Source organism: Antechinus flavipes, chromosome 5 (genome assembly GCF_016432865.1).
Source record: "Antechinus flavipes isolate AdamAnt ecotype Samford, QLD, Australia chromosome 5, AdamAnt_v2, whole genome shotgun sequence".
Classification (NCBI taxonomy): domain Eukaryota; kingdom Metazoa; phylum Chordata; class Mammalia; order Dasyuromorphia; family Dasyuridae; genus Antechinus; species Antechinus flavipes.
The window spans coordinates 191493152-191755712 of record NC_067402.1 but is presented as its reverse complement, the minus strand read 5'-3'; the positions used below and the strand labels follow the sequence as shown (position 1 = coordinate 191755712).

General features: G+C 34.4%; 2 protein-coding genes across 2 annotated transcripts; both read right to left on the bottom strand.

The window, feature by feature from the left end:
- Positions 1 to 36708: 36708 nt before the first annotated feature.
- LRP6 (LDL receptor related protein 6) lies at positions 36709 to 174159 on the bottom strand. The gene is made up of 23 exons (XM_052000098.1): positions 173980 to 174159; positions 154238 to 154631; positions 112919 to 113116; positions 110342 to 110538; positions 108175 to 108306; positions 97900 to 98296; positions 96464 to 96635; positions 81890 to 82106; positions 81096 to 81385; positions 78300 to 78526; positions 74525 to 74709; positions 73175 to 73501; positions 68595 to 68797; positions 67251 to 67462; positions 64561 to 64751; positions 61237 to 61446; positions 57280 to 57405; positions 50011 to 50247; positions 49285 to 49395; positions 46254 to 46484; positions 45104 to 45240; positions 44147 to 44244; positions 36709 to 42494 (listed from the first exon to the last, which is right to left on the bottom strand). Exons 1-23 carry the CDS (start codon positions 174032 to 174034, stop codon positions 42200 to 42202), a joined length of 4842 nt encoding a protein of 1613 aa, XP_051856058.1. The 5' UTR covers positions 174035 to 174159; the 3' UTR covers positions 36709 to 42199.
- A 47491-nt stretch (positions 174160 to 221650) lies between these two features.
- On the bottom strand, positions 221651 to 246480 carry MANSC1 (MANSC domain containing 1). Its single transcript, XM_052000103.1, has 4 exons — positions 245758 to 246480; positions 237463 to 237799; positions 229902 to 230042; positions 221651 to 224443 (listed from the first exon to the last, which is right to left on the bottom strand). The coding sequence occupies exons 2-4, from the start codon at positions 237683 to 237685 to the stop codon at positions 223455 to 223457; spliced, it is 1353 nt and encodes a 450-aa protein (XP_051856063.1). The 5' UTR covers positions 237686 to 237799; positions 245758 to 246480; the 3' UTR covers positions 221651 to 223454.
- Between the last annotated feature and the right edge of the window lie 16081 nt (positions 246481 to 262561).

The following is a 262561-nucleotide window of genomic DNA, read 5'->3' as shown; positions in this document are numbered from 1 at the left end:
GGAAAATAGAGGAGGTGGGACTGGTTTTATTGTGTGTCCAAAAACAAGAAGCTTCATTGAAAAGTGAGTCAACTGGCACTCATTTTACAGATAGACCATGATGAAAAAAAATTACCTTTTTTGACCATCATCTTTTGCAGAAGGCAAGGAGGTAGAGAAATTTAGTGAAAGAGTCTGTAAGATCCACTAAATTAAGCCAACAGATATTTTAATAAAATGTTACTTTAATAAAAGTGTGGGCTTAAGTGAAGACGATGAAAAATACTTTGGAAACCATGACACAGTGAATACCCAAGCTGAATTTGAAATTAGAAAGACCTGGATTCAAATCCCACCTCAGACACTTAATAGTTGTACAATCCAAAACAAGTTATTTACTGGTCCATGGCATTAGGTTCCTCATTTGTAAAATGAAAATGTTAGCATCAAAGATTTCTTCCAGCTCTAAATCTATGATCTTATACTTCATGGTTCAGCACTAAGAAACAAGTAATACCAAAGACTTATTCTATACAGATGTCTCATATCTATATAATAGAAATACTTTCTTGAGGAGAATTAGAAGGTGCTAAGCATGGAGAGTACTAAATGATAATACAAAAATTCTAAAAAGAGAAAACATTTGGTTACTTGTAATGACCACGTATTTAAAATCAGCCGGAGTCAGGAATTCAGGTTAAGGGAAAAATCTTCAATATTTATTGAAGTGAAGAGGTGAATAAAGATTGCGATAGCAAATATGGTCAAGAAAGATTGCGATAGCAATATGTGCGGTTGCGACAGGAAGCCAGCTAACAGAGAGAGATATGAGCTGAGCCAACCGTGGCAATAGCAATCCCAAAAGTCTCTCCTTCCACTTCCCTTTCCACTCCCCTGCCTCCACCCACCAAAATCGTCATTTCCTATACAACACATCAGGACTTGCACAAAGAGTGGGCGAGGGCCATTCTTTCTCCAAGCTTATATATTAATAGAGTATGGTCTAATTACTATTTAGCCTCATGTGCTTGGGACTTCAGTGCATCAACTCAAGCCTCAGCCCATTACAGTTACTGATCTGGGAATCATTTTAAATCAGCTATTTAAATATAATGAGATAATTGACTTGTTAGAACAAAGATAAAAATGTTAATGCTAAATTAAAATAAAGAATAAAAACCAAGAATTGAATATAGTGTACAATGAAACACTTCAGCATAACTTATTTAAATAAGCTGTTTACTTAAAAAAAAAAGTCGTGTTTATGTATGAAATGTTGTGTTGCTGAAAAGTACACGAAAAGTGCCCCTCAATTAATGAAAAAAATGCAAATGAAGGTGGCCTAGCTGTGCCAGATCTAAAACTATATTACAAAGCAGCAGTCACCAAAACCATTTGGTATTGGAGATCATTATATACCTCAACAACGATACTGTTTGAGGATATATTCTGATGGAAGTGGATCTCTTTGATAAAGAGAGTTAATTCAGATCAAAGATGGACAGAAGCAGCTACACCCAAAGAAAGAACACTGGGAAATGAATATAAACTGCTTGCATTTTTGTTTTTCTTCCCGGGGTTATTTTTACCTTCTGAATCCAATTCTCCCTGTGCAACAAGAAAACTGTTCAGTTCTGCACACGTATATTGTATCCAGGATATACTGTAACCTATTCAACATGTAAAGGACTGCTTGCCATCTAGGGGAGGGGGTGAAGGGAGGGAGGGGAAAAATCGGAACAGAAGTGAAGGCAAGGGATAATGCTGTAAAAAAAATTACCCTGGCATGGGTTCTATCAATAAAAAGTTATTAAAAAAAAGATCTCAATCAAAAAAACAAAACCATTTGGTATTGGCAAAGAAATAGAGAAGTTGATCAGTGGAATAGGTTAGGTTCACTGGACAAAATAGTCAATGACTATAGTAATCTAGTGTTTGACAAACCCAAAGATCCCAGTTTTGAGGATAAGAATTCACTATTTGACAAAAACTGCTGGGAAAATTGGGAACTAGTATGGCAGAAACTAGGCATTGACCCATACCTAACACCAAATACCAAGATAAGGTCGAAATGGGTTCATGATCTAGACATAAAGAATGATATTATAAGCAAATTAGAATGTCCTTCACATAGGACAGTTTACCTCTCAGATCTGTGGAGAAGGAAGGCATTTGTGACCAAAGAAGAAATGGAGATCATTATTGAACACAAAATAGATAACTTTGATTATATTAAGTTGAAAAGTTCTTGTACAAACAAAACAAATGCAGACAAAATTCGAAGAAAAAAATAAAGTAGGAAAACATTTTCACATTCAAGGGTTCTGATAAAGGACTTATTTCTAAAATATATAGAGAATTGACTCAAATTTATAAGAATTTAAGCCATTCTCCAATTGATAAATGGCCAAAGGATATGAGCAGACAATTTTCAGATGAAGAAATTAAAACCATTTCTAGTCATATGAAAAGGCACTCCAAATCACTATTGATTACAGAAATGGGAATTAAAACAACTCTAAGATACCACTACACACCTCTCAGATTGGCTAAGATGACAGGAAATGATAATGATGAATGTTGGAAGAAATGTGGGGAAGCTGGAACACTGATACATTGCTGGCAGAACACAGTTCAGATTCAACCATTATGGAAAGCAATTTGGAACTAAGTTCAAAAAGTTATCAAACTGTGCATATCCTTTGATCCAGTGGTGTTTCTACTGAGCTTACATCCCAAAGAGATCTTAAAGGAGGGAAAGGGAACCACATGTGCAGAAATGTTTGTGGTAGCCCTTTTTGTAGTGGCAAGAAACTGGAAACTGAGTGGATACCCATCAGTGGGAGAATGGCTGAATAAGTTATAGTATATGAATATTATGGAATATTATTGTTCTGTAAGAAACAATCAGCAGAGAGGCTTGGAGAGACTTATTTGAACTAGTGCTAAGTGAATTGAGTAGAACTAGGAGAACATTTTACACGGCAATAGCAAGATTATATGATGATTAATTTTGATGGACATGACTCTTTCTAACAATGAAATGGTTCAGGCTAGTTCCAATGATCTTGTGATGATGAGAGCCATCTATACCCAGAAAGGGGACTGTAGGAACTGAGTGTGGATGATAACATAGCATTTTCATTCTTTTTGTTGTGATTTGGTTGAATTTTATTTTTTCTCACTTTTTTCTTTTTGATCTGATTTTTCTTGTGCAGCAAGATAATTGTATAAATATGTATGCCTAAAAAAAAAAGTGCCCCTTTTCTATACCTCCTTCCTCTGGCTTTCTTTTGTGCATTTTCTGTCGACATACTTTTACCTCTCCTTCTTCAGGGAAGAGTTCTCCTTTCAAGCCTCCTTTAGCAAAAAATATTGGTCAAGTAGAAATGCTTGAAGTAATCACCTCAGAGAGGTTAACTCCCAGTTCTCACATGATATTTCCCTCTAATACTCCTAAACTCATTTTTTCTTAGTACTGGTCCACATGTGCATTTTCTTTTTCTGCTTTTGGGATGGTAACAAAATGTGAGTCAATAGTTTGCTTACATGTGTAGTTCTGAATTCTCACATTGGGAAAGACCTAGTAATTATACAAGTCTACCTTCCTCCTGACATATTTAGCCACCTGTTGTATCCCTGTCTACTATCATTGCTCAAAGATATACACAGAATGGAAATTCAATCGTTAACTACTTTATGTCAGAGAATTCATGAAATAGAAAGCTAAACACATTGAATAAACAGCAGTTGGTAAACTAGCTCATCTCTCTCTCTCTTTCTGTTTCTCTCTCTCTCTGTTTTTCTCTCTCTCTTTGTCTCTCTCTCTCTCTCTCTCTCTCTCTCTCTCTCTCTCTCTCTCTCTCTCTCTCTCTTTCTCTCTCAAGATTGCAGATTTATCTACTGTATTTTCAGTAGGATGAATGACCAATCTTTTTGATCTGTTCCGTATAGATTCACAGCTACAGCTGTTCCTCTACACTGCCAGTTTGCTTGTAGTGATAGAAGCAAAGATTGTGGTAATAGCTGTGGCAGTGATACCTACAGCTACAAGTGAGTCCTGCTAAGAGTATGGAGGAGGTAATTCTATTTTCCTCACCCCAATCTATTTTCCTCATTCCATCCTTTTCTCTGAAATCTTGCTTCTCTCATGAGAATTTTCCTTTTCTTTCTTTCAGTATAACAACAACAACAATAATTAACATTTATAGTTATCCCCTCCACATTACAGGGATTAAGGGAATGATAACCCTGAAATCTGGAAAATCCTTGTTAAAATTTTGCCCCCCCCACTTTGTACCAGAAAAGAATTCTGATTTTTTTTCTTTTATGGGGTATTTACAGTACCTTATTGTAATCTGGATTAAATATTTAGTCATAGGTTTTGTATTATCTGCTGGTTTTTGCATGTCATTTATGACTTCTGCAAAACTTCCCCCCAATCCCCACTTAATTTCTAATGCTGACCTGCAATATATCAAAATCTCAGTGGGGAAAGTTGCAATGTGGAAGGGGTAACTGTAACTGCTTACGATGTGCCAAGTATTGAGCTGCGTAGAAGATAATGTTTCAATCACTGTTTCATGTCTTTTTAGAGACTCGGGAAAACACTGGAGAATTCCTATCCAATAGACATAGATATCCACCAATATACTGTTTTAAAGGTAAGTAGATAAAAGAACAGCCATCAATACACAGACCACCACTCTCTTCAAAGGAACTTTTACCATATAAATCAGTTATTATAGAAAGATGACCATACGAACCTAGGAACTTCCTTGGCAAGCAAATAGTTTATCTCTTGGTCAAATAAGGAAATAAAAGACAGGCAAGGTGTTGCTTTGCATTCCTATTGAGTTAGAATATAAATTCATTTATAAGATCCTTTGGAAGTGAAGGGTGAATTGTATAAAAACAGTGAGAAACCTTTAATGAAAAAGACAGAGTCCCAATTAAGCCTAATTACCCAAAGACTATTTAAGGATGACATTTGAAGGAAGACAACAGGTAAAATATGAAAGACCTACTGACATTTCTATAATACACAATGTTCTCCATTAATTGCAGCAAAGTCACTGTTTTAGGACTTTAACATCAAACAGTTTCATTATTTGAGAGAGTAAACTATAAACTAAGTATAGAAAAGATATCAGTTCCAGAGAAGATATAGTTCAAACACCCATGCCAGATAATTAATTAACTGTAAGATATAGTCAAATCATGTCACTTAACTTAACTCTGCTTATTTTCCCTTTTGTAAAAGAAAAAACTAGAAATTGATAGACTCTAAGATCTTTTCCATTCATAAATCTATGATCCTGTCATTTTATAAGATATCTGAAAGAGAGAAAAATTCCAAATGCCTTGAGTGGGGGAATAGGAATAAAAATTATAAGCCTCATTAATTTTTAAAAAAGCAATTAAAATTATATCAATAGCTATCATACCTAGTTTCCAACCTCTATAAAAATTTTTTTTGAGAATAATTTATATGTATCAAGGGCATCCTTAATCAAAATATCAGAAGGGAAGAGACACACTTTGACAAATAATATTCTACAACAAAATACAGTTTTAAGATCAGAAAATTGGAATAATGACAGAAAATATTAAAATGTGCCATTACTATTTGTTAAAGGTCAAATATTAAAATATAAATGCTTTGACCATAATGAGAACATGGGACTTATTAGAAGAAATCTTGATGTTGAGAAAGATTGAAAGCAAAGGGAAAAAGGACAGCAGATGATGAAATGGAGAACAAGCAATGGACAAGCAATAAATATGATATTAGACAGACTTTGAGAGAAAATGGAAGATAGAAGGGTCTAGTATTCTTTGGTTCATTGGATCATGGAGAGCTGGACATGACTGAAACCATAATTACTGTTCAGTTACTATTAAAAAAAAAAAAAGACCTGATTCATTAGAGCAAAATGTAACTTCAAAGGTTCTTTTCCAACCAAGTGTTTTCCATGCATATATAAAAACCTTATAAGATTCTTTGAAAGTTTTAGTAGTAGAAATAAATTTGTTCACTGATTGTCTGGTTATTAATATCAAGTAAGGCATAAAACAAGGAGACATATGCTCATCAAAGGTGTTTGCCATTGTCTTGGACAAGGGCCAGCACAGTATCCAAATAGGAGTCCCTATGGGTGGTGAGGAGCATCTGCTCCCGTTTGTAGATGACATCCTACTAATTGCATCCAACCACAGGACTTTGTGAAATCACCTAAATGAGATCTGTAATCATTCAAAAGAGAGTTCAGCATATCTCCTCAGTAAATCCAAATTATGAAGAATGATTATTTTCTCAACTATCACAGGTAGCTGCATAGAGAGCCTATTGAGCTGATCTATAACTGCATATATTTTAAATCGATACTGCAAAAACAACAAATTAGGTCTAAATTTGAATAGGAGACTGGTTTGTGTTGTTTTTGGAAACTGTATAATGCATATAGTGACCCTGAATTTCTTTCTAAAACTAAGATCCATTTTTAAATATTAATAATCTCCAGGAGAATTCCACAAGGCTATAGGTCAAGGAATATCAAAATTTTCCAGGAATTAAAGTAGGGCCCCACTGGAAAAGCAATAAAGAGGAATATGGTGAACAGGAGTAAGCTGTAACAGATTAACAGTGGAGGATTGTTCAAGAGAAGAATATAAAGTAGAAAGTAAATCACAAGAGATATTAATAAACTGAAAAGGAAGATCAGGTATGTAATGAAAATGAGGGGATCAAAAGACAACCAATACATTGCATTGCTACTCACTCAATGTTAAGAGATCTAAAGAAAGTTTCATAAACACTGGGTGGATATACTGTGGAGGATCCACAGGAGGGTAAGAATCACAAAAAAAGGAGACAATGGAGATAAGTTGTTGCCTATACCTTTAAAAGGAATATCACCTGGACTTGCCCCTTTCCACAAGATTCAGATCAATTCCAATAGACTTGTGATGGAGAGAGCCATCTGCATCCAAAGAGAGGACTATAGAGACTGAATGTGGATCACAATATAGTATTTTCACCTTTGTTGTTGTTGTTTTTTGCTTGCTTGCTTTTTTCTCTCATTTTTTCTCTTTTTGATCTAATTTTTCTTGTGCAGCATAATAAATATGGAAATATGTTTAGAAGAATACATATGTTTAACTTATATTGGATTACTTGCTAAGAAAGAGGGGAAAAGGGGAAAAGAGGAGGGAGGAAGAAAAACATGGAACACAAGATTTTGAAAGGGTGAATGTTGAAAACTATCTTTGCATGTATTTTGAAAAATACAAAGCTATGGTTAAAAAAAGTGAACATAGATCAAGTTACAATTTTGTCACAATGTCAAATTTCCTATCCCTCGCTTTTTACATGTGAAAAAATGATTAAAAATAGAAAAAAGAAATATTACCTTCACCACCACCATCATTGATAAGGCAAGATATCTCAAAATATTTCAATAAGTAAATATGGAACTCTCTAATGGAGTGCCCTTGGTATTTTGAAGCTATCTCACTTTGATTCTTTTTATCAATGCCTTGGATCAAGGCACAGGTGGCATATTTACCAAATTTTCAAAAGACACTCAATGATAGTGTCAATATTCTTAAAGAATTTTATATTAGGACATTAAACTAAATCTATTAATATTAAATTTGATTGGGATAAATGCAATCTGACTTCAAAAGATGATTTTCATAGGCACAAGATAGGAGAGGTCTGACTAGATTATAATAGTCCATTTGGAAAAGATCTGAGGAGAATAATGGATTGCAATTTCAATGAATTAACAGTATGATATCACAGCCAAGAAAGCTAATACAATCTTAAGTTGCATAAAGAGGGTCATAGCAACTAAGACGAGGGATGTACTCAGCTGTGGTCAGATCATATCTGGAGTATTGGGTTTAGTTCAAAGTAATACTTTGTTTTTGTTTTGCTGAAGCAATTGGGGTTAAGTGACTTGTCCAGGGTCACAGCCAGGAAGTGTTAAGTGTCTTTGGCCAGATTTGAACTCAGGTCCTCCTGACTTCAGGGCTGGTGCTTTATCCACTGTATCACCCAGCTGCCCCTAAGGCAATACTTTTTTAAGGACACTTCTGGACTTTTCCTGACTCAAGCTAATTTAATTTAACAAGCATTGAAATGTTTGACTCTTAAACATTTAAGTATATGAAAGGTCCTTATGAAAGGTTGGATGGGACCATAAGTTGAAGTCCAAATCCTTTCATATGACAGATAAGGAAAGTGGTCACATGACATGTCCAAAAATGACACAGAAAATTAGTTTCAGAGATTGTCTTTGAACCCAAGATCTCCTGGTTTATTATATTGTAATGTACATAGATTGTACCAATGGAACTGGTTAGAATTCAAGGACTAATTATATACATAAATATATACATTGTTCAATTATGACCCCATTTGGGGTTTTGCTTTTTGGCAAAGATACCAGAGTGAGTTTGCCATTTTCTTCTTACTTTTTACTGTATCAAAGTTGGATGTTTAGTGAGCTCTAATTCCCTCCCCCTCCCCCAGAGACGTCACTCTCAGAGTCTTGCTCCAAATATTCCATTGATGCTGAAATTGCTTAAAATACTTGGTAATTCCTCTTGGGGATCTGTCTACCTTCAGTAATCTGGCACATGGGCACACTCTGGCTCTGACTCCACTCATGCCCCTCCAGATACTCTTTTTTTCTCATGCAAAAACTACCTGTCTCAGATTTTACCTAATCAGACATTTGCAGGGTCATCATCACAGTAACCAAAATACTAATATTATTCAACGATACCTTGTTCCAACAGCATTGTAACCTGAATTAGTACTTAATCAGCATCTAATCACGCCATCCTGTTAATCTAGAAGGAACAACCAACCTCCAAAACCTGCTAGGATACTTCACCTACCTCTCCTCCACACTTACTTTCCCAGAGTCAAACACTATTCTCAAAGTGTATCCCAAGAACCCTGAAGAGTCTTTAAGACTCTTTGGGGGGGGGTAGGTAATCTGAGAGATCACAACTGTTTACAAAATAGCATAAAGACATCTACTTTAAAAAATACCAACAGATATAACCCATATAAACAAAATCTCTTTGACAGATCGTCAATAATTTTTAAAGCATATAAAGGTAGCCATGCAACATTACATTATTATGAAATTTATTCACATCTTTCCACTGGGCTTTCTTTCCAGAAGCAATGACACAAGACAAATTTAGAGGACTTGAACATAAATTTGCACACTTTGTAATAGGCAAACTCTATTAATATGGCAATCCAAGACTGGGTTGAAGTAGCCATACTAAAAATGGATGGGTGAACTGTTTTCCATCTTATGAAGAAAAATGATATTATTTGGGGATCTTTTAGCTACTGCAGGGATCTATATTGGTATTATTAGTGTGTGTTGTTGGAATCAATTTTCATGTCAGGAACATGTTGTTCACTGTTATAGAAAACATGAACAAAGAAGAAAGTTTGAATGAATGATGCTTTAGATACCTACAATGCATAATAGTCAAGAAGAAAAGGTAGATTATATAGAAGCATTATAGCAGCAGGGAAATTAACCATTAACCCCAAGCAAAAAAGCTTCTTTCCGATTTGCCCAGCAACAGAAACCCCTCCCAGAGAAGAGCACGGTCTCTGAGAGCTAATGAGCAAGCAGAACTCAGTGATCCTGAAGCCTTAGTATCTGGACCCTGCTGTACAGTCAGTGTCAGCCATGAGAATCACTGAAAACTACCTCTGTCCTCAGAACTCGGTGAGAACAATGAGCCGAATTAATGATTTGTGCCCAGCTTTTGTTTTACTAGGATTTGGAATGCTTATGACCAGATGCTGAATTCCCAGAGTGACACAACCCAGACCTCCTGGGACTGAGACCTGCCTGGAAAAGCCGCTGCTGCCCCAAACCAGAAGCTAGATTGAATGGGGCTTTTGCTGCCTGTGCAATTGAACCTGGAATAGAATGGAATGTTCAATCTATTGTATTACCCGTTTTTGTTTTGATGTTTAATTGTTTTTTCAGTTGTGTCTGATTCCTTGTGACCTCTCTTGGGGTTTTATTGGCAAAGATACCGGTGTAATTTGCCATATCTTTCTCCGGCTCATTTTTTTACAGATGAGTAAACTGAGGCAAATGGGACTTGCCCAAGATCACACAGCTAGTAAGTGTATAGATTTGAGCGCAGAAAGAGGAGTCTTCCAGGCCTGACATTCTCTCCACTGGTACACCTAAGCTGCCCTGTTACTTTTTTTTTAGGGTAATCCAATTAAACTGCTACCAAAATAAAGATATTTCAGCAAAAAAGAAAAAAAAGAAAAAAGAAAAAAATGATTAAGTGGATGAGGATACCTGGGGAGAATCTTCTCCACAGCTTCTTAATCTGGGCTCTCTGATCTTGTTTTCTTTAGTATTTTGATCATTGTATTTCAATATATTTGATCTTTCTGATGATCCTATGAATTGTATTTTATGTATTCCAAAACATCCTGAGAAGGGATCCATAAGTTTCACTAGATTGCCAAAAAGATCCATGATACATAAAAGGTTAATAACCCTTGTTTCATAATTATGTTAGAACTCAGTGTAGCTTTACAGAAAGACAAATCCAGAGGGTCATTTATAGCCCGGATTCCCTCAAAATCCCAAATAAAAAGACCACATAACTTGGCTAGTGCAGATACCCTGATGGTCAAAGATGGATAAAGGATGCCTCCAAAAAGGGAGAAGTTGGCTAAGTAATAGTGGCAGAGGGAAGGTCTGGAAGTAGCAGTGGGTAGCAAGGAATATTCCAATTCTTCCTTCTCCTACAGTGTTTTAGAGGACAAGTTAGAAGGAGCAACTAGCACTGGGGAGAGTGGCCAGGAATACGTCTTGCAGAGAGAGCCAGGTTTCTAGGAGCAAAGGAAACAGCAAGCATAAAAAGATGAGAGGAAGCTGAAGGAAAGTTTGTTCATTATCAGATGGGAAGTTCTAGAGGTCACTATGGAATAGGATGCCAAAAAAAAATAGGATGGAGAATAGAAGCTAGGAAGCTTCTATTAAGAAAGCTATTCTATTAAGCTAGAAGCAGAAAAATATTGGAGTAGGAGGTGATTAAGGAGAGGGTGACTCTGAATCACTGAGATTAGGACTGTTAGGAATATTTAGTAAGTACTAATTGGATGGGGGCTGCTCCCTTGGTTCAGTATTCTCTCTTCCGACACTGGGGAAGTTGGGTGACCTTTGCGGGGAGGATGTGGCAAGAAGTTCCACCCAAAGATCTATTAGCACAGAGACTGGGCTGATTGTGACACAAAGGCCATATTTGCATCCCAAGATGGTATTGAGGGATGCCCAGAAAAGCTCCTACTTGGATTGCATACCCATAAGTGCTAAGCACTGGGGATACAAAAAAAAGGCTAGGAAAATCTACAAAATCTAATTTACAATCTCATGGGGTAGACAAAAGGCTAAGAAGATCTACAAAATCTAATTTACAATCTCATGGGGGAGACAACAATGCAAACAAAAACAGAGCAAACTATATATAGGATAAGAAATAATTAAAAGAGGCAAAGCCTTAGAATTAAGAGGGTTTAGGGAAAGCTTCTATAGAAGTGGGGACTTAAAGGAAACCAAGGAGAATCTTGGTCACATCCCAACCTCCATCTCCTTGATAAAATCATGGTGCTATTTGGAGCCAGAGGTTTTGATTTGGTGGAAAAGAGGGGGTGTTCCAACTAAACCTCTGAAAATAAATTGATTTGGGGAAATTAAGAAGTGGGGGTGAAATAGAACCTTACAGTTAATTTCCTTTCTTCCTCCCTCTTGAATAGAGAATCTTGTAAACTTTGCAGATCTGGAAGATTTTAGACTTCTTATCTTCCCTTTGGCATCCTAGCAGTGTCTCGGAACAGCTGATATCATTGTCTGCATTAGGAGCCAAGGATAGACAAGAAGCAGATTCAAAGTTCTACAAAGAGCCTAGAAAAAGAAAAAAAACTGCACCATACAAGAGCAAAAGGACTTCCAGGATTTGTGAGTTACCCTTTCCCCACATAGGATTTCTCTAAACTTAAGCCCATTTTCCCTTGAAATCTGTACTAATAAGAGAATTTGTTGAAGACTTTTAGAGGGATATTTTGTGTCAATTAGACCATCACAGTAACTATTTCTTTCTGAAGTTTAAGTGAAGCTGGTTAACTAATCATTAATAACTGATGGTCTTGGCAGGAAGCACAGCAGTGGGGGCTCATGAGCTATTACACTGAAAAAACAACTCCCAAGTGCTCAGGATTACTTCTAGACTCTGATAGGAAATATTATCTACCCTTTGAGCATCAGATCCATCAGTGAATACAGGGATTAGGAAAATCACCTAGTTACCTCAGGACATGTCTCACATAAGACGATTCACAGTTTCATATATAACCCTCTTTTTCTGTTCCTACTTATATAAGGAAATGTTTGTGTTTGTTGATGTTTGTCATGTTAATAATAATAAAAGGGAAATTTCTTCTAAGTCTTAAGAGAGAGGATGTACAAAAAAAATTTCCCTTTCTCTTACAGAATCATGGATTTGGCTATCTAGTCTCATTTCTATGAACAGCAATGTTCTCTACAATATTCTCTTCATTGAAATGAAACCTAATACTTTCTAAGAAAATCTATACTTTTGGAAAGCTCTCATTGTTTCATGTTTCCTCTAACATAAAGTTAATAAATAAGATAAAATCAATCAATAAAAATTCATCAGACACCTATTATGTACCAGGCACTATTCTAAGTGCTCATGATTCAAAGATGAAATTTAAACAGTCCCTACCTTCAAGGAATATGTATTCTAAGATGGAGACAATTTTTAAAACTTCTTAAAATCATATAATTTTAAGGGTTGTCTCAGTATATGTATCAAAATACACTAAGATTCTGTCATTTAATAATATATTAAAATCTGGATGACCATTCAACATGATGATAATAAATAGCTAGCATTTAACAGCAAATATATGCCAGACACTGTGTTAAGAACAAATATTAACACATTTGATCCTTCTGTAATATAGATGCTACTTATTATCAATAAGTGTCTAAAGTAGGACTTGAATGCTGCTCTTCTTGACTGCTAACCCCTCTGTCACCTAACTACTTCATTTACTTAAATGCAAGCAAGGAGACTGGAAATCAAGGGAGAACAAAACCATCGAAGGCATATGGATTTAAAATCTTGGAGTTTGTAAGAGAAAATTGCTTAATTGGGGCCTGGTCTAATTAACCTGCTTCTAGAAGTATATGATGATATAGAAGAGGACCCTGTCCCTGATTGAAATCATTTTCTCATGCAACTATTTCCTATCTGCTTGCTGTGTGGTAAAATTTTTTGATTGGTTCTTGCACTGAGCGATAACACAAAAGACATCAATCTAATATCTTGGTCTCATTTTTTTTTTCCTTGATGGTGATCAAGACAAGGATTGTTGCAACCTTCTGGATGGGGAAGAATCTGTGGCTCCAGCAGGCTGCTATACCAATGTGACCAATATGAAGTGTAAAGTGCATGGCAAGATTATTTTTGTTCTGATTGTATTTATTCTCTCTTCTTGTTAAGTGAAGGAGGACAGGAAGCAGAATAACCCAATTCCTGGAGAAAAATCAATAAATGTTTTGTTGAATTGAATTAAGTTGACCACCATCATCTATGGCACTACCAGCCTTTGCTTGTTGCAGCAATTGGCAAAAGCCAAGTGTAGCACCAGTTATCCAAGAGTCTCTTGTCAACTCCACTGGCAGATTCTATAATTATCAACAAGCTGGACTACCCTGGCCCACTCCCAAGTGTCACGGAGTTAAGTCATCCTCAACACACCCATTGAGTGTTATGTATGTATGCATGCATGTACGAATGGATAATGCTATGTTATATATAGAAGAATATAGTATATATGATAAATACTATATATGACATGTTATAGCACATATATAAAATCATTATATATACTATATGGAACGTGTATGTATCTATGTATATATTGTGTGGTCATTCTCAGATGACCTAATACGAAGCCACTGTGCTTTCCTGTTCCCCTGACAATGTCGGTGAGTTTAGCTTTCTTTGATTGGTTGCATAACAGGAAAAGGCTGCATCTCCAAAACTAGTAAAATCAAGTCTTTTTTTTTTTTTTTAATGTCCTGCAAGTTCCTTCTGGCTCACAGTTCACCCTCAGTATAAGCTCCACAAACTGAATCAAAGTGGGAAAGGATTTCCAACCATTGTGTCTCTTGTCCCCAGACTCTAAGAAATGGACTGGGAGTGTCTGTTTCTGTTCTGTTTCAGTTTTCCTTCTCCATTCCAGGTGCTTGTGGGATCCCTTTGAGCCAGAAATGTGGGCATCAGGCTGCAACCAGGCAGTCCCTCAGCCAGAGTGCCTGAGACTCAAGTCCACAGAGATTTGGACTTGAAACTGCAACATGCTCTACAGGAATTGAGCTAAGCTGAGAGACTAAAGTGGTAATGGTGGAAGAATTGGAAGGTCTCCCATGTGTTAGAGGAATAACTTTACTTATTTGTGATTATACCTTCTGGAGTAAATATTCTTTCATAGAAGAAAAATCTTCTTAGAAAGCTAATCAGACTGTTAGTCATCAAATAGAACTATTGTTAGTAGTTAAATAGAACGACTCCCTCTATAAATGAAAGGACAACCATCATTAGTAATCGGAGTGAGACCCCAGTTAGCTAAGTGGGCCATAAGCAGGGACAGTGATAGGAGAATTGAAGAAGACTAGGAAGAAAGGAAGAAGAGAAGGAAGGAAAGAAGGAAGGAAAGAAGGAAGGAAGGAAGGAAGGAAGGAAGGAAGGAAGGAAGGAAGGAAGGAAGAAAAGGAGGGACGGAGGGAGGGAGGGAGGAAAGAAAGAAGAAAGGAAGGAAGGAAGGAAGGAAGGAAGGAAAGTGTAGAGTCAGCTATCTAGATTTAAGAAAGTGGTTTAGAAAAGGTAAATGCAGATTAAGTTTAACAGTATGTTCTGTGTACTATATACATGTATATATATATATATATGTATGTATGTATAAATATTTTACCCTGTGTACTTTAAAGAGACAGAGTGAAAGAGAGAGAAATCTAGTTATTAAATACTTGCTTCTCTTCTCCTCCCTCCACACACAAATGCTCCAAATGGGTTCCACTGTTGAGGAATTTTTGAGGAATTCTAATGATCTTGTGTAGGGGACATATTGGACCCTCCCTAACTCTGGACTGCTGAGTAGGAAGTAAGTTGCAAACTTTTTCCAATTCAAATGATCCTAACAAAGGCCAAAGCATTCAAGAGACATCAGTAATATATCTAGCCCCTTTTGGAGAATGTGGCCCATGGCTCGCACCTGGGTGGTACTTCCTTTCAGAAAAGTTAGAGAAATAGTACTCATAAACCACTTTGCATATGAATTACATACTCTTCCAACAAGACATATATGTATACATGTACATATTTCTATATACATATATGTTACATGTATGTATATATTAAGCTCCCATTTTTGATTCTTCATCTGAAATTCTTCTCTTGGTCCACTTGATAACCACACAGAAGGTTGCTCTAATAAATAAACCACCAAGCCTGCTATGTTCCATTCACTGTCCTAGCCACTGAAAATACAAGTACAAATAATAAAATAATCTCAGAGAGAGAAAAGAAAGAGAAAAAGAGACACACAGAGAGAGACAGAGACAGAGACAGAGAGACAGTGAGAGAGAGACAGAGATACACAGAGAGACAGAGAGGAGACAGAGACAGAGATAGAGAGATACAGAGAAAGGAGAGAGAGAAAAAGAGAGAGAGAGAGAGGAGAGAGACAGACAGAGACAGAGAGAGAGAGAAACAGAGAGAGAGAGAGAGACAGAGACAGAGACAGAGAGAGGAAAGAAAGAGAGACAGAGACAGAGACAGAGACAGACAGAGACAGAGAGACAGTAAGAGAGAGACAGAGATACACAGAGAAGCAGAGAGAGAGGAGAAAGAGACAGAGAGACAGAGGCAGAGAGACAGTGAGAGAGAGACAGAGACAGAGAGAGACACAGAGAGGAGAGAGACAGAGAGAAAAAGAGAGAGAGAGAGAGACAGACAGAGACAGAGAAAAGAGAGAGAGAGAGAGAGAGAGAGAGAGAGAGACAGAGAGAGGGAGAGAAAAGATGGAGACAGAGACAGAGACTAACGACAAAGATAATAAATACAAATTATTTGAGTAATTAAGCAAAATGTTGTTTGGAAGGAAAGGCATTAGATGTCGAGTAGGTCAAGGAAAGCTATACCACCAGCCACTTAGTGTTCCTTTATCCACAAGCCAGGAACTCCCTGCTCTTGGGAGCCCTAAAAAGAGAAAAATACCAAATTTGTGCCCCATTTCAGGTCTCTCAGGGACTGCTCTCTTCTTCTGTGAGGGCTCAACAAACACTTTTTCCTCCTCCTTATCTCCAGAAAACAAACCAGCTCTTACCAAGACCAGGGCCTCCAACCCCTTCCATGAGTTGTACTGGTAACAACATGAAAGGGCCAAGCATCTAGATATCAGTATGTAGGCTGCAGTGGCCCTGAATGTGCCATTACTGCCTCTAGGGCACACTTTGCTACTCACAGACCACTATCTTCTACCATTATTGCAAAGGCACTGAGTTTGGGGAGCTAATATATGAGGTTTTTCCAAATTCAGGAATCAAAAATAAAGTCTTCAATTTTTTAAAATTTCAAAGTCCAAAAAATCTCAGGGGACTTTTCCAATAAGTTTCCCAACATTTTTATTAGTCCTTGAAAAATTATAAAAATAATCCATTTCAATTCAGGCAACATTCAGACCAAAAAGTGCTTAACAAAAAGCAAAATATATTTATTAAGAATCTGTATAAAGTACAAAATATACTGTTCCTGATCTTTTTATGACCCAAGTCAATCAACGAATATTTGGAGCTTCTACAACATGCCTAGCACTGTGTCAAGCTCTGCACAGAGCTCATAATTTAAATCTAAAGGACATTACTAATGAAGATTGAATTAACTTTCCTCATCTTGGTCAGATCTTATCCAACTTTATAAGAAATTTAACCCAAGGTTAAAAATAAGATTAACACATGAAACAATTAGGAAATAATTAAATATTCAATGATGGGGCAGTTTAAAGGAGTTTAGAAAAGAGTCAGTGAAAGCTTCCATAGAAGGGGAAATTTGAGGGCCATCTCTAGGAAGTTAGGGTTTAGGTAGCTTGTATGGAAAAGAAAGATCATTTCAGGTCTGGAAACAGCACAATAAAGGCTTGGGAATTGGAACAAATACAAAGTGCACTACAGCACTGAAGAGATTTAACCAATTTGGCAACCAGGAGAGGAACAGAATATGGGGGTCCTCTGAAATAGGTAAAGTTTAGGCTCAATGCAGTAGGGAAGAGACTATTTAAAAAGGTTCAAGAGACCTCGTTTCTGGATAATTAATCATTTTATTAATAAGGCCAGCACATTATTAATAAAAGGATAGTCATTTATCTGTCTCTTTTACCAATCATGGCAGCCAGTTTGTTTATTCAGTTTATATATGCAGTATATACTCTTCAAAGCAGAGGTGTTCATGTTAGAAAGAGAATGATATCATGTTGGAAAATTCTCTTTCGTGGCCCTGCAGCGATCTTGGACAAATGAATTTATCTCCACTCAAGCTCGAGTAGAACACAATGGGCTTCCCCACCTTGGGTTAAGTTCCTTGTAAAGTTGGGCAAGGTTTGACCAAGATGAGGAGAGTTAATTCAATTAATTATTAGTAATGTCCTTCAGAAGATTGAATTTTTTTTAAATTAAGAATTTGGCAGAAGGGGAGAGAACTTTGAATCTCCCCAAGATATTGATTATTAATAATTATCTCATATCCTGTAGGATGGGGACTACAGGATAGGGCTGACTTCTCCTTGACCCATATAGACCTTCTGCCCAAAAATATTTCCTCTACTAGTCATCTCTGTATACGTTCAAAAGCATTATTTTAGCTTGAGCTTGAGCATTGAGAGAGGTGACAAATTCAATGGTCTTTTCTTTTAACACCTTCAATACTCCTTTGTTTCTGTGATTTCATCATGTGGGAGTTCCTTCAAGTAGTACACATCACAATCTACCCACAGCTTCTCCTATGCAAATTTTGCCCATGTTCTCACACAGATCTTCTCCCCAATGATGAAGCTTTCCTCCCTCTCTGTATAAGAATATAATATAATATAACATAACATAATATGAGAATATAAGAATTTTTTTTTGCATTGCTGGGTGATTGAGAGGTACCTCTAAACCTTAAAGCATTATATAAATGTGAGCACTAAAAACAAATTTCACATCACAATTAAGCATTGTGCTGGCCTTTACCAGCATAAAAAATGTCATCTTGTCAATAAACTGTTCAGTTCTAATTCACAGAATCACGAAGACTCAGAATTGGGAAGGAAGGAGAGAGAGTCCTCTCCAAACGATCCCTAAATGAATCCCCTCTTCATCACAGCTAAGCAAGTCACCCAACTTTGGATGAAGGCTAATAATATTATTATTAATGTGTCAGGCACTTTAAAAATATTACCTCACAACCACCTTGGGAGATAGGCACTATTATTATCCCCATTTTGTAGATTAGGAAACAGAAGCAAACAGAAATTATGTGACTTGGCCATTGCCTAACTTGTCATTGTCCTTAAAATGCAGTGCCCAGAAATGAACAAAAAACTCTCTATATCCTATGACCGGATTAAGACACCAGTGGGGCCTCCTTATTCCTGGAAGATATGCTTTTCCTAATGTAGACCAAGATCCCATTAGCTTTCTTGACCACCATATACCATATACTACTCTTAACTCCTATAGAATTCAATAAAAAAAACCCGGGGTTTTTTTAAATTTAATTTTTGAAATTAATTACTATTTAATCTTGTTTTCCCCATTATATACTTGTGAAATTGTGAATGAAGTATTTTGAAAAGTAATTATGAATGCAGCCATAATAATTATTATTCCTTTTGGATTTAGTCTTATTAGATTCAATTTTCTTATCTGTCAAGACTTTTTTGGATTTTGAACCTATCACTCAATGTTTTCCCAATGTCAACTCCTAGCAGCTTTGAGACATCTGTAAATGACTTTATTTAAAAAACATAATTATCTTCCAGGGTTGGGGGTGTACTCCTATAATCCCTGATACTGGGAGAGACCAAGGCTGCTGAGTTTGGGGGTTCTGAGCACAGCAGAGTTAAAGTTGATCAGATGCCCAAAGTAAGGCCGAACAAGTACATTGAGGACTATAAGGTAGGTAAGGAAGGTAAAACAAACCCAGATCCTAAAAACAGGGCTGATGAAAGCTACCCGGCCCTTTGGTATTATAATTATGATATAAGTGCCCATTTCACTTCCAGGCTAGGTAGCATAAGGGAGCCCAATCATAAACAAATAAACAAGACAAAAATCAAATACAAACAAACAAATAAGGAAATGAATGTTAGTAAATAAATAGCAAAATAAATGGTTGATAGAGCACTGAGTTTGGAATTAGGAAGACTTTTCTTTATGAATTCAAATGTGGCCTCAGTCATTTACTAGCTGTGTGATCCTGGGCAAGTCACTTAACCCTGTCTGCCTCAGTTTCCTCATCTGTAAAAATGAGCTGGAGAAGTATTGAAGTCCAGCTCCAGTGAGTACCAAGAGTATGAATGAATTTCCGAAGCCAGGCGGAAGATAGGTTTTGCAATTTCTGTTTATTAATCCGAGAGCCAGGAATTATATACACTTTCATTAACAACAGGTAACACTATATACACCTTCCAGGATTAATGCATAGACCATACTTAGACACTTCGATCCATCTTAACTAGAGATATAGATATCTATAGTAACAGGGTCATCAATAACAGAAATTATCAATAGCAAAGGTATTTGTCAAAATATAAATTATCAATAGTAAAGTTATTTGTCAAAACAGAGATGTAAATAACATAGTTGTGATGTCTTGTTCCTGTCATATGCATTCTCCATCAAGATTATTCTAAATTTATCCTTAGTATGTCTTTCAAAAATTAAGGGAGACAGTGAGACAATGCCTTGAATTGTTCAGCCCTAATAGAGCAAATCTCAAGTAATACCTGGACCAGACTCTTCCTGTACATGAACTTATTCAATATTGGCCCTCTACAGAGGAGGAAATGGCAAACCACTCCAGTCTCTCCCAAGAAAAACCCAAACAGTCATGAAGAATCGGACACAACTGAACAACAACTAAGATACCTATACACTTACCTACTAGGTTATGAGGAAAATGCCTTAAAAAGCATCATTCACCTGCTCATTACTGGTCCAGAAGTAGATGAAGATTGTCCCTTCCCTGCATTTGGGTCTCTCCTCTTCCTCCCTGTCCCAAGGTATATTAGACCTGTAGATTCTACCTCCTCCCTCTCTTCCTTACTTCATACTTGGTGAATAATTAGAATCAATAAAACAGATTAATGAATAAATAAATTAAAATAAAATGCAAACTTTTCACAATTAAAATTGCAAAATTATAATGACCAAACTTGGGATCTGAAAGAAATATGAGAAGACACTTACTGCTCTTATTTGCAGAGGTTGGACTATGAGTAGAATACTATAAATGACATCAGACTTTTCCAATGAATCGGTCAGTTTTGCTGAATAATAAGATGTTTTTCTCTTTTCATTTTTTTTATGCTATTGTAAGGGAGCTAAGTGGCACAGTGGATAGAGTGCTGGGGTCTGGAATCAAAGAAATTCCCCTTCCTTAGGTCAATACAGCTTCAGACATTTAGTAGGTGTGAACCTGGACAAGGCAAACTTTGCCAAGTATCTTTGCCAAGAAAATTCCAAATGGGGACACAAAAAGTCAGACACAACTGAATGGCAACAGCATAAGGCATAAGAGTGGAAGGTGAAAGGGATACATTGAGAAATGAAGGTGATATATCTATATCTATATCTATCTATCATCTATCTATATAAAAGTATGCTCTCTAGGTCTTTATCCAAAGAAAGTGTATGAAAGTGTAGAAGAAAAATATTTTTTTACTTTGTCCCATTACTACTCATGCTGGTAATTTTTTTTTTTTGCTTTGTTTTGTTTTGTTTTGGTTTGTTGTTTGTTTTTTAGCTGGGTAAATATCATTTCCTTTCATTCTCAGAGGCTTCTTCCAGGCTTTGGTGCATCTGGTTTTTAATTATGAGGTCACCATATAGAGCCAGGAAGGACCTTGGAGATCATCTGAGCCAATCTCTATCTTTTACAAGCCGGAGTCTGTTTAAGTGACTTAGCTGATTTTCAAACTCTAGTCCTTTTACTTCAGAACATGTACTTTTTCCTCTACAGATGTGGGGGAGGATTGCAGAACTCAGGAATGGAAGTTAATCCTAGACTCAAAGAATGACAGCATAAGCCTGCTCTTTGTCACTTTGTGTATTCTGGTATTTGAACCCAAAGATCCTGAGCTTTCAGATACAGAGTAAGAGCCTTCTAGCAGAAGGAACTGCAGATTGGGTCTGAATTTTAATCTGAACTCTGCTACTTACAAGCTTGCTGACTTTAGACAAATAGGTCCCCTTTTTATAGCCTCAGTCTCTCACCTTCAAAATTGGGCAAAAGTGATCTGAAGTACCTTTCCAAGGTTCTGAAAGTCAGTGTTGATGGAGAAACTTAGGTCCCTCCTGTCCATCTTTCCTAGCTTCTCAGACCCAACCCTGGGAGTCCCCAAGACAGAGTGGAAGACAGGACAAAGGCTGTCCCTTCAGGGGATATCTAACCTTTCCCTACCTATTCGGCAGTTCAAACCAACAAAGGGACATTGTTTGGGAAAGAAAGCTAGCTCAGTTAACAGAGGGAGGTGGGCCACCTAGTGGTATAATCTACAGGGTCATGAATTAAAAAAAAATCTTCCATGCTCAGCCTGTCATAGCATTATTTCACTGACTGGAAATTTCCACCACTTGCGTCATTAAGAAATAAAACAAAGAGATGGAGGGAAATGGGTTAGTGAGTCTGAAAAACTGGAGTTCAGACTAGTTTATCAAATTATCAAATTGTGATATTGAGTCCCATGGGGAGGAGAGGCCAGATAAAGGGAGCATATCAGTAAGAGCACCAGGTATGAGGTAGGGAAGAGAGGGAGGAAGTAGAATCTCCAAGTCTAGTTATCCTGGATCGGGGAAGGAGGAGAGACCTAAATTTAGGAAAGGAACAACCTTCACCTATTTCTGGACCAATAACTATAATAGTTGCATGATGCTTTAAGGTATTTTCCTCACAACCCCGTAGGTAAGTAATTGTTCAGTTGTGTCCGATTCTTTATTACCCTGTTTGGGGCTTTCTTGGAAGAGTCAGGAGTGGTTTGCCATCTCCTTCTCCAACTCATTTTTACAGATGAGGAAACTGAGGCAGCCAGGATTAAGTGATTTGCCCAGGATCACACAGCTAGGAAGTGACTGAGACCACATTTGAACTCATGAAGAAAAGTCTTTCTGATTCCAAGCTCAATGCTCTATTCTCTGGGTCACCTAGTTGTCCCACAAGTACCAAAAGAACCATTTTATTGATGAGCAAACTAGTGATCAGAGAGATTAGTGTCAGAACTAGGAGTAAAACCAGTCATGACTCCCAGGCTAGTGTTCAGTCAGCTACAGACTATTGATTTTTCATCAATATGACATTATGAAGGGGATGCCCAATGCTTGCTAGAAGAATCTGCCAAAGTTCCATTTCTTCTCAGCCCAAGAAACAAACACCAGAATTTCCTCTCAGTCTGTGGTTGTACCTCCTCTACAACTAAAATGAGAGAATGATCAGTGATTCCACTGATTAGGTATTAAAAATATGGAAGCAAACAAGCACAATAATATATTCACAAACTCTATTTACTCCTACTTATTGGGGGAAGGATTCATTCTTTGACAAAAACTGCTTAAAAAAAAAAAACTGGACAGTACTCTGTCAGGAGTTAGATTTTAGATCATCACCTCATGCAGTATGCTAAAATAATCTCCAAATGGATAATGATCTAGATCTAAAAGTTCACATTATGTGGAAAAAAATGCTCTAAATCAATAATAATTAGAGAAATGTAAATTAAAGCAACTTTGAGGCTTTACAACTGAGCCATCGAACTTAATTTAATGACAAAATTTATTCTTAAAATTTAAGACAAAATTTAATGACAAAAGAAGAAAATATCCAAATTAGAAGGCCTTCAGAAAGAGGAACACAATAATACACTGTTGATATAATTGCAACTTAGTTTGTTTTCCATTCTGGAAGATTCTAAAGCAAGAAGAAAAATATTATATCATAGATGTCACTGACACTTGTCAGTATAAGATCTGTGAATGGACAAAGACTCTAGGAGGATATACTTTATTTTAAAGGATGAGGATAGGTACAGGATGGAATAGGGGGCAGTGGGTGAGGTCGGAGTATGCCCTATATATAAAGAATATATGACATCAACTAGGAATGAGAGGAAAATGGCATTTAGTTGAAGATCATCAGAGACAGAAAAAACAACATCAATGTGTGCTACATGCTATTTGAACAAAAATAGAAGAGTTTAAGAAACACATTTCAAGCCTGATTTAGTTTAAGTATGGAGAATTATCTGGATTTATGCTGGAGTTCTCACTCTACCAAAAGCAAAGTGATTACTAATTTCTTGGTTTGCCTTAGTAATTAATTCTTCTAAAAAAGCAGAGTAATCAGTGAGGGGAACTTCTATCTTGGACCCAATTCACACCAAGAAGAATGGCTTTTTTTTCATTCTTGGTGGAGTGGAAATGATTAGAACTTTGAAGAGAAGAAATGACTTCATCTTAGAAATTGAAATCAAGAAAATGTCAGACATGATAATATTCATCCTAGATTTAAAGAATTTTTTTTTATTTAAAGCTTTTTCTTTTCAAAACTTTTGCATAGATAATTTTCAATCTTCACCTTTGCTGCAAAACTTTGTGTTCCAAATTTTTTCCTTCCCTTCTCCCCCACCCCCTCCCGAGATGACAGGTAATCCAATATATGCCAAACATGTGCAATTCTTCTGTACATATTCCATAATTATCACACTGCACGAGAAAAATCAGATCAAAAAGGAAAAAATGAGAAAGAAAATACAAGCAAATAACAAAAAAGTGAAAATACTATGCTGTGATCCACACTCAGTCCCCACAATTCTCTTTCTGGATGCAAATGGCTCTCTTCAAAACAAGACCATTGGAAGTGACCTGAATCACCTCACTGTTGAAAAGATTCATGACCATTAGAATTGATCATTCTTGCTATTGCTGTGTACAATGTTTCTCTGGTTCTACTTACTTCACTTAGCAGAAAATAAATGTAAAAGAATTCAAAGAAAGTGTAGGTAAGGATCCCATAGACAATAATTCTATTATGACTTCACCATGGGGATAGGAGTTGAAAAGATGGGAAATTCTCAAGAATGAAATTCTGAAAGCAAAAGGGTTGGGGTTCAGGAAAAGGATTCAAGGCTGGATGTATCGATTTTGGAATTGTCAACATAGATTGATAAGTAAACTTATTGAAGATAATGAATTCATCAAGTGAGATAGCACATAGGGAGAATAGAAGAATACCCAAGACAGACTTTTGAGGAATTTCCACAGTTAGTGAACATGACCTGAGTGAAAATCTGGCAAATACTGAGGAGCAATAGCTTAGATAGGAGGAAAATCATGAGAGAATAGTCACAAAAAAGAGAGCATATACAGAAAAAAGTGATCAATGATTTCAAAGATCACAGGTATGTGTATATATACAGAGAGAGAGAGAGAGAGAGAGAGAGAGAGAGAGAGAGAGAGAGAGAGAGAGAGAGAGAGAGAGAAGGCTATTAGATGTGGACATTAAGACATTATTGGTAATTTTGGAGGGAACAATTTTAGATGACTGATAAATTCAGAAACTCATTTGTAAAGCGTTCAATTTGTGGATAGTCTAAGATCAAATAAGAGAAGAAGGGGATACAGAAACTATAAATGGATTCCTCAATGGGTTTAGCTCTGAAGGAATCTATATGTATAAAAATATGGAAGCTTTTTGTGATGGCAACGAATTTGAAATTGAGGGATGCTCATCCACTGGGGAATGGCTGAACAAGTTGTGATATGTGATTGTGATGAAGTACGATTGTGCAAGAAGAAATGAGTAGGAGAATGGTTTTAGAAAAATCTAGGAAGTAAGACTCATGCAAAATGAAATGATTAGAACCAGGAAAATATTGTACACAATAACAGCAGTATTTTAAGAATAATTAGCTGTGTAAGACTTAGCTATTCTGATCAAGACAATGATCTAAGACAATTCTAAAGGATCCCTGATGAAAAACACTATTTACCTCCAAAGAGAGAACCAATGAACTTGGAATGCAGTTTGAAGAATACTTACTTTTAACTTTCTTTATGTCTATTGTTTATTTTGTTTGTGCTTTCTTTTGAAACATAACTAATTTAGAAATATGTTATGCATTATTTCATATGTATAAATGATCTTATATTGCTTGCCTTCTCAATGAGTTAAGTCCAGGATAGAGGGAAGGAGAGAATTTGGAACTCAAAGTTAAAATAATTTTTTTTTAATTTTAAAAGAAGAGGGGAGGAGAGCTTTCTCTGAATGCCCCTAATTATTTTCATAAAGTATATAAAATAAGGTCTTCATCTGTGAGGATGCAGGGAGAAGAACCATGTGATACTTGAGGAGAGATAAAATTGCCTTTGGGATGAATAGAATAGTAAATGTAGTGAGGGTCCAGTTGAGATTGTATAACAAAAATTTGTCATGGACCTAATCAACATGGTTTTATGACTTTATTTATATTTAGTCAAATATGAGAAAGAGTGAAGATAGTAATCTTATAGGAGTAATTCAAAGATGGGATTTGGTAAAGCAAAATCAGTGATAGAACAAAAGTTCAAAGGACTCATGTAGAGGATAGGATAGAATTGAAGTGATTCACCAAAAAGTTGACATGGAGATGGGAAGAGAGTAAACATAGTGTAGTGGTGATGGCCTGGGAAAGTAAAAGAGGAACAGATTGGAAGTTAAAATGAAAACAAAGAACAGGATGAAAATTTGTAAGGCAAAGATAAATCAGATAAAGGAATTTTATACTTTATTAACATGGAAGTGGAATAATTGTTGATGATGCCAAATACTATATTGGCCAATGTTAATTAACTGGCTCTCTGAAAAATGTCCATAAAACAAACATTTAAATTTAATCTGCATTATTAATATTTTCTCTATCACTTTCTTATGTCTAAATTAATTAATTGTCAATAATTTATTAATAAAACAATAAATATAGTCTTAGTTTTATAGCATCTGCCAATTTCCAAAATCTAAATGCTCACACTGAAAATTTAACAATTGTCTCTTAAAATTCAGTTTGAATAATCGCCAGTCTACCCATACATACAATGATTTCTGTGTTCAGCTGAGGTGGATGGAGGAATAGATTATGTGAATTGGACAGAATGAGGAATAGAGAAGTTGGGGTACTCTTTCAAGTACCCCAAAAATGTGTGTGGGCAGCAGTTGAGATGGATAGAAAGACTGAGCCAAGCACTGAGCTCATTTAGGAAGAAAGAAGAAAGATCAGCTACCAGAATCCTGATCTGGTGATAAGTGGGGAGCACTGGACAAGCCACTGAGTCAAAGACAGAAACTGATGCTGGGTTCACATAAGGCTTGTTGGGAAATCTCTAAAGCAAAGAAGTCAGGCGAGGAGAGCTTGAATCTGGGGCCGAAGCAAATCTACCTGGAAGGACCCAAGACAAAAGAGGCAACTCATCCTCCATCCTCTGCATGAAAGCTTTGCTAACACCTCCAGTTGCTAGTGCTCTCCCTACACAAATTGGCTTGTATTTAACTACTTTGCATATATTTATTTATGTTGATTTTTATACTTAAGTTGTATATATGTATATACATGTATATCTATATAGATAGATAGATGATAAATACTTGTCTCCCCCTCATTAGAATGTAAGCATACTATGAGTAAGGATGGTTTTATGTTCTTCATACTTGTACCCCCAGGTCATAGCACAGAAGTCTCTTAATAAATGCTTGTGGATTGATGGTTGGTTAATCAAGCAATTCACATTTTCATATGAAATATGCTGGATTAAATTTTTTTGGTGAAATGGGAGGCAAGGTTCTCTACTGAAAGGGAAGGGGGAAGCGGGAAGTGTGAATGGGATACTCACAGGAGATATCAAGGGTATGACCCTCCTTGTGTTTGGCTGTTATTTAGAGATATTAAAAAAGAGGAATTCAGCACCAAGTATGAGAAAGTTTCTTGACAGGAAATGAGGGCTAGAAGCTTGCCCCTAAGAAATCAGTGGGAAAATCAGCAAATAAATGAAACATGAGCAAAGATGATATGTACTTAAAGATGATTTTTTTAAATTTATTTTTTTAAATAACTTTTTATTGACAGAACCCATGCCAGGGTAATTTTTTTACAACATTATCCCTTGCATTCACTTCTGTTCCGATTTTTCCCCTCCCTCCCTCTACCTCCTCCCCCAGATGGCAAGCAGTTCTATACATGTTAAATAGGTTACAGTATATAGATACAATATATGTGTGCAGAACCGAACAGTTCTCTTGTTGCACAGGGAGAATTGGATTCAGAAGGTAGAAATAACCCGGGAAGAAAAACAAAAATGCAAGCAGTTTATATTCATTTCCCAGTGTTCTTTCTTTGGGTGTAGCTGCTTCTGTCCATCATTGATCAATTGAAACTGAGTTAGATCTTCTCTTTGTCAAAGAAATCTACTTCCCTCAGAATACATTGAAGATGATTTTTTCAGACTTTCATTTATTTATCCAGAAGTAGGCACACTCAGGGAGAAAAGAGGCCTTTAAAAAACTATTACCTTTTATTTTTATACCTCAATTATTTCTCCTTAACACTCTCCTTGCAACAAACCATTCCTTGTAACAAAAGAAAACATTTAGAATCTTAGAATCTTAGAAATCTTAGAAATAGTTCTCACCTCTTTAACAGAAGAGAGGTATTTTCTTACTACAATTCATCAGAAACCACCTACTTTTTAACGTCATTTACAGACAAGTTAAGCCATGTGTTATAATCAATTGGAAGCCAGAATTGGGGTCAGGAAGAGCTGAGTTGATGTTCCAACTCTTGACACCTATTGGTTGTGTCATCGTGGACAAATATTACACAATAATGAAAATAGCAACACAATTCAGCCATTTCCCAATTGATAGGCCCTATTTTGTTTTCATTTCTTTTTATTGTTTTTAAAAAGGGAGGTATTAGAAAAGCTGTCATCTTTTTACCCCTACTTCTAATCTTTTCTAGAGAATCTATTTTCTCTCCCACTAAATTCTATCTAGTTCTACCATTAACTAAGCCACATAAACTTAGGTAAAGCATTCTTTCATGTTTCAATTTTTTTTCAGATCTGAGATCCATCAATGAATAAACATTTGCAAAGCATCTACCATGTGCCAGACACTGTACTAAGTGTTGAAGAGATGGCCATAATAAGTCCCACTTATCCCAAAATTGAGTATGAAAGAGGATGGAGATTGCCTTTCCTTCCCCTGACCATAAAGTGATTAGCAAAGCCTCTAATTAACCACATAATTAGGCAGGAAGGTCATTTAACAGTCTAAAGAGAGTGGTGAAGTGGAATAAATACTAGGGCAGAAATAAAAGAATTTGGCTCCTATTTTCTACTCTATTATTCAATTCAATTCAGCAAACACATATTAAGGACCCGTTAGGTACAGGGCATATAGAGACAAAATTCTCTTAACTAGCTGTCTAATCTTTTGCAAGTCATACATTCTCTCCTGTTTTATTCATGTATGAAATGGAAATGTTACTACTTGCCCTGCCTGTCTAACTAGATCTGTGAAACTATGGGAAGGTATTTGTTGTATGAGAAGAGAGAAACATTTTGACTTCCAGGATGACAAAATTAATTGTATAAAACAAAACATTTTCAATATAACATATCAATAGGAGCAATGAGGAGAGAGGGGGAACTGGGTGGTGCAGGAAATACAGCATGAAACTTGGGGTTAGGAAGATCCGAGTTCAAATTTTGCCTCAGATAATATGTACCCCAGTTTTCTCATCTGTAAAATGGAAATAATAGCATCTACCTCACAGAGTTGTGGTGAGGATTAAATGAGTTAACATATGCAAAGTGTTTTGCAAATCTTAAGGTGTTATGTAAATGCTAGCTTATTAATAATAATATTATTTGAAAATAAGTATAAATATAAATATTAACTTATTAATATTATTTGGAAATCCAGATCCTGGCAGTCATTGATATGTTTACTGTTTGATTTTCTAATATTACAAAAATATTTTTGTTTTATGTGTCCCTTTACAACTGAGTATGACTTTATTTTGATGAACTTCTTCTTTAAATTCTGACATAGTTTTCTTCTTTTTAGGTTTTCAGCATTAAAAAAGATCAACTATCAAGTTTGCAGTAAGTTACAAAATATATAATCAGTCAGCAGGTGGCAGTAAAACCTCATTTAATAGAGTTGTGTGCCATTTTGCTTGTAGTTCTGCTCAGAATTCAGTAATTCAACAAATATTTATTAAATGTCTATTGTGTTTGGGGGGCTGGAGGAAAGGGATTATAAAAGTTAGATAAGGCATGATCCCTGTCCTCATGGGGATTATTGTCTGGGGACATTTTGTAACATAAAGAATCACAGAATTTAACTGGAAGAGCCCTCAACTCTAATCCAATTCATATTTAAAAAGGAATCTGTATTAGAATTGCCAGGAATCTGTGTGAAGACTTCTAAAAAGGAGGAACCTTTTACCTACTGAAGCTTTTCAATACTTCCTAAGTATGCCATGAAGTCCTTCCTTTGTTCTTGGTTCTGCCCTCTGGGACCAAAGAAAACAGATCAATTTCTTCTTTTAGATGAAAGTCCTTAAAATTCTTTTAAAAGAGCTATCATGGCTTTCTCTGTCTCCCCCACACCCACACCCAAACTTCTCCTCTGATCTTTCTCCTTCGACCTCTCCTTATATGAATATTTTCCAGCCTATCAATGATTTTCTCTAAAATGTGATATCCAGAACAGAATGCAACATGGTCTGACTGCAGAAGCGTATAGAGGAAACGTTACTTACTTATGCAGCTGGATGACCCAGTGGATAGTCTGGTCAGATCTGGCTCTGAAATATATTAGCTAAATGATTCTAAGTAAGTCACTTAACTATGTCTACCTCAGTTTCTCAGCAGTAAAATAGGGATAATAATAGCACATAGCTTCCAGGATTGTTGTGAGTATAAAATGTGCTAAAATTTGTAAAGCATTTTACAAACTTTAAAGATATATATATAAAATCTCATAGAGTTGGACACAACTGAAATGAGTGAATAACAACAAATCTGCTAGCTATTATTATTAGTAGTATATATTACTATTAGTAATATTATATATTAATATATATTATAATATATTAGTAGTATATATTATACTATTATTATACTATTAATAATATATTAATAATATATATTATACTATTATTAGTAGTAGTATATATATTTTTAATTTTAATATATTAAAACTCTTGATATTTTGATGTATTTGCGATGTCATCAATGTGGGCAATCTCTCCAAAGTTTCAGATGGCAACCTGTTCTTTTTTATTCTCTGCAACTCTCATTTATATTTTTCCACAAATACTCCAAGAATTATGCCTTCCTTTAGATCTCTTTATGTTTCATGGATAATAATAATGTACACAAGTTGTATTCCCTGCCCTTTCTTATGCACAAACACACACACATACACACACATATCAGAATGCCATTACCTTTCAACAAAGAATAAAACTAATCAACTTGTCAAAAATGTCACACATATAAACAGCAACCCATGCCTATAGTTGACCACATGTGCAAAGAAGTGGTTGCCTTTGCACGTCATTTCTTTGAATTCAACTTGCATCATTATAATTTTTTCAGTTAAATTTTTTTGTCAGTTAACAAAAATCTAGTTTTTCTCCCTGCCTACTACTGGAAAAAGAAAAAAGAAAAATAGAAAACAGAATCTTTATAATTAATATGCCTAGTTAGGCAAAACAAATTTCTCACATTTCCCATGTATTTAAAAAAATCTCATTCTGTACCTTAAGTTTTGGTCATGATAATTTCACAGCAATTTTTACTGTTTTGTTTTTTTTCTTTCCATTTACATCATTAAAGTCACTGTGTGCAAATGTTTTCCTAATTCCACTTACTTCACCTTGCATCATTTCATGTAAGTCTCTCCATGCTTTTCTGCACTTATCATGTTCAGCAAATTAATATTCTATTACATTTATGTGCCACAATTTATTTATCTATTTCCCCATTCATTGGCAGAAAAAATGCTGCTATAAATGTTTTGATGCTTATGGGATTTTTTTTTAAATCACAGACATCAATGGGAGTATATTCCTAGCATTGGAATCTCTGAATCAATGGCTAGGAACATATTACTCATAATTCAATTTAGCATAATGCTGAATTGCTTTTCAGAATGGTCATTCCAATTCACAGTTCTACTAAAATGATTCTGTTATTGTGGCCATTTCTACAACCACTCCAACATTATTACCATCATTTATCATCTTTGTCAATATTCTGGATGCAAGGTAAAAAAAAACTTTAGACTGCTTTGATTCACTTTTCTTCTTATAGATAATTTGGAGCATTCTTATACATGGTTGCTAGTAGTTTGTAATGCTTTTGAGAATTTTTTTTAATATTTTCTAACTACTTACCTTATTGAAGAATAGTATTTGGTCTTATATATTTCTATTAATTTATATCTCTCAAATATCAAACCCTTATTAGAGCTAATATGATTTTTCTCCAGTTGACTACTTTTCTTATCCTTGTAGCAAACTCATGTTCTAATGAAATTTGTAATGCTCTTTACAAAGTTTAAAATGTCAATATAGATGTAGCTATTGTTTTTATCGCTACTGAAAACATATTTTTGAATGAGATATAAACCCTCTCGTGGCCTGAGAGGAATCCATGTCACTCTCTCCCAACAGTTGAATCAACCATGAACAATTTAGCAAGTGACAGGAGTCACTTGTATTTGCAATCAGGAGATCTGGGTTCCAGTCTGGGCTTTGGACAATTACTTCTCTGAAACTCTGTAGAATGGGCATAAAAACACAAATTATCAACATCACAGACTGTTATTAGAAAGCACTTTCTAACCTAATATTGTCCAGTATATTTGTTTTGTGATGTGTTGCCTCTCTTTGTGCAGTGGATAGAGTACTGGACCAGGACTGAAAAACGATTGAACATTGTAGTAGCCATCAGTATGTATTATTTGGGTTCTGCTTTCTTCACTTTACATCACTTTATACAAGTGATAATGTTTCTATTAATTTTTCATTTTTGTCATTTTTTCTAATATATTAACATAGGATGTCCCACTACTGGGCTGTGAGAAATGATAAAATACTTGATTTTAGAAAAATATAGACAGACTTGCATAAAATAATGAAGAGCGAAATGAGTAGAAGAGCTATAGTTATAGCAATATTGTTTGCGGGGGGGGGGGGAAGGGGGGATTTGAGAATGGCTAAACTATTCTAAAGTGTTATAAATATTCAAATCAACCACAAAGGACTTAGGAAGGAAGATAGTATCCACCTCCAGAGAAAGAACTGATAAATAAAAGTATGCATAGCATAGTTTTACATATGTGTGTATATATGTGTCTGTGTGTGATTATATATATATATATATTTGTGTTTACATATATGTGTTTATGTGGGGAGAGTGCGAAATGGTGACATTCTCAAGTGTCAAGTGTAGCATGGTGGAGGAAGAGTGACAATTTGGAAGTTAAACTGCAACCAAAAAATAAATTAAATAAAAAGAAAGCCCTTCAAAGAAAAAAAAAATTCCCTGTACCATAAAAATCAGATCCAGCCTTCCACACTCTCCTTCCTCCGACTTTATTCTATCAGAAATTAAAGATTTTATGGAAGATTTTAAATTGGAGTCCAATGTTGAAACCATGTAGTTGTCCTTGGAGTTAAGAGAAAAAACAGTAAAAACTTTTAGTACTTAGATTGAAATAGAGTGGAAGGATTGCTGGTTTTAATAAGGAAAATTGGATTTTAACTCCAGCTCTATTACTTCCTCTCTGAACCTCAGTTCCTTCATCTGAAAATGGGGGAAAAGGAAAATTGGATTGGATGAATTTTTGAGGGTATCTTCTCCTTAAAGATAATATATAAATAAAAAGTTTTCCAAATTTGTTTCTTGTTACTTATAGTACACTTGTAGTAAATAATTAAGGCGGTATTTGTTTGTAAAGCCCAACATCCAGTCTTATTTTGGTCATTAGCAAAGCACAACTGACAGTTGTTTTATTTTCTTACTTCAAATATTTTTCCACTGTTTTATTATAAAAATCAACATTTCATTTGTAATAATCAAAAAGGGTATTTATACAAGGTGTCTTTTTATAGTTTACAAGTTAAGCATTTATTTTACAAAAAAAGGGGGAGAGAAGTGTGTAACAATGAAAAAGTTGAATGGGGCTGACCAAATGTTGGTCAATGCTAAAAATACATCCTTGCAAAACATTGTATGATGAACAAGAAACAGTAGTTAACTTTAAGATAGCAACAAAGACCTAAAGTTCAAGAAAAAAACAAAACAACAAAAGATAAAAATTTGAAAATGACACCAAATCCTTCATTTGCAAACAAGACTAGTTAAGCTCAAGCGTATTGGTATTCTCTTTATAAAATATATTCCCACTCTCCCTATTAAGTCAAACAATTTAATCATGTTCAATGGATTTAAGAATCAGCTTTCAATTTTTTCCCCCAACATGTACTTCTTTATAGGAACAAAGTTGGCTGTAAAAGAGAAAGAAATACTTCTCAAGCGTAGTAATGGTAGTCTTTTTAGACCACATTTGTCTTCTTCTCCTACAAGAGACATGGTGTCCATTGGCCCATTTCTTTATTCCATTACTTTTACATGTGACAGTAAAGCTTCTCCCCTAAGGCACTTACAGTGAATTATTTTAACTTAAAGCTAAATAATCTAACTCTAATTCCGTTTCAGTATCTTTTCTAAGACTTTATAAAAATTATTTGTAATCCAAACTATAGGAGTTTTAAAAATCATTTCAGCCCTCAAATCAAGATAAAACCTGCTTTTCAGGACAGAAATTTGATCTGATGTGTTTTCACTTTGTGTATGTCAGCAGAGATACTTGGATCCTCCACTGTCTTCTCCCTATCCTCTTTCCCATTCTGCACAATTATGCAAACATGAATCACAAAGTTATGGTGGATAATGGTTTTTAACAAGAAGCTAAAAAGCAGGAGATAAAAGTAGCTTAAAGAAATTTTAAAAAAATCATTTAGAAGCACTAGGGAGGGAATTAAAACTAAAGACTTGTTGATTCCTAAGGAAACACCAGTATTGTTAGTCCATTCCAGTCACATCAATTAGATGGCTTTTTTTTTTCTTTTGCAAGTAGCATTTGGTCATTGAATCTTGTAATCCTTAATGTTTAATTTTAGAACTTTTATCATAAAATACTTGTCAGGCTTTTCCTTAGTCATAATCATGCTGCTTCTGTTGATAAAATTTATTCTACAGAATTCGATGGAAAGGCTACAATAAACCAAAGGCTGTGACCATCCTTTTTGCAATTTTTAAGTTTTCAATTTCCATCACCTACCCAGACTCCTTCCCCTGTTCCTGTTACTGGCAAAACCAAAATAACAGCTCTACTTGCAGTTAATTAGCATGTCCATCCAATATGGAATCCTTCCACCTTCACTCTTTGATTGGGTGTTCTATTTGATCACTAATTTGTTTTCAGACATATGATACTAATTTGCATTTCTTCTTTTGAAAACAGTTCATGCCCTTTGACTTTGCCTATAACAGGGAAAGGTTTTTGATTTTAGAGCCAATTCCCCATAGATTTTAGATAGTAGGTTTTTATATAAATATTCAAATGATGTTTTCCCAATCTGTACCTTTTTCTTATCTTGGTTGATTAATTTTATTTACGCAAGATATTTACATTTCATATAACCAAGATGACCTATTTTGTCTTTCAAAATCTTTATCTTCATCATTAAAACTTTCCATTTCCACTAAAATTCTCCATTTTCCATAAATTATGATGGAGTTTTAAAAAAATCTTTGGAGCAGTGGTATTAAATCTTTTCGTGACATAGATCCCTCTGGCATCTGGTAAATGCCTAGGGGAATTCTCAGAATAATTTTTTTCTTAAATGCTGAGAATATAAGAAATAGTATTACAAAGGAAACCAATTCTATTGAAATAAAGGAACAATTCATCCAAATTCAGATTCCCAAGTCAATCCATAGTTCGTAGGTTAAGAATCCCAACATTAAGTCATTTTTCCTGTTGGAATCTGTCTTTGCCTTTCCTTTCAAAGGCTCTGTTAAACTTGTATAACTCGTTCTTTGGTTTATTTTGATTCAGAAGGTAGAGTTATATGATAGAATGGGAGGAGACAGCAATGGAAACTGTAAAGTAATCAGTGTAGTTACTCATTTTTGAAAAGCACCTCTTTATAACATGTTGGTTTCAAGCTACCTTGTCTAATAATTTGCTGATGATGAGTAGCCGCCAAACTCTATCAAGCACAAGATCTTTTTTTGGTTATACCCAGTAGAAACCAGTGGTTTTCTACCTTTTTGCTAAGTTCTCTCAAGTCATAACAAGGCTCCGGTCTCAAGAGAAACTTTTGGGCATCTTGTCCACTTTTCCTACTATTCTCTTACATATTCGGACATTAGCCTGGTAATTTGTATTATAGTATTACATTATGAAGAAGCAAGGCATTGTGGATAGCCAGTTAGCTTTGGAGCCTGACTCTGGCTTATTAGTTATTCAGCAAAATTACCTCTTTGTGTCTCATTTTTCTTGCCTATAAAATGGGGATGGGGGAAGAGAGTCAATGGTATTCTAAGCCATCTTCCAGTTCTCAATCTATGATTCTTTGATAAATCTGGGTACAAGTTCTGTCTTTGGCTGTATATTTAGGGCCAACTCTCTCAACCTTTGGCTATTCTAGGATAAGTGGTGCTAACATGTCTTCTCAGTGAAGCACAAACCAGATTAAAATGCAATTGAGGAATATGTTACAGAATAAAAATACAATAAAACATAGGCAATATTCCATTTTAAACTAAGTTAATATGCTGCCCACAGGGTTCCTTATGCCATTGTAAGAATCTCATTTCTATTGGAGTTTGACACTACTGCTCTAGGGAACCCTCTTCAGTCTTCAAGTTGCAGAGAAATGTTTAGAAGGTATTTTCTCTTAACAATAAAATCAGATCTAATCTTTCACCACCAACCCCAACTTTATTCCACCAGAAACTGTATGGAAAGTTTTAAAGTAGGGCCCAATGTTGAAGATATCTAGTTGTATTTGGAGTTAACTGAAAACAAAGTAAAATCAGATTGTAATAAAGTAAGAGGATTGCTGGTTTTAGATAGAAGGAAAAGAGGGGAAAGGAAAGTTGGATTGGATGAGCTGTGATGGTCTCCCTCTACTTAAAGATTATATTTAAGCAACCAGTTTTCCCAAACTTATCTCTTGTGACAGGACACTTGTAGTAAATAATTAAGGCAATATTTAATTGTAAAACCCAACATTTAGTCTTATTTTGGTCATTAGCAAAGCACAACTGACAGTTTTATTTTCTTACTTCAAGCAAATATTTTTCCACTCTGTTTTATTATAAAAATCAACATTTCATTTGTTACAACTCAACTTATTGTAATAATCAAAAAGGGGATTTATACAAGGTGTCTGTTTTTATACAGTTTACAAGTAAAGCATTTATTTTACAAAAAAAAGGGAAGGGTAAGGGGTGTGTGTGTGTGTGTGTGTGTGTGTGTGTGTGTGTGTGTGTAAGTTACAGTGAAAAAGTGGACAGGGACTGACCAAATGTTGGTCATTATAGTATAAATACATCCTTGCAAAGCACCATTGTACCAAAGTCGATGAACAAGAAACACCAGCTGACTTTAAGACAATGACAAAGATTAAAGCTCAAGAAAAATGAAAAACAAAACAAAAACAAAACAAAAACATAAAGAATAAACATCTGAAAGCAGCACCAAATCCTTCATTTGCAAACGAGGCTAGTCCAGCTTAAGTTTCTTGGTATCCTCTTTATAAAATACATTTCTATTTTTCCTAATAACCTAAACAATTTAACCAAGTTACAATGGATTTAAGAATCAACTTTCATTTTGTTTTGTTTTCAACATGCACTTCTTACTAGGATACCAGAATTAAATTTTTTATTTTTTAATTCACAACCAACCTTTGGACTAAAATGAAGCATGGACAGTTAAGCAAATGTGTACTATCTAATTCTTTGGTGTCATCATAAAAACAATTATGCTGTGAAAAAATCAAGAATATAATCTACTTAGCTAAGCATTAATTCTGGGAACCTAACAAATTTTTTTTTTGTCTATGCTGCCTTTGATGCAAAAGGAAATTATTAATTATTTAATAGATTGGCCCTAAATTTGTAGTTATTTGATCATTTACTCTCATGACAAATGAATGATAGACTAAGAAGTGTTTGAACTATCTATTTTGTTGAGGGCATTGAGAGCAATCATTTACTTTAAAGTTACTTGGCTTAACACAGGAATTCCTCAGTTTCCCTCCAGTTCCAAAGCTAGTTTAATTATGATTCTAGGCTAAATAAAGTCTTTAGAATGTTATTTAGCTAAATGTAGTTCCCTATTAATAACCACTAAGGGCAATTCATTAAGCTTTTAGTCAAACATCAATTTACAAAACTATCAATTTGGGCTTAATTCAAATGAAAAATGACAAATTTTGATATTCTTTTAAAAACACTATCATAGATGTCATTAATGAGAAACATTATTTATGCTAATCTTTGCAGGAACAATGAATAGAATATTAGTGAACATAAGGAAGATTAGGGTCATTTCAAAGTTAGAGATTTGGAAAGAAATATAGACTTCTTCCCATGAATAAGTTTTACAATAGTGTTTTATAATCCTTGACTCTAAATTCCCTGAGGATATCTATACCTCAAATGCCTAATACAGGCACTTTTTGAAAATTCATACATTATAGTCTGGTCTTATTAGCTCTGTGTTTCATTCAAGTGTATCATCCTTACTTACAAGGCCATAAGGACTAAAGGCCCTAGTAAGGCCATTACAATCCGGCCAATTGAATGGCCTTCTAATTTGGGAAAGTTGTCTTAAATATATAAAAATCTTAAATTCTTTACTAAAAACATCACATCTGTGCTTTGATAACTTATGAATGTAATCATCTTCAACAAGTTAGTGGCATCTGGGAGAAGCAGGACCATTTAGGGCAAAATCTCCAATGTCATGAATGCCACACAAAGTCATGGAAGTTTCATTAGCCAGCAGAATAAATATTAAAAATTGACACTAATTTCAATTTTTTATAACAACGAAAATGAAAACAGAAAAATGCCACAAAAGTCACACAGTGCACTGGATTTTGAGCCAGAAGACCTGGCTTTTAATTTACTATGTCTCCTTTGGCAAGTCATTTAAAGCCTCTATGTTCATTTATCTATTTGTAAAATGCCTACTTCAAAGGGACAGCCATGTGAGAAAAGCGCTTTGTTAACCATAAAATACTACACAAATGTGAGAATCCAGAATCTAACACTGATAACAGGCATATTATGTTTTAGGCACTATGACTGGATTTAGTTACAACTTAATTCTCCAACCTCAGATTTTGTAAAATAGTGAAAAGTCAAACTTTAACCATCTTAAGAAATTTCCTCCCAATCATTCCCCAAACACAGTCTTTACAAACTGGTCTGTTCTAAGTGAATAAATACTCTAAATGTCATTTCCCTGTGCAGAGAACTCTGCATATCCAGGGCACAGCCAGGGCTTTCTGTTCAGACAAGGTACTGATAGAGACCAGACTTGTGATTTCACTGATGCAGGAAACACCCCTCATCAATGCAGATCAGCAATCTTTTCTGCAAGTTACAGCTCCAGAGAGCTGTCTCCAGTACTGACAGATTAAGTGACCTGCACAGTCTGACACAGCCATCATGTGTCAAAGGTGCAGGTCTCTCCAGTTCTGAGTCCAGCTTTCCATCTACTACATCTCGGCTGCCATTTTGCACACAAGCTGCTTTATATAAACTATATAATCAAAGAATCATAGACTTTCAAAGGCACCTTAGAAGTCAACAAAACAAGAACCCTGGTCTACCTATTCCAATGCTATTTCCAAAACATTATACTGCAGAGTCCAACATGCAGGGGAGGCATTCTTTATGACATGAAGGGTTTGGGAGTAAAACACCATCACAAAATGTTTTAATACTACTGTTAATGCAAAATAAAATGAATTTTATTCATGTTCTAATTAGAAATCTTATTTCAAAATGTAGAGCTTAATTCAAAATGAAATAAACTCTTCTCAGATTTAGCAAATTCGACTTCTATTATGTTCATTTCGTTCTTTCCACCGAACTCTCTACTCACTTTCATTCCTGGTCAAACAAATGTTCAATAATTCATGTGCAGTTCACTTAGGCTTAACTGTCCAGCAAGGCCAAAAGCTAACAACACTTACACAAATTTATCTATTCTGTCCTATCCCAAAAATACTTCCAGAAACTTTTAAAGAAAAAAAGAGGATACTGAAACTAAGCTGAATCACCTTCAAATGATTTTCAAATAAAAATTGGCACACAAATTAGTATTTTGCAAGAAGAGACCATTGCCATCGCAGTACAAGTACCTGAACTGAGATATAACAAGGCAATATTCTTCTTAGTTCATATAGTGCAAATTCCCACACATGCACCCCTCATGGTAAAGCTGCATATTAAAAAAAATGTAAACAAGTAGATTTCTCAAATTCTGATTGACACCCAGCTATTGATCACCTTATTCTTTTCATAAGGATCATGTTCCCCTTGTGTATTACAAATTACACCTTCAATGTCCATCCTGCCTTAAGACCAAAACTGTGTTTTTCATCGCTAAGAAAGGTCATTACCTGCCTGAATGAATAAGACAACTGATTGGAATATCATTTAGGGAAAATGTAGTACTATAACCTATTCTTTGTTTTCAAATAATCTGAGGATAATTTAGAAATAACATTTTAAATTACCTAATTACCTAAGTATTTTCAATTACTTTAAAAAATTACTTCTGCTAAAAATATTGAACAGCTTACATTGTTTTGGCACTGGAATTAGAGAGATTTAAGCTATACTTTCACAAGGGCAAAATTAGATAACTTTTTACAACTTTACAAATTTAAATGAAAACATTATTTTCATTCTGAGGAGGAAAGAACTGGAAACATATAAGGTGACAGTGCTGAGATCATACCATATCTTGTCCCTGATGACTAAGGATGCAGCAGCCTTAATACTTAGGCAGATAGAGTACAAAAGATTTTTCTTTTCCCCATCCACCTCAGTTTTGGCAACTAAAGAATCAACAAATAATTCACCTTCCCATTCAGTCCAAACAGATTTCTTGTCTAAATGATTAAATAGCAGTAATTTTGATCAAAATAAATTTGGAGAGAGAACATATTTTAAAAATAAACATGAAGTAAATTAAGTATAATTTGGTTAAGAATAATTTGAAACAACAAGAACAACAACAACATTATCTATATTCACAGTGGAAAACACTAAGTATTAAACTCATGCCACACAAGAAGAGGTATGTAAAAGTCATGCTGAGAAAACTGGCTTACTGAACATGAAAGAACAGAGTTAATCTATAGATTGGAAAACTCTTCCAATGAATTCATTATTTTAATAGATTGTCTCCAATAGGTTTAAATGCTTTGTATTCAGAAAATATATATATGGGTGTGTGTGTGTGTGTGTGTTATATATATATGTGTATATATATATATATATTTATTTATATAAGATGATTTATACTGTGATATACACTGAAAGTACTGCAAGGATATATGATTAATTTACAATAGACTAAATTTATAATTCATAAACACTGTCTATAGTATATGTCATAGAAAATATTGACATATCTGTGAGCATTGAAGGAAAAATATCTTGGGAAGGGAAATAGATAATATGTTTAACTTGTGAACATTATGCAGAAGAAAGAGTCAAGTTGGAGAACTGAGCCTACTGGGAAATGGAAATGATTATAAAACATATTCCAATTGGAAAACTCCTCTATTATTAGTTGTAAAATAATTTAAAAAAAATAAATCATGGTGTCTTGACTAAAGCATCCATAGGACTGTCAGGGAAAGGAGGTAAGACAGATGGCCTAGGGAGAATATTAGTTTCAAACAGAGATGGAGGTTCCAGGGTAGAGATGAGTGTGTGTGTGTGTGTGTGTGTGTGTGTGTGTGTGTGTTTGTGACAAATGAACACACACACACACACACAACTTTGTGATATGATACTGGACAACTTATATACTCTTCCCAAAAGAAACCATCATAAAATGTACTATTTTAAAAGTATATATATATTTTCATTGCTAAAATCACTGTATTACTATTGAAAACAAAGCCCTTTGTTAGTAACTTTTCTTTCTCCTACCCCATATTTAAACTTTAGCTGTTAACCCTCCATTGTTAACATGAAGGATAAGTAGCAACTTCAAAGTACCTATGGTTTGCTGCTCTGAGGTGGTGGTCATGGACCTTTTTTCTTTTTTTGGTATCAACAAAGCCCACATCTTACTAGACAGTGATTCACCTTTGTCTTTCTGTTTCCTATGTATATTCACAGTCACTTCCCTGGGTTTAAGGCATGATTTGTGTATTCAGTTTGTAAAAATAAAAATTTTTAGTACAAATTTATTTTATACAAATTTTTTTTTTATGGCACAAGCAGCAACTTTGCTGTTAAGAAAATATATAAATATTCTTTTCTTCTGTACAAATATCTCCAGTATTCCCCACCCCATTTAAAACTCTTATCTGTACATGGTCTGCCTCACCTTTCTCTGAAAGCTCCCTCCCCCCCTCCAGATCTCAACCAATTTGTATTTACACTTTTATACTGGAGGCAGTCAGAGGAGGGGGGGGCCCTCCTCAGGAGGAGTCTGTACAGGGGGACGGTGGAGGGGGATAGAGGTGGTGAGAGTAGCTCCTCTCTGTGTAGGGGGAAGGGGGGCAGCTTTCATAGTTTTCTTCAGCTGACAGATACTGGCTTCGCGGAGTGGGAGGTGGGGGCACAGGCTCAGAGTCATAGTTTAAGTCACTGGTGTAGCCCTTGGCTGCCGCTGCTGCGGTGATCCTCCGGCTCGGGGCGTAGTCACTGTCACAGACATCAGTGCTGCATGGGGTGGTGGGCGGCGCAAAGTGGCGGTAACTGTAGGGCCTGTAGCTAGGAGGGAGAAAGAGCAGAGGACTGTTTCATTGCACAGGAAGTGATGGTCTTCATCACACACAGTATTACCAGGAACTCACTGAGGAGGAAAAGCCCACATGGAGAAATACATAAAAGAGCATCAGCCCAGCCACGCACATCAGCTCAGGCTTGTTAAAAAAAATTTCTCTTTGGGAAGAGATAAAGATGGCAAAAGTAGAGAGAAAAAGGAAGAAAGTGTGCACATGGATATGTTTACACACTAAAAAAGGGTATAGAACATCCCACTCCTCAACAGGGCAGTCCCATAGATTGCTTATAAAGGAAAAAAGAAATCTCTGGAAACACGCTGGCCAATGGCTAGCCTACTGGTAAGGCAGCTGGGCTGTGCCACGAGAGTCCTACACTTGGGATAAGAGCCAAGTTCACATCCTGCCTCCGAGACATGCTACCTCTGTGATCCTTGGCGAGTCACTTAACCCTTTCCTGCCTTATAGTTTCTTCATCTGCAAATTGGAGACCATAACAGGGACTACTTTCCACAGTGTTTCCATGAAGATAAAAAGATAATATGTATAGAGTACTTTGCCAACCATAAAGTGCTGTATAAATGCTAGTTCTTGCTACTGCTGAAGTTATCATGTGAAGGAGAATACATTGCTGGTTTGTTTTTTGTTTGTTTTTTTTTAAACATAGAAATGCCTTCAAGTATATTACAAGAAAATTTTGATTATCCCTATTGGAGCACTTAAAAGACTCATTCACCATCATGTTGAGCTTTTGTTTTGTCTTCTTTGTCATGCAAATCTTAACAATTATTCACTTTATACTTCATGAAAAATGAAAACTAGAACTTAAAAACTATTTAGCTCATTTTACAGATGAAGGTACTGAGAGCCAGAGAAGACCAATACCTTGACCAAGGGCATATAGCTAGTTAGTGATGGAGCTGGGACCATAAATCACATTTCCTGACTCCCACACTCAGGGCCAACCGAAGACCAAAATACAAGAAGTGCACTCACTAGTGAAAATGGAGAATAAGCTGGTTCAACAATTATTTCTTTCTTTATCTTGCTCTTATTTGCCTCAAAAAACCCTAACTATCTTTTTTCATAACAGTTCCAACAAAGGTATGTTAATAATCTACAATTTCTGTGTAATAATCTAGAATTCAATGAAAGGGCAGGTATAGTGGGGGGGAAGTTGAAACAAGGGGAGGCATATGAACAAAATAAAGTAAGTGACATTCTTGAGTTATTTCAGTCAGTCTTCCTTCACATAATAATATCCAAGGATCCCAACCATTCAGTTTCCTTGCCTCACAAGAAACTGCAGAAGAAGGAAGCCAGTACATCACACCCCCATGTTGGCAAGATTTCAAAGTTCTTCACTATTAGTGCTGCTGCTGCATTACAGTTCTCCCTCGTGCTAGCATTTTAGAAATTCTAGGAGGGGAAATCACAGTATGTTAAAAGAATATGAATCAGTAATGCTAGCACTGCATGGCTCCCTGCTCTTGGTCATGGGGCCATTACCTACTTTCTTGTTACTTCTGGTCCCAAAGTAGGATGCATTTGCCTCTTTAAAAAAACACTTTGATTTGTGCTAAGAATTAATGATGGAGGAAAGTAAAGGCTAAGTGAGAGGGGAAAAAAGACCTTTAATACCTGTAGGATCTGTGAGTAGAAGGGCTGTTTGAAGAATAACCAAATTCCATAGTATAATGTGAACGCTCTGTAGCTGGGGATGGAGGAGGGTTCAAAATCTATAAGAAAACATGAGATAAGTGATTAAGGAAAATTACCCCCAAAAAGGATAACTGAGTCTTTGCCCCAAATTCTCTGTCCCCTAAATATATACTCCATTCTATAAAATATATCCTTTTTAAAAAATAAAGGATAACAAAATGTGAATTCTGTGGTCCACATATAATTTCATTTAATATGACAGAATGTTAATACAGATGAGACAAAAATACAATTTTCAAAATTCTTATCTAAATGTTTCTAAAAGAAATTATAATTACACAGGGCAGAATTACTGATATTAGAATGGGTATTCTAAGAGAAAAATTTTCGACAGTATTCTTTCTTATTTGATGAGTTTCGTGGAACAAACACCTTCAAGTCTCTTAGAAGTCAATCTAGGATATTTAACTGAGAGTACTTTTCTTTTTGAAGAAATTGAAATTTGCAATAATAATTTTATCCATCAACCCATAGGTACCCTGCCTAGTTCTTACAGATTTGTTCATTTTATAGTTAAGTTTAGAAGTTAGACTTACTGGATAGGAAAATAAACTTCTAACTTATAGTCTAATCTACTTAATTTTAAAACCAATAATATTCATTTTAGGAATAATGAAATCACAAAGACCCTGCTGTGATGCATCATTAAAAGTGATTAAGATATCAAGTTCAAAAAGGAAAAAAAATTTAAATTTGAACAGAAATGTAAAAAAGTTTGAAAGTCGATTTTCTTAATTTTTAAAAATTATCCAATAAACTTATTCCCTCCCTCATTTGAAGATATATTATTTTAAAGTTGCAGCACATTTTTTTGAGAGGAGTGCTATTGCAGAAGCAAAGAAAGAAAAAGAGGAAGTACTAAAAGAAAACATTTACCCCAGGGAAATAGGTGCCTTTTGTACTTGAAGAACTACTAGATGATGCTCCAGTGACATGAGCTCTGTCATAAGGTGGTCCACTGCTTCCACCCATGATACTGAGGGAACTAATCATTGACTTGCCACGGGACATTCCTAAAATAAAAGACAGAAAACAAGGTATTAATTAATCTGCATTTAAACTTGAAAACATTACTCAATCTTATAAACTCAATAAAGATAACACACAAAAAAATAGCAATCTAAACTCTTTCTTCCACTTTTACTTTGATGTTTCTTAATGGAAAGAGTAGACATAATTCATTTAACTGTATGTTGTTTTAGTTTGATAGCTGCCATTAGACTATGAGTTTGTAATGTGAAAAATACATTTTGCAAGATTACACATGTATTACAAAAGACAGGGCAGAAAGAAAACATTTATGCTGACTAGTAGAAACAGACATGTAAGAGGGGATAAATATAAAAATCTATGCATATTTCTGGCACTATCCTAAATGACTTAGATATATATTTTAAATAATGATGACAATCATCATTATTTTAAATAATGAAACTTAGAAAAATTTGTTTACAAAATCACCCTCAAAAAGCCTCTGAGAAGCATTTATTTCTATCTTTAAAAGAAAATTGAGGACTTATTTGGAGAAGGGAAATTTTAATTCCATATTTAAATATTTCCCTTTATATCCTGGTCAGCCTCTCTAGTATTTCTGGTTGTTCCAGAAGAGAGGAATTTCATCCCAGTGCTGTCATAGGGCCAGGTGCTACTATTATTGACAGAAAGATTTCTTAACTGGCTTATTTTCTTACTTCCTGTTCCTTCTCTAGCTTCAGAACCCCTGGGATTCCCTCTAAAAGTTAACCTGTTGTAATTTGTTATTTCTTCCCCTTCTCCCAATGCATGGATATGCTGCCCTTATTTTAAGCAAAGGGAACAACCCACAAGTTGCAAATAAAATAATTCTTAATTTTTTATTTGCCATTTCATTATGCACCTTATAGTAATTTTCACAAAGTATACCTTTTAAACAGAACAGAAAAGGGGAAGCAACAACAATTTTGTAAAAATTCAGTGTACATTAAGAAGGAACAATATTATAATGGAATTCGATTTTCATCTCAATAATCCTCCATCATTAACTCACCTGGCAAAGAACCTGAAAGAGAACTAGGGTGAGGCACATAACCAAGGGGCACAGATGCTGGTCCATGAACTACATAGTCGTTTGTCATCGTCTCTCCATCTCCCTTCATTCGTGGACAGAACACCCTCTGACAGATGAAGTACATGGCGCCAAACAAAAAAATAGTGAGGATCACTCCAATCACTGAGCCAACTGTATTGGTGGCCTGTGGGGTTGGCTCCTCAGTTGGATCTGAAATGGAGAAGAAAAGGATTTTCTAAAAAAGAACAGCATACTATCCAATCAAGCTAGCAAGCATTTATTAAGTGCCTACTTTCAGCCAGACACTGTACTAAATGCTGGGAAAACAAAAAGGACACCAAACAAAAACATACTCCCAAGGACTTTACAATCCAATCCCTATCTATTAGGTCTATTGAGACAGGAGTTGGAGGAGACAACATGCAAACACTTATGTACAATCAACCTAATAAAGACAAAATGAAAATAATCTTAAAGGAATATTATTAAAATTAAAGAAGTATGGGAAAGGCTTCTTGCAGAAGGTAGGATTTTAGCTGAGATCTAAAGGAGATATAGATTAAGACAGAAAATTCCAGGCACGGGGGATAGCCTTGAAAATACATGGAATTAGGAGAGGGAATTATATGTGTGAGGAACAGCACGGAAGCTAGTATCACTAGATTGAAAAATATATAGAGGGTAGGACAACAAGAGTAGGAAAGGTAAAAGGAAGGAGAACCAAGGCTTTAAAAGTCAGAGAAGATTTTATATTTGATTCTGGAAATAATATGGATTCATTGGAGTTTGTTGAACCGGAGAGGATATGGTCAGTCCTGTACTATAGGAAGATCTACAATTGAGTAGAGTACTGATTGGAGGGAGCAGGGAGAACCAGAAGACTACTCAGTAGTCTAAGCATCATTGATAAAGTCCCGGATGTTAGCATTGTCAGAGGAGAGAAGCAGACATATACAAGTAACATTATTAATAGCCTATACTTACTGGATACAAGGGATGAGAGAGAAGTGAAAGATGACCTAGGTTATGATCCTGAGTGAGTGGGAGGATAGTGTAATAGTAAGTAAACAGGAAAAACAGTAAAATTAGGAAGAGGGGAAGATTTAAGGGGAAAGATAATGAATTCAGTTTTAAACATGTTGAGTTTACAGTTTACATCTAATTCAAGATATACAATGAGAGCTGAAAATTCAAGACTGAAGCCAGGAGAGGCCTCCAGTTAGGGTAACTCTGAGTAAGTAAGAGAGTTGATGTAATCATCAAGTGAAACAATATATAGGGAGAAGAAAAGAGGACCCAGGATTGAATCCAGGGGGGACACTGAAGAACCAGCAAAGAAGGCTGAAAAGGAATGATAAGGCACGTATTAAGGGAAAGGGGTTTATCTTGGCAAAGAGAAAGCCCACCTTTTCATGAATGTGAATGAAGGAAAGGTCTTTGAGTGAGATCAGATAAAGTGGAAAGGATAAGAAGAAGCACTTGGCAAATGGAGTCAATTTTATGAAATATGAGACAAGTTTCTCAGCTGAGAAAACTGGGACATAGGAAAATCATAGGAGGTTTGAGGAGGGATAAAAGTAATTGAAAAGAGCTACTACAGTGAACTGGATGGTGGGAAAGTGAACTGTAGGGAGTTGTGAAAGGACCATCTTGCCCAAATCACAATGATGCCAGCACAGTTTTGTGATTTTTCTCTTGCTCCTTCAATAGCCCATGAGTAGGAGCAAACTGTGGATGGTGGAAATGAACCAAAACTTAAGCTTGGCAAGGCAAGATCATCTCAGGGAGAGTTCAGAGATGAATTGATTCAGTAGGAGATCAAGAAAATGACAAATATTGGAGGAACTAAGAGAAACTGGAAAAAACAGAAACACTAAAGACTGTTGGTGGAGCTGTGAAATGATCCAGTCATCCTAAATTCCTAAATTTAGAACTATACTCCCCAAACTGTTAAATTGGGCCTACTCTTGACCAGCAATACCACTCCTATGTTACACCCAAAGGAATCAAAGAAAGAGGAAAAGGACTCCTGTATATAAAAATATATAAAACAGCTCTTTTTATGATGACTAATAACTGGTAACTAAGGATAACTGAATAAATTTTGGCATATGGATAATAGCGCACTATTGTAGTTCATAAGAAATGCTGAAAAGAACTGCCTTAGAAAAATCTTTGAAGACCTTTATGAACTGATGCAAAACAAAGTGAGAAAAATTAAAAGCAAAATTCAAATAGCAACAACATTATAAAGACAAATGACTCTGAAAGACTTAAGAACTCTAACACAATGACAAAATCATGATTTAGGAGACCAATCATGATGTATGCTACTCATTTCCTAACAAAGAGGTGATGAATTCACAATGCAGATTGAGATATGTATCTTTCAACATGGCCAATGTGGCAATCTGCTTTGACCATGCATATATTTTTAAAAGATCTCAGATTTGTTTTCCTCTTTTTCCCAATGGGGAGGCTAGTTTTTGATTTGACTGAGAGGAAAAAAAAGCTTGTTAATTAAAAAAAAAAAAAAATTAAGGTAAAGTGAAAAGAATGAACTACAGTATTTTAATAAAAGGCTGAATTATAAACCTCAATGGAAATGACCCTGACCAGAAGATTTTTTTCCTTTTTCTAAGCATAAGGAACAAATACACATGTATATGCACATAAGCATATAGATTCAAAGAAAGTATGTTTTCTTAATGTAACAAATACCCAAGATTAGCCATAAGTAAAACAGAAATGAAACAAAATGCTAGGAAGCAAAACTGCTCAGCATTTTGAAAAAGGTAAAATAGAGTCTTTATGGCTTTGAACACCCACAGCATAAACTATAATCACTGGAAGGAGCTTATCTTACCATTAATATGTTATTGGAATAGAATATCATGGTAAGAAGAGGAAAAACAAAAAGTATTATATTTTTAAAAAACATTACATGATTCCCCTTCTCTTTCCTCCCTCCCCTTTTAATGGTGATTTCAAGGATTGTAACCCCACTTACAACAATCTAGCTCATCTGACTTGTCACTGCAGTCCACATTATTATCACATTTCTTGTGCTTTCCAATGCATTGTCCATTGGTACAACGGAACTGATCAATTAAACAAAGCACTAGACAAAACGCAAAAAAATGGTCACAATTATTTAAAACAGAATCTGGCAAAAATTCTGAAACATGTATTCATGGAGTGCAAAGAAAAAGCAATTATATTATTAGAAGTGACCTGAGAAAAACTCCATAGTATTTTCATAGGTAGAATGAGAATATTTAGGAATGAACAGAATGAAAATAAATCCATCAATAATTTCCCATTTTGTTCTTATTCAACTTCTATTTTCAATGCTGTTTCTACTAAAGAGAGCTAGTTTTTAGTTATATTAAAGAGAGAGAGGGAATGAGAAAAGTAAGTGGAATGTTTAATCTTCTCAAGGATTGAACACCACAAATTCAGTATCTTGGCCAAAAATTAAGTTTCTTTTCAACTGTAGACTCTAGACATCCCTCCTTTCATACCCTAGTCCCATTTTAAATTTCTGATAATAATTACACAGAATAATTTGTCTTTCTTATGCTTGGGAAATGAAAGAAAATACTTTTTGCAGTATTATGCTCAGAAATAATTTAGTACAAGGCACTCAAAACCTAACCAAATTAATTAATTCAAAGGAAAAGGATTCCAAAAATTTCAAAAACATGCTTTTGACATGCACTGAAAAATACTTTACCTTCACAGTTCTTCTCATCTGACTTGTCTTGGCAATTGGCATCTCCATTGCATCGAAGAACACCATCAATGCACTGCCCACTAGCACACTGAAACTGGGATTCTGAGCAGACAGGACAATTTAACTCATCACTGTGGTCTTCACATTCAGTGAATCCATCACATCGCCAAGCCACAGGGATGCAGTCAATCTCTCCCGTGAAACATGTGAACTGCTGAGGGGAGCATGTTGGAGGCTCTTCAAATGAACAGAATGAAGGAGAGGAAAAAAAAAAAAAAAACTTACTACTAGGTACACAACATATAGTAATAAACGACCGCAGCAATCTAGTGTTTGATAAACCAAAAGATCCATGCTTTTTGGAGGAAGAACTCACTATTTGAAAAAAAAACTTGCTGGGAAAATTGAAAATTAGAATGTCAGAAACTAGGTACAGCCAATATATGACACTGTACATAAAATAAGATCAAAATAGACATATGATGTAGACATTAAGAATAATATCATAAAGCAAATTAGGGAGCCTAAAAAATTTTATCTGTCATATCAATAGATAAGGGAAGAATTTCACTCAAACAAGAGAGTGAGAGTGAGTGTAAAAGTGAGACAGAGAGGATCACAGGAAGTAAAATGGATGATCATAATTACTTGAACTTTAAAGACTTGCACAAACAAAACTACTGCTACCAAAATTAAAAGGAAAACAGGAAACTAGGAGAAAGAGGGAATTTTTTCGATGTTCTCTGTTAAAGGCCTCATTTCTTCAAAGAATATACTAAATTTATAAAAATAACAGCCAATGGGGCAGCTAGATAGAGCACCAGCCCTTAAGTCAAGAGAACCTGAGTTTAAATCTGGCCTCAGACACGTAAAACTTCCTAGCTATGTGATTCTGGGCAAGTCACTTAACTCCAATTGACTCAGCCTCCCCCCCCCCCAAAAAAAAAAAAAAATTACAGCCAATCCTCAACTGATAAATGGTCAAAAAATATGAACAGGCAATTTTCAAAAAAAGAAATCAAAGCAATGAATACCTATCAAAATGTTCTAATTAATAATTAAGAGAAATGCACACTAAAACGATTCTGAAGTACTATCTCATTGGCTATCAGATTGGTTAACATGACAGAAAAGGAAAATGACAATACAATGCTGGAAGAAATGTGGAATCCTATGTACACAAATACCATTTATTTTTTACTCAAATGATATTGGAGACCAATTTGGAACCATGCTCAGAGGGTTATGAACTTGTACATACTTTTTGATTCAGTAATACTAGTTCTTTATCCCAAAGAGATTTTATTAAAAAGAAAGAAATAGACATATATGTACAAAAATATTTATAGCAATTTTTTTTTACAGTGGCAAAGAACTGAAAATAGAAGGGATACCTATCAATTAGGGAATGGCTGAATGAGTCGTGATATAGGATTGTGATGGAATACTAATGTGCCATAAGAAATGACAAGCAGGATGATTTCAGAAAAACATGGGAAGACTTAAATGAACCAATGCAAAGTAAAATAAGCAGAACTGGGACAACACTGTGCACAGTAACAGCAACACTGTTGATTTAGCTCTTCCCAGCAATACAGTGAGATAAGACAATTCCAAAAGATCTGTGATGGAAAATACTATTCATATCCAGAGAAAAACTATGGAGTCTGAATGCAGACCAAAGCATACTATTTTCATTTTTTTTCCTCTCAGGCTTTTTCCTTTTTGTTCTGATTCTTATTTTACAACAGGACTAATGTCAAAATGTTTAATATGATTGTACATGTACAACCTGTATGAGACTGTTGTCTTGGGAAAGGGATAAAGGAAAGAAAGAAGAAAAAATTGAAACTCAAAATCTTATAAAAATGAATATTGAAAACTATCTTTACATGTAATTGAAAAAACATAATATACTTTTAAGAAAAAAAATTTTCACAGCTAAAAAATTACAATTAAAAAAATAAATTTCTAAAAAGAAGGCTTTCACATACACCACTTTTTTAAATTAAAAAAAAAAAAGGATTATGAGTAGAAGCAGCAATAAATATGACATACTGATAGGATAGTGAAGACACCAGACAGATTTTAAAAATGGGTAATTGTTACAGAGTAATCTGAAATAAGAATATTTGATAAAGAGGAAAGGATCAGATTATGGAGAGCCCTGAATCAATTTTTAAAAAAAAAAAAAACCTTTATTAAAAATTTACTTTTTGCTAGGCACTTATAAATGTTCAGTCTAACAAAGACAAAAAAAAATGTTTCCTCATTTCATGTAACTTATGAATATAAGTAAATATTTCTAACAAAGAAACCATCATTTCTCTCCACTATACACGCACCGTCTCTTTTTCATACAAAATACTCCATCTACAATGTCTACCTTTGTACTGGATGTTTCCCATGCCTAGAAAGTACTTTTCATTTCATCTCTCTTCAAGCTTAAATACTACCTTCTACACAAAGTTTTTTCTGATCCAAACTATAAATACCCTCTCTCTATCTCCCTTACATTTCACTACTTGTATTGATTTTATATTGTGTATATGCTTTGTAACTTGTTAATATTATTTTATTTTTCCAAATTCACGCAAAGAGTTTTCAACTATCACCTTTGCAAAACTTTGTGTTCCAAATTTTTTTTCGTTTCTCCCTCTCTCCCTCCCCAAGACATCAAGCAATATGATATAGGTTAAATATTTGCAAGTCTTATTATATTTATATATTTATCATGCTGTACAAGAAAAATCACATCAAAAGGGAAAAAATACAAGAACAAAAAATACAAGCAAACAAACAACAACAACAACAACAACAACAACAAAAAGTGAAAATACTATGTTTTGATCCACATTTAGTCTCCACAGTTCTCTCTCTGGAAATAGATGGCTCTTTTCTATCACAAGTCTATTGGAACTGCCTTGAATCACTTCATTGTTGAAAAGAGCCAAGTCCATCACAGTTGATCACCCCATAATCTTGTTACTGTGTACAATTTCCCTTGGTTCTGTTCACTTCACTTAACATCAGTTCATATAAGTCTTCTCAGGCTTTTCTGAAATCATCCTGATCGTTTCTTATAGAATAATAATAATATTCCATTCCATTCATATACTAAAATTTATTCAGCCACTACCCAACTGATGGATATCCATTTAAGTTCCAGGTATTTGCCCATGTATATGCTTATGTATGTGCACTGTCTTCCCCAATAGAATGTAAACTCATTGAGAATAGAAACTTTTATTTTCTGTATCTGTATCCCCAGTACTTAGCACAGTATCTGACATATGGTCAATGTTAAACAAATGGTTATTGGTTGACTAATTAAAATATATGTAGAATATATGCAAAATGAACAAAAGGGAACTTTGCAAGGGAGCACACCAGCAGCTGGGGGATCTAGAAAGGCTTCAACTAGAATGTGGCATTTCAGCAGCAAAGGTCAGAAAGGAGAGTATTACAGGCATAGGGAAGAGCTAAGGCAAAAAATGAAGGTAGATACAGTGCTCTATATGTAGAACAGAAAGTAGGACAGCAAGGCTGGATTGTAGCGTATGTGAAAGGACTAAAAGGCTAGAAAGGTCTGGGATGTGAGTTTACCAAGCAGATGGATGATATTGTCAGACTTGAAGTTGAGGAAAATCACTTTGGCATCTCTATGGAGGATGCACAGGGAGATGGATTAGAAGTTACTGGTGAAGCAGGATGAATACAGAGAGGCTTGGAGAGACTTACATGAACTGATGCTAAGTGAAATGAGCAGAACCAGGAAATCATTATACACTTCAACAACAATATTGTATGAGGATGTATTCTGATGGAAGTGGATTTCTTTGACAAAGAGACCTAATTGAGTTTCAATTGATCAATGATGGACAGAAGCAGCTACATCCAAAGAAAGAACACTGGGAAACGAATGTGAACTATTTGCATTTTTGTTTTTCTTCCCAGGTAATTTTTACCTTCTGAATCCAATTCTCCCTGTGCAAGAAGAGAACTATTTGGTTCTGCAAACATATATTGTAACTAGGATATACTGAAACATATCTAACATATATAGGATTGCTTGCCATCTAGGGGAGGAGGTGGAGGGAGGGAGGGGAAAAATCTGAACAGAAGCGAGTGCAAGGGATAATGTAAAAAAATTACCCTGGCATGGATTCTGTCAATATAAAGTTATTATAAAATAAAATTAAATTAAAAAAAAAAAAAGAAGTTACTGGTGAGAGATGACAAAAGTTTAAATTATGTGGTGATAGTGTGAGTAGAGAGGAGGAGACTATAACTTGGCAACTAGCTGCATAGATGTGGTGAAGAGTTGAGGATGATACTAAATTCGTAAACTATGGTGGATTACAAGAATAGTAGCACCCTCAAAAGTACTAGAGAAATTCAGAAAAGGAGAAGGGAAGAGGGTAAGGGAGAAAATGAATACTTTTGAACATGACATTAACATGAAAAAAGCACTTAAGGAAAATCTCGGCAAGACTAAATCAGAGAAGCCAGCAAGGAAGTTTTTCAACTTATTAGGTATATATATTATTATTAGGTAATATATTATTATTATTATTATTTTATATATTATTAGGTATTAAATTAGGTATATTAGGTAATATATTCCTGCATGCGGTAGGGTAGTATGAAAAGGCATGAGAGGATGAATTTGAGAGTTTTTGGCTAACATTTAAGTGCCCAATATGTGGAACATAGTACTATATTAGACAATGGAGCAGATTTTTTTTTTTAAGTCCACATCTGTAATTTTATCAATGCAGAGAACTCTCAATATGAAAATATATGCATCAATGGGAATTAATGCAGGATAGCATCTCTGATTTATTGTCTTAAAATTGATTATTCATTTATATCTTATGTATTGTTTCTAAGATTTACTGTCTTAAGAGAGTTGCCTAGCTGAGGTTAAGTGAATTGTCCTATTACAGAAAGTTAACCATACTGAAGATTGATCAGGAGCCCCCCATTTTTTTTTTTTTCCTTCTGTGTCAATCCCGGAACCAAAACCTTATATTCACTTACATGCTCTTTTTTGTGGTGACTCTTTCTAATGTCTATCCTAAGGCACCAAATCTATAAATGAATGATATACTGTATATAATTTCTTAAGAAAAATTCGATTTTTTTCAATGTAACCTACCCAGCAACTAAGTATCCTTTATTATGGCTCATTTCTCTCAGAATTCAAAGTGAAAAATTTTAAACTGAAGCTTTGATGAGACATATGAGGATTACCACTGATGTCACAGCTTTATCTAGTAGACCTTTTATTACTTATTACTAATTCCTGTTAAGAGATCAACAAGACCACAGATTTTATTTTCTCCCCTGTTGTTTTTTGTTTGTTTTTTTCATTTGGGACATAGAGACTAAAAGAAATAATTACCTATATTAGCTGCCATAAAAAAAGCTAAGAAAATAAAAAAGTTTTTAGTGCCTCAAATAACTATCTAGGTCTTTCCTAATAACTGTCTTAAAAGAATTTCAAAATAACAGATTTGTATTTACTACTCCATAATCCTTGCCCTGCCTCCACATAACACACACATTTTAAATACTGGAAACTGGCTCCTTTAGCTATTTGTCACCTTGGTCAGAAATGTTGCCAATGAATGGTCTCTCCACTTCTTTGCATTCAGAATAAAAATATCTGGTGATGTTTGACCAAAGGAACATTTCTCAGTGGAACTCAAAAGGATGTAACTGCCTCAGGATAAAGACAGTTAATTACTTCTCCATTCTGAGGTCTCAATGATCAGGTAAAAACAGGGTCATCCAAAAAAGGATAAAGAGGAGACATTGCAGAGACTACATTTAACCCTACTTGATAAATTTGTTTCAGGCTTTTTCCACACTTGAAGGCAAATATATTATAAAAAGGATTTAAGTCAGCTTTGAGGGGGAATGGCTGTATAGAGAGGCAGCTCTAATAGTGATGGAAAAGATGGCACAGGCTTTCTATAAACAGAAGATTTTCTGGGGTTGCCTGAGATAAGAAGATAAAAAATAGGGATTCTCTTTCATTCTCTTCTCCTGCCCCAGGTTGAATAATATTCATTACATTGGTTTTAGAAAAAATAATCCTGAACACACCGTTTTCCTCATATTTATTTATGGATATAATTTCATCCTTATAATTACAGAGTTGGCTAAAAAAGGATTTTTGTCTGGTGGCTAATTTTTTCTAGTTTTTTGACACTAGCCTCTGAAACAAGAAATGATGTTTCAGACCTTCTCTGTACTTGAAGCCTTTATCTATACCTATCTATGAAGTTAAGGGAGGAGGCAGAGAGAAACTGCTATTTAATAGGCATTTCTAAAAGATAATGCTGTTACCAGTCCCCAAACCTTTTCAAGCAACACAAAGCCAAAACAGGAAAGTGTTTTCAAAGACTCATATCTGATTCTGTGGTCTATGAGGAATATGCTTGAATAATCTTCAGATTTAACTGGATCAGTTTTTCGTTCTTTTGGATATTTTCCTAAATATAAAAGTAATTCTACGTAACAGTGGGCTGAGACTGTTGGAGTGGAATAATTCATTGTTACTTTTTAAAAATTTATATTCAGAATCTGATGCTACCTTAATCCCAAGAATTTATTTTCTATTCTAAAAGTTTTGAAGCTTAGGACTCTTTTACGTTGATAATTCCAGCCTTGGAACATCAACATACTTGGTACACAAAAGAGGTAGCATGGTATAGTGTCCAACTTCTTAAATGTGATTAGCAACTGCATATGAAGTCTCATAACTGAATGTAGGGGTCACAAAATTATGGTTTATTATCAGTAAATGTTTGATTTGTATATCTATTTTATATACTCCATACCTGGAGTCACAAAAACATTTCAAGGGCAAAAAAGGGATTATGAGTGAAAAAAATTTAAGCAGTCCTGCTATAGTGGAAAGAGAGCTGCTCTCAGTGATAAGAAGTCCTAAATTTAAGTCTTTCTAATATATATTGGTTATGTATGAATTTGAACAAATCATTTGATCTTTTAGTTCTCTAGACAACTCTCTAATGCTATAAGTAAGAGAGTGATGACTGGCATTTAGTGTAAGGAAATTACCTAATATTATAGTTCTTTATACCAATGAAATCATAAGGCCAATACATATCCTAACCCTAGGACAATTACGTTGAGCATACAATAAATAAATCAGAAACAATGTTCAAAATGAGTTAGCGGATAGAGTGAGCATTTACTACTTTTCTTTGGGGTAATTATAGTAATCCAAAGACCTACCTCCACAAGACAATTCATCCTGAAGTAGTACCAGATGCATTGGACAAGAACACCTTGTTGTACCATCTCCTTTCACAAGACAAATATGTGAACAACCACCATTATCCTGAGAACATGGATGCTGTCCTATAAATTAAAAAGAAAAGTCCAAATTTAACAACACAAGTAGATATAAGAAACTCAGTTATCTCTAAGAAATGTTTACTTTTTCCTTAGCTACTAAAAAAATCAAATATCTATCATGATTTTTTAAATAGCAAAGATTTCTATCTAAACTAGGGTACTCTCTCTCTCTCTCTCTTGACTTACATTATATAAACTACAGGCAATTTACTGTCAACATAAAAAATGCTTAGTACACATCAGTGTAGTAGTTTGCCTTAAAGCATACCGAATTCTATGGATATGAAGGCCATTTGCTTTAAAACATACCGAATTCTATAGATATAAAGGCCAAAATAAGACAATCTCTGACTTCAAGGAACTTACACTCTACTTATGGAAACAACATGCACATAAATGTAACTTCAAATGAATTTCAAAAGCCTCTCCCTCAAAAACAAAACATTCTTCCCCGCAGTATGTGTAAGAGGCACTAGAATGTTAGATATCTAAAGCTTACATGTTGTTCTTTGAGGAAAATGAGATTAAGTATTGTTCTGGTGAGGATATGAATTGTAATAGCAGAAGAGAGGACAGAGAAAGCTAAAAAAAACTTATTTTCTGAGAGAAATGACTTTAAAACTCTGGGAAATTAGTATGAATCACTATATAGAATACCCAATCCCTCTATTTTTGTCCGCCTGTATTTTTTATTTCCTTCACAGGTTAATTGTACACTATTTCAAAGTCTGATTCTTTTTGTAAGCAATATAACTATATGGGAATGTATACATATATTTTATTTAACATATACTTTAACATATTTAACATATATTCGTCAACCTGCCATCTGGGGGAGGGGGTGGGAGGAAAGAGGAGAAAAATTGGAACAAAAGGTTCTGCATTTGTCAATGCTGAAAAATTACCTATGCATATATCTTGTAAATAAAAAGCTATAATAATTTTAAAAAAAGAAATTAAGAGGGAAAAAAAAAGCAAAAACAATATTTGGGAGGAAAAATTTAACTTGCGGCATGAGAGAAATGAATGGTGAGACTGATTAATGTAAGCGAAGTCATCAATTGTAGTGATAATTAAAGATAATAACTTTAGCTGTGATATTTTTCCCAGATGACATAAAGTAAATCTTAGTCTTTGTTTTGTTGATCACTAATTACATTGTTAATACATAGTATAACCTGTCACTTTTATGTTTATATGAGCTATGAGAAACAAAAGTTTATTTACAGAAGAAAAGATACATAAATTATTTTTAAAACTCCAGTGGGGGTGGGGGACAGCTACAAGATATAGTGGATAGAGCACCAGCCCTCAAGTCAGGAAGACCTACTTGAGTTCAAGTCTAGATTCAGACATTTAAGGCTTCCTAGTTGTGTGACCTGGGCAAGTCACTTAACCCCAATTGCCTCAGGAAAAATAAACAACAAAAATAAAACAAAACAAAAAAACTCCAGTGGGGATCAGAATTTGATTAATGAGAGGTGTTGTACTTTTAGTAAGTAATACTGTTATTTCAAACTATATTATCAGTTCTTTTTCAGAGTAATTATTTGGTTGCTCAATCTGTCATAAATCAGAATTTTGAAGATGAGTAGTAAGTTGTAAATACTTCAAAATGTATGCTATTAGAATTAAGTATGTTTAAATACCCAACTGACAAGACTCTGATGCTCTTTTTCAGTCATTCAGTCATATATGACTCTTCCAATGCTTTCACAGAATTTTCTTGGCAAGATACTGGAGTGGTTAAAGTCTCCCAGAGACTAAGGCAAACAGAGATTAAGTGACTTACCTGGGGTCACACAACTAGTAAATGCCAGATAATAACTCAGTTTTCTTGACTTCAGACCCAATACTCTATCTACCAAGCTACCTGGCTGTCTCAATTGACAGAATTGTCAATTTTGTCCAAAAATTTGAAATTGGAGGGGTCCTTATAGGTAGGTAATCAGTAACCCCAGAAGATGCTAAGACTGACCTTGGTCAGTCAAGTGATAACTTTGAGTCAGGAAGACTTGAATTCAAATTCTGCCTCTGGTACTAATTACCTATATGATCCCCAGGCAAGTCATTTAACCTTTCCCAGTCTCAGTTTTCTCATTTGCAAAACAGGGATCATAGTAGCACCTACCTCACAGGGTTGTTGTTAGAAACAAATAAGATAATATATGCATAGAACTTTGCAAATAATAAAGAGCCACATAAATGCTAGTTATGATCACTGTTAGTTCATCACGTGAATCAATATAGGGAGTTGCCAGTAAGGAATTTTCTCTGTTAATGGTGATCAGCACTTTTGTTATAACTTAAAAGTTTTAGAAAGCCACCTGAGACTACGAAAGATTAAGTGACCTAAAGTCATGTGTCCACAGGTGAAGCTTGATTAGCAAAGAAGAAAGGAAAAAGAAAAATTCTGTCTAAAAACGGTTCAAATATTTTAATATTATCAATAATCTCAGAACTGAAGTGAATCAATTTTTTTAGTTTTCCAATTTTGTTACATCCAAATCCTCAGAATTATACTCAAATATATCAAGTATTTAATTACTATAGACCTTGGTTTAGGATATAATTAATCTCCATTTGTAAAATTAATAAGGTCACTAGGTGGTTTTAAGAAATTTAGGCATTCTGCTCGTTTTTTTTATTCTTCACATTTTCTCTACACTTCTAAGTGTTGGTTTTCCCGCACTTCTAATACAGAAGGTGTCTTATGATATCCTATTGCCCAATATATGCTTATTTGTTTTTCTCCAGTCTTCTTCCCTATTATTGGTAATTAAATTATGATGATCATGATAATCTACTATTAAATACACAAAAATTTAGAAATTGGTTGGTTCAAAAGTAAGAGCAAACAGCAAAATACTTCATATTTTTTCTGTTCTCCAATTACAAAAGCAGTCAGAGATTTATCGAAGTTGAAAACATCTGAAAATCATTCATCATTCTCTTCAGCAGGTATGTCTTGTCACTAAATTTAAGTCACAGTATATAACTCAATAGTACCAGAAAAGCTAATACTTTTGGAGCCAAAAATAAAGAGAATTATTATAGTTTTAGATCTTCTCTGCATGCTATTCTTAGAACAATTTTGAGGAGAAAGTATAGAATTATAGGAAGAGAACAAATACCTTTTATGTTCTTGTTTTACTTAAGCTATAATGTAACTTTTTACTTAGAAGAGATGTGGAATAGTGGAAAGAATGTTGGCCTTACAAGTCAAAAGATGTTGGTTTGAATACTGTCCCAACATATTTAGTTGCTCTATAACCATGGTTAAGTCATTTAAAACCCTCAGAGCTTCAGTTTCCTTATTTGTAAAGTGAGGATAATAATAATTGCACCACAACACTATTCACAGTGTTATGAATAAAGCACCTTTCAGAAAGTATTATATAAATGTGAGATGTTTTTTATATATTTAATAAGACATAATTTGCTAAGACTTTAACATTCACATTTTGTCTCTTAATGATCACTTGCAATTAAAAATTGTTTGAAAAAATTACTCTTAATCTTGCAAAAATATTCACAAAATACAAATTTTTGTCTTTTATGAAGAGGAGATAGTAGCATAAGAGAATATGATTTTGGTAGTGGATAGAGAAGTGGTATCAGAATCAGGAAGATTTGTGGTTTTCTGGATTGGACTAGGTGAGGCAGAAAACCCAACAAAGGGTTTCCATGCATGAACCATTATAACATTTGCCAATATAGAATAGCAAATGGTTTCCTTACTAATTATGCTAACAGGATGCTACTAAGGGCCTAGATACTATTTTAATATAATCTTCAAAAGTACAAGGTCAGCAACCACCCTAAACTACTTACTATATTCCAGAAGATTTAGTTCCTTAACAGCATGAATGTCACTGAGTTGGGCAATTCGAGCCTGGACTTTGGTTCTCCCCTCACGACCAGTCATGTCAATTTTTTCAATCATTTGCTGCTGCCTATCAATCCAGTACAGCCAATTTTCAAAAACAGTCAGTCCCACAGGCTGCAAGATATTGGAATCTTCTAAAACTATACGATTGGCACCTTGGTAAAGCAAACCACACAGAAACAATTTAAGTAAAATTCATTTAAAAACATGCATTGAAATTCTATTATTATTATATGTGTAGCACTAAACCAAGTATGGGAACTTAAAAATCTAGTTGAAAAGATGACATGAATAATCAAGTTTTTAAAATGCTAATAATTACATGAAAAATCAAATCAATGATACAAACTTCTTAATATCTTATTTTCTTCAAATTGGAGTGGAAAACAACCTAAGAGATTATCTATCTCTATCCAAATGAAGAAATATCTTTTTTATCATCTCAGAAAAATGGTCATTAAGCTTAAAAACTTCAATAGTTAATGAGGCAGTCCATTCCACTGCTAAAAAACAAAAGAAAACAAACAAAAAAACTCTGACAAGATTCTTCTTTATATTGAACCAAAATCTACTTATCCATAATCTTCACTGTAGTTAGATTTTTCCTAATCAATTTTGTAATTTTTTTTAACATAAAGAAAACAATGTACGGATAACATAAACCAAAACAAAGTACCCTGATGTCTCTTAAGGTTTGCATTTCTGGATAAATTCTTTGAAGAGTGTTTCATTGAAAGAGCCTCTTTCTCTACTTTATTTTTTAAGTTTAAAATTATTTTTATAAAAAATTTTGGTTTTAGTTGTGAATTATTTTCCTCCTACCTCTCTCCCATTCACTGAGAAGTCAAGAAATGATACCCATTATACATATGAAGTCACATAAAACATATTTTCACATCAGAGACATTGCAAAAGGAAAAATGAACAAGAAAAATATAGAAAATGAAAGAAAATATAGTTTAATCTTTATTTAGATTTCCTCAGTTCTCACTTTAAAAGTGGATAGCATTTTTCATCCTATGTCTTTTAGAACTGTCATAGAAAATTGTATAATAGTAATTAAACCTTTCACAGTTGTTATCATTACAATAGTGCTGTAACTGTGTACAATATTCTCCTGGTTCTATTCACTTCACTTTGCATCATTTAAGTCTTCTCTGGTCTTTCTGAAATCATCCTATTTATCATTTCTTCTAGCATATTAGAATTCCATAACAATCCTATATCACAATTTGTTCAGCCATTTCTCCAACTGATGAGCATCCCCTTCATTTCCAGTTCTTTCCCATCACAAAAAGAGTTGCTATAAATATTTCTGTACAAATAGGACTATTTCCTTTTTCTTTCAGCTCTTTGAGGTAAAAAACCTAATAGTGGCATTGTTGGGTCAATAGATTATGTACAGTTTCATAGGATAATTTTGAGCATAATTCCCAAAAATCACTGAAATAGATCACAATTTCATCAACAGTGATGATTCTACATCCCCTCCAGTATTTGTCATTTTTCTTTTTTGTCATATTAGCCAATCTGATAGATATGAGGTGGTACTTCAGAGAAGCTTTAATTTGCAGTTCTCTACTAGTGATTTAGAGCATTTTTCATAAGTATTCATAGCTTTAATTTCTTCTTTTGAAAATTTACTGTTAACATTCTTTGAATGTTTATCAGTTGGGGAATGGCTGTTATTTTTTATAAGTTTAACTCAGTTCCCTAGATATAAGAAATGAGACCTTTCTCAGTAAAACTTCTTTGCAATAAACCCCTTTGCTCCCTCAAGTTTCCTGCTTTATTTCTAATCTAATGCTTTTATTTGTGCAAGAATTTTTAAATTTCATGCAATCAAAAATATCTAGTTTGCTTCCCAAGAGCCTACCTCTTGTTTGGTCATGAACTTTTCCTTTATCCACAGATCTGACATAAAATTTTCCCATGCTTCTTTAATTTACTTTTATCACAATGTGATATATCTAAGTCATGTACCTAATTTTGAGTTTATCTTGGGTAATGAGGTGGAAGTTGTGGTCTATGCCTAGTTTCTGCCAAACTACTTCCCAGTTTTCCCAGAAGTTTTTGTCAAATAACAAGTTCTTGTCCCAAAAGTTTGGAACATTGGGTTTATCAAATAATAGTTTACTGTGGTCTTTTATATCCATATATTACATTACTCATCTAGTCTACTGATCATTCTATTCTTATTCAACACCACAATGTACTGATTAATGCTTTGTAATATAGGTTGATAATTGGTATTCTTTCATGTATTTTTCACAGATACTCTTGATAGTTTATTCCTCCAGATAAACTTTGTTATTATTTTTTTCTAGCTCTATAAAATAATTCTTTGGTAGTCTGACTGGGATGGTATGAAATAAATATATATATTTTTAATTTGTATGAGAAATGTTTTTGTAACTGTGTTTATACAGTTCCTAGGTATGTTTTGATAAGTCCTAATTATTTTATATTGTCTGCTGTTATTTTTAATGGAATTTCTCTAGCTCTTGCTGCTAGTTTTTGTTGGTAATATAAAGAAATATTGGTCATTTGTGAGTTTGATTTAAATACTACAACTTTAAAGTTGTTAACCGTTTTGATTAGTTTTTAGTTGATTATCTAGGGTTCTCTTAAGTGTACAATCACATCACTTGTTTCTAAATTCCATGCTTTTTTGCTGGCAGATCTCTGGTTAAGGGCTTTCTTTCCCATATTCAAGGTTATAAGGTGATGGCCACAAAGAAGAAAAAATTTCTGGAATCAATGAATTCCATTCTCTAGGCAAAAAAGCAACAATTCTATACTAAGCTAAAAAGAGATCCTAAAAAATGATCAAAGTAAAACTAAATTGATTCATCCTAGCAACAAATATCTGGCTTTCAGGAAATGAAAGAATGAATATTATACAATGTTAGCTAAAACTGAAAAACATCATGACAATAGCAATAACAATGAATTTTGCATGTACAAAATACTATATGGTTGTTATTGATTAATTCTGATATCACTGGAAGCATGCCAGAAGAGACCAATAAAAAGAAAGTTGTACATAATTATTCTGAATGAATAAAAGATTTATCAAGCACTTACTATGTGCAAAGGATTATGTTTGATTTATTATTTATTTGGGTGTTATTTAATTAAGCTGGGCAAAGCTTGCTTTAAAAGTCTCTAACATTTCAAATCAGAATTAAGAAAGGAAAAAAGAAAGAGGGTGTGAAGAAAGTGAGATTCCCCAGATTAAATCATTCAGAAATACTATTCTTGGGTACCTGAGAGATCACTACTTTCAATTCGCCGGAGGTCTGAATCAGCCCAAAACAGTTTGCCCAAGCGGCTGTCAAGAGCTAAAGCTATAGGTTTACTTAAGCCACTAAAAAAGAGGACCTCTCTTTCTGTTCCATCCAAAGCAGCCCTCTCAATTTTGGGAGATCTTTCTTGAAGATTGGTAAAGTACATATACCTAAAGGGAAAAAGTGGAAAAAAGTTATAAGAATAAAAAATTATACTGATACAAGTATAACCCAAACCCCACTAATGTGAGATAATACTTAAAAAAAAAAAAAAGATAGAAATGAATTTTTACTATTTTTCCAGATTCAACAAATTAGGTTAACAAAACTATAAACTAGTATCTAGTCATCTACTGATGGCCTTAAGAGCTCTGCTTTAGTAAATAGATAAGATTTATAATTAACTTGATAAATGTTTTAGGTATAGAAACAACTGTCCAAAGCATCTGGTAAACTCCGTAATAACTATAAGAAGACCTTCAAAGGAAAACCTGATTCTCCAAAATCATGAGTATGTGGAAGAAATAAAAGCCCTAGAAGAAAACAAACAAACAAAAAAACCAATGAAAACAAGTAGCCCTATTTTTAAAATAAAACTCTTGAAAACTAAATCAAACTAAAATTAAAGACTTTGTAGGACAGCAAAAAATATTAAAATCAAGTCAAAAGACTAAAAAATTAAAATTAAAATTAAAAAAAAAGAAATCTAATAGCAAAAACAACTGAGTGGAAATGAGATCAAAGAGAGATAACTTACGAATCACTAAAAATTCTTAAAATCATAATTTTTCAAACAACCTAGACAAGATATTTGAAAAAATTGTGAACGAAAACTGCCCAGATCTATTAATTAGAGAGCACTAAGACAGAAAATAATTCACTAATCACCTCCTGAAAGGAACCAAAAAATCCCAAATTCTCAGGAATGTTACAGCCAAAATCCAGACTATCCACATCAAAGAAAAACAATACTATAAGCAGTTTAAGTACCAATAGATTCCAAGCAAAATTACAGGAGACCTGGCTAAACAACAAGGGATCTTTAAATAAAATATTCCTGATGGCAAAAGAAGTAGGCTTAAAATCAACAATATGTTATCCTACAAAGATGAATATAATACTGTTTGAGAGTAGGGAAGGAGTACCTTAATGAAAAAGAAGACTTACAAGGATTTCTGATGAAAAGATCAAAAGTGAATAGAACTCTAAAATAGAAATACTAGAATAAAAAGAAACCTTAAAAGGTATATTTATTTGAGTATTTGGAAAGAACAATATGACAATGTAGTGACAATATTCTAATATAAGGAAAAGGAAAAAGTGTTCTTTCAGAACCTTAATATCTTCAAAGAGCAAGAGCAAGATAACTTTTTAAAAATAGAGGTAATGAGGGTGATAGATTGGTTCTGATCTGAGAATTTAAAGAGGAAAAAGGAAAGGAAGAATGAAAAGAATTCACCTGCATTGAAAGGAGGAAGAATGAGGTGAAGCTTGCTATTTCTCAGAATAGCAAAGTGTAACAAAGAGAATATACAAATTAGGAAGAAGATGAACTGCATTCCTATCTGAAAAGGAGGACTGAACATCCACACAAACATCAATTTGGTATAGAAATACATCATACTCAACAGGAAAATACATGAGAATGAGGGAGTAATTAGAGGGAGGATAAAGAAGGAAACAGTTACAAACAAAATAAATATCTTGATCTTGAAAAAGGGATTATGGGAGGTGGGAAAAGAGAAGAAAACAACTAGAATCTAAGAGAATAGTGTGCCACAAAAACAACTGAAGAATCACTGAACAAACTGTGATATATAATGTATTGGAATATTATTGTTCTCTAAGAAATGATGCAGATTTTCAGAGAATTCTAAGCAGTGAATTGATGAAGAATGAAGTGAGAATCAGGAAAACAATTTATTTAAGGATAGTGAGATCATAAAGAAATGAAAAACTTTTAAGCCTTTTGATCAATGGAATGATCAATCACATTTCCAAAGCACTTCTGATGAGCATTACCTGCCAACTGACAGAGGAAATGAACACAAGCTACAGAGGTATACAATATATATTATGTAGACTTTTTCCCTTTAACTACACTTATTTGTCAAAAAGCAGAAGGAAGATTCAAGAGAAGGCACAAACAAGATCTTTTTACAGAAACAAAATTAGGTTCCACATTTTAAAAAAATATACATATATTCTTTTAAATAAGTAGTTTAAAACATTCTTTTTGTATTTGCAAGATTCCCTTGCTTGGCAAACTTATTTTTCATAAATCAAAGTTAACTTTCATCTAGTTTCTATCTGAACATTACAAATTCTGAAGAGATTCTGAATCATTGTCCTATGGTATTAAGATTTAAGATCAAACTTTAAATACACATAATTAACTTTTGTGATCATATAACCCTCATACACACAGACACAGGCACAGGCACAAACACAGACAGACACACAGACACGCACAGACACACACACACGCACGCACAAAAGGGTGGTAGCTAGAAGGATTACTTTTTGTTTCAATTACCAAGTTTTAGTAACTGTATTTATATATATGTCCTTTTACAATTTGCTTACTTCAAAACTCTCATACTCTCTTCACTCTATCCATAATGAAAATATTCCCACTGAATTTGTAATATGCCATTTACACAACATACCCTTTCTCTGGGTTTACCATGATGGCTCGAGGTCGATCTTGCTCTCCTTTGAGAACCACTCCAACAGGTCTCCCATCCAGCCTTGTTACATTAATAACATTAGTGGCCTCACAAGTCCAATAGATGTAACGGCTATAAATGTCAATGCTGAGGTCATAGGGCTGCATGTCCACATTCTGATTTGGAACTGAGCTCACAACCACAGTTAGACCCTTTAGAAAAGAAGGGCAAAAGACTTTTACACAAATGATATTAGGTTGAAAATTAGACAATCCTGGGGCAGGTTCATCTGATTAACTATTAACCTATAGGAATGGCTGACCCCAAGAATGAACTAATTCTCTCAATGATCAATATGTAATACTAAGTTGTCCAATTCAAGGAATCCAAGACATTCCCTGTAAGGTTCAAGAGAGAGTTGAGAATATATTAATAATGGTATTATTTGCCTTTAACCTCATAGCTTGGGAAGAACTATTCTCTAAATTTGTCAGTTAGCCTTAGCCCAGGATATCAAATTCATTTATACAAATTTCAGTGTCACAAAACGGCAGTATTTATAAAATTGAGCAATACAGAGTTTGATGAGTGGATGAATCTTACTTCAGTCCATGCCAGGGGGCTAAAGTGCTATTTCACAGGACTGATTTCTATAAATATGTATCTATAGAAATACAACCATGGGAGAGGATATAATACTGCTACAGTTTTTGATCACTAGTTATCACTCTATTAGTCCTTTCCCAAAAGATCTAAGGCTTTGAAAAAAAAAATGCTTCAATGATCTCAGCCCTAATTTATTCATCCCTAAACATAGTCCACTTTCTGATTTTTTTAAGGACTTTGCCAAACTCCATCAGAACACTGCTCTCAGTCAGAGTTATGTCTGAGTGAACAGATAATAAATATAGTCAAGTGAGCTCCACAAAATCAGTCAGTATTAATGGTCAGTGAACTACACATAGGTTTAGCCTTATAGCTAAAGCAATGGTTTGCATAAGCATGCCATGCCTTTTTATCACATCTTACCCATATTACTGGAATCACAAACATTTACTAAAAAGATTGCAGGACTATCTATTAAATACTTCTACTTTTAATAGTTTTAGTTAGAGAGCTTTCTTGCCCTCTGGATCAAGTAAAGAAATAAACACTTAAATTAAAAGAAATGAATACATATGTATGTTTATCTATGCACACATATGAGGATAGGAAAAGGTAGCAAGAAAAGAGAATAAAAGGGGTCATTTTAGTGCACAAAATGGCAAGGATGGTAATTGGATCCAGTTAAAGGGGGAAACTCTTCTAGAAGTCTTCAAAATTTGAGCCAAGTTCTTCAATTACCTGGCTACCATCTTCTTGTGCCTTTCGAATCATATTTTGACGTGAGTCGATCCAATAAAGTTGTTTGTCCAAAGGGTCATAGTCAATGGCTCGAACATTCCGTAGGCTGTGTATAGGGAGGATAATATCAGGACTCTGTTGTTCATCTATTACCATGCGGTTGATGGCATTCTTCTGACTGAAGAGCAGGAAAGTGGTAGGAGCTTAAAGGAAAAAAAAAAGAAAAAAGAACTCTATAATATTCCACTGGAAGAATCAGGCCAATGTGAGTACTATTAGGAATGTTATATCATGTAAATTTTGGTCAATTCCAGGATGTGGAAGGGAAAGGGGGGGATAAGGAAGTGATATAGTGAATCTGGGTTTTCTTCCTCTATGTGTGTATACTAGGAAGGGAAGCAGAAGTTTAGGCACAACACAAAGTATGAACTTGTTCAAAAATGCTTAGTGTAATCAAGACTTAAGCAGGCCCACAAAAACCTCAGAAAAAAAGTTACAAAGTTTTTACTTCTTTATGAGATCCAGAATCATTTTAAGGGAATAGGGGTATGTCACTATATAATAAAAAGTGTTAAGATGATCAAACAGAGTCATGAGGCTTAAGTTCTACTACTGGTTCTGCCACAAACTTAGACAAGTCATTTACTCCATGTTCTCAAAAAAAAAAAAAAAAAAAATCCTAACAACAACAAAACCATGAAAATTGAATACTGTACTTTCCTCTAAAAAGGTTTAATATTTTCCCTTCCTTCTCATTCCTTTCTCTCAAAATACTCATTGTCTGACACCATGCTTAATTAATATGAGTGTTTATTCCTTGGAAGAGCACGGGTAGCTTTCACTCTGTCCCTCTCAGAAAAATCTAGGCTATGGTGAAACAGCATGAAGTCCTTCTTCATGGTATCATCTTTTTTTTCCTAACTCTTCTTTCTTTGTCTTTCTCTGGCTTCCCATAGGGCAGTCAAATGTATCTGACACTGAAACCAGTTTTCTTTTATCATATTCAGATTCATATAATGTTTGCTTGTACAAGTCTTTTCCTATCTACTAGATTGTTCTTTGAGAAAAAGCAGCTTTTCATCTCTGTAGCCCCAGTACCAGTACAAAGCAGTACTATAAAACATGTTTCTTTGCATTATATTGAAACAACCATATAAATGTCACCTGAGCTCTAGGTACAAAGCTAGAACAAAGCAAAGTTCTCTTAAGAACATAAAAATAATTGTTTATATTGATTTAACTGCACTATTTTTCCCTTAGTTTTTATACACCTTTAGTTTATCTGAATATTCATAGAATTCTTTAGCTAATGAAGTCAGCTTTTCCTTTCCTTGATTTTTACTAGACAATTTCTTTTGGAGATTATAAAAAAAAATCATATACTATGCAGGTAATATCAACAGCTAGATTGTAGCAAATGACAAATTTCCTCATTTCCTTTTTAGAAGATCTTGAAAAATATTTTTCCACATTCCCTTTTTAGAAGATCTTGAAAAATATGAAATGTTTCTACCAACAATACTACTTTCTTAGGAAGTCAAGGTAAAGAAGCCTAAGTGAAATCAAAGGTCCACATAGCCCTGAGACTGTATAATTGTAAGTATTCTGAAATGAAGGTCTTTAAATGAAGAAACACTCAAGAGATAGTGACAGACAAGACTATTAAATATTTTGCGAACCTTAGGAGAAGCATCCTAGTCTCTAGGGGCAACAACTGGAATGCTTTCAATTTAGGACCATACTGCAACAAGGCAAATATTATGCTTCTACAATTGATGTTACCCCACTTTCCACAGCAGTTATTTCAAACCCTCAAATTTCCTATGGCACCCTTTTCTTCCATCACTAAGCTGAAAACATCACCACATCCTTAACTGAAAAAACTGAAATTATTCACCAAGAAGCACTCTTCTTCCTCATCTCTGACATTTATCTAAAGTCTCCACCTTCACTCACTTCAAAGAAATGGATCTTCTTCCCAAGTTCTGCTCATACACCCTTGATCTCATATACCCTTCTCAATTTCTCTAGCAAATTACCTCCACTATCCTTCTCTGTTTACCTTCATTTTTTTTTCCCTACTAGTTTCTTCCCTGCTGTCAACAAACACACTCATGTTTCCAGTGTTTTCAAAAAGTTCTCACCCGATATAACCATCTTTACAAGCTTTTGTCTTGTACCTTTATTCTCTTTGTGGTTAAACTAGAGAAAATTATCTATGTTCCTTCTAAAGCTCTCACCTCTTCACTCTTCACCTTCCCTTCAGCCCCCACATCAATGTAGCTTCCAATTTCAACATTTAACTGAAATTACAAAGTTACCAAAGATCACTCAGTTGCCAACTCCAAGAATCTTTTCTCAATTACCATTCTTCTTGATCTCTTAGCAGGGAGTGTTCTCTCCAGATTCCTGCTTGACCACTCCTAACCAAGTCTCCAGGTTTTAAGGGGGTACTCCCATTAAGTGGGGGTACTTCTCTCATTTCCAAGCTTTTCCTTAAGCCCTCTTTTCTTTAATTTGATGTAATTGATTTCCACTATTTATTTTACCTATACTGATGACTCCCATTTCTATATATCTAATCCTAGTCTCTCTCTTGAGCTATGCTACATATCTCTCACTGTCAATAACAGTGTTCAACAATTGCTCTATATAAGCAATAATAGTATATTTTTTACTAGGAACTATTTTAAATACTGGGGGATACAAAGAAAAGCAAAAAACAGTCTCCAAATAGCCCTAATTCCATTAGGGAGAAAATATGTAAATAACTAAGCACATATGCAATATATGCAGATTAAGTGGATGGTCATCTGAAAAGAGAAAATATAGCTGGGAAGACAATGAAAGAAAATGGAGCATGAGCTGATTTTTGATGAAAAGTGGGAAATTTGCCCCAACTTCACATAAGATGCAAGCTTACATAAGAGTCATGATCGCGATCCTCTGATTCCAATTCCATTATTCTTTTTAACAAGTATGATTAGACAAGTTTGTCTAAAAACATCTTCAGTTTTAGTGGGCTGCAAGCTGAATATAAATCAGCAGTGTTCTATAGCAGCCAAAAAACCTAATGTATTAGCTGGTGCTGCAGAAGATAGTCTTGGAGTCAGGAAGGCCTGAGTTCAATTCTGTTCTCAGACAGTTATTTTTTTTTTTGTGGGCAAGTCACTTAACCTGTTTATCTCAGTTGCCTCAAATGTAAAATGGGAACAATACCAGCATCTATAACATTGAGTTGTTTGAAGATCAATTATAAAGCACTTAGCACAATGCTAGGCACATGATATGTATTACATAAATGCTTATGGCTACATTAAGAGATGCACATGAATACATGAATACATTTATGAATTCCATGAATATGGGAATATAGTATCTAAAACACTAAGGAGTCTCAAAATTCTGCTAATAGGAAAATCAATTAAAAGAACCATAATTGTTTTAACTTAAAGAGTTTCGGGAAAGAGAAACTTATAGGAGAGAGTGAGTGGATGAAGCTTAGGTTTATTGGCTATGGTCACAATAGGCAAAATTATCAAAATGGGTAAACAGTACAGACAAGTAAATGAATTTAAAAGCATGCATAAGTGCTTGCTAAGGCAAAGATTTGGATTTAAGACATCCAAATGGCATCAGTTGCTTCAAGAGACAACAGGTTCTCCCTTATCTGAGTTCCTTATTTGGGAACATTATAGAGGGGATTCTGATTTATGTTTGATTTGGACAACATGGCCTCTGAAATCTATTCCTACTCTCGAGTTTCTGTGATTCCATGAATCCTATGATAAGCCTTCATCCACCTCCAGAATACATAGGTAATTCCTATAATATGATGTTACCTTAGTAGTCAAATTAATGCTAGACAAAGAAAATGAAAAATGCATTCTTCCTTTGGATTTTCTGTTTTATATCCCATAGTAAGAGGGGAAATGTCTACTTTTTTTATGGTTAAAAAACAATTGTCATCGAATATTTCCAAAGAACTAATTTTATCTAATACTTCTGGGATTCCATTCTTTTGGTAAATCTACTAACTCTTTCCCATGCAATATCTGCTTCTTTCCTACATTCTTCATCTGATCACTATTCCCCTTGTTATTATGCATAAGAATGTATAAAAGTGGTGATTCTATGTGTATAACTATTTTTATGATTCAACAGAAAGATTTGTCATTTGACTACTGATTTTGTATTATCCATATTTCTTCATTTCTATTAAGAGAAAAATGAAAACTAGTTAGATTTACTTTGTCTCACTTTTGGGTCTAACATATTTTAATTATTTAAATATGATATTGAAAAAATTTATGTCAATTAGAAAAATTAATGTCAATTGAAAAGAGTTAATATTTTGCCACATCATCATATACTACTATCACCAAGAAAACAGTAAGAAAAAATTGGCTGTTTTTTGATTTTGTTGTTGTTGGTTTTTTTTGTTTTTTTTTTACCAACCCTCTTTTTCCAGCAAAATCATCTTTGGTCTGTCACATTTTTGACCCCAGAAAGAATGGCATAAGATTCCCAAACTGCTTTTTCCTCAAATTCTAACTTGTTCATAGAGAATTACAGCTTACCACTACAAGTCCTGTTGTCAGTATTCAATGAGTAGTGGGCTGGACATCCACAAACAAAACCACCAACTGGCACAGCCAAACAGAGATGGGAGCAGTGCCCATTGCTGGAAGCACATTCATTCCATCCTGCCTGCCGAGAGGAGTGAAAGACTAGGATGTCCATCACATAATCCAAATGTCCCTGTATGATGGTTCGGTTTTGGCCACTGGTTTTGTTGGCACGTTCAATGCTACGTCGGCTCCAATCTGTCCAGTAAATGTAATCTTGGTACTGAGTCAAGCCAAAAGGATGAGGCAAGTCATCTGCTATAACTTCACGGTTCAGACCTGTTTTCAGAAAAGCAGTAGAGAGGTAAAAAGAGGGATGAAATTTGGGAATAGAAATGTCTTGCTGGCAGTACAAAACATTTTGTAATATATGGAAAAATTATATTTGTAGGTAGTTAAGCAAAGTATAATTATTTTGGAAACAATCTTGAAACAGTGTAATCTCTATAGTCAACTCATCTGTATTCATCTCAGATTAATATTTTTACTTTATGCCAACTTCTAATACAATAAATATAGATCAACTTCTATCAAAATAAATTAGTCACAAAAAGGTTCTCAGGAGAAATATTTCTCAGTCCCAGTCCTTTATTCACTCTTTTCAAATAATCTTAAGTACAATAAATTTTTTTTATAATGAAAAAATGCAGTGAGTCCTATTCGATTTTTTTAGTTTCATTTTACCTGTAATTGACTATCGTTGGGCTTCATGTAAGAGACCACAACTTGAAATGTTAACCTCAAAACAGTTTATACAGAAAGAGAAAAGAAAATTCATGTATTCAGCTTTCCTATAGTCAAACAATGTTTCATTATACCATCTTCAAAATAAGATATTTATAAAGTCCACTGCAATTCTGAATTAAGAATTTAAGCACTGCTATCATTATTAGCATGATAATGATCATCATCAAAGGATGATTCTGGAAGAGTATATCTTTTTATACTCAGGTTTCTCCTATTTACTCTTCCCATGGCCTAATTTTTTTTTAAGTACTCTTCTTTAACAATCGAGATAAAAAAAATACTGTAAAAGGGATGAAGAAAAAAATTCAAAGAAAACACCTAGAACAAAAATTGATAGTATAGACCCTCCCCCCACCCCAGTTTAAGGAGATCAGAATATAGCTACAAAGCTTGGTTGTTCAAAATGTATCAGTAAATCTATATACATCACAAACATATGATATTCATGAATTAAAAATAAAATTTAAATCACCTCAATCTAACTTTATACTCAAAACATCAAAAATAATCCACCACTTGAAAGCCTCAATTTGAATGAACAGAACTACACCTTACCTAGCATATTTGAAGATTCAATTAAATTGGTATCCAAGTCTGTCCAATAGAGTCTTCTTTTAGCATAATCAATAGTTAAACCATTTGCCCGTCCTACATTTGGAACTAATGTAGTACGTTCACTTCCATCCATTGCAGCTCTGTCTATCTTGGGTTTCCCACCCCACTCAGTCCAATACATAAACCTAAAAATAAAATATCCATCATTGTATATTTTTCATTTTTGATCATGTAAATAAAAATAAATATCTTATAAGTAATTATGTAAACTTTAATAATTTGAATTGTACAACAAAAGGAAAAGCAAATTAGGGCTATAAATAAATGCTTCATTTTTATAGCATTTTCAACTAAATATTATTTTCTTAAATGCTTGAATAGAAGCCAGCTCTTCTTATAACATTTCCAATGGTAATTGTTGCATCCAAAGCCTCAGAACTGGACCCCTACCAATCATTTCCTACTATAGCACTTGGTATATAATAAATCTCTATTTGCAAAATTAATGAAAACAAAGCAGCAGTGGTTAAAATCTAGCTATATTCATCAGAAAATCTGCAAGGTCATTAAAGAATTCTTAAAAATTAAAGCATTTTATTAGTTTCTTTATATTCTACAGATCTTTCTTATATTTCTAAATGTTATTTTTCTTGTCCTTCTAATAAAAACATGTGCAATAGGATCTCCTTGCCTAAAGCCTATTTTTCCCCTCTACTCCCCTCAAAGAATTAATAGGAGAAAATTATTAATTGAACTGATTCTGATACTTTTGTTATTAAGAAAAGATGGAATGAAAATTCAGTGATTAGTTGCTTTAAGAGCAGCATTGGTACATCAATGAAATGTGTTATCTTTTTTTCCCATTCTAGATAAATTATTCAACTTCTAGATTACAAAAGTAGTAAAAGAAAACTATCTTAGTATCAGAAAATTGATTTTAGTCTGGTTTCTCTTTATCAAGTGTCTCTGTCACCAAATTTACATTAACAAATATTACTCTGGATATCTTGTCCAATAGCATGTAAGAAATTAGTACTTTTTAAAAGCAGAGCCAAAGATAGAAAAATTATTTTATTTCTTAATCTCAGCACCATCCTCTTAGAATAATGCTGAGAAACAAGAATAGAATAGTGAAGCAAAGGTCGTGGAAATTGAGTTCTGTAAAGCTCAGCTGAAGGAAATGGAGACTGTTAGCCTAGAGAAAACACAAAAGGAGGAGATGACAGCTCTCTTCAAATATCTAAAAGAAAAAGTTGAAGGAAATGAAGTTCAAAAAAAGCAGATTTATGCTTACTGCGTAACCAAAACCTGTAAAAATTAGAGCTATGCAAAAGTACAATGGGAAAAGTAGAATTTCCCTCACCAGAGTTCAAGTAAAGGCCTGAATGATTAATGATCAAGTTTACTGTAGGAAGGGATTCTTGTTTGTGCACATTTTAATACTATATGAGTTCTTGAGGCCCTCTCCAAGTATGATATTTTATGAATCTGAAAACATGTCCCATCGTTTTATAGTCAATTTCTGTTAGATTCTAAGGATACCTGCTACTTACATATGAATAGATCAGGTGCCTGTTCCCTTATGTCAATTGGTTAGAAGTAGGAGCCTTACTATTTTAATTATACTTTTAATTGTAGAATAACTTTTTTAAAAGTATTTTTTTTCCAAAAAATTTTCCCCATTATTTTTCTTTACTCTCACAATAACCCTGTGAGGCAAGTAGGTAAGACATTTCATAGATGAGGAAACTGAGGAATAGAGATTAAGTAATTTGAATGTCATATAGATAATTAACAGAATTAGAATACAAGTATTCTAATCTCTAATAAAATGTTCTTTTAGTAAAATCAATACAATACTAGTTAGAAGTACTCTACAAATTGGCCCTAGGCTAGAGTTCTCCTGGAATTAGAGATTGTAGATTCAGATCCTACAATTAATACTTACTATTACCATAAGACCTTGGGCAAATCACTTTAACCTCCAGTACTGGACTAGATGGTCACTAAGATTCTTTTCATTTCTAAAAACATGATCCTCCCACAGTGTTTTTAGGCTGTACATAGGTAGCATTTCTCAAGTCATGGTTGTGTGCACAGCCTTTGGGATTCAAAATGTGTATGAGACAAACCTGATATCTGCTAGTAGTGACCCATGCCAATGTCCTTGGTCATAAATCCTAAATTTGTCTGACAGTTAATGTTAGAAGGCAATATCAACTTCACCTTAATGCTACATGATATCATCAAGAATGCTGACTCTGAATATGGCCTGATTAGACAGTTAATCAGGAAGGAGACTAAGTAATATGAAATTGTCCATTTTAATCTCAAATATGGTACTTATCTATTATTTAAACATGTGAATTTTATTAAATTGAATTCCATTTTTAATTCTGAGTTTCCCCAACTGATGAATTTTTTTTTTTTAAAGAAAACCATATTCTAGTAAATCATTCCTAGGACAAAACCTGTAATCCAATAGTTCTCATACTTTTTGGTCTGAGACTCTTTCATACTCCTAATTTTTTTTCTCTTCTAAGGACTTTTTTTTTTTTTAATCTGGGTTATATCTCTTAATATTTACCACTTTAGAATTTTAAACTTTTTAGTATCATGAAAACAATTTTGATCTCATGGACCCCACAGATTCTCGAACCCTACTTTGAGAACTGCTACTATAGTCTATAGAACCAAAGGCTATTTTGTTAATGGAATTTACCATAATGTATGTTTCTTTGTTTTTGTGGAAACAGTAAAATCTCACTGATAAGAATCAAAATATATGCAGTCTGAATTACTCAAAAGTGTAGAAATTGAGCATGTTTTGTTTTTTTCTATGCAGTTTTACTCCTTTGACGTACAAGTGGCATCTAAGGTCTTAATTTTCTGATAAGATATGAAATGATTACAACTTTTTTTTATTTTTACACGTAGACTCCGAACTATTCAAAATAACTCATTTTAGGCATATAATCATTCTGTTAAACTTTTTAACCCTATTAATTTGTTTAAATAGCCTCTTTTCCCTTTCTAACATAAGGTGAAGGTATATTCAGTTCATTATCATCTATTCTAAATCATAGGCAAATAAATTAATGATTTTAAAATAAAGCCTTTCACAAGGATTTTCATTAGCTATGACATCCTTAACAAATATTACTCAGATCATTATACACTTCAACAACAATACTATATGATCAATTCTGATGGACATGGCTCTATTCAACAATGAGAGGATCCAAATCAGTTCCAATTGATTTGTAATGAATAGAACCAGCTACACGCAGAGAAAGAACACTGGGAAATAAGTATGGACTACAACACAACATTTCCACTCTTTCTGTTATTGTTTGCTTGCATTTTTGTTTTTTCTTCTCAGGTTATTTTTATCTTCTTTCTAAATATGATCTTTCTTGTGCGACAAGAGAAATATGTACACATATATTGTATTTAACATATTCTTTAACATATTTAACATGTATGGGACTAGCTGCCATCTAAGGGAAGAGGTGGAGGGAAGGAAAGGAAAAGTTGAAACAGAAGTTTTTGAAAGAGTCACTATTGAAAAATTATCCATGCATATGCTTTGTATATAAAAAGCTATACTAAAAAAGTTTTTTTTAAAAAATATTACTCAGAATAGCAAGAATCTGTCCTTAATTATCTGACTCTATCCCCTCCCAAATAATGTATTCAAAGCTTATCAATGCCATCCTCTTGTGCCCATGAGAAAACAATCCTGTGAAAATTATAAAGGTAAAATTAAGCTTACCCTTCAGCTGGGTCTAATGCAAGAGCTCTGGGGCTATCCAGGTCTTTCCATACCAGAACTTGTCGATGCTGCCCATCCAACTTTGATACTTCAATACGATTTGTTCCAGTGTCTGCCCAGTATAAATTCTTTCCTAGCCAGTCTACAGCCATGCCTTCTGGATAATCCAAGCCAAATTCCACCACATGCTCCAGTGAACTGCCATTCATAAATGCTCTGCTGATAGTCTACAGAAACAGAGATAGATAAGATATACAAACAATAACACTAAGATTTACAAACAAAACATAATCCTGAAAAATAATTAGGATTTACAATAGATGATATTTTTTAAGCAAAACCAAATCCTAAATACAGTTCATAAATAGTAAAAATATTTCATATTATTTTATAATCTCTACTGTATTATGAAATATGTGACTCTTATTTAGATCCAATAAATACTAAAAATACAACAGTGACCTTTAGAATTTACTGTCACATCAAAGAAGAAATCTTTGGCATCTTCAAGAATCAAAATGCATACTAACACATCTGATGTAAATGATCTTTATTTTTAAAATATTGTTTGGTCACAAAATAGAGAAACATGGCTACAATCTGTGGTTAGCCACAATGTAGACTCAGTTCTCTGAACACATTTGGAAATGTTATCAAGAAGGTTGACAAGTCCTTGATATTTTAAAACAAAGTAACCTTCCTTAGACTTACTTTGTCTATTATACCCAGACTTCTTTTTCAAATGTAGCTTCAAATTCTATCAGTTAAATAATCGAATTATAATAGTTACATAGATACTCTAATAAGTCACTTAACCTGAAACTGATTTGGGTGCAACCTATAGACAGCAGCTTTAAATTCCTACCATGATGAAAGCTATCATCACATAATAAAAACAGTAATAAGCTACTCAGAATACAATATAATTTATACAACCCCCAAGAAACAAGACAAAAACATCAGGCACAAAGAAGCAAAGTTTCTCCAAATTTTTGACATATTTTCTGCTCCTGTTGTATGATGCTATCTACTTTTTACCCCTTCCCATATGAGAATGAAGGTAAAATGATGACTTTATCAAATTAGTTTAAATCCTTCTATTCCATGTTGCAAAACCAATAATTTCAATTGGTTAAGGGTTTAAAAAATGTATGAAATAATTTACTGAGCCCAACTGTTTATTAGATTATTTCTTATCAACTATATCAACTATGAACAAAAAAGAATTTTCTCTAAGCCCTTAAACTTTTGGCTAGGGTAGAGGATCTATGAAGTTGCTGGACTGTTTACTTAAGAAAGAGCAACGTTGCATACATGAAATACAATTAGCAAAACTAAAAATATGAATCTTAGGAATATTCATAGCAGTTAGAAAAAAGGAAAAGCTGGTAAATTATACAGCAACCATAGGAGTACTGGGGGAAACTCTAGATCAAAAGGCTCAAAGTAATATTTTACCTCAACTTTTAGAAATAAAAATCCCACCTAGAATCAGATTTAAAAATTGAAAGTCACCTTAAAAATTATTTAACTTCTCATTTTATAGACAAATACAGTGAAACCCAAAGGAGTTAAGTGAGTTATCCATGTATTAAGTATGTATTAAGTACAAGAATTGGATCTCAAACCCCATTTCAGTGGTTCTTTCTACAATGCCATAATTACATCTCACACTGCTGCATGGATCATCTCACTCTTATGACCCAGTGGTGATCTCTATCCATAGATATCTCAACAGTAAAAGGTTACATTATAGATCACAGACTCAAAGCTCAAAGGGCCCTTAATGGTCATCATATTACAAATGAGGAAATTTGGGACCAAAGAGGTTTAGACTCACAGTTCCAGATAGTTAAGTGACACAGCTAGAATTTGAATCTACAATTTCTGACTCCCATCCGGCCAATTTTTTCCATTGCACCATATAGCCTAATGTCTCTGGGCACTATTGGCAAGCCAGTATGATAAATAAAGAAGAAGAAAAAAGGAAATAGTAAAAAGAGAAGACAGAAAAATATATATATATATATGAAGAAGAATAACATGTTCATTCTTTACTCTTGTTCTAGGACATGTTGTGACAGACTGACATCTATTATGGTAAAGAATCTCAGAACTCCACAGTATTAACTAAGGTTGACACATTGGAATCACTAAAACAAAAGATATCAGTATACAAGGGGAAAGAGGTGTGAAGGGCCAGGAGCAATAATACTGTAGCAAAAATCTGAAGGAGAGAAGATGTTCCCCAAATTTGTGGAAAGAAACATGTCATTTTTTCCCCTTTTCTTTCCTTTTCACAGTTGTAATTAAACAATTGAAATTTTGCCAATACAACTAGCTTTACAACCTATCTCTATATGTTCCTAAACCAATAAAGACCTTAAAGGGTCCCCTGCCAAAGAATTTCATTTCTTCCCTAAATTATTTCTTCTATCCATGTCTTCACCATTCTAAGAAGCAGGTATTATCTTCATTCAACTTCTAAGAAGCTTCCTCAAACATGAGAGAGACTAGTAATAAATCAAACTGGTCAAAAATAATAGAACACAGCCCTGAAGTCAGAAAGACCTGATTTCAAATCTGGCCTGAAACACTTAACACATCTTGTGTGACCCTGGGCAAGTCACTTAATCCCAAATACCTCAGGAAAAAAAAAATAGGACAATATGTTGTAGAGTTGATAGAAAACTATTGAACCAAATTGTCTGTAACTTCTAACTCTAAAATTAAACATAAAAATACTTTTCTCATTCTTTATAATTTCCATGCTTTAGTTCCCTTAACCCCTTTTACCTTCAGAGAAATATCAGTCCAGTAAATACGATTGTCTGTTACATCAAAATCTAAAGCAGAAGCTTCTTTCACACCAGTAAGTGGGATTGCCACATTGTTGTTGTTTGTTTCCAAAGAAATGCGCCTTATGTCTGCTCGCCGAGAAAACAAGAGGAAAGCTTCTGGAACAATGCAAGTCTTCATGTCACTGATAAGCTCAAAGCCAATGGGGCAGGCACAGCGGAGTCCTTGAGGTCTATAGAGGCAAAGATGACTACATCCCCCATTTTCATTAGCACATGGGTTGGAACCTAAAAATAAATTATGGAAAGAGGAAAAAACAGACATGAAGCAACACAGTTTTTGGTGCCAGTCATTTTAAGATTGCTAAATATTTGGTGAATAAAGCCATATGTGTACTCTCTTCCATACTCAGACAAGCAGTATTCATAGACCAGTAAAGAAATAAAAATTCATTATAAAGTTCTTTGTTCTCCCCCATGGTTAAATTCCAAGGAAGTGAAATTTTTTGCATGATACTGAATGTTTTTAGTAGGGAGGCATTCCTCTAAAACAAAACCAACAAAATTAAAATGTTGTTGCCAGAGCATTAAGTCCCATTTAAATGGGTCAATCAAATTCCTTATGTTTTTCCCCCCTATTCTGCCGCTGGGGAAAATTTGAAAGTGCCAGAACTCGCTAATCACCTATTTCAACTATTGAAAAAAATTGCTCTGTAAATTTCTGCCTATTACTCATCTCTCTTTCCTTCTTTCTCTATTTCCAAACATTATGTTAAGTTCTAATCTACTCACCAATGATTCGATGAACATTTGTGGCTTTTAGGCCCATAAGATCAGGTAACTGATCTATGATGATTTCTCTTTCAGCACTTCGTTTATGCACCCGTTCAATACTACGTCTTTGCCAGTCAGTCCAATAGACATAGTCCCCAAGCAAGGTAAACCCAAAAATGTGAGGAATCTTGTCTTCTACCAATACTCTTCTTCCAGTACCATCTGCATTCATAACCTTTGGAATGGCAGTGGGAAGGAGAAAGTTATAAATTTACCTATTACATGAAGAATACAATAAGTAAAATAACTTAGTTCAGATTTTATTTTTAATCTATACCTGATGCCCTTTTTTAAATTCCCAGAGCAGGCTAATATAGGTCATTTCCTTTCTCACAACCCTAACTCCATTTCCTCCCTAACCAACTATTTCATTAAACTGGGAGACATCTGAAGAGGGCTCAATTCAAACCCTCAAATCCTCAGGTTCTTTACCCATTTCTTTTTCTTTTCTTTCATCCAAATGTAAGAGTGGGGATTACTGGAGTAAGTCAAATCACCCACAACACCTAAAATAAGTAAACTAGATTACTGAAATTACTAATTGCTTTCCCTGCCACAAATCTATCTAGACCCTCTTATTAACTATTCTATGGCCATTTTCCTCAAATAAAGATTTAAACAAAGGATTCATCTAAACTTAATCAAGTCTAGTGGCTTCTTACAGTTACTGGGATAAAATACAAACTTCTTGGTTTAGTTTCCAGAGTTCTACAAAATCTGGCCCCAGTTTATCTATTCAGTCTCACTGGATATTACTCTCCACTCTATAGTCTGAAATCTCACCAAACTGGCCTTTTCTCTGTTCCACATACATCATACTCCATCTCCCTCTCTGTGGTTCTGTACTGCCCACTACACATGGCTGGAAATAATTCCCGCACTTCTTCCTCATAATGTCCCTCTCTGCTTTTATAATGCATCTTAAGTATCATCTTCTAATAAATCCTTTTCTGATAACTATTACACTCCCTTCTCTTCCCCCATACTACCTAATATTTACTTTGTATATGCATGTATTCACTCACTTTATATTTATACTGTGTATGTGCATGACAGAAACAACTGGGGATAAGTAACTTGCCTAGGGTCACACAGCTAGTATGTATTACATGTCTGAGGCTGAATTTGAACTCAGGTCCTCCTGACTTCAGGGCTGATGCTCTATCCACTCTGCTATCTAGCTGCCTGCTGTATATGCAGGTACTTGATGTCTCCCCCATTAGAACGTAAGCTCCATGGGAGTAAGGACTGTTTTATTCTTACAACTTTTATCCCCAGGGACAAGCATGATATCTGGTATAGAATAAGTAATACATACTTGCAGATTGATCGATAGGTATAAAGGTCTAAATTTGTTCCCTAGATGGAACAAAATGTTTGTTTATACTGGTTAAGAAATCTAATCATACCTTCTGAGGCCTCTATAAATTAGCAGGGATTTGATTGGAATAAGGGATTTCTGTGGCAGTTAGAGAATTCTAGATAAATCACTGCTTGAGGATGGGGAAAGGAAAGAGAATAAGCATATCTCTATTTATCTATCTATGTATGAAGAGATATTTAGATATCTATTTTTGTAGATAGATGTCTATATATATCTCTACATATCACCACCCACCTACATGCTAGGTATTATGCTTTACAAATATTGTCTTATTTGATCCTCACAACCACGGAAGATAGGTAATGTTATTATTACCACTTTTAAAATTAAAGAAATTGAGGCACACAGCAAGTAAGTGACTTGTCCAGGGTCACACAATTGCTAAATGTCTGGAGCTCAGGTCTTCCTGTCTACTGGTACAGCACCTTAACCACTCTATCACTTAGTACCTTATCTTTCTGCTCCCTCACTCCAACCCCCTCCACTGCTACAGAGTCAGAGAAACACTGTGTAAACTCTAAATAAGGATAATGGACTTTCCATCTTCCCATCAAAGCTTACCTAGAACAAGTGACCAAACAGTCTGCCTTGGACCCAAAAACAGACTGGAAACCCAATAAGTAATGTCTTGTTGGAATCTCAAATTAAATATGTCAAAAATCAAGTTATCATCTTCTTAACTTCACTATTTCTAGAAAAGGAACCACCATTTCATCACCCACAGGATACCTTTTCAATGTTTAAAACCTTGTTGTTATCTTTGAATCTTCCCTTGACTTTCCATATCCAAATACTTGCTAAATCTGTAAGGAGTATCAAATTCCAATTCAAAATTTGATTCCCAAGCCCAATAATTACCATAAACTTTGATTACTATAGTAGCCTCTTTATAAACCTTACAATTCTTCTTCACACTGTTGAGAAATTAGTGTTTTGTATATGCATAAAATATTCCCTCTCTCACATTCTGTGTCCAGAACTTTTCAATGGTTTGCTAGTGCCCACAAGTAAACAACTAAACTCCTTAGCATTCAAGATTCTCCTATCAAATGTAACAATCTCATTTTTTCAACTATGTCTTAAACTACTCCCTCTATAAACTCTATACTCCAACAAAATTGTAGTCATTTTATATTTTCCTGCCTTATGCTTGGCTCATGCTTGAAACACCTCAGCTTTTCATCTTTCTTCTTATGAAATCCTATCAATCCTTTAAGCCTAGTATAAACCACCTACTTTAAAAAGCCTTCAGTCAATAATAATGTTTTCCTCCTTAGATCTCACAAAGGATTCTATCTTCATCCTATCTTAGAGCTTTCTTCATATACTACTACATATTATACTGCTCTATATTTCTAAATACAAAATATTACATAATTCATCTGTATCAATAAAAGAGGGTACTACCACCATTCAAGTTCCCCAGGTTCAGTACTTCAGAAACTCCTCTTACTCACTTTCACTTCCAATTAGCTTTGTTAATTCCATCTCTCCAAAATAACTATGTGTCCCTTTCTCTTTAATCAAAAGGTCAAACTTTGTTGATGAGAGATCCTTATCACCTCTCAGCAAGAGAGTAATAGCTGATCTTTATATAATGCTGAGCACAATAAATTATTTTATTTAATCCAGCAAAGTCACTTAACTTCCACTGCCCCAGGCAATTAACTGTTTACTCAAAGAACACCTGTCTATCACTATTGATAAAAGCTGTTTCATCACCTGGAGGTTCTTATATAATAATAATAATAATAATAATAATAACAAGAATCCTCAACTTTTAGAACCCATCCATCCATTAAAGAGAAAACCTCAGGAAAAACCTACAAAGTAGGTGATAGTATTATCCTTTTTTACAGATGTAAAAACTGAAGCTCAAGGAGGTTTGGTGATCTGCCAGGATAGATCTGCTAACTAGTAAGTGCCTATAGAATGACTTGAAACCAGGTCTTTCTAATCTAGCCCTCTAATATGCTATGCTAAAATATTTATTACAGTAGCTTCTTAACTGGTCTCTCTGCTTCTAAGCCACACTCCTCCATTTTCCATCAGCAGCACTGCTTTATTTTGGCACCACGGAATATCCTTTTTCGTACTCCCACACACAAACACCTTTAGCTTCTTTTTGTGTGCTGTCTTCAACCATTAGATATAAGCTCTTTGCAAGAAGACTGTCTTTTTTTCCTTATTTGTATCCTCAGCACTTAGCATAGTGCCTAGCATATAGTAGTAATAAATATTCAATTCAATTCCTTGCCAATTTATCCACCCAAACCTCCAAATTGACATTCTTCAAATTAACAGATCTGACCATATCATTTCCTTATTAGAACATTCTTGGTGGCACCCTATTATCTCTAGAATGAATTACAAAATCCTCACTAGCATCTAAAGCTCACCACAAACAGGTTCCCAATGACTTGCACAGCTGGGGGCAAGGTGGATAGAGTACAAGACTTGGAATCTGGAAAATTTTGAATTCTATTCTAGCAGTAGACCAGAATCCTTGTGATTACTGCCTGGTAACAGTGGCTTGGGCCTGTGGCTTTATGGTTATTCTTCTCCTCTATGTTCCTAGAGCTAGAGGATTCCACACCAGCCCCTAGCTACAGTTGGCCTGGGAGTCTTTCTCCCTTTTCTTGCCATGGGGATCCACTCAGGCCTTTCTTGTATATTCTGAAGCTATTCTGCACAACTTCTACCTACTCTGATTTATCTTCATTGCCAGTTTCCATAGAATTCTGACAGTTTTTTAATGTAGCATTGAGCTACAAAAATGTATAGCTGATTCAGTTTATTTTTCTTTTTCTAATCCATTTTTAGAACTTTACAGAGATGTTTTTGGGAAATATAGTCTTAATTTTTCCTTTTGGAAGGGGACGGGGGAGAGAAATACAGCAGTCACTCATGGGCCTGATCTCACTACTGATCAACAGAGAGCTTTGAGACATTCTGCTTTACCCCTCCACATTAGCTTAAAAAAAAAAAAAAAAGGCAAGTATAGTAGTCATGGCAGATGTACATGGATATACATGTATATATGAGTTTTGAGATACTCCTTTCTCTTTGCAAAATACTACCTTATCCCCAGAAAGAACCCATATGCATTATGAAAGAAAGCAACATTGTTTTGTTTGTTTTTTTAAAGGCTCAAGGGCTCAGTGGTCTATACAAGAGTTTTAACCAGCTTAATTTCTCAGCTGAGTACATTCACCTCTTCATAACACCCCTTGTAACTCCAAGAGGCTTACAAAACTGTGCTGTACTTACTGAAGTTACATTATAGTTAGCCCACTGCAAGATCAGAACTTCAGAGCCCAAAAGACCTACTAGCATCAGCCTCCTAAGTGGTAGGGAGTATTATGAAAAACAAACCAGGCTCCAGTATTGTATTTAAGTTCATTTGCTTTAGTTTAATACGTCTAAGACCCCAGTCCTACTCTGTAACAAGAGAATTCCTTTTCATTCTAATCCAGACTTATAGTAGTAAACTAGAAAGAATACTAAACCACAAGACAAATTCCTGAAGTCCTAATTCTCCCGCAGACTAACTGTGAAGCTATAGGCGAGTCATTTAATTTCAGTTATTCTTACTTTCTCCTTTGTAAAATGGATTTAATGAACTAAATGATACTTGGCAATAGACTATTCTAACCCCCAACTTTTAATATAATACTTAAATAAGCTTTGAGATTTCATCAAGGTTTGTTTAAATAGAAATGTTAAAAGGTACTTGTTTCTATACAGTTTTTACCTGGGCTTGGTGCCCAGGCACCTAGGCAGGACAGCTGCCTAGGCCACACTGAATCTAGATAATCCAATGAATCTATGTTTCCACCAAAGCACAGATTGTAACCCATCTTTACCTAGGTCCTATAATAAGTTCTCTGGTATATTCCCCATGCTGATGTGTAGAAGGAGGTACAGAAAAGAGGATTATCTTCTTCTAGGGTTTTCAATATTATAAAGTTAAAGGTAATCTAAGAGACTAATTTCACATTTTAAATGCTGAGCCGATATATTATTAATTATTTCAGAGTTTTTCATATTACTTCAGAGTATTTTAGTTAGCTGTAATCAGACATTCCCAAAGTCTGAAAGTCATAGTGAGAATAGTCTATAAAAGGAAACATGTAACTTAACATGTAGCTATAAAAGGAAACATGTAGATAAACAAGCCAGTCAACATCTATATATGTTGTGGTAATAGCCACAGCAAAGCTCTTAAAGACATCACATCTGGTTACTTGAATTTCTGATTACACGATAAAACTGAATTGTCCATGAGGTTCTAGAAGGCATTGTTTACCAGAACCAAACTAAGATTTACTGTTATATAATTCCATAATGTGCAAGAAATAGCTGAAAGTTTGACAAACAAGCAAGTGATATAAACTAAACTGAGCAGATTGACATTCAGATGAGCAAAAGAATTACAAAAAGAAATAAAATATCATAAATATCAACTAACAGCAACAGGCTACAGAAGCCTTTGGAGTAGCAATAGGCCCAGGTCACCAATTCCTGCTTTTACTCCAGTCCTCACATAAAACCATGCAGGGAAACAATTCCTATGAAGTAGAATTGCTAACAAATTCCCATATACAAGGCAAGTGAGCCCATCAAGCTGGAGCAGTAGGCACCTCAGAGAGAAGAGGGAACATGTGCCAAGTAAGTCACATCACCCCTACCATCTGGACCAGCCTCTTTTTTGGAACCTTGATGGGGTTAGATTAGCACACTGAATATAAGACCCTTAGAAACAGCAATTCTTCTAAACTAGTGCCCTCAGATACCATTACGGAGTAACTTGATAAAGATGCAGCTTGGCCACTGCTTCTTCATGTGCTGCAATCATAGCTACTGAAGACCCATAAAATAAAGTTCTTGCTATACAAGTCACTGGCATTGTAAAATAATTGAACATCAGAAAATAATGAATTTATCAGTAGAAATGTCATTGAAGAAGACATTATCCTCTACTTTGCTATTATACCCTAAGGACTATGAGGCCTTCAACTGCCTAGCAACCAAAACTTCTCCACCATTAGAATGTGAACTCCTTGAAAGCAGGGGCTATCTTACTTTTCACTTGTATCTCTAGCATTAAGCATCATGCTTTGCAAATAGTAAGCATTAATAAATATTTTATTCATTCAAAAAAATAGAAATGAAATACAATTTTAAACTATTTATAAAGAGGGACATTCTCATATCTACCAAATATAAGTCCGATCTGAAAACCAAACAAATAATGTTTAAGTGAATTTAATTTAACCAATTGGTTTCTTTAAAATTTATTTAAATACAACTAATCATTTTATTATTGTAATAGCTTTGCTGAAGTACATATATATTGAAAAATCACATTCCATATACAGAACTTCTATAAGACAAATTAGAGAAATTTTCTTCTTTGAACATAAAAGGAAAAAGAGATAAGCATTTGTTAACAAAAGCAATAAAAACAACCATTTAAAAATTTATCTAAAACTTAATCTAATTAACTATAAAGGCTCTTTTTATAATGAAAAGAGGTTAGAAATACCATAGTCACACTAAAAGTATTTTTTTGTAAGCAGCCAAAACTTACTCAATAATATCAGTTTTAGAGATAAGACAAAGATTGACTTGTGAAATAAACCTAAAGAAGATTCCCTCAAAACATTCTTTCTATATTCATGTCACATGATAATTATTCTTAAAATCATCTGAAAAAAAATTTCCATTTAATATTATAGAAAAATAATTTTAAAAAATTTCTAGTCTGAACAAACCTTATAGGCTCATCTATTTGAAGATTTCCATTTATTGATAATTCATTATGTGCCAGACTCTGAGGACACAGAGCTAAAAATAAGTCCTGCTCTCAAGGAGCATATATTTTACTGGAATGCAAGTAATAGAGGCTATTTCTTATTGTCAGACTATCAGGCAAGTATTATAAAATGTTCCATAAATCTAAGAGTTACAAGTAATAACTGAGAATCAATGAAAAATGGAGAGGATTACTCTTCTCAATATTGAAGAATAATCAACACCAGCACTTCTAATTGTTCCCAGAATCCAAAACTAGAGAAATACAAGTCTCCTTTCAAGGAGTGTCAGATTGTGATCTATAAAAATCACTTGATAAAACTGATTAGGCTTATTTATACTAATAAAATATAGGAAGACAAGGCTTATCCCCCCAAAAAAAAATTTACAGAAGCAATCCAATTACCAAGTTTAGACTTAAAAGCTCAATAGTACTTAACAGATTATTCTAAATCATGTAGGTATTATTATAAACTTATAGGCAAAGGGTACCCTTTATTGGTAAGGCTGCAGGATATGTTGTGGCCTTTATATTGTAGTTATTATACCTATCACCAAGCAAACTTTTCTCATTATATATTTTATTATAATTTTTAGTTTTAAATCAAGTATAGCTATTAACGAACCAAAAGAATGAGCAACTAAATGATAAAACTATTTTTGACTACTACTGACTTGAGATTCTTCTTCTTGCTTCTGTGAGATTGAGGAAGATTAAGGACCTAAAGAAGGATCTAAGAAAAGGGTAGCTAGCAAGAGTTAAAAGAACAAAATTTTGAATAAAGAGTGCATTGGTAGGTAAAACAGCTTGGTTTAAAAAAAAAAAAAAAAAAAAAAAGTAAATTGGTAAAAGGAGAGAAAGAAGAATGGGTTATGATTGGAGGGTTGTTGAGCCTAAGAAAAGAAAGTTGGGTATGGTTGTCAAATTATTAATAGTTCTTTTTTAAAGTTATTAAGAGGTGATCAGAGGAGATAATGGTTTTAATGAAATGTTTTAAGATAAGACTTATGCCTTACATGCATCTTTATAAAACCACAATTTTTTTTTTAAAGCAGAGAAACCTTTATCAGTATTTAAAGAATAAATTTTAAAAGTGACTTTTACTGAGGATAATTTATATTTCTTTCAGAACCAAATGACCTGCAGTCTGTGTTCTAAGTATAAAATGGTGTATCCTTCTTAGAAAATAAATTGAATACATTTAAGGCACTTCTTTTCACACTCAATAGCTCAGAGACAATGAAAATGTTCCTTAAAAGATAATGAATTAAGTTTTCAATTGAGGAGAGGGAAGAGGAAGGGAAATCATCTCAAATGGCAGTTGAAACTTGACCCTTAAGCTGGATAGTAACAGAATAGCACATAAAGGAAGAAAAGGGACATCTGGAGCTAAAAAATAAATTATAGGTTCTCACTAAAAAGAAGGGAACTGAATGCTCTAAGAAGAAAGCAGGTGCTTATCCTCTAAAGAATGATATATTAGAGTTAAAGAAGCTATCAGGTAAGGCATTAGTCAACAAGTCTGGAGGAAAAAAATAAAAAGTAGTGGTATTTGGTACTTCCTTGTTCAAGTATCTGTCAGCCTGATGACAATAGAATACTGCAGCTTAAAGAAGGGTATGTATCCAACACATAATAGCTTATTAAAATGAATTACTGACTTCTGGTGAATTATGGGGACACAAATGATATTACCAGAGGGAGTCTAAAAATCATTGCCAAAGATTATAAACATTTGGACAAGAATGTTAAAACCAAAGATGAAGATTGGGCAAGAGACTTCAAAAAAAAAGGAAAAGAGGAAGGGAGAAAAACTAAGTTGAAAAGTTCACAGCTGGTAATGAAGAGGTTATCTAAGAATTGGATTGAGATGTCTGTACCTTAAAGTATAGGAGTGAGAGACCAGGAGAGAACTGGGGCACTTCTAATAAAAACTGGAAAAAACCTACTAGCCTTTGCAGAATATCTTGCAAATCTAACCAAAAGTGTTTTAAACTAATAAAAGATGGAAGAAGGGAGAAAAATGCCTTTGTAGAATCACCAAGCTAGACAGCATAGAAAACAGCTTGGATGAATGAAAGAAGTTGAAATATCCAATATTCATAGAAATACAGATTTAAAGAAAGCAGTCAGTAGGTAAACTAATGGACTCAAAACGTTTACATACAAATGCAAGATTTAGATAACATGAAAGAACCAGAAGAAAATTAATGCACTTAAATTAATAAAGGGAAATAAAGGAAATTTCATTGTGGAGGGATGAAAATATCTCCAGTAAAGGTTTGATATTCAAGATACATAAGGAACTTTCACAACTGTATAAAATTAAAAGCCATTCCCCAATATATGTAGTCAAAAGATATGTAAAAGAAACACAAGCTATTAACAATCTTATGAAAGAATAATCTAAAATAAAAATTAAAAAATTCTGAAGTTTTATCTCATATCCAACATATTGGCAAAGATGACAAAAGATGGAAATAGGCAATACTGGTAGGGTTGTGAAAAACTGAATACAATGATGTATTGGTGGTAAAGTTTTGAACTGGTCCAAACATTCTGAACACTAATTTGTAATCATGCTAAAAATATGACTAAAATGTCCTAACCCTCATAAGTATCATTGAGGCTTGATGAGATGAAACATATAACTGGAATATGTCTTTGGATGAGTAACTCCTATTTAAAAGAAATAGGATAGGCAAAAAATGGGAAGGAGAGGGAAAAGAACATCAGATTGTATATTAAGATATAGTTGTAAGGAAATCCAGTAAACAAAAGTAAAGGAAACATAATGGAAGGCATTTAGTAAAAATCAATGTAGAACACAAAAGAGAAACCATTTTTTAATTAAAATATGCTACAAAACACCCATAAAGAAAGAAGTAATAGGAATCTGAGAAACAGACCCAATCCTGGCACAAACCCCCAAAAAAGTAGTATTAGAAAATTTAAATTACCTTGACATATGCTGGGAAGTAATTACTTTTTGAATTGAATTAATAATAATTTCACCTTCAAAAGGTCAAGAAAACAGGGAATTTTTTACACTGAATATGATTTTCATTAATAAAGAATTAGATGCTGGAGTAAAAATAACGAAAACATTGTTAGAAAAAGTAACCACAACCTCCTAAAGTTTGTGATAGAACAAGAGAAGAAAGCCAAGGTAAGTCTGACATTTCATTAGATTCAGAGAAATGATATGGACCCACAATTCTATTAAGGTAGGCAGCCTAGGAAGGACATGAACTCACAAGATTTAAATTCTAAAGGCACAAATAATTCCACAGAACAAGAAAAGAAGGAGTTACAATTCAAAAATGCAATTGGGATTAAGAGGGAAGTTATCAACTGATTTAGATTTTTAAGAGACGGAAGGACAAATAATAAAGAATGAGTATATGAGTCTGACACAATACTATGAAAAGAAGCACTAAGTAATAAATTTCAGAATAAGCCAAAGCTAGGGAGGGAAATTAAGAAAAAACCAAAAAGGTTTTGTTTTTGAGCCACACTAGGAAAAAGAGGAGGATTAGCATCACTTGGGATGGACAGATCAAAGATAATAGAGACAAAGTCTTTTTTTGATTCTATTTTCTGTTTTAAAGAGAATAATCTTTGCATTAGAGTTAATAAAATAAAAGTAGTTAACAGGGAGTTAATATCCAAGATTAATAAGAAAGTGTCTAGTTACACTTGACAAATGCAAGTCACCTGGCCCAGATGAACTACCTATTCCTAAAGTACTGAAAGAATTGGAGAGGTGACTGTTAAACTGTTGTTAGAAATAGCTGAAAACCTTCAGAAAATAGTAGAGATGTAACAGGATAAGAAAAAGGCAAATGTTCTGATTTCCAAAAAAAAAAAAAATGATCTGAAAAACCAGAAGTCAGGGAGCTTAACTTTAATTCTGTTAAAATGCTAAAAACAGATCACTAAAGAGTTAATGAACATCTGGAAAAGGAAATGGGTAATTACAGAGAGTCAATGTGGCTTCAAAAAGAACAAGTCAGGCCAGATGAGCCTCTTATGAAAGGGCCACTAAGCTACTGAACAAGGAAATACTATAATACTATCAGTTATGTTTTATTGACCTCACCTATTATTATGAGGACTGGATGATAATAATAAGACAGTCTGAAAACTGAATGGAGAGATCCACAGAGAATTAACGATTCAATATCACCCTGAAATATCAAGTCTGCAGTGGAGTGTTCTTGGGGATCTATATATAACCTGTACTATTTGACATTTTAATCTATAATTTAGTTAAAGGAAAAGGAAGACATGCTCATATGAAATGCTGATGACACAAGCTGGGCAGTTTTCTTCAAATATTTTTGTTCTTATTCTCTTTGGCCTCAATAGGAAGAAACAGTAGTAATTGATAGAAGTGTCAAAGAAACAACTTTGGTTAGGTATCAAAAAAAAAATTTTTCTAACTGGAAATTGAATGGATGCTCATCAATTGGAGAAGGGCTGGATAAATTGTGGTATATGAATGTTATGGAATATTATTGTTCTGTAAGAAATGACCAGCAGGATGAATACAGAGAGGACTGGTGAGACTTACATGAACTGATGCTGAGTGAAATGAGCAGAACCAGGAGATCATTATACACTTCGACAATGATATTGTATGAGGATGTATTCTGATGGAAGTGGATTTCTTTGACAAAGAGTTTCAACTGATAAATGATGGACAGAAGCAGCTACACCCAAAGAAAGAACACTGGGAAACAAATGTGAACTATTTGCATTTTTGTTTTTCTTCCCGGGTTATTTTTACCTTCTGAATCCAATTCTCCCTGTGCAACAAGAGAACTGTTCAGTTCTGCAAACATATATTGTATCTAGGATATACTGCAACATATCTAACATATATAGGACTGCTTGCCATCTAGGGGAGGGGGTGGAGGGAGGGAGGGGAAAAATCTGAACAGAAGCGAGTGCAAGGCATAATGTTGTAAAAAAAATTACTCTGACATGGATTCTGTCGATATAAAGTTATTATTAAATAAAAGAAAAAATTTTAAAAAAAGAAAAAATTTTCTATCATTAGAGTGGACCAAAATGGAATAATTCATCTCAAACCTTGGAGACTTCCCATTCACTGGAAAGGATGGATGACAATTTATCAGGAATATTATAGTGGGAATTACTAGTATGAGTTGGACAGTATGGTTACTAGTTTCAGCTCTCAAGTTTTATGATCTAGTCAAAATAGGCAAAATGATATTTCTAAATCTAAATGATTCCATATCAACAGATAGCTTTCAAATATGAGTGGATAAATTCAATTAACACTAAGGTATATTTGGAGTAATTATATTAAAAAAAGAGTAATTCTATAAAAAATAGTGTGGCAGAACTACATTAATAGTCAACAATCAAACAAATACTGTGATGCTTCATCAACTTAATAAAACTTACTGACTCTACAAAATATATGCTAAGATTTGTTTTTTAGGTGTATCTATCACAGAGTAGATAGCACAAAGTAAAGATTCAGATACATCAAAGTTCACTAACATCAGTAGCTTGTCAAAAGGTAGAAAAACTTAAAATTATTTTAAGAGATAATCTGGCACCAATTTACATGACAGTAATTTTGTTTATTTGTTGTGGAAACAAAAACTTTCTCACAAATTTTGGAAGTAGATAAATCGATGAATATACTGAAATTAGGAAAACTTTAAAGGTACCTACATGTATAATAGGCCTTTACAATTTATGGACTAAGAATCTTAAACAATAATTATTTTTTTAAAAACTGAATGCTCAGGAAACAAATCTTGTTGTTGTGGACTAATAGATCAGAGAACACTATCATCATCAGAAAATGTCACAATTTCAGAATTTCAATATGAAATACAATATTTACTAGATGCCAAACTTTTGATATTTATCACATCCAGTAATATTCTTTTCAAAACTTCTTAAAACCAAGTAGCTTCTATTTGTTTCCAAGAAGTGTTTTATTAGTTGTATTTAGACTCAGAACAATCAATATATGGACAATGTTTTCCTTAAAGAGAAGAGGGCTGATTAAATAATAAAGACAACTAGACCCAAAATGCTTATAAAGAAAGAAAATGGTGAGAAAAAAATGCTTGAGACTATTCTATTTCTTTCCAGATTTGTTTTTCAATATTACCTTCTGAGTTGATTTAATGAATTCATTTTAAGTTACAAAAAATTCTTTAAATATATATTTATATTAGTTTGGGTCTCCTTAAAAGACACTGCTAACTCTTCCAATATAGGTCTTACTTACTTCAAAAATTCAAGTCAATGTAAGATCAACTGCTTGTCTTAAATGTGCATTATATACTTCTAGTTGATAGTTTTTACTGAAATTGATACTGGACAACCCAGAGTTTGTAAATGAAAAATATCTCAGTGTTAAAGGAAAAAAAAAGGATAACATGCTAAGAAAGAACTGTAATATCTAAGAGCAAGAAGAGATTTCAGAAGTCATATATGCCATGTCCTATCTGAATGAAAATTCTCTTTATAACATCCTTAACAAGCTATCATCCTGCTTCTGCTTAAAGTACTCTAGTACAGGAGATTCACTTCCTCCAAAGAAGACCCATTCCATTTTTAAAAGGCTCTGTTAGCAAGGTTCCCCTCTCCTTCCCTTTTATCAAGCAAAAATCTGCCTGTTTCTTTCTCCTAGCGGCATACTTTGAGCCCAATTATAATAAGTCTAGTCGCTCTTTTATAAGACAACCTCTGGAGTATTTGAAAACAACTTTTCTGTCACCCCTTACTCTCTTAATCTTTTTCAACTTTTTGCTTCTCCTGAATATCTCCAATTCCACTCTTTTATGTCCTATGACCCTCTTACTATATTGATAACACTCTTTGGAAATACTCTCACTTATTTTTGTTAAAATATGGTAAACAAAATTCTACAAAGCACACCAAATGTGCTCTAACCAAAGCAGAGGACAGAAAAGAATGTTTACTTCCATTATTATAGGCCTTCTGGAACCCTCTAAGATTTAAGATAGCCTTGACAACATTAGCTTTTTTGGAACTCAGGTCTAGTCTATTATGCATGCAGTCTACTAAAACCTCTAAATATTTTTCATAGGAAAGTTTTTCTAGCAATATATTTCCTATTCTGCATTTGTGAAGTTGAATTTTTGAACCCAAGATAACTATAAATGTCTGTTATCTTGAGCATTCTGTCTTTTTAAAAATAACTTCATGACAATTACTTCAGACAACTCTAGAAAATCAGAAGAACACTCAGTAAATTATTAAGTATTTATCTACTTTAAATACTGGTTTTATGTGGAAAAATTTGGAAACAAACCTCAATCTTGTCTGTTTTGGCATCTCCCCAGTATATTTTTTCTTCATCATAATCCAGAGCTAAACCATTTGGCCAACCAAGAGATGTATTTACCAAAACTACTCGGTCAGACCCATCCAAAGCTGCACGCTCTATTTTAGGGATTTCTCCCCAATCAGTCCAATACATATACCTACAGAAATACAGAGAACATGGATTCAAAATTAATTACTCTTTCAGTCTTTATATCCTCTTCCAAAACATCATTAGTACAATGATAAAAGATCCAGCAAGGAAAAAACACCAGAAGTTTATAAAACAGACTAAATTCTTAAAGGAACATATATCTCATTATAATTAGTAAAAGAATTGGCAGAAGAATTTAAATTCAAATAGCATTCATGAATAGCTGATATCTGAAGTCCCTTCCAATTCTAAAATTCTATTATTTACTTGAATCACACTGTCAAGATATTTTTGTGTTTCTTACTGTTTAATATGTATTTTCCTAAATTTCCCTGGCACATATTCTATAAACATTACCAAAATCAACATTCCAGTCATAGAATTCTGATAACAAACAATTTTCAAAATAATAATTTCCTACAGTCCTATTTTTCTCTTCTAACTATCTGGAGTTTTAATTTCTTAGATGTTTATATCTAATACCAATGTTACAATGTATCATTGTTTCTTTCTTGAGAATTAATGTAAGAATGAATCATATTATATTGTACTATAAAACTTATAGGACGTGTCTATACGTACAAGTATTACCTTGCATAGATCTTACATTCAACAAACATGTTGATTAGACAAATAATTACCAGTAAGTATAGCAAATGGGGAAAAAATGTTATGAGCAGGCAAATTTTTTGAAATTGCTTTCCAGACAAAAACAATATATTGATATATAGTTTTTCTGAAACTATCTCATCTTCCAACATTAAATAAATTGCAATTATTAACCAAGGAAAAAATAATAAATATAAATAATAATAATATATTAAATATTAAAATAATAATAATAAAGTAATAACAATAAATAATAAAATAATAATAATAAAAATAAAGTATAGAACATATCTCAAACATGGCTTTGAGTATTCTGAGAAAGCTATGAAAATTAAATCTATGAGGAAAAAAAATAATTTCATTCCCAATTTTTTATGGTCATAGTACAAACTTGGGAAAATTTAAAACTAACATTAAAAACTAGCAAACATGGACTAATTTAAGAAGGAAAGGTATGCAATATATTCTGGGAAATTAAACTCTTTAACCCAAGAATTCTGCTCTAATCAGTATAGCATGGAGAATGGATGGCCAATAAAGAATTTATTAAAACACAATTGCCTATTTGCTATCAATCCATCCCATTTTGTCCCAAAAATATTTTTTGAGAAAAATGAAAATAAGTAACAAGATAGAAAAATTGACTAACAATAGCTTCTTACCCAACCATTGGATCTAGTACTATAGCTCGGGGTTCCTCCAAATCCTCTGAAATCAAAATCTTTCTCATGGTTCCATTGAGCCTCGTCACCTCTATGCGGTCAGTGCCTGTGTCAGTCCAATAAAGATTTCGTGCAACCCAATCCACTGCAATCCCATCAGGATGTGCAATTTGAGCTGTCACCACAAACTGACTGCCAGATCCATCTATGAAAGAGCGACGTATAGCCCTCACTTCATCATCAGTCCAGTAGATGTATCCTTCCAAAGGATCATAGTCTATAGCAATTGCATGGCGGATGTCTTCTAGCTGTAAAACAATATCTGTAAAGTCTGGCGTATCTAAGGAAATTCGCCTCAAGTCTGTCCTTCGGGCTAAAAGCAATAATTCAGTTGCTCCTAGAAAAGAAAATCACAGAAACAATTTGATCCCTGGTCCTCTAATACTGAAGAGAAAATTTTAAATTATCTTATTAGAATCACAACTTTTTCAGAAACAGAAGAAAACAAAAAGTTGGGGTTGAAGGGTAGTCAGGATAATTTAAGAAAGGGATTCAAAGGGGAACAGCATGTTCTACTGAGAGCTGCTACTTAGAAAAACAGAGAATGTATGCAATGAAAATAACAAATCAACAGGTGTCATTAAATTTGGAAATAGTCATTTGATGTTGGCAGCTTTCACTGCTGAAAAGACTAAATTGGATTGTAGGATAAGAGAAACTGGATTTGGAAATATGGTAGCCAAGTCTTCTAACCATTTTCTTCATATTCACTTGAAACTACCAAGGATCTCCCATTTTGGCGAAAAGAGAAATTGGATAAATTAGAAGAATCCTATAATTCAGAAACTACAAATTCATACTTAATGCCTCTCAACCTTTTTCATATTCTTTTTGTCCTCATTCTTGTTACCTATCTATGGATACTAATAAGATAATCCACTAAACATATTAAAATAGAGAGGGGAAAATTAGAAATAACTAATCCACTGAGTATACCCTTAGTGCATAGTAGTACATTCAGATACTACTATAGGTGGTATTTTATATGCTTTCTTAAAGAAAATAAACCTGTGTCAAATTAGTCAATTCATGTTGAATAACCAGGAATATCAATGAGTAAGATTTATTAATATGTAAGAAAAATGTTACTAGTGACCATAATTTCTAGCTAGATCTATCTTAACATTACACAATAGAAAGATATTTAGACCTTAGAAAAGACTGGTATCTTAGTTTTCATTAATGCAATAATATTAACAATAACAATAACAATTAGGAAAAGGTTAGATTTTTCATACACTATAAAAACAGTACTATTAATTTTTAAACATCCATTTTAAATCTCTGCTCATTTGTTTCATCCCAAGAAAAACTAATGATCCCATTATATAACATTTCCTAGACTGCAAAAAGGCCTTAAAGTTTAAAAAAAAATTCTTTACATAAATGCAGTATTTATGTAAATCAGTATTACATTTTATCAAAAGTTTTTTTTTTTTGCATCTATTATATAAATTTATTATTTTTGTTAGTTTTTTATTGATATGGCCAATTACGGTTATCCTAAAACTGAACCAGTCCTACATTTCTGGTATAAATTCATCTTGATAACAAGCACATAATCTTTGTAATGCAATGCTATAATCTCCTTACTAGTATTTTATTTTAAAAATTTGCTTCAGTAGTCATTAGGGAAATTGGTCTACAGCTTTCAGTCTGTTTCTGCTCTTCCTAGTATCAAAATCATATTTGTGTCATGGGAGGACCTTGATAGGATTCCTTCATTACCTATATATTTTTTCAAATAGTTTACAAAGTAGTAGAATTAATTATTCTTTAAATGTTTGGTAGAATTAGCTTGTAAATCCATCTGGTCCTGGGTTGTTGTTTTTTCCTTCTTAGAGAAAGCGCATTACAGCTTGTTCAATTTCTTTGTCTAAAATAGGCTTATGTTTTCTATTCTCTCTTCTGTTTAGGCAATTTGTATTTTTGCAAATATTCAACCATTTCTTCTAGATTGTCAGTTTTATTGGCATAAAAGTAGGCAAAATAACTCCTAATTGTTTTCATTTCATCATATTCATACTTTTCATTTTTGATATGATTAATTTGGTACTTAGGTTTTCTTCTTTCCTTTTAAAAATCAAATTAGATAATGGTTAATCTATTTTATTGGATTTTTTTTTCAAAAAACCAGATCCTAATTTTATTTATTAATTCAACAAGTTTTATTTTTTTAATTTTAATAATGTCTTCTTTGATTTTCCAGGATTTATTTTGCTACTTAATTTGAGATTTAAAAAAATTTTTTGTTTGTTTGTTTCATACCCATTAAGTTAATCTGCTTTTTCTCTCTTTTACTGATATGTGTTCAGAAATATAAAATTTTTCCTAAGATTGCTTTGGCTGCATCCCACAAATTTTGATATGTTGTCATTATCTTTAATGAAATAATTTATTGTTTCTATGATTTGTTCTTTGACCCACTCATTCTTTAGGCTTAGTTTCCCATTAATTTTTAATAATTAATATTTGGGGTCCTTTATTGACATAATTTTTGCCTTACAGTCTGAAAATGCTGTATTTAAATTTTCTGCTTTTCTGCATTTGTTTGTGAGGTTTTTATGTCCTAATACTAATCAGTTTTTGAGAAAATACACTGTAGTAGAGCTGAGAAAAAAGCATATTCCTTTCTATTCTCCATTCAACATTCTCCAGAAGTCTATCATATGTAATATTTTTTGAAATTCTTAATTTCTTATTTATCTTATGGTTAGACTTATCTAATTCTGAGAGTGGTAAATTGAGGTCCCCCAGGAATAGTTTTACTATTTTCTTCTTATAATTCATTTAATTTTTCCTTCAAGAATTTTATATCCTTTAGTGCATTATTGATATTAATTCATTGTTTAGGTATCTTTTAGAAAAATACATTCTCTAAATATTTTAAATTAGCTCTGTTTTGCTTTGTCCTGCTTCAGACTTTATTACATGAGTTAAAAAAAAAAAAGCATAATAGATTCTGCTCTAGTCCCTTATTTTATCTGTGTGTCTTTCTGTTTCAAGTACGTTTCTTGTAAACAACATATTGTTGGATTCTGATTTCTAATCCAGTCTTCAACTTGCTTTCATTTTATATGTGAGTCTATTCCATCCACATTCTTAGTTATAATTTGCTATTGTATTGACCTTCATACTGATTTTTCTATTTTTTCTTCTTTTTCACCATGTTCCATCCTCAAAAGTGGTTTTGTTTCTGACCACTGCCTCTCAATCTCTTATCCCTCTTATCTCTCCCACTTTTTCTTTCCTCCTTCCATATTTCTACTGGGTAAAAGTAACTTCTATACCCAATTTTGTGTGTGTGTGTGTGTGTGTGTGTGTGTGTGTGTGTGTCTCCCTCCTCTCACTTCCCCCTCCTCCCAATGCACCATTCTCAACTTTCCATTCTTTTTTTTTTTTTTAAAACATCATCCCAACATAACAAATTCATTCATAAACTTTTCTCTAAGTAGAGATGTTCTAATTGCCCTAAGGATAATAATGTTGTTATTGCTTACTTGTATTATCTTCCCATGTAGTTATATAAACAGTTCAACCTTATTAAATCCTTAATGATTTCTTTTTCATTTTTATCTTTTAATGTTTCTTTTGAGTTTTGTGTTTAAATGTCAAGCTTTCTAGTCAGCTGTGGTCTTGTCTTCAGGAATGTTTGAATGTCTCTATTTCATTAAATATTAATTTGCTCCTCTGAAGGATTATACTCAGTTTTGCTGAGGTTATTCTTATTTGTAATCTTAGCTCCTCTGCCTCCAGAAAAATGATGTTCCAGGCCCTCTGCTTCTTTGAAGTAGTAGCTATTAAATCTTGTGTGATCTTGATTGTGGCTCTGTGATATTTGAATTCTCCCTTTCTAGCTACTTGCAATATTTTCTCCTTGACTTAGGAACTCTACATTGATTATATCATTCCTGGAAGTTTTCATTTTGAAATTTCTTTAGGAAAGAAATCAGTGAGTTCTTTCAATTTCTACTTTGCCCTCTGGTTCTACAATATCTGAAGAGTTTTCCTTGATTTCTTGAAATATGATGTCTAGACTCTTTTTTTGATCATAGCTTTCAGGTAGCTTAATAATTCTTAAATTATCTCTCCTGAATCTATTTTCCAGATCAGGTCAGTTATTTTTCAGATGAGATATTCCCATTTCCTATTTTTTCATCTTTTTGATTTTGTTTTACTCTTTCTTGATATTTCATAGATTCATTAGCTTCCACCTTTCAGATTCTAATTTTTAAGAAGTGATTTTCTTTATTGTGGTCTTGTATCTCTTTTACCATCTGGCCAATTTTAAGTTTTAAAGAATTATTTTCTTCAGTATTTCTGTGCCTTTTTTTTTATACCAAGCTGTTAATACTCTCTTCATAATTTTCTTGCATAGTTTTCATTTTTTCCCTCTATTGTTTTTATTTCATTTTTCTTAATTATTTTTTTCCTTAAAAAAAAAAAAAAAAAACTCTTTTTCTTAAGGTCTTCTAAGGATTTCTGTTGGGCTTCTGTCCACTCGGTATTTTTCTTCTTTGCTTGTAGATTTTTCAAGTCATTGTCTTCATCTGAATTTGTATCTTGAGCTTCCCTGTCCCCATGGTAGCATTTTATGGGCAGGTTCTTTTGTTGTTATTATTATTTGCTCACTTTTCCAACTTCTTTCTTGACTTAAAAGGTTATGTTGAAGCTGGATTTTGCTCACCTCTGGAAGGATTAACTGTCCTGAATTTCTACCTTTATGTGCTTCTGCTTTCATAATTCAGTCTGAGAACCTCTGATATTTTGATGTTTTCAAAGTGGTATGATCCAGGTAAAGATCTGGTTACTACCTCCCAAATCTGTGCTACTTACCCAGGTAAAGAAGCACTTCCTTCTTCCTTGTGACCTAGTCCTGGAACTTCAACCCAGAACTAAGTTAATAGGCAACAGAAAAAGATGCCAAATGATACCTGATCTTGTTCTTACTGCTAGCACTGGATCTCTTTATGACCAGGCCAATCCCTTACCATCTCTGAACACTGCTACTAACCCCACAACCTACAGATGGTTGCTTCCAGCCAGCCCTTACCTAGTATCCAGAGTCCCCCCCTCCTGAGCTGCCCTAAGTTGGCAAAATGACTCATTTTGACTTTTTCACAGTTTCTCACTGAAAATTCTGCTTGATGCTTTGAGGAGAGGTTTGGTAGTTATGACTTTTTACTCCACCATTTTAATTCTGCCTACGACAGATTTTCAAAAAGGGATTAATAACAATAAAGGTCACAGAGAAATCATATCCAGTGAACTCAGCAACTTTTATTCTTTAGGAGGCAAATGTATTTGTAAAGATAGAAGCCAGGTGGTAGAATATTAAGAAAAGAATCAGTGGTAAAGCAAAGACAACTCAAAAAAATACAGCAATAAAAATAAAATGGAACAATACTGGAAAGATTAAATCAAGAAATAGGTTCTTCTATAAGAATAGTCTAGATATTTAGAGATATAAGTCTCTACGGAGAAAGAAAACTTGGTGATTTTAAAAAGAAAAAAGATGAGTATGAAAACTGAATAGTTCAACGTTCAAATAGTTACAATATTTTAAATAAAACCAATCCATGAAACATTCTTGATCTAGATTAGGATTTATTAAGTGTTGAAAGAAAAAGGAAAGCTCAAATCAAATAATCAAAATTTATTAAGTACCTAAGTCATAGTCATACACTGAATGCTAGACTGAGTAAATAAAAATAGATCAGATCTTTCCCTCAAAAGTATTTGCATTTATTTGGAACTGTGCCCAAAGAACTATCAAACTGTGCATACCCTTTGATCCGGCCGTGTTTCCACTGGGCCTGTCTTCCAAAGAGATAATAAAAAAAGGGGAAAAGACCCATATATGCAAAAATGTTTGTAGCAGCCCTTTTTTGTAGTGGTAAGAAAGTAGAAACTGAATGGATGTCCATTAATTGAAGAATGGCTAAATAAATTACAGTATATGAATATTATGGGATATTATTGTTCTATAAAAAATGATTGGCCTGGAAAGACTTGAATGAAATGATGCTAAGGGAAGTGAGTAGACCCAAGAAAACACTGTACACAGCAACAACAAGATTATGGGATGATCAACTCTGATGGACTTGGCTCTTCAACAATAAGATGATTTAGGTCAATTTTAACAACTTGTGATGGAGAGAGTCAACTGCATCCCCCATCTGTGGGGATCAAATGTGGATCACAACATAATATTTTTGCCTTTTTTTTTTTGTTGATGTTTTGCTTGCTTTTTGCTTTCTTTCTCATTTATTTTCTTTCTTGATCTAATTTTTCTTATGCAACATGATAATTGTGGAAATATGTATAGAAGAATTGCACATGTTTAACATATATTAGATTACTTACTGTCTAAGGGAAAAAGTGAGGGGAAAAGAGGCAGAAAAAAATGGAACACAAGATTTCGCAAGGGTGAATATTGAAAATTATATTTGCATATATTGTGAAAATAAAAAACTATTATTTAAATAAGAAAGAAAAAAAGTATTTGCATTTTACCAGTATCAAGAATAGGTGAATAGATAAGTAAAGACAAAATAATTTCAGATGGAATGGGGGTAAAATTAAAAGCTAAGGGGATCAGGAAACCCTCACATGGAAAGTAGCACTGGAGCTGGACTCTGAAAGAAACTTGGAATTTTAAGAAGTAGAGCTGAAGAAGTATATTTTAAATATGCCAGACAACTTGTATAAAGATACTAAGCTGGAACCTTGTGTCTGAATAACAATAAGTAGACCAATTTGATTGGAAGGTGAGTAAATGTAATAAACTTGGAAACTGTAAAAGACTTTAAATTGTCATAGTAATTCCAACTTGTAAAAGACTTCAAATGTCAAAGAAACCTTTCTGCTTTATTCTTGAAGAAATAGACAATAGAGGTTTTAGAGCAGAAAAACAAGATGGTCAGACCTATGCCTTAAGAATGAGAGGAGAAGTAGGAGAGCAATAAGGAAGGAGGCTGTTACAATATGGTCAAAAAAGTGACAAGAAAAAGGTGGTGACTATGTGAATAAAGGTAGCCATGTATTTGATGATGATTAGTATTTTGGGGATATCTAGTAAGCATTGTCTAACAGACAGCAGGTGAAGGTGAAGGCTCACTGGGACTAATATGCACAAAAATGACAGTTGAATCCATTAATGCTAATACATTACTCCCCTCCTCCCCCCCAAAAAAAAAGATTACAGTGAAAGACAGGATACCAGACAGAGCCTTATGATGCAATCACAAACAATGGATAATATACAGAATATAATGTAGCAAAGAACACTTAACAGTAGTCAGATAGGCAGCAGAACCGAGAAACCAGTTTGATGAAAACCAGAGACAAATTATTCAGGAAGAGAGTAGTAAATAACATCCAAAAGTAGGAGCTCAAAAGGTAATAAACTGAGAACTAGCAATTGAATTTTGAAATTATGAATACAGGCAATTTTGGAAAGAGCAGTTTTAGCTGACTAGTGAGGTAGAAGTCAAATTACAATGGTTTGGGAAGTAAAGGGAATGAACTGCAGGCAACAAGTCTAGAAAGCTTTTTCTAGGACTTTGCTAGGAAACATAGAGGATAAATAGATTAAGTGGATCACTGAATCAATCAAGTAATTTTGCTTCATTTTCTTAAAAGATAGGAAAGATTTGGGCATATTTGTAGATAATAAAAAAAGGAATAAGTAGATAGGGAGAAAATGAAAATGAAAGAGAAAAGTTGCAAGTTGGGAGGAGGTATAGACTTAAGGGAATGGGAGGGGTTGGTACTGGCAAAAAGGGCTACCTCTTAATCATAGACTGAAGTAAGGGAGTAGAAAATGAGGATGATAACAAGAGGCTCTGAGATAAAGAGTAGGGGAGAAGAGCTGAAAGCAAATGATCTGAATTTTCCCAGTAAAATATAAGGAGAGGTATTTTCCCAGAAGGATAGGGCAAAGAATAGTCAGGTAGACTTTACAAAAAAGATTTAGGACAGCAAAAGTGAAACATATAACAGAGGGTCATTTTAGGAAATATAAAGGCATTTAGGTTCCAAATAAGATAATGTAACACAAATATCTAGTGCTATCATTTTGCATGGGTAAATGATTTTCTCTATCATTGTTCTATAAATATGTAAGTAGAAGCAGAGCAAGCAGATGATACGGTTTTATTTTGTTTTAATGAAACAAGTAAATAAAAACAAGTTTGGCCTCTGGTTGTGAAAACAGATGAAAAATAGAAAAGCTTTCTTACAGATAAGAGCTTTACCCTGAGAATTTATTTTAAAGATCTGGTCTTATAAATAAGCATGCCTACATTAGGACCCGAGTTAGAGTCACCTTTACTGAGAAAAGGAATAAAGTTTATTAAGATTAGCCATATCTGTTCTGTTTTAGTGTCATTAGTTTTAATTGGACAAAACAAAATTAAATACAAAAATTAAAAACAACAAAATTCTTCAAGTAATTACAAAAAATATCAAGTACCAGAAGACTACAGTAGAGAAGAAAAGACCTCATATTCTTCAGTGCCCCATTTTTAGCTCAAGGCTCTGCTCAACTTCAAAATAAACCAAGTTCAAACTTTTGCAGGCAAAGGAGGAAGAAAGAGGGAGGGGAGCATTGCTGATTTTAAAAAGGTGATTAAAAAGTGAACACATAAATAACTGTAAGGCATGTCAAGTCCATATATGAAATACAATTAAGAAATTACAGTATGTAAATCTACAAACTACAAATGTTAAGATAAAAAAAAAAAGCAGCATTACAAAAACATTTTGTTATAATTTGAAATGAAAAATATTATTCACCATGGAAACTATTTGACCAGGCTCAGCCAATTTCACCTTTGGCTAAAAGAATCACTCATCAAGGCCAAATCATTACAAAAATGTTGTAAATAAATATAATCCCATCCCTCCCCATCCCAGGACCCCCTTGCCAGCAAATTCCCACTAATGCATTCCTCAATAAAGGTCTGAGCTTTTTAAAGCTAGAGAGGGAAAAAACCTCACATAATCTATCAAGGGCTACTTTGTATATCCCAAACCAGATCAAGAAGCCAAAACAGATTTTCGTGAGTGTGAGGGATTAAGAACAATAAATACTGAGAAGGATCGAGAAAAAGGGAGATAATAAGCAAGATAGTAGCACTGGTTTCATCTCATTTCAGTCAGATATCCAGAATCTTCAAATAAAATACCCATAAACTTCTCTTTGCATAAGAAATTATTCTTTCTTTGGAACTGTCAAAGTATGAGGGTAGAAGAGCAAATTAAATAAGTGACAATTATGGCTGCTTTAGTACATTAAACTTAAAATCTTTTTTCTTTTCATATTCTCAATTTTTACCTGTCTAAAACTATCTTCTTTGCCCTTGTGGACCTGACTAAGAACTCTCTCCTAGGTCTTCTATTTTTCTTTTACTACAGTGATGGCACAGAGGAAATTCATTCATTCAATCAAGGGATGTCAACTGCTAGTCTTGTGTAAATTTAAGCTATTATTGTGAAGAATGTAGGAAAATAATCTATTTTTTAAATTTTTTGAAAATGGCCTAAAAAGTAAGAATAAAGATTTTAAGCATATTTCCCTTCTTATTCTTTGTTATAATAATAGTTCTGAGTGAGAGGAGAAAAGCTATATTGAGATGAGGGTGATATAAAAACAAAGACATCAATAAAAATTCTAGGAAGATTACAAGCTACAATTAACTAAAAAACAGCATCATGGTCAAATTTAAAGTTTTATCTTCAAATTCTTATATAGTGTAAAAGCATTCATGCAAACAAAGCCAATTGACATGGAAATTTAATTAAAACCTTCAAGAAGAATTTGCTGAAAATTATATCAGTCCTATAACATTCTTTACTTAAAAAAGAAACTTTTTTTTTTTTCATGAAAATAGACCCTTAAGGAATTCATGAATGCCTATTTTAAGTACTTTCCCTGGAAAGCAAAAGGAATTTCTACTGCTAATTAGAGTTGGAAAACAACAATAACAGATAATTCATTTCACAAATTTCCTAAGTAGTTTTAAATGCAGTCACAAAATAATAAAAACAGGCTCACTACAAAAAGACAATATGATTATATGAAGATTAAAGTGACTCAACACCATAAAAGACACTGCAAGGTATAGCACTGAATTTAGAAGAGAAGAAAAATGGCATGGGTAATTCCAATTGCTAACTCAAAAGTTCTCGTTCTAAAAAGCCATTCCTTACCATCTTTGCAGGTTTTCCCATTCTCAAGGAGTTTTACTCCAGTTGGGCAGGCACACTGATAAAAAGGCTTGATTGGAGACATCAGACACAAGTGGGAGCAACCACCATTATCAATTCCACATGGGTTTGTAGCTGTCAGATATAAACCACAGGAATTAACAAGAATGATCAAGAATAATCCTTCATTAGCGGATAAACAAAAGTAACACTATTACATGAATAATTGCGAAAAGCACCAAATAAATAAAAATAATTGTCAAATGTCATTTAAGTGACCACTTAAATTAATTAAATTTAAGTGACCACTTAAATTAATTAATTCAGTGTTTCTTCAGCACAGATTGTGCCTGACACTGTGATACAAAAAAAACAGAAGACATGGTATTTGATTTCAAAAAATTATCAATCTAAGGAACAACACACAAAAAACAAATATCAAATACTAAGAAATTAGAATTTCAGTAACATGGGAAAATAATCAGGAGAGCATCACTGAAGTAATGAACTAAGTCTTGAAAGATAAGTAGAATATTAACAGTTGAAGGGGAAGTGATGGGAAGGAGAGAAACATGTGAAATAACAAAGAGAGCATTTAAAAAGTATGAAGATAGCAGTTTGGGTGGTATAGCAAAAAAATTCACCTAACTGAAGCTGATATATACTGATGAATAATGAAAATGAGTTTGCATTGGTAAAGGAGAGACAAATCAAAGGATGATAAAGGACAGGAATTTCAACTGATAAGAAAGATAAGAGGAAATCATTAGTGCTTTTTCAACAGAATAACATGATAATACCATGTTCTAGAAAGATCAATTGGGCTATATGAAATGAAAATAGGAGCAAGATTGGAGTTAGGGAAACCAACTATGATATTGACAAAATCCAGGTATGACGTGATGAGAAGCTAGATTAATGTAATGATGGTGAAAATATGGAAAATTTAAATTCCAAAAAACAAAAGGATTTGGTTGCTGAATAATATAGGAGTTAGAAGATGATTAAAAAGAGACTCCAAAATTTTCAAAGCAGAAAAAAAACAATGGTGATGTCATTAAGAGACAAGAAGGACAGGAATAAAAAAAGAGTAGTTTGTTATTGCTGTTGGCTGTTTCTCTTAGAAAAGAGGGTAGAATACATCATAGAAATAAAATGATAGTATTTAACTTAAAAATTCATGTAGATAGCCACATATAATTCCTTAATTGCAAACAATGGATTCTGGGTTTTACAATCACCCAATCTTTTACCAAAATTACTATTCAGAACAAAATACAGTCAACAAATCTACTCAAAATAGAAAGAGAGAGAAGTGCCAATAATACAAAGCAATATATAAATTCCAAAACTTCCTCCTATTAAGTGTTAGAATATAACCAGATGCACATGCCTGTGTTTACATATTCTTGCCTTTCTTTTAGATTTGGTCCCAAACCCCAAATGTCTCAGTGCCGCTGTTAGCAATCAAAGATCTGGCTGATTGGGAAGGGTGATTAAGGAAAAGCAAGTCATTGAACACAATTGAAGGTGAACTGAATAAGAGTGAGACTTTTTGTTTTTCAGTTTCTCAGTCATGAAAGAGTTAAAGCTGTATGTAATTCAATGAACTTACTCAACTGACATCCACTGCCTAAATTCCCATTAACAAAATTGGCTTAAAATTTTTCTTAAGTCTCAATACTGAAGAGAAACAGAAATAGTGTAAGAAAATCACTGCCTAAAAACTTGGCATATGGCCACCTCAATTCTCATTCCTCCTCTTTTTTTCTCTTAAAAAAAAGAAGACGCGGGGGGGGGAGGGGGATAAGGGGGAAAAAATGGGACATAGAGTCTATATGACAGTAACTAGCAGGAGATACCAAGAAGTAAATACATTATGCTGAACAATATAAGGAAGACATATCAAACATTAGGCTACAAATCCCCTGAGTGCTGTAGAAATCATTAAAATATAATTTCACAAAATAATAATAAAAAATCTAATAGAATATAGATAATGTTAAGATTTGATTTTCTAAGTCAATATGCAACTCAACATAGTGGCCCATTTCTATTTCAGTTTGACATCACTAATCTTAAGACATATTTAACTACCCTTTTACTAGTTCTCACAAAAACAGACATTGTATCAGTTCCAATTTACAATTTTAAAATATGGCTCACTTACCATTTGGCTGTCTCTGCTGGTTAAAGGCATGTATATCCATGGGAGAGAAGATATTAGAATGGATTTCACGTAACCCCTCCCCAGTGTACTTATTACAGGCCAAGATGGAATGTGTGTTCCAGTCAGTCCAGTACAGTGTATCTTCAAACAACGTCAAGGCAAAGGGATGTGGAAGAGAACCTCTAACCACTGCCTGTCTATTAGATATAATTAAAAAAATAACAATAGTTTAATCTTACTTTACCATAATTTGATTATTACAATATAATCATTCACCAAAATTACCTCCTAAGCTCCTATGGCAACAGTAACAGAAATCTGACATTAAAAAAAAAAAAAGTATCTTTAACCTATCTACTATATATGGTTTTAAAAAAAGATTATTTTCATGAAAAAATATTCAAAACAATATTTCATATTATAACAGAAAATTAAGAGTTTTAAATAGAATTTCATCAAAGAGCTAGAAAATAGATCTGGTCCTACTCCATAAGGGTTCTAGAAACCACAAAATTCTAGAACCAGAGAATGAAGCAAAAGGCACCAGATTCACCAGTTTCAAGGATCCAGGAAGTCCAGGGAATTACTGAGTCCAATATTAATTCAGGAGTCAGCATAAAAGAGAGTTCTCATACTTCTATCCATTCTTTGAAAGCAAACTCATTCAGAAGATGAAAAGAGATTACTGGTTAGCCATTACAAAGTTAGCTCTTTGAGAGTAAGGATTTTATCATTCTTTGTATTTATATTAAAGATATCTAGGAAAGTGCCTAATGTGACTACTAAATGCCTATTGAATGACTAATCGATGTAGGCTAGCTTCTAAGACAAGGGTTAAGGATTTTGTGTCACAAACACTATTGACAATCTATGGCAGTGGTTCTCAAAGTATGATATAGAGAATCCTGAGGATCTTTGAAACCCTTTTAGAGGGTCTACAAATTCAAAAATAGTTTTTTATTTCCAATATGGTAAATGTCTATAAATATAATCCAGATAAACAAAAACTCTTTGGAGAGATCCTCAATAATTTTTAATAGAGTAAAGATACTGAAAACAAAAGTTTGAGAACCACTGGTCTATGGACTTATTAGAATAATTTAAAATGCATAAAACAAAATACATAGGATTACCAAAAAAATCAATTATATTGAAAGAGTATTAAAAATTCACACTCTTTAACCTAGGTAATCCTATTATAAATTTATACCATAAAAAGATTAATGAATGGGGGGAGGGGGGAAGAAAGGCCTACCATTACAAAACAGGCAAAAAAAAAAAAAAATCTGGAAAGAAGTTAGAAAGTATTCTAGAGAATAAGTTATTATCTTGCACCGAAAGGGATAAAAAATTAAAATGATACAAGGTGAATACAACAAAAGAATATGTACAATGACTACAACCATGTAAACAAAGGCAAAAATAAAAACAGCAACAAAACTCATAACTCATGTTAAATGCAATGGATGATGTGAATACAAATTATTAAAGTAAAAGCCTACTACTTTTATTTAAAAAGCACTTTTTGCTATTGTTTTGCTCAACCATTTTAGAGGCTTGGGGTGTTTTGTTTTTTTTATTTTGGGGGGGGGTTAGAGTCTTTAAAAATTTATTCTTGAATTTCATTTTCATAAATATATAAAGTCCTGTTCATATAATTATTTGAATACATACAATCCAAAACATTTAAAGTTAAAAAAAAATTTTAATGATAAAAAAATTTTTAATTCAACAATAAAAGTTGTTTCCAATGACTTCAGTTCAGCAGAAATGGATCTAGAAGAAAAATCACTCCCCTTCTTTAAAATCAGAAATCAGCTACATCAAGAATAGTTGTAATATTAAAATTAGAAATGTAAAAGGAAATTGGGGAAAAAATGCAAATTCTTTCTTGTTATTCAGTGACATATATAGCTTAAATTCCCCGCCCCCCCAATCTTTTCATTTTCATTTTATTATTTCTTTTGGCCTTATGACTTGTACATTCATTATACTTTTAAGCCTTGGCTCATACTCACAACCATCTCTATAGACCTACAGGTCATTTGTCATCAGCAGTGAGCCTATACTACCGCCAATACTTCTGACACCTAAAGGCTGTAACTGAACTTCTCATAACTTTGCTTTTCTCATCTTTAAAATGGAGATAATAATTGCTGTAATACCTATCTCATAAGGCTTTTGTGATTCAAAAAAAATTGTGTGTAAAGCAATACAAACTTCAGACACTATTTAAATGTAATTATTATCAACACCAATGTACATGTAAGACAAAAGGAAAATGAGGCAACAAAAAAAGATGAACAAAGGATAGGATACAAAAGCAGTTCATCTATGGCAAAAGCTAAAGACTGGTAGTTCCAATTCCTGTTCATCTCTGTAATTTTAGGGATACCCCAATTCCTTGCCGTTTATCTCTTAGCAAAGAATAAAATTAAAAGTCAAAAGTTCTTCCTTTCCTTAAAGTTTCAAAAAGCCTATCTTTCTCCTATCCCAAATTTTCCTATCCTTGCTTCTGTGACTGATTTTAAAGTTAAAAACAAGTATAGTAAAAAAAAATGTATTAAAAATTCTTACCGATTAGTTCCATCCAGATTTGATTTGTGGATAAAATTAAGTTTTGCATCTGCCCAATAAAGTTTTTCTTCCTCATAATCCAAGGTTAATCCATTTGGCCAGTAAATATCTGTGTTTATTATAATGAAACGATTTGATCCATCCATTCCAGCACGTTCTATCTTTGGAACTTCTCCCCAGTCAGTCCAATACATGAACCTAAAATTATAAAGAGAATAAAACAGAGATGACAGAGATGACAAATATGTTCTACAAATACATTTCCCCAACTCCTACTGTACCTAGAATTATATTCTCTAAGTACATATTTCACAAAAAAATTTAAAACATGTGCTTCTAGAACTTTCATTATCAAAACTTCCCTCCAGAAAACAGAAATGTATATAGAATTAAAAAGAAATGTGATGCCTAGGGTAAGTTTGAATGTTAAAATATTATCTTAAAGGGTTGAGTTAATCTTCATTCAGCACAATATAATGTTTCTCCACAATCAAAAACTGGAAGAAATGAAGTATTGTAAATATTCAGGCATTATATACACATAATCATTTCTCCAATATTGGTCCTTATTTAAGTGTTCTCTACTGAAAATTATCAAGTAATCAGCCTAAAAACAATATATTCTAGCCCTCATCATATATTCTAGGTCTCTCTAATCAAGAGAGCAATTTCAATGAACATAACTCAGGAATTTAGATGAATAAACAACAAGGTCTCTAATTGAAAAATAAGCATAAGCATATCTAACATATATAGAACTGTTTGCCATCTAGGGGAGGAGGTGGAGGGAGGGGAAAAATCGGAACAGAAGCAAGTGCAAGGGATAATGTTGTAAAAAAAAAAAAACTACCTTGGCATGGATTCTGTCAATATAAAGTTATTATAAAATAAAATTAAATTAAAAAAGAAAAAGAAGCATAAAGATAAGTGTACAAATATGTTTACATATATTGGATTTAACATATATTTTAACATGTATTAACATATATTGGATTATTTGCCATCTAAGGGAGAGGATGGGGAGGAGAGGAAAATTTGTAACACAAGGTTATGCAAGGATCAATGTTGAAAAACTATCCATGCATATGTTTTGAAAATAAAAAGCTTTAATTTTTAAAAAGCATGAATTCTATATTTACAAATGATTTACTAGCCATCAATACAGCCAATTAAAATTTTTTGTCACCACTTACAACTGAATAAATGAAATTCAACACAAAAAATGTGGTAACTTTACTGTCACTTCCACTAAGCTTAATTATCTAATCTCATTTACTTTTCATTTTATATAGTTAGTATGTATTCTGTTTTAGTGATTTTTCTTTCACCCTACAATATTTCAAAGAAAGAGGACTTTCCATATTCTAATTTGTTTATCTAATGTATTAAAGTATAATATCAATACACCAAAACTTGATGTTTTCAGAATAATGCAGATATGAAAATCCTAGAGGGATAGCCTTTTCTGTTTGCTTTTATAAATACTTTCAAGTTATATAATATATAATTTCATTTACATTTATTCCTATTAAATTCCATTTGGCCCCACATTTGGTCCCATATCGTAGTGAGTTTTATTCTTTTGGATTGGTGACCCTGTTATTCACCCTATTATCATTTCCTTCTACTTGTGTCATCTACATTGCTCAGTTAAGAGAGGGAAGAAATCATGTGTTTTTTATTTGTTGCAGTTCATTCATTTTAATCACATCTAAGTCTTCATAACCCCATTTGAGGTTTTTTTGGCAAAGATACTATAGTGATTTTACATTTTCTTCTCCAGCTCATTTTACAGATGAGGAAATGGAGGTAAACAGGGTCACATAGGTAACTAGTAAATATCTGAGACCAAATTTGAATTCAGGTCCTCCAGATTCCAGGCTTGGTGCTTTATGAATTCAAAATAAAAACCATTAAACATACATTTCTATGTCACTTCCACAGCATCCCTCACATCCATTCCCTCCCTTCCCTATACTCATAGTCTTATGACTGGCCTTTATTAACTCTTGGCCAGATAATTGCAATAATTTCCTAATTATACATGCTACCTCAAGTGTATTCCCTCTCCATTTTATCCTTCACACAGCTGCCAATATGATATTCCTGTGTTTTAAGAAAATCTTTTTGGTGGATCAATGATGGCTCAATCAAATGAAAGAAAAGAAGCATATAGAAGACATGTCATGACCTGATTCAAAAACCTTTTGTAGCTTCCTATTTTCTCTAGAATAAAATATAAACTCCTCTGGTATTTAAAACTCACCAATGTGTTGCTACCTTGATATACTTATAATAAAATCCTTTTGATTCTCTTTGTTCTGAGTTATGTCAGGATGAAAGCCCCAATGAAGAATTTTCCTTTTAACATACCTTTCTCCCAAAAGCAACTCCAAAGTTCCACTTCCCCCACTGCACTCTCAGAGATTACCCCATGTAGAGATACACAATGGCACTTACTAGCTATGCCCCCAACCTAGCACTGATGATCTACAACTGGAAATGAGTTGGAAACACAGTCCTCAGGGCTCAGAAGCTATGGTTGGAAAACTAGAGGCTCTGGAGTCAGTACAAGCAACCCCAGAGATCAGAACCTAACACTGTCTATTAAGGATGCCTGCAAAAATAATAGGAAAAGGGGCAAAAGAAAGTATTGGTGATTGCTAGGGACCACACCAAGATCTAAACGTAACTGGTACATAAATCTGGAGGACAGACAAACCAAAGAGCATTATTGGAAGCAACTGCCAAAGAGACTGAGCAAGTAAAGGCCCCCAAATTTAAAAAATTCATTGTGTGCATAAATAGCCAACCTGTCACCAAAGGTATGAGTGGCTGAATTAACAACTGGAAAGAAAATGGCTAGAAAACAAATTAAAATAAAGATGATGTTCTCAGAGATCAACTCACTAACACTGGATAATATGACTCAAAACATGAATGTTGAGGAAGGAAGTACATTCCTGCTTGTTCAAAAGTTGAAGGCAGTGTTGAAACTCAAAGATAAGAAAGAGAAGCAACTAGAAAAAAGTGAGAAGAGTGAGAAGAGTGAGAAGACCCAATCAATACTTGCAAATGTTGAAATTTAAGGTGTCACTCTGTTTGACTCTGCAATGTGATCAAATCATTTTATCTTTACCTTTTTTCCTCTTTGTCTCGGAGCTAGCTGTGATTCCATGGCTATCTTTGGCTATTTTCTTCATATGCTTCCCTCTCTCCTCCCCAGTTTTAACAAGTGCAATTTTTATTTTTTAATAATACAAATAAAAAAGAAATATGTAACAAAAGCAACTGCAGAAATCATTCACATGTACTACTAATAAAGAAAAGGCAAATATATCCTCCTCTTAGATCCAACTAAACTCTGAGTTACTCAACTCCTGCCCAGGATTATCTAAAAACTAATCTAGACTTCTTGACTGCCCACATCCCTCTGATTAATAGTAATCACCAACTTTTCCTTCAGGTACTAGGAACTGTGGAATAAACCTAGCCATATGCCCTGACACTGCTTTCTAATGACTTCCTGGCTTTACCACCTGCCCTCCTCGTATACCCTACAGTTTTCTACTATCATCTGACTTAACTGATAATCTAAAGATTCCTGCCTGGGTGCAATTGGCCCCTCTGGTGCATTCTTATAACTTTTAGGTTTAGGACTTTTAAAAGTCTTTTCATTTGCCCAGGAGTTGAACTCTCTAATATGCTGGTTTTCTCCCAAGTGTGAACTTGACTATAGATTGTCCTTCTCTAGCTGTTATCCCAGTACTATGCACAGCACTTGGAGCTTAGTAGGAATAGAAGTTCAATAAATGCTTTTTCATTAATTAGTAATGTCTGGTTTATGGCTCCCTTGATGCTTCTGAAAAGTGCCATCTTTACTTTATAAAATAGACACCTCTTTTTCTATTTAAGAAAAATCTTAAAGATTTGGCAAAGGTAGGAAAAAAACAAGCAACAAGGAAGGAGGGACTGTGGGAAGAGATCCCAAATGGATATTTGGTGATATTCAACTCAGTAAGAATATTTCACATTTAAAAACTTATTTCCTTTTAAATAAAATGTTTTCACTTTTACAGTTCTGGATAATGGTTGCTCTTACAAATTTGTAGAAGTTTCTTAAAGATGTTGGATGTCAAAATCAAATAATTAAATTGTTCCTGTTTAAAAAAAACAATGAAAAATAACCCCTTCACAATCTAATTCTAGATCACTTTTCCAGGCTTAGTAAACATTATTTCTGTTCACATAATCTACCTTCTTGCCAAAATGGCCTTCTTGTTCTCACCTCCTTACTTTGGTACACAATTTTCTACATTTTAAAAAATACCAATTCACTATCCCTTTCTTTACAGTAACTCTTCCAAACCTTTTTCATCTCGCCACTTCGTTACCCTTACCTCTACCCTCCCAGCTGACATTCTTGCCTCATAGTTTACAAGAAAAAAAAAAGGCTGTTCTCTGTAAAGTTCCTCTTCTTCTATCATTCAGGTGCCTTCTGTCACTCTCTTCCTTCACCTCTCCTTCACATGAAGTAACCTTACTAAGTCAAAAGACTCTTTGAATAGACTCCTCCCTTCTGTCATCCCTACTCTTTCACTTATTTTCAATCTTTCATTCTGCTCACAAATATCCCCATGTGTTCCCTTCCCTGAAAAAATCCTCAACTGGCCATCCCATCCCTGCTACAATAGGTGCCTCCACTTTCTCTCCCTTCAGCTCTCTTCTTAACCCCTATAATCTGGCTTCCAATCATATCATTCCACCAAAAGGTTCTCTCCAAAGTTGCTCCAATGGCTTTTTCTCGGTTTTCATGATACCTAATCATTCTATAGAATCTGATACTACTGATCAATGGCTTCCCCTTGATACTGTATTCTCTCTATGTTATTAAAACATTACTCTCTCCTGATTTTCCTCCTACCTATCTGACCTCTCCTCAATCTCTTTTGCTGATCTTCATCCAGATCATGCCCTCTAACCAAAGAGGTTCAATTCAATTTAGCAAGCATTAAGTGCTTCTTACATGCCAAACATTCTGGATAAAAAGATAAGAAGTTTCAACTCACATGGAGCTTACATTCATTTAGGGGAAAATAACATATGTACAAAATAGTAAATATATAATAAATCAAAAAAGAAAAAAAATCAGGGAAGCACTGCATAATGGCAGTTCTTATCTTTAAACAGGACTAGAAATTCCAAGAAGAGAAGATAAACATTACAGGCATAAAGAACAAAACACAAAAGCAAGAAATCAGATTAAATGCTTGTATAACATAGGGAGATGATAAGACATTCTGGTAGGAATTTAACATGCATAAGAGGGAACAAGCTGATTTATCATTACAAATGTCACTCCTCTAACTTCATCTATAATTCTGTTAAGTATATTACCATTTTCCTCGTTAGTCAGGTTCAGAACCTAGGAGACAACCTTTCCTTACCATTCTCACTTTCCATATCCAAGAATTTGTCATTTGTCATAATACTTAACCTTTGCTGGGTCACAGTTTCATCTTCCATAAAATGATCTTATAGATTATATACTTTTACAACATCTCTCATATCCAACTCCTTTTTCTATAATCACCACCACAGGAGTCAATCCTTCATTATCTCTCACCTGAAGTATTAAAGTATTTCAACTGATTTAGGTCCCGAATTCTGAGCTACAAATGCTACTCAATTCATCTTGCACAGTTACCAAACATATTTCTAAAATACACTTCTGCCCTCCCTTTTGAGAAGCAGCAGTGACTCCCTTTTGTCTCTAAGGTGAAGTGTGTATGTGTGTAATTTAACATTTACAGTCTAGTTCTTTCATCATCCAATTTCAATCTTTTTCCTGGTTCAACACACTCAGATATGCTAAGATCTAAAGTGGCCCAACCTGCTTTTCCTTGCCACATTTCCCAACTATGTCTAGAATGTTTTCCTCTCAGTTCTCTTTAAGGCTTAAATCAAGTACCTTCACCTACAAGTGACCTTTATGGATTAGCATTAGCATTCTCTACACTAGAAATTAAGTTTATATTTATATACATGTTCTTCCCAAACCCCTAATTCCTTAGAGGATACAAGCTCACTGAGGGCAGGGATTACTTTATTGTTGTCTTTTCATCCCCAGTCCAAGCATAACACCTCATATTATAGAAACTAAGATTTTAAATAACTGAATTGAACTGATTAATGATTAATGTAAAATAAGTTTAGAAATATAAGCAGGCACTACAAATGTCAAAGAGAAGAATTCAAATTTTATACTTGAGGAAACACAAAGCCACTGAAGCTTCTTAAACAAGAGAATAATAAAGTAAGACTTTCACTCTAAGAATATCAATTTTTGCAGCTGTATGAAGGAAGAAATGGAAAGGAAGAAACTATCATGCAGAAAGATCAATCAGAAGGATATCAATCAACCAACAAACATTTATTAGGTACCTAGATTTGTCAAGCAAAGCATTGCAGATAAAAAGAATGACACAATCCTTATCCTCAAGGATTTTATAGACAAGGAATAAGACCTGACGTGAAGTGGTAGTTTTATGAGCAGAGAGGAGGGGATGGATCTGAAATGTTGAGGAGGTAGAAATAGAAAAACCTGGGAACTAATTATACTGGGGAGGGTGAAAATTGGACAGAGACAAGAATGACATCAATGTTGTGAACCTGGAGTAATAAAAACAACAGTAATATTGCTTTAGTAAGCATTACATAATGCTTTACATATATTATCTCATTTGATCTTCATGACAACTCAGTAAATTAGGTTTATTTACCTAATAAATAAAAAGTTATTAAGATTAAACAAAAAAAAAAAAAGAAAGAAAGAAAATGAGAAAGAGACTGACAGAAGGGGCAAGTTCCACAGGAAATGGGATGTAAGGAGATTTCAGGAATTATTATCCCGATTTTACAAATGAGCAAACTAAGGTTGATAATAAAGTGACTTGAACAGACTCACAAAACTAGTGTCTGAGATGAAATTTGAAACAAGGTCTTCTATCTCCAAGTCCAGAATTTATTTGTTTTTGAGAGGCAATTGGAGTTAAATGACTTGGGCATTTACACACAGCTAGTCACACAGCTAGTAAGTGTTAAATGTCTGAAGCTGGATTTGGACGCAGGTCCATCTGACTCCAGGACTGATGTTCTATCCACAGCATCGTCATGGGCCAAAAATTGCTATTTTTTAAAGAAATATATAAGTTAGAAACAGGAAGTAAGGAGGAAAAATTCTGTTTTAAATAAATTAAAGATCTGCTTGCAGGATATAAAGATGGAGAAATATAGCAATTGGTGATGCAAGACAAGAGCTCAAGAAGAGAGATGAAGACTAGATATGTAGCTCTGAAAGTTGTCTGCACAGAAGAGCAAAATTTTAAAAAACAAAACAAAAAAACAAGAAATCACCCAGAGAATGTGTAGAGAGAAAAGAAAATTCATCATCTGAGGCACATTTATGCAAAATGGGAAAAATATGGACAATATTTAAAGGAACAGAGATTTTTCTTTTACAACATGACTAATAACAAAATATGTTTAACATGATTATACATGTATAATCTATATCAAATTGCATGTTGTCTTGGGGAGAGGGAAAAAATTTAGAACTCAAAATCTTAAAAAAAAATTAATGTTAAAAACTATCTTTTCATGTAATTAGGAAAAAATAAAGTGCTATTAAGTAAAAAGTAAACAAATAAATAAAAATTATGAAAAAGGACTTAGGAAAGAAAAAAAAGAACAGAAACAGAAGGAGAAGCAGGAGAGAATACTGTTAAGAAACTCAGGAGGAGGGGGAAAGAAGTTTATCTAATGAAGAAGGGATGGTCAATACTGCTGAATGCTATAGAAAGTTCAAAAAGGACAAAGTGTGAAAAAGGACCTTGTATTTAGAAATTAAGAAGTCTCTGAAAAGAATAAGTCAGAAAATTACAAGGAGTTGAAAAGTAGGTGAAAAGTGATAAAATGAAGCTTTTTTTTTGTATTAGTTTGTGAAGGGAAAAACAAATATAAAAGAATAGTTTAAAGGGGCTAATTGAATTACATGAAGTTTTGTTTTTAAAGAATGAGAGATCTGGAAATACATATAATATACATATATAGGGAATATAATTATCCAAAAATATATAATTATATATTATTATGTAATAACAATATATAAGACTTTATATAAATATATGTGTGTGTATATATATATATATATATAAAGTACAGAATATGAGAGTTCCAAATATATATATATATAATGTATATATATGTATATATATATGTGTGTGTGTGTGTGTGTGTATATATATATATAAAGAGAGAGAGAGCGAGCAAAACAAAGATTGAAAATGAGTGAGAAACTCATTGATTAGATTAGTGCAAATTAAGACCACTCTGAGGTACCACTATACACCTCTTAGATTGGCTAAGATGACAGGAAAAGATAATGATAAATGTCAGAGGGGATGTGGGAAAACTGGGATGCATTGTTGGTGGAGTTGTGAACTGATCCAACCATTTTGGATAGCAATTTAGAACGATGCCCCAAGGACTATCAAACTATGCATACCCTTTCATCTAGCAGTGTCTCTACTGAGTCTGTACCCCAAAGAGATCATCAAAAGGAGGAAAGGACCCACATATGGAAAAATGTTTGTAACAGCCCTTTTTTGTAGTGGCAAAAAACTAAAAATTGAGTGGATGTCCATCAGTTGGAGAATGAATAAACTATAGTGTATATATATATATATGTTGTGGAATATTATTGTTCTATAAGAATTGGTCAAAAGAAAAATTTGGAATATGGGGTTTTGCAAGGGTGAATGCTGAAAATGATTTTTGGATGTCTTTTGAAAATAAAAAGTTATTAAGATTAAACAAAAAAAAAAAAAAAAGAAAGAAAATGAGAAAGAAATGAGAAGGGGCAAGTTCCATAGGAAATGGGATGTAAGGAGATTTCAGAATAGTAATAATAATAAAATAATAGTAATAAATACACTGAATAAAGTAAATATAAGACCAAAAAGAGGAGAAAGAAGAGCAGTTCCTACAAGGGTCAATTCTCTATGTTACAGGTGTCATGGCACAGTGAATCTGGATATAGGGAAAGGATTATTAACAAGTGGGGCAGATTTCCCAGTCAGGGCTTGCACCAGCCACCCAAAAATAATTTCTTCCCCGTTTCTAAACTCCATTCAACTAAATATCTCTGCCCCTAAACGGTAGGATTTATGAGTTAAGCAATCATAGGAAAAAAAAAACACCAAAGAAAATGAGGGAAAATGAGCAAATAAAAATTGAGTTCAGTATCATAAGGGTTAAGAGAAACCTAAATAGAACTCCAGATGAAGTTAATTTTGTAATACCTTCAACAAGGACCCCAGTAAAGAGAGAAAAATGACCAAAGGAACTCTTAAGTGGTTAGAACATCTAATAAATGAAGGAAAAAAGGAACAAAATTGGAACTGGAAATTGGAAAAAGGAATTAATTTCAAAACACTGAAAGAAAAAATTGATGACAGAACAGATGCTGGAAAACCTTAGCAAAAAAGTGAACAAATTAAAAAAAAAAAAAGGATGAATAAGCATTCAATAATTCAAGAAATACTGAAGACAGCAAAATTGAAAGAATATGATATGTCTAATATGAAAAATAGGAAAAAAGTTATTCTTAAAGAAAATATGAAAGCGGAGCTGGTAAACATCTAAAAAGTACAGAATATGTGAGTTCCAAAATTTTTTCCCTCTAACTCCCTTACCCTCCCCAAGACAGCAAGCAATCTGATATATGTTATACATGTATAATCATTTAAAACATATTCCCATGTCACTCACACTGTAAAAGAAACATGAGAATAAAAAGGAAAAGTACAATAAAGAAAAAACAAACCACCACCATTTCCTCCCCAAAAAGGTGAAAATAGTATGATTCAATCTGCATTCTGTGTCCATAATTGTCTCTGAATGCAGATGGCATTTTCCATCCCAAATCTTTGGAATTGTCTTATTTCACTGCATTGCTGAGAAAAGCTAAGTCTATCATAGTTGATCATCACATAATCTTGTGGTTACTGTGTACAATGTTCTCCTGACTCTGCCCACTTCACTCAGCAACAGTTCATATAAGTCTTCTAGGCTTTTTTGAAATCACGAAGCCCAACTTTAACGTAAAATTAAAGTAAATAAAATAGGTTCCAAAAATGAGCAAAAAAACCCAACAACAATAATAAACTGATTATAAAAAGCTACTATGGTGGCAGGGAAGAGCAAACTATAAATTCAGAAAAAACAACAATGAAAATGGCTACAAACAAAGCCTCAAAGAAAAATGTTAATTGGATCCAAGTCTGACAAGAATTTTTAGAAGAGTTAAAAGAAGAAATGTGGGAAGCAGAAAAAAAAAATGGGAACAGAAATGAGAGTGATGCAAGAAAATTATGAGAAAGAAAATGAACAGCTTGGTAAATGAGGCACAAAGAGGTAAAAAAACTGAAGAAAATAAACCTCAAAAAAGAGAACTGGCTTAATAGTAAAAGAGGCACAAAAATTCACTAAAGAAAATAATTCCTTAAAAAACTGAATTGGGTAAATGAAAGCTAATAATTCCATGAGACATCAAGAAACAATAAAACAATATTTTTAAAAAAATTTTAAAATTGAAGAAAACGTGAAGTAGCTTATCAGAAAAACAATTGACCTGGAAAAGATGGAGGAAAGATACCCTAAGAATAACTAGCTTACCGAAAAACATAATCAAAGAAAGAGCCAGGATATCATATTTCAAGAAATTATAAAGAAAAATTGCCCCCATGCCTTAAATCTAGGAGGTAAGATAAAAATTGAGAGAATCCACTCATCACCTGAGAACGATCCCAAAATGAAAATTCCCAGGAATATTGCAGCCAAATTTCAATGATCAAAGATCATAGATCAAAGGAAAAATACTTCGAGCAGCTAGAAAGAAAAAAATAAAATAATCAAGGAGCCATAGTCAGTTAAACAATATTTAGCAGTTTTCCTGTTAAAGGAGCAGAGGAATTGGAATATTATACTCTAGAAAGCAAAGGAGTTTATATTACAACTAAAAATAATCCACCCAGCAAAACTGAGTATAATCCATAAGGAGAGTAGAAAATAGCATACAGGAGTTAGCAAGGAAAGGGAATTAACAAGGGAAAGACAAATTCCCTAGTGGAATTCAAAATTAATCAGAAGGAAGAAGACATTAAAAGGAAGATGTTAAGAAATGGGAATACACTATTGAATGGCAAACGAAATCCATAGTGAATTTTAGCAGACTAATCCCAAAAGGAATTAGGGGAAAGGTAGAATTATACTACTGACTAGCTGGTTAACCCTAAAAGGGTAATTTTAGTGCCCTAAAAGAAGATGCCATGAGGCAGAAATATCCCACGGTGCTAGTCCTAAAAAAAGAGTTACTAAAGATCTATAGTATGAACAGATTTTTTTATATAAAGGAAATATAACCTCAGGGGTTTTGACAACATAACTTTCTGACTAGAGAAGTGAGGTTTCTAGAGGCCTCTACCTGGAGTGGGACTGTAATGCAAAGTCCACTGGAATAAAAGAACTACTTAAGAACAAAAGGCTCAATTACGACAGATGATCGCCTGAGTACCCTAACTTACTTGGCCAAGAAGTATTATACTTTTATCAGTGTTTTAGGCTTTCTATGCTAACACCCACCTAGCTACCCGGGACCTTATCAAAAAGGCTTTTTCAGGGTCACACAGCTATTAAGAGTTTTGAGTTAGAACTCAGGTCTCCCAGGCTCCAGGCCCAGCACTCTAACCACAACACACCATATAATACTTCCTCATGCAATACTCCAACTCCCAATTATTTTTTTGACAGGGTGTTTCTGCACATCCCTCCTTTCCCCTCCCCTCATGCCTAAAAATGCTTTCCCTCCTCTCCTTTATATTACAACTAAAAATAATCCACCCAGCAAAACTGAGTATAATCCATAAGGAGAGTGGAAAATAGCATACAGGAGTTAGCAAGGAAAGGGAATTAACAAGGGAAAGACAAGTTCCCTAGTGGAACTCAAAATTAATCAGAAGGAAGAAGACATTAAAAGGAAGATGTTAAGAAATGGGAATACACTATTGAATGGCAAACGAAATCCATAGTGAATTTTAGCAGACTAATCCCAAAAGGAATTAGGGGAAAGGTAGAATTATACTACTGACTAGCTGGTTAACCCTAAAAGGGTTAAAATAAAAAGATAAAATAAAAAGAATCAGTTCAAATCCCACATTTTGCAAGAGGCCTTTCTCTCTGAGAAATGCAAATGCCTTTCTTCTCAGATTATTTCCCATTTATTATGTTTCTATTTTGTATTTCCATAGTTTATAAATAAGTAGTTTCCCCACATTAGAAAGGGAGCTCTCTGAGGGTAGAGATCTGTTTTCCTCTTTCTTAAAAACTTAATGAGTGCTAATGAAAAATCAACTAGCAGGTTCTAGCTTCTGAAAAGAGTATATCAATTTACTCCTTTATAGCTCAATCTGAGAGTAGGGATTGTCTTCCCACAATGTAGCACAGCAATAGGCTGTGTATTAGTGCTTAATAAATGCCATTTCATTCATTTGTTCATTCAGCCAGTCACCACCATCTACCCAGGAAGTTATAGGCTCCCTGGCTATTTCAAAGAAGACCAATGTTTTACAGATTAAGAGGCTATATAAGATGAGGTTCTATCCTCTGGTAATCATAAATATGTGTGAAGGAGAATAGGTAGCCAGTCAACTCTACTTTCTCTGAAGGGAAAAGAATAGTCAATAGTAATACATATCAGAGTGTACAAGAACATTCACAATACACCCTATATGCAGGATCATGTGGGTAATGTAGAAAATGTGGTTGGAAATGTTGTTTCTGCATCAATGGTGGGAGCAGGGGCAGAGGGAAATACCTTTATGACAGTGACTGGTTTTTACCAATATGGTACTTGCGAGGACCGAGGCCCAAATAAGGTGAACATTGAGGAGAAATGTAATTAGGGGTGGGGAAAATTAAGCTCTCTGGATAGGCTGTAACCTCAGTAGTATCAAGCCAATAGGGAATCCAGAGAGACTTGATTCTCAGGAAAGGGTACAAAAAGTTATGCTTTGGCACTTTCACTGTATGTCTATTCTTTTAAATACCTATTCTTATAAGATCATGAATATAAATCTTTTCCCAGCTTCATTGGCAAATGTGCAGAGTTCCTCCTATTAAGGCCTTTTGTTTCTTCCAAATTGAGGGCTCATCCAGATATCCTGGGGTGAGGGGGGGGGAGAGTAGGGAGAATGCCAAAAGACAGGAAAACATGCTCCGTTGATTTCAACATCTCACTGATTGGCAATAGGCATCCCAGTTTATGGATCACTTGGGATCCTGGGACTACATTGGTGATTAAGATTACTGTGAATTCAGGAAATTTGAAAGAAAAGAAAAGTATTAAACTGTGGATGATTAGGCAACTCTGTACACAGACCAAGTGTAAGAAAAAAAGAGCTATTAAGTATTACCATTGGTAGTTGAGATCTTGGGGGTGTAAGGGAAGTGTCTGAAACTGAACGTGTAAGCGCAAAAGGTCTCACACAAAATAAGATGAGGAATAGGAACTCAAAGGCTCTAGGGAAACTAAGGGGAAATAATGAAACCCCAGTGAATATGCCTCCAAATAGTTCCAAAGGGAAATTGTTTTTAAAAAAATGGGAAGTACAACCTGTACTAGATTTTAAAAAAACAACAATATTTAAAATGTGTGCTTTTTCTTCTCTCAATGTCTCTCCATTATTTTTGTCTGTCTAGTCTTTGTGTTCCTCTGTGCCTCTCTCCCTATAGAGGAGATGCAATCAGAATTGCAGGTAAGAGGATTTGGCTGTTTGTACTTCAAATTAACCTGCATTTTCTTGAAAGTTAAGTTTTCCAGAGATTTAAAAAAAAAAAAAATCTAGGTTTACTAACATGAAAGAAGGTGATATGCCCTCTTGCACTGGCTTCTTTCCCTTCATAACCAAGCTAAGAGTTTATGCCACTCTCAGTACTCTAAGACCCAAACATCTCTGGCATGTAAGGTTTTTAACCCTTATTATGAGGCTACCTTAAAAGCCCAATCTCCTTCCTTAAGGCCCCAGAATTATTCTCAGTTTCCTACCCAAAAGACTGCCATTTTCCTAAAGCCGATGATTCTGGATCCCTGCACACTGATGCACAATTTCTCTCTACATAGGGACTCCTTCTATATCTCCAAGGTACTAAAATCCTTCTCATGGACTCCATGTGTATAGAAGGAACTGCTTGGGTCCCTGAATACAGTTAGGATCCTATTTTCAAAACTTTCCTTTTTTTCTCTCCCTTCCCTCCTTTCCTGACTATAGCAAGACTGGTAAAGAAAAGAGAACCCTAAAACTTTTTAAATAAACCCTTGAGGAGATGGAAGGCACTTAGCTTTTTGCTCCCAGGATCTGGAAAAACCACAAGCCTGCATGTCTCAATTTCCAGGTGCCACCTCATGTGATCAAATATTCAATACCACCTTAAAATTTTGGGAATCCAGGAGAATAGATCTGAATGTTACAAGATTTCAAGGTAGAGGCCTACTCTTTGAGGGAAAAACTGGCATTTAAAAGTTTCTCCCAAAGATACAGCTTTAAATTTTGTGCATTTAAATTGGAAATCTGATTTTTAATTTTAAGAGACCATCTGGTGCATGCTAAAATTGTGAAGTTGATTGTTTATCTGCTTATAAGATTTTAGAACTATGTATGCATTAATCTTTAATATTGAAGAACTGCTAGTGAAAATTTAAATTTGTACTTAAGCAAAGTTCTGTGGTAATTTACTCAATCTAAAGAGGCCATATTTGTATCTCTTCTAATTAGAGGTTATTTAAGGAATTATGTTGCTTTCTAAATTGTATATGATGCAACTTGTAGAATTGTATGAACTATGTTTTAAAATTCTATCAGCCTAGCTGAATATATGTCACAAGGAAGTTTTGTGAAGTCTTGTCCAAAATTATTTAGTTATTGCCTATGTTCTGAATTTTACGTCTTACCTTGCTTTCTCCCTTAAAGCAATTTTCTTAAAGGGACAGAAGGAAAGGTCTGACTCTTTCAACACTGACTAAGTTGAGTCTACAGAAATAAAATTAAATAATTAAAGTTGCAGAACCACTAAAAACATTTTAGCAGATTCTGGAAGTTTTGAGGTCATTAAGAAGTCTGGTAATTAGTCTAAAAATCTGTATTTTTTTTTTTTAAGGATTGAATCTTATAAAAAGTTTAAAAAGATTTAAAAGTAAGTGACAAAGGTTGGTTATAAAAGCAATTGATAAGATTAAAAGTTTTGCTGTTTTAAGGCAGAGAAGGAAAAAGATTTTCTTTCTCCACATCTTACCACCCTACCTAATTAGAATTTAGGAATCTCACAAACTAAAAGTTAAATAGCTTGGTCAATTTTTAAATAACTCTTATGGATCAACAGGTAATCATAATGTCACAAGACTTACTTATGTAAAAGCGAGGCTTATTATGGAAGAAATGAACACACATGTGGAACCCAAAGAGTTCAAAATTCTTAAAGAAATTTGCATATTTATAACAGTCCAAAGGAGGAAAAAATAGGAAGTGAAATGGCATGGAAGGGGAAAGGCACAGTAAAAGTGAGAAAAAGGACAAAATCCCTCCCTGGGGGAGGAAACAAGGTGATGGCAAAAGCTACATTCTTTTCCCTTAGGAAACACTAGACTGTAAAGATAGGATGGTCCACTTAATCTGCAAAGATCCCAGATACACGAACATTTTCCTAACCTGGCACCCAGGTCAGATACTGGTTGGAGTCTGTATTACCTCCCAAAGACACACAGGAAATCCAGATTGAGGTACAAACAACAAACTATGGGGGGCAAAGGATGGGAGGAATGGGAATACTGCTTTGTCCTTAACACATTTCAAGGCATCCTGCATACTCTGGTTCCAGTGTTTTCCAATGTTTCTGCAAAATGTGGCAACTCAAAAAAACAAGTTTATGGGACCCCTTACCAGCCCTTAACATTCCTCCCTGCCTCTGTCTGTCAAAGGTGAATGGATCAAGTGAGGATTTCTCAGAGACTGTAGAGCAAATCAGGCCCTAAGCCTAAGTTTCAGGTTCCTAGAAGGCATGTGATCACTAATGGAATCTGCTCCGCATCATTATACATTGGTCAATAGTTCCTCCCATGATCCTGAAGAATTCAGTCCAACTAATGAATTAAAATATACACAGGGTAAGGGGAAACCTGTGGCTTTCCAGCTACATAGCCCAGTTTCTGCCTCTGCACTTGGCCATGTCCTACTAGACTGCTGAGGAAATGTGCTGGCCCACTTCTTGCAAGAACCAGATAACGGCTTTCTTTTTGTATGTGGAGAAGCCTCTGAGAAGTCAATTTGGGTAAGGAGGAGTCTAGCACCCCATCCCACCCAGTTTATGGGGGCTCATCCAGGATCATGTGACTTCTCAGAGAGATGGCAGAGATTCTGATACAGGGACAGTGCCCATTGAGAGTAAGTTTTCTCCAACAGCCCATAGAATCAGACTCCCAGACTCTCCAGTGCTGTTTTATGGTGGGGGGGGGGGGGAATCAAGCCTCCCCCCAGGACTAAGAGGATAGTATATAGAGGAAAAAGAATCTCTTTTTTTCTTCCCCGACTGTAACAGGGACATATGGATGAAGGAGATGGAGAGAAAAAAAATTCAGTTCAGTGAAATTAATTATTTGAGACATGATAGTAAAAACAGTTTTAAAGGATCTGTAATCAAAGGTCACTAAGGGGATATGTAATTGACAGCATTAACAGAAGATTTAAGAATTTGGGAATTTGAGGAAAACAGAAAAGCAGTTCACTGATAACTTTAAAAACTCTGCCAACAAACAGCCTTCTTTTAAGTTATCAAGAGTCAGACTTCTACTGACACCTTAACCCTTTTCTGACTCACAAAAGAGAAATGGTTTCTATGAATTATAAAATAACCAAATGGCAATTCAGTTTGTATGGGACATTTAATTAAAATTTAGGGAATCTCATGAACTAAAGTTAAGTCAATTTTAAAATCTGTTCTATCTCAATTTTAAGGATTGTCTTGTTTTCTCTCTAAATCAAAAAGGAAAATTTATTTGAAGGAATAGAAATTCTCCCTGAGAACTTCCAAAGCTGCAACAGCTTGAAGACAGAATAAACTGAAAACTAAAAGAAGATGGAAAGTTTTTTTTTAACTTTGCTAATCCTGTGAATACAGAGAGGCTTGGAGAGACCTACATGGACTGATGCTGAGTGAGATGAGCAGAACCAGGAGATCATTATACACTTCGACAACGATATTGTGTGAGGATGTATTCTGATGGAAGTGGATTTCTCTGACAAAGAGACTTAACTGAGTTTCATTGGAGAAATGATGGACAGAAACAGCTACACCCAAAGAAGGAATACTGGGAAATGAATGTGAACTATTTGCATTTTTGATTTTCTTCCCGAGTTATTTTTACCTTCTGAATCCAATTCTCCCTGTGCAACAAGAGAACTGTTCGGTTCTGCAAATATGTATTGTATCTAGATATACTGCAACATATTTAACATATCTAGGACTGCTTGCCATCCTGGGGGGGGGGAGGAGGGAGGAAGGGGAAAAAACGAAACATAAGTGATTGCAAGGGATAATGTCGTGTAAAAATTATCCTGGCATGGATTCTGTCAATACAAAGTTATTATTAAATAAAATAAAATTAAAAAAAAAAAAAACTTTGCTAATCCTGTTTTATAATATTTTATAAATGTAATTTAGGGAATTAGGTATTTTCATCTTTGCTAGAAAATTAAAAGGAAAATTACAGCTAAAACTATTTGGCTATTAGGAAAATTCTGAAATTGTTAACTAAGTTATTTGGAGTTATTGTCATCATGCTAAACCTAAAATTGGTTATTACTGTGAATGGAACAAGAGGGATGAGGTGAAAGTCTTATCAGTTTGCCTTCAAATATGAAGGTATGTAGCACCTTTTTCATCCTTCACAGAGTGGGGAAAGGCATCAAACAGCCCAGCCCATGAAAACACTAAGAATAGTTGGAGTGGGCAACAAGCAAACTCAGCCTCTTCCCTGGGGTCTCTATCAACTCCCCTTAATTTGTAAGCTTGAAATCCTCAGGTAAGCAAGGTCATCAGCCCCGAGAAATTAGCCTGTTAAGGTTGTATAGCTTCTAAACAAGGGATGTATTTACTAAAAATCTGTAAGTTTGTTTAATGATTGATCCTTTGCAACAGGATGAATTTACACATATAAAACATGTTAAACAAGATCTCCTATGTGTGTGAGTCCTGGTAAACTTTTAAAAATAATGTATCTAGCCCTAAGCTGCAATTAATAGAATTTGCTATTAGAAATAAAATCTCTTGGGACAATAACTGATAGTCTTTTGAGTTTTGAATTTAATTGCCTGATCATTAAGTAGTAACCCACCATTCGAGAGTGTCATATGTTCCTCAGAAGGATACCTTCCTGAACTGTCATAGGTGGATCTCTTTTCTGGGCAAGAGCTGGAGAGAACAACCTTAACCTCAGCTCAAGATTGGATCCTTCTGACTCAGTTTCCCAGTTCTGTTTCTTTGTTTCCCATCTGATTATTCCTGAGTCTGGCTATGCGGTGGAATTGTTACCGCATGATTGAATGTCAAACACAGCTATACTTTATTCTGTCATGTATGTTCTCTCAGGCTGAAGGACCTGTTTTGATGCTATTACCATCATGTCCCTTCTTTTTCCTCTTATATCAAATTTCTACAATCAGAGCAAGTGTCAGTAGAAGCCATGAGTATAATACAAATATAGGGGACACAATAGTTTTCTACTTTAGATCTTAAAGATGCTTTATTTTGCACGCATAAAAATTCATAATTTCTTTTTGCCTTTGAAGGGGCAAATCCAGAGGAATATAATCCCCACCAATTAATATGGACAGTCATGTCCATAACATGGAGACAGCTCAAGTCTTCTGTAACAACCCCCACATATTTGGATAGGCACTGACTATCTAGTATGTAGAGGATATCATGATCTGCTGCCCAACTTGAGAGGCTTCTCCAGCTGCAGTAATAAAAACTCTTAATTTTCTGGCTTCCTAGGGTAATAGTCTCTTTGTCAAAAGGAACACATCGCTGATCAGTCTATTAAGTATTTGGGTTAACTCTCACCTCCTGCAGACAATCTAAATCACTCCCTGAACTTGCCTCAAAGAAAGAACTGCATTTCCTGGGCATGGCTGGATTTTGTAGGCTTCTCCAAAAAAAACTTGATGTCTTTGGGGTGACCCTCCTGCCTTAGAATAGTGGTTGCCATAAATTTTCTAACTGAGGAAGCCTCTAAGCTCATCCTAGGCCAACCATTGGAGGTTCTAATTCTCTATCAGGTTCAGAGCATTTTTGTCCTCACCAGAGGTTTAAAATTGTGAAACCTATTTTCACTGGTCCCAAGCTAGGAGAAACAATCAAATAGGTCTACCAGGCCTACTCAGTTTGTGGCCAAATAAATCCTGAAAGGACTTTTAACCCCATCCTCCCACTCCATCCTTAAGTCCATTCAGGGGAGGGTACAAACTTAGGGAAGTTCTGATAGAGTTTTATACATATGTCCCCTCAAAGGGGCTTCAAACTGCTTTTGGTTTTTGTTGACAACTTTACTAATTGGGTAAAAGCCTTACCTTGCAGGGCTGAAAAGGCTCAGTTTTTGCTAAAGGAGATCATACTCACTTATTAATTCTACTCTGCCTGTAATCCTCTCTACCCAATGTTTAAAGGCTTTTAAATATTATAGTGCTTGCATCCTAGGCCACCTGAGAACTCTTTTCACTGTACAATACCACTTGTCTACCCATTGGCCACACTTCTTTGAGGAAAGAAAAGCAGGGATTTTGAGAAAATGTTCTTATGTATTTATCCTAGAAAAAGCTGTCTGGATGTGATGTTCATGATAGCCTCATCTATTCCCCCCACACACAAAAGTCTTCCTCTGGGTAAAGTTCCTGGTTACTGTCCCCAGTAACCCACAAAATTCCATTTTATTTATTATTATTTTTTTCTTTTTTGCTCACTTGTGAGAGTTGTTTCTTCCAGACTCCAAGCCATGAAATGCCAACTTCTTGTTCAAGCTTAATACCATGTGATACTTGATTCTGACACTCAGCATCCCCTAAATGCTGCCGCCACCACCTTCAAGTCACATCTCCCCTCCTCAATCTGGGCCTTACTAAGCAGGGACAATTTTATGCACCTTATCAGTATGAAGTAGCTTCAGAAGAAGAGACATTCATCCCTTTTTCCTAAATGAATCTGGGTCTCAAGTGAGGTGGCAATGATGGGATACAGCTTCTAGGGGAAATGTGGCAGTGGCCCTGAGGCCACTGGGCCTTGACAATGCTGTAGTTTCACAGATAATGTCGGCTGTTAGATATCAATCTGTTGGTCTGTGATGGCAGCATTCTTGAGACAAATGGTGGGTTACTCTTCCATTTCCACCTCTAGACCATTAAATTCAATATTGAGAGCACAATAAAATTGGCATATTGGTGACAAAAGGCACCAGCTCTCTCAATTCTTTTCCTATGAATTTGTCTTCTTCCTCCCATTTTTGGTTTTTATTTTTCTGAATCCTTTTGGAGCTTGGCCCAATTCAACTGGCATTACAATTGTGATGAGCTTTGCCTCTTGACTCAGATATAGGTCCAAGGCTGCAAATTCTTTTAAGAAATCTTGCCATACCAATCTATGACCCTCAATCTTTTGGAATCTGCCTCTGAACCTCAATATTTGGTGGCCTGTTCTTGTCCTGTTACATAAGATTAATTCAGCCCAAGTTTTTCTTTTTATTAGGACAAGAAGGAGACCATCTAGGTATCCAATTATATAATGACTTAAAAAGAAATAAAAGAAATATAGATATATCTCTCACCAATATGGGAGATGCAAATGGATGGGAAGACTCTTGGCCTCCATAATGGATAATCCAGACATATGGGCCGGCCTCTAGAGCCCAGGATGGAAGTTGGGGGTATAGAACTCTGATATATATATATTCTGAACTGGCTAATAAACTTATAAACTGTAGTTGGGATTATTTCTAACCAAACTGCCAAAGCCTTGCAAATACTAGTAGACCAAACCATTCAAATTAGGGAAGCTGTATCATGGCACAGACTAGTGCTAGATAATCTCCTAGTCAAGGAAGATGGGGTCTGTGGAAAACTGGAATCTGTCTAATTGTTGTCTAAAAATAGATAATAATGGGAAACAGTGGAAAAATTTTAGGAAATAAGCTCAAGTCCCTGTACAGACTTGGTCCTCCCCCTTTAATACATCTTGGTGGTCCTGATTTGGTGGGAATTGGTGGAAGCAGGGTCTCTGGTTCCTGCTCATTGGTTTAAGCGGCATTAGCCTATTACCTGCTTGCTTGCCTTGCATGATGCTTTTAATCACTAGAATAGTTCAAGATAATGAGAATGTCCTAGTAGAAGAAATGCATCAGGATTAGTATGAGAAATCTTCAAATGTATGGAATGAAGAGGAGAGATTGAGACAAGTAAAGATTTCTCAGAGACTGTGGACAGATTAGGCCCTTGGCCTAAGTTTCAGGTTCCTAGAAAGTACATGGTAACTAACAGAATCTGCTCTGCCATATCAGGAGATATTGTTGTACTTTGGTTAATAGTTCCTCGCATGTTCCTGAAGAATTCAGTCCAACCAATGAATTTTAAAATCCACAGGTAAGGAGGAACCTGCGGCTTTTCAGCTACATAGCCCAGCTTCTGCCTCAGCACTGGGCCATGTCCTACTAGACTGCTGAGGAAATGTACTGGCCCATTTCTTGCAAGAACCAGATAAAGGCTTTCTGTTTGTATCTGGAAAAGCCTCTGAGTAGTCAATTTGGGTAAGAGGGGGTATCTAGCACACACAAATGCAAACATTAGGTACACTGATGACAATAGAGAACACACTAGGTAAAACGGTACTGTAAATACTATTTGGGATAGCCCCAATAACAAAGTAGGGCCAATAATCAAGCACAACACAAGTCATAATAAAAATGACCAAAATTAGGGACTAATTTAAAGAGGAACTCACATAACATTAAAGTAATTAAGAGAACAGAATACAGTTACAAAAAAAAAAAAAAAAGCCAAAGAGGCATAGCACAAAAATCAATAATACAAGATATTTAAATATCCTTACAACTAATAACTGATATTAAGATTTGATAGTACCTATAAGAAACAATATTTTCAAAAATGAAATATGCAAAATCTCATTGGAGTATCAGCAAACAAATGAATGTATATAATTAATTCTGATTACAAGGGACACTAGTTATGAACAATAATTACATTAAAATGTCATCACCACAAAAATCATTCTCATTAGTAAAACTGTACTCAACTAGCATTATTATATTTTGAATCTTGTCAATAAAAACATGTGGAAATTTGCTCTCTTGTTATATAAATACCTATATTTATCTTTGATTTTTCTCTTGGCCCAAAATGATTAAAATATTTACTATCTGGCTTTTTACACAAAAAAATTTGCTCTAGAACATGCTGCCTCCAACCAATAAAAATATGTAAAGAGAGAATTGCAAAGAAGAAATATAAATAAATTCAAGAAAACAGGAATATACACTCAGGAAAGAGTCAACAATTTCACTTATATGAAGTGTTCAGGTAGAGGACTGATAAGAAACAAGTATAAAATTAGTTGAGGCCATGAAAATCATACTTTGGATTTTATCCTCTAACTACTTAAAGTTTTTAAACAAGATAGTGATAGTGAAAGCAAAGTTTTAGTAAAGTTAAAATGACGTTTTTATTATGCAAGATATCCTAGACAAAAGCAAAAAAGACTGAGGACAATGAGATTAGTTAGGCTTCAACTAAAGAAGCCCAAGCATGAAGTGATATTGACTAGGATGGTAGCAATGGCAATGAAAACAAAAGTATATCTTGGCAAGATGTGAAAAGAGAAAAATTGATCAGATTTGCACTCTTCCCAGAGTTCTACTCAATAATTGGTAATTGTTGTACATAAGATTGCTGTATCCATAGAGAGCCTCTAGCTTCCTCTCTAGTCAGCACCACCTTCTCCAACGAAGCTTCTCTGAATTCTTTCATCCTCCCTTTTCCCTGGATTTCCTTCTTCCCTATATGTTTTGCCTTCCCCCATTAGTCTTCCTTCCATGCTTGCTTTTTTCCCCTTCCTTCCCTCAGCAAGTAAAGCACATTTCCTGGCTTATCATCAGTAAAATGATCCTACTTCTGGGAGCCAAAATGGTGGAGTAAACAGTAAATCACTGTAACTCTCCCAAGTTCACCTCCAAATAACCACAAAATAATACCCTAAGATAGGTCCTAGAACAGCAAAATCAGCAAGGAGACAGGGTGAAATAATCTTTTCACTCAGGAAACTTAGAAGATCAGCAAGAGGTATCCATCTCATTTGGTTAAGGGGGGAAGGAAAAAAAAAAGACAGTCCAGGACAAGAAGCTTCCTATCAAGTCAGGAGCAAGCTCCACCTCAGCAAATCAGCAAAAGATCCTGAGCCCCAGTGTGATAGAGATGGCTAAAACCAACACCCAAATCTGCTACATATCTTAGCATATGCAGGAGAGCCAGGAACCTTCAACTCTGGGAAACACTCCATGCTTTAGTGTAGCCCCAACAAACAGTCCTCCTCCAGCAGCCAAACCTCTATTTGCTTCAATTCTGGGCAAGCAGGTACCCTCCAAAGGCAAGACCTCCATGTCCTTCAGCACAATCCTAGGCAAACAGACACCAAACCTACAGGTGCCTAAGCAAACAGGCAGCAGCCAATAAGAACCCCAAAGGCTTCAGTGTTAACCCACACAAACAGGTAGCCTCCAGAGAGCAGATTACCATAAGCTTTAACACAGCTCTTAAGGAAATACCTCACCTGCCATCAATATAAGAAAGACAATACCACTAGGACCCTAAGCTACATACCAGGTAAGGCTATTGCAATACTAGTCACTCCCCCACCCATCCTGTGCTTCACACTTCTTTAGTGAAGCACTGGCCACAAAGGTCCCTTGTAGGACTCAGATAGGACACATCAGTGCAACACGAGGTAAATAGACAGGACCCGCAACAACTGGTAAGAAAAGTCTGAGACACTAATTCTACCCTAGAAGAACTCAAATTTAAAAGAAACGGGAAAAAAAAAAAAAAAAAAACAATGAGCAAAAAGCAACAACAACAACAAAGAAGGGGGGGGGGGGAAGAAGAGAAGAAGCATGTGACCATAGAAAGTCAAAGAAAAATATGAACTGATCTCAAGGCCAGAGAGAACTCATGGAAAAGCTTTAAAAAAAAAAAAAAAAAGGAGCTTAAATATCAAATAAGAAAGGTAGAAGAAAAATTAGGAAAAGAAAAAAAGAGTGATTATTGATTAGAGAAATACAAATTAAAGCAACTTTGCAGTACTACCTCTCACTTATCAGATTGGCTAACATGACAGGAAAACATAAATGTAGGAGAGGATGTGAAAAAACAGGAATGCTAATGTGTTGTTGTGAAGTGATTCAGCCACTGAACAATTTTAAACTATGCCTAGGGCTATATACGTTGATTCAGCAGTGTCATTACTGAGTTTATATCCCAGAAACATCATAAAAGAGGGAAAAGGATCCATATGAGTAAAAATGTTAGTAGAAGCTCTTTTTGTAGTGACAAGGAACTAGAAATTGAGTGGATGCCCATCAGTTGAGGAATGAGTAAACAAGTTATGAATATAATAGAATATGACTTCTATCAAAAAATGAGCAGACTGATATCAGAAAATCTTGAACTAACATGAACTAATGCTGAATGAAGTGAGCAGAACCAGGAGAATATTTGCACAGTAAAGCAAGATTACGTGATATGACTATGAGACTCTCAACAATACACTAATCCAAGATAATTCCAATAGACTTAGGAAGGAAAATGCCATCTGCATCCAGAGAGAGAACTATGAAGACTGAATGAGGATCGAAGTAAGTCATCTTTAACTCTTTTTGTTTTTTCCTTTTCATGGTTTTTTCCCCCCTTTATTCTGGTTTTTCTTTCAAAACATGAAGAAAATGGAATTATGTTTAAAATGACTTAATGTGTTTAACCTATAGCAGACTGCCTGATGTCTAGAAGAAGGAGGAGGTAAGGGAAGGAGGGAGAAAAAAAAGTTTGGAATTAAAAATCTTACAAAAATGAATGTTGAAAACTAACTTTACATGTAATTAGAAAAATAAAATACTGAGGAAAAAAGAAATAAGAGATGCAAGAGAATTATAAAAAAAAAAAAAGAGTCAACAACTTGAGAAAAAACAAACTGCTTTAAAAAAACACACTGAAGAAAACTCCTTAAAGAGTATAATTGTCCAAATGAAAAACAAAGTGCAAAAGCTAATTGAGGAAAACAACACCTTAAAAGTTAAGACTTGGACAGGTGGAAGCTAAAGACTCTATGACACATCAAAAATAAATCATACTAATTCAAAAGAATGAAAAAAAGAAGAAATGTAAAATATCTCATGGGAAAAACAAATAACCTAGAAAATATACCCAGGAAAGACAGTATGAGACCCACTGGACTATCTAAAAGACATAATCAAAAAGCATACTAGACAGCATCTTTCAAGAAATTACCAAGGAAAACTGCCCTGATGTCCTGGAACCAGAGAGCAAAATAGGCTTTTAAAGAATCCAATGATTACCTCGGGAAAGAGAAATCAAAAAACGCTCCAAAGAACACTATACTAAATTTCAGAATTATCAGGTTAAGGAAAAAAATACTACAAGTGACCAGAAAGAAAAAAACTCAAACGTCATGGAGTCATGATCAGTATTATAAGAACTTGACACCTACAACATTAAAGGAATATCCAGAAAGCAAAGGAGCGAAGAAATTGAAACTGTTACCACTCACATGAAAGAGTGTTCCAAATCACTATTGATCAGAGAAATGCAAATTAAGACAACTCTGAGATATCACTACACACCTGTCAGATTGGTTAAGATGACAGGAAAAAATAATGATGAATGTTGGAGGGGATGTGGGAAAATGGGGACACTGATGCATTGTTGGTGGAGTTGTGAACGAATCCAGCCATTCTGGAGAGCAATCTGGAATTATGCCCAAAAAGTTATCAAACTGTGCATACCCTTTGATCCAGCAGTGTTTCTATTGGGCTTATACCCCAAAGAGATACTAAAAAAGGGAAAGGGACCTGTATGTGCCAAAATGTTTGTAGCAGCCCTGTTTGTAGTGGCTAGAAACTGGAAAATGAATGGATGCCCATCAATTGGAGAATGGCTGGGTAAATTGTGGTATATGAATGTTATGGAATATTATTGCTCTGTAAGGAATGACCAGCAGGATGAATACAGAGAGGCTTGGAGAGACCTACATGGACTGATGCTAAGTGAAATGAGCAGAACCAGGAGATCATTATACACTTTGACAACGATATTGTATGAGGATGTATTCTGATGGAAGTGGATTTCTCGGACAAAGAGACTTAACTGAGTTTCATTGGATAAATGATGGACAGAAACAGCTACACCCAAAGAAGGAATACTGGGAAATGAATGTGAACTATTTGATTTTTGATTTTCTTCCCGAGTTATTTTTACCTTCTGAATCCAATTCTCCCTGTGCAACGGGAGAACTGTTCGGTTCTGCAAATATGTATTGTATCTAGGATATACTGCAACATATTTAACATATATAGGACTGCTTGCCATCTTGGGGGGGGGGGAGGAGGGAGGGAGGGGAAAAAACAAAACATAAGTGATTGCAAGGGATAATGCTGTGTAAAAATTATCCTGGCATGGATTCTGTCAATACAAAGTTATTATTAAATAAAATTAAATTTAAAAAAAAAAAAAAAAAAGAAAGCAAAGGAGCTAGGACTATAACCAAAAATCACTTACCCAGCAAAATTAAGCTTCACATATCAAGTGATGTTATTGAATAAAATAAAAAAATTTCCAACTTTCATAAGAAGGCTATACAAAACAAAAAATCTGACCTCTAATATAAAGACTGAAGAGAAGGATAAAAGGGGGAAAGAAAACATAAGGGATTCAATAGAGCTAAACTGTTTACATTCCTACACAGAGAGATGATAATTGTAATGTTCAAAAAGTATATCACTAATAGTACAGCTAGAAGAAATATACATAGACAGAGGGTACAGATATAAGGTGAATTTTAGGGAATACTTTTAAAAAATTAAGGGATGAGAAAGAAGAGTACACTGAGTGCAAAAGGAAGAAAGAGAGAGAGAGAGTATTGTAAATGATGTCACATGAAGTGTGAAAGACCTATTACTGTAGAGTAGGAAGATGGGAGATTGGGCAATGAGAATCATTTGAACCTTAGTAACAGTACTGGCTTAAAGACTAAATAATATACATAGACATTCAGTTGAATATAGAAATCCATCTTATCTAACAGGGAAATAAGAAGGGAGGAGATTAAATAAAAGAGAGTAGGGAATAAAAAGTGGCAGGGGAGGACAGACAGAAGGAAGCCAGATCAGGGGTAGAGGTAGACAAAAGCAAAATACTGGTAAGGGATAAAAGGAAAGAGAGAATAAACAGAAGGAAGAATAGAATGAAAGGAAATGCACAAGTAATAATCATAACTATGAATTTGCAAATTAGAAGAGCAAGGAATAGTCCATCTCTCAAATCTATAGGGAGGGAACGAAGAAAACTCAAGGGCATTCTGAAATGCAAACAGATAATTTTATTTCTATTAAATTAAAAGATTTTGTACAAACAAAACCAACACAACCAATATTAGAAGGAAATCAAAAAGCTGGGAAACAATCTTACAGCAATTGTTTCTGATAAAGGCTTTAATTCTCAAATATAAATAACTGAGTCAAAATTATAAAGCCATACTGTAAATTTTCACTTTGAAAATCAAAATAATTCTAACATATCATCTTCCACCTGTCAGCCTAGCTAAGTTGAGAGAAAAAGAAAATGATAAATGCCGAAGAGAATTTCTCTGGTGAAAATGGAACAATGATCCCCTGTTGGTAGTATTGTGAACTAATCCAACCATGCTGGAGAACAATTTGGAACTATCCCTAAAGGGAAACCAAACTGTATATACCCTTTGATCCATTAATACTACTATTAGGTCTGTATTCCAAAGAGATCATAATAAAAGGAAAAAGATCTACGTGTGCAAAAATATTTATAGTAGCCCTTTTTATAGTGGCAAAATATTAGAAACTGAGGGATGTCCATCAATTCAAGAATGGCTAAAAAACTGAGGTATATGAATGAAATGGAATATTATTGTATAATAAAAAATGATGAATTAGGCAAATTTCAGAAAAACCTGGAAAGACTCGTACAAACTGATACAAAGTGAAATAAGTAGAACCAGGAAAACAGTGTACACAGTATTTATGAATGATTCTACTCTTCTGAACAACACAATGACACAAGTCAAGTACAAAGGACTCACAAAGGAAAATACTATCTATATAGAGAAAAAGAACTGATAGACTCTAAATATATATAGAAGCACATTTTTTTAACTTACTTTATTCTTTCTTGTGTTTTTTTTTCCTTTCACAACTTTCACAACATATTTCTAATGAAATATGGAAATATTTTACATGTATAAACTATACAAAACTGCCTATCATTTATGTAAGAAGGAAGGGGAGGGAGGAAGCGATAAAAATTTGTAACTCAAAATCTTGTAAAAACTGAACCCATAAACATGTTTAACCTATATTGGATTATTTACTGTCAAGGAGAGGGGGCAAGTAGGGAGGGAGAGAGAAAAATCTGGAACACAAGGTTTTTCAAGAGTGAATATTGTACTTAACATGTATTGGTCAACCAGCCATGGGGGGGGGGGGAAAGAGGGGAGAGGGAGATGGGAGGAAGGAGGGGAAAAAATCGGAACAAAAGGTTTGGCAATTGTCAGTGCTGTAAAATCACCCATGCATGTAACTTGTAAAAAAAAAAAAAAAAAAAAAAAAAAGCTATAATAAAATTTTTTTTAAAAAGTCAATGTTGAAAACTATGTTTGAAAAAGGCATGATAATAAAGGTAAAATTGCCATTTTTAATAGGAATCTACTTCTTAAAAATACGTAAAAGGAAAACACAAGGGATGAGGAATGTATTAAGCAAGTAATGTATGCGAAGGTAGCTTATAAATATCTCATTTTACCATCCTAACAATTTTTTCAGATAAGACCTATTATTATTTCCATTTTAAAGTTTGTTTTAAATGGAATCAGATGAAAATTAGGTGATTTGCTAAGGACCAAACAGAAAATAGATAATTCTGGATTTGAAATCTGATCTTCCTGACTCAAAGTTAGGAATGCTATCTACACTATGACTTGTAGTGAGAATACTGTGAAGCAGGGATTTCATAGAAAAGAATCTTCCTTTTTCTTCCTAAAACTTCAGTAGCTCTGAGGTTAATTGATTGAAGAGGTATATTGCACTCTTATTGTCTTAGACTGTCTAAATTGCCCAAATTGTTTTAGGTTCCCTCTGGAGTATGCAGCAACAGTTGTGATCCTAGATTTACACCTTTGGAAGAGAAAGCCACTGCTGCTTTGATTACTCCCTATGTCCAGAAGGAGACATCTCTCCTTCTGCAGGAAATGTTTAACATATATAGTCATGATATAAAATAATGAAAAGTATGTATACTCACCTATAACTTCCGGGGGGGGGGGAACTATTTTTGCATGTATTTTGAAAATATAAAGCTATTATTGTTTTTAAAAAACGAATACACAAAATTTTCTTGATTTGTAATGGAGAAAATAAAATATTATAGAAAAATGCATAAAAAATAAATAAAAAGTACCACAAAATTTAAAAATAAAATTACATATATATATATATATATATATATTATATATATATATATATATATATATATCAATCTATCTATACCTAGATTACTCTGATTATGGGCTTGGATAATAGAGCCGGTTACTGGAAAGAATGAATTTAGATCTCTAAGACTAGAAGTCAAATAAAAGCTAGCATTTATATATCACTCTTAAGATTTTCAAAGCACTTTAAAAACATTACTTCATTTGATCATTACAGCAATTCTGGGAAGTAGGTGCTACTATTATCCCAATTTTTTAAAAGGAGAAAAGTGGGACAGGCAGTGGGTGATTTACCCTGGGTCACACAGCTAGCCTCTGAAATCAGACTGGAATTCAGGTCTTCCTTCCTAATTCTATATGCAGCATCTTTTCCACTAGAGCACCTAGTTATTTCTATTGACTCATCATTATCTTTTTGATCTTGGATTTCACTTCCTCCTCTTTGTTTAGTTTCCCCATTTCTAAAAAAAAGGAAGTAGACTTAGATGATCTCTATAATCTCTTTCAGCTCTAAATACTATGAACCCAGGGAGCAAAGGGAAGAAAACGAATTTTATGCATCACATTTAATGTTTTTCTCCAAAGTATCATGTTTCAAAATAAGATTATGAGGAGGAAAATATATAGGGAGAAAAACAAAGAGACAAGCAAAAAACTTTTGGAGACAGAGAAGTAGTCAAATAGTTAGAAAGGAACAATATGTATAACAGAAAGGAAAAAGGTCTTGGAAGCAAAGTATCTAAATTTGAATCCCAGAAAATATTTTTTTATTCTGGTTGGCTGCTGTCCTTCATTCTCAAAGAAGGCCAAAATGACATCACTATGTTAAAGTCAATTTAATGTGTCCAACTGTGGGCAATCAGATCAATCCGACTTCAGAATGTTCTGCCTCAGATTGAGCTCAAATAGTCCCTAAGAACATTTGGGATGGCTTGTCTAACTTCACACATCTTGCATTTCTTCTGGGCTAATTCAATTCTGCTTTGCTTTGCATCCTCCACGCCAAGCTGGGCAGTCCCATGCCAATGTTACCTGTGTCATATAATCAATTCTAAGGTTCTTAAGAGGGACCTTGAAAATGTCCTTGTATCTATTACTTTTTCTGATTACCTTATGAGTGCTTGTCCTGTGTTCCATAAAATTTTTTTTTGGCAAGCTCACATTTGGCATTCGAATAATGGCAAGCCAAATGGAGTTGCATTCTTTGCAATAGAGTTTGAATGCCTGGCAGTTTAATTTGAGAAAGGTTTTCAGTGTGTGGTATCTATTCCTGCCAGGTGATTTTCAGAATCTTCCTAAGACAATTCAAATGGAAATAATTCAATTTCCTGGAATGGTGCTGATATACTGTTTCACAGGCATATGACAATAAGGTCAGCACAATGGCTCTGTAGTCCTTCAGTTTGGTAATCAGTCTAATCCCTCTCCTCTCCCACAGTTTCCTTCAAGGCCTCCCAAACACTGAGCTAGCTTTGGCAATGAGTGTGTCTATCTCATTATCAATGTGGAAAATATGTTGCCAAGATAAGACAACTTAGCCACAGTATTCAAAACTTCTTCATTTACTGTAAGTGAAGTTCCACATATGGAGGACGTGTGCTGACTGATGATGTTTTCTTGGTGTTATAATACCAAAATTAGCAAAAGCAGCAGAGAACTGATCTATATTTTGTTGCATCTCAACTTGAGAGGCTACACTGAACACTCAATCATTTGCAAACAAACAAACAAAAAAAAAATCATGCACCAACATTCCATTTTAATTTGATCTGTAGCCTTTTCAAGTTGAAGAATTTACTATCAGTGTGCTAGCTGATTTTGATGCCATGTTTATCCTCACTGAAAACATTTGACAACATTGCTGAAATCATTAAGCATGAAGCATGGAAACAAGCACATAGACTTTTTTCACTCCACGGTGACTGGGAAATCTCAAAAGCATTATTCACTTTCCAAAACCCAAGCAAGCATGCCATCATGAAATTGACTTACTAAATTGAAGAACTTTTCAGGGCAATCAAATTTTGACTTAATTTTCCACAAGCCCTCATGAGTGACAGTATCAAAAGCGTTGGTCAGATCTAAAAATGTTGTATACAGACCTCTGTTCTGCTCCTGGCATTTCTCCTGGAGTTGTTGGGTAGCAAACAACACATTGACTGTTCCTTGGCCCCTTCTGAAGCTACACTGGCTCTCAAGTAGATGATGATCTTTCAGGTGTAAGATCAGCCTATTAAGAAAGTTGCTAGCATGTATCTTGCCAGCAGTGACTGAGAGCATCCCCTGTAATTGTCACAGGACAATCTATTTCCTTTATCTTTATAAAGCTGGACAATAGAGGCATCTTTGAATTCCTGGGGTATAATTTCCTCTTGCCTTATAATTTGGAAAATTTCAATCAGCTTTTGTATGGACCCCACAACTCGCAAATCCCAGCTGGAATAGAACCAGTACCAGGTGCTTTGCTACACGAAAACAGTCTAATGGCATTCAAAACTTCTTTTTTCAGTTGGGATTTCAGCTACAGAGTGATTAATTTCAACATAAAATAAACAGTCAATGCATTGATTGATGATAGTCATTGTATGAAACTGTTGAATTCATCACTCTATAATCATGTCCTTATCACTGAGCAATGTGGCTTCATCAGGACTTAGTAGTTGAGATGCACCATAAGTCTTTGTCCATAAATAACCTTCAGTTCATCATATAAGTGCTTTGGATTGTTACTATCAGCATAAAACTGAGTTTCATCTTCTTCTTATGGAGTCAGGAATCTTGCATCTCTCAAAGTCTCAAATGTACTTTACTTTTGATGGAATTGAATGTTACTTTTTTAGAGATGGATAAACTATCCTGCTAATATAAACCCTGTGGAGTTGTCATTTTTCATTTGGCAACTTCTGAATTTTCCCATCATTTTTATGAAACCAATCTTGATGTCTGCAAGTGTTCTGACCCAGATGAGCAAATGCAGTACTGTATACCATATCTCTGAAAGCTGCCCACTCCTTTTCTGCTCCACTGTTGTTAACTCTGTTGGTTCAATTTACCCTCCAAATTAGCAACAAACTGTTCCCTACTTTGGATAAGTCACGCAAATTTCCATGTCCTTAATTTCCTAATGTAAAATAATGAGGGGGCTGGTCATACTAGATGATCATGAAGGTATTTTCTAGCTCTAAATAATATAATTCTATAAGAATGACAGCCAAGGAAAAGTTTCAAAATAAGCTCTATAACCTTAGCAAAAGTATATATGAATGCCAACTTTAATATTAGTATAATTAGGACAGTTAGATGGCACATGGATAGAGTACTGGTCCTGAGGTCTGGAGGACCTGAGTTCAAACCCAGTCTGACACAACATTTAGTAGCTATGTAACCCTAGGCAAGTCACTTAATTCTTTGCGGGGAGGGGAGGGAAGGAAAGAAGGGAAGGAGAGAGGGAGGGAGGGAGGAGGAAGAGGAGAAGAGGAGAAGAGGAGGGGAGAGAGAGAGAGAGACAGAGAGAGTGAGAGAGAAGGGAGGGAGAAAAAGAAAGAAAGGAGAGCAAGAAAGAAAGAAGGAAAGAAAAGAAAGAAAGAAAGACATGTGGAATAAAGGACAAGGTAAATTCTATAAGTAAGTTAAATTTTTCTTCCTATATATAATACTAAAAATTATCTTAAAATTCTATTGAACACAAAAACAATTAAACCCTATCCTTCAAGTGACAATATTTATAACACAGGATAACACAAATTTCAAAAAAAAAAAAATGGCTGAATTATTTTTGCTGTCCAGCAACCTATGTATATTAAAAGTTATTTAAAATTTGTGAGCCATTAACTGGCAGAGCTAGTTGGAACAGGGAATAGAGGGTTATAGCACGGAATTAGGAAGGTCTGAGCTCTCATCTTCCTGTATGATTAAAAAGATGCCTGATCTCCAGCAAATCCCTTAACCTCTGTCAGCCTCAATGTTCTGATCAGTAAAATAAGGCAGTTAGAGACTAGGGTTTATGTCCTCTTCCATTCTAAATCTATGATTCTATGATCTTGTAATTTGGAAATACTTGTAATAATGGTATTTGTTATAAATGGATCCATTCCGGAGAGCAATTTGGAACTATGCCCAAAGAGTTATCAAACTCTGCATATCCTTTAATCCAGCAGTGTTTCTATTGGGCCTATATCCCAAAGAGATCTTAAAGGAAGAAAAGGAACCTTTATGTGCAAAAATGTTTGTGGCAAGAACTTTTTTTGTAGTGGCAAGAAACTGGAAACTGAGTGGATATCCATCAGTTGGAGAATGATTGAATAAGTTAGGGTAAACGAATGTTATAGAATATTATTGCTCTATAAGAAATGAACAGCAGGATGATTTTAGAGAGGCCTAGACTTACATGAACTGATGCTAAGTGAAATGAGCAGAATCAGGAGATCATTGTACATAGCAACAACAATATTATATGATCATCAATCCTGATGGACATGACTCTTTCCAGCAATGAGATGACTGATGCCAGTTCCAATGATCTTGTGACAAAGAGAGCCATCTACATCCAGAGAGAGGACTGTGGGAACTGAATGTGAATCACAACATAACATTTTCACTCTTTTTATTGTTCACTGCCATTTTGTTTTCTTACTCATTTACTTTCTTATTTTGATATGATTTTTCTTGTGCAGGAAGAGAATTGTATAAATATGTTTATACATATTGGATTTAACATATTTTAACACGTTTAATATATATTGGATTGCTTGCCATTTAAGGGAGGGGGAGAAGGAAGAAGGAGAAAATCTGAAACACAAGGCTATGCAAGGGTCAATGTTGTCAAAATTATCCATGCATATGTTTTGAAAATAAAAAGGCTTTAAAAAAAAATTTGGTGAGGAGTAGCAGAGATTTTTAATTTACAAAATAAAGCTTCATTTACTTCTGCCAGGGTTGATTAAAAAAAAGAATGAAAAGGATATTAAATAACAGTGATTGTTAAAATGTGTGGAAGAACATTTTTGTCAAAAATAGAAATTTATTTTAAAAACTGAAAAGAACCTAAAGTAACTTAATTCAATCCACTGATTCTACAGATGAAAAAAATCAGAGGCTAAAAGTATGAAGTGACTTACTATACTAACATTCAGTGATAAAGACTAAAATCCCAAATATATTGCCTTTTGTATAATGCGGTGTTATACTGGCAATATTGTAAACTGTCTTTCAGTATACTGACCTGTCTTTGTTTTAAATGAGAATTTCACCAATATCAAAATCTATATACTATATGTTCCCATTGAATCATAATAAGACATAACTAGCCATCATCTAAGTCCATGGTACAGATTTTTGAAGACTCAAAATTAAGCAATTTTTTGACAAAATGATGGTTGTATTGAATAGAGGTGTGTGTGTTTATATGTGGAAGTAATTGTTTGCTTACTTTTACAAAACATGGAAAGCATAGCCTACCAACAGTTGTACTAATTAAACTCATTTCTCAGGCTCCTGTTTTTTCACAAAACCAGAGCAAAATCTCTTAAATATTTCTCCAGATTCTCACAAAGGCAATAGCTAATGCTGATAGTCTCTTACAAACTAGTTCTTCAATGGTGATTAACTGTGCATATCTCCTTAGGAAAAAAATTTTTATTTCTCAGTCCTTTCATACTTTCTCAGTCATGACAATTCATTGTCCTTTAGAATTCAATTCCCTCTCATGAAATTATGATAAAAGTATTTGAAGCTTTTGTGAGAACTTTTGAGACTGAAGTTTAATAATATGAATTGAAATAATGTTGTTCCCTCTTCGTTCCTACTTTTCATTTTCCTTTTGAGAACCTTTTGTTCCTCCAAATTGTTCATTACTTTTTTCAATACAACTGCTTGTTCACTGTTAACATACATGTACATTCATATATATATACACATCCATAAACATATACACATATAATATACATTTGTATTATTTGCTGTTATTAAATCACATAATTAGTATGCTGAGGGTTGACCCCAATTCTATTAAGACTGGAGTTTGATATTGAGAGAAAAAATGTTGTGGGAAGAGAAGTTTCTGAACTTCCAATAAGGAAAGAAACATGAAAGATTAAGAAATTCCCCAAGAAAGAAGATGGATACCAGATGAAACAGTGATCACTAAAACTAAAGAAAAACATCAGAAAACTCCTTCATTTAGTTTAGGACTATAAAAGAAAAGAGTGGGGGGGGGGGGGCAAAGGAGGGAAGAAGAGAAGGGAAAGTAGCAAAGTAATCTGTGTATCCATAAGAGCCAACACCAGTGCAATCACTGATATCCTCTCTGAGCCACAGCTAATAAAGTTAGCTCCCAGTAAGTAATGCCCATGAACCCAACCAGTGATGACAGAGTACAAATGCAGCCCACAGGAGGGTCATCCAGGACTTAAAAATCAGCAAGATCTCTAATATTCAAGGTCCACACTAGGAAACTGAGAATATAGGGACCAGATCAAGATGTGCCAGAGCCCTCCAAAAGGTCTAAAGACTGTGATCTCTGATATTCAGTTGGAGTTCATTAAGGCAACAGCAGAGCTCAAAGCTAACTCCAAGACAATCCCAACAGAATAAGTAGTAGCCAAGTGGCTCTGACCCTGAAGCAGGTTCTTATATTCAAAGCACAGCCTAGTCTGCAGCTAATTAACAAAGGAAAACCTATGATTCTGTCACTCTGAACCTGAAGAACTTTCTTCAGGTAGCTGGAGCTAGTAGCATTATATTAGAGTTAAAACAGAGGCAAAGGCATGGGATTTTCTCTTAAATCCCTTAACTGGGATCAGGTACTTGCAATATTCAGACCAAGAGGGAAGCAATCAGACTTCTTTCTGGATCAGACTATTTTGGGCACACTAAAAGTTATCAATACCCAGTCATGAAATCTTTGAGTCATAATGCACTCAATACCCAGAAAAAAGCAGCAGGACCTAAGGAAAACAAAACAAAACAGAACCAAACAAAGACCAGACATTCCCTCCAGAAGTGCAGATCCTATCCTTAATACAAACTACTAAGTTGAAAAGCAAGGTTAAATGGAGAGTGGGGGAGGAGGAGGAATCTCTTACAATAAAAGATGTATTATTGTTCAAATGATGCTCAAGATACAAACTGATAAGAAAAGAACTCCAAAACATTAACAAGGAAAACTTCAAAAAAATAGATAACAATCAGAAGTTATAACCAAGAATTTCTGGAAGAAATCAAGCAAGAGTTTGGGTTTTTTAATTATTTTATTAATAAAAGTATTAAAGGATTGGAATTGAATTCTAAATGAAACAGAATTAAAGAATTGGAAAAGAAAGGAGAGCTAGGGAAGAAAGCCTAAGAAGGAGAAATAAGAACTTAGCGGAAAGTACAGAATCTTAACCTAGCAAAAGACTTTTTGAAAATTAAAATGGACCAAGCTCTAGTTAATATCTTTATGAAACAAGCAATAGGAAAACAAAAGACTGAAAAACAAGAAAAAGATATGAGGTATTTCATATCAAACATGATCTTGAAAACAGGAAGGAGAGGAGCATAAGAATCATTAGATTGCTTGAAAGTCATGATAAAAAAAGCTATCATATTTCAAGAAATCATGCAAGGTTGATGAATATGAAAATGTTAGAAGGATTGCACATGCAAAAAGATAAAGGCTTACAACCAAGAATAACTTACCTAGGAATAATCTTAGGAGAAGGGAGGAGTGGGGGAGTGGGAAATGGATATTTAATGAAATGAAGCACTTCCAAACTTTCCTAATTTAAATACAGGAGTCAAGAGAAACATAGAAATATAAATAGAGGCAAGCAATCAGAAGAATCTTAACGAGAGAATGATACAAACCCTTAGAATACTAATGTCAAGGGTCATAGGTGGAATTAAATAAAGGCAGGGGACTTAAGAGAGTTTCTGCTATGTTTTTATTATCTTAGAGCAAGGGCAAGGAACCTTTTTTCTTCCAAGAGTCATTTTGATATTTATAACATCATTCTGGGACATATAAAATTAGTAACTTACAGAACTCAAGCAGTGGGAGGTTACTGTACCTAGATTTCAGCTTATCATGGCCTGTGGTAGCCTTAGTCGCCCTAGTAAATAATTTCAGAGGCAGAAAAAGGGCGATTCATCTTAAAAGAAAGGGGAGTGTGGGGAATTATTTTTTTGGGAGAAGGTAAAGAATGATCTCATATAACTGGAGTCCACAAACAGGGAAGTAGTAGTGGGAGAAACATTTAAAGTTCACTTTTATAATGAAATGGTCAGAGGCAAGATAGGAGGTAGAATACATAAAAACAGAATTGAGTAAAACAACAGAGTTGGGTACAGAAATAAATTTCACTTACCAGAGAAAAAGAAGAAAACAAGGAAGTAAGGTTAGGAGGAAGAATAAGTTGAGGGAGGTATTATAAACTAAACAAACTCTTACCACAGAAGTTGTATCACAGCAGAGAGAGGAGGGGCCTTAAAAGTAAAAGACAGAGACCTAGCCCCTTGTCCCAAATTAATGACACACTCTAGCCTGAGGAGAAAGGGGTACTACCAAAGGTAGAATTTGATACCAGTCTTAAAGGAAGCCAAAAGGCAGAGCCATTTCAGGATGAGGACTATCATAAGACAATAAGAAAAAAAAAAAAAAAAGTCTAGAGTTCAGAATTAAAAGTGTATGGAAGGGAATAAATTGTAAGAAGACTTCAAAGGTAGAAAGGATTCCAGGTTGATCTTGTAAGTACTCAAGCACTTGCTAGCTGTGTAATCTTGGGCAGTCACTTAACCATTTACCTTAGTTTCTTCATCTGTAAAATGAGTAGGAGGAAAGCAAGAAAATGGTAAACTTCTATCAGTAAACACAATTTATTTAGGAGAAGAGGGTGAGATGGTTAAACCTACAATTAGGAAAAATCCCTTTGGCAACTGAGTGGAGGATGGGAAGGAGTGAGGAAAAACTTGAGGAAGGAAGACTAACCAGAAGGATGCTTCGGTAGTCCAAATGTGAGATGATGAGGTCCAGCAACCAGAGTGGCTCAGTAGAGAAAGGAGTGTATATAAGAGATGTTGGCAAGGTGAAAACAACAGGATTTGGCAATGTATTGAGTGGGGAAGGAAAGCTTGGGTGGTTGAAAGAATTGTATCCTTAATAGTAAGAAGCTAAAATTTAAGGGAAGGTTTGGTTTAAAAGACAATGTGGTCTTGTTTTAGACATAATGAATTTGAGATGTCTATGCCCAATTCAAGATGTCCAAAGGCAGTTGGCAATGCAAGATTGGACATTAGAAGAGAAACTAGGGATGAATAAACTCCTCCTCTATTTGACATGTAAAGCTCTTTACAACTAGTCCCCATTCTCTCTTATCAACTATATTACTCCCCTGCATGCAATCTATGGTCCAATCAAATTAATGACAATATTATATTCATCACACAACACTACCGAAGCACCAGCTCCTTTCATACTAATAGTCTCCATTATCTCTCTCAAAATAATACTATATTTATAGCTAGGTTCCAATCAGTGAAAATAATGAACTCCCTGAAGTGGCTGTATCATATTACTGCAGATTTTCCATTGGGCAGGATATAATTATCAAACCTTAAATAATTTATAATCTCAAATAATACAAATTCAAATAGTCACTTAAAAGGATTCATTATCCATATTAATTGAGACTTCTTTGAACTTTGCATTTACTTTGTATATACTTGTATATATTCAAATTTTCTTCATGGATAGACTAAGTTCCTTTATTGTTTCTAGTTTAACTTTGTAACTGACATGTTCTAGCATAGTCCCTTGCACAAAATAGATGTTTTATAAGTAATTATTAATTCACTAATTGGCTGAAAATACTTTTTCATAGTCTTTCAGTAGTTCCAAACTTCACAACAAAACTTCTTCCAACTTCAATATTATCAAACAAACAAACAGCACTGTTCATCAATTGTTCTTGGTCTCTTAAAACATTTTCCCCCAAAAAAATTCCCAATGCAACAGAAAAAAAAATGCATACATTATGATTTACCCTATTTCCCCCCTCATTATTATTTAAATATGCTAATAGATATTCAATTTATCTAAAAGTGACTCTGAAGATGGTCTACTGTTCCAACTTAATAATATAAATGAAGAAATTTAGCCAACTTCACAAATCTTAAGTTTGGTTTTTTCCTGTCTATATATTTGCAAACCTTGACTACCATAAAATTCTCTAGTACATTAAAACCAATAAGTAAAATAAACAATCAGAATTCATATAATCACCTCTAGATTTAAATCCAGGAATAGCCAATCTTGTTTCTCTTTTTCTATCCTCAGAAGATTTAGCATGACTGGCAACTATATAGCTCAATTTAAAAAACTTTACCAGGAGGTAATTTGAGGGCCTGGCTGAGGTACCTTAAGATAGACTCCTACATAAGAAAATATCTTTCAAATTTCATGATGCATTATAGCCAAGGCTACATAAAATTCCTTCATTTGTGACAACTAGACCTCAAAAGGGAAAAAAAAAATTCAACAAATAAATTATTAATGGTATCCTATATCCTAGATGCACAGGATATAAACTTCAAAATGGCAATTTATTTCTAAGTTTATTAGCAACTAACTGAAAAAAAAAATTATGGCTTTTGTTCCTTTGGTTTATTGTATTAACCCTATCATAATCAAAGAGCCATTAATGGCTTCTTATATAGAGAAATACAAGTCCTACAAAGATTGACTGTGTTCTGTAATAGAAGCATTCATAGACAAAGAGTATTTTAATATTCTCTGCCCTCCAATAATCAAATATTATTCCCTATTATTAATTCTTTCCTCTTCTCCATCAACTTCTTTCTCAAAAAATAAAAAGGTAGAAAAATAAAACAATTATAAAAGATTATACTTATGTAACACATCAAATCAGGTAAGTGGCACAGTGAATAAAACGCTAGACCTGGGGTCAGGAAGACCTGAGTTCAAATGTAGCACTTACTCAAGCACTTACTAACTGTGTAACCCTGAGCAAGTCACTTAACTCTGTTTGCCTTAGTTTCATCTGTAAAATGATTAGGAGAAGGAAATGGCAATCCTCTACCAGTATCGCCAAGAAAATCCCAAGTGGGGTCACAAAGAGTTGAACACAACTGAACAACACCATGTAGCATATCAAGGTACATAAAGTACTTTATGTAACATATACATATACAAAGAACTAGCAAACCCAAACAATCCTAATCATAAAGTCCATTATGCAACACTAAGATAACACTCCGACTATTAAGTTATTAGAATTAATAATCCTAAATTATTAAAATTAATCTTTTTTAAGAGATAAAATGAGTTTGTAAATAAAATGAATAACTTACCCATTTGCAGGATCTAATGCAATAGCTCTTGGCTGATCCAACTCTTGCCAAAATAAAACTTTTCTTAAAGTTCCATCTAAATTGGAAACTTCAATCCGATTAGTTTCAGAATCTGTCCAGTATAATTTTTCTCCCAACCAATCACAGGCCAGCCCATCAGGGGATAATAATCCGGAAACAACCACATTTTGTACACTCTCGGTTTTGTTAAATTCTGTTCGTTTAATGGCTTCTTCACTTACATCACTCCAGTATATCAAGCCATGGTCAAAAACAAAGTCCACTGCAGCTGCATCCTCCAAACCTCCAACCACAATTGTAGCATTCTCTTTACCATTGGTAGCATCCACCAGTCGTAAATCCCGTCTATTTGCATAAAGCAACAAGGGAGCCCCTATAAAAGAAAAAATATATACAAATAAAAAAGATATTAATGTAGAGTTCAAACAATTTTATGTTTTATTCACCATAACAAGTTAATATTAATAAAAACCTACTGATAAAAATTGAAATGCCAATATAAAAGTTTATTGTAGAGAATCATGTCTGTAACAATTCCTATCTGCTACAACTAAACAACTAAAAAATGGTTATTTATACAAAACTTCCAGTCATAGAAAACGCACTATCAAGGAATTCCACTGATTTGGGGGCAGTTCTAATGTATGTGAGGGGATTACTGGAAAAGGAGGAAAGACAGAAAGTGAGGGAGAATACATCTGGATTCTCTTATGCTGTTAAATTTCTTCTACAAGGTAACTTTTTTTTTCTATTTCTATCTACTTCATTGTATATTATTATTAGTCCTTAAATAGGGTCTACTAAAAGTAAACAAAATAAAAACAAATAAAAATATTTCAGGGAAATATTAAGTTGCTAAATGCTCTTAGTCACATACATTAAATAATTCTTTGGGCTGTTGTTTTTTAAAAACACTTACTTACCAGGCCACTGACATTTATCCATTTTAAAGTGTGGTTAGGAAGGACCTAAAGGTTAGAGTAGAGTCTATAATTAAGGGGAAGCAACACCATAGATAAGACCAAAACTATGCTGTAATAATCTTAAACTCTCTTCCTTATTACTGAAAAGATTTAAATAATAAGAAACAAAGCCAAACCACAAACCTTTATCTTCGAAAGGGAGACCCAACTCCTTCAAGATTAAAATAAAAGTCTTATATTAGCCCAAACCAGCATTAAATATTGTAACCAACCACTAAAGTAGAAACTAGTTTATTATCTTGACTCCACTAAAGATGAAGGATGCTCACAAATTCAAATACATGTATATTTTAATAAAAAATACACTAATTCTTCAGCTGGCTACAGTGTCATACAACCTTATTTTTCAACAACAGCCTTTATGTTTGAAGCCTAGTAGTAATTATCTGTGCATGTGGATTCTCAGACACTTATTAGTTGTATGACATGAAATAAATAACTTAACCTCTGCTGCCTCAGTTTCTTCAAATATAAAATGAGGATAATCATACTACCTACCTCATGGAATTGTTAAGAAAATTATTTAGTACAGTGTCTAGGCACATCAAAAACATTTAATAAATACTTATTTTCCCTTCTCTTCCCTTTTCTTAAAACTACAAATCAATGTCAATAACAACCTGTCTGTGTGCATTCATCTTGCATGAAGCCTATCCCTGTTCTCCCATAAATTTACCTTGGAGATTCACACAATGTGTTCGGGCATTCCTCTCATTTTCATGACAGTGTATGGATACTGATGGAGCAAAAAGGCTGTCTATCAGTTCTCTCATTCTTAATTACATGACCATTTATTTAGATGATGACATCTTTTATACTATTTTCCTACATTATTTCTTCTTTATAGCATGTTGTAGCCTGCTCACATCCATTATGCATCTCTTTCTTCATTGCCCTTTGGATGACCTTCAAATTCCTTTCAGATTAACATTCTATGGTTCAGAACCATATAAAATCACCTTAAGTATAATAATATGAGCTAAAGTTTTAAAGAGAAAATTGGGATATTAAAAGAACTAAAAACAATTCTTTCCTTTTGCTTTACAATTTGAAACCCAGACAATTCTCCATTTCTAGTATATCTCCAAGATGTGTATTGATAGACCAGCTCTATTGATTCAAACAACTAAAAAAAAAATAGATTTTTTTTTTCTCTAGCTGGTTTTTACTTTTGGTTAGGAAAAACTCTCTTGAGTAATTATAAATCTCATTTAAAGAGGTTCTGGAGCTTGACAAAATCTTCAAAAATTCTGGCCCACAATCATTCTAACCTCACCTTCTACAAGAAATCCCTCTTCAATTTTAACTTGGTTAATACACATCTCTACTTTAGACTTCACTTGATATTAATAGCCAGAAGATTTAAAAAAAATTCATTTCTGCAGCTATTCTCCTGGTCCTATTACTAGCAAAGGTATTCATCTTTTGTCCACAGACCAAATCTAACTCTTCAAATTAAATATCTAACAAATCTGAGGGAGAAATAAAAGACCTTATAAATATGGATAGGGAAAATACTTAACCAAACAAAAAAATAAAGAAGAAATTAAATGGCACAATTGTTTAATAATGAAAAATGCATTTGTACAAGCAAAATAAAGCAGTAAGAATTACAAGGGAATGGGGGGGAAATGTCTCTGCCCCCAAATTTTTCTAATAATAATCTGATATCCAAGTTATATATAGGGGATTGTTCTGAATAAATAAAAACAAGAACATTCTCCAATAAATAAATGATCAAAGGATCTGAACAGTAAATTCTCACAGGAAGAAATTCAAGCTATCAATATCTATATAAAAAATGCACTAAATAGCTATTAGAGAAATGCAAATTAAAACAACTCTAGTTACACTTCACAGCAATCAGGCCAGATGACAAAAAGGGAAATGGAAATTGCTGGAAGGATTATTAGAGAAGAGTTATCAAACTGATCTAATCATTCTGGAAAACAAAAGCAATAAAAAGAAACTGTGCCCTTGGACCTAGCAAAATCTCTCCTCTCCAAAGAGTTTAAAGAAAGAATAAAGGAACTCATAAGAACAAAAACAGTTACAGCAACATTATTATGGAAAATAACTGAAAACAAAGAGGTTTCTCAATAGTGATTAAAGATCACTAAAGATTAATCACTTAAAGGGAGACCCAACTCCTTCAAGATTAAAATAAAAGTCTTATATTAGCCCAAACCAGAATTAAATATTGTAACCAACCACTAAAGTAGAAACTAGTTTATTATCTTGACTCCACTAAAGATGAAGGATGCGTGATTAAAAATTATATAGTATATGAATGTAATTGATTATCCATAAGAAAGAAAAGAATTATAAAACATCAAATGCTAAAATGAGAACAGAAAGAAGTTTTGAAGAAGACAAGAAATGGGCAAGATAGTTTTGTTACTCTCGAGCTAAATTTAATATACATTTTAAAAATCCAAACCATATATAATTAAAGTTCACAGCTTCATATACAATTCTTTTTTCATTTTTTGAATAATGAAATATTTATGGTTGTTGATGTTAAGCTCATAACAAATAAATAAATAAATAATGTTGGTATTTGAAAAGGTTCAAAACAAAGAGCTATTGAACTTTTTCAGGCCTCATAATCTCTTATAATGTAAAATTAGTCCCTCCTATTGGTCAAATTTTCAAAATTATTCTTAGATTATTTTTCTATACAGTTATGAAACAGAAACAAAACCTGTGGTTATACTAATACAGGGAACTTCAAGATGAAACTTGTTCTACCAATGGAGTCTAGCAACTCCTCTGCAACTTATATTTTTAGAAAATTGTTTACCTAGAGTTAAAAGCTAGTATGTTGCAGAGGTGGAACTTGAATCTAGAACTTCCTAAATGCAAGAACAATTCTGTAATAGACTACACTCATTAAGAGAAGCAAAGCATCCAGGAGGGTTATGACAGTACCTGAACAATACTCTTCCGAAGACATCTAGAGGATTATATTCAGTTTTAGTGGCTATATTTTAAGATGAAAGAAAAGTATGACAATGAAATCCATCAAAGATCATTCTATATGAGTCGGCTGAAGCAACTAAGGATGCTCATCCTAAAATGAGAAGATTTAGAAAGAACTTGTAATGCCTTCAAATATTTCAAGAGCTATTATGTAGAAAAGGAATTATAATTGCTCTGGTTAGATTCAGAGGACAAGAGTTAGGAATAACACATATATAATGCCAAGAGCCTGGGTAGCTCTATAATCAAGTCTTAATTTACATTTTCCCCATCACTACCTCAGAGAAGATAATCCAGTGTAGTATGACCCTGGTAAAAAAAAGAAATAGACTCAAGTTTGGGCTCTGCCAAGAATTAGCTGTAAGGGCAAATCGCTCAAAACTACCTGAATGTGAATTTCTTTTCTGTAAATTAATATTGTGTAAATTGCTTTATTACAAATATGATATATTATAAATATAACAAACATAATATTTGCACCATTCACTTCACAGGATTGTTTATACAAAATGTTTTGTAAACTGTAAAATACTATTAAAGTAAGTGATGAGAATCTTTGGCTCCAAATAAATAATTCTTCCTAGAATATATTTGTTTATTCAAATCTTATACTTCTTTTAATGTTCCTTCAAAGCCCAACTCATGTTAGAGCTTTTTCCAAATGTTAGAGCCTTTCCAAATTGCCCCATTTCTCAGTGATCTTTTCCAATTCTTAAAACAATTATTATATATCTATTATTCCCTGGGACTTTACATTATCTTTTTAATTTACATATCTTCTCTCCCTAACTAAGCCACTTAAAAACCAGAACATTTGTTATCCTGTTTTGTATCTGCAATACCTAGTATGATACCCTGCACCTAAACTGTAGTCAAAAAAATGTGTTGATTCAATTCTAAAATACTATCAAATATAGCAGAAAAAATTGCTGTGTTTTATTTCTCACAATCAATTGAAAATCAATCAAACTATTCTTCTAAATTAAATATTAAGCTGTTGACTGGTAAAAATTAGAAATAATGTTACTAACTGGCTAACTTCTCACTCCACATTAAATTCAAAACAAGAAGATCCTTTTGAAGACAAAGCTCTATGTAAAGACACAGACTTAGCTACATATTCTCTACACTCATAGAGCTTGCAGAATATATAAATGCCACACGCATACAATTATGATGCAAAACAATACATGTGAAATGCATAAAAGACAAGAAGGAAAGTGCTGAATGAGATATGAAGAGAAAAGGCCCATTACCAAGCAGGAAGATTACAGCAAACAAGTAAGGGGGAAGGGGGGATTCAAAGGTGGAAAAGGATTCCAAATTTAGGGGAGGAGATTTCAAACATAAGGAAGGAAAGCACAGAGTACAATATGGGAAGATACTGAGTGGTCAAGTTTGCTAAAGAAAAGGGTACTTGAAAGGCTGGAAAGTATGAGATAAGGTTGGAAAGAATATAACATTAGACTGTGGAATAATGTCAAGCAAAAAAAATCTAAAGAAAAGCAGTATGGTAGTAAAGTGAAGAAAGCAAAGACTCTGATATTGGATACTTAACCTGAACAAATAGGAAGTTACTAAAGACTTGCTAGGCCTCAATTTCTTCATCCATAAAATAAGGGGGCTAGACTAGAGGTCACCTAACATCCTTTTCAGTACTAGGTACATTTATTATTCTTTAATGAAAGGAAACTTAAGTTTACTCAGGAGGCAATTGGAAAGAATTATAAATTTTTAACTGGAGGTATGACATGACCATTCTATGGCTGATAAAATGTGAAAGATGGCTGGGAAGAAAAGTTAAGTTGAACTGAAAAAGATCTGTTAAGAACGAGGCTCTCAAAATTGTTGAAGAAGACATTACTGAGGCCTAACACTAGTATGAGGATAACAGAAATAGAGACTAGAACAAACATAATAAGACATAGTAGAGGCAAAATTGACAGAAGCAAGAAATAAAAGAGTTCAAAGGTTCATAATCGATGCCTTGTTATGAATATTTCCTTTCAGAAAGAGTCAGGAGACACTAGAAAGTAGCAATTATCACCACTGAAAACAAAATTCATTTTTATTTTAAGATGTGGGAAGCCATTTCTAAATTATGTATAATCCAACTCTCAATTTGTTAAGAAAAAGTATCAAAATATCAAATTAGAAAAATAAAAGTGATTAACTATTTAAATAAGATGCTAAAACAAGAAGGCACAAAACAGACTAATACAGTATCACCATTTCCTTAAGCATCCTTAAGCAAATTTAATGAAGTTAAATAATCATCAAAAAAGAGTAAAAGATCCTCAAAAACCACCACAAGTAACAAATATTTAATCTCTTTGCAAGTAGAGAAATACTGCAAAGGAAATATCAGTTTAGAATATAAACATATCTGTAAAATGTTCCAAAGATTATAAGTAATATATTATCTCATAAAAACAAGAAGCAGCAAAGGGAAAAACAAGTTGACAAAAAGCTTATTAGAAAGAAACTGAATTAGGTCAAAACATTTCATTTAAGGCCTTTAAAGATTAACCAACAAAGCCCAATAGTAAGAAGGGAAAATGGAAAAGACCCACCAGGATCTCTACTGTAAAATATTTTCTCTACTGATGAACTCCAGCACCAAAGCCTTGCTAGGCTCCAGAGGGAATTTTATTGCAGCTGACCTAATACACAGGAAGAAAGTATAAAAGTAGACAATATAATTTTGAGGGCACTTTTGGAAGAATAGTCAGACTGTGTACTCTAACAAAAACCTGAATTTCTCAAACTGAATAATGATCAAAAAATGCAATGGGAAACTAAAGTGAATTCACAGATCCCTAACTGCACAGGTCAACCAGAAATGGGAATACAAAATGAAAAAGGACTTTCAAGCAAAGCCATCACAGAGTAGCCATCCCACAGAAAGACCACTAGCCTATATTTAGAATCAGCAAAAGCAGAGGACTCCTTAGAGAAAGACTAAGGGAATGAGAAAGCAATAGGGAGAGTAGAAGCCCTAGTGAAATGACTAGTTCAATGTTCAAATGGGGTCATTCCAGGCACAGGGGCTCTGAGGTCTCTAACACTCCATTCTTAGATGTCACAGAATATCCTGAAGATAACCTCACTCTGAACCTCAAAGATCCAAGGGAATCTTAATTCCAGGAGGAAGTCGGTACAAGAATCTAAGAAACCCAAAGCAAGATCAAGAGGGCCTACCTAAAATTCAGCAAGAGTATGGAGGCATGGTGCAGCAAGATAACTGTATAAATAAATACACATACATACACACACACATATACACATATATTATATTTAACATATTTAATATGTATGGGACTACCTGCCATCTAGGGGAGGGGTGGAGGAAAAGAGAGGAAAAGGTAAAACAAAAATTTTTGCAAGGGTCAATGTTGAAAAATTACCCACCCATATGTTTTGTATATAAAAAGCTATTTTAAAAAATAAAGAGTATAAAGGCCTGGCCCTGGCAAAACAAACAAACAAAAAACAATTTAGTAACTAATGGTTGAGGAATAAGTTAACACTTGTCAACCTGGAAAAACTCAGATCAACTAAGTAAATAAAACGAAACATTTATTCACAGTCACAGAATTGCAATTCAGAATAATATGCTTTCTTATTCAGACAGAAATGCAGGGAAGAAAGAGTTGAAGGGGATTCTTACAGGCACTATTCAGTCATAGAAATAACCACGATAAAGAAAGAGAATGTTGGTGCTGAGGGTTTACAAAAAGAGACTGAAGAATGTCCTTGTGATTGTCTCTGCTCAGGAACAGGGGCAGTTAGAAACTGCCAGTCAGAGCAGGATAAGGGCCCAGAATTACCCAGGGGTTGACATTAACCAATATCTAATAATATTGCAAATCTAAAGCTCTCCCCAAGAAAAGAAAAGAGCAACTCCATAACAACTGATTCTAAGCAGTGACTCAAGGAAAACAGAATTTCCACAATAACTATTTGAATACCTACAAGGAGCAAGAAATTTAAAATTTCAGTAAAAGCTACAGGAAAGAATTGGGGAAAAAGGAATATACAACTTTTAAAAAGTGGCCAATTTACCCAAGAAACTGACTGTGAAAAACAGAATAAACCAAACAGAAATTAATAACTCTATGAAACATAAAGATACCCTAGAATAAAAATCAAGGAGGAAAAAAAGGAAAGGAAATACAAAACATTTTTTTTTAATGACCTGGAAAACAGGTTAAGAAGAAATAATTTAAGAATCACCAGACTCCTTAAAAAACAAGGTTTTTTTTTTTTTTTTTTTTAAACTGGACCTTATGTTTCAAGAAATACAAATGAAAACTGCTCAGATCTATTAGAAACAGAGGTAAAAATAAAGCTAGAAAGAATATAATGACCACTTTCTGAAAGGAACCTCAAAAGGAAAATTCATAGGAAAGTCAATCAAAATCCAGACTTCCTAGTTCAAAGAAAAAAATTCTTCAAGCATCAAGAAAGTAACAGTTCAAACTCCATGGAACCATAGTCAGCATCACAAGCTCCTCTATTAAAAATGAGAAGAGATATGGAATACAACTAAGAACTTACCCTTGTAAAATTTAGCATTCATGACCCTACAGGGGGAAAAAAAGGACCTTTAATAGTATAGAAGTCTTTCAAATACCTCTGATGAAAAGACTAGAGCTGAACTGAACGTTGTTTGAAATGCAAACAAAAAAGTAAAAAGGGACTTTGAAAGGTAAAATGATTTCAGCAGTTGGAAGAGGCTCTATGATGATGTGCTAACATTCTAATAGGAGAAAAGAAACATGTATCCCACCAATCTCCCTAATGAATATTGATGCTAAAATCTTAAATAAAATATTAGCAAAAAGATTACAGAAAATTGTCACCAGGATAATACACTATGACCAAGTAGGATTTATACCAGGAATGCAGGGCTGGTTCAATATTAGGAAAACTATTAGCATAATTGACTATATCAATAACCAAACAAACAAAAACCACATGATCATCTCAATAGATGCAGAAAAAGCATTTGATAAAATCCAACATCCATTCCTAATAAAAACACTTGAGAGCATAGGAATAAATGGACTTTTCCTTAAAATAGTCAGGAGCATATATTTAAAACCATCAGTAAGCATCATATGCAATGGAGAAAAACTGGAACCTTTCCCAGTAAGATCTGGAGTGAAGCAAGGTTGCCCACTATCACCATTATTATTTAATATCGTATTAGAAACACTAGCCTCGGCAATAAGAGTTGAGAAAGATATAAAAGGAATTAGAGTAGGCAATGAGGAAACCAAACTATCACTCTTTGGTATACCTAGAGAACCCCAGAGATTCTACCAAAAAGCTATTGGAAATAATTCATAATTTTAGCAAAGTAGCTGGCTACAAAATAAATCCCCATAAATCCTCAGCATTTTTATACATCACCAACAAAACCCAACAGCAAGAGATACAAAGAGAAATTCCATTCAGAATAACTGTTGATACCATAAAATATTTGGGAATCTATCTACCAAAGGAAAGTCAGGAATTATATGAGCAAAATTATAAAAAAGTCTCCACACAAATAAAGTCAGACTTAAATAATTGGAAAAATATTAAGTGCTCTTGGATCGGCCGAGCGAACATAATAAAGATGACAATACTCCCTAAACTAATCTATTTATTTAGTGCTATACCAATCAGACTTCCAAGAAAATATTTTATTGATCTAGAAAAAATAACAACAAAATTCATATGGAACAATAAAAAGTCGAGAATCTCAAGGGAATTAATGAAAAAAAAATCAAATGAAGGTGGCCTAGCTGTACCTGATCTAAAATTATATTATAAAGCAGCAGTCACCAAAACCATTTGGTATTGGCTAAGAAATAGATTAGTGGATCAGTGGAAAAGGCTAGGCTCACAAGACAGAATAGTCAATTATAGCAATCTAGTGTTTGACAAACCCAAAGCCCCTAACTTCTGGGAAAAGAATTCATTATTTGATAAAAACTGCTGGGATAATTGGAAATTAGTATGGCAGAAATTAGGCATGGACCCACACTTAACACCATATACCAAGATAAGATCAAAATGGGTCTATGACCTAGGCATAAAGAACGAGACTATAAATAAATTAGAGGAACATAGAATAGTTTATCTCTCAGACTTGTGGAGGAGAAAGAAATTTGTGACCAAAGATGAACTAGAGACCATTACTGATCACAGAATAGAAAATTTCGATTACATCAAATTAAAAAGCTTTTGTACAAATAAAACTAATGCAAACAAGATTAGAAGGGAAGCAACAAACTGGGAAAACATTTTCACAGTTAAAGGTTCTGATAAAGGCCTCATTTCCAAAATATATAGAGAACTGACTCAAATTTATAAGAAATCAAGCCATTCTCCAATTGATAAATGGTCAAAGGATATGAACAGACAATTTTCAGAGGATGAGATTGAAACTATTACCACTCATATGAAAGAGTGTTCCAAATCATTATTGATCAGAGAAATGCAAATTAAGACAACTCTGAGATACCACTACACACCTGTCAGATTGGCTAAGATGACAGGAAAAAATAATGATGAATGTTGGAGGGGATGCGGGAAAACTGGGACACTAATGCATTGTTGGTGGAGTTGTGAACGAATCCAACCATTCTGGAGAGCAATCTGGAATTAAGCCCAAAAAATTATCAAATTGTGCATACCCTTTGATCCAGCAGTGTTTCTATTGGGCTTATATCCCAAAGAAATATTAAAGAAGGGAAAGGGACCTGTATGTGCCAAGATGTTTGTAGCAGCCCTGTTTGTGGTGGCTAGAAACTGGAAAATGAATGGATGCCCATCAATTGGAGAATGGCTGGGTAAATTGTGGTATATGAATGTTATGGAATATTATTGTTCTGTAGGAAATGACAAGCAGGATGAATACAGAGAGGACTGGCGAGACTTACATGAACTGATGCTAAGTAAAATGAGCAGAACCAGGAGATCATTATACACTTCGACAACGATATTGTATGAGGACATATTTTGATGGAAGTGGATTTCTTTGACAAAGAGACCTGAGTTTCAATTGATAAATGACGGACAAAAGCAGCTACACCCAAGGAGGGAACACTGGGAAACGAATGTAAACTATCTGCATTTTTGTTTTTCTTCCCGGATTATTAATACCTTCTGAATCCAATTCTCCCTACGCAACAAGAGAACTGTTCGGTTCTGCAAACATATATTGTATCTAGGATATACTGCAACATATCCAACATATAGGGGACTGCTTGCCATCTAGGGGAGGGGGTAGAGGGAGGGAGGGGGAAAAGAATCGGAACAGAAACGAGTGTCAATATAATGTAATTATTGAATAAAAAATTAAAAAAAAAAAAAAGAAACATGTATCCCTTCAAATTCTTAATGTCTTCAAAAGGTACTAAAGAAATTAAATAAGAAAAGTTGGTGAATTAGTGGTATATTGTTTCCGTTCTGAGGGTTTTCAAAGAGGAAAGAGAAGGATTAATAAAAAGGAATAGATTTAGTAGGGAGAAGAGAGTGAACATGTTATTTCGCAAAATAAGTATTTTAGGAGAGAAGTATACAAAGATGGAGAAAGCAATAGGGAGAGCAGGTATCAGATGAACCCTATTATTAACTGAAATGGACAAAGAAAGGTTATACACACAGAATTTAGTATACAGAAATATATCAAACTCAACAAACAGGTTGGGAGATGAGTGGGTGGGGATATTAAGGAGGATGATAATAATAGGAAGAAAAAAATCAAAAGCAAATCTAATTTCCTCAGCAGGGATTGGAAAGAGAGGATACCTAGATTAGAGAAAAAAGAAATCCTATACAAAATATTTAGATTGTGTGGGGGAGGCAGGGAGAAGAGGACAAAGAATTAGAACCTAATAGGGTATCAAAAATTGGAGATGGCTCAACAAATTATATATAATGCAATGAAATACTATTATGCCATAAGAAATTAAATAAGGGACTGTTTCAGATAAACCTAGAAAGGTTTTATGAACTGACACAGAGCTATAGAAAGAATCAGGAGAACAGTTTATTAAATAACAACACTGCAAAGACAAACTATGAAATAACTAGATGATGTGCTAAAGCACAGGATTTGAAGAGTCAAGAATACTTAAGTTTATTCCACACTTGCATTTAGTAGCTATATGATTCTGGGCTTTTGGCGTTAGTTTCCCATTTGTAAAAATAAAGTAATAAGAGCACCTACTTGGGTAATTTAATATGTTAATAAAATGAGATATCATATGTAAAGCCCTTTGCAAAACTTATAAAGCTCTTTGCAAAACTTAAAGTGACATATAAACATTATATATTATTCACATTATTATAAAAGCTTAAGAATTCTTTCAATTGCAATAACCAACTGCAATTCTGGTTAATGAAGCATACTCTCCACCCACCTTCCAATAGAGAGGTAATAGATAGGATTCACACTGAAACACATTTTTCAGACACAAAGACATAATTTTTGCTTATTCATATTTCTTATGAAGGCTTTGTTCCCCCACCTTACAAGATAAAACAAGGGAAGAAAAGAAAATAAATCTTTGTTCACTGAAAATGTTATTAAAAAAAAAAAAAAAGGAAGGAATGGAGAAAGGGAAAAAAAAACTAAAAGAGTGTCTTAGATTTCTTCTTAGACAAACTGGGGTATGGCTAAATAAACTGTATGTAAATGTTTTCTTATTTCATTATAAAAAATGACAAAAAATCATCTGAAAGAAACTACAACTGATGAAGAACAAATAAGAAGAACCAGAACAATTTACAGAAGGGCAATGACAATAAAAAAAGAAAAATCTCTGAAGAATGAAAAATTGTGGAAAACGACTAACCACATCTCAGGAAAAAAAAAACAACCAATATACAAAAACATACATGGCCACTATGTGAATGTGTATTTAGGATTTTGGGGGTTATTTTTGGTTGATTTGTTTGGTTCGTTTGTTTTGCCTGACTATGCTTGTTAAAAAGAATTTTCTTTCTTTCTCTTTTGGGAGAGAGGGGAAGGAGAAGAAGGGGAGAAGAGCAACAATAATGCAAAAGAAGAACAACCCTAAAATACAAACAAAAACAAAAGTTCAGAAACATGTAGTGAAGGTTTTGAAATAAATACATTCAAAAAAGTAATATGTAGAACTTATTATATGCTTTTTAAAAAGCAAATGGTATGAAAAAAGAGATTGATAGTTTAATATAGAATCATCTTTTGGGCTCTGCTATTTATGCTATGGAGAGATTAAATTAAAATAAAAATGTAAAAATAAAATCTTGAAAAAAGGGAAGAAAGGGGAAAAAAGTCAATTGATAAAAAAATATAACTATTGGCCTATATGCCTATTTTCTAACAATAACTATGCATGTATTAATGTGCCAGGCACTAAATGAGGTGCCAGAGACACAAAAAATAAAATGTTTCGGAGAATAATATATACTTGCATCAAAGTATCTTACATCCAGCAATTAGCATAGTTTCTGGTACATAGTAAGAGTTTAATAAATGCTTATCAACTGATTGACTAAGATACAAAAAAGTATACTTTTAAAAATGATATTTTGTAATAAACCAGATCTTTACAATCATAAGTGATTAAATGGTGCAAAGAATACAAGTTTCCACTGTGTGTATCATTTGTTGACTATGAAAAAACATTTGATTCAGTAAAGCAAAAAAAACATTTGATTCAGTAAAGCAATATACCACATTAAAGGCTGTCTTCCTATGAATATGTTAATCTATAATTTAAGATTCTTTAAATGATGACAAAATGTACTTTGTTTTTTAATCTTCTATTATTACTACCAACTGAGAATAAAACAGTATTACTGAAAGTGTTTGCCTTGGTTCTGAAGAACATCAAGCACAAAATCCAAATTAAAGAATTATTCTCTCTATATAGTAAGATTCTCCAAATACTACTGTTTGTGAATTATAATGTCTCAATCTAAGGTAGACTAACTCCTCCTAAATGATATCTAACATTTATATATGGCAGTTTTGTCCATCTATAAAGAAAATATTAATTGGATGAAGAATGTCTATTATCCAGAGACAGTAAATTACAGATAGTCCATAAAGTTACTCTACCAGTATGTGTGTGTGTGTGTGTGTGTGTGTGTGTGTGTGTGTGTGTGTATCTATCTTGGCTAGACATTGCAGATGGTTAATGAAGTGGATCCAGAATTAAATAGGAGGAAATGAACAGGCTCTAAAAGAACAGTCTCTATAATTATTCTGGAAACCATACAGTGCTTTAAAACCTAAGATTTTCCCTGAAACAAAGGCTCATCTTTTTAACATCAACATTCTGTTGGTAATGGAATACTAATCTTACAAGAATTAAAGTGGCAAATAACCCAAAAGGTAAAGGACTGGGAAACATGAGAAACTGAGGAAAAACTGCACAGAAGCAGAAATATAAAAGGTATCACCAAAAAAAGATACATGCCCAGAGAAAAATCATAAAGCAAGACCAACGAAAATGCCTAATGCTCCTCCACCCAAAGTCAAGAGCCTAGCATTAGTTTCTAGAACTTTAGATGGATCTCCTGTGAAGAATTTATGGGAATTCATGGATATGAGTGGCACAAGAAAATATATGAAAAGGATGTTATACTATAATTTGAAAGAATACCTGTATCAAGGCAGCTAGATGGCATAGTGGGTAGATCACCAACCTTGGACTCAGGAGTTCAAATCCAACCTCAGACACTTAACACTTACTAGCTGTATGACCCTGGGCAAGTCACTTAACCCCAATTGCCTTATACACAAAAAAAGGGGTGGGTGGGAGAAAGAATATATCAACTGGATCAGAGATCCATTGAAATGTCTATTTTTTAACTTAATTTGTGATATAAAGAAAATGTTCAACATTTACAAATTCATTATATTCAAATATTATCAGTAATTGGTAGAATGAAAAAATAATAAAGTTGTCTATTTCCTGTTGGCATGTCCTGAACTTAAATTTATAGGATAACTTATCTTTAACTTTTGACTGTCAGTTACCCCACTCAATCTATTTCACTTCCAGTTCCAAATAGTATTAAGCTTGTGATTAAAATTCAAACCCCAACTATACTAACTTACTAGCTGGATAAAGCATTTCCTTTCTCTGGGATTCAGTCTTCTCATATAAAAAAAGACAACATGTTCTTTCCAGCCACTGATTGATAGACCCATGATCCTATGACCACTCATGACCCTTATCAACAAGATATTATGCTAATCCCTCTCAAAAAGCATATTACATAATAGCTAGTTGAATCATATTAACTAGTATCATTACTGTTGACCAAAAATAACACATGCTATTCTTATTGCTGATTCCTGATGCCTTTTATTGGCATGAAAACACTGAAGCACCAGGGAAATACAGTTTACAAAAGGGGTATATGGATGTGTGATGTTTAAGAAGATTCCCCTGCCCCCCAAAAAAAATTGAGCAAAAAACAAAAGAATGACAAGTTTTAATTTTGGAAGTACTTCCAAAAGAACATATGAAGTGGTTGATTTTCTAAGTGTATTAATTTTGCAAAGAAGAAAATACCTTATTCTTTCAAAACTGATAAGTTTTCCAAAGTTATTTACATAACTTTGTTCTATTTATACTATTTTACTATTTACACTATCCTATTTACATAGGATAAAAAACAGTGACATAGATCTAGAAACATAAGAGACAAGGTGAAAGAGTAGAAATCATTCCAGGATATAAGTAAGGGTACCAGTCCCATGTCTGATGTATTCAAACTTAATTTTTCAATGCCCCAGCTAATTCACTAAGACTATAAATTACTGAATAATTATATCCCTAAAGTAAAGAAAGTTTCCCCATTGGAAGCTCCCTACAGAGACAAATAGAAGCATATTAACACACACACACACACACACACAGAGAGAGAGAGAGAGAGAGAGAGAGAGAGAGAGAGAGAGAATGTGTGTGTGTGTGTGTGAGAGAGAGAGAGAGAGAAAGAAACCAACCATTAGGCAAGAGTAATTCTGTCAGTTCAACACTTTCCTACATATAGAAGTTGGGTTGGTATGTATATAATAAAACTCCAAGAAAAAAATATAAAATCACTGTTCAAACTCAAGTATTTACTTATATCACCTTTTTCATCTACTCATTTGCTGATCAATGTTTTAACATAATGATCTTTTAAAGTAATTTCCAATTTAAAAGCTTTTTCATTTTACTCTCTTGGTCTTTCCTTCAGGGAGGTTTATTCCAAAATCATCTTCTTTAAAACTTTCAATGCTGATGAGATGGATAGTACAAGCAAAGGAAGGTTACAGCAATGAAAATAACTGATGTTCTTATTGCATTTACCCATGAACCCCATAGTCTATAATTTGCAAAACAACAGGTCAGGCCCCTACAAAAACAAATTTATACAAACACTAATAAAAATTTGTGGGAATTGGTTTTGTTTGACTATGCCCATGTATCACAAGAAGGGATTGTCTTGTTCTTTAACTGGAAGGGGATAGAAAACAAAATATTAAAAATGCTTGTTAATTTTAAAAATTAAGCAATAAAACATAGTTCTTAAATCTAAACAATGAAAAAGAAACAACTTTGAAAATTTGCCCAATAGAAGTCTGCAGTTATATTCTTGCTAACAAGATAACTAAAATAATTTTAATAAGTAAGCTTGGTCCCAAAGAACAAATGAAACACACCCCCGCCCCATCCCCTAGTTTTTGCTTAACTGTTTTTTCTTGGTTACAAGGGAGGACTCAACTGAGGATAAAAGGAAGAGGGGAATCTAAAGAACAAAACTATTCACCCTTGATTTAAAAAAAAAAAAAAAAAAAAAGCATGAATAAACTTTTTTTCCTCTCCCTCTGCCCTCCAAAAAACAAAACAAAGTTTGGAAACCTAAAGTTTTACAACCCCTCATCTGGATATTAATATGAAAGAAAAACTTGGCCAGTAATTTTATTTTCAATTCAAATTAATACTTAAATTTTAAGGAACAAATCTGTTCCAGAAAGTCACTTCTGTAATTCATGAACCAACTTAACAGTCTCTTCTTTTAAAATTAACAGTTTGGCCATCACTACCCTTCTATCTACAAATCATTTTGTTTTAATTTAAGCATAGACTATCATTCAGGATGAGTTAAAAAATTTGTTTTAGTTAGCTGCCATTTATACATTAGCCAAAATAGAGAGTATTCAATACTCTGATCAGAATTGTTTCTGCATTAAGGCCACATTTACTCTTCATGAAATAGAACAAATATACACCAATATAGAACTAAAAGAAAATTTCCAAGTATAGTCTATGCTTTGGGAGGGGAGATGATTATTATTTAAGACTCCAGTTTCTAGCTATTGGTTTTTAAGAGTCACCTAATCTCTCTAGACTGTCTCCTAACTTGCAAACTGATACTATAAGGAAAAAATAATATCTTCCATCTCTAATTCTTCCCATACATGAAGGAATGACATTAACGCAAAAAATCAAAAATGCTGTCACATCAAAAGATACCCCAACACAAAGGTTGTCATATTACTGCAATACAAATTTGCACTGGACTAGAGGTCTCAAGCTGAAAAAAATGCGTCACATGTAAACAAAAATAGTAATAAAAACTGAAGAGATAAACTATCATGGCTATGGGACAACAAAGATCATTTTCTAACCATTTCTCTCTCCCCAAAGAGGGATACAAACAAAACCTGTTTGGGAATCAGGATCATCAGAATGACAGTTCCTTAGTTGTAAACTGGTAAACAGAGATTAATGATACTTTTTTTTAAGGTTAGAGCCTGTAACTAAGTGACTGACTGAGATCAAGGTATCAGTCTTGGAATGAACACTAGAATATGGATGGTTAGATACAGAAAAATCAAAATACAAAGTTGGTATTTTTAAAAAATCAGTTTTATAATACGCTTATGAAACTAAGCCTAACGTGAACCCGTAAAAGGTATATTCAGGCCTAGTGGTCAGAGGGTGAGGAAATTGTGATGGTCTTCATAAAAGTACTGACACATAACAGCTGGTGACCATGGACAAGATACTTAGTGCCCCAGGCACTAGAGCAATATTTGTAAATTACAAAGGTTTCAGGTCAGCTCAAAGTTTCCTAAACCCAATGAAATAAAAAAAAATGGAACTTCAAATTAACTATAAACCTCTGTTCAAATAATAGAGATTTAAGTAAAAAAAAAGGTACTCCTGAGTGCAACAAAATTCTTCTGTTTCAATAAACAACAACAATGTAACATCAATCTAAGTAAACAACTCATACTCAGTGCATCACCAAGTTCCATGCCCATCCTCCTACAACTTTTATTTGAAGAGGCAAATGTGCCTGAGTCATAATTATTAAGTTAAATAATGACAAAGGATGCTTATCTATCCAAGATATTTTCACTATTATCCCAAAATAAATTTTTACAAGTGGAAATTCCCAGTTAAATTCATAACACATCATCTATCTTTATGTTCCATGACACTTCACTAAGTTTGGTGTAAATGTATTTTAATTGTATTTAAACTTTATGTTGTCATATTATTGCAATACAAATTTGCATTGGACTAGACGTCTCAAGTCTGAAAAAAATTGGGTCACGTGTAAACAAAAATAGTAATAAAAACTGAAGATATAAACTATCAAAACTTAAGTTCTTCACTTGAAAACAGAAATGTCATCACTATTTCATTGCTGTTTAAAAAAAGATTGTGAATATTATGCAAAAGATGTCTAGGAGCTGATAAAAACCCTACAGCATGTGTCAGCTTCACAGAGAAGTTAAAAATACCAAAGAATCATGGAATATTAGTTATGTTAAGGGCAAAGAACTTAAGACAGCTCCTGACATCCAAAAACAAGTCAAGCACTCAGTGGGTGCTCAATAAATCAGCCTATGAAATGTTAGCTCAAGTCCCTGTTCACAAAAATGACTTTCCCACTTTATATCAACTAGTATACTTGCATGCTCTGAACTAGTCAAGAGCTAAAGAGGAAACCTATCCAATGGATTCCTAACCAAAGATTAGAAAACTTCCTGGGCCTGAAAACCACGACCACTTTCCAAGTGTGTCCTCATCCAGGGTTGCTATATTCCAAACAAGAATCAATCATCGACTATAACAAAGGTGGCAATAAAATAAAATAGTTAGGAGGACTGTACAACTTCATTCAAACAGGAGTGTGGTGGGGAGAGGGGAAAGCCTTTACACCTTCAATGTAAACTTTCAGAAAGTAAAAACGAGCACAAAGGAATCTTTTCTCTATGATTATTTCCCTCTTCAACTCCCCTGCCCCAACACACACACACACACACACACACACACACACACACACACACACACACACACACGCTCACAAACACGGATGGACACACTGCAATAAAAGATCGAAACTGGGAAGGGGTGACAAGGATTTCAGGGATTCCCCCAAACAGGAACCCCGACCCGTGGAGGCCAGGTGGAGAATGCCCCTAAAGGACCGGCCTGCATTGTGTCACTCCTGCACCAAACGCAGCAGCCCCTTCTCCTGGGCCCCTTTCTCCCTCTCTCCTTCTCCCGCAGCCAGGCCCGGCCTCTCGCCTCCTCTCCCCCTTTCTCGCCTCCCTTTCCCCTCCCCCCTCCAGCCCCCAACACACAAGAGACACACAAACAAAAAACGATCAATCTCATTAACTTGGGCGTCTCGATTCCGCCCCCCCTCCCCCAAACTCTGGTCTTTGCTCTCCCAGCACTGTTTGCTCACCTCTCAGGAGGACGCAAAAGCTGCAGGCCAAGAGGCTCCTCAGGACGGCCCCCATCTTCCCCTCCTCCTCTTCGCTTTCTCTCTCCTCTCACCGGCTCGAGGCGGTCCGAGGAGGGGGAGGCGGCGGAGAGGAGCCGGGGCCGCCGCGGCCGCCCCGCACGGTCATGCTGCCCGAGCTTTGCAGAAAGAGAAGAAAGAATCGCCAGCCCTCCCTCCCTCTCTCAGTCTCTTGTTTCCCACTCCGATCCCAAGGCGCCGCCTTTGCTGTCCTCTCTACAGCGCTACTTTTCCCTCGGGGCTGCCCCGGCGGCGACGGCGGCGACCAGCGTCTCGTTCCATTCTCCAGCCCGCTCCCCCTGCGGCGGCGGCGGCGGCAGCGGCGGCTCCTCCGCGGGCTCCACGCAGCTCCTCATTCAGCCTCCGCCTCCTCCCAGCGCGGCGGCGGCGCAAGGATACATAGGCAGAAGGAGCCTCGCGCCCGGTCCGGTCGCGCTCTCTCCTGCGCTCCTCTAGCTCTCCGTCCCTCCCCCTTCCCCCCTCCTCGGCCTTTCTCTTTCTCCCCCCGCCCCGCCCCCTCCTCTCCACTTCCCAACGCTCTCAGTCAGCCCACTCTACTTCTCTCCTCCTTCTTTCTCAATGCTCCCAGTCAGCCTCCTCCCCCTCCCCCAGCGCTCCCAGTCAGCCTCCTCCTCCTCCCCAGCGCTCCTTGGGAGCCTCCCCTCGGCTGACATCGATTCCCATTCTGCTATGCAAACGAGGGGGCGGGAGGGATCAGCTGGCGAGGTTTGGGACCACTAGAGATTTCGTAGAGTCTCAAGCCAGGCAGAAAGCCCACCTTATTGGAAAAAAGAGAAGAGATTTTTGTTGTTGCTGTTGCTTTTTAATTCTGCTGCCTGAGAGGTGGAGGGAAGGTGTGGGAGGGAAGGGGAAAGAAAAAGGATAAGCCATTGTCGCATTCCGATGGGATTCTTTTTCTTGCTCCCTCTCGGGCTCGGCGCTCTTGGGGAAGAGGCTGTGAAGCGACCCTCGGAACAACCTTGGCGCTGGCGTGGTCGGGACTACTTTCTCCGGGCTCCGAGCCCGGCGGAGGGTGAGCTCGGTGATCCTTTGTGCTGCTGCAGCTCCTTGCAGGTGAACCCTCCCGATCCCAGGGGTCGGGGCGCCAGCCGGGGGCGCGGAGTCTGGACGAGGCGGAGAAATGGAGCCCATCAGGTGACGCGAGCTAATGCCTGCCTTCTGGGATTATGTGCAATTTGTCCACCCTGTTCGTTGAATGTACATAATTGGATTGCATGCTCTACCCCTTACCGCATTAGACTGTGCGCTCCTTGAGAGCAGGAACTGGCGTTTACTCCAATTCACACCGTGTCTGGCACATAGTAGGCGCTTAACAAATATTTATTGACTACCCCTTCCACCGATTCCCCCAATCTGGGCCTTAACACCACTCGGGGGAAAAAGCTTCCCCAGCCCCTCGAGAGGGGCTAGTCAGTTGGAAACTGGATTCAACATTTTCCGAGAGAGCAGAAGGACTGTGAAAGACTGGCCGCATAGAAGGTGCTTTCGAATCATGTGTGGAAATTACACTGGAGTTTATTGTCCCCGGCTCCCAGAAAGTCACGTATCTCTAGAGTTCGTGTTAACACACAAACAAGAACTGCCTGAGAAGGTTCTCAAGATGAAAGCTCCTAAGGCATGGCAAAGGATCTTGGACTCGAAAATGCAAGGGAACTTGGAAAGCCATCTGGTTCTCGATTTGCAGAGGAGGAAATTTAGGTGCAAATACAACAAATGACTGGCCCGAGGCCATACGGAGAATAAACTGCAGAGCATGATTTCTTCCCAGTTCCTGTAACTTAAGAGTTCTTGACCTTTTTGTGGGGGGGGGGGGGGGGGGGGGACGACCCTTGTTTGCTTTATCTTCGACTTGGCATTCAAAGCCAGCTCATAATTTGGCCTTCTATTTACCATTCTTTTTAAATCTTACACTCTACCTCCCACCTACTCTTCCTATCACTATTTTACCTCACACAAGGAACAGGCAGTTTTCCCCGGCTGTGTTTTCTGGATTCCTCTCCTTTCTCAGGCGTGTGTGTATATATTCCTATTGGACTTTACACTCTTCAAAGTTATAATTTTATAAAGTATCATCATGGACATTTTGGAGAAGGAGAGTTCCTAAGACTTTAATCTAGTGAAGTCTAAGTCTTTAAATACATAAAATGCATAGTGTTATAAAAGAAAACACATGCTATTAAAATATATATTTAAAATATTTTAGGGGGGGGGGGAGTTCATGGATCCCAGCTAAAATTCAAGTTTATCTAGAATTTTCAATACTTTGATTAACGCTTGGAATATGATAAATACCAATTTTAGGCTTAAGGAATAAATCCCTTGTTGAATTTCAGATATTCCTTCCCTCATATTCTTCAATTTATATTTTACTCACCTGAGGATCCTCAGTGGCCAAGAGAGAGGCAACTATTTAGATGATCAGAGTGTATCTGGCAAGAAATTCCCCTACAGAATTAAGGTGTAAAGATATAGATAGAGACCCTGGACAAACTGGAAAGTTTTTCTAAACTACCTGATAAGGTAATAGAGTATGAACCATTGCTAGTCATGTATCAAATTGAAGAAGCTCCTCAATCAACCCGATAGGATTATAGAGCATTTGCCAATGGCTGAAAGCAATTGAAACTATGCTTGTTTCTACATTCTTATGACTGTCTGAGAAAGCTATAGATTGCATGTTCGAGGAACTTGCTAATATCAAAAAGCATGTGAGGAATAAAATACTGTAAGATAGTATTAGAAACAGGAATGATCTTGATAAGGTAAAACATCTGGTGGATCTAATAAAATGAAATTCAGTTGCAATAGATGTAAAGTCTTAAGTGGGTAGTAAAAATAAGTGTACCTTTATAAGTACAAAATGGAGGAAGCATCGCAATACAGCCATTGTTCTGGAAAAGATCTGAGGGTTTTATTGGGCAGCAAGTTTAGTTTGAGCCAGGAGTGTGGCAGCCAAAAAAGGCAGAATGATCTTGGACAAAGCCTCCAAGAAAAAGGAGATCATAAGCCCAATACACTATGTTCTCATCTGAAATATCATGTTCAGTTATGAACATTACTGTTTTAAGGACATTGTTAAGCTAGAGAACATCTAAAGTAACTAGCATAATGAAAATCTTCAAGACCATGTTACATGAAGATGGTTTGAAAGAACTGGACATGTTAGCCTAGAGAAGACTTGGTGTGATGCAATGGTTGTTTATTCAAAAAAATAGAATATGAAATGATTCAAGAAAAAGGGACAACCTGTTACCTCTCAACATCTCTCTTTTCCTCAACATATATATTCCACCCTGATCAGAGAGAGATTCTTGGGTACCAAAGAAGCTAGGCTTTGTGCAATCGCCAGATCCTAAACCCCAATTCTCTTTAAGCAGATGGAATGGAAGAGTTTTCTAGTACTTTATATTTCCCTGCTTTTCAATTTAATAGACACTAGACATCCTAGAATATGAAGACTCTGAGTAAACATTAACCTATTTACTGCACCAATAAAACATGCTTCAAAAATTGGAAACTATCTTAACAGAGTTAAGAATTCAGGTCATGAACAAAATTATTGACTTTTTTTTCCTTTTTCCCCTATATATTACCTTTCCCTGAAGGAATATATAGCTAAAAATATCTCACAAACCTCATGCCAAAATCATGAAAACAGGCTCCCATCTTTATATGCTAAATATTAAATTTCCTATACTAATGAATGTGAATTAAATTTCCAGCCTCTCTCTCTCATTTCTCTCCTTTATTCCCTCAATCAGTTGTAAAGCACAAATATCTAAAACAAGATTTTAAGATAAGAAACAAGAGATAATGTCTTGTCTCTCTTCTAATTTAAATGGTGGAAAAGCTATAGTTGTATGAAAATATGGAGAAGCTATTAGAAATTCCAGAGCCCATATTTGATAAACCCAAAGACTTCAGCTTCTTGGATAACTCACTATTTGATAAAAATTGAAAAATAATATGGAAGAAATTAGGCATAGACCAACACCTCACACCCTATATCAAAACATAAAGTGTGATATTCATAATTTAGACATTAATGGGTAATTCTATAAGCCAATTAATGATCGTTTACTTTCAGGTGTCTGGAAAAGAGAGGAATTTATGACCAAAAAAGAAAGAAAGCACATTATGAAATGCAAAGTGGATAATTTTGGTTACATTAAATTTACAAAAAAACGAAATCAATGCAGATAAGATTAGAAAGCTGAAAAACAATTCTTATAGTCTGTTTCCGATAAAGACCTCATTTCTAAAATAGAGAACTATATATAGAGTCAAATTTATAAGAATACAAGTAATTTCATAATTGCTAAATGGTCAAAGGATATGAATGGGCAATTTTCAGATAAAGAAATTAAAGCCATCTATAGTCACGTTAAAAAAAAAAAAAGCTCTAAATCACTATTGATTAGAGAAATGCAAACAACTCTGAGGTACTACCTCATAACCTCATATTTATCAGATTATCTAAAATGACAGGAAAAAATGTTGGCGGAGACGTGGGAAAACTGGGACACTAATGCATTGTTGGTAGATTTGTAAACTGATCCCACCATTCCGGAGAACAATTTGGAACTCTGCCCAAAGGACTATCAAAGTATACACATTCTTTGATCCAGCAGTACCACTACTGGGTCTGTTACCCAAAGAGATCATTAAAAAGGAGACAGGGCCCATATATGCAAAAGTGTAACAGCTCTTTTTGTGATGGCAAGAACTTGGAGATTGAGGGGATATACATCCATTGGGGAATAACTGAATAAGTAATAGAATGTGAATGTAAAAGAATACCATTGTTCTATAAAAAATAATGAACAAGCTGATTTCAGAAAAGCCTGGAAAGATTTACATGAACTGATGCTGAGTGATGTGAGCAGAACCAAGAGAATATTGTATAAAGAACACAGTGGCTCCATAGGTATACAAAAGTTGGCCAAACACTGTGGTGGCAAAACCACCGTACACAACAAGATTATGGGATGATCAACTGTGATGGAACTGGTTCCTTTCTGCAATGTAGTAATTCAAGACAATTCCAATAGACTTGGGATGGAAAGTAACATCCACATGCAGAGAAAGAGAACATGTGAATCCAAATACACTATTTTCACCTTTTTTGGTTTGTTTGTTCATGAAGGTTCACAGATCTTAAGTTCGAAGACATTTCAGAAGCTCTTTAATCCAATCACAAATATTTTAAAGATGAGGAAAATGAATTAAAATACTTGATCAAAGTCACAGAAAATGACAGAGCCAAATTTTAAACCTGTGTTTTCCTCTGATTTTGGATTAAATAATCTACTGTACACTTAATATTCATATTCCTATTTTTTTCTTTCTTTCTTTCTTTCTTTCTTTTTTTCTTTCTTTCTTTCTTTCTTTCTTTTTTTTTTTTTTGATGGAAGAATACAGTCTTCTTTTCTTTTTTCTTGGTCTGAGAAGCTTATTTTTTGAGACTGGAAAGATCTGTACCTGGAGTCAAGTTTTTGGGATAATATATTTAGGGTATAAAGGCTTACTCTTAGTTTCATGATAGGATACAAAAACATGGGTACTGATTAGTCCTTGGATACTTCCAATTAAGGGTTTGTATTTATGACTGGATTAAAGAGCTTCTGAAATGCCTTCGAACTTTAGATCTGTGAATCTTTATGATCATTCTCTGAACTTTGTGTATTTATGATCGACTCTTAATTTCTCTGACTACTGGCTGTAGTCTTGATTCTTAATCTGTCTTCAATTTGGCTTCTCCACTCATCTCCCTTCAACCCAGTGCTTGACATCTCTTCCTGACTGTTCACTTGACTTTGATATCCAGACTTTCTCTATCTTTCCAGTGCTTTCTGGAGACCTTTACTATAAAAATAGTATATACTGACTCGAACCCAAATGCAGTGATCCCCTCTGCCCCCATTACAAGATAGAAAGTAGGAAAATAAAAATCTCAGATCCTTCAAAAAATGTCTTTGGATGGAAACATGTTATTAGAGCAGATCTGGATTTTCCTTGCTGTGGACTTGAACAACTTTAATCACACTCCAAATAGACCAAATATAAGTTAGAAATTCTTTCTTCTCCATGTGGAATTTGGTATGCCTATTATCTTCTCCTTCTTGCTATTTGGCAAATTGTCAGTGGCTCCACAGGTATACAAAAATTGGCTAAGACTGTGCAGACATAATTATAAATACTAAGTACTCCTTTTCATCTTACAGGAGACTTAATAAAGGAAATAAAGTCTTTAGTACTGGAGAGCTTTTTCTTATGTAATCAATAAAAGGATTTATGAGAGCCTTTGGAAAGTTTTTATGAGGAAGACCAAAATTTAAACGTACACTATTGTTTGCAAGCCCCAAATCCATAACAAAGAAGTAGAATCTATCTCTCCTGAGTTCCCCTGTACCCTCCTCCACTTATTCCTGAGGCCAAAGTAATCAAATATGATCCCTCCTCCATTACATAACCCCTTAGATACTTGAAGTCAGCTATCATGTCCTGCCTCTCCATTTTTTCAATAAGTAAAATGTCTTTAACCAATCCTAATACAACATGTTCTTATTTCACAATACTATATTCTTTCCCCATTTTAGACTTCAAATTCAAGAAATGATTGCAATTTGAATCTGCTGATTAATACTAAATATTCTGGGCCAGGCCTGACTCTGTTTATCCCAACAATTCCAGCTTGGGACTAGTATTCAAGAGGCAACTGATTACAGTGGATAGTGTGCCTAGTCTAGAGTCAGAAAAATCTTAGTTCAAATCCAACCTCAGACATTTTAGGCAGGTCATTTGACCTCTAGTTGCCTCAGTTTTCAATTGGTAAAATGTGGATTATAATTGCATCTACCCCCCATGTTTGTTATGTGACATTTGGGCCTCTAATCCAGTATTAGTATTAATCCATTTGATATGGTTCATAGGAGAGGTCATTATTAGTTCTGTATATTAGATTTCAGAGCTATGAAGTTCAGATTATAAATTAACTTGCTAAATCATAAGAAGCTAACTAGAGGCCTCTAGCCTCATTTTTCCTTGCTATGGTGACCAAGCCTAGCATGGTGCAGGTGACTCAATTACATGAAAAATCCTCCAACTTCTTATTTTTGTACTTCTGGACCAGTTTCTCTTGACCAACACAAGCAATTGGCCATCTCATGACTATTTAGTCAGTGGAGATGCCCCATGCTTCAACCAACTGAGACCCCCACTGACATACCATTTCTAGCTGATGCATCATTTTTTGGCCCTTGAAGCAAGGTCTATCAGCTACTGTGATTCTATATTTTGTGTAGCCTCTCTAGAGTGTTCAAGTATGAAATCTGACCTTGAAAGAAGGAGGCATATCAGATCATGAGGAAGATATGAGATCCACTTAATTAGAAGGGACTATGGACCTTTCATAAAGTGCCATTGGCTCAGAGCTCTGCTTCCAGTATTTTTTTTTCCTTGCAGATTGAGCTATTATAATCCCTACAATTATGAGGATCAAATAATGTAATATTTGTAAAACACTTAGTCCAGTGTTTGGCACATAGTAAATGGTGTATAATTGTTAGCTATTATTTTTTACTCAATGAAACACTTATGTAATGTAAAATGCAATAGAAAATAATTTTATTATGTTTGTGGCAGCCCTGTTTGTAGTGGCTAGAAACTGGAAATTGAATGGATGCCCATCAATTGGAGAATGGCTGGGTAAATTGTGGTATATGAATGTTATGGAATATTATTGCTCTGTAAGGAATGACCAGCAGGATGAATACAGAGAGGCTTGGAGAGACCTACATGGACTGATGCTAAGTGAAATGAGCAGAACCAGGAGATCACTTTACACTTCGACAACGATATTGTATGAGGATGCATTCTGATGGAAGTGGATTTCTTTGACAAAGACTCAGTTTTAATTGATAAATGATGGACAGAAGCAGCTACACCCAAAGAAAGAACACTGGGAAACGAATGTGAACTATTTGCATTTTTGTTTTTCTTTCCGAGTTGTTTTTACCTTCTGAATCCAATTCTCCCTGTGCAACAAGAGAACTGCTCGGTTCTGCAAACATATATTGTATCTAGGATATACTGCAACATATCCAACATATATGGAGGGAGGGACAGAAGTGAGTGCAAGGGATAATGTTGTAAAAAAATTACCCTGGCATGGATTCTGTCAATATAAAGTTATTATAAAATAAAATATTAAAAAAAGGAAAATAATTTTATTTACAATAAAAAGGACACACTGGGCAAAGAACTGGAAATTGAGGGGATGCCCATCAATTAGGAAATGGCTGAACAAATTATAGTATGTTAATGTAATGAAACACTGTTGTTCAATAAGAAATGATGAGTAGGCAGATTTCAGAAAAACTTGGAAAGACTTACATGAACCGATGCTGAGTGAAGTGAACAGAAACAGAAGAACATTGTACACAGGAATTTCAAGAAACTTAATTCTTCTCAGCAATACAATGATCCAATTCCAAAAAGACAATTCCAAAAGATTCATGATAGAAAATGCTATATATATCCAGAGAAAGAACCATGGAGTTTGAAAACAGATCAAAGCATGATATTATTACTTTTTTGTTGTTTTTTCTTTCTTGTGGTTTTTCCCCTTTTGTTCTAATTCTTTTTCCACAAAAAAAAATCAGAAATATGCTTAATATGATTGTAACATGTATAATCTACATCAGATTGCTTGCTTTCTTGGGGAGGAGGAAAGAGAAGGAGAAAGGAAGGAAAAAATGGAAGTCAAAATCTTATAAAAGTAAATACTGAAAAATAAAAAGATATTTTAGATAAAGAATGCCCAAAGTTATTATTATTTTTTTTAAGGATAGTTTTTTTCTAAAAACACACACTGTTCCATTCTGTGCTCACCACCTCCAGGGCAGCAAATTGGGTTAGAAAGATGTTACACAATTCATATTTGGAGTGCCAATTCCACATAGACTGAGCTTTTTATATCCTTAGCTCTCTGAATTAACCAAGTAGAGAGAATTGCCTCCTTGCCTCCTTAAAGGGAAATCACCCTAGCTTATGTAAAACAAACACCATTTCTCCCATATATGGAGATAGTTGTTCACTGAATATATACTTGCTGAATGAATCTTCAAGCTTCAAATTATCCCTACCTGAACAACAAATTTTAGTTAGCCTTGACAATTTATTCTCAGAAAAATTTAACCACAAGCATTTACATTCTCTTCCAAATATCCATTTGCAAATGCTTTTACTATGGCACTTACAAACATTTCTATGGAAGTCTAATTGTTGAAAATGTTTCAAAACCTTTAAAAGGAAATAAAGAGCTTAATGATTTATTTTTAGACTCAATACCAAATTTCATTTACCCTGGACATGTAAAACTACTTTGAAAAAGTTTCTTTTCTTTTCTTTCTTTCTTTCTTTCTTTTTTTTTTTTTTAAACATTTTGGAGGGCTTCCTAGATTCTCTCTACTTAACTTATACCCAGTCTTTTGGTGTAGTGAAAAAGAATAAAAATAGCTAGCATTTATATAGCACTTTAAGTTTGCAAAATACTTTACATATATTAATCATCCATCTCCACAACAACCCTATGAGATAACCCACTTTATCGATAAGGAAACAATTAGCTTAGTGTCACACAGCTAATAAGTGTCTGGAATGAGAATTGAACTCAGACCTCTGTGACTCCAAATCTAACAATCAAGTCAGTGTTCCAAGAATAGCAATATTTTACTTATTTATTTATTTATTTGGTTTTTTTTGCCAATTTCCCTTGATATGATGCAAATGCTAACAGGCACTTCAAAACCAAAACAGGAAATTCCCCTTTTGGAACAGGAGTAGGTGGAGAAGAGGTAGGTAGTGCTGAACTTGCTTCATTAATCTGCTTAGTTGGGCATCATAACCACTAAAAACAATTTTTCTAAAATATTATTTTACCTGAATATTTTCATGTTTTAATAGCAATTTTCTCCCTATAGGGGCTCATAAAAAGCACACAAGGATTAATTTCTTTACTAACAAAATGCACATTTCCTTAGATGTTTGAAAAGGCTATAGCACTAATTTATAATAATTCAGATAGAGATGCAAAGAGTAAGTTTTATCTGTTTGAAAATTCAAGGAAAGCTCCCAAATCATGGATGGTAAATGTACACTTCCTTTGGTCATCCCAAATTCAGCTTCATCTAACACCAATAGCCACCTTTGGTGTCCACATGGTGCCCTCATCTTTGTTATCACTCAAGTTTAACCTTAAATTATGCTGAGATATATGCAGATAAAAATGATGTCATATCTACTCTAGCTTCTAAGATTGTTCTTCTGGGTTTGTTTCCCAATGACATCATTGAGCCTGGTGACTGGAAATGGTCAAGGATTACTGTGAATTTCACTGTTCTTTGAACAGAACAGAAAGATTCATTTGAGGTTATACTTTCTTCTTTAACCTAGATCATGAGAGCCCTGAAAGAACCTCTCTAGGACAAAAAGAAGCAAAAAAAATTTTAAACACAGTGGAAGCATCAATAAGATTATCAGAACAGATCTGATGAGACTTCTCTGCAACCATTATAGTCTAAATTGAAGGCTTATTAATCTTCATGACATCATTAATGATATCAACAGTATTTATGTTAATACTCAGCTAGCTAAGTCATTTGACAAAAAGAAAAGAAAAGGAAAATCAGGGAGAATTTAGATTAGGAGACCATATGTTATTGCCAATTATTAATGCTGATGCCAAGAAACTATGAAATTACAAGAGTTGGAAAGAATGGCAACAGCCATTTAATCCAATTCATACATGAAAAGAATCCTCATGTTAACAAATCTGACAGATACTTGTCCAGCCTTTGCTTGAACATCCTTAAGGAGGAGGAGCCCACTGCCTCTTAAGGCAACCATTCTACTTTAGGACAACTTTGATTATTAGGAAGTCTTTCCTGACACACCAAGATTTGCCTCTGTGAAACTTGTATCTAGTGCTTCTGATCAGTGTGTTCTTGAGATGAATTAAGTGATAAATAGCTTTCTGCAATTGGGAGGTAATTATCCCACTGTACTTTGCTATTGTATTCAGGTTTAAGTGCCATGATTTAAAAATTATATGGATAAATTGGAGAGTGTCCAAGGACGTTAAAGACTTTGAGTCCATGTTATATGATGATTATTTTAATGAACTGGACAACTTTTTTTCTTGAGGATGAGAGGACTCAGGAGGGACATAATAGTTGTGTTTAAGTATCTGAAGGTCTCTCATATGGAGGAGAGATTATACTTGTTTAATTTTGCCCTAGAGAACAGAATCAGAAATAGAAGTAATCTCTTCCATTCAATCCAGAACTGGATGGCCAGAAGCAAGTCAAAGCTAATAGAGGAGTCTCTCCAGGAAAATTAACTCAAACTCTGGCAACTGGCTAATAACTTTTGGAGGTAAGGAGAGGAAAGGAAGGCATATGAACTTCCATAAAAGGACCTAAAGCTAACCATTTCTCAGAATAATCCTCTAGAATTCCAAAGTAGCACAAGCTTCAATAATGGAATACCTCAAACTAGATTCTAGCTCTGCCTTGTCAAAACTTAAGTAGGGAAGAAGATCATGTTAAGACAATATACAAGGAATTAGGACTTAACAGTATACTCTTCATTGCATTGGGAACCACAGAATTAGAGTCAACCAAGTTTGTAGGTCCTGGCTCTAAGAAAACGGTGAAGGAGACCTCAGGACATCATGATCTCTTCCATCATGCTGGAACCTGTCGGGGCACAACAGAGTATGAAACCAACTCCCAGATGGGGAGCTTTCAAAGAAAAGAAGACAGAGGCAAACAGAAACCAGAGATCGAGGTAGATTTGGGGCCTCATATAAGCCATTCCATTTAGCTGGCAAAAGAAACTACATCCAGTCTATAGAAGATTAAACCAGTCCTACCCAACCCATCCAAGAGTTCCTGAGGCTAAAAATTATGAATAAACAGGAGAAAATACTGAACATAGCGAAGACATACTATGGATATGGAAGAAATGAAGCAATAAATTAAAAAAAACAACATGATATATGAAATAGGTTTGGTAGAAAAAAATTAAAAAGATGATAAATAGCCTTGAACCAAAAATTAAAAAAGCCTACCCAAATTAAGGGCTCCTTGAAAAATAAAGTAGAACAAACAATTCAAGAACTCCAATAGACAAGAAATATAACAAAGTAAAAATATTTTTTTAAAATATAAGAAAATGTAATACGTCTACAATTATCAAAAATAGCCAGCTTTGAAAAAGGTTGAGGAAAAATAATTTAAGAATCGTCAGGCTTTCTGGAAACCAGGCCAAAACAACAATTCTCCAAACCCTTCCTCCCCCCCAAAAAAATTTGGATGCCATGTTTTAAGAAATCATAAAATTAAATTGTACAAAATCTATTAACATTACAGAGCAAAATGAAAACAGAAAATAAAATCTGCTGATGATCTATTGAAAGAAATCTCAAATTTAAAACACCTAGGAATATCAAATCCAAAAATCCCAAATTTTCAAAGCAAAGGAAAAATTCTGCAAGCAGCACACCTCATTCTCCTGGCCTCAAAAAAAAAGTTATGTTCAAGATTTGATAACAACTACTAAGAAAAGAAAAATCTTGAAACACACTATTACAAGAAGAAAAAGACAAAGATTTAAAACTAAAAATAACATCCTAAAAAAAAAAAAGGACTCCAAGCATTTTGGATGAAAAACCAGAGCTAAGAAATTTTTAAATGAAACATGACTCAAAAGAAACCTAGCAAAGTAAACACATCTGAATAATTAGAAGGGATTAAATAATGATGAAATGATTACATTCTAATAAAAGGAGAAGAGACCAATATTACCTAAAAATCTTAATGGCTTTGAGGGTCACAGAGGGAGTTTAACAGATAAATAGGAGGCCTACATGTGGTTTGGTTTGGTTTTGTTGCTTTTTAAGATAGTTGAAGGTGGGGGAATTAGAATAATAGTCTAGTCTTTCATAACATGACATATCAACCTGATTGAACCTTTAAAAATTCAAAAGCTAACATCTTAATTACTATGGGCTTAAATTTCTCAGTTTAAAATTCACAAAGGTTTTTCTTGTTCCCCAAAGATCTCAATATTTACTTTTCACTGATAAAATTTTATGTTCTTAAAAACTCTTTTCACAGATGCTCAAGGTCTTTTTTCTTCTATACAAAATCATGTTAACTCTAAAACAATGGGGTATACAGATGACAATATTTATGAGCATTAAAATAGTAGATATCTGGGATTGAGGGAGTTATTACAGGGAGGGTATTGGGGATCTGCCTCAGGCTTAAAGAAGACACTCAATAATATCCCACATTCTGAACACAATACAATACTCTTCATTCTTGGTAGTAAAGAGAAAAGTCTGTGTGTCTTTCTTTCCCCCAATAAATATTTTAAAAGAACATTTTGATACATATAGCTGAACAGAAAAATAGTTCTGCATGAAATTGTATTTCCATTTTACACTTTGCTTTTTGTTAAAGTATGTGATAAATTCTACATATTACTTTTAAACCTTTCATGTTTATCTATACTTCTTTCTAAACTTTAGTCTCTCCTTTTGTCCCTTATTATTATTGACTTCTCTTTCCTTGGTTCTACCTATTAAAAAATTGAGAGAAATAAAAGAAAAACACTTCTAACATAAATAGGCAGAGCCACACAAAATGAATCCACAAAATGTCCATTTCCAAAATATCCAAAAAGAATCAGTGATACCCATTTTCTTCTGGACCTTTTATACATCACATTTCTGTTGAGAGATAATAAAAGTACTTTATCATGGATCCTATGGAGGCATGGTTGATCATTGCATTAATCAGAATTCTTAAATATTTCAAAGTCATCTTTCTTTTTATTTATTAATTTTTTAATTTACAAAACATATGCGTGGGTAATTTTTCAACATTGACCCTTGCAAAACATTCTGTTCTAACTTTTCCCCTCCTTCCCTCACTCCCTCCCCTAGATGGTAGGTAGTCCAGTACATTAAATATGTTAAAATATATGTCAAATCCCATATATGTATACATATTTATATAGTTATCTTGCTGCACAAGAAAAATCGGATCTAGAAAGAAAAAAAAAAAAAAAACCTGAGAAGGAAATAAAAAATGCAAACAAACAATGACAGAAAGAGTGGAAATGCTATGTTGTGATCCACACTCATTTCCCATAGTGCTCTCTCTGGGTGTAGCTGATTCTCTTCATTACTGGACAATTGGAACTGATTTGGTTTATCTCATTGTTAAAGAGGGCCAGGTCCATCAGAATTGGTCATTGTATAGTATTGTTGTTGCTGTGTATAATGATCTCCTGGTTCTGCACTTTTCACTCAGCATCAGTTCATATAAGTCTCTCCAAGCCTCTCTGTATTCATCCTGCTGATCATTTCTTACAGAAAAATAAAATTCCATAATATTCATATACCATGACTTATTCAGCCATTCTCCAAATGAGGGGCATCCACTCAGTTTCCAGTTTCTTGCCACTATGAAAAGAGCTCCCACATGTGGGTCCCTTTCCCGTCTTTAAGATCTCGTTGGGATACAAGCCCAATAGAAACACTGCTGGGTCAAAGGATGTGCACAGTTTGACATCCCTTTGGCCATAGTTCCAAATTGCTCTCCAGAATGGTTGGATTTGTTCACAGTTCCACCAACAATGTATCAGTGTCCCAGTTTTCCCATATGCCTTCCAACATTCATCATTTTAGTCATTTTAGCCAATCTGACAGATGTGTAGTGGTATCTCAGAGTTGTCTTAATTTGCAACAATAATGATTTGGAGCATCTTTTCATGTCATCCTTATAGATGTTATTGTCCTTTGTAAATTGCTCTGTTTTGTTTCATCTCAACAAGTCATACTATGTAGCAAACTCTAAAATTATCTCTCATATTTTTGTTATTATGCAACATATTCCATAACATTCATGTAACACAAATTATTAAACCATTCCCCAATTGATGAGTATCTAGTTAAGCTCTATTTCTAGTTTTGGGATTTTTTTTTCCTTTTTTTCCAATTCAAGATTGGAAACTTTGTTTTGCGTGTAACTATTTCTTTTCTCATGTTGTCCTCTCCTCTATCTCTGTTTGTTTCCCTGTTGAATTTCACATATTTCTGAACAAAACTCTGTATTGTATACGTTCAGTCCTTCCTTATGCATGCCAGGTAAGTATGAGATTCATCTGAAAGCAGTTCTTTCAATTTCTTCCTTCATGTTTATATATTCTTATGCATCTAAGAACCTTTTTGATCAATTCCACAAAATCTCTAAGTTAACTATACCATCATAATTTGGGAATCCACATCCACAAAGATTCTACTTGACTCATCTTGAGTCATAATCATAGATTATTTTTCCCTTATGTTGTCATAAATCTCTGTGGATGGAAAAAAATAACTCTTCATGTCTCTCATCTCTTCTAATTCTGTGCAACTCAATTAGTCTAAGTCTACTTCAGTTTCCATCTAGAAAATGGGGATAATAGCATCTACAAAACTTCCCACAGCTCTAGTGCCACCAGAAGCCATAGGTTAGTATCAGGGCATCTCTGAAAGTCAACTCCTTACCTTCTTTTATTCCTTGCTTAAATTAGGAGGTCATTTTCATGAAGGTACTTGTTGTGATGAAAATGTCATGAGAGGCCACTGCCAAATATCTTAACTGTACATATCAAAAGTGGAAATAAATGACTGAGCTAATACGGCAAAGAGTATAAAAGTAAATTCACTTATTTTGCAATAATACAATTGTTACATATAGATCTAGGATATATGCTGATAACCTTGGTGGTTGACAATTTCCCGTTTTCTCTTAATTTCCTGTGGAGACTAACCCTTACCAGTGATTAGTGCAGCCCATGTGAACTGAGGAAACCATCAATTTTGAGGAAGTTAAGAGTTCCCCACCTCCATCAAGATGGGTACTTTAAAATGTCTGTGAGACTACCAGGTGCTATGTTACCAATACAAAGCTATGCTTAAGACAAAGAAATATTTGTTCCCTACCTGCCTGTGGGCAAGGCCTATTCTTTACCAGTATTACCTAGTTCCCTTGTGAATTGAAATTCTATCTATTCCATAGCTTAGGGACTCCTGCCTTGAAATTCTAACAGTTCCTCAAGGCCTGATCCTTTCCTTAAAATGTGTATTGCTTTGGTCAAAGCCTCACATATTCCAGAGGTTAATTAGGATCCTGGGCAGCCATCCCATGATCCTATTCATCATTCTGTATATGACACAGACTTGGAAATTTATAGCATCACCCCCCCCCCATTTATACACATACCTACTCCTGCTCTCTTAAGGTCTCCACTGTCTATATAGCATATATGTCAAAAAATTTCATTCAGATACATATATTTTAGAAATGATGTGGACACAGTTTTACCACAGTATTAATAATATAGAAAGGTATTTTCTGTCAAGTGAAGAAATTAAAATAGATGGAAGAACTTGATCAGTTCTTTTAATTTTAATAAAAATATTCAGAATTCAGAAAAACAGCATTAATCCAAATTGGTATCCCTTTAATGGAACTAATAAATAGGCATTGGTTTTATATATATATGGCATTGGAATGCCTCAGTTACTAGAAATTCTCTCCCACTTTTCTTAATCTTATACTGTTATCAGCAAGAAGTACATCTCTTCTCTTTTATCTTTTTTCTACCTCACAGACATTCTCAGCCATATTCCACTCCCCAAATACAGACACAACTAACTATACTTTGCTCCCTACTCCTGTTTTCCTTTCTTCTCGACCCCTGCAAACTCAAGACCTACTCCATATTTGAATCAGTCCTAATCTTAGGCAGGGGCTAGAGATAGTTTTTATTTGGCTTTATTCTTTGCCTCAGGGATGAGTCAGTTGTATTACTGATTGTTATAACTTTGGTGATTACCCACAACAAATTTCCCAGTGACTGAAGTCCTGCCTTTGAACACTGGTTCACTGGTTTTGGGTTTTATTCATAGGCTGTCCAATTTCTCTAACACTAATTTCCTTCTATTGATAACCAACAACTATTGCACTTTGAACTACTAAAGGTCACCTGTCATACTCCATCTTGAATTGATATTCCAAATTTGGACTTTAGTCTTGATTTTGCTTTTATAGTACTTGTTGAAAAAAATAGAACCCGAGTTTATGGAAATCATCTTCTCTGCCCTTCTAATATTTAACAATAACCTTGTAGGTCAAAGATATAGAACCCACAGAGGTTTACTGATTCTATCTCAAAGAATATCTTCTTTTATCTCGACAACTAGCCCTACCTACATAGTTTTTGTACCACTAAAATGGTAAGATATGATTAACTACAAAAAGACCATTTCTACCAGGGGAAAAAAAAAAGCTTGATGTAGGGTTATAATGAAACTCCCAGACCTTATAGTCATGAGATTATAAGGTAAATAAGTTATCCCAAGGATAAGATACTTCTCCTCCAAAAATCACATGATATCTTTCAACTAAGGAAAATACCAGAACTTAGGTCACCTGATAGATTAGTTTGAACTTTCCCCTCTTTACCACTTTTGTCACATATATCTCCATCTGTACCTCGGCTATAAAGTAGATAGGTGTGTGTGTATGTGTGTGTGTATGCATTCATGTATTTGTATGTATATATACACACACACATGCCCCCACATATATGGGAAAACTACTCTTTCTCTGTTAAGGCCATTGCTATTCATCTGGAAACAGCCTACCAGCTGGAGGTTATTAAAACCCTCTATTATCTTCTAGCTTTGCCTCCTGTTATATTGAATTCCAGTCAAACAGATCAAAGTGGGAATTATTCCTTTTGTGGAAGAATTACTCTTTGTGAGAATAATTCCTCAACCCCTGGATTGAAAAATTCCCCAACACCTTCTCTGTGTGCTTGTGCCTCAGGCTGATCTTGAGGTGACATGTTTTTTTGGACTGCTTCTTCCTGAATCTTGATCATGATACATAAAGAATATTTTATCTTAAATGAAAGATTGTACACAAATTAACATCTAAAATTGCTTTGTCAATAGGTATAAGTATTTTTAATGTGTAGGGGAGTCACTGGGGACTTCTTCAGGCAATATAAGGAGATGGGGATCTCAAATTAAGATATACACAATTGAGTATTGTATATGCTTAAAAGAAGTTATTACAAAGATGGCTATGATGAAACTATTAGTAGAAAAAGAACTTTGAGCTATGACAGATCATAGATGGTATTTAATAGGTAATTATAAGAGTTTAAGAATGCTTTCTTGAAAAAGCAAGGACAGACAAAAAAAGAGGCACTAGAGTTGAATCTTATCATGGGAAGAGACAGAAATTAAATTCAACAAACATTTATAAAGGATGGATAAGGAAGGAAGGGAGTTATTGTGGATAAAGCTTGATCCCATTCAGAAGCACCACACCACACCAAGTATGGTGGGATGTGGTATTGCTTGTTTGTTTTTGTTGTGTGCTTTGTTTTGTTTTGGTTTTTATTGTTTATGTATAAGAGGGCATTTCTGTCATACAGTCCAAGGTTTCTCTCAGTCTCATGACAATTGCTAGGACTAAACTTCTTTAGCTCTATGTGCATAATAGATTAAAATGGGGCAAGACTTGAGCCAGAGAGAGCAATGGCAAATTGTAATCCAGGAAATGAAGGATGATAGTCTGTTATCAGGAATTCTGAAAAAGAAGGAAAAGAGAGTTTGCTAGCCATAGGATAGCTGACTTTTTCATTCTTTCTGGAAAGTAAATATAATTTTACCCCCCATCTTGGCTTAGTAAAAATGCAGGTCTGGAGTGGTCAATAGCCTTTTCTCAATACTCATTCTTCTTGACTTCTTTATAGCTTTTAATGCTTTATCATTCTCTCTCTCTCTCTCTCTCTCTTTTTTTTTTTTTTTGGAATTCTCTTTTCTCTCCAGATTTTGAAACAACACTTCCCTGGTTTTCTCTATCTATCAGACAATTCCTTCTCAGTCTTCTTTAGTAGATCTTCATCCAGGGCAGTCTCTAAGTGTAAGTGTCACACAGAGTTCTGTCCTGGGCCTTTTTTCCCCTCTATATTACTTTACTTGATTATCTCATCAGCTCCCATAAATTTGATGAGCATAATGTTGAAAACTCTCATGTGTACCTTTTCTGCCCTAATCTCTCTGCTGACCTCCAATCTCACATCTCCAACTACCTTTAAAATATCTTGAATTGAACAGCGAAACTAAATTCAACATGCTCCAAATTGAACTTGTTATCTTTCCCTCTAAAATCTTCTTTCTTCCCACCCCCATTGAATTCTAATTCACTCTTACTGTGAGGGCAACATCATAGATGACTTCCTTGACTGGGGAATCATATTCAGCTCTTCACTCTCTCTCTTTCTCTCACACACACATTCTAATCTGTTGCCAAGATCTATCAATATAACTTTTTCAACGTCTCTATAGGATACTCCCACCACCTTGGTACAAGTTTTCATTGCCTCACACTTGAACTATTGCAATAGGTTGGTAGTGGGCCTGCCTGTCTCAAGTTTTTCCCCATTCCAGTCCATCTTCCATTCAGCTGACAAAGTAATTTTCCTAAAGACAAGTCTGACCATGTCACTCCTCTACTCAGTAAATTCCTGTGGTTCTTTCTCACTTTCAGGGTCAACACAAAATCCTCTCCTTGGCATTCAAAGCCCTTCATAATCTGGCACTTCTTGCTCTTATGTTTCCAGTCTTCTTACAATTTATTCTCATTATATACTCTTCAATCCAGGAACAATGATCTTGCTATTCCATGAACAAGACACTTATCCCTTGGTTCTGGGGATTTTTTCTGTCTGTCTCCTAGGCCTGGAATATCCTCCCTTTTCATCTCTACCTATTGACTTTTCTGGCTTTCTTCAAGTCTTAAATAAAATCCCATCTTTTAGAGGAAGCCTTTCCCAACCTTTCTCATTCCGGTGCCTTCAGTTTTAAAATTATTTCCTAATTATCCTATATAAAACTTATTTGCACATATGTGCTTCTTGTCTCTTCCATTGTATGGTGAGTTTCTCAAAGGCAAGAATTATTCTTTACCTCTTTTTTGTATCCCCAGAATTAGCACAGTGTCTGACACAAAGTAGGCATTTAATAAATGTTTATTAGCTAGCTGGTAATTATGACTGATATCTTACATATGTTCTATGTCTAAACTATGGGTCCAGATGATGCTTCCATTAACTTTTTGAAAAGTGTTTTATGTTTATTGCTTTTCATATCATCACTGCTCAATACTGCCTTCATTACAACCCTCAGTTATCTCAAAGAATTGGACAAAGAAAATTACCATAATCACACCATCTGATGTTATATGAGACCATTCTACACTTATAATCTACCATTTCCTTACCACTCCAAAAACAGCATTTGGCCATTGCATTTAATTTGAATTTTGATGTCATTTGTTGTTGTTTTTTAAATTTACATTATTTTATTCATTGTATATATTGATTTTTTGATTCCACTTTCTTTGCTTTGTATGTTAATACAAGTGTTCTCATGTTTCTCTGCATTCTTTTTAATTTGTTTCTATTTTCAAGTTTTAATGATGCCTTTTTTTACACTAAGTGTATAACCTTTGTTCCAATGCCTATTAGGATGGCTTTCTTGTTGATAGAGATGATTGTTTTGCTCTGCTCTGTGAGGGAGTGGGGGTAAGTGGGGAGAATGGAGTTAAAGAATAGAAGTTCTCTTGTAGACTTTTCCTCCTCCAAATCAATTTTCTTCCAGATTCTTCAAGCTTTATGTAACTTTGGTGCTTCTGATATGAAAAGGTATATGGAAGAGACTAATCCCACTTCATGTTTCTGAAGGAAAAGACTCTGGGAAGATAAGAGAGGAGCTGGAAATCATCATGTTCCTGTCACTGGCTTGCTACTCTAGAGACTGAAGAACTTCTCCCTAGGGTAAGATCTAGAACTCACTCCCAAAGAGAGAGCTTCTTCACTCTCTATTGTCTTGTACAATTCCTTGTATACCTTCTCTGTTTTCTGTTTTGATGTGATTTGGGAAAATAGAATTCTTCGTTATGTATATTCATTATACAACTGGTATTTAGTAGAAAAGGAAATAGGTCAAGAAGGGGATTCCCCTTCCCTCTAATAATGACAGAGAGATTAGAAATTAGCTTAAATCTGATCATATTCCCTAGACCAGGAGTGGGGAATCTTTTTCTGGTCAGGACTATTGGGATATTTATAACCTCATTTTCGAGTCAAACAATAAACTTAAAAACTCAAGCAGAGGGAGGTTGTAACTAGTTTTCAGCTGTGGCTGCCTTAGCAGGGCCAGACCAAATGATTTTGTGGGCTGTATATGGTCCACAGCCCAAATGTTCCCCACCCCTTTCCTAGACTAATAATATTTAAGGGAACAGAAATATATAATCTTATATTTGGTACTTGGTACCCTCCTTCCTTTCAGCAGAGAGTAGAGTGGTCTTTGGCCCCAACTTCTCGCTTCTCCTTTTGGCAAGAATTACAATCTCTCTTGGAGAAGGTGAGAGGAAAAGAGGTTAGAGATGTCTATTCTGCCTCCTTTTGATCCACATAAGGATACTCACTACCATTGACCTTGCCAGGATGCTATACCATGATGGGATACTGCATCAAAGCAGGTAGGCTACTGAGCAGCAAGAGCTCCCAATTCAGTAGATTTTAACAGGAAAGACAATCTCTGCTTTCATTCTTATCTAAACATGTATCTTGGAACTCTGAAATGATGATTTATCTTCTCTTTCTCCAGCATCAATGGCAACTAATCACACTTAACAAAAACCCTGTTTGTTCATCTACATGAGCCTATGATTGTCTTTATAGACTTTAACAGCGTCTTCTGCTTTGTTTTGCTCTCCATGAGCACAGGTGACTAAGCCATGATGCTATAGTATAATATTCAATAAATCCTACTGTAATATATGTGAATTGTGATATGAGTTATTCTTTTACCTTTTATTGGTACAGTGAATAATACCTACCACATATCTCTCCATTTAGAGTATTTTTGTTGCTGTTGTTTGTCCTTCATTCTTGAACAGGACCTTGATGTCAGGATTTAAGTGAGGGAGGACTGAATGTTGGCAGATGACCAAGACACATATACAAACCAAATGAAAACAATGGCAAAATATTTATTTTAGAGAAACAAAGACACATCTAAATAGTTGGAGAATAATAAGTATTTATAGGTAGGTAAGCCAATGTGATAAAGTGACAATACTATCCAATTTAATTCACTTATTCAGTATTATATTAATCAAACTACCAAAGGATAACTTTATAGAAATTTTTAAAATGAAATTCAACTGGAAAAATAAAAAGTCAAGAATCCCAAAGAAAATAATGAAAAAAATTTAAGAAGGAAGGGGAACTAATAGTACCATAACAGAAACCACACTACAAACAGTACTCTTCAAAACTATGTGGTACTGGTTAAAAACCAGAAAGATTTATCAGTAGAATAAATTAGGACACAACATACGAAGCAAATAAATCTAGTAGCCTTATATTGACAAGTATTGGAATAAAGATTCAATATTTGACAAAAACAGTTGTGAATTCTTAAAAGCATTCTGGTAGAAATTAGATTTAGACAAACTCATTACAGCATATATAATAATAAATTCCAAATAGTACATGATAGATATAAAAAGATCACATCATAAACAAATTATAGGTAAAAGAAATTTCCTTTTGGATTTACAAGTAGGAAAAGAGTTCATCACTAAGCAAAAGATAGAGAGGATGCCCGTCGACAACATGGACAATTTTATTTATATAAAATTTAAAAGGTTTTGCAGAAATAAAAACTAATGCTAAAAATTACTAAATTAGCTAAAATTAGAAGGCTTGAGCTGACAATGTGGATAGAACACTGGCCTCTAAATCAGGAGGACCTGAATTCAAATCTGATCTAAAATACTTAACACTAGCTGTGTGACCTTGGAAAAGTCATTGAACCCCAATTACCTCAGGGGGAAAAAAAAGAAAAAATTAGAAGGGATTGAGTTAACCAAGGAGGGGAAAAAAATCTTTGCAGCAAGTTTCACTGAGAAAAAAGTCCTACTTAGAGACATATAAGGAATTTATTCAAATATTTGTCCGGGATTTCTAAATTGACAACTCAAAGTGAGGCATGGAAAATTGTTTTTAAAAGTTGGTCCATTTCTCTCTGAGGAAGTTTTCTAACTTGAGGTAAACAGGATAATGGCCACAAGGCTGACTGCTTCTTTGAGAGAGAAAAGTTCTAGATTACAATTATATCTACATGTTTTTTAAATATTGATGGTCTAAAGGCACAGTTTTTAGGTTTGTCTCCTTCCTGACTTTTACCTCTTAAAGGAGAAGGGTAACCCAAGCTTATCCCCACAGATTTGACTCCTTTCCACAAAATGCTAATTACAAAAATCATCAAAATAATGAATATCAAATAAATCTATTTGTCCAATCAAAAAGCAAGAATATATTAGAGTTTTTCAGATTAGAATATGTCAGAAAATACACAATAGCAAATGTGGTAGAGCAACAAACTGAAATCTCTCAACCAAGAGGGGTAGCAAAACAAAAGATAAGTTTCCCTACATCTCCCTCAACTTACTCTCTGATTCAGAGACACTAGAACCTCCTTGCTGTTCCTGAAATAAGGCACTCCATCTAAGACATTTCCACAAGTTTTTTTCCCGTGCTTCCCATCTCTTCATCTTTGCCTCCTGGCTTCCTTGGCTTCCTTCAAGTCCCAACTACGATTTTCCAGTCAGAAGAAAGCCTTTCCTGATTCTTGCTAGGACTTTCCCTCTGAGGTTATCTCCCAATTTATTCTCTCTTATTCATACATAGTTGCTTTCGTGTTGTCTCCATCATTAGACTGTGAGTGCCTTGTGAGTAGGGACTGTATTTTGTTTTTTGTTATATACTTAGCACATTTCGTGGCACATAGTAGGAGCTTAGTAAATATTTATTGACTGAAATCAGAAACATATTGAAGTTCTGTCTTCTCCTATGTGTCTGCCTTCCAAAGTCTGTCTGTCTGTCTCTCTCTTTTATGAAATCAGGCTAGAATAGTTTGGAATTGCAAGTGTCCTCTTTCAAAACAGAAATGAAGCACATCTATCTTCAAATTTTTATACCAACTCTAATCATCATATAGGTACTTAGCATTAAATCATTATTTTCTCTGCTGGTTAGGGGAATAAAGTACTGCAAGTTGAACTGGAAACTTGGGTTCCAAAAATATGCTTGAAATCACTAACATTTAGAGAAATGCAAGTGAAAACAACTTTAAGACTCTAATTCAAACCCAACCATTTGGCAAAATTGGCAAAAAGAAAAAAAAAGGAAAATGACAATTGTTGGAGGAACATTGAGGAAACAGACATTCATACATTATTGGTGGAATTGTGAATTGGTACATCCATTCTGGAAAATAATTTAGAACTATACCCAAGAAGTCACTAAACTTAGCATATTTGTTTTTTTCCCCAATGATACTTGTACTGACCCCAAAAAGATCAAAAGAAGAAGAAAAAACCTATATGTACAAAAATTTTTGAAGTGGCAAAGAGCTGGAAATTAAGGGGATGCCCATTAATGGATGAACAAATTATGTGATATGAATATAATGGAATCATATTATACAATAAAAAAAGATCAAAGAAACCTCAGAAGACTTGTATGAACTGATGCAGAGGGAAGGGAGCTGAACTAGAACAAATTATACACTAGCAACACATTTTAGAGACAACCAACTATGAAAAACTTAGGAACTCTGATCCATATCATAACAAATCATTATTTGTCATTGTTTTTTTATATATATTTCAGAGGACTGATAGATAACAAAACATACAACCCACTTCCTGGTAGAGATGATGAACTCAAAATACAAAATGAGAAGTACATTTTTATTCTTGGGAGTTTTTATTTTGGGATCTCTTTCAGGAGGTAATTGGTGGATTCTTTCAATTTCTATTTTGTCCTCTGGTTCTAGAATATCAGGACAGTCTTTCTTAATAATTTCTTGAAAGATGATGTCCAGACTCTTTTTTGATCATGACTTTCAGGTAGATCAATAATTTAAAAATTGTCTTTCCTATATCTATTTTCCAGATCAGTTGTTTTTTCAATGAGATATTTCACATTTTTTCCTATTTTTTCATTTTTTTGGTTTTGCTTTATTTTATCTTGATTTATCATAAAGTCATCAGCTTCCATTTATTCAATTCTATTTTAATAAGGCTTTTTATTTTCAAAACATAATTTTTCAACAGTGATCCTTGCAAAGCCTTGTGTTCCAAATTTTCTACTCCTTCCCTCCACCCCCTTCCCAAGATAAGTAATCCAATAAATGCTATACACATGTTAAAATATATGTTAAATCCAATATATGTAAACATATTTGTACAATTATTTTGTTGCACAAGAAAGATCAGATCAAAAAGGAAAGAAAATGAATAAGAAAACAAAATGCAAACAAACAACAACAAAAAAGTGGGAATGTTATGTTATAATCCACACTCAGTTCCCATAGCCCTCTCTCTGGGTGTAGATGACTCTCTTCATCATGAGATCATTGACACTGGCATCAATCATCTCATTGTTATAAAGAGTCACATTCATCAGAATTGATCATCGTATAACCTTGTTGTTTTCCTATATAATGATCTCCTGGTTCTGCTCATTTCACTTAGCATCAATTCATGTAAGTCTCTCCAGACCTCTCTAAAATCATCCTCCTGATCATTTCTTATAGAACAATAATATTCCATAACATTCATATGCTATAACTTATTCAGCTATTCTCCAACTGATGGGCATCCATTCAGTTTCCAGTTTCTTATTACTACAAAAACATTTTTTGCACATGTGGGTCCCTTTCCCTCTCAATTCTATTTTTTAAGGAATTATTTTCCTTAGTGGGCTTTTGTACTTTCTTTCCCAATTGGCCAATTTTTTTATTTAAAGCATTCTTCTCCTCATTAGCTTTTTGTATTTCTTCTTGTACTCTCTCAATTCTTTCCCTAATTTTTTCTTTCTTTAACTTGATTTTCATTTGAGCTTTTTGCTTGCCTGAGTCCAGTTCTTATTTTTTTTTGATTCTGAGATCCAGCCAGGGTCAGGGTTGGGTCTGGGTTTGGGCTACATGCTAGACTCTCACTTTTTCTGATGAGCTCCTAAGTTGCCTTCAGTTGAAAATTTTCCTACTCTGTCTTTTTGGGTATTCTGATGCTTTAAACTTTGTTTAGTCATTATTTAAATGAATTTGAAGCAGTTTGGGGGAGGGGTTGGGCAAATTCATATCTTTAATCCACCATCTTGGTTCTATCCCCAACCCCTTATCCCCCATACATTTTAGACATGACTTTGGTTTTGATAAACTATGTACTACAGGGATTCTGATTTTCTTTTATTTTTTAACAGAGGTAAGAGGTACAAGAGAGAGATTTGTTTGTCAATGGGATAAATTTGATTTATTTAAAAGAAAAACTAAATATTGGGAATGAGAGGAAGAAACTCAGCATCTTTTTAACCTTTGTAATTAGCCTCCCAAATCCACTTTAATAACCAAACTATTTATTCAGATTCAAGTAAATATGATAAATTCAATAGGAGAAAAAAAGATCAACCTAAACTATTGAGGAATAATCACTAGAAGATTACAACAAACCTGATTTTTTTTTCTTTTGAGCTTAGAAACATCATAAGTGAGAAGAGTTTGCTCAGGAAAACATCTAATTCTTTACTAGAACTTTGTTTATAGATGTTAGCTATACCATATCACTGAATATTAGATTTAAAATTATAAGGGATCTCACAAGTCAAATGATCTAGTCATAGCCAGATTCTGAATCACATCTATAATATCACATCAAATAAATGGTTATTTAGCCTCTGAGTGAAGGCTTCCTGTGATGGAAAATTTAATGTCCCCAGAGGCAAATTATTCCAATTATAGATAGCTTTATTTTTAGGAAGTTTTTCCTTACATTGAGCCAATATCTGGCTCCCATTTTAGTGCATTTCTTGGAATTCCCAGATAGATAATTTAGTTGAATTCCTAGATATTTTTCCATGCTGTAAGAGAGTAGGTCCTAGGCAGTATTGTAAATGAACCTAAGTTACCTTTCTGTACTTTCTTTTCTCCTCTTCCAAAATTATTTACATTTTATACTTGTGTAATGAAAGTCTTTACATTCCCATTAAAGAAGATTTAATAATCAGTGGTGGGGATCCAGATGGGCTAAACCTTGGATGGGGAAAAGAAGATTGAGCAAGAAAAACCACCAATGCTAAATCATAGAACTGAAAAGAATTTTAAGGCCATCTAGTTCAAACCCCTATTTTATAGAGAAGGAAACTGAAGCACAGGAGTGTTGTGACTTCATTATCATCATATAGGTATTAATAAGTCTTCATTCTATTGCTTTCAATAAAAGATTGCTACCCAAGAAAGTTTTATAAGATATATTGATCAACAAATGACAATCAGAAGAGAACAGCACCACAGAAGGATTCCTGTGAATTAACTTTTGCAACTTTTTTTTTTTTTTTTCCTGAAAGCAATTGGGGCTAAGTGACTTGTCCAGGGTCACACAGCTAGGACACATTAAGTGTCTGAGGTCAAATTTGAATTCAGGTCCTCGTACTCTATCTGCGCCACCTAGCTGCCCTTCTTAAATTAATTTGAAAGCAAAATAATTGACAGAATAGAAAAACTTGAATCCATAATAGCATCTCATACAAAAAAAGAGGGAATAATTTAAAATGCAAAAACACAGAAATAAAACAATCTGAAAGAAAAGAAGCAAAATAATATTATTTCCATTTAAGCTAAACATACTGATCTTGAATAAAGGATTTGTGAGGCAGTTTTAGAATAATAAACATTTAGTACAATGCCTTACGCATAGTAGGTGCTATGTAAATTCTTATTCCCTTCTCAGAAGAAAAACAACAATAACAAAAACATGAATACCCTAATAATACAACAAAACTGCACAGAATTTGTAAGCACAGAAAACAGTGTCAATCAAAAGAATCAACAAATCATCTCAAGGAACAAAATACACTCTATGATACAAATTCCAAGATATATGGTAGTTAAATTTAATGATATCAATGACAAACAACAAATTCTTCCAGTGACCAGAGGAAGGTCTTTTAATATAAATAAAAGGAAATTTGAATACATAACATTATCCTGTACCCAACAAAAAGTGCAAAAAGGAAGAGAATGTTCCAAAGAGAAAACGAACTCAAGATTCTGACCAAGGCAATCTACTTGGAGCATCTGAATCTAAAGATTAATGAAAAAAAGGATGTTCAAGTAAAAAAAAAAAAAAGAGGCATATGAAACATTCTAAGAAAGAAAGCCAGACCTGGAGAAATTATTTACTTCTCCAACACCTCAAGCAATGGGAATGTAAGAGTAATGATATTGCAACCAAGTAATACAACCACAAAATAACAAAAGAAAGACAAACAGAAGATTTCTTTCTAAAGGATATAAAGGTGAAGGCAGAAATCAAATAGAAGTGATAGTGGAAAAAACAGGAAACATCATGGACTAAACCTTACAAGACTCCTACAGGTAAATTGCCATTTATTGTGATATTACATTATAGAATGGAAGAATGAATAAAAGGGTAAGGAAAGGAAGAAGATAGAATGAAATATGTGAAGTACCATAATCAAAGTAAACTAACAATGAAGGAAAAATAACTCCTGTAGTCCTTTAGAAAGAAGAGAACCTACTGGGGAAGGGTGAGAAGGCAAAGCAAATAATTGAAAAGGGAAGAAATAAAGAGGAAAATCTTGTTTAGTGGTGGAAGTAAGGACTACTGATTAAGTGATGGACATTCTATAATGGAAGAAGAGAAATATTATATAAAATGAGATGGAGACCTTAAGTGGATATAATCTGCTGGAATTTATTGCTTATAGTTACCATTAATGCTGTCTCAGGGGAAAGGCAATCAGAGTGCCTGAAGGCAACTGACACTCCAAAAAAGTAGGAGGGTATGGACCCAGGGAGATTTCAAGGAAAATAGGAAAAAACGACCATGAGAAGGACAAAGGTCAACAATGAACTTTACAATCAGGGACATGGGAAAATTCCTACCATGGAATAATATCTTCCATACCATCTGTTGGAATTGATATTTTTAAGAGGCAGGTAAAACAGACAAAAGGGATTTGAGGTGAGACCTACAAAACAATAATAGAAACTGTTTAGAAGAAGGCATGAGATGAAAATTGGCCACTCTCCAGGAAGTTTTAAATAACCAAACCTGCCAGCTGGCAGCCAGGCAAATTGAAACAGTCCAGACCCAGGACACTCCATAAAGTGTTGTGCCTAAAAGGAGGGAAGAGAGGATTGATGTCATCCTCTCTCCCACTTCCACCACCTTGCCACAAAAGAGAAACCCCATGCAGAAGGTGGCAAGTCCTCCTGAAAAAATTTGAGACACAGCTGAAGGACCAAAGAAGTCCTTTTCTCCAGAAAGACATGAGCAAAGTGAAGCAGACCCTTAAAACTAGTGATCTTTAGCAGCAAAATAAGACATTAAAGCCCCCTACTCTAGGAGAAATTATCCCTAGCTGTATAAATTAGAACTATACACGGAAGTCGATTTTAGGAAGCCTCACCCAAATAAAAGGAAATGTGAATAATATGACTATTCTGTACTACCAAAAAGTGCAAGAGGGAAGAGAATGTTCCGAAAAAAGAATCTCAAGATGACTGGCCCACCTGGCTGAGATGCTGTACCCAAAGGACTATCTTCTTAAAGATTCTAAAAAAGAAAAAGTACATCAAGACCCTGCATTTCTGGTTCTGTGAATTGCCTTGATTATATGTGTTCCCTACATATGCATTTCATTATCTTTGTATTTTACATTTTTGCCCCCTATTCTTTACACAGATGTTCTCTATATTTGTGGAAGAATATACACCAATATTATGGGAAAAGGTGGACTTTTTTGGAAGCTATTATTTTAACTATGTATTTCAGAGTTAATTATATCTGTTAATAGGAAGAAAATAAGAGACTTAGATTAATAGGGTACACAAGGTATCCTAGAACCTGAGATTGGCAGCCATCTTCAATGGAAAAAACTCAGAAAAGGGATATATGTGTATATTCACATACATATATGTATATATATAATATATGTGTGTATGTATGCATATATATGTAGATGTATCTCACTTGGGGCTTTTTATATTAATTGATGTGAGATACTGATCTAAATCTAATTTCTGCCATATTTCTGCCTTTTCCCAGAAGTCTGTGAACTGGGGTTTATTGATATAACAAGGAATGACTTATGCACAGAACACCTTTTATGATACTTTTCATTTGGAGACTGTGAAGCATGTATAGTTATTCTATGACTGATTCTGATCAATATACTACATAGTGAACTTTTGTTCAGTCTTTTACAGTAGTAGCCAATTCTTGGCAAAGATACTGGAGTGGTTTTCCATTTCCTTTTCCAATTCATATCATAGATGAAGAATCTGAGGCAAACAGGATTACACAGTTAGTAAATGTGTGAGACTAGATTTGAACTTAAAAAGACCCAGTACTCTATTCACCACATCACCCAGTTGCCCCAAATAGTGAATGGGAAAAATTAAAAAGAAATTCCCTCATTATCTTTCCACTATTCCTCTTAAATTGCTTGACTTTGGTAGATCCCTTTAAGAGTTTTGCTCTCACCATCCAATGAGGAGCAATGCTATAAGGGGAAAGACATTCTTGCCTTTTTTTCCCTCTAAGACCATGTGGAAGCCCTGTAAATACAGACTTGATTATTTTTAACTGACTCAGCATCTGTTCTTTTCTATTTTAACTGAAAAAAGAGCCACATCCCAGCATCTAAATATTGTTGCCAGATCAGCATCAGTGCACGGAGGAGCAAGAAATGACCTTCAAGAGTAATCTTTAGGATCTAATGCAGTTATAGTTGAGATAAAAACCCATCTGGCAGTGATGTTCCATTTGGATATTACTTAATGGGGCCAATTCTGTGTAAGAATAGAACTAAAAATTAGCCTGTTCTTCCCAGAGACCAAGGTGAGATGAGAAGATTATGTTGCCAACATACTCATGAGGAAAATGTTTATGCTTTTAATCTTTTTTATTATGGCTTTTTATTTACAAGATATATGCATGGGCAGTTTTTCAGCATTGACAATTGCAAAACCCTTTTTCCCCCAATTTTTCTCTTCCTTCCCCCCACCCCCTCTCCCAAATGGCAAGTTGACCCATACATTTTAAACATATTAACATGCTTTTAATCTTTTGATATTTTTGAAGTAAATATTCCTTTGTAAGAGTTAATTCATATTAAGTGATTTCAGTTGATTAGGAAAGCTAGTCATTGGCACATAAATATGGGGAGAACATATTCAGGGAAAGATTAAATCAATAGCAAGAAAGATTGAAACCTCCAAACTTTCAATGTCTCCCAAGAATCCTAAAGGGGAGATATAACAGGCTCAACTTTAAAAGAATGAGGTGAGAGCATGTTTCCATACATTGAATACCACTAGGCTACAGTGTTAAATTGCTTACTTGGGTCTTACATAATTAGTTTCATTTATTAACTTTTCTATTTTTAAATCAGTAACAGTTTTGATGATTGCTGCTTTCTAGTGTAGTTTGAGATTTGGCAATTCTAAGTCCCTTTCTGTAATATCCAGGTTCTGGAGGTCCTCTGAATGAGCCTTGGTCTCAGCAGGATAATCACCAAGAGTACGGACAAGAATAGAGTCTAAAGTCTTTATTCTCACAGTCTGTCTCCTTCACAGTCTGTGTCTGTTACTGTCTGACCCAGTCTTGGTCTGAGTGGAGGAGTGCAGAAGGCAGGAGACCCACCAGGAGGATGGTCAAAGATGGAATGTCTCATTCCAGTCAGGAGAAAGACTAGGGCTGGTTATTTGGAAATCATCTGCATGAAGGTGATCTAACTTTTTTGAATTCTATTCAGGTCCTTGCTTTTTTTCTTTTTTCTTTTTTAGTTAGAATTTTGTGGTTCTTAAGGAGATGTATCAAAGCCCCTATATTTGTGGTTTATTTCTCTCTGAAATTCCATTAGCTTTTTCTTTTACATATTTATATGTCATGCCATTCAGTGAATACGTATTAAATACTAATGTTTCATTTTCTGGGTTTTTTTGGATAATGTAGTTTCTCTTTTTATTTTTTAATTATGTCTTTTTTTGCTGTTGTTTTGTCTAAAATTACAATGGCCAATCCTGAATTTTTTTTTTTTTGTTGTTGTTAAAAATAAAAGGATTTACTTTCCTTTCTCTCTGTCCTCTTAAAATTCTCTGAAGAGACCCAATATATCCCTGTCTTCTGTTTTTCTTATTTAATCTCCTCAACATCTTTTTAAGACATTAAGACCATGAAGGAATACTTATTATTTCTCTCCCTCTTAGAATGTTAGCAATATATCATCATACAGCCTCTTTCAATTGTTCAAATAAATCAACCTTTATACAACTTTCTGCTTTTTTGCACACACTCTTATTTGTATTTAAATACAACTCTGGTCTTTTCATCAAAAAACTTTGAGAATCTCTTGTTTCATTTAAAATCAATTCTTCCTCTTTATAGGATCATGCTCAGAATTCAAGATAGGTTTAGATTTGGGTTTTGTTTTGTTTTGTTTTGCTTTTGGTTATAAACCTTTCTCTTCTGCCTTTTGGGATATTTTGCTTTAAGGTCTTCTCTTGTTCTTAGTAAATGCTACCAGTTCTTTGGTGATGCTGATTGTGATTCTTGATACTTGAACTGCCTTTTTCTGGATTTTTGAAGCATTTTTTTCTTTGATGCTGGAGGGCTGTCTTTTAATTGACATTCCTGGAACTTTTACTTTTAAGGTGCCCTTCAGATGACTGGATTTCTTCTATCTACTTTTCCGGATATTTCTAATAAATCTGGGCAGTGGTTTCTTGCAAGAATGAATTTGAGGAATGATGGGACAAATTGTGGCATATGAATGTAATGAATTACTATTGTGTTGTAAGAAATGAGGAAAAAGAAAGCTTTAAGACTTGTATAAACTGATGAAGAGTGAAGTGAGTAGACTCAAAAGTACAATTTATTCTTTAATATCAATATCAGAATTTTTTAAATTATTAAAGACCTTCAAACTCTAATTAATTAAGTGATCAATCATTATTCCAGATTGTCTACCTCATGGCAGAGATGATGGACTAATATGCAGAATAAAAGACATAGTTTTGAACATAAACTCTCTTTTTTCCTCCCCTTTTTCTTCCTTCCTTCCTTCCTTCCTTTCTTCCTTCCTTTTTCCTTTTATTCTTTGGACTTTGTGTAGTATTCAGGTTTCAAACCTTAATGCATTTTGGGATAAGTAGTTAATTCTGCTTGGTCTTTCCCTATTTATTCTGAGTTTCTACATTACATTCCCCTCACCCCGGCCCACATCTTTGAGTTCAGAGTTCTGGATCTTCAGGACACTTTCAGGCATCTCAGAACAGTGTTGAGGACCTCACAGCAGTGAGGCCTGAAATACCCCAGATTAAGCAGTGTACTACTTACTGCTTTTCACGGGCGATTTCCAGATCCCCATCCTGTTTGTCTTTATGACCATCCCAAGGCTTTCTCAGAAGACCTTGTTGTCTATGGACATGGAGTTTTACAGGCTAATGTGTCCCTTTGGAAGGCTACTCTGCCCTGGCCCTGGCTTTGCCAGTATACCTCTTTTCCTGTTTTCTATGGGCTAGCTTTCTGTGCTTTCTGGGCATGGAAGTCACTTTAGTTTCTCATTTTATTTCTTTTTCATTCTATCTGGTGTGAAATTCAGGATTTTTCTGAAGTGAGTATGTGAAGCTGGATAGACTACTCTTCAATCTGACAGTTATTCTGGCCAGAAGATTCCTCTATTAAAATACAAGCTCTTTACATTATTTAGTCCTTTCTAATTGCTCAAATGTATTTACTAGTCTAGGTTTCTCTTGTCTCCTATATTTTCCTTTCAAAAATTCAAATCTGAACAAATACTTACTATTCACAAGGCCCTGGGGGTAGCTACCCCATTTGCCTCAGTTTCCTAAATTATAAAATGGGGATAATAACAGCACCTACCTAACAAGGTTGCTGTGAGGATCAAATGAGTAAATATTTCTAAAGTATTTAGCATATCTAGGATCCTCAAACTACAGCCCTCGGGCCAGATGCAGTAGCTGATAACCCTCTTACCCAAAGCTATGAAGTTTCTTTAAATAAAGGCCCACAAAACAAAGTTTTTGTTTTTACTATAGTCGGGCCCTCCAACAGTCTGAGGGACAGTGAACTGGCCCCCTATTTAAAAAGTCTGAGGACTCCTGGACATAGTAGACACTATATATGCTTATTTCCTTGATGTCTCCCTTCCAAATTTTACTAAAGACTACTTTTAAAAATTATACTCAGAATTGCAAGATAAGTTACTCTTATTTTTAAGCCTTTTGTGTCTATCTTTTGAAATATATATTCTGAGATTTCCTTTCATTTATAGTTGTGTCATAGTTGTTCATGTTTTTAACTATGATTCCTGGATATTTTGGCCTCCTGTATTTTAAATGATCTGTCCTCAACTTGTTTACCAGGTCACTTGTTTCTGATTAAAGATAACTCAAATGTTTGAAATTTTTTCAGTCTTTTGACTTTATGCTAACATTTCTTGTTTGTTCACAGAATTAATGGATTCTGTTTGCAGCCCTCTATTTTTCAGGGAATCTTCTGCTTGAGTAAGGCTTTCCAACTTATTTTTTTTTCTTATTTTATCGTATTCATTTTTTACATAAAACATTATTGAGAGCTTTTATTTTTACATCCTTGTTTCCTACTGTATTTCTTCCTGAGCCCCTTTCTTAATGACATCACTAATAATAAAGAGCAAAAATAAGAAGGGAGAAAGAAAAAATTTCCACATCAATTAGCATATCAAAAAGTTTAAAGTTATATACAGTCTAACTTCTGTTTTAAACTATTTGTTTTCTTTCTGATCATTTACTCAAGAGCTCTCATTTTGCTTTTTAGTCTCTTGTTTCAATTCTCCCATTCACTCTTGGAATCTTAATGACCAAGCCATTCTTCTTTTTTTTTTTTTTTTTTTTGTTTCCTGAGGTTCTACTTGTGTAGAATTCCTCAAACTCATTTGAGTTTTGGATATTTTACTGAACATTAGGATTGGTAAAAAATTATTATCTTACCTCAAAGACCTTTACATTTTTCTTATGTTTTATTAAAACTTTGCTTCAAAATGTGTCAATAAATACTTGTCTACTAAACATAGTATAATGGATTACATATGATAATATTTTATAAGTTAATATATACTATATTTTGTTATTTATTACATTAATAATTAATAGACCATATTTTACATATATATAATATTTCTCCATTGTATTCAGAGCTTTAATCTGTTTGTTCAGATTTCTAAACTTCCTTCCTGCACTGGAATTTTGTGCTTGGACCAGACTTAAATCCCTCCCACACTTTTGAATGTGTTTTGCAGACCCAGCCTGGTCCTGCCTGTTATCCTCTGCTCCTATTTGGATGATACTTTGGCTGCCCTGCTGCAGTTCTGAATGGGGGTGGAAGTTGAGACTGGGACCCTCCCTTTGCCTTACTCTCTGGCTTTTGCTTTTTTTTTCTGGTGGCCCAACCGAGGGGCTGACCTTAACCCAATCTCTTCTTCCTTGTACAATCAGTAGCTGTGAATTCACCCCATTCTCTGCTGTCATCCCGACAAGCCCAGACCAGATATTGGCGATCAAACTAGTTTCAGGACTCCCAAAGGAACCCCAGGAAAGATTGCTTTCCCTGTCTCCCTTCCTGCTTGGTCACCTACCATGCCTGTCTCCATCTGTGACTCCAGTAGGAGCCCCAATGAAAAAAAAAGAGTTTGAATTACCTCATAGACCAGTAGGTAGATATTTTATTGCTTCCTGGCACAGCCTGACCCTTTGCACATTTCACTGACACAAAGGTCACAGTTTCCCCTGAATGGAAAAAAAAAATAACCATAAAGTCAATATGATAAAAATAGAATCTATTTTTAAGCATTTTCAAATATATTCGATAGTTTGGTGACACGGAATTTGTTATAGAGGAGATTTCTGGGAAGGAGGAAAGACATTTTTCTATCTTGCCGACCCATGCAGCTAGAGGAGAAAATGAACCATTTTCCAGTTGCACTTTTGGGGCTCTCATCTTGGGGGTCTCGCTGGCTGTTGTTGAAGGTTGGTGGCAACTGGGAGCCAAAGACCCTGCAAAGAACTCACCATGTAGGCTGGTGAGAATGAAACAGCTCCTGACAACTTCATTTTCCCCTCCTCCATTCCTGGCAGGAAAGAAATCCTCCATTAACTGTCAAAACTATCCAATTCCTATCCTCGCCTCCTGGAGGGGGACAGAGCTCAGGGGAAGGAGCCAATTCTATTCCTCCTCACAGGCAGCTTACGCAGCTATTTCCCTGTTTCCCTACAAATGATTTGTTCAATTACTTAGCATTATTGTTGTTACTTACAGACCCATTCCCCTTTAATACAAATGGAAAAATCAAACGGCCACCCAATCCTTGTCTGGTATGATTAATGATGGCAGCCAAGTTAGATTTGGGATAAGGAGCTCTTTGCGCTTTAAGAAATAGAAACCTTTGTCTGCCCTTGGCAAGAACTGAGCAGGAGAGTTTAGAGTCAGAGTTTCTGCCTTTTTTTTTTTTTTAAAGGAAACAAAGACAGCATTCAAATCACAATCAATCATTGTCCTAGCAAATTACTGAGGAGAAAATAAGCCTCATGCAGGGAGAGGGCTGGGGAACTAGTGCTGCAGCTGTTGAGGAAGACCCTCGCCTTAGGAAGGATTTTCAGCATTGAGCCCTTGTCTGTGGGGTGACAGAGAGTTGGATGAGCTGGCTACCGTATTACCCACACCCAGTCCCATCCCACTGAGGACTCTTTTGCCTATTCCGTGTTACAGATGTAATTACAGGAGGTACCTGGCGGGAGCCAGCCTCAAGTCCCTCACACAGGTCTCCCACAGTGCACCCAGATGTACCACATGCTCCACTTTGGGGAGGGCGGACACAAAAGGGATACAATCATTTGGGTTATTTCTCAGAACTACTTTGTATAGAGCTGAGAAAATTTGAAAAAGTACTAAGAGGTTAAGTGACTTGAACAGAGTTAGGATTAGATCATTAAGTCCCCCTGGGTTGGGGATCTGTGGTTCATCCAGTGAGCCAGCTGCATTTTAGAAACGTTACCATTTTTCAAGCATTTCTTTTCATTGCCTGAGGGAATATTAAGGAGTAGATCACATTTCAGACTGGCAGGCACTAATGCATTGTTTTGACTGTTTTGCAAGTTTTAGTAGACAACATGTGGGTCCCATTAACTTTACAATGTAGTAATATTTTGATGGTATTTTCTTTTCCAATTAAAAATGTATTTTAACATTTTAAAGTGAATAATACCAATCCTTAGAGCTTGTTTTTCTTAAGCAGACCATAAGATTGTTACTGGGTTGAGACTGAGGTAAAACAGAATTGAAGAAAGGTCATGTATTTTGTACTCTTAAATAGCTCCTCTTTATAAGACAATTAGGTGATGCACTGGATAGAGTGCTGGATCTGGAATCAGAAAAATCTGAGTTCAAACTGAGACTTACACACTAAGTCCACTGGAAAAGAAAAATAGCAAACCATTCCAATATCTTTGTCAAGAAAATCTCATGGATAGCATGGCCCATGGGATCACAAAGAGTTAAACACAACTAAAGAACAAGAACAAGTATCTATACACATAATTCTGCATAGGTTACATGATCAGCTAACTCTCACAAAGTGCTAAGGGATAAATAAGTGATGTCTGAGAAAGTCATTCTGCCTCTCTCTGCCTTAGTTTCCTCATCTGTAAAATGGGGGTAATAATAACTACTAATTACTAGGGTTGTTTTGAGGATCAAATGAAGGAATACTTGTGGAGTGCTTTACTCATTTTTTTATTAAAGCTTTTTAATTTTCAAAAGATAATCATGGATAATTTTTCAATATTAACCCTTGCAAAACCTTGTGTTCCAATTTCCCCCTTCTCCCCTACCTCCTCCCCTAGATAGCAAATATTTGTTAAACATGGTAAAAAAATATATGTTAAATCCAATATATGCATCTTGGTGCACAAGAAAAATCAAATCACAAAGGAAAAAATGAGAAAGAAATGTGCTTTACTTATTGTAAAGAGTGGTAGAATGTTAAAAACTGAGGAAGTGAGACTGAATGTTTTGGAAGTTTCAAGAATGAAGATAAGATATAGGAGGACTGTATAGCTAAGAGTGGGAGGGAGTATCACCAGAAACAGTCAATATTCATTTAGTATTATAGAGTAAAAAATGTTTATTAAAAGTGGGAGGAAGGGAAAGATGGATTAGATTGCAAATACTTTGGAAAAGATGATATGGACTAAGATAGAAAGAGTAATAGGTAAAGGGGAAAGTCAGATCTTTTGAAATAAGTTGACAGGATTAATTTCTAATATCTAAATTGAAGAGGAAACTTACATGATAAGGTAAGAATGTTAACATGTTCTTATGCTGAACAGAAGGAAGAAAATGTAGAAAACTAATACCTACTTAGAGTAAAGTAGAACATTTTAAAATATAAGTGAATTTTTTTGTGTTAACTCATGCCAAATTAGAAAGAGATATTTCAAAGACCACTGTCACCCTAGTTGGGAGAAGGGAAAAAGTAAAATGAACAGACTTTTAATGGGCTGTTATTAATTTATGTGGGAAAGAAGATAACACTCATATCTAAGTTAAAAAGATTGCTATGATGGAAGAGCAGGCATAGGGTAGTTTATCAAAAGAAAAAGGAGGAAGATTCAGTAGTCTATCAGGATACCGGAGAGAGAAAGATTTATTAAAATTAAATTGGTAGATGGGAAAGGCATTAGAATGATTGATTATAAAAAGGGAAAGCAATCTGTACACTTTGAGGCAACTGCAGGCATTCTCTCCAGGTTCCACTTCTGACTGTTCAGACCTTTTCCACCAGGGTTACTCTAGTACCTTCTCTCTCTATATAAAAATAAAATATTGCTTAAAAAATGGGACCCCCTCCTCTTTCTCTCTTCCTTTTCAACTTTCTTTCATGTGTTTTCTTCCCAATTAGAATGTAAGCTACTTGAGGCCAGGGTTTAAGACTGTCTTTCTCTTTATACTTGCATTCCCACTACTAAATGCCTGACACATAGTAGACCACTAACAAATGCTTGATAACTTGACTTGACCTGGTGCATTCGACTATCCAGAATAAAAAAAGAGCAGATGAGATGGCTGCTACAATGTAGATGGAGAGCAATATTTGGAATAAGAGTTCTTAAGTTTGAATTCCACTTCTTCCACTTTCTGTCATTGTAACCATGTCCTTTAACTTTCCATAGGCCTCAGTTATCTGTAAAATGTGTGTGTCTGTGTGTGTGTGTGTGTGTGTGTGTGTGTGTGTAGAGAGAGAGAGAAAGAGGGAGAGACAGATAGAGACAGAGAGAGAGAGAGAGATAAAGAGAGAAAGAGACAGAAAGAGAGAGAGACAAAGAGAGAAAGAGACAAAGAGAGAGAGAGAGAGACAGAGACAGAGAGAGAGACAAAGAGAGAGAGACAGAGAGAGAGACAGAAAGAGAGAGAGAAATAAGTTGACAGGATTAATTTCTAATATCTAAATTGAAGAGGAAACTTTCATGATAAGGTAAGAATGTTAACATGTTCTTATGCTGAACAGAAGGAAGAAAATGTAGAAAACTAATACCTACTTAGAGTAAAGTAGAACATTTTAAAATATAAGTGAATTTTTTGTGTTAACAAGAGAGAGAGAGAGAGAGAGAGAGAGAGAGAGAGAAGGACAATTGGAGTAGATCTCTAAGGACCTTTCAAGCTTTCATTCCATAATATTCTCATCAATTGGTATATTGCTTTCATGTTTTCTTTTTCTATTTTTAAGGCTATTAAAAAACTATTGTCATATTTTCTTTTCTTATTTTTTCATATGGGGGGAAAGAGAAGGGAATAAGCATTTATTAAATGCCTGTTGTGTGCCAGGGATTGTGCCAAGTGCTTTACAAATATCTCATTTGATACAGCAACAGTTCTATGAGGTCGGCGTTATTATTATCCTCATTTAATAGTTAAGGAAACTGAGGCAGACAGATAATGTGACGTGCTCAGGATTATGCAATTATCATGAGTTGAGGTTATATCTAGTATACTCTAGTATACTCTAATATACACTAGTATACTCTAGATCTAGTATTTTGTGCACTATGGCACCACTTAGCTCTCTATATCCACATTGTATTGAAATACATTTCAAAGCTTCTGTGGTGTATAATTTCATTGCTTTGAGGGCTTCCCTTATTAGTGCAGATCACAGCCCCTCCGGCATTGGGTTAATTTTCTTTGAGAGCTGCCATAGTCAAAAAATTATTTTAGTGAATCTAGTCTACTTGTCTGATCTTTGGATAAAAACCACAGGATAAATGCTCTTTCTAGAAATCTTTTCTGTTTTGTGGCAATCAGTTGGAACTTGATTGATGGCATTATCTTTGAGAGCCTACTTGCATGTTTGCACCTTGATGAAAAATGTGTATGTATATTTTTACCAGTTCTGTGATTTAATTGGTACAGGGAATTCCTGGTGAGGAAGTTCCCTCTACTAATGTAGATCTGTACCTTCTCTGTAACAGATAGTGTTAGAGAGTTGTCTGGGACAAATGCCAAGTGGCTTGCCCAGGACTACACAGCAAGAGACAAAACTTGAAGACAGATCTTCTTAGAGGCAAGGTCAATTTTTTATTCATACTTTCATGCTGTTTGTTTGGGGGAAAAGTAGGAGTCCTATATATTTATCTTTTATTTTATTTTTATTAATTTATGAAATAAAACAAACATTTCCATAACAGAGTAGAATAAAAACATGATTGTATGTAAAACTGCAAATCTATTATGTACAAGTTGCTATTCTTTTTAAATATAAAATTATGTAACTGGTTTTTTTTCCTTTTAAAAAAATTCTCTCCCTTTGCCCAGCCTTAGGGATGGCTACCACTCATATCTAATGGTATATATATATGTGTGTGTGTGTGTGTGTGTGTAAAACCATTCTATACATAGCTTCTATTTACCAGTTTTTCCCTGGATATAGATGGTGTCTTCTTTCATAGGTTCTTTGTGTTTATTTGGCCATTTATAATGGTCAAAATGACTTAGTCATTCAAAGTTGTTCTTAAAACAATATTGCTGTGACTATATGTAATATTCTCTTGTTTCTGTTCATTTTATTCTTCATTATTCCATGCAAGTCTATGTTTTTCTAAAATTAATGAGCTTATCTTTTTTGGCACCTGATAAATGTTTATTTTTATTAATTCCTTTTATTTTTAAAATATATGCAAAGATAATTTTCAATATTCACCTTTGTAAAACCTTGTGTTCCAAATTTTTTCTCCTTCCCTTCCCCCAACCCCTTTCCCTAGGCAGCAAGTAATCCAATATATGTTAAACATGGGCAATTCTTCTATATCTATTTACGTAAGTATCACGCTACACAAGAAATATCAGATCAAAAGGGAAAAAAATGAGAAAAAAACCAAAAAGCCAGAAAATAACAACAAAAAGGATGAAAATACTATGTTGTGATTCACACTCAGTTCCCACAGTGTTTTCTCTCGGTGCAGATGGCTCTCTCCATCACAAGACCATTGGAATTGGTCTGAATCACCTCTCTGTTGAAAAAAGCCAAGTCAGTCAGAATTGATCATCTCATAATCTTCTTGTTACTGTGTACAGTGTTCTCTTGGTTCTGCTCATTTCACTCAGCATCAATTCATGTAGGTCTCTCCAGACATCTCTGAAATCATCCTGCTGATCATTTCTTACAGAACAATAATATTCCATAACATTCATAGACCATAACTTATTCAGCCATTCGCCAATTGATGGGCATCTATTCAGTTTTCAATTTCTGGCCACTACAAACAGGGCTGCTACAAGCATTTTGGCACATACAGGTCCCTTTCCCTCCTTCAAGGTCTCTTTGGGATATAAGCCCAGTAGAAACACTGCTGGGTCAAAGGGTGAGCACAGCTTGATAACTTTTTGAGCATAGTTCCAAATAGCTCTCCAGAATGGTTGGATCAGTTCACAATTCCACCAACAATGTATCAGTGTCCCAGTTTTCCCACATTTCCCACATGCCCACATTCCAACATTTATCATTGTCTTTTTCTGTCATCTTAGCTAATATGAGAGGTATGAAGTGGTACCTCAAAGCTGTCTTAATTTGCATTTTTCTGATCAATAGTGATTTAGAGCATTTTTTCAGATGACTAGTAATGATTTTAATTTATCTGGAAAGTATCAGTTCATATTATTTGACCATTTTGATAAATGTTTATTGATTGATTATTTTCCCTTATTTTTTCTGAGACATTTGGGACTAAGTGACTTGGCCAAAGTAGTAAGCCACAGCTACTAAGTGTCAAGTGTCAGGTGTTCCTGATGTCGGGAACAGTGCTCTGTATGTTGTGCCAACTAGCTGCCCCTTATTGATTGATTTTTTAAAAAATAGCTTTTTATGTATCAGCTCTGAAGTCAGGAGGACCTGATTTCAAATGTGGCCTCAGACACTTAACACTTCCTGGCTGTGTGATCCTAGGCAAGTCACTTGACCCCAATTGCTTCAGGGGGAAAAATGCTTTTTATTTTTCAAAATACATGCAAAGATAGTTTTCAACATCTATCCTTGCAAAACTTTGTGTTCCATATTTTTCTCCCTCATTCTTCCTCTTCCTCCCTCCCCTAGACAACTAGTAATCCAATATAGGTTAAACATATGCATTCTTCTAAATATATATCCAAATTTATCATGCTGCACAAGAAAAATCAAATCAAAAAGGAAGAATAAATTAGATTTAAAAACAGAGCCTATCATTTCTTAAAGCACAGTAGTATTCCATCATAATCACATACCAAACTTTGTTTAGCCATTTCCCCCATTGATGGATATCCCCTACAATTTTCAGTTCTTTGCCACTGCAAAGAGACCTTCTATAAATACTCTAGGAAATATGTTATTTTCCTTTTTCTCTAGTCATCTTAAGAAACAGCTCTAGTACTGGTATTGCAGTTTTATATCTTTATTGATAATACTCTGACTTATGTTAACTTGTTCTGTTTTCCTAAAAAGTATACCTGTGTAAGGTGATGTCAGATAAAGAACAGATCAATTTGAAAACGTGAAAGAGAAAACACTTGCAGGACTGCACCAGTGCCCCTACTATTATGGACACCAGATTTATGACATTCCAGATGCTCATTCAAGCAGAGCCTTTGGAGACCTGAGATGGGTGAGCTGAGAGTTTTTAGAAATAGGCTACAATCCAGCAAGTTTCAGGTGTCTGGAAGTGGTCGTATCTGAACCCAAAGATCTTCAATTCTAATGGTCTATAAGCCCTTGCAAATAACAATCATGAGAAATATCTTCAAGTTTCTCTGTCTCTTTGTAGATTTCCACTTTCAGTTTTATAAGAAAATGAAATATATCTGAAAAGATATTGTTGAATCAAACCTCAGGGTGGGTGATTGAGATTGGGATCAGGGATGTAGGTGCCATCCTGAATGGAAAAGGGGAGTTTGTCTTGCTTGAGGGGTTAGACCAGGGATTGAATGAAAATCCCAATTATGATCCACATATTAACATGCCTGTTAAGTAACCATTTGAATTTAACACCTTTACTAAATAATAACAGTGGTAGGGTTATTTTATAAGACACATCTCAAAGTGATGAAATGATAATAGTTAAGTAATTTAAGAGTATACTAATCAAATGATTTAATTGGTAGGAGAAAAACATCTCATGCAGAGGCAAAACTAAGTAGAGAATAGGCAGGTTTGCTGATACTTATTTTGGTGTCCCTTACTGGGCAGTAGTCATTACATGGTGTGTGTGTGTGTGTGTGTGTGTGTGTGTGTGTGTGTGTGAAATGTGATAAATGAAATTTAGTAAGTGTATTTTTTCTTTTAATTAAGGAAAGATGTTCACTAGCATATTCTTCAATGAAATTAGGGGAGAGACCATTGTATTAGGCAAGGATAAAAAAAAAATTGAGGTACTAGGCAACTAAAATAGAGGCGTCCAATCCCATATATTTCCTTTCTTACTACTTCAGTAAATCATTTGAAGTCAGGAAAGAGATTACAGAGATCTACACAGCTGAAGACCCAAAAGAAAGAGATTTCCTTTGTTAAGGCTGGGATTATTAACAAGAATGAAAATAACCAAATAATTCTCTATAGTGATAAGCAGCATAGTATAGTGGGAAAAAAAAAGCTTCACATGAACCTCAATTTAAATCTTCCCTCCAACACTTATGTACAGTATGATCTCAGGCAAATTCATTTCATTATTAAGTCTCATTTTCCTCATCTATAAAATGGAAATAATAATACCTGTAAGCAATAAAGAAATACATGACTACTGTTACCACAGGCTGAGAGGTGAAGAGCAGTGGGTCAACAATAACTTCTCAAAGACTTGTGTTCATATATTAGTTGTATATTTTAGATTTTTTTAAATTTTATTTTAGATTTCAGATTTTAACAAGTTCAGTTTTTTCATCATTTCCTATAACCACCAGGTTTTACTGTCTATTGACTGTATAAGTGAGAGAGTAGCCCCGATTTTTGGAATTTGGGTTGATCATTCCTCCCAAGAGCAGATTTTCTTCTCCCACCAAGTGCCCCAAGGAGCATGACCTTTCCTTGGAACATATCTAACTCTGCTCCTCATTCCAGAAGCTGAAAGTTTCTTTGGAAGTATGAACCATTCTATGATCCTTGAATCTTGATAATTCATGACTTAGTAGCTTGGGTTCTAAACCATATGGTTCAGTTATCTTTGCTTTTTGAGATGCTTATAAGAGTTATTATGAAAAAGACCTCCATTGTTCTTCCAAATATCTTCACTATGCTTCACACCAGCCCCATCCCTTTTTGGGTTTCCTTACCAAGTAGATCTTTCTAATATTCAGTGTTTCTCCACATATCTCCTTTCTAAAACCTTATTCCACTCATGCTTCCTACCCCTTCAAGTCTCACTAGCACCTGTGAGGTCAAAATTTACCTCTTAGCATTGGGCTTTTAAGTTTATCTTTCTTTTTACCTATATTTTGTGCATCTATGCATAGAAACCTAAAATTATGGATTTTTTTGCTAGCTCTTTTCTTAGCATATAACTCTTGTCAGTTTTGGGGCAGCTCTATTACTATTGTTCTGACACTACAGCTATTCTCTGTGAAATCTAGCTTCAATACATATACACAGGCAGTTTTTTCCCTCTCCCTTCTCAGTTTACACCTATTTTGGTTAAGAAAATACATTTTTATTAGTTCTTGTTAAAGACACTTTATTTCACAATCAAGTTGTTCTTCTTGTTACCCTTTACCCTTCCCCCACATGTTTATTTCCTCTAGTTGCTAATCAAAATAAGATTTCATATTCCTTTTATGGAACTCTAGAATATTTGTCAATCACGTCAGCTAGTTACCAGTTAACTATTAAATATTTGGTAAGCATATACTACATGCTAGACATTGGGCTAAGAATTAGGAATACAGAGAAAAGCAAAAAGCATTTTTTTCTCAGGGAGATCACAGTCAAATGGAGAAGAAAATGTACAAAAAAGCTATGTATATGTGAGATATATACAATATAAATTAGAGATAATCCACAGAAGAAAGGTACAAACATTAAGGGGATCAGGAAGTGCTCCCTGTAGAAGGAGGGTTTTTAAGCTAAAACTTGAAGAAAGCCATGACTCAGAAACGAAAAGGGACAGAATAATGGACATGTGGGACAACCATTGCAAATGCCTAGAGTTGGAAGATGGAGTGTCTCCTAACAACTATAATTAAATTTCAGTTGCCCTGATTTAGAAGCACTCTTTTGTTGGTTCTTGGCAATATGAATACTTTTATTTGTACTAACTTTTCCAATATTCTGATTCTCCCCATAATTTGTAAATTACATTGCTGCTGCTTTTGGTTTTCTTTTTATTATCTTTCTCACAGAGGCCTTCAACTTTCACCTCAAATGGGCCTGGCTTGGTCCCAGAAGAGAGTGACATTCCCATCTCCTACCCCTTCTCCATAAAGAGGAGGGAAGATTGATTCTCACTGACTCATTTTTTGAGCCCACCTGGAGTTATTTCGGAAAAAACTCTTAGATTTGGCTTACCCTAAACTTTCCGCAAGAGACATTAACAGAATCCTATTTTGTTTTCTGTTTTAGAAAGATCTGTTAGTATTTTATTTTTAGTTTTTCTGTTCCTGTTTTAGAGAGAATGTTGGGAAGATAAAGAAAATCCCAGAAGTCTCTCATTTTATATACAAGCAAATTAACACAAAAAAATGAAACAATTGAACAATAGTCTCCATAGCTAATAAATAGCAAAGTAAGGAATTGAACCCAAGCCCTTCTGACTTCAAAGCCAATATCCTTTCCACTGTGTGTGTTGCAAAATGTTCTCTGGCACAGACAAGAACTGGAGAGACGTTTTTTTAATTTATGTAAGAGTTACAATTCTCTAAAATTTTTATTATTGTTGTCATCATTCAGTCATGTTTGATCCTTTGTGACCCCACTGTTTCTCAAGTTCATTTTTGTTGTTTTCATGATATTACTTAAAATCAAATAGAATATAGTCACATTGCCTTTAGAGAAACAAACAACTCCCTGTTTCACCAGTGTCCAAGTCAGGGGTTCTTAACATTTTTTAACATTTTAACATTAAGGGATTTTTAAGTTAAATCCCTTAAACAGTTTGGTGAAATCTACAGACTCCTCAGAATAATTTTTAACAATCATAATATCATAGCACTTACTATGTGTCAGGCTTTATAAATAAAGTGCTATAAATAAAGCTAGATGCTTTATAAACATTTGATCCTTACAATGACACTAAGAAGTAGAAGCTATTTGTATCTTTATTTTACAATTGAGGAAACTGAGGAAAATAGAGGCTAAATGACTTGACCAAACATACTATAGCTAATAAATGTCTAAAGTAGAATTTGAACTCTGGTCTTTCCAATTCTAGACCCTGCACTCTAACCACAGAGAATTACAATGAAAAACAACCGTATTGAATAAAGAAGTATTTTCTCCACATCTAGTTCATAAACCCTCTGGAATCTATTCATAGAACTCCTGCCTTAAGGAATAGCAAAGAATGTTATCTCCACCTCCACAGTTGTGATTCCAAGCAGAGAAAATCATAACAGGTACTCAGTTGCCCTTTCTCTCAATGGCACAGAACTAATCAGGGTGGCCAGGATATTGCAAGAAACAGTGAAGAAATTTTTCATTCATGTCAGCAGCAGGATTTATTTGCACTTAATACACTCTTCAAATCCACACACAAATCACAGAAAAGACCAAAATTCAACACATCTTGGTTCTTATTCAACTTTTTATTTCATGAAATTGTTTTAAGGTTACAAAAAGCCAGCAAATATTTGTATCAATCCATTAAGTTGAAAAATAATCTGAAAACTTTGTTTGAAATACAGCATAAATGTAAATAATGTGACCACTTCATGGGATTCATTATTCACACTAATTGGGTCCTAGCTGTATAAACAAGCTTTCCCTTCTAATAGGCTCTGTGAGCTCCATATAGAGAAGAAAAAGAAGAGATTACATTTGAATGATTTCCTTCTTGTGCTCTTAATTATACTTATTATACTACTGTCCTCTAGTGTTCATAGTTGAAAGTTTAAAAATGTATTTACAGATTTTTAAAAATAGGCAAGACAATTAGCTAAAATACAAGGCAAAATTTTCTTGATAAAGCATTTTATATAAATTACAATATACACACTATTGTATCCTTAAGAATCAAAACCTGACAACAAAATTAAAATCAGATTTTAAGCCCTGATCATTATTTCTAATGTAGAAGAGCTAGAAAGGAATTTGAAAGTTTGTCTACTCTGACAGTCTCAAATTTAAATTGCATATTTGCTTCAAGTTTATTTCAATAATGAATTTTAACTCCTTCTATCTACATCTTTGTTTTTCTAAGCAAAGATTTGTTGATCAAATTTCCTCTGAATACAGAGCTAAATGATGTGAATTTAAGATCACCCATCTTGGACTGGAAATCTCTAGTATAGGCCAACTGCTTCAGCCTACAAATGAGACCCAGAGAAATGAAGTCACATCTCCAACATCACACAATTAACTGTTGACAGACAGTTTTCCACAAGTTTAAATTGAGAGGCCCCTTCGTATAGCTGAAGGAGAAATGGATTTGGAGTCAGATCTCTGTTTGAATTCCCGCTCTACCACTGACTGGATATATTACTTTGGACAATTCAATTAACTTTTCTAGGCCTACTATTTTCTCACTTATAAATTTAGGGGTTTGGATCAAATTTGTAAAGTCACTTTCAGATTTAAATCTATTATTTTATGACAACTGGTGAAATTTACATTAAAAATTCATAAACATCCAAGTGAATGAGTGTTTTTTTAGACCATATACAAATATGGAAAACCTTTTATTTCCCCAATGAAACAATACATTCAAATAGGATAGAAGTAACTTATGTAGCCCATTGGCTACCTACCAAAAATTAAAATGGCCCCCAAAGCTCTTTGGGCAAGGAATGAAGCTGAGCTAACCTACAAACTGACCACTTAAGAATATATTACAAAGTACAATTAGGTATATTTGTCATTAAAACATAATGAAAATGTTAATCAATCAATAACTTGCCTAATAGGAATAATTATAAAAATATAATGATATACTTATCAGGGTCAACATATTTATTCAATTCCTAAATAAAAACAAATATAAGTGGTATAATGTTCAAATTTTTACATGATGTTTAAAAACCTAATACAAAAACCCATAATTATATTCAAAGAATTTTCATGACAAAGTTGATCTTATCTGAAATCAGAAATATCATTTAATTAGGATCCCAAAATCACAACAGTTTTTCTACTATAATTTAGTTTTTTTTCAATTTATTAATTGTTCTGTGATATTTTAGTAGCTCTTTTATATACTCATTAATTTAGTCAAATTTCTGGGGTCAATTAGTGGTCCAGTATCTGTCCCTTTCCTTTTAATGGTACTTGCAAGGGTTAGTCTCTAAAATATAATCTTCTTAAAGCTAACAGAAAAGTAATAATTTGAATTTTCTAGTTGCTTAACCAAGAATCAAAGGTACTTCCCTTTCTTTTTAAATATCAACATAAATTCCATTGATCAAATAATCTAGTCTAGAATACTTTTTTCTTTGAAGAGATTCTGAAAGCTTTTTGCCCAACAGTATGAGACCTATTACTAAAAACAACAGTCCACAGAACAATATGCCTATGAGTGTCCACTTTTCAAACTGAAGATGGAATCTATTTCTTGAAACATTATCAAGCCGGGGGGTGTTTAATTCATTTCCCATTTTCCCATTTTCATGGGGATTAATTTTATTTTCAGCAAAGGAATCAATATTTGATGATGGAAAGGTTGAAGAGTACTTAACATCATCATTGTTAGAAATTGAGTAATTGATGATTTCTTTAAATTGTTTTGTTTCTAGGGTGACTTTCATGCTTGTAGTTATACTGGGCATTGTGGTTGAAGCCATTTTTGTCCTTATGGGAGGCTGGTTTGTAGCAGTTGTAATAACTGTAGAAAATGTGGGAGTGAAGGGCTGTGGAGTAGTAGCAGTAGTAATAGAAACAAGTTGAGGAGGAGTGAATACTGTCGGAAGAGGCTCAGTGGTAACTTTTAAAGGAACAACTAAATGCTTGGAAATTGTAGAAAGCACCAGAGGAGGGACAGTAGATTGCAAAGCAGTAGGTACTGGAGTAGTAGGGACAATGGATTGAGATGATGTAGCTTCCTTAGGCAGAAATGCAATTACATTTTCAGACAATACATTAGCTACTTTTTGTTTAGAGGAAAGCTCTGAGTTTTGAAGATGATCTTTATTTTTGTATACAGGAAGTTGTGAATTCAGTTCATCACTCTTATTTACTGCTTTCGACAAGTTATCTTGCAATTCGAGCTTCTGAGAAACTGTACCTTTTGACGAAATATTAATATAGTTCAAATGATCTGTTAGCTGTACAGGGTCCATGACTACTTGTGAAGATTTTTCAGTCAAGTTATAACTGTTTGGGGTTGTATCTGGATGTGGTAAATCAGCTTTATGCAAAGGAGAAAAATCTGAAAGTATACAGAAAATAAAAGAATATTTTGAATTGTTTTGCTAAAGAGATTTCACAAGTTATCATATATCAATCTATGAAACAGAAGCATTCACAGAAGGAAAATGAAAATGAGATTTCATGGAAATGAGGAATAGTGTGGTCGTGCCTTCCCGTGCTATAGAGCTAACCTGAGTAGTCAAGATCCTAGAAGAAAGAAAGAGTGGGGGAAATTTTTCACTAATGTCAACAGGAAGAATTACTGACACAATACATAATTAAAATCCACTAATAAATTTCAGGAATCTTTAAAGTTTACAGGCACCTTAGTTCTGACTCAACTTCTTGAGGGTTTTTTTTCCATCAAAGTGAAGTTTACAAAAAGCCATTGAATATTTGTTTGGTAGATATGGATGGGCTATAAAGTGAAGAGGAGTAATCAATCCTAAATAAGATATGAATAGTGAAATAGCATGGTTCCCTTTTGTTGAATCAAGGATACTATTTCCCCAATTTTTTATAGCTGATTTGCAAAGAGCTTATACATACAAATAACTGTTTGCACAATGCCTTCACCAAGTCAGTCAATCAACAAACATTTGTTACATGATTACTATATGCCAGGCACTGTACTAAGTGCTAGAAATGCAAAAAGAAAGCAAAACAATTCCTGTTAAATCACAGAATTAGAAAGGACCTCAAAAGCTATATAATACAATCCTGACTTCATTTATTTTCTTTTACTGTGTAAAAAAAAGGCAAAAAAAGGGGCAATTTTCTATCAGTTTTTGGTTGGGGAGAGAAGAGAAGAAATGCAGAGATTAATTTGGAGATGGTAAAATTGCAGGTTACAAAAATGTCATATTTAAGACAGTAATTGGGGTAGCTAGATAGCATAGTGAATAAAGTACTGGCCCTAGAATCAGGAGAATTCAAATGTGGTCTCAGACACTTAACACTCACTGTGTGACCCTGGACAAGTCACTTAACCCCAAATGACTTTGCCCAAAAGAAAGACATTATCTAATAAATATTCACCATTAAATAGAAGCTTCTAGGTTTTTTTTTTTAATTTGATATTAGACAACTCAAAGCATGCCTATGTAGTACTGTGATTGATTTTTTAAAATTAAACATCAAATGTATCTAAATGTGTGTGAAGGATATGAAATAATTCTAATTATTCTATTCTTCAAAATACAGAATTCCAAAAATGTTTTCATTAAGGAGTTTCCAATCAAGGAAGAGGCATATGTGTACATGTACATATTCTTGGAAAGGGAAAATGAAATATCATTCAAAAACCTTATGTGAGAAAATTCTCTTCTATGATTTCTAATAGGATTTTTTATTGTCCATTTTTCTGGATTTTGTGGAAATCTTTTTTTCTTATTATTTCTCTATGTTTTTTTTCTTTTTTTTAATTAAAGCTTTTTATTTACAAAACATAAGCTTGGGCAAATTTTCAACACTGACCCTTGAAAAACCTTCTGCTCCAAATTTTTCCTCCTTCCCCGCCCTCCCAACTCTTTCTCCCAGATGGCAGTTAGTCCAAGATATGCCAAATATGTTAAAAAATATATGTTAAATCCAATATATATATATATATATATATATATATATATATATATATATATGTATATATATATATACACATATTTATACAGTTATCTTGCTACACAAGAAAAATCAGATCAAGAAGGAAAAAAAACCCTGAGGAAAAAAACAAAATGCAAGCAAATGACAGAAAGAGTGAGAATGCTATGGTGTGAACTATACTCAGTTCCCACAGTTTTCTCTCTGGATGTAAATGGCTCTCTTCATCACAAGATTACTGGAACTTAGAGGAATCATCTCATTGTTGAAGAGACCCATGTCCATCAAAATTGATCATCGTATAGTCTTGTTGCTGTGTATAATGACCTCCTGGTAGTTTGTGGAAATCTTTACATAATTTAATATCTTGAATACATATTTTAAAGAAACACAAAAAAGAGTAACCTGACAAAAATTCCTGCAACATATTTGAATAGTAAGAAGATAAGGGAGTCAGCTATACCAAAATCCTATACGTGGAATAGAAAAAACAATTAACTACATCCCCATTCTACAGTGGGGAAAAGAAAAAGGAAAGGATGAATAGAGGCAAAAATAGAGAAGGAAAGAGAGAGAAAAATATGGGGGGGGAAGGTAAAAATTATGTAGAGAAAGAGAAATATAATAATGTCTGGCATTTATATAATGCTGTTAAGATTTATAAGGCTTATAAAATACTTTAAAATGTTATCAAATTTTGTAATCAAAACAATTCTGAGAAGATGATGTTATTTTTATATCCATTTTATAGTTGGGAAAACTGAGAAAGAGAGCAATTGACTTGTCCAGATTTATACAGTTATTAAGTAACTGGATTTGGATTTGAATTCAGGTCTGACTGCAAATCCCATAGACTATTCACTGTGCCTCTTAGTCTCCTGATGATAGTTTCTTAGATTTATACTGTGCTGCAAGGTTCAAGTATGCTACCACTTTTCCTGAACCAAGCAGACTGATTCATTGCCTCCCATCTTTCCACTTGTTTTGGGGGAAAAGATTATGAGTTACGAAGGCCATTCTCATTCTATCCATAACACTAGCTCAACAAAAGCAAAGCCAATATGCCAGAAATTGTCATGTAAATGTCGGCCACAGATCCTGAAGAGAGAATTAGCCCCTTAATCTTTATTTCCATTAACACCTTTCTTTAAGTCTTTTAATAAATCTAATTCTAACCTAGCGCTAATTCCCCAAAGAATAAAGCTAACTCTAACATTATCCATAATTCCTACCCCTAACTTTAACCTAAATACCTCTTAAAATAATGTCCCTAATTCTAATTCTAAATTTATGACCTTACTCCCTTCCAAATTTAACCATAAACCCTTAACGCTGAGGTCCCTATCTTCACTATCTTCTGCTACCTCCTCATTTATACTCCAGTTTGAAGAATTCCTATTCCTATTCTTTTGCCACTCCATAAAAAGAAAAGAATTCCTTTCCTTTCCTAATACTAAAAGGATTCCCTGTCTGTCTGAAAATAAGGAGAAGACAGATTTCCTGCTCTGGTTTTCCCATGCTACTGTAAAGCATAAGAAATCACTCCTCCCTCCCTCCCTTCCACCTCCCCAATTAATGATGAAAGGATTTCCTGTTCCCCACCACAAGGCATATTGCTCTTCAATATCATATTTAACAAGGGCTTTACCCTTCTTCTACCCCTTCTACTACTCTCCTCTGTGAACAGAAAGATTTAATAATACATTTTAAAACTTACACAACAAATAAATTCTATAAAATAAAAGATCCTAGAGATAAAATTTCTTGAGTAATGCATATTGAACCTTCAATGGAGGGATGGAAGAAATACTAAATGATTCAATAAATTGTTTCACAAATGTATAGAATAAATAAAAAGAGGTCTCTAATTCAATAAAAGAAACACTACAAAAACAATAAAGGGAATTGTAAAGTGACTAAAAGAGAAAGAGAACTAACTAAAGAGAACTAAAAACCTCAATGTAAGTGAAAAATAAAAGTAATAGGTATCAAAAATTGAACCAGCTTAGATGAAATAATACTGAAAATCAATTATGGATATGGAGGATAGAGTAATCGATTTGGAAATAGAGAAAATACAGATATCAGATTAGTTGGACTCTCAAAATATAATAACAAAGAAAAAGTAACTAGACATTATATTAATTAACTAATGGGCAGTTAGGTGGCACAGTAGATAGCATAGTGAACCTAGAGTCAAGAAGATCTGAGTTCAAATGTAGTCTCAGACATTTACTAGCTGTGTGTAGTAACCTTGGGCAAGTCACTTAACCTGTCTGCTTCATTTTCCTCTTTTATAAAATAGGAACAATAATAGCATCTACTTCTCAGGGTTATTGTAAGGATCAAATGAGGTAATGTATGTAAAGTGCATTACACATTTTAAAAAGCTATACATTCCCTAACAGATAATTGGTCAATTATTTGTTTTCAAAGGAAGACATATTATAAAGTTAATCAATTGCAAAAAACCTTAGTAACTCTGACCAATACAATGATCCATCATAATTCCAAAGGACTCATGATATTATCCATTTTCAGATAGAGAACCAATGAATTCAGTAAACATTGAACCACATTTTTTTCTTTTTCTTTTTTCTTCTCCTTGAACATGACTAATAGAGAAATGTTTCACATGATTTTATATGCACAATTAATATTGTACTTCTTGCCTTCTCGTTAAGTGAAAGAAGGAGAAAAGGACAGGAGAGAATTTGGAAATGAAAATTTTAAAATTTAATTGAAAATAGGGAGCTATAGAAATACTGGCTTTTATTAATTAGAGAAAGTTTTCCAGATAAAGAAGATCAAACAACACTGCAATTAGAATATGTGTCTCCTGCCAAGGAATAATCTTAACTAAGATAATATAATTGCTAAATTTCAGAATTACAAAGAAATGGGGGGGGGGGAAGCCTTTACTTAAGAAAAGAAAAAAATTGTATTTTAAAAATTAGGGTAATAATGGACTTTCCCAAACTCGCAAAAACCTATGACTCTTCAACCAAAAATATATAAATCAGATTAGAAAATAAAACTTAATTCCTAAAACACATAGCCTGCAAGCATCATGTTTGAAAATAAAATAATATATTTCATAGAAAAACAGGACTTAGAAGAATTTACCAACAAAAATCTACAGCTTAGAGAGATTTTCCAAAGTTGTAAATGAAGAGTTCCAAATAAGTTCTTAACAAAATAATAAAATGCTCTGAGATTTTAAAATATATAATTAATATTTTATATGTGTACCATTATATATATATATATATATACATATATATATGTTATGTATAATAAGTGAAATAATTTTTTCTAATTGTAATAGAAATAAACAAATTTGAATTTGGGTTCAAATTAAGTATTTTTATTGATACAAAATATAAAGCATACTAAAATATGTTAAAAAGAATTTAACCCAAATGAGAAAGAGAAAGTTGAAAATCCCAAAGCCAAAACTCTTATGTATGATTAAAAATGGGGTTGTTTCATGGAATTATAATAATTTTCTTTAATGATTAAATAAATTAATATATTTTATTGACTAGTTATAATATTCAAAACAGACATAAGAGATTAAAATATTTTTCAATATACCCAGAAAACATCAAGAACAATAAGATAATATAAGAAGACAAATCAGAATTATTGCTTATAGCAATACATGTGAATATTCTGAGCTATGCCATTAAAAGAAAAGGAAAAAATAAACAATAAATATATACAACTTTTCATTTCATAAGACTCAAGCAATATGATAGTTAAATTCATTAAGTTGGAGATTGAAACATCACATTATCAAAATATGGAAAAAAATAAAAATAAATAGTAAATAAATAACAGGCACGAACAGTTTATTTATTTTTTTTAAGTTATATTACCTTTCAGTATCCTATAAGTCATAATTCCCTTTGATGATTTCAATGGACAAGCTTCTTTACTGGGGCAATAAAACAAGTAGCAATTTGGTTGTTTTGTTGTCTTTCGGCCATCAAAGATGATCAAGTTACACTCTTTGTTCCCTACAATGAAATATTTCAAATTAAATATTTTACTTAAGTCAGTAAACACATGCAATTTCTTATGTGTTACTTTGGCAGACTGAGCAGGAAGAAGCACATATATTTTATATTCTCAAATTATTGTTTTTGTTCACAACCAAAACAGTTAAATCATTTCTTTTCTTTTTATAAAAATAAAATATTATTTTATTTATTTAATTATTTTAATAATCATTTATTATTGATTATAAATTTAGAACTAAGTCCCAGTAAAGCTAAATAAATTTGCAGCTACTTAGATTTGAATAATTAATTTCAACTCACAAAATCACCCATAAAAGCATCAGTGATTTCCTCTAAGTCTATATCAGCTTTGCTTATCTATTCACTCTCAATCACTTAGTCCTTTTATATGGCTGTAATTTGTGCGTACTCTGTTTTTATGGCATATTTTTCCTCTGGACTAGTTCTTAATGGTATTTCTATATTTGTTTATGCTTCTCATACTGATCCATCTTAATTGATTTATGCTATACCATTAGGTTAATATATTTTATTCACTTGCAGTAGCAAAAAACTAGAAACAAAGTGTTTCGTGGCATGTGCCTGAACAGTCTTGTATATGGCAGTAAGATGGGAAGATTGGCAAGAACTGATATAAATTGAAATATGTAGAATCAAAAAAAGAATATACACAATGACTATAATAATGTAAAAATGAATTTGGCTATAAATGGAAACCAGACTGAATGATTAAGAATCAACTAGTGATGATTCTGAAGAACAGATAATAAAAACCCATTTCATTTCACAGGGCAGAAATCTGGAATCTCCTGTTAATGGCATCTTATAAATGTTCTACAGAAGATCCACACAAAGTATTAGAAACCTTCTTTAAAAGTACTTTACTGCAACTTTTACACTGTACATCTGATAGCTTCCATAGTCACTAAATGATTAGTCAAACTCCTTTTCCAATCATATATACCTTGAATGAAATTATATAATTTATACACTTCTTCCTTTCAATATATAAGTGGCAACATTGTATTTAATAAAAAATAATTTAATTTAATAGAATAATAATAAGCAATCTTAACACCCACTATATGCCCTTCCATTGTCCTATACATCTCAAGAGTTATAATACCCCATGATTTGAAACCATATAGAATCACCAGAATACTGAAGTTAGATAGATGTGCTTTTTTTTTCCCAGAAACCAAATTTGGTGTAGTTTACAGTTATTTCTCTATCTCCATGTCCTTTGTAACACCTTTTTGAGGGACATTATCTCCATGATAATACTTTTACTTAGGTTTATCATGAGAATTGAAAAGCAAAATGACCAAGTTTCTCATAAAATAATGCTTCTTGTTGCCTTTGAATGATTACTGAATGAATGAAAAAAGCATTTGTTAATCATTCACCATGTGTTAATCACAATATTTAGTGCTGGGGAATAGGAAAACCAGAAAATCCTTACTCTTAAGGAATTCACAGTATAATTTGGACATGATTCCCTAATTAAATTTAGATAAAATACTACTCTATTTCACCTCCATGTTCACCATAGCAAAACTTATTCAAGAAGACATCCTCATATGGTAATCAGTGAGAATTCTATTAAAACCGCTAGAGCTCTGATCATCCATGGGCTAAAGTTTTTATAATTCAGGGAACTAAGAAGTCAAAACAGTCAGATTTACTAAGGGTTTGTCTATTTTGTTGGTTTTTTCATAGAACCAACTCTTAGTTTTATTAATCAATTCAATAGTTTTTTTACTTTCAATTTTATTGATCTCACCTTTTACTTTTAGAATTTCAAGTTTAGTGTTTGACTGGGGGTTTTTAATTTGTTCCTTTTCTAGCATTTTTAATTGCAAACCCAATTCATTGACCTTCTCTTTCTCTATTTTATACAAATAGGCCTCTAGAGATATGAAATTTCCCCTTATTACCGCTTTGGCTGCATCCCATACATTTTGGTATGATGTCTCATTATTATCGTTTTCTTGGGTGAAGTTATTAATTATGTCTATGATTTGCTGTTTTACCCAATCATTCTTTAGTATGAGATTATTTAGTTTCCAATTATTTTTTGGTCTACTTCCCCCTGCTTTTTTGTTGAATGTAATTTTCATTGCATCGTGGTCTGAAAAGGATGCATTTACTATTTCTGCCTTACTACATTTGAGTTTGAGGTTTTTATGTCCTAATATATGGTCAATTTTTGTATAGGTTCCATGAACTGCTGAAAAGAAAGTGTATTCCCTTCTGTCTCCATTACATTTTCTCCAGAGATCTATCATATCTAGCTTTTCTAGTATTCTGTTTACCTCTTTGACTTCTTTCTTATTTATTTTCTGGTTTGATTTATCTAATTCTGAGAGTGCAAGGTTAAGATCTCCCACTATTATAGTTTTACTGTCTATTTCTTCTTGCAGCTCTCTTAGTTTCTCTTTTAAGAATTTAGATGCTACCCCACTTGGTGCATATATGTTTAATATAGATAGTGCTTCATTATCCATGCTACCCTTTAGCAAGATATAGTGTCCTTCCTTATCTCTTTTAATTAGGTCAATTTTTGCTTTAGCTTGATCTGAGATCAGGATGGCTACCCCTGCTTTTTTGACTTCACCTGAAGCATAGTAGATTTTGCTCCAACCTTTTACCTTTAACCTGCATGTATCTCCCCGCTTCAGGTGTGTTTCCTGTAAACAACATATTGTAGGATTCTGGCTTTTAATCCATTCTGCTAACCGCTTCCTCTTTATGGGGGAGTTTACCCCGTTCACGTTTATGGTTAGAATGACCAATTCTGTATTACTTGCCATCTTGTTAACCCCGGTTTATGCTTTCCTCCTTCTTTCCCCTTTCCCCCCCTTCCAAGTAATAAGCTTGTGAGCACCCCTTGCTTCTCACAGCCCTCCCTTTTTAGTGTCCCTCCCCCCGCCTTAGAGTTCCTCCCCCTCTCTTACCCCTTTCCCTCCCAGTTCCCGTATTCCCTTCCGCTTAGCTTATTCCTTCCCTTTCCACTTTTCCCTTCTCACTTTTCAATGAGATGGGAGAAGTTTCACCATAGATTGAATATGTCTTAAGATTTTTCACTTAAAGCCAATTCTGAAGGCAGTAAGATACCCACTATATTCATCCCCCTCCATTCTTTCTCTCAGATATAATAGGTTTCCTATGCCTCTTCATGAGATGTACTACCCCCACTTTACCCTTTTTCTGGTACAATGTCCTTTCCACATCAATTTCTAGAACAAGGTATACATGTATTCTTTATACATCTATATAGTCAAAATATAGTTCCCAAGATTAATCTTTACCTTTTTAGATTTCTCTTGAGTTCTATATTTGTAGATCAAACTTTTTGTTAAGTTCTGGTTTTTTCATCAGAAATAGATGAAATTCACTTACTTCGTTGAATGTCCATCTTCTTCCCTGGAAAAAGATGCTCATTCTTGCTGGGTAAGTTATTTTTGGTTGCATACCAAGTTCCTTAGCCTTTCGGAATATCATATTCCAGGCCCTTCGATCTTTTAATGTGGATGCTGCCAGATCCTGGGTGATCCTTATTGTGGCTCCTTGATACTTGAATTGGGTTTTTCTAGCCGCTTGCAATATTTTTTCTTTCACCTGAGGGTTCTGGCATTTGGCCACTATATTCCTTGGTGTTTTGATTTTAGGATCCCTTTCAGTGGGTGATCGATGAATCCTTTCAATGTTTATTTTTTCCTCTGTTCCTATGACTCCTGGGCAGTTCTCTTTGATGATTTCCTGGAAGACAGTGTCCAGGCTCTTTTTTTCATCATGTTTTTCTGGGAGTCCAATGATTCTCAGATTGTCTCTCCTGGATCTGTTTTCCAGGTCTGTTGTCTTCCCCAGAAGGTATTTCACATTTTTCTCCATTGTTTGATTTTTTTGGATTTGCTTGACTGATTCTTCTTGTCTCCTCGAGTCATTCAATTCCACTTGTTCAATTCTGATTTTCAGTGAAGTATTCTCTTCACTCACTTTTTTAAAATCTTTCTCTAATTGTCCAATTGAGTTCTTTTGTTCTGTGGAATTTTTTTCCATTTCGCCAATTTTGTTTTTTAGAGAGCTGTTTTCTGTTTCCAGTTCACTAATCCTATTTTTCAAGGATTTTACTTCTTTATCCACTCTCTCTTTAACTGACTTCTCCAGGCTCTTTTCCCATTTTTCTTCTAGCTCCCTTGTGAGAGCCTTTTTAATCACTTCTATGAGGTTCATCTGTGCTGAGGAACAGATGATTTCCTCCTTTGGGGAATCACCTGGGGACTGCCTGTTTTTAGTCTCCTCAGGATTTAGAGTCTGCTCTCTATCTGTATAGAAGCTGTCAAGGGTTAAAGTCCTCTTCAGCTTCTTGCTCATTCTGTCTATTAATCAGAGATAAACTACCAAAGAAAAACAGAAAAAACTGGAGTCTTTCTTTGGGGGGGGGGGGGGCTGGGTGTGTTATCGAGCTTCCTCTACAGACTGCAGGTGGCAGCAGTGAGGCACTAGCAGGACTGTGCTGCGCCTGCGCTCTGAGATCCCAAAGCGTGCTGAGTCACTGAGGGGGGGGAAGGGGGGGGGCCAGGTCCTGAGAGAGTCCAGCTGTTTGCGGTTGTATTCTTCAGCCCCGGTGTTTTTAGCTTCTCTGCTGGGCTGTTGACTTGCTGCAGGTTCCAAACCTGTAGCGAAGCTCTCCCCGCAGAGACGGCTACGATCACTCCCCACCCCCTCTCAGCTCTGCTCCCGTGCTCTCACTGCCGCTGCCCTCAGCCTGCGCCCGATCTAAAACCGCCCCAGCCCTCCAGTAAAGACAGACCTTTCTTGGCGGATCTCAAGGATGGCTTCTCTTGGTAACTATTTGTGGGTTTTTTTCAGTCAAGCATTGATTCAGAGGCTTGTAATGAAGTGGATAGTGAGAGAAAGCGCGGAGCTTATGCAACTGTGAGCCTCCTCTCCGCCATCTTAACCGGAAGTCAGAAGTCAAAACAGTAATTAAAACAATTCTGTATCAATCAAAAAGCAAAGGCAACCTTCTTTTCCTCTTAAAAAGAAACCAGTTCAGTTAAAATAAAAGCAGCGCTGCTCTAACGGCACTAAAGCTTATAATTTCAAATCATTCTTAACTCATTTCTCTTCCTCAACTTCCTATTCAATAAAGCATCCTGTGCTGGCCGGGGACTTAAATATATCCCTCACTCTGCCCCCATTCACAAAAACTGGAAGAACATGTGAAATCAACTAAAACCAGCTTCTTCTGGTTGTGGGACTGAGTTGTAATGTCTCCCAACAAGCATGGAGCAACAGGTGGAGAGAACAAGACTTTGTCCAGTGGCTCTTGCACTGACCTTGTCAGTTCTCTATTACAAAGGTTCCCATTGCCACTATGATAAAAACAAACTCTTCTGCCTGGCCTTCTACAATCTGATTTTCTATCTTTATACTGCTTTCCTTCTTACATCCTCTACATCAGCCAAACTGACCTACCAAAATTGCACACCCGACTCAATTTTCTATCTCTATTCTCCATGCCTTTATAAAAGCAATCCACCATGTCTTTAATGCTCTTCTACCTCTTCTCTATCATTTATAATCCCTAGATTCCTTCAAGGCTCAGTTCAGATGCTACCTCCTCTTTGCAAGCCTTCTCTTATGTTATGTAGACTATTTGTGCCCGACTTCTGGTACAGCCTTCCAAGTTCATATTGGTCTGATCAAGCACAGCTGCACACATCATACATTGACTCCAATGTGTTGACGACATTTTGGTTTTCTTTGAGAATTAAGGTCTTCTTTGACAAAGAGACCTAACTCAGTTTCAATTGATCAATGATGGATAGAAGTAGCTATACCCAAAGAAAGAACATTGGGAAATGAATGTAAACTGTTTGCATTTTTGTTTTTCTTCCTGGGTTATTTCTACCTTCTGAATCCAATTCTCCCTGTGCAACAAGAGAACTGTTTGGTTCTGCACATATATTATATCTAGGATATACTGCGACATATTTAAATATATAGGACTGCTTGTCATCTAGGGAAGGGGATGGAGGGAGAGAGGGGAAAAATCAGAACAGAAACGAGTGCAAGGGATAATGTTGTTAAAAAAATTACCCTGACATGGGTTCTGTCAATAAAAAGTTATTATAATAAAAAATAAATAAAATAAAAAGAGAATGAAGGTCAACAACTAACTGCAATATTAATGCAGATTTACCTTTCTCTTCACACTACCTTGTATCTATTTGTAAAAAAAACAAGTTGTATTCCCACCAGTAAAATATAAACTCCATGAGAGTAGGGATTGTTGCATTTTTTTTAGCTTTTTACCTAGCATAATGTCATATATGATAGACATTTAATAAATGTATATTGAATGGATTATTTGTGGTGGTTCTATAGGCAGTCGGGTTTCCACTTAGGTAGTCACTGCTAATTACTCCACCCTCCCTCTTAGTCACTCCACAAACAAGATATTAAATACATTTAATACCTGCCCATAAGGTTTATCACCTCATCTCACATTACCACATAATTCTACATCTCTTCAGTCTTCAAACAAAACCAAGATAATATTCTAGTTTCCTACTTTCAACAGACTGAGTTTTTCAAATCTTTTCTGTCTTTGGTAATTAAGTAACTTGGGATTTCTCTAGATCCCAAAGTGTCAAGATTACTAGTCTACATTGTAGACATTATACAGTTTGGGACAGAAGAATGTTTTTTTTTAAATTGTGTGAGTGTGTGTGTGTGTGTGTGTGTGTTTGTGTCCTTCCAGATTTCTCTGAAGTTGCATAATCTTTGACTTTACTTTGTTTTTATATAGCTGTAGTAAAAGTGTTATTGATTTTGTTTTGCATTTCAACAAATACCTCTTTAAAGCATAGTTCATTTTTATTTAAGGTTCAAAGATATTTTTTCTAGTAGAGGATACTGTTCACAAATTGTCATTTGTATCACCAGACTTTTTTCTTTATAACAAAATGGAATATCCTAAAAACTGTCTATTAAAATTGATTAGCTAAGATAGTAAAGAAATTTCGTTTTCAACCTTGTTGCTGTTGCTGAATTAATTTTTCAATCATGTCTGTCTTTTTGTGACTCCATTTGGGTTTTCTTGACAAAAATATTGGAATGGTTTGCCTTTTCCTTCTTTTGCTCATTTTACAGATGAAGAAACTAAGGCAAAAAGAATTAAGTGACTTGTGCATGGTTACATAACTATTATAAGTATCTGAGGCCAGATTTGATCCCAGGAAAATGAGTCTTCTTGACTCTAAGGTCAGTTCTAGTTCCAACTAGCTGCCTAACCTTTGGGGTATCATCTGTTATTTGGTTATCCCCCATAATTATTTATGTCAAATATAGGGTAGAAAAAAAAAACCAAAGGAGAAAAAAAAAGAAACAAGAAAAGCTTTATTACCTGTTATATTTTTGGTCAAACAGCCAAAATTAATGCAATCTTCTTGAGTTTCTGTATGTATGGGCTCAATGCCTCTGATTCCATTAGCAAGAGATGACTGGATGTCAATCATGACGTCTTCTAGGCTCTCAGTAGGACAACTCAGACTTATTGATTGTACTGGCATCAAAGCACAAATCATTACAAAAGCATAAGTCAGGCCCAATTTTACTCTGAAGGACATTTATAATTTTAAATAAGGTTCAGCTTTCAGAATTCAAAAATGATGAGTTCTCTGTTTTTCTTATTGCCTCAGAAGCAATGTTCAGACAATGGAATTCTCTCAAACTCTGTAGCTCTGGAACAAATGTCAAAAACAATTAATCAGAAAGGGCTTTCTTTTGCAAATGTAGTTAAAAAAAATTCCATTTAATTCAGACTTGAGAAAATTTTCAATTTATTGGTGGTCATTACAAAAAGTAGCAAGTTTATTTGTTTTGATTATTAGATGGTGAGGAAGGGATTTGAAACAAACTAGTCATAAAAATCTAGCAGCTGTTTGGCACCAATACATAATGTTATGTTTGGTTTGGGTCTATGATTTTATTGCTGCAGTGCAGAGGGGTCAAACTGTCAGCTTACACTGTAGGTCTCTATAAAACTCCCAAGTACTTCCCTTAACCAGATTAAAATGTAATTGGAAATTTTTAACAGACTAAATTTAAAAATACAGTTTAATAAAGATAATGTTAACTTGTAATGCCACAAATTAATTCAGTCTTAGTATGTGACTGAAAGAAATCTATTTTTATTTGAGTTTTACATTATTGATGCAGAAAACCCTTCTCTTTCTGGTTTCATGTCTGTTTGGAACAGGTAGTGCAAATGCATAAAATGGGTCCAGAGAAAGAAGAAGAGGCTGGATCGCCTTCAGGAAATTGGAAACTTAATATACTCTTTAATCCAGCAATGCCACTTACAGGGACTGTATTCCAAAGAAATCATAAAAGTGGGAAAGGACCACAATGCAGTTCTTTTTGTGGTAGCAAAGAATTGTACATTGAGAGGACGCCCATGAGTTGGGAAAGGTCAGAATAAGTTAGGATATATGAATGTAATGGAATATCATTATTTATAAGAAATGAACCGCAGGCTGATTTCAGAAAAGCCTAGAAAGACTTACATGAACTGATACCAAGTGAAGTGAGCAGAACCAGGAAAATACTGTACACAGTAACAGCAAGATTGTGTGATGATCAACTATGACAGATTTAGCTCTTCTCAGCAATATGGTGATCTAAAACAATTACAATAGACTTGGGATAGAAAATGGCATCTGCATCCAGAGAGAGAACATCTATGGAGACTGAGTGCAGAACGAAACATATTATTTTCATATCTTTTTTCTTTAATTTGCTTTTTTCCTCATAGTTTTTCCCTTTTCTTCTGACTTTTCTTTTACAGCATGACTAATAGAGAAATATGTTTAAAATGATTGTGAATGGATAAATGATGTCATATCCATAGGGAGGAAAGAGGGGTGGAAGAGAGGGAAACAAAATTGGAACTTATATCTTACAAAAGTGAATGCTGAAAATTATCTTTACATGTAATTGGAAAAAAATACTATTAAGTAAAAAAATAAAGAAATTAAGGCCCATATCAACATTCTACCAATTTTTCTATGAAGCTATGAAATACTGAATGCGATACTGTCCTAAGGATTGCAAATTAATATCACTTAGAGAGCAATGGAAGGACTAATGGTGGCTATGACACAGGCTGCAACATATAACATATATTGAGGGGAGTTTTGTTAAACCTGATGATATTTAAGGTCATAGTGGAGCCAAGCTCTCCCACATGAGCTCCAGTAAAAGAGCACTAAAAAGTATTGATGATCATGAAAACTAAAGAGAAAAATATGTAAGCTTCTGTATCCAATCCAGGACTTCACCAGAAGGTAACATGGAGTTGGCTGAGAGAGACAGAAGAGAGTTTCAGGTATTCTGAGTGAGAACATGCTGATACTGAGGCTACTCCAGGAGAGAAGGAAGTCAGTGTGAGCTCTAGTATTCGGGGCCTGAAACCCACAGGGTCTCAGCCCTAGCAAGTTGGAGAATCAGGGTGAGACACAGCCAGCTTCTACAGGTCACTGCCCAGGGAGTCAGGGTGGCAGAAATGCATTAGGAGAAAATGCCAGCTCAATTACTGGGCATTCTGTCAGAACCTTACAGAAAGCCTGAGATAAACATCCAAATAGAAATAGAAGGATCTAAATGAGATGAAAACAAGTTGCATATGCAAGAAGAAGGATACAGAGAACGGCTTAGGCCAAATATCTGCATTGAGCTGCAGAAAAAAAAAAAAAGTAAAAGATTCCAAAAGCAGGCCAGATCTGGTCCCAGCCACCTTATCCAGAACCTTAATAAGACAGCAACAATGACAGCCAGATTATTGAGGGGACAGGACCAGACAGGGCCTGTTCATACCATGCAAGAGTACGGAGCAGGGGAGGGAAGAGTCACAGGGAAACAGACTTCAACTTCAAAAGGAGGATTAAAATGAGAAAAAGTGTAAGAACTAATCATAATGGTTTTGACTAGGGGAAGAAAGGAGGGTCAGAGAAGTAGGAGCCACCACTTCAATTAAAGATTACTAATGTTGATCACATTCCTTTTTCTTTTGATACTTCTTTGTAAAAAATGGAGTGGGAGACAAAGAAAGAACAAAGTAAAAAAATATTATGGCAGGAAATACACAATTAACAGTCATAACTGTGAACTTGAATAGGATGAATATATCTATAAAACTGAGGGAAGCAGAATGAATTAGAAAACAGACTCCACCAAGATATTATTAGTAAGACACACACTTAAGACAAAAATTCACACAGAGTTAAAATGAGGGACTGGGATAGAATTTATTATGCCTTAGGCAAAATTTAAAAAGCAGATGTGATAATTAGTATCTCAGACAAGGGAGCAATAAAAACTGCCATGGTTTAAAAAATAAAAAAAGATAAGCAGGAAAACTACATTATGATAATCCATGATTATGAAATAATATAAGCACATGCATATATACACACTGAATGGCATAGCATCCAAGTACTTAAAGGAAAAAGGTAATCAAATTAATACTTAAACATAAAAAATAATCAAAATATAATCAAATCTAAAAAATAGAAAGCAAAACTAAAATAGTTTGGAATCACAATATGTCTCCTTTAAATCTAGGCAAATCTAACAAAAAGATAAACATAAAAGAAATTAAGGAACTGAATAGAATTTCAGAAAAGTTAGATTTGATAAATAGTTCTCTGGGTGCTTGCTGAATGGGAAACAAAATATTATGTGTATATGTGTGTGCACATGCATGCACATATACATGCAGATATTTTTACATGCCATATTAAAATAAAAATTATGTTCAGACATAAAAACCTCAGATGAAGAAAAACAAAAATATTGAATACATATTGAATACTTAGCAAAATACAATAAAAAAGTTTAATGAATAAAAAGCACTTGAAAAGATTCAAACTTACATGATAGGTCAAAAAATAAATCATAGCAACAACTGGTAATTTCATCAAAGAAAATCTCAACACACAAAAATTTTGGAGATGCAGCCAAAGCAGTTCTTAAGGAGAAAATTATATTTAAAATACACAACTTATATATAAGTATACATATTTAAAGTATACAACTTTAAAAACTAGAAAAGCAACAAATGAAACTCAATTAAATATAAAACTATAATTTCCAATCCAGTAAGAAATGTAATTGAGAAAATAAAAATGTTGAAAAATTAAAAGCTAATTTTTTTTGAAGAAACTAGTTATCTTTATAAACTGCTAGTTAATTTGTTTTGAAAAAGAAAAGCAAGTTACCATGCTTAAAAATAACAAAAAATCACAACAGATGAAAAGAAAACAATGGAAATCATTAGAAACTATTTTGTAATCATATAATAATAAGATTAAAATAACTCAACTTAAGGCAAAGAAATTAGACAAGCCATAATCAAATTTCCAAAGAAGGGGAAAACAGAATTAGATGGATTTAGAAAAAAACTTCTATCGAATAATCAAAAGCAATTAATTACATATTAAATAAATTGTTTACCAAAATAAGGAAAGGAAATAAATGAGTATGAATGAATTTCAATTTATGTCATTAGAAGAAAAAGGTCCAAATCAACGAAATCTCATATTTGAGTATTTTAACATTTTAATTATAAGAACTCCTAGTAGGAAAACTTCTTTCACCCTTGTGGATAGGCAATTTGTATATGATTTCTATATTTGTATTACCTTGGGGCAATGAGAGGTTAAATATTAGGGAAGGAGAGGTGGCTCAATGGATAGAGCACCAGCCCTGGAGTCAGAAAAGTAAGTTCAAATAAAGGCCTCAGATACTTAACACTAACTAGCTGTGTGACCCTGGACAAGTAACCCCACCTGCCAAAAATAAAAAGAGTGAGTTAAGTTTCTTATATATTTGGGGAGCTTCAACTCACATCTTTTCTGCCAGAGCTGGCTTTCTATTTATTCTGCTATACTGCCTCTCATAATACATATTGTTACAACTTATTAATACTTAAACAAAAATATTGCAGAAAGGCACTGGAAAAAATATGTTATTTACTCTATTGGAAACCCTTTTTTTGGTTTCTGCTTCCACTAGCTGGAAGGGAGGGAGGAAGAATTGAATATTGGTCTTCATTCAAACATTTAGCACAATGCATAGCACATCATAAATGCTAGATAGATGAAGATGATGATGATGATGATGATGGCACTTTGGAGATGAGGAAAAAAGAATTTAATTTTGATAATTTTTTTCTCATATAACTTACTCATGCTACCCTAAACATTACCACCTTTTTTTGTTTTTCAGTAGAACTTTTAATAACAAACTATAAAAACTTAGGTACAAATTTCAGATACAAAGATATACAAACAAAAAGTTTTCTACAATATACACAATTTACACTAAGCTGAGGCCCCAGCTCAAAAAGGGAGACAGAGCATCCCTGGACTCATGCTCCAAAAATGGTCACTAAGAGATTTTAATCTCTTGGGAGGAAATGGGAGGGAAAGAGAATTCCAAGGTGCCTGATCTAGAGATAATCTCAGAGCCAATCCTTCTGGTTTCCTGGAGGGATACAGAAAGGATAATTATATTTCAAGTGTGTTCACATTTGTGTCTGTGAAAGTACCTGAAGGAATAACTCTAGAGAAATGAAAATGAGAACACATATGTTGTTTCCAAGAGGTTCAGGTAGAAGTCCAGAAAGAAAAGTCTATACCTTTTCATTAAGAGCCTTGAACATGATCTCCCAATACAGGACTTGCTGGGATCTGTAGAGGTCTGAATCTTTTATTTTGTCTCCATTTCTCTTTAGCCAGTGGATTAGCAAATTTAAGTCTGAAGTAGAAATTGGCCTTAACAAAGCTTTGGAGGATAGGGAAAAACTCCAATCTCTGATTTCTATGACCACCACCTCTACCCACACTCACTCAGATCATAGAACTTCACTTGGGAAGGGACTTTAGAGATCCATTTTCCATCTTAGGAAATTGAAACCCAGACAGGTTATGTAAATATTCAAGGTCATAAAAATGTTAGGCAACAGAATGATGAATTGATACTCTAAAATGATCTTCCTCAATAGTCTTCCTCTTTGTTTTCACCTCTATTAGAAGATGAACTCGGAACAGATCTAAGGATCCTTATATATACCTTAGAATGAATTAATTTTATGTGTTACCTTCAAAAAATTGTTGTCTTTTACTAGCAGATAAAAATTCAAGCCAAAGGAAAGGTATTGGTGGTCATAAATATTTGTGCCTTTGGTCTCTTTCTCCTTAGATCATAAACAGGGCCTTGTAGGGAAACTGCTTAATAAATGTTTGGAGAACTGAATTATTAGAATGCATTATATACCACAATAGAAGAAGGTGTGAGATATATGATGGGACTCACAGTATAAGAACCCATGGTATATAAAAAAATCTTTTTAATAAGCATTTCACAGACAATAACTTATTAGCTTCTATATGGATGGAGTAGGTTAAAAACTAGGTAAGAAAAAAAAAGGTTATTAAAATTTTCCTGTTAACCTCAGACCCTCATTTAGTCTTTTTTTAAAAATGACAATACACTAATATACCTCCTTTTAAAGTTCACTGGGGAAAAAGGCAGATACCATAATTATAACATTGTGAGGTTTAAGAAAAAGGAAGAAAGTGAAAATTAAACTGGAATGGAATATAGAGATACTGGATTTAAATGTTGGCTAAGTCTAGGTGTCATTCTGAATTCTTGTCCTCTCTTACATCCTACCTCCTATATAAGATCTTTGGTCAACCTAGTTGAATTTATGTGGGTCTGAGTTAACAGGAAAACTTTAATAACCTGTTTTTATACTGTGGGTCCAGTCTACAATTTGGAAAAATGGGATTCTTTGCCATGTGTATTCATTAAAGAAATACTATTAGGTAGGAAAAGGATTGATCTTTGGATGTAGAGTATGATGTAATCTTTCCCCGAAATGACTAAGTGATCAGAAGTTTGATGGAACCTGAGTATATTCCCTAAGTGAACAATATTTAATGGAGCAAATGGATATAATTCTAGTCTGTTACCCCCTCTCTCTGAGGAGTTTGGTCCCCAATCTCCAGCTTTCCATCCTGGCAAGAATGGAAGTCTTCTATGAAAAAGTAGTGGGAGAAGAGGCTAGAGATGTCTACTATATCTCTTTTTTAGCCATACTATAAGTCTTACTCTTATGTTTGTGGGGTTTATTTTCTTTGCCACCTATATTCCTTTTCTGCCCTCTGACACAACCATAAGCCTGAGGCAGACCCTCATTTCTCACACTTAGACTATTTTTTCTTTTTAAAAAATATTTTAATTTTTAAAAAATACATGCAAAGATAGTTTTCAACAACTACCTTTGCAAAACTTCATATTTTGGATTTTTTCCCCCTTTCCTAGATAGCAATCTAATATATTATGTGTCACACTTGAACTATTGCAATAGTCTGGTGGTTGATCTCCCTGCTTCAATTTTTCTCTCCTGCATTGTCAAACTAATCTTCCTAAAACATAGGTCTGACCATGTCACCCTTTCCCCATTCAATAAATTCTAGTGGTTCCCTATCTTCTTCAGGATCAAAAATAAAATTTGCATTCCAAGCCCTTTACAACCTGACCATTTTGCTTTCCTGCCTCCCCCTTCTCGTCAATCCAATGACTCTGGCCTTCTTACTGTACCTCAAACAAAATACCCCATCTCTAGACATCATTCAACTTTCACTGGCTGTCCCCTGCATCTGGAATTTTCTTCCTCCTCATTACCTTGAAATCCTACCTAAAATTCCACCTTCTACAAGAAGCCTTTCCCAATGCCCCTTAATTCTCACGTCCTCCTTTCACTAATTATCTCTAATTTGTCCTGTAAATGTCTTATTTGAATATAGTTATTTGCTTGTTGCTTCCTTCATTAAACAGGAGCTCTTTGAAAGCAGGAACTGTCTTTTACCATTCTTTGTACACCCAGTGCTCAGCACTGGGCCTGGCACATTGCAGGGCCTTAAAAAGTGCCCATTGACGGGGCTGCTACCAGCATGACCTTATGAAGGTCACAACCATTCTAGACCTCAGTTCCTAAAGTGGATTTTGGATTTGAGGTCTTGTTCAATTCATAATCTTCAATCCTCTGGTTCCTATTCTTCTGTTGTTCTTACTATTGCTTGCAGGAATAGTTTGCAGAACCTCAGTATCTAGTAGGAAGGGGCCGCAGAGACTTTCTTGTACAAATCACATTAGAGCAGGAGCCCGCCCTATGAATCCCCAATAAGTTATCACCCAAATTCTGCTAGCACACTTCCAGCGATGAGGAACTCACTATCTTCCAGGTCTCTTTTGGACAGATTTAATTAAAAAAAAAAAAAGTTCTTCAATATATGGAGCAGAAATTAACCTTTTAACTGCTTCTACTCTTAGTTCTTAATTGTATCTTCTAGAGGGGGTAAACAAAACAAATATGCACCACCATCATCCCCTTCCTCTCCTCCCCTCACGTACTCAAATGTAGCAAATCCTCCTTGGACCCACGTGAAAACTCTTAAGAATATAAATAATTAGTGGAGTATGGAGGTAGGTCTGAAAATGACAGGTGCCTGATCTGATAAGAGGTAAAAGGGAAAGAGAGGGGGTTGCTTCGCTTTCAGATCCCAATGGGTATCACTGGGGATGGGAGGGCACCGTGGTTTTATAAAGCCAGGAATGGAGGCGCAGTTACCTTTGCCCAAGGATTCCGGGGAAAGCCTGATGCTACCCGCAGCAGGAGCAGGAAGAATTTAAGTTGCAGGAATACCCAAGATCACTGAGGAAGGTGGCTAAGTCCCAAAGACCGTTCCCCGCGGAAGACTGCCTGCAGAGGCAGGGGTGGTGGTGGTGGAAAAGAGGGATCTGTATCCTACGCAATTGCTCTGGAAGGATTCTGCGGTTAGTAAGTTCCTGCTTCCGTCACAGGAGCCCAAAGTTTGCAGGGGGGGAAGGGCGAAAGCTGCAAGATTAGCCCTGCAACCCGGAGCTGCTTCGCTGCGAGCGAAATCTTGCCTTTTCCTATCCGCGCCAAAGCCAAGCCTGGGACTCGGTGTTGCAGCCTGGAACCCAGCTCTTGGAGAACCTTGGGACAAAGGTCACTTGCCTCACTTCAGTCCCTTGGGGGTCAGGAGAAGACTGAGGGAGATGCTGGGCTAGAGCCAAGGCTGAGGCTTACGTTTCGCTGCTGGAGGCTGCGGGCCGCTAATCACCGCCCGCAAATCCGGGGGGAAAAGGAAAGGTGGGATTCTGAAAATGAGCCGACCGCCGGATTTCCCTTTTGTTCTGCCTCGGGCTTCCGCGAACGCAAGTGTGATCGCTCCTCTGTCCCTTCCACCTCACAGATCCTGCTGAGGGTTTGAGTACCAGCGATTTCCAGCCAATCTGGAATCAATGAAAAGAGATTTTTTCTTTCAATTTTTATTGTGATTCTACAATTCTACCCTTCTGTTGCCTGTTCCCAATCATGGAATCATAGGATTTAGAGATGAAAGAGATTTTAGAAATTTAACCCAATCATTTCGTTTAAAAATTTTTACTTTTATTGACTTAAATTTGTTTTTCTATCATTTCTGAATCTCTGTCTCTGGGTGTCTCTTTGTCTCTTTCTATCTGTGTTTCTGCCATTGTGTTTCTGTCCCAGTCTGCCTCTCCCTTCTTCCCTCCTTTCCTCCTTGTCTCTGTCTCATTTTGTCTGTTTCTGTCTTTCTGTCGTTGTTTCTGTCCCTCTTGGTCTTTGTTTCTGTGTCTCTGTGTGTGTGTGTGTGTGTGTGTATCTCTGTGTCTCTGTTTCTATCTGTCTTTCCTTTTCTGTCTCTGTCTCTCTGTGTCTGTTTCTCTCTATATCTGTTTCTATTTCTGTGTGTGTCTGTCTGTCTCTTCCCCTTTCCTCCCTCTCTCCCTCTCCCTCTCCCTTTCCATCTCCTTCTCCCTCTCCTTTTCCTTCTCCCTTTCCCTCTCTTTCTCCCTCCCCCTCTCCCTCCACCCCTACCCAAATCTACCCGGCCAACTTATCCTTGGTAACAAGACTAAAAGAGGGAAGAGAAGCACTTTAGCAAAACAGTAGACATATCAAACCACTGACAGTATATATATAGTGTTGCACACCCATTTGCTCTAGTAGGACCAGCATTTTTCTCATCTCTTCTTCACAGGCAGGAGATGGCAACTGGAACTAAAATAGAGATTCTGAATGGTGGAACCATAGAGTACATCCACGTCTGTGCAAATTAAAGATGGAAGCTTGATCTCTGGGTTCAAGGAGAGTTTGCCTGAAATGTTTTTAGTAGAGATACTTCCCCAAAAGCTTGGGGGGAAAAATCTTAAATCCCTAATTAAGATTTTGAGTGACACAAATAAATATTAAGATTGGTCAGACATGACTGTGCAGGGGCAGTGGAAAGTTTTGGAGAAATGATCTCATGAAGGCAATGACAGGAGTTCTCTGAGGACCCTAGTGTTTTCCTCTCCTAAAAGGGCCATTCTTCAGCCTAGCTCCCCACACCTCTTCCTGCTACAGTATACTCCTTTTTCATCTCTTGCTGAGTGTAATCCTTCTTATTCATCCGATACCTAATTTTCTCTCTTAAACCTGACAATCTCTCACTGCTTGTTTCTTTCCCACCCTGTATTATTCAGTCACTGGACACATATTGACAAACTATCCTCAATCCCCAACTTCTGCTCTCCCCTCATAACCCTTTCCCTCCATTCCTCCTTCCCATCAACTCTTCTGCAATTAATATCTCACTCCACATTACTCCTTCCATCATGGACTTTGGAAATCCTGTTCCATATGGTAAACAAAATCCCAGATCTCTTGGTCTGACACTCCTTTCATCTATTAGCTCTCAGTAAGACTATCACCCGATGTAACTGTATCTGTAGGCGCCCTCTTCAACACTTATGAGTGTATTAAGAACACCCTGACCTATTGAATCTGGAGAAGTTGAAATACTATTTCCTATGGTCAACTCCAGACTTTCCTTTTACCACAATTGCTTAGCAAGCTCTCCTATTTTAGAAATCACATTTTCCCTTTCCAGGCTTCTTACATTTTAATTCCCACTAAAATATACTGGTCTTCTTAGTTTCCCATAGGCAGTATTCCATCTTCCAACTCTGTCTTTCTTTTCATTGGCTGCCTGGAATTCTCTTCCTCCTCCCCTTCATATTCTGCCTTCCTTAGTTGCCTTTAAGACTGCTCAAACCCTTCACTGCTAGGACCTTTTCCTCTGAATTTTACATCCCATTACACTGTATATTTATTATCATATGAAAAACACAATGTTTTCTCTTCTATTAGAGTGTGAATTCTTTGAGGGCAGAATGCTTTTTGTCCCCAGTATTGAGCACAATGCCTGGCATATAGTTGGTGCTTGAGAAATGTTTAGTGAATAAATCTTTAGTCTCTAGTTAGCCAATAAGCATTTTATAAGCATCTTTTATGTACTAAGCACTATGGAAAGCACTGAGTATATGAAAAAAAAAAAAGGGTAAAAATCCCTGATTTCAAGAAGCTCATAGTCTGGAGTGCGGAGGAAAAATACAATGCAAACAGCTGTGTACAGGATAAACTGGAAATGACCAACAGAGTAAGCACTTAATAAATGCTTGTTAATGATGATGGTAACACTCCATCTTCTGTCTCCAGACTTTGTGTTCCCTCATAATCTTTCTGAATTCCTCTTTTTTCAACATGCAGTTCATTACCAACTTCTTTCTTAATGCCCCCAACTGTACTATTCTCCTTTCCAAATTACATTGTATCTAATTATTTTGTATTTCTGTGTTTTTCTTCATGTTTATTCTATAAATAATTGTATATATTATGCCAATCTCATTTTTATTTGATTTATTTATTTAATATTTTCTTCTAGTTGCATTCAAAATAATTTTTTATATTTGTTTTAAAATTTTTTGTGTTCTAGGTTCTCTCCCTTATCTCCATCCACAAATAAGAAACCACGTGTGAAGTTATACAAAACATTTCCACAAAAATAAAGTTGTGAAAGAAAACATATATCTCCCACCTTAGTGAAAATAAAAACCCTCAAGAAAAAAAATGATTTTGAAAAAGAGGGAGATAGGGAGAGAAAAAATGCTTCAATCTGTATTCAGACACAATTCCTTCTCTGGGTATGGATAACATCATAAATCCTCAGTTGTCATGGATGGTTGTACTACTGAGAATAGCAAAGTGATTTACCACTGGTCATGTCAGAACATTGCTATTACTTTGTATACAGTACATTTAACTTTGAGTTCAGGAAAGACTTTGGGTTTGTTTGTGTTTTTTTTATGAGAGCATTCTGCTCATCATTTCCCATAGAATGACTATTCCATTATAAACATACCACAGTTTATTCAACCATTGCTCAATTGATAAGCATCCCTTCAATTTCCTTTTTTTTTTTGCCCCAAGAAGAGAGCTACTATGAATATTTTCGTTCATATAAGTCATTTTCCTTTAAAAAAAATCCTCTTTTGATATTTATGCCTAGTAGTGGTGTTATTAGGTCAAAGGATATGCATGAATTTATACCTTTTGTGACCTCATTGCTGTATATCTATGAAGCCTGGACAGTGTATCAGCACCATGCCAGGAAACCGAATAGCTTCCATTTGAATTGTCTTAGGAAAATTCTGAAGATCACCTGGCAGGACAAGGTACCAGACTCTGAGGTTCTTTCTAGAACTAAACTCTCAAGCATTCAAACTCTACTACAGAGAGCACAACTCCACTGGGCTGCTCATATTGTTTAGATGCCAATGTTGAAGTCCAAAAGGACTATTTTATGGAGAACTCACACAGGACGAATTCACAAGATGGTCAGAAAAAGTGAGAGAGGACACTCTCAAGGTTTCTCTTAAGAACTTCAGAACTGACTGAATGACATGGGTAATACTGGCACAGGACCGCCCAGCATGGTGTGCCCTCCTCAAAAAAGGTGCTGTGCCTATGAGCAAAGCAGAATTGAATTAGCTCAGAAAAAATGTGAGATTCACAAAGTTAGAGAGTCCACCTCAAATGTTCATAGAGACTATATCTATTCAACCAATGGCAGAGCATTCTGAGTTAATATCAGTCTGATCACACTAGTAGAACACACGAACTTGACTCTAATATGATGTCATTTTGATTCTCTTTGAGAATGAAGGGCAATAACCAATAGTATATGTATTTATCTTTCCTGTTAGAATATAAGTTTCTTGCAAATAGAAATTATTTCAATCTTTATATTTGTTTTCTCCAACCTTCACACAGTACCTGACAACATAGTAGGCATTTAATAAATGAGAACTGTGATAGTGAGTTGTTGAATAAAATTTGCCAAGATGCACTACTGGCAAAACTAAAATATGCCAAGTCGACATTTTAAAAATTCATATGAAAAAAGCACATGCTGATGAAAGCCTGCCAACAGTATAAGGTCATGTACTTGTATGAAGAAGAGTATCTTTGGACAGGTACATACTGAACTCAAATGCAAAAATCCCAGTCTGGGGTATTTGAATCAATGAGGCAAAAGAACAAAACAAAACACAATAACCTTTAACTAAATACATAAATAAACACCCCAAAAAGACATATAAACACATTTAGCAGACACATAGGATCTATCATATTACTTGCTGTTTTAGAGAAGGAGAGGGAAGGAGAAAAAATTTGGAACTCATCTTACAAAAAATGAATATTGAAAACTATTTTTACATGTAATTGGAAATATTAAATACCATTCAGAAATTTAAAAATTTTTAAAAACAAAATCAACAATATAGGATCAGATTTTTCAGAAATCCCATCAGATTTAGATTTGATAAACCTAAATCAATAGTGACAATAAATTTTGTGGAAATATTTTGTTATATTCAAAAGTATTACCCTCTCTGTACCTTTTAATATAAAATTCTTACTTCTACTCCTACCCAAAATGGGCCTTAGTGCATTTAATCTACATCATTTCAGGTATCTAAGACTAAGATATATACTTGTATTTTAAATCATTAATGCCATACAGTTTAATCAGACCCTTGGGGCTGAAGACCTGCATAGAATGAATAATCTCAGACAGGGAGAAATATTTAAGAGGCTGGAATGATAGATGCAAGTAATTTGTAAAAGCTTTAAAAATCCAGGCTGAGGAGTTTGTATTTATCCTAGTCAATAGAGAGTTCCTAAAGACTTTTGAGCAGGAAATGACTTGATTAAACCTGTTCCTAAAGAAGACTATTTTGGCAGGTATGTAGAGTATGAAATGGAAAAGAGATGAGGAAGTTGCTAGACTATCCAGGTGAGAGGTGGAGAGAGGCTGAACTCATATTCATGAATATTTTCTTTATATTTTTCAGTATGATTGGAAAGGAGACAGAAGTAAGAGTTGTACAGATAGAATTGAAAGGACTTGGCAACTGAATGAAATATGGGTGAGAAAGAAAAATTATAGTGGAATCATCAAAAGAAATAAGCATATTTAGAGAAGAGACAGGTTCAGAGATAAAGATAATTCTGGTTTTGCTATATTAAATTTTATTATGATGAAATATCCATGTGAAGATGGAAAGCAGGCAGTTGGAAAAGTAGTATTGGAATTCAAAAGTGAAAGATCAGGTATAGATATGTAGCCCAGGGTATTATCTACATAGGGAATATAAGGGAATCTTTGGAAGCAAATGAGAATACTGAGAGAAGGGCTCAGGAAAGAGACTGATGTTCCCAAACTACTTGTTGCTATACATGTCCATTTTTTGCTTTTCTTTTTCTCTTAAAAACACATGTATACATAGATATCACACACATTTACATAATTCTAAATTTAACAAGCACCAAAAAAGTATTTTCGTGTGCAAAATAGAACATAAAGAGGATTATATATGAAATCATAAATTTCTATTCACATAGCTTGCTTTTAAAAATTTAATGTCATTTTCTTTTTAAAATGTTTTATTTTAGTGGTAATTTATTTTTTCCAATTATATGTAATGTCATATTTTTGAAACCACACTACTTATCTATGTTTTCCCCTGAAATTTCTTCTGTTCTTTTCTGTGTTATTTTAAAATGTTTCAATGGTACTCTGTTTGTTTTTCTCTTTAGTATTACTATTGCTAGATTTCTTCTCCAAGTTCTCCATGCCCAATTAAAAGTAGAAAACCCCCCCATAAAAATAAGCACTGAGAAGCAAAATAAATCCACATAGCAGGTATGTTTTTAAATGTATGTCTCTTTTTGGAGCTTTGGAGTAATAGACACTAGTCTATTATAAGTGTATCAGGAAGTAGGTAATATGCTTTATCATATATCCTTTGGTATCTCTTTAGGATTATTATCTTTTCAGAGTAAGTTATTTTTCACTTATTGGCCTATGTCTTGTCCCTTTGGGAATTTTATATCCCATGACTTCCTCTTATTTATAGTTAAAGCTGCTAGATCTTATGTAATTCTGATTAAGATTCCTTAATACTTGAACTCCTTTCTGCCTAATTGTGGTATACTTTTTCTTTGACCTGGAAGATCTGGGTTTTAATTATAATATGATGAGATTTTTCTTTTGGGAACTTCTTTCAAGAAATGATCTTCTTGTTTTCTTCTTGTTTTCATTTGCTTTCTATTTTTAAAATTTTATTGATGTGTTTTACTTACATATCTCAACATTTCAACCTGTATCTCTACTCTCTCTCCACACACACACACACACACACACACACAAGGACAAAAAAGATTCAGGAAAATCTTTTAATATATTAAAAATGTCATAAAATGTTCTACTTTCCACATAACTCTGCTTGCAGAAAAGAGAAGGAATATCTTCTGTTTTTGTCACTTTAAAATAATTGTTTCCAATTATTTGGGGATTGTTGTCTTTCCCATTTACATTGTTATAATCTTTGTATATGTTGTATTTCTTGCTTGTCCTTCTCTACTTTGTCTCAGTTAATGTAAAGTTTTGCTGTATTTACCAAGTTTGTTGTTTCTTACATCATAGCAATATTCTGTTATATTTACATATAATAATTTTATCAATTGATAAATAATACCTATTTAAGCTTTACTATGGGCCTGGCATTGTACGAAATATTTTATTATTATTATTATCTCATTTGATCCTTCCAACAACCCTGGGAAATAGGTATTGTTACCCTTGTTTTTACAGATGAAGAAACTGAGGCAAACAGGAGATAAGTAAATTGCCCAGAGTTACATGACTAGTAAGTGAGTCAGGATTTGAACTCAAGTCTTGTTGGCCCCATTCTCAGCACTATCCACTATGCCACCTAGATGCTCTCTATCACACATAAAGCTTAATTAATAACTATTTAGCCTGTTCTTTGCTACCACAAAAAGTGCTGCCATAAATATTTGGGTGTATACAGAGTCTTTCTTTTCAACAGTGGCCTTGTTAGAATATTTTTACCTGGCAATGGAATCTCTGGGTCAAAAAATATGGACATTCTAACCACCCTGTTTATATAATTCCACTTTGCTTTCCAGAATGGTTGTATTATTTCATATTTCTACCAGTAATGCAGATAGTGTGCCAATTTTCCCATGATCCCTCCAGTGTTAACTATTCTCATCTTATGTCATCTGTGAATTTCCTGGGTGGGTAAAACTTCAGAGTTTTAAAATATTTGTGTTTTTCTTATTTTTAGTGACTTAGAGCATTCTTTATAATTCTTACTTTGAGAATTGCTTTTTTTTCTTTACTTTGACCATCTATCTACTAGTAAATGACATTTAGTCATTTCTATTAGTTGTCTATATAGATATATTGGCTATTAAATCCTAGTCAGAGATATTTGATATAAAGGGTCTTGTTTCCCTCACTTGACCTTTTTCCTTCTTATTATGCTAGATGCATTAATATTATTTACATAAAACCTTTAAAATTTTAGGCAATCTTAAATGTTTATTTTGTAATTGCCTCTATCACTTGTTTGGTTAAAAATCCATATCTTATCCATAGTCCTAAAATATATGATCTGTTTCTCTTCCAGTTTTTTTATGGTATAATTTGTAATATTCATATCACATGCCCATTTTGAATTTATTGTGAAATATGGCACAAGATGTTGGTCTAATTTAATTTCTTCCAGACTGTTTTCCAATTTTCCCTATCAATTGAGATAATAATAAAGTGTTTAATACTATGCCTGACCCATTGTAAAGCCTACATAGGTATTAGTTATCATGATCAAAACTATTATTATATGTAATTCTTATCAAATGGGGAATTCTTTCATAAGTAACTTATATTTTGGGGTTTATCCAGTATTTGATGACAGATCAAGGGATCTTTTTAAAAATTTTTCTCTTCTCTATTTTTTTATCTTGATTTATTTTTCTGTTTTTAAAATAGTATAAGATGATTTTGACAATTTGGAAATACCATTGCTGCTTTATTCCTTTTCACTCCCATTATTTTTCTTGACAGTCTAGATTTTTTTTGCATGATTAAAAAAATATCTTAAATCAAAGAAAACATCACATGCAATAAGAATATATTAGAACAGGTATTCTTATTTTTTTGTGTGCCATGGATCTCTTTAGAAGTCTGTAGAAGCCTTTGGACTTTTCAGAATAATATTTATTGCCTATATTCATACTTGAAGGAAATACTGTATTTGAGTTAGAGATTAGCAAAAATAAAGATACAATTTTATTTTCCCATCCAAATTGGCAGAATCTTCCTGAAATCATGAACCTTAAGTTAAGAAGCTGAATATCAGAAGCTTTCCCAATAAACCTAGGAGCAAAACAAAGATACTCATTCTTCTTCTTATAATTTGATATAATTCCAGAATTAATGCAAATTGCAATAGGATAAGAGAGTATTTAGAGACATAAACATAGGTAAATGGAGATTAAAACTCCCTCCTCATTTGCTGATGATAAAATGATTTACTTGGAATATTTTAGAGAATCAGAAAAATACTAATTGAGACTATTGGTTTTTCTGCTTAAGCAGACTGACCTTTTAACACAAATTTTCTCCCAGAGCCGCTATATGCCTATGTACCATATATTACTACAATCCCAGAGAATAAAATAAAATTAATCCCAAAGACAATAGAAAAAATATGCTATCAAGTCTAAATATGTGGCTATATGTTATCAATAATATTTGTCTAAAAGACAGCATTAAGGACATGTATGACTAGAAAGAGAGAATGGCTGGCAATATAGTAAAAATGAGAGACAAAAGATGAATAGCTAGAGTGATGCATTACCCTTGATATCCTGAAAAAAAAGAGGAGGGCCTCTAGCACACCGGACAGACTTGCTATATGGGATTTATGGGAAAACATGGACAACAGGCTCATAGGAGTAAGGCATAGGTTTGCGATCTGTGCTTAACTAAAGTAATTGTAAATATCCTACTGAGTAAAAATAACAGTCTGGATGTTTATGAGTTAAACATTGGCTAGTTTAGCCTATTGGAGGAAGAAGTTGGGAATTCTCTGGGATTTACTTTTGGGAGTAAGTAATTGTGACTTCTGTATTGACTGAAGACAGATAGACTGAGTTTAATCCCAGAGACATTAACAACATTATCTCCAAATTGCTCATGTTTTACCAGATAAATTTGGCAATATCTAGATCTGGCTCATTTCTAGGGTATTCATGCCAACTTACCTCTAAGCAACCAAGGCTTCCATTCAACATTTAAACACACAATATTTATGCCTGTAACCCAGGAGAATTTGCTTTGTCTTTTTATCTCATTGAATTACCACTTTTCTTTGGGTCCTAGGAAATGATTCAGAGAGAGGAGGGAAAAAGAGGGAGGAAGAGAGGGAGACAGCAGGACCAAAATGAGCATTGAGATTCTAGTTATGATCAACATCCACCAGAAGCAACTGAGGAGATCCAGTGATAAATTCAGGAAACATCATCTCCTCTGCTTTGCTTTTAAACCATGAGATGATGAGTGGACATTTTCTCATCCACCACTGTTTTTCATGAGTTTGGGGTGAATTCAATTAGGAGCTTTCTCATTTATAGTGAAGATCTGGGAGAGTGCAGCAATAGAGAAGAAACTTTACGTCTTTCTTTTGCATTTTATTTTATTATTAAAAACAATATGATGACAATGTATTAATTTTTGATTGTCATTGGAAGTTCCCTGAGAAAGTGGGCTATTCCTAAGGATTGGAACTCTGAGAAATAGATTTCATATTTAAGTATTTCATCAGTATTTTGTTTCACCTTAATTAAACTAGAACCCGGACAACAAGAGCTGTTCCCAAGTGAAATCTGAGGAAACAGTGTTTGACAAGTTGGGGGCAGGGACCAACTTTGTTCAGAGTCCCAGAACTCAAGTCAGGATACAATGCATGTCCACCCTAAGGGCACATGCGTGACCAAACTGAAAGAAAAGTTCATGCAGCTTGCCTCCTGGTGGCTAACTCAGATATTGCACTCCAATCTAAATTTAAACTCCCTGGATGGATAAATAGCACTGAGCCAAAATGTCACATTCAGAACAGTAATGACCAAAAAAGGAGCCAGTATCCCAGCAAATGGGAAAGAGTGATTGCACATTTTTCTGTCCATTTTAACAGCATCATCACAATAATTCCCAATCCATCTCTTTTCCAGAATGATTCTGACTCAGTCAATTCAAAAGATTCATGATACAATTGAGAAAAACTGATTTGAGGTCTGTTTGTCGTAGACAAATAGAGCTTGTTATAATTATACCCCAGAGAGATAAAATCATGAACGGGTAGCACAGGATTATGGTTACTGGTTCAGTAAAGGCTGTGATTCGTGGATGTTGCTACTCTGATATAGATTGTGGCTCCACTGGTCCCAGGTTTGGAACTGACTATTTATTCGACTGAAAAATTCTTTTGGTTCCTTTTTTTTTTTTTTGCTCCTACTTACTATATTTTGATACTTCAGGACAAATTGTTGACCTATAGTATTCTGGAAACTATAGTCTTTTTCATGAATTGTCTTATGTATTATCATTATTCCAATGCATAATATTGATAATGATAATGTAATACTGGGAGCTCTGGCTAGGTATTCTTGAGTCCGGCAGAATTGGATTTTTTTTAAATAAATAAAACAAATTGTTTGGACATCTCTTATGTATTTATCATGGAGCAAATTGGTGGCATAGTATATAAAGATCTTGAGCTGGAATCAGGAAGATGTGAATTCAAACTCAGCCTCAAATATTTACTAATTGTGTGATCCTGGGCATATCATTTAACCTGTTTGCCCTAATTTCCTCATTTGTCAAATAAAGATAACATTAGCACCTACCTTTTAGGATTGTTGTGAAGATCAGATGAGTTAATAATTGCAAAACATTTAGCACAGTGTTTTTGCATATAGTATTATATAAATGTTAGCTTTTATTATCATGTATTATATTGTGATGTAATACAAAAACCTTGGACTTAAGAGTTAGAGTAATTGGATTTGGATGCCAGCTAAAACACTTAATAGTTAGGCTATACACATTTAACCTCTCTGAGCCTCAGTTTTTTCACCTATGGTAATAAAAATATTCTTACTGTATAGTTGTAAGGAAAGCTTTTTTTTTTTTTTTTTTTTTTTTTTTTTTTTTTTTTTTTTTTTTTTAACTAAAGCAGTTGGGGTTAAATGACTTGTCCAGGGGCACACAGCTAGAAAGTATTAAGTGTCTGATGCCAATTTTGAACTCAGGATTTGAAGTCCTCCTGACTTCAGAGCTGGTACTCTATTCACTGCCCCAACTAGCTGCCTCCAAGAAAAGCACTTATAATGATTATTCCAAAAGAAAATTACTGAGCCAATCAATAATTTATATCCAATGAATCCCAGAAATTTTACAATAGTTTTAAGTCTTGATACATTAGATTTTTGATAGAACCTGTATACTTAGTTCTTGTTTCTTTAAATAAGGAGTAAGGTGAAAGAAAACATTTTTATTTCTTTAAATATGTAGGGTGTTGCCAGACTCAAAGACTTCTAGAGTGGTGGATAGACTTAAGAGGCGGAAGGGACTTGATAGATCATCTAAGGCATTTTTTTCATTTTATATAGAAAGAAAAGAGTGTGACCCATCCAAAAACACATATGGATTGAATTACAGAGCTGGGAGTCAAATACATTCTTTTCAACCAAGATCCAATATTCTTTCCATTATATTGGGCCAACTCTCTTGTATCAAACTCTCATGCAGTACTGTGATTCTAGATAAAAAGTATAAGCAAGCTGATTTCATTAATGTGTGAATTTGGGAAAGTCACTTTTCTGTACTTTAGGGTCCTCTTTTGTGAAAATGAGGGATTTGGACTGAGTGAACTCTAATGCAGAAGTGGGCTGGTAATTGTTTAAACAGTTCTCTGGGGGAAAAATTTACATAGGACATACCTTTAAGTTTAATCTGCAATATTGGCATTTCTTCCATCACTTTCTTAAGGTGAGAAAATAAAAACAATAAATCCAACCCTGATTTTTAGTATTTGCCAATTTCTGAAGTACAAATGCTCACCCTAAAATTTTAACAATCTGCTCTCTCAAGCCTATTCAAGCTGGCTCCAGCATATTCCTGCTCTAGAGGAAGTTTGCAGCTCTAAAATTCTGTGAATTTGAAGAATGGGGATAAATTGGAAGGCTCTTGCTCAAACAAAGGAGATGAAGTCAGTTAGGGATAATATGGTGCCCAAATAAAATTTTGCCTATTTAACTTTGCCTCGATTGTAACTGATTAAGGCTATATGTTAGGGTATAAACACATTCACAAAAAATGAGTGTATGTCCTGTATTTATCGATCATGAAGTAATATTTAGAGGTGTATAAAAATGCTTCAGAAATTATGAAGTATTTTATGAACACAAGTTGATTTTATTATCTTTTTCTAGTTATGTCTGGGAGTTTTTTTTAAATGGTGGAGGCCATGGCTAATAGCATATGACAGGGTAGTTGTGGAAAAATATGTGAGGGATGTTAATAGAAATATAATACCATAATTGATTGTGACTGAAGATCCAATGTGAATTAAATAACTGGCAGATATAAATCACATATAGATGAATTCTGAGCTCTTTCTTTCTTGTTTCCACTTCTCTCCCCCATACTATAATCTACTCCACTGAATCTATATTCTCACCCCCTACATTGTCTTTTTTTAAAATAACAAAAGAAATTTGTAACTCAAAGCTTAGAAAAAAGTTTAAAATTGTTTTAAAACATAATTGAGCGAAAATAAAATATATTTAAAAAATTTTAAATGTAAAATCTCTTGGTCTAGGCAGTGGGTTGAATTTGGCTCACCAGTATTAATTTACCAACCCTTGGTACAGATTAACCAAATTGCCTTATAATTCCTAACTCTAATGCTTTGTTATTTGAAATTCTCATGCAATGTTCTTTAAATAAATGTTAATGTATAGCATTAAAAAATAACAAATGAAAATTTGTTGCATGTTACAATATATGATTCAATATTAAATTATAAGACATTCAAAGACCTTAAAAGCCTAAAAATGAAACATTTATATTTTTAAAGTCCATTAAGACAAAGGTAACCTAATTTAATAGAAAATCTTAAGAACAGGAAGTAAGAACACTATAATTCTATTTTGGCTCTTTTGTATGACTCTAAACCAATCTCTATAATCTCCTTGGGTCTCAATTTCCTTATTGATAAAATGAAGTATGTGGGTCATATGATTGTGAGCTATAATAGACTCTGAACATCAGGTTCTTAACTTTATTGTAGTGGAGGAAGAGAGTATTGGAAATTACATTAGAGCAAAGTGTCTTAAATTATGGGTCACAAACCCATAAGGGGTCATATAACTGAATGTAGGATCAGGAAATTATGATTTATTATCAGCAAATGTTTTATTTGCATACCTGTTTTATATATACCTATATATCTGGGGTTGAATAAAAATTTCTTGGGTAAAAGGAGTTATGCGTGGAAAAAGTTTAAGAAGCGCTATAGAGAATATGTAATATGCTTTGTGTGGTACTGGATATATTACCAGGTGATTGACATTTGGGGGACCTACCAAAATAATATTAGACAATTCCTCAATGCTTCAGAATTGCCTCTATAATTCTGAAAAAGAGATATAGCCAGCTTTGCTCTGACAGTAAGACACAGTTGGAAGAGTGAACTGGAACTAAACTACATTACAGATGAGGAAACTGAGGCTCAAAAATGTGAAACATCTTACCCAAGGTCACTTATAGAGGATCCAGCAGAACTGGGTCCTTTGGTTCTAACTCCATGGCTCTTTTCATTCCTCACACTAATGAGCTGTCAGATTTCTTAAAGACATATTCATCATAATGGTATCTATGTTGCTCTGCATCAAGATTATGTGGCACTAACCTAATGTAGTTGATGTAGACACCAGATGATGGTAGGTACCAAAAGTTGGAGTTCTGCCATGTGAGGAATTCACAATGGTCATTTTCTTTGGCAAAAGATGTATTTAAGGGAATAGGTTACAGCCAAAATGAAGGGAAATATGAAATAGAGTGGGAGAGCATATAAAAGGCAAGTTCCTCAGTGGAATTCACAATTACCCAGTAGAAAGGGAGCACCTGATGAGGTTGGGGCAAGCCCTTCGCTGGCAGACTAAATCTTGAAAGGGACTTAGCACTCAAAAAGAGTTAGCTGTAAGGAGAAGTGGGTTGGGAAGCATAGTGGAATTGGGGGAGATACCAGGTGGTATTGGGGGAGAGATAAGAAGAAAATATCCCAAGGCAGAATGTTGTGGTGAACTGACCCAAAGGAAACAGCAGCCATAGGATGGCCCATGAGTAGATTTTATGGGGAAAATTTGACCTCAGGGACATGACTGGGACTTCTGACAGAGCACTGCAAGGTGAGACTACAGGAGACCTCTGCAGAGGGTGGGTCTCAGAAGTTTGACATAACTTGGTTTTCAGACTGAACAACCTCTTTAGGGAGTGGGACTATGGAGCTAAACTGATTTCTATCAGTGCTTTCTCCCTTCCCTACTTGCCTCAGGGATTAATTTTTTTTTAAATCAATTCCTCTGCAAATCACATCAAACATTAAAGACTTCTTCAACGATGGACTAAACTTCTCCTTGCTCCATTGCTGCTCTTCAAAAAATTGTGGTTTTATCAAATTCCAAAATGGACTGTAGCTCTCTAGGAACTTTCCTTTGGTGATTCAATGACATGAAAAAAACTCATAACCTCAAGCTGATGAATCAAACAAAACTTAGAGAAGCCAGAGTCCAGAATACAACTGTTAACAATTCTTTTTACTCTGCTCTGATCAGACCATATATGGAGTACGTGTTCAGTTCTAAGTATTGCTTTTTAAAAATTGATACCTTTTGTTTTTCTATTATATTCATTTTATATTTTCTTTATTTTAAGATTTTATTTTTAATTTATAAAATAAAACAAGCATTTCCATAAAATAGTTCAATAAAAAAGATGATTGCATATGAAGACTGCAAATCTATGTACAACTTGCTATTCTTTTCAAATATACAATAAAATTATCATGCAAATTTACTTTTTCTTCCCATCCCTCAACTTTAGAAATAGCTACCATTAGACACAAATAGGGCTGTGTATATATGTGTGTGCATATACATACATACACATATATGTACACACACACACACATATATATATATGTATACTGTATATAAATACATATATGTATACTTCTATTTATCAGTCCTTTCTTTGGATGCAGATAGCATCTTCCTTTCTAGGTCCTCTGTAGTTAATTGAAATATTTACAATAATCAAAATAACTTATTCACTCAAATTTATTCTTTTTCACTTTCACTTTACTTTGTTCATAGAACCAGTATGGTATAATGGAAAGTTTAAAAAATAAAACATTGACCTTGAAGTTATATGACCTAAATTTGAATCACAACCTTGTTATCTATTACATATATGAACTTGGGCAAGCTGTTTAATCTCTATAGGCCTTTTGGTTTTTTCATTTGTAAAAATGAGAAGATTGGACTTCATGGATGCATTTCAAGATTCATGATTCTTTCAGCCTTCTCATGTAACAAAGATTGAAAAAAGAAAAATTCAGCAAAACCAACCAATTTATCCACTGCAAATCCAAAAGAAAATGCAGTACTCTACACTCATATGTCTCTTTCTCCCTTCTCTCAATGAAATGAAAGGAAAAGTTATATTTTCTCAATTCTAGGGCCAAATTTTGGTTACGAGGCCGTGTGCTTGCTCCCATGCTTTTTAGCATGTTTTCAGTCATGTTATCAAATGCCTTCAAGGAGGACCAGCATGGAATCAAAGTAAACTACCACACTAATGGTAAATTCTTCAACTTGAAAAACTTGTAAGCCAAAACTAAGGTGGAGGGAGTGTTGGTACATGATTTTTTTTTTTTTTTGCATGATTGTGTGCTCAATGCAGCTCCTGAAGCTGAGATGCACCAAAGTATGTATCAATTCTCTGCTGTTTATGCTCAATTTGGCCTAACATTAACATCAAGGAAATACAGAACCACACCAT

Coding starts and splice junctions, on each gene's coding strand:
- MANSC1 (XM_052000103.1), bottom strand. CDS start 237,685: ATGTCCTTCAGAGTAAAATTGGGCCTGACTTATGCTTTTGTAATGATT. Junction 230,043..237,462: donor TTTGACCAAAAATATAACAG/GTAATAAAGCTT, acceptor ATTTCATTGTAG/GGAACAAAGAGTGTAACTTG. Junction 224,444..229,901: donor GACTTATAGGATACTGAAAG/GTAATATAACTT, acceptor GTATACTTTCAG/ATTTTTCTCCTTTGCATAAA.
- LRP6 (XM_052000098.1), bottom strand. CDS start 174,034: ATGGGGGCCGTCCTGAGGAGCCTCTTGGCCTGCAGCTTTTGCGTCCTC. Junction 46,485..49,284: donor GTCAGATGAGCTAGATTGTT/GTAAGTGGGGTT, acceptor TCTCCATTTCAG/ATCCAACTGAGGAGCCAACC. Junction 45,241..46,253: donor TCTTTCAGGTTCTTTGCCAG/GTGAGTTAATGA, acceptor CTTTTATTTTAG/GAATGTCCCGTGGCAAGTCA.